This window comes from Pinus tabuliformis, chromosome 5_2 (assembly GCF_031772625.1).
Source record: "Pinus tabuliformis cultivar Carrire ecotype Pingquan chromosome 5_2, CPIR1, whole genome shotgun sequence".
Classification (NCBI taxonomy): Eukaryota; Viridiplantae; Streptophyta; class Pinopsida; order Pinales; family Pinaceae; genus Pinus; species Pinus tabuliformis.
In genome coordinates, this window is record NC_142306.1 from 924,257,350 (window position 1) to 924,545,707 (window position 288,358).

The 288,358-nt window shown below is 39.2% G+C and overlaps 1 protein-coding gene across 1 annotated transcript; it reads left to right on the forward strand.

Moving 5' to 3' along the window:
- The first annotated feature begins 153,214 nt into the window (after positions 1 to 153,214).
- Positions 153,215 to 157,132, forward strand: LOC149162291 (uncharacterized). Its single transcript, XM_089435663.1, has 2 exons — positions 153,215 to 156,388; positions 156,510 to 157,132. Exons 1-2 carry the CDS (start codon positions 153,334 to 153,336, stop codon positions 156,941 to 156,943), a joined length of 3,489 nt encoding a protein of 1,162 aa, XP_089291789.1. The 5' UTR covers positions 153,215 to 153,333; the 3' UTR covers positions 156,944 to 157,132.
- Positions 157,133 to 288,358: the final 131,226 nt, after the last annotated feature.

Below are 288,358 nucleotides of genomic sequence, written 5' to 3' on the forward strand. Positions count from 1 at the left end.
TATATTCCTTATATACAGTTGTTTTGTTTCATATTCACAGTCATTCTGTTCCCATATATCATCCTGTTTCCATATCCATAATCATTTCTCTTTTGTATACAGAGTCTTCTTATTACCATATACGTTGTCATTTCATTTCTCAGACAGTGAGAGTAGTTTTGAAGGGTAGCCGAGAATAGAGATTATGGGGCTTATTGTTAGAACTTAACCCATAGGGTAAAATACATGGAGGGTTATCCGCAGCTGAAGGGAATGTTACAAAAGGCTGGTTGGTTGAGTTTTATTGAAAAATTCAATGGTTACCATAAGGAAATCACTAAATCCTTTTCCAAGTCATTTGATGGAATGGAAGTGGAAATAGGTGACATCAAATTTGTAGTTACCGAGTCCTTCATAGCTGAAGCAACAGAACTCCCAAGGTTAGGAGAAAGGTGGTTTAAGAACAAAGAGTTTCATGATGAATCTTGGAAGGTCATTCTTAAAAATCCAGGTATGGACGTTTTAGTTTTTAGAAAAGGGATTCCAATTTCTGCACTAAAAAACAAATGGAGAAGCATGTTGTTAATACTGCAAAAATTTATTACATGTAAAGGGAGGTTTGGATCTATGTATGTCTATCATATAATATTGCTAATGAATTTTCTAGAGAATGGAACCCTCAATATTCCCTTTATCCTTTTGAATAGTCTGAGAAAAATGGCAACTAATGTTCAAAAGAAAGTTGAATCGATAAAAACCACTCTATATCACCATGGACTAGTGAAGATTTTAGTTGAATTTCATTTAAGAAGTGTAGGGGATACATGGGAGGACTTCTTGGTAAGGAATTTCTTCCAAGGTGCTCCAGATTTGTTTGAGGGAAGTCATGTTAAAATAAGTAGGAGAAATAAGACCAATCTCACCATTCAAAACACCCCTGAAACTTCAGCACGGAAAAATGATGAAGAAGAACCAATATCTGAAAAAATTAACAGAGATCAGAAAGCAGACTAAACAGAGGAGAAAAATGAAAGAAAGGGTTGAAGAAATCCATAGGGATATTCCTGAACCTTAATCACCTAAAGAGGATGAACAAATACTTTCTGAAAGACTAACCAAAATCAAGGAACATATCAAGAAAGATAAGGAGAAAGGAAAGAGGAAAAAGGATACAAAAGAAGAAACCATAGGCTTCCAAAAATTGAGGAGGAGTTCTATACTCCGAGGCAAAGTGAAGAAGATGAAATCAAAAGAGGCCCAATTTATAAATTTAGAGGAAGAAACTCCAGCTTAGTCCCCTGACCATATTCCATATGAACAAAGTCCACAGAACTCTCCTTTACAAAATTTTGAAGGCAACCCAAGAAAAACTTCTCTTGGCATTGATCCAATACAACAGCAAATCTATGACTACATAGTCATTAGAGAAAAAGAGTACCTCAGTAGACCCAGGAACTTTAGCTAATCTAGAGCAGCCTGCCACCTCACAAGAAACTCTAATTAGCTCTCTCAAACAAGAGATCTATGAGCTAGAAATTCTGAACAGGCACATCCAAAAAGAAAATGAAAATTTGAAGGAACAGAATAAGGTGGATAGAGCTATTCATGATAACACCATGCTACACTTGGGATTATGGCACAAGAAGAACAAAAAGTTGAAAAAGAAAAATAAGAAGCTGAACAAGGCACTTATTAACCTCAAGTACAGATTTCTCATGAGGAAGCCAAGGATGGCAGTCGGTGCAAAGAAAAGCAAGAAGAGGAAGTTGGATGTGTTGGCTGAAGTATCAGAACAAATGCAATAGGAGGAGGGAGTTCACAATTTTGATTGCATGGGGACATGCAATGGTTTTGTAGTGGGGGTATGTTGAGCCTCAAAACTGCCCTTTCCTTAGAAACTCTTCTCCCCCCTCTGCTTTGTTTTTCCATGAAGAAAATGCATCCATATCATCAATAACAAGTATACATTGCCTTAAGGAGAGCATTGTAGTGATTTACATGTTATGATTTTATGTTTTTCCATTTGAATAAGTTTTTGTCTTTTAGCTATGGAATGCAACCTATTCTGTAGCTAATCGGTTGTTCCGCAGCTACTTCCATGCTTTTACAGGTTCCAAGTGTTAGAAGGAGAAAATAACTACATGGCAGCTTTGAAAATATCATGACATGGTTTGTGTCCTATTCACCTAGCCCAGGTCGACAAGGAGGATGATACAAGACCCCGGTCAAAGGAGAAGTCAAACGAAGAGACCTAAGGCAAACAAGACTATTTTGTACACGTTTCACAGTGATGGGATACGAAACAACTTCCTGAGCCCACGGAATTCAATAGCCATCTGTGCAACCAAATCCAACAGCCATCACCTTAGATTTATGTCTCCAACAACCGAGGAAGAGGATTTCATGTGCCTATCTGCTACATGTTTTTAGCTGTAGTTTATTTTTCTCCATAAATAGTTGTATAATTTCTTTATAAATACCTATGTGAAGAACACAGAACCAGTTTGAATTTTCTCATGTATTAACCTCAGACTACTGTTCTATAATTTTGAAAAACTCATTCTCTGTTTTTAATATGAAGACCGTGTGTTTTATGGATATCTGAAAGCGTTTCTAGAGTTTTGATTGAGTAGACATAACCTGAGAAGTTGCAGAGGGCCCCTGCACTGACTAAGGTTTCATTTCATTTTGTTTTGTTTGTTATATTTAAACTGTCACTTCACCATTTCTTTCACAGTGTTCATAATCATTTCCATACTAACCTTGTTTATAATGCAGTCTTTATCATTTTCTTACTAATGCAAAATAGCTTCTTTCAATGCAGAATAACTTCTTTTTGTTTAATTTCTTTCTAGTTTTTATCAGTAGTTAGAGGTTGAAATGTAGTGTAATGTAGTTTATTTCATTTACTGTTTCACTAGTCTTTAAGTTTTCAATTAGACTGATCAGTACCATTATAGTTCTTGCCATTTTATTACTAGTTTAGTGACTCATGGTGTAGATGAATGATTCTAAATAGTCGTTCTAGTTGATAACTCATCTCAAACTAAGTGGTTGAATACTTCATTCATGCAATGAGTCTTTTCTGCGTTTCTTCATTTATCTTCTCTTAGGAAAATGAAGTACAGAATTCCTCAAAAGGTCATCCCAAGGAGGTTTCCCTCCCAAAATTGAGAGCCAGAGTAACTAAGCACTTCATTTAGTTTTGCTTCCATAGTAGATTAGTTGCAATTTCATTTTCAGTCTTAGTATTTCATTTAGTTTTGTTTCCATAATAGATAGTTGCAATTTCACTTTCAGTTTTAGTATTTCATTTTGTTTTTGTTCTTGTAATAGATTAGACAATAATTGCAATTGCATTCTCAGTTTTAGTATTTCATTTAATCTTACTTCTGTAATTGAATAGATAGTAGTTGCAATTTCACTTCTTAGTTTTTAGTTCATGATTTGGAAATAATGATAAGAGTAGAAATAGAAACTCTGTTTTCATTTCTTGACTAAACTTTACTTCAAAATCTTACTTAAGCTCTTTTAGTCCTCATCTTTTTAGATTCTTAGCAGTCTTCACAGAAGTTAGATTTAGGATTTTGACAGTCACATTGTAAATCATTAGGGACTAAAGGACCAAAAACCCCCAAAACAACATAAAATATAAAAACAGACAAGTAAGAAGGGTCATCTAGCACATATAGTGCACTACACTTCATTAGTTTATGATACCCGAATTAATAATTTATGTAGAGAAATTTAGGACACTAAATTGACCAAACATGGAGTTTTCTTTTCCGTGTCTTCTTCACTCTCTAAAACATGAAAATGATATTGAGTTACACCTTTGTCGGACTCGTTAAGCTATTAAACGAAATTGGATTCGTCACCATGACGAACATGAGCTTCTCCTTCCTACGACTCGTTAAAATTACTAGGTCAGATTCATCTGAAGGATGAACTTACAGTGAAAGCATATGCTATCCTCTTCAAGCTTGTGATTAAAAAATAATTGGGGTACTCGCCAAAAATTGTGGGGGAAAATTTTGGAAATCTATCGGTCGTGTCGGTAGCTCACTCTTGAACATGACACTCTTTGCTTCGTGTCGGGTTTGGACATCTTCCTTTGCATCGTTGACCTTCCTAGGTTTGGACCGTTCATTTTTCCTTCCATTTGATCTTTGCCACGTCATCATGACCATTGATGCCATGGATCCAAAAGCTGCCAAACTCCCAATTGTGTCACTGATATGTTCAAGAGTTGTCCTTCTGTAGTTACACTTACCTCTGATTCTCTGTATCATCCAAAATCATTTGGCATCCTCTCATCTCGAGTCGATGCTATGGGATTCATTATGGCCCTCCTTCGATACGGCCACTTTCCATCAACTTCAACTCATTATCTGGGAAGTTGACCAAGAGACTCCCTTCCAGTACCTTAGAGCTTGCATGCCCTAATGGCAAGTTCTTCTCACTCGACGACAAGCTCACATCATTGGTTTTCAATCGAGTGATTTCATGGTTGTTCGACTCCATTTCCTGTATTCACATTCTGTGAATTGTGTTGATAGTACCTTGAGGGCCATTGTCATTATTGGTGGTTTATCTCATGCTTGTTAACAATTTACATCATTGACTGGTAATCAAGAGACTTTCTAGCATGTTCGATGTCAACACATCCATTCACATGCTAGGATTTGTAATTTGATCAGGTCGTGCTGGAGCGCAAGACCCTAGACTCAAATCACACAAGTCTAGGTTGCAAAGTGGTGTGACATGGTTTATGATGATATGCATGTCTCTTTCAAATGGCTGGCTGCGACTAGACCATGAGTTATCATATGTGATCCTTTTCATTATTGGATGGTTGTGACCATACCATGGTTTCATTATGATCCTGTTTGACGGATGGGTACGCCCATACCTGGATCCATTTTACATGATCATTCTCTCAATGGTTGCGTCCATGCCACAATTCATGTATCATTTGATAAAGATCTCATTTTATGTATATGTATTTGTACTTTCTTGTAGGTTTTCTGATGATAGATTGGTTCCCCACAGTGATTTATAAAGCATTTCATCCCTCACTCTAGCTCGGCCTTCACGCTGTAGGGGGCATCTGTTACACAACATTTTTTCACTGTCCCTATAGTCCCCATTCCTTGATCCTAGAGGACCTCTACAGTGAACCCCACATGCTTTTCCTTCATGAAGAAACTCCCATTGTCCCTCTTCATGAGCATATCACTTCCCTTTTGCACCTTTTTCCCTCAAACTTCTGTTTTTCCAAGTTTACAAGACTGACACTAATAGCCTTTGTCTCCCCCGTGCCGATGTAAAGAGATTAGCACTACTCCTCGCATCAACCGAAGTGACTAAGTTGTGTTTTATTTGCATCAGTCTTGTTATGGAAAGTTTTTTAAATTAGATTTGAAGCTTCTAGCTCTAAAATCTTCGTAAGGGAAGTCTGGTAAATGGTTTGGCTAGATGGGGTTGAGGATGACAGTTTGGGCTCCTTTCCCCTATAATTATGGAACTACCTCAAGGGATAAGTCCTTATGCCATGAGAAGAAGATCCATCTCTGTTATAGACAATTTTGTGCCTTGCAGCATCAGGCATGAATTGTCAATAATCCAAGGGATCCAAAGTCCCTAAACATGATGTTCCTACCCCTAGAGGAACAAGGTCAGCAAACCAACAGCTCTCAGATCAGTTCTCCACCTGAAAACACTCAAAAACAAGCAATCCTGAAATCAAAGCAGGTGCTCCACTAGGCTTCTGCGCTGAAACTCAACTCCTCCATGGTGTACCTGCGTTGCAAAGCAGGTAGAACAAAGGCCACCTGCGCTGAGCGAAATGGGACAAGTGGCACACTGAGTCATTGCTCTGGAATCTTCCAAAAATGACACTTGGATCAGGGATTTCGCCTTGTGATGAGTCAGAGGCTCTGTTTCTCCAAGTGGAAGCAAGGTTCTCCAAGTGGACTCAAGAACTGAAGATCAACTGAAGAGAGAGAGGACACAGGGCAGCTACACATCAGTTGCAAGCTGACTCATCCTTTCTCAATTCATCTATATATTGAGCTCTCTCCTATGAGCTCAGGAGGCTGGAATTTTGTGTAAAGTAAGGATATGCTGTTGGTTTCACTATAGAACTATTCAGTGATTGCTTGAAGGAGGTGAAGAGGAGAAATTCTTTCTGCTGGGAGGTGTTGCTGGATTGGGGCTTTCAATGGTTGTAACCTTCTCAGAACTTTACTTCTTCCATTAATAAAAGCTATTGAGGTTCTTCTATATGCATTTGTTTCAATGATGTATTGTGATGATTGTATATTTGATTTATGCTAATCCTTGAATCAGTTATGAATGCATGCTTCTTGTAGTTTCCTTCTTTGTTATTTTGCAGGATCTCATTGTAGCTAGGCCAGCAAAAGAGCAAAGAGCTAGGAGCAAGCAACAAAGAGAAGAGATTGGAGTAAATATTAAGCGCAAGGCAACGGTTAGTGCATTTCTTCATTCTCTCTTGCTTTCATAAAGAAGTAAACCTTAAGTAGTTTTGTTTACAGTTGTTGCTGAGGTACTATCACCCTTAGAGTGGGATAGGGTCATCCGAATCGGATACTTTTCCCTACAACAAACTGGCGACTCCGCTGGGGATTGTATCTGTTTGATTGTTTGTAGTATTTTTCTATTCATTTCCTGAACAAAAGAGTACCAAATCGAAAAGCTTTTGACTATATCAAAAGCGAAGTAGAGGGCAGCTACTCTAGCTCATTTCTGAGCATGTTCATGATTTGAAGAGCTGATCTACAAGGATCCTTGTAAGCTCCTAGTGATAGCTTTTCATCTTCCTTGTCATCCCTTAGTGTGTGCTTGACTGATAGCTTCTGATTTGAGCAAAAACTGTGAATTTTTGAGAAAATTGTGACCCGGAAACTGAGAAAACGCAACTTTCGTTTTCCAAAGTAGGTAGTACACAGGCTACCTGCTTTGCAACGCAGGTCCCGAAGGGGCTACCTGCACTGAGAGCCAGACTGGCTGTGCAGCACCTGCGTTGGCCCAATTTTGCCTTGTGCATTTGGGGTTTCCTCCCTTTTTCTTGCCTGTTTTCACTATAGATTTTGCAGCCAGTTACCAGTCTTGTACCTGTTCTGAAACCAACCTTACTTGCCATCATTCCACCTCTGTTATATATCGAAATTGTACTTGTTCTTTTGTATTTCTTACATCATTTACAATTTCCCATAACGAAAGTGAACTAGTCTTGCTTTGGCCTCTTAGATCTGAACCTGTGTTAGGCATTTTGCTGGTCTAAAGAGTTAGCTTGTTTGCTGTCCATAGCTGATTAGTATTTTTGCTTTCGTCATTATGGTTTGATTTCATGTATTTCCAGTGATTAAACAAGTAAATCTTAAGGTGTCTTTTGATTTTGGACAAGCTTGTTTGTTTTCGCTTTAAATCGAAATCAAAGTTAAATAACAACTTTCTTTTTGTAATACATCAACATTAAGAAAGAGAAAAGAAATACTTGCATTGTGCATTTTGCATTTGACAGTTTGCATGCTGATTTAGGAAAAATTGCATTAGTGTGTGCTCTATGATCTGTGTGAAAAGATTTGTCTTTCTTTTCCCTCAGTAGTTAAGATTTTCAAAGTTGAAAGATTGAAAAGTTTGCTTCTCATCTTAGACTGCATTCAAGAATTTGTTACATACATCTCGTGGTGATCCTTAAAGGCAAACTGCTAAACAAGATCAACATTAAAATAAATTCAATTTACATAACAATGCTTTGTAACATAACGCAAACACATAGAGGTCTAGGTAGAGACGTGTTCTGACGTCGTTAAACGTAGTGACTGTCGATCTCTACGAAGGTGGGTGATTCCTCCTGAGAGTCGATGGCACTAATACGGACTTGTGCTCCCACATACCGTCGCGTATATTTTGGGAGACCCCTATAGGAACAAAGCCTTTATCCATAGGAAGCCGTGTCGGCCGCCCTACTGATCGCGATGCAGTGAACACAGCATTCACGAAGATCGACCACCTGTACCGTAAAACGTATTCTGTGGTTTCGCGAAAGGTTTGGCACACCCTCTGCCTAGATCTCCAGAGCAGTTTCTTTTGGCCTTTTTCAAACTCCATAACTGAAAAAGTCCATCCGAGCGTTTGTCACTTCGAGCTCGTTAAAACATCGAAGGATACTAGAGTCATCTTTAGCTTTTTCTCGACTCTTAAAACATGAAAAAGCAAAGTTGTGTCTAAAGCATTGTTAATAAAATTTATTTTAAACGGAACATAATCACCTCATATTCCCGCGTTGATCTTTCAGTTGAAAAGTATGGAGCCCACCAACCAAGGAAGTCACCTTGGTGGAAGTCCCAGTCCCTTCTCCTCTTGGGGAGATGTTGGTGCGCCCCATATGGCCACATTGTCACTTCCAGGATTGACAATTGGCCTACCTGTATGGCTCTTTTCAACTAATGTAGTTCAGGCCACCACAAATCTTGAACAGTCGAATTGACTACTAGATGAGTCTAGAGTTAACCTCCAGCCTTCCACTTCTTCTAACTCTTCCTCTCCTCCTTCCTCTTCGCTTGAAGGAACTGGTAAAGATAAAAACCAGGTTCCTAAGGAGAAAAAGGAGAAGAAGAAGAGAGAAAAGAAGCAGAAGGAGCCAAAGGCGACTGGGGGCAAACATGACCATTCTAGAAAAAATCCACACACTGCACCGACCGGGCCTAAATCGCCGTGTGTCATATGCAAAGGGGCCCATTTCCATCGTGATTGTCCCTGTATTCCCCGGATACTAAGGGACTGGTCCCCCAGGTTGCACAATCCGGTAGCATCAACCTCTGATAGACATGTTGATTGCGTTCCGTCAACTAGCGAGAGTGAAGGACAAAGAGGGAGACCAAGATCACCCTGCAGACTGTGTGAAGGCGATCATGCCATCCACCGTTGTCCATTCTTAGATGAGGTGAAGAGAGTTTTGGAAGATCGTCCGGTTTCACCGTTACGGCTTCCTCTTGGATACCTAAAACTCGTGTCATGTCCCTCGAAAGTTGAAAATGCAGCTGGCCCGATCAAGTGGTCAGTTGAAGTGTCGGTCATTGAGAATGAACCAACTGAATCCAGACCAGACGAAAGTCTAAAGGTCGAAACGGCAGTTGACCCGGTTCTTCCTTCAAAGGTTTCATCCTCAAATGACACCGTCGTTGAAGATTCATCTTTGAATGACACCCTCACTGAAGAGAATAAGGATGACACCGTCCAGATTCTTTTCATCAACACAGACTCTGATGAGCATCAGGGCAATGCGCCCATTCCTTTATCGCAGGAAGGAACATCGTCAGGGTCGTATCCGGCCGTGTATTTGGTCCCACCACCAAGCAACCTGGTTGTGTCCTTTGATTGGAACCAACTAGGCAGACCCCAGTTACCAGCCAATATACCATTCAGAATCATTGTCCAAATCTACAGAATGGTCATGGCTGGAACTATCATTGATGAAGGGGCATCTGTGAGTATCCTTTCCTCTATTGCTTGGAAAGCACTGGGTTCCCCGGCGCTTCTACCTGAGATGAGAAATCTATCAGGTTTTGATAAAGGAACCAGTCGCCCTTTAGGGATCCTCCCCAATGTTCCGATTACATTGAGGAAGAAGACGGTTCATATGAACGTCATGGTCGTCCAAGGACCCTTGGATTATAACCTACTCCTCGGACGGGACTATATATATTGCATGGGAGCTATAGTCTCCTCACTCTTTAGAGTAATGTGTTTTCCACACGAAGGAAAGATAGTCAAGCTCGTAGACCAACTTTCATTTCCGGGATCTCGCATCGCAAATAGTCAAATACCATCCCCGAATGGCTTATTCACTCAAGAAATGCCTCCACCCACGGTTCTACTTCCCGATGAGTGCGAGTGATTCGGAAAGATAAGACTGGAACCCAGGGGGCATGCACCCTGGTCTGCTTTGGGCAGAAGAAACCTTAGGTATAGGGTAGAATTTCCGCGAAAGAATATGACTAGTCCGTACCCCGTCCGTGAATGGAAGAGGGGTTGTTCTAGAACAAGATTCTTTTGTCAAGGTTACTTGTTTGACAAAGGTCATTCATATTTATCTAAATAAGTAGGCTCTGCCAAGGAAGGAGATCCGTTTGTGGCAGTAAGTAGTAACCGTCTTTGGATAAAAGGCAAGCCTCACTTATTAAAACAAATGTTTTAAAGGATAAGTAGGGGCAGCCTCCAAAGAATGAGTTTCTATTGCTACGACAAATTGTAACCATCCTTGTGTAACCTAATGATAGGCATCGCCGAAGAAAGAGTTTCATTTGCGGCAGTGAATAAAACCATTCCTTGGGTAACCAGAAAGAGGCAAGCCTCCCTCAATAACATTAATGTTTTGTCTTTGAGTAGTGTTCTTCTCTTGTCACAAATAGCTGTTCGTTAAAAGTTGGGCCGACGGGAAGACAAGTACCGCTTAAGATCCCTTAGAATAAGGAGAAGACGAGTATCGTTAACATTAGATTGGCAAGATGACAAGTAGCTGGGAACACCCAAAGAAAAGCAGAGGTGAGGGAGAGGAGGGGCAACCTTGAAATTCTATTTTATACTTGGGGGCATGCAAACCTTTTGGAGTGCAAGCAAAGAGCGGTTATTTATCTGTTTTTTGGATTAGTCGTTTCCGAACTTGCATGAAGAAAGGATGTGGGGCAAAGGTCAAAATTTGCTAAAGAGCATAGCTTATGTGAGGTGCAAGCTCTATAAAAAATTGGAATCTTACAGGAGACATTTCTTATCTTGTGACTGGTATAATCGAGCAGTTTTAGCACACAGTTCATGCTCATTAAAAAATAAACGCAAGATCCGAGCAGTTTTAGCACATAGTTCATGCTCGTTAAAAAATAAACATAAGTTGTGAGCAATCTTCCCCTAGAGTTCAAGCTCACCCAGAAAAAATGAACCGGTAAATAACCTTGGTAAATGTAACCTTTGACAGCCATATTAAAGCCCTTGGTCGTGTTCTTGCAGTCTCACCTCCATCCGTTCATTTGGCCAATCGTTCATCTCCATATGTTTGTTTACCCATTTTGAGGAACAGCTGCGAAGAGTGATTTCACTAAGCCATCCTTGTGACACTGCCATGATTGGAATATTCCAACCTGTACCTGGAATCTGCTGCTGCCCTGTTCATCACTCGTTCCTCAAAAAACGAGTCTTCTTTGAGCTCTTTTCACTGACTCGTAAAATATGAAAAGTTTGCTGAGTTTTGGCCTTCCAGCTCGTTAAAGCAACCGGAAGAGCTATCCCTCCTCTAGATTTTAATCTTTTTGGACCTGAGGGATTATGGCACAAAAAGATCGAGCGCTTGTTTTGTTCGGCTTGTTAAAGCAATCGAAAATTCATCCCTTCTGTATTGTTTTATATTTTTTCGGACTTAAGGGATTAGATGACGAAAAAGGAATTCTGGAGTTGACTTTATGTACCTTTTCAGACTCTCTAAAAATGAAAAGGACCAAGTTATCCTTGTCGTTAGACTCGTTAAATTCATTAAATAGCGACAAACTTGTCTTTAGACGAGAACGAGTTTCCCTATCGCTAGGCTCGTTAAAACATAGCGATGGGCTTGCCCGAAGGGCAGGTTATAGAACAAGCATATGTTATCCTCCTCAAGCTTGACAAAAATAAAGAGGTACTGGTCAGCAATGACTGGGGAAAAATTGGGAGAACCTCACAGCTTTAATGGGAGCAAGTCGCTCTTGAACATGACACTTTGTCCTCCGTATCACATCGGGTTGGGTTGTTTCATTCACCGATCTCATCACCATGGTCCTCGCCACACCATCCACATTTGGGGTAATGCTACCGATCCATCACATCAGTGTCGTTATATGTTCAAGAGATGTTGTTCTGCAAAGAGTCAACCGTGTCCCATCCACTGCCATACATTGTCCTTCATCCATTTCATGACCGCCACCCTGAATCATACATCACAGTTTGTTTTCACCTCATCACAATCACTAGCTCCGTTCCGTGTCACTGATGTGGGATTCATTAAGGCCCTCCTTTGACGGATCGCTCCTTGTCGACATCAGCTCATTATCCAAGGAGTTGATCTAGGAACAACCCCTTCAGTACTTTGAAGCTTGCATGCCTTAATGGCAAGTTTCTCACTTCCGGCGACAGGTATACATCAATGACCTTCGACCAGAAGATTTTGCATGGTGGTCGACACCAAGTCCTTTATTCCCACCATGTGAATTGTACTGCTGTACCTTGAGGGTCATCATCCTTATCGGTGATTCCTCTCGTGCTTGTTAACGGTTTACATCATTGACCGGTAATAAAGCGATGTCTTTCCATGTTCGACTTCAAGAAATTCTCACATGGATCGACTTGTACATCGAGTGAAGATCGGAAGAGATTGAAGACCCCGGATCTAGTTTCATCCATCCGGGCTGCGATATATATTCAGGATATAAAGACATTTGATGTGTACATCATTGCAGCAGATGATCATCCTTCTCAAAGGATGATAATTTCAGCAGAGAATTATCAGTCTACCATCAGACGATCGTCTGTTCTATGTACCAAAATGAATTTATAAAGCTGAGCATGGGAATGCCCGCCTCAGCTAGATCATGAAAAAGTATGAAAAATAATGTATTGTATTGTATCTTATTATAGGACACTTCTCAGCAGATTGAATGAACTTCGGATCCTCCTAATAAAGCATTTCACCCGATAAACGACCTCATACTTTAGGGGGCATCTGTTATAGACAATTTTGTGCCTTGTAGCATCAGGCATGAATTGTCAATAATCCAAGGGATCCAAAGTCCCTAAACATGATGTTCCTACCCCTAGAGGAACAAGGTCAGCAAACCAACAGCTCTCAGATCAGTTCTCCACCTGAAAACACTCAAAAACAAGCAATCCTGAAATCAAAGCAGGTGCTCCACTAGGCTTCTGCGCTGAAACTCAACTCCTCCATGGTGTACCTGCGTTGCAAAGCAGGTAGAACAAAGGCCACCTGCGCTGAGCGAAATGGGACAAGTGGCACACTGAGTCATTGCTCTGGAATCTTCCAAAAATGACACTTGGATCAGGGATTTCGCCTTGTGATGAGTCAGAGGCTCTGTTTCTCCAAGTGGAAGCAAGGTTCTCCAAGTGGACTCAAGAACTGAAGATCAACTGAAGAGAGAGAGGACATAAGGCAGCTACACATCAGTTGCAAGCTGACTCATCCTTTCTCAATTCATCTATATATTGAGCTCTCTCCTATGAGCTCAGGAGGCTGGAATTTTGTGTAAAGTAAGGATATGCTGTTGGTTTCACTATAGAACTATTGGGTGATTGCTTGAAGGAGGTGAAGAGGAGAAATTCTTTCTGCTGGGAGGTGTTGCTGGATTGGGGCCTTCAATGGTTGTAACCTTCTCAGAACTTTACTTCTTCCATTAATAAAAGCTATTGAGGTTCTTCTATATGCATTTGTTTCAATGATGTATTGTGATGATTGTATATTTGATTTATGCTAATCCTTGAATCAGTTATGAATGCATGCTTCTTGTAGTTTCCTTCTTTGTTATTTTGCAGGATCTCATTGTAGCTGGGCCAGCAAAAGAACAAAGAGCTAGGAGCAAGCAGCAAAGAGAAGACATTGGAGTAAATATTAAGCGCAAGGCAACGGTTAGTGCATTTCTTCATTCTCTCTTGCTTTCATAAAGAAGTAAACCTTAAGTAGTTTTGTTTACAGTTGTTGCTGAGGTACTATCACCCTTAGAGTGGGATAGGGTCATCCGAATCGGATACTTTTCCCTACAACAATCTCCCATCCATATTTCCTATAGAAACCTCCCTTCTCCCCAAGCACAAACTAGTCATAGTTATAGTTTTTGGCTGAGTGTGAGTGTTATAGTTGCAAAGTGTTGATACTATTTTGGACTAGACAAGCAAGCTATTACTAGTTGTATTCATCTAGTTGTGTGAGGGATATGTGCATTTTTGTTTAGAGTGAATCCTAAAGGGAAGAGCCTTTAAACTATTGTTGTTTGAAGCCATCATGGAATGCTAGCATAAGTGTGTGGGAACCTGGTCTTGTCAGAGGAACACTGCAACGTCAAGATGAATGGTTTTAATCTCTATTTGATATTAACATATGAAACTATCGATTGATTTGCTACATGTTTTGTAGTATTACATATCCGTGTCTTAATGCTTCTTGACTCGTTAAGTAGGTTGAATTGCAATTTGTCTATTATTATGTTTGTGTGTCGTTGTTGTTTACTTGTTTCAGGAGCTTGAAGAAGGAAGTGAGAGATTGTTGGAGAAAGCAAGCGAGGACACCATCAAGTAGGATAATTGACCAAGATGTAGGCCCTCTTGATTGATTCTAACCTAAGGAAACCTTCCATAGAATGCATCTATTGTGGCTAGATCCATTATCAAGCTAGAGGAATTCGTTCCTATCTACACTTATAATTTTACTTCACCACAGGCCTGAAGCCATCCAAAAATGCCTCCTTCAAGGACCAGCGTAGCCTTGGTTAGGGATAAGTGTGCTTTAATGCAGGTAGGCCCATGTCAGGATGCATTTAAGAGAACTTAGGCCCACTTTGACCCGTGATGGGCGAGATTGAGCAAAATCCTCATAGGGTTCTGGGAATATTCTTATCTTCTGGAACCTTCTAGAAGATTCTCACACTTATCATCTCCTATGAGCTTGAAATTGGATAGAGAATGAGTTAAGAAACCTCCTATCCTCTCATCCTTTCCTCCATGGAAACTAACTCTGATTTTGGAAGGCCATTCAATACCCTCATTTATGACGAAACCTCCTCCATTTTCCTATAAATTGAGCACTCATCTAAGTGATGAGGGGCTGCACTTTGAGAATTTGTAAGGAGATATTGTTGGTGTGAGGTTTGAGATTGTAAGAAAGTATTTTTATGCTGCCAAAGTGTTGTTCTTTTGATGTGATGTTGGTTCGAACTCAAGCTGGAGGAGTGACAGTGGATCGAACTTCATGGATGTAACTCTTCCTTCTACTTAATAAAGCTATTTACACCTTTTCCCATATTCTTGTCTTTATGTATGATGATTAAATGTGTAAATTATTTCGATTCCATTTTCCTATAGTAGATAGATCTCTTTATTTGATTGATTTTTGCCCTCTATTTATGATTACAGTTACTTGTCGAGTGGATTAAGTTCAAGGAGGAGCGACGGGAGCCATACAAAGGAGATAAAGGGAAAGTGAAAGATAACAAGTAGGTCCCTTGTCTTATTTATCTTATATAGAAAAAGGTTAAGCGCTTTAATTGTGTTGTTCTAGGTGTAGCTACTCACCTAGGGAAATTGTATTTATCTATAGATGCAAAATTCCACATAACAGCCCCATTTGGCAAAATTTATACATCAACTTCCCGGGATTGTAACATTGGCATATGATCTCTGTTTGATGTGCACAATACCTTGTTAGAAAAATATATCTGAGGAATACGAATTTTTCCTGGAAAACATTAGACAACGTCTAATGTTTTCCCTCATTTTCAAAAAAAAATGTTGTTTAGGGACTCAAAATGGCTCCGGAAGTTCAAGACCCAAAAAACTGTGAAAAATAGTAAATTGTGCTACAATTAAGGAAACTAAAACACTGAAATAGACAAAAGTGGGGGTCCAATTGGAATAATACAATTTGATCAATCGTCCCCCCTTAGGAAGAAATGGTCCCCATTGCAATGAGTGCCTCCATGAGATGGGGAAACTTCTGTTGAACTTGGTCCCTGGTGATCCACTTGCCTTGGTGCAAGAGTTGGCCAGATTTGACAACCTGATATAGTTGGATCTTCTACTGGTGAGTGTTTTTTATCTGTGTATCCATAACCCAATCATTTGTGGACTCTTCCATGTATTTTGGGTTAAACTTTGTTGGTATGAGTTGTTCTGCAATGTTTGATGTGTCTAGTAATGGTGGAAAGTATGGTCGAAGGTAGTCCACATTGAAAACTGGGTGTAGGCCAAGGAATGGGGGAATGCTAAGCTCAAAATAATTGTCCTCCACAACCTTGGTAATGTTGTAAGGACCATAACAGAGTGTTCTAAGCTTCTGATGGGCTTTGGTAAGTCGTTCTTTCTACAAATGAAACCAAACTTTGTCGCCCACCTGAAACTTGCATGGCACCTGATGATGATCATATCATTACATGTACTTGGAATTTGGATTCTCCAAGATGTCGTGAACATACTGGTGGATGTGTTGGATGTGTTCAATAAATATGGTTTCTTTATCAGCCTTAGACAATACATGTGTGGATTTTTTCTATGTAGTCGCATGAGGCATGACAACATCAATCAAACATAATGGCTGAAATCCTAGACCCACTTGAAAGGGACTGCAAACAGTCTCGCTATAAAGATATATGTTATAAATGTGTTGCACATAGGGAAGACTCTCATCCTAGGTTCATAGATGCTTCAAGTTGTACACACGAAGTATGTGCACTATCATCCTATTGATGACATTCATCTAGCCATCAGTCTGCAGATGGAAGGAAATCAACTCAGTGAGCTTGGTGTTCAATAATGTCTAGAGGATTGACATGAATGTGCTTAGGAACCTTCTATCCCAATATGATATAATGGTATACATGATCCCAAAATATACCCACACTTGTTCAAATAAGAGTTTGGTTGTGTCCTCTGCTGTGATACTCTTCTTGCAGGCTGCTAGGAGTAGGCATAGCTAGGAGTAGGCATAGGAGTGTACAGGCCTTGCTTCTTGATAGTTGGCTTGGCGATGGTACAAGAAATATAGGATCTAATATATTTTCCAATATCCAGTTGAAGTTTTGGCCAATAAAAGTACATTTGTAGTACAACCACAATTTTCTCCACATCAATGTGTCTTGTGACCCAACTGTAGTGTGCCTCCAAAATCAACTTGGCATGCACGCTTGAAGGAACACAAAGGCATCCTAGGTAGCATAATAATGCATCGTGGAGGTGGAAATCAGGAACTTGCTTTCCATCTACTAGCATCTATTATGTGGAGGTGACTTCTAGATCATTTTTGTATAGTTGCAGCCACTTAGACCTCTCATGGCCACAATAGTTGAGAACAGTAGTCAATGTTGAAAATGGGGGCCAAATGAGGCAGTATGCAACATGATTGGTGCTTCCCTTTGTCTATTTAATGTTCAAGTGGAATTGTTGTAGATATGTAGACCATTTATGATAGAGATCATTCTGCAACTTCCCTTGTGTCTGTATAAATTGAAGTGGTCGGTGATCGATGTGGATGACCATCTCCTTCCCTAGAATGTAATGATTCCATTATTGGGAAGCCCTCACGATGGAATACATCTCTTTATTATAGGTGTGGTACTTCCAAATTGTATTGAAAAATGTCTCACTATGATAGGCCACTAGATTCTCTTGTTGGGTGAGGGTTGCACCAATAACATAGTTAGAGGCGTCTATCTTAATTTCAAATGGATGTTATAGATCTGGAAGTGTGAGTACTAATGTAGAGCAAAGGCAGTGCTTCAACTCAATGAATGCCTTCTATTGGGACTCGGACTAGGAAAAAATTTCTTTTGCCCCGCTCTTAGTAATCTAACTCAATGTCTAAGTGATATTGGAGAATCCCAACACGAACCTCCAATAAAAATTTGCAATGCCCAAAAAGTTGTGAATATTTGTTACTGTGGTCAGGGCTGGCCAATCCCAAATGACTTGCATCTTAGTCAGATCCACATGCATGCCACACACATCTATGATGTAACCCAGATATTGGACTTGGTTCATGACAAAGGTGCATTTCTTCAAGTTGGCACACAATTTATGTTGTTGAAGGGTTTAAAGGACCCACTGAATGTGTTGCAACTATTCTTCCCAACTCTTGCTAAAGATGAGGATGTCTTCCAGATAAACAACCACACATGAGTTGGTGAAGGGCCACAATATGTCATCCATTAGCCTCATAAAATTAGTAGGGGCATTTGTCAACTCGAAGGGAATAACCAACCATTCAAAAAGGCCTTCCTTGGATTTGAAGGTAGTCTTCCATACATCTGTGGGCTCTATTGGATCCTGGTGATAGCTAGACTTCAGATCGATTTTGCTGAAATACTTGGCCCCCTTGAGTTGGTACAGAAGGTCATCAATCCATGGGATTGGTTACCTGTTCCTAACAGTGATTTTGCTTAGTCCCCGATAATCAATGCAGAGCTTCCAGGTCCCATCGTTCTTCTGTAGAAGTATAATCGGGCTCCCACAAGGTGAGGAACTTGGTCAGACGTGCCCTTTATTCCCCAACTCCTGGATTTTCTGCTTGATCTCTTCATTTTCGAGAATGGAGCAGTGATATATAGTCCCTTTAGGTAGAGGTGCTTCGGGAGTCAGATCGATTGAGCACTTGACCTGATAGTGCAAGGGTACCCCCGTGGGTGAGGATAAGATGTCAATGTATTCTTCCACAACCGTATCCACCTGCTTCTGTTGCATGGAGGAACCCTTCCTGGGAACCATGGATGTGGCTACAATCTTCCCCTTACTTTGAGAGCGAATCAAAAAGAAAATAAATTCTGTAGTTTGGGAGATGATATTACTGCATTACTTATCAGAGATGAAAGAGATGGTGGTAGACATGGATACCTTTGGTATCCTATATAACTTAATACCCAAAGAAATAATAATAGAGAGAGGTCTAGACTCATATACAACATACCGCTTCCACAACTATGGTTTTCCTACTAATAAATCACAAACTTCAAGATGATCCACATCACACAATACCTTATCTGTGAATGACTTGATGTTGTAGGGAAGGTGGCACTGCTAGTTGATGCGGAGATCTTGTCCTTGGTGAATCCTCTCGATGGTGTACAACTACACATGTGATGTAGTTGGTAGGCCCAGTCGCTTCATGACCTTTGCTGAAATGAGGTTCTTTTGTCTCCTGCTGTTGATAATGAACTGTAGTAGAGAACCCTTCACCCACATATGTGAGTGGAAGAGGCATTCCCCCTCCTCAGGATCTTCAGGCTCAATCTTCTGTATCTTGGTGGTGGCCCCAGTGTCACTAGCTACGTGTCAATGATATACTTCCCTTTGGCATTCCCCTTGTCACGTTATGACTCAGAGTGAGAACATGCATTTGATTCAGAAGCCTTCATCTTAACCACCAGTGATTTCTTCTCACTTTTTTTGTATATGAAGCTCTTATGGAACTCACACCACTTTCCTATGTCCTTATTTGTCTTCGTGGTGTTGTTCTTTGCTTGCAGCTTTGATAGGTTATCCTAGGTCACCTCACCTTGGATTTGTCCTTTTCTCTGCGATTTGGGGGCACATTTCCCTTGCTTCAGATTCACAAATCTAACATCTCACTTTTTCTATTTAAACTTTTACTCAATCTTGATAGTGTATTAGTACGTCGTGTCGAGCAAGGAGATGTATAGGATCTTCGTCTCGTCCTAGATGTACCTGTGTAAAAAACCACAATATTTAAGTACCAAATTTCACTTAGAATCCTTGATACCCAGCTTCGTGCAAAGGGTATGAAAAACATTGGTGAACTTTGACACGTCTTGGTCCCTTCCCTTAGGCAACGTGGTCCACTTTATGTATTTATCCTCATAGCTCCCAACAGGGTAGTATTTCTCCTTGATGAAATCTCAGAATGAATTCCGCATGGGTGTGACTGAAGATATTGATGGTGTACTTTCATCCTTCTTCTCATAGTAGGTTTCCCACTAGTCCTTGATGTGGGGGGTGGCTTTGAGAAGTGAAAAAGTAATCTATTCCCACCTGGAAAAATCATGATCAGCAAAAATATTCTTCTAGTAGGTTTAACCATTTATCTACGATGTCTGCAACTATCTTACCTTCAAATATGGAAATGTCAAAGTTAAATTCTACCTTGAAGGGTGTGGCACTTCCAGAGTGGCTATTGGAAGTAGATGCATCCCTTTTGGGTAGACGTTCAAGGATTTGGGAAAAGTTGTCCATCATCGCATTCCTCTATCGCTCGATTTATTCTCTGAGAAAGATTTTGAAACCATCCCCTGCCCCATCATATTTATTCTCTTCTCCCATGGGATGTTGTTGGGGTTAGTGAGGTTGGTCTTGCGAAATTTTGACCAATTTTAGCCCTAACTCCTCATTCCCCAACCTCGTTGGGGACATGTAAAGAAAAACCGAGAAAGAGCAGACTGCTCTGATACCTAATGAGCCTCACAAATGGGTAATTATATGGGCTCATTTTACCTCCTAACCTAGTCAAACAAACCATTCTATTAGCTTATTTCATGATTTTTTGATTATATTTATGCTTATAGAGTGAGTTGAGTTAGTTATGATGCCATGTGGTCTAATATGTGTTTAATGCAGATTATTGATGAATTTTGAGGTCAAAGTCAAGGATCCAGTGGAAAAATAGCAGAAATAACTCGAAGTGGACAGAGGAGAGGAATTATAGGAGGGAATACCCCTCATTTATTACTCCTTACTTCGAATTCCCCTTCATTCAGCTCGGAGTACAAGCAACCAAAGTCATGCACTAGAAGGCATTTGAGGAAGTGGAGGAGCACTGATGATTATCTCGAGTTTTGGGAGCCAAGCCTCCCTAATTTTAAGGAAGTTGTTGGTAGCTTTAGTTGTATAATTAGAGAGGCCTAGGGCCTCATTAGGGGCAGATTTTTATCGAATTTTTGGTGGACTTTTGCTTATGTAAACTCTGCTAAAATTCGAGCTTATTTCTTGTGACAGTTTCATGTAATTTTGCTAAGGTTTTGAAATAAATATGGAATCCTTTTTGAACTAGCACTGAGTTATCTCAAAGGGCTAAATCTCTTGGTTTAGGGCCCAATCCAAGCAGCCATGCTCCTATTTACTTGTATTTGTATGTTTATTTCAGTTGTAGACTAGTTTGCTGTTGGAAGTATTTATTTTATGGTGAAGAATAGGTTGCTTTTGATGAGTCTGTAGTTTTCTTCCATTTGTACTTTCTGTAGTAGGTTGAACAATGATAAAAGAAGATTCAAAAGGCTAGCAACAGTGTCGTGACCTCTCTTCCTCCCTTTGTGACCATGAGTTAAGGAAAAGACCCTCTTGCCGCCCCAAAAACACATATTTTCCTCATGCATAGGACTTCTAGTGTTTACAACTTTCTAGTGGTTAATATTCTAGTTTTTCTTTGCTTCAAAATTTCTCCATCATGATCACTTCTTGATTTAAAATAGTCTTCTTTCATGATTTCAGCAGTTATCAGCATTTCTTTCCATATATCATAGTTTAGACTATTTTGATGCAAAACTCTGTTTTCCTAGATGCACTCATTTCCTTGCTTACTTGATCTCCTTGGTTGACTGTCAGTTGTGATTTGCAGAAAATATCTTCTAGTAGTAGGCCAACCTATCATCCATCCCATCCTCGATCTAATCCATGCCCTACAGGTCGCCCAAGTCTCCCCTCAATTCTGCCTTAGTTTTCTGCATTTTCCATAGAACTTCTTCCTCTTTCCTTAAGAAAATCCAATCATCTTTCTCTCTCCTGGTGATTCTTGGTGGACCATAGGTTCCCTAACACCTCATTCCAACCTTCATCCACCTTTTCCACCCACTCCCACACCCTCAAAATAGTGAAAACTGCTCTCTTGTAGAACGTTGTTTCTCCTCTTGTAGATTTCCTGTGTCCTCCTGTAGATTTTCTTGTAGGTTTTCTTTTGAAGGCCGAGTGTGGGAAAAGCCTCTAGAAGGCCACCTGAGACCTCTTACAACCCATCCATACCATCCTACATCCTCTCAAGTGCCAAAACCACCCTCCAACACCACCTATTCACTGCCACACTCACACACAATAAATTACATGCATGTCAAATTCACATAAAAATATATAAAAATCCAAAAATATGTTTTTTGCTTATTTACTTCTAGAAATAGCATAGTTAGATTTTGTTTAATCTCTTGAATAGATAATGGCATTCCTTTCATGATTTTCATAGCACTTTCTACAAAAATAGGATTAATTGGTTAGTTAGGGTTTACTAGGTTTGCTTTACAATTCAGACTTTCTCCTTTCTATAGTTAGAATAGCATCTATCTTTCTTTTCCTTTCATCACATATAGAATTTATTTTGGAATCCATAGAAGTTGGCTTGAGCTCCTAGTGATCTTGTGCAGGCTGACCAAGTCACAACCTGCAGTGAGAAGTAGTACTTGTACATACAGCACCGACGCTTCCAAGTTTGTTACGAACTACCAGGTTGATAAGAGTAAAGTAAGCAACACAGGAGTTGTAGCATTATTGCTGCAATACTAGTGCTCACCACTTTTTGGCATTGTTGTATGGGCCCATTTTACCTCCTAAACTAGTCAAATCAACCATTCTCTTAGCTTATTGCATGATTTTCTGATTATATTTATGCTTATAGAGTGAGTTGAGTTAGTTATGATGCCATGTGGTCTAATATGTGTTTAATGCAGATTATTGATGAATTTTGAGGTCAAGTCAAGGATCCAGTGGCAAATGGCAGCAATAACTTGAAGTGGACAAAGGAGAGGAATCATAGGATGGAATCCCCCTCATTTATTACTCGTCACTTTGAATTCCCCTTCATTCAGCTCGGAGTACAAGCAACCAGAGTCATGCACTAGAAGGCAGCCGAGCAAGTGGAGGAGGATTGATGATTATCACGAGTTTTGGCAGCTAAGACTCCCTGATTTTAAGGAAGCTGTTGGTAGCTTCAATTTTATAAGTGGAGAAGCCTAGGGCCTCATTAGCGATGGATTTTTGTTGAATTTTTGGTGGACTTTTTCTTTTGTAAACTCTGCTCAACTTCAAGCTTATGTCTTGTGACGGTTTCATGTAATTTTGATAAGGTTTTGAAATAAATATGGAATCCTTTTTGAGCTAGCACTGACTTACCTTAGAGGGCTGAAGCTCCTAGGTTAGGGACCAATCCGAGTAGCCAAGCTCCTCTTTACTTGTATTTGTATGTTTATTTCAGTTGTAGACTAGTTTGTTGTTAGAAGTATTTATTTTATAGTTAAGAATAGGTTGCTTTTGATGATTCTGTAGTTTGCTTCCATTTGTGCTTTTTGTAGCAAGTTGAAAAGTGATCAACAAAGATTAAAAAGGATAGCAACAGTCCCTTGGCCTCTCTTCCTCCCTTTGGGGCCATGGGTTGAGGCAAAGACCCTCTTGCTGCACCAAAAACACAGATTTTGCTCATGCATAGGACCTCTAGTGTTTATTGCTTTCTAATGGTTAATAGTCTAGTTTTTATTTGCTTCAAAATTTATCCATCATGATCACTTCTTGACTTACAACAATCTTCTTTCATGCTTTCAGCAGTTATCAACATTTCTTTCCATAGATCATAGTTTAGACTATTTTGATGCAAAACTCTGTTTTCCTAGATGCACTCATTTCCTTGCTTGCTTGATCTCCTTAGCTGACTGTCAGTTGTGATTTGCAGTAGATATCTTCTAGTAGTAAGCTAGCCTATCATACATTCCATCCTCCATCTGATCCATGCCCTACAGGTTGCCCAAGTCTCCCCTCAATTCTGCATTTTCCATAGAACTTCTTCCTCTTTTCTTGAGAAAATCCAATCATCTTTCTCTCTCTTGATGATTCTTGGTGGACCATAAGCACCCTAAAACCTCATTCCAACCTTCATCCACCTTTTCCACCCACTCTCACACCCTCAAAATAGTGAAAATTTCTCTCGGTCTCCTCCTATAGGCCTCTTGTAGAACGTTGTTTCTCCTCTTGTAGATTTCCTGTGTCCTCTTGTAGATTTTCTTGTAGGCTTTCTTTTGAAGGCTGAGTGTTGTAAAAGCCTCCAGAAGGCCACTTGAGACCTCCTAAGACCCATCCATACCATCCTACATCCTCTCAAGTACCTAAAATTCCCTCCAACGCCACCTATTCGACGCCACAATCACACACAATAAATTACATGCATGTCAAATTCACATAAAAATACATAAAAATCCAAAAATATGTTTTTTGCTTATTTACTTCTAGAAATAGCATAGTTGGATGTTTTTTACTCTCTTTAATAGATAATGTCATTCCTCTCATGATTTTCATAGCACTTTCTGCAAAATTAGGATTAGTTGGTTAGTCAGGGTTTGCTAGGTTTGCTTTACAATTCAGAGTTTCTTCTTTCTGCAGTTAGAATAGCATATATCTTTCTTTTCCTTTCATCACATATAGAGCTTCTTCTGTAATCCATAGAAGTTGGCTTGAGTTCCTTGTGATCTTGCATCAGCTGACCAAGTGACAACCTGCAGTGAGAACTAGTACTTGTGCATACAACACCGATGCTTCCAAGTTTGTTACGAACTACCGGGTTGATAAGAGTAAAGTAGGTAGCCTAGGAGTTGCAACATTATTGTTTTAGTACTAGTGCTCACCAATACCACTGATCCAAAGTTAAATAGGAATGCAAAAAATTATAGATATAACCATAAATACAGAGATGCAATAGAAATAACACTTCATTTCATTAATATGAAATATTGAAATAAGCTTACAAACAGAATGGAAATAAACTAGCTCAGGTGATGGTAGCTCATCTTTGAGAAGACATGTGGCAGATAAATTCCTCTAAACTATGTTTACAATGATTCTTGAAGGCCTATTTATTATTGAGAAACAATGGAAAACCCTAAACATCCAAAAACCTAACCCTAGGAGATGAAGCGCCAAAACTATGGGCCCCGTTTGGGTAAATTGGTACATCAACTTCCCGGTGTCGTAACTTTGGCATATGATCTTTGTTTGACACACACAATACCTCGTTAGAAATATATATTTGAGGACTACAAATTTTGCATGTAAAACATCAACTAAACACCCATTTTCTGAAAAAGACATCGTTTCTGGCCTCAAAACGGCTCCAGAAGTTCAAGACCCGAAAACTACCAAAAATAGTAAAATATGATATAATTAAGGAAAATGAAACAATGAAAGAGATAGTGGTGGGGTCCAAGTGGAATAGGCCGGTGGCCACCAAAATCCACTTGGATCAAGAATCTCGTTGCCATGTTGAGGAGGTACATCTTCCAATGAAGATCACTGATGACAAGTAAAAATCAGTCTTGAAATCATCTATTCTATCCTACCTTGCTCATGGAAGAGGGGCTCTTCAAGGTCAAGCGTAGTGGGAAAGTCAAAGGAGCAATGTGATGATCCTTGTTGACTAGAACTATTCCATGTGCTAGGCTCAAGTGAGGAGGAGCTAAAGATAATGTAGTTTGACTTGAAAGAGAATGAGAGGAGGCCTCATTGTGCTCTAGGAATATGCTATGAATAAAAGAGGAAATATAAGAGAAGGCTCAATGTAGAGGGGGCGTCTAGTGGACAGGAGTTGAAGTCCTTTTTATTAGAACTACACTATGCACTAGGAAGGAAGGGAAGGATTAAAGGATGGTGTGTTTTGACTTGATAAAGCCTCCTTGTCTACTAAAAATTCACCTTGCATTGGGAGGGAGAGGCTTGAGCTAGTCTTCTATGCATTAGGCAAGTCTAGTGGCTAAGGGATGAGTCGTTGTTGATTAGAACTACGCTATGCACGAAGAAGGAAGGGGAGCCCTGAGGCTAGCATACGAAGCCCTGAGGCTAGCATACTTTTCCTCAATATTGGCCCATTGTCTACTAGAAATAAAATTTGCACCTTATTCTAGCACATTTTTCTTTAGCAAGGGATATCTAGAAGAGGAGATATGTTGTTCATTGAGGTAGGGAGTAGAAGGTTAGGTCACTTAGCATAGGAAGTATTCACTACATTGTAAAGGGAGGAGAGTATTTGAAATGGATAGTTTTCTTTTGCAAGGGGATGACAAAATTCCTTGCTATCATCTAGGAGTTCTCTATGCACTTTGCATGCTAGAGGTGATAAAAAATCAGTGCAATGAGTTAGTGCGTGCAACTAGGGTTAGGTTACAATGCTTGGAAGATTCTCAAATTGAAATCAAAGGAGTTGACCTTAGGAGAGGCTCAATGCAAAAATATAGGAAGAAGGTACATCATCCATGGGGCTTATGAATAGGAAATGGTCATCACCAGGTGAAGGATTTATGCTTTCATAACTTTCACTAGGTAGGAGGACCAAGAAGGGACCCAAAATGGCTAAGTGTGAGATCAGTAGAGTAAGAGAGGAAAACACATCCGAACAAGACTCAAACATGTATCACACACATGAATTCAATCAATACAAGTTAGGCGAATTCATAGGACTCATGAAAACAATCACACCTTGAAAGTACAACGAAGTGACACTTATTTCCAAGTGTGACAATTGAAACGCCAAAATGTGACACTTAAAATACAAGTTTCAATAGAAGGGTCATGTGTGACCATAAAGTGATCTAATTTGTAGTAATGTTTCTAGTGCATATTCTAATGATATATAGTATCATCTACTACAAAATTTTGCACTAGATACGAATTTAGTGTTTTAAAGAGGTGCGACACATACATGAGGGAAAATGGCTAGAAGCACCGCTTGCGGTAGTAAGAAAATATAAAAATGACACTTGCAAAACCTAGAGAAAATGAATTGACAGATGTGAGAGTGAATATAACAAGAAAATACCACTTTTTAAAGTGAAATAAAGAAAAAATGACATTCGGGAATGTGAAATCTAGACTTGTGAAGGCAAAGGTGCGAAAAAGCGACAGTTGGGAAAACTCATCGACAAAGAAGTACAATTGCAAAAAAAGTGACGGAGACTATCAATAGAAAGTGTGCACTCTATAAAATAGCTTAAGGATTGCAAAGCCATTGTCTTGATGTACTGTGCTATTCCTATTCAAGTTTTCATTGAGGGAGTGCACTTATGAATCCATCAAGGATTGAGCATGTGTGAGCAGGTGACTTTGATAGTTAAAAACTAGGAAGAAGAATTAAATACTTAGCACAACATCAATCGATGATGAATTTACCATGAGACGACAGATCGTAAGATCCTCAATAGGCTCCAAAATTCAAGTGTAATAAAAATTTTGGATGGTGTTGATCGTAGTGTCAGCACTTGGTGACACAATGGTAGAACTCCAACTTCTTTGCTTAGGTTTCACCTTGAAGTGCAAGGTCTCAATATTTTGTAAAGTATTAATTCATCGTGTCAATTACCTAGGCTTCCCCATCTAACCTAGTTATGGATGTAGTCTCCTTTATTCCTTTCCTCGATTGAACACATTCACAAAGCTTTCCATATCACAATTGTTTTGATTTGGGAGAAGGGTAATATAATTATGATTTTAAGATGATGAGAGTATGAGTTTTCATATTTGGTGTTTCTCATCTACCAACGGGCCTAGATAGAACCAAAACAGAGTCACTTCAGGTACACAAACATTGCTTCACTGCTAGTGAGCCTAGATAGTATCTCAACAAAGTTACTTTCTTCACCTCTCTATGTAGGAAGCCTTTCTCTTCATTCACCTTTGGTTTTTATTTATTTTAGTGTGCTTAGGCACTTATTTATTGATTAGGGAAGAAGAGGGATACCAATTTATTGAGAGAAGAATATGTTTCCCCTTCATAAATAGGTATATATACCTCTGATATTGGTCTTATCACTATTGATTTTCCCCTTTCCATTCTCTACTTGATTGGATCATTGAGAAAACACTATTCAATTACCATACTGAGTCAAGTAATGAGGATGCTAAAATAGATATAGGTGTCATGGTTCTTCTAAAGGATTTCCATTCGAATGGATCATCTTTTCCATTCATACATCATTGATTTTAAATATATGTAAACCCAAAATAGAGAAGAGGATAATAGATAATCCAAGCATTATTTTTCGTCACAATCACCCTTTTTAGGTTTTGCCACATTTCCCTTTGAGCCAAAAGAGAGCATTTTTCATGCAAAGTCTTATTAAATAAAACATGAAAGAAAATACATAACAAAACAAGTAAACAAGGCCAAAATGCAAAGAAAATGGAGAACTAAACTAAAAGAAACATGCGTAACATAAAATAAAAAAACAAAACACTTGTAGAGACTGGATGGAGAGCAAGTGTACTATGAGTGGAAAGGGAAGCTAAAAGTCAACTAGACCTACTCCTAACCTAATTGGCTAGAATGTGTGTTATCGAGAAAACTAATCTCCATTCAGAGCTGCTAGTCCCACTAAGACGGGTAGCTATCTTAGAAACAAACAAACTAAAGTTGTGTTTTTCTTTATGAGAGATAGACAAGAGAGAAGCAGAGAGTACCAACCTCAGTCTTTCACTTGGCTCCTTGCTTGTTTCCTCCCTTCTTTGATAGAGCTTCACCACTCCTTCCTTACTTGTCCCACTTCAAAGAACACCTGTAAAGTCAAAGTAGCATAATACCATCAAAGCATAGAGATATATAACCATAAAAAATATAGTATCAGATGTATATTAACCATACAAATTCATATATCAATACAATATTCAGAAATATACAAGAATATGGAGGAAAACTTGAATAGCTTTATTGATAGAAGTAGTAGAAGAGAGGATTACAAGCCATTGGTATGACCCAGCTCCATCCTCCCAGCATGAAAGCCCTCTTCACCTCATGAAAAGCTTAGATCACCCAACAATATAATGTTGCATAGAGAAACCAACAACACTTCCTTACAAAATACAAAATTCCAGCCTTTGGATCTCTAGGATGAGGGATCCATATATAGATGTTTGCAGGTGGGTGAGTCAGCTTCTGGGATTTTGATTAGTGTCATCTCTCTGATAGTTCTTGGTTCCACTTGGAGATTTCATGATCTCTTACTCATCCCTGGGTGAATTCAGAGAGGCAAGTGTGAAATGGCCAATTTCTAGAAGTTTCTCTGGGTTTCCACCTAGCCAACTGCCTCTTCCATTTGTCTGCTCTCACTCATCGCACCCTATAGAAGGGATTTCCATTATGCATCACACCTTTTGCATGTGGAAGGTGAGATGCATCGCACCCTTAGCATTGAGTAGTCTGTATGGTCCTCTTTTGACCAATTTTGAGTAGTTTTTCAGGGAGAACTTCTAGGAGATGATGTAATCAGCTGACCTTGCTCCTTTAGGGTATGAAACAACACTTTTAGGGACTTAGAAGCCCTTGGTTTATGGATATATGTGATTGGGGTTGTAGTGCCCAAATATGTCTATAACAATGTGAGGGCTAATTGTAATGAAATTTCCAATGTAACCACTTTAACTACTCCTGATCTGTAAAAAAAAGATGCAAACAATTAAAAGAAATTAAAAACATTATGCAACAAAAGAGATAAAAACTTGAAACACTTGCATAATGAACTGAAGGCCTTTCTTGTTAACAAAAATATGTTTCATACCAACTAGTTTGAGCTAGTCTATATATTTACCTTATTGATTGAAATGTGAATAATACAAACCTTGAGGTCTTCTTGCGAATGTACATTCATCTGTGTATTCAATTTTTGCAACCATTAAGAAAGATCAAAACTTATCAATGTCATAGGAGCTTTCCAAGTAGGATTTATCTAACCAATCAACGATTGGATATTGATATTCACAACAACTAATTTTAAAACTGTAAGTCTCATGACAAGATAAAGTTACAATTACCACATTTGAATCATGAGAGACTCTTTGGTATTATGATCAGATTGATTGATTAACATATAAGGTTCTAAAGTGTGTATTGGTTCCCTTTGTATCCAATTACATGAAAAATAAACAATCTGAAAACTTGGGGCATTAAAAACAATTGTTGACATTGTAAATCCAAGAAACCAATCAGGATACTGATTTAACAAAATATTGGAAACATGTGTCAAATCAAACCTAGTATTTGTATCAACACGAGGGTTTTGTTCTGCTGAACGATTCAAGCATTTACTATCACTTAAGGAGAAAAATAGTTCCAGGAAGATGATTAACTTCATGATATACACAAAACGGATAAGGATATAATCGATCTAAAACAAATTAGCAAAGATAAATCCTCCAACCCAAAATGACCTTTATGTTGATAATTAAAATGGCAGGATTTAACGTTGTAAGGATTTGCTAAAAATGTGGTCTCCAACCCTTGGTCTAATCTAAGGGACTCATGTGAAAAGGGGCTAGAAAAACAAGACTTCTTATTCTGATTAGAAATTTTTTCTTTATGATGAGGAAGATCAACTTGGAAACACTAAAAATCCCTTAAGAATGATCTCAGAACCAATGGGTTAATGTTAAGGAAATAAGTATGCGTGAAAATATGGATCCATCTTAGTTCGAAGATCTCAACAAGATTGTGAGAACCTGACATAACCATCATCAGGAGTTGAAGTTCCTTGACTTCTTGACAGGTCTCTGAATTTTCTAACAATGGATCATCAAATTTGGGTGGCTTAGAAAAATCAACAGGTATATATGCACCACTATCATTATATGTATCAATAAAAACATTGATAATGCCATTGGTTTGGTCAGATTTAAGATTAAAGATATCAAATTATTTATGGATAGAAAATTTAGATGCATTGATTCGAAAACTCCCTTGATTAGATAGAGTTGGAAAATCTTCCTCCTAACTTATGAAATATTTACAATTGAACAAATCATGAATAATGGATTCAAAATTTTCATCCTTTGATTCTAGGATCACACCATCCTGTACCTAATTGAAACCATGGTCAACCGAATAAATATCTAAAGGATTTAGAGGAACTACTGGTATGACAAATTTATCAAACATATATGGGTACAATGAATAGTGTGCTAAAGGTGAGGAAGGATGAAAAGACTCGGGAGGAGGAACACCATTTGTAACTAAATCAGATTGAACTTGTAAGAACAATGGATCAATATTTTTATCATCAATATAATGGTCAAAGACATGCATACCAATGTGATATTCATATTGAACTTGCTTTTCTCCAACATGATATACCAAAGGTTCAAAATATTGACAGCTTACCTCTTCATACTTGATATATGAAGATGTATGTATTAGAGGAATTCCAGGATCATTCTGAATTGAAAGAGTATACCAAAGGTTCACAATATTGACAACTTACCTCTTCATACTTGATATATGAAGATGTATGTATTAGAGGAATTCCAGGATCATTTTGAATTTAAAGAGTATCCCAACCCATAAATGGATATTATACACTATGGGAAGCAGGTTTTGAATCGATACCTTGCAAGTACAAGTCCTTAGAAAAAGGAAATATATCACCTAATTTGATTGGGAACTCATCACCACATGTATTAGTGGAAACATGGATGTCAAGGTGATGGTTTTCCAAAGTCACAACTTGAATGGAGGGCATAGAATCATTTGGCAGGTTATTAAGGTTAGAACATTGATCATCAACTAGAAAGGAAATATTATCATCCTGAAAGAGGGAAGAAAAATAATACCTATCTCCAACACTTTTCTTCTCTACATGTGACTACAACTACCCTGTTCTTGATTACGGTTTGAAACAATAGGTTAGAATCCAAAGAGTTTGAAGTAGTTGGATCAAGCGAATCATGAGACATAGATGGTAGAAGTTTTAGGGTATCCTTGGAGGAAACCATGTTTTCAATTAGATAAAATTCAAGATTAGTATTACGTTCATTTATATGATCTTAAAAAATCGAGGGATCAACTTTCAATCTAGGATCCATGCAATTATTGAACCATTCCAATTTATCCTCAATAAGACCTAGATAATGGGAAGTGGATGGAGGTTGAATGGATGGATTAAAAATTTGACTTTTAGATTTCCCAACTTTGACATCATCACTAGGTTGCATCCAAATTGGTACTGGAAAAGTAGGAGGAAAAGGAACAAAAGGAATAGGTTCCTCCTATAAAATTAAATTTATCTCATGGTTTTTAAAAGTCAGGCAAGAAAAAACATCTTGGGGTTCAGATTCAAAATATTTCAAGTAGAGTAGAATCAAATTTTGAAATTTTTTCTTAATGAAATTAGAATCAATCACTCCCTCGGGAAATTCATAGAAAATGTGAAGAAAACGATTAAGAAAATAATCTAGAAATTCACCAGGTTTTATTCTAAGCAGATCAATCCTTTTACATACATCTTGATAGTCATACATTTCAAAGGCTTGATGAAGCTTCAAAAAGATTTGTTCAAGTGAATCAATGGAAGTAGATAATAAAGTATGACACTATTTCTTAACCCAACCTTCAAGAGTGAGGGTGAATAATTTACTAGCAACACAGTCACAATTAATTTCATAATATTCAAAAAAAATGAGAAACATATATATGTGCTCAACTATGAATGTTTCACCCTCGCCATCAAACTTCAATTGAGACAAGTCATCAATTAATTCCATGGGAACTTTGAAATTTGATATATAAGAGAAAAATCCCAGGATTATGATTTGAGAAAGCCATTTGAGATAAGAGATTCAAAATAGACTCATTGGGCACAACTTGTCATTTGGCCCTCTTTCTAGAGCTATAATGTTGACGTGTTGGATACTGTCAACATATAGGGGGTATTCCCAATGTGAAGTCCCAATTAGACCTCACATTGTTTTGAGTAGGAGCCCCACCAAGAGCATAAACCCAACCAACATAACTCTAAGGTTATCCTTGGCTGCAAGGTAACATAAGATATTGCACACATTTCCATTGAAATCAGTAGTAAGTTGACACTATGAAACACAAATTGCAACATGTAAAAGGATACTCTCACGAGGGGAGAGTAAAGAGTGAGTCTATGGAAGGAAAGTAATCACACTAACCTAAGAAATGCACATGAGAGAAAGGAAATAATTGTTAGTTATCTTGCAAAATAGTTCACATAGACACAGGAATCATTAAAGCAACCACAAGACACATTCAGCAAGATGAGTACCAAAGCCAATGAAGTAGTTTAATTTATTTAGTACATATGAACATAACACATACTGTAAACATCTAAATAATACTCTTACAACATTCACAATACATGCATGAAAAAGTGTTGTCACAATGAGCTTCTGATAATTAAGTGAAAGATCCAAGTACACATAGTGAGCCACTAGCTCCAATAGTTGAACATTAAGTCACTTCTTGCTTCTCCAAGGAATTATCTTCTCTCCTATGTCAAGCTAAAGAAGCCAAAGGTAGCTGTCCAAATCCTAAGCCTCCAAAATCCTTTTTCTTGAGTTATGAGTTTATTTTATAATGAGAGGAATGGCCTTTCATCTCCCCTTATGACTCTTGAGTTTCCCTCATGACTCCTAGACTCCTAAATGACTTTTAAACTTCTATAAGACTCTTTTTTACACATGTGACTTTTCATATTCCATAGGTGACTCTATGAATTCCACACATTATATTTTGTCATTTTCCTTAGATAATACACCATTACATCCATAAATGTTGTGGCAAGACACATTGACACATATGACATTGTGATGACATTTGCATAGGGAATGAGTTGGCATTGATGACATGGGACTTCATGATGATGTGGAAATTCCAAGCTACTCTCTTACTGCTTTCTCTTCAACTTTGGTCTCCAAAGAGTCTTGGATCATCATTGGTACCTTCTTAGTCATGATGAAATGTCATCAATCTATCTTAGTTTAGGATTGCATTCATGTCTTCATGAGGGTTCTTATTTGTGCTTATTCCTTGCAAGTGTTTATTTGCTCCTTCTCCTTGGTGTATTCCTTGAGCACCTATTTTCTAGGTTGAGGAGGTAGATATGCCAATGAAGATCACTCATGACAAGGAAAAATTAGTCTTGAAACCATCTATTCTATCCTACCTTTCTCATGGAAAAAGAAACTTGTGATAGGCCCGTGGAAGGGTTGAAAAGGAAGGGTTTAATGAGGATGGCATAGTTGAGCTCAAAAGTGGTTGAGGAGAGTAACACTTCTCAGTAGTACTACACCATGCACTATGAGGAGGGGCCCTCCAAGGTCTAGTGTAGTGGGAAAGTGCAAGGAACACTGTGATGATCCTTATTGACTGGTACTAAGCCATGAGCTATGTTACAGGGATTAGTGTCTATACAGAACTGCTCTATCCCACTAAGGTATGGTAGCTGCCTTAGAAACAACAGAAGAAAGTCTACTTTGATTCCTTTTATAATATATAGATAGAAGAAGAATAAGGAGGCCAACCTTTGTCTTTCGCTTGACTCCTTGTTTGATTCTTCCTCCTTCTCACAGCCTTTCGATGCTTGTCCTCTCATATGCCCAGCTTCAAGGAATACCTACGGGATCACAGCAACACAAGACTATGCAAGGACATAGATCTACTAATATAAATAATCTAGGGTCAGTATAGATTAACCATATAAATGCATAAACATAGATTACACAAAGATATGGAAGGAAACAAGAATAGCTTTATTAATAATCAAAGTGAAGTCAAGAGAGTTACAACCAGTTGTTCTGACCCAGCATCATCCTCTTGACAAGAAAAGTTCTCTTTTCACCTCATATAAAAGCTTAGATCACCCAACATGCACTGATATCACCTCAAGAAACTAGCATCAATTCCTTACAATATGCCCAATTCCAACCTCTGGATCTCTTGGATGACGGATCCATATATAGCCATCTTATCAGGGGTATGAGTCAGCTCTGTGTTTTTTATTAGTGTCCTCCCACTGATAGTCCTTGCTTCACTTGGAGATTGAGCATCTCTTACTCATCCTTGGTCGAATTCAGAGAGACAAGTGTCATAGGAGAGAGTTATGGAAGATTCCATGCCTTTCCACCTCATAAGATGACACTGCCATTTGTCTCTTTCCTAATAAGCGCACACCACAGAAGGGCTTTCTGCACTTAAGTGCACCTTGACCATGGAGCAAGTGCACTGATCTTAAATTGACCCATTCTGAGAAGTTTTTCATGGAGAACTTCTGGGAGAAGCTGTAATCATTTGACCTTGTTCCTTTAGGGGTTGAAACAACACTCTTAGGGACTCAGGAGTCCTCAGTTTATGGATATTTACTGCTTGGGTTGTAGGGCCCAAAAATATCTATAACAGTTGCCCCCTAAAGCATGAGGTTGTTAATTTTTCTTTTAAAATGTCGGGTGAAATGCTTTATAATGAGGATCCGGAGTTCTTTCGAGCCAAGAGGAGACCTGTAATAAGATACAACACAATACATTATCTTCATAACATTTTCATGATCTAGCTGAAGCGGGCATTCCCATGCTCAGCTTTATAAATTCATTCTCATGTACATAGGACAGATAACTATCTGAAAATAGACTGATGATTCTGGTAGAGCCATCATCCTTTTGATTGGATGATTATCTGTGTCGTAATGCTGTACATTTGATGTTTTTATTTTCCTGAATATATATCATAGCCCGGATGGCTGAAACTAGATCCGGGGTCTTCATTCTCTTCCGATCTTCACTCAAAGTACAAGTCGATCCATGTGAAAAATGTTTTGGAGTCGAACATGGAAAGACATCGCCTGATTACTAGCCAATAATGTAAGCTGTTAACAGGCGTGAGAGGAATCACCGACAATGATGATGACCCTCAAGGTACTGCAGTACAATCTAAGTGGTGTGAATAAATGATTTGGCATTGAACACCACGCAAAATCTTTCGGTCGAAGGCCAATGATGTAAACCTTTCACCGAAAGTGAGAAACTTGCCATTAAGGCATGCAAGTTCCAAAGTACTGAAAGGGGTATTCCTAGATCGACTTCTTGGATAATGAGCTGATGTCGACAAGAAGTGATCCGTCATAGGAGGGCCTTAATGAATCCCACATCAATGACACGGAAAGGAGCAAATGATTTTCATGGAGGTGAAAACTGTCTGATGATATAAGGTTTAGGATGGCGGTCATGAAAGAATGGAGTATAGATGGATTGTGGTGGGTGGACCAGGGAGAATTCTCTGAATGACTTCTCTTGAACATATCGGGGACACTAACATGATGGATTGGTAGCATTAACCCCAAATATGGATGGCGTGATGTGACCATGGTGATGTGACCGGTGAATGAAACAACCCAACCCGACATGGATGCGGAGCGAAAGTGTCATGTTCAAGAGCGACTTGCTACCAACAAAGTTTCTTCAAGTTTCCTTCCCAATTTTTCCCCAGTCATTGCTGACTAGTACCTCTTTATTTTTATCAAGCTTGAGGAGGATAACATATGCTTGTTCTATAATTCGCCCTTCGGGCGAACCCATCGCTTCGTTTTACCGAGCTTAGCGATAGTGAAACTCGTTCTTGCCTGCCACAGACAAGTTTGTCGCTATTATGTTTTTTAACGAGTTTAACGACAAAGATAACTCGGTCCTTTTCAATTTTAGAGAGTCTGAAAAGGTACATAAAGGAAACTCCAATATTCCTTTTTCGTCATCTAATCCCTTAAGTCCGAAAAAGTATAAAACAATACAGAAGGGATGGATTTTCGATCCTTTTAACGAGCCGAACAAAACAAGCGCTCGATCTTTTTGTGTAATGATCCCTCAAGTCCAAAAAGATTAAAATCTAAAGGAGGGATAGCACTTCCGGTCACTTTAACGACCTGGAGAGGCCAATAGCTCGGCAATATTTTCATATTTATCGAGTCAGTTGAAAAGATCTTAAAGAAGACTCGTCTTTTGAGGAACGAGTGATGAAATGGGTAGCAGTTGATTCCAGGTAAGGCTTGGAATTTTCCAATCACGGCAGTGTTACAAGGATGGCTAAAAATGATCACTCTTCGTAGCTGTTCCTCAAAATGGGTAAACAATCAAATGGAGGTGAATGATCGGCCAATTTGAAAAGTGGAGGTGGTGGTGCAAACATGTCCAAGGCTTTAAAAGGCTGAAATATTATATTCACGATGGTCATTTACCGGAAATTGGTTCATTTTTTATCGATGAGCTTGAACTCTGGGGGAACATGTGCTCAAATGCTTATATTTTTTTTTTAACGAGCATGAAGTCCACCTTAAAACTGCTCGATTAATCCAGTCATATTATAGAAATGTCTCATTTGATATTGGAAAATTTTCATTGTTTGCCCCACATCCTTTCTTTATGCAAGTTAGGAAACGACCAATCCTACGAGTTTAAAGGGTTAGCCTACGGGTTTAAAGGGAGGACCTAAAAATTTAAAAAATAAATGGTCACTCTTCGCTTGCACGCCAAAAGGTTTGCATGCCCCCAGGTATAAAATATGGTTTCAAGGTTACCCCTACTTTCTTCCGTTAAAACATTTGTTTTAGCGAGAGAGGCCTACCTCTTACAGGTTACCAAAGATTGTTTTATTCACGTTGTAAATGAAACACTTCTTCGGCAATGTCTACCGAAGTAAACAAAGGTGAGCGACGATATCCGCCCTCTCACATAACTTTGACAAGAGTATCTTATTCCAGTCCAACCCCCTCTTCCAATCACGGACGGGGATACGGAGGTCATATATCTCTCGCGGAAACCTACCCTATACCTGAAGTTTCTTCTGCCGAAGCAGACCAGGGTGCATGCCCCCTGGGTTTCAGTCACGTCCCCGAATTACTCGCCCTCATCGGGCTGATGGACTGGGTGTTGAGACATTCCTTGCATGAAAATACCATTTAGGAATGGTGTATGACTATTTGCTATGTGTGAGTCGGGGAACGAAAGTTGGTCTACGAGCTTGACCACTCTTCCTTCGTGCAGAAAACACATTACTCTAAAGAGTGAGGAGACAATTGCACCAATGCAATAAATATAGTCTCGCCCAAGGAGTAGATTATAATCTAAGGGACCTTGGACTACCATCACGTTCATTTGAACAGTCTTCCTTTTCAATGTTATGGGTACATTGGGAAGAATACCTAAAGGTCGACTGGTTCCTTTATCAAAGCCTGTCAGATTTCTCATTTCAGGCAAAAGCGATGGCGAACCAAGCGCTTTCCAAGCAGTCGAGGAAAGGATACTCACAGAAGCCCCTTCATCAATGATGGTAACGGCCATAACCATTTTATATATTTGAACAATAATTCGAAATGGTACACTAGCCGGTAAACGGGGTCTGCCTAGTTGATTCCAGTCGAAGGAAACAACTAGGCTACTTAGAGGTGGGACCGAATAGACGGCCGGATATGACTCTGATGAACTTCCTTCCTGCGGTAAAGGAATGGGTAAGTTGTTCCCTTGATCATCAGAGTCTGTGTTCATGAAAAGAATTTGGACGGTGCTATCCTCATTCTTGTTGGTGACGGTATCATCCGAAGATGGAACCTCTGAAGGCAAGACCGGGTCAACTGCCGTCTCGACCTTTTGAGCGCGCTTGAGCCAGAGGAGTTTTGGGATGGGTGACCTCCTGGGAAGTCCTGGTTACCGGGTGCAAGCCCCGGAAGTGATGACTGATGCTATGTGATTCGTTCTCCACATTTCACTAGTTTCAATCCCACTTCTTCACCCCTGTGAGCATCACCCGATGCAATGAGTGCTAAGTGAACTATTCAAAAATCATGAGAAATTAGTCACTTTACGACTACCTTTCATGGAAATGGTCATACTTTGAATGACTTACTTAACGCAGTTGAATCCCAAAAATGATATCTAATATAATGCATTGCGTAAATCCCCCATACTTAAATTCAAAAAGAGTCAAGGGATCTCTACCTGAATGGTTCATGAGGCACAATACTTGCTAAGGTTTTGCAAATGGGGTAGCAAGCTAAGTGGGCTTGATTGTGGGGAAAAACTCCACAGTTAAGCGCGCTTGAGCCAGAGGAGTTCTGGGATGGGTGACCTCCTGGGAAGTCCTGGTTACCGGGTGCAAGCCCCGGAAGTGATGACTGATGCTATGTGATTCGTTCTCCACATTTCACTAGTTTCAATCCCACTTCTTCACCCTTGTGAGCATCACCCGATGCAATGAGTGCTAAGTGAACTATTCAAAAATCATGAGAAATTAGTCACTTTACGACTACCTCTCATGGAAATGGTCATACTTTGAATGACTTACTTAACGCAGTTGAATCCCAAAAATGATATCTAATACTTTTGACTTTCGTCTGGTGTGGATTTAGATGGTTCATCTTTGATGATAGATGCTTCGGCTGACCATTTCAGAGGGCCAGCTGGATTTTCGACTAGTGGTGGACTTGGCGAGAGTTTTTTATATCCAGGTGGAAGTCGTATAGGTGAAACTGGACGATCTTCCAAAACTCTTTTTGCCTCGTCTAAGAAGGGACAACGGTGGACGACATGATCGCCTTCGCACAATTTACAAGGAAATCTATACTTTCCTTTTTGTTCATGGACTTCACTTTCACTAGTCGACGGTGCGTTTTCAACATGAGCTTCAGAGGTTGACGACACCGGATTGTGCAAACGAGGGGACCAGTCCCTTAGGATCCGAGGGATAGAGGGGAAATCTCTGTGATAATGGTCCCCTTTGCAAATGACACATGGCGATTTAGGCCTGGTCGGTGCAGTGTGTGGATTTTCGCTAGATAACGATTTGTTGCCCCCTCTCATTTTTGGCTCCTTCTTCTTCTTCTTTTCCTTCTTCTTCTCAGGTACTTGATTTTTGGCTTTGTCAGCCTTATCAAGCGAAGAGGAAGGAAGAGAGGAAGAATCAGATGAAGTGGAGGTTTGGGGGGTAACTTTTTGATCGTTTAGCTGCTGACTTGACTGTTCAGGAATTGCGGTGTTCATAACAACAGAGGTTGAGAAGAGCCATACAGGCAAGCCTATTGTCAATCCTGGAAGCGACAATGTGGCCATGTGGGGTGCACCGATATCTCCCCAAGAGGAGAAGGGACTAGGATTCCCTCCAAGGGGGGGTCCTTGGTCAGTGGACTCCATTTTCTCAACCTAAGATCAACGTAGGAAAGGTGATGATTATTCCGTTTAAAATAAATTTTAGGACGCTTTGACACAACTTGTTTTTTCAATTTTAAAGAGTCGAGAAAAAACAAAAGATGACTCTAGTCTCCTTCGATTTTTAATGAGCCTGAAGTGACAAGTGCTCAGATGGACCTTTTCTGTTAAAGAGTCTGAAAAGGAACGAAAGGGACTGCTCTGGAGATCTAGGTAGAGGGTGTACCAAACCAATCGCAAAACTGCAGAATACGTTTTACGGTACGACAGTCAATCTTCCCGAATGTTGTGTTCGGTGCATTGCGATCAATAAGGCGGCAGACACGGCTTCCTATGGATAAAGGATAAAGCCTATAGTGGTCTCCCAAAATATACTCGACGGTACGTGGGAGCACAAGTCCGTATTGGCACTTGTTGTCTCAAAGTGGAGGAATCACCCAACCAACAGTGAAAGCGACAGTTACCACGTTTTACGACGCCGGAACACGTCTCTATCCTAGACCTCTAGATGTTGCGTTAAGTTCCAAAGCGTTGTTAGATTCATTCAATTTATTTTAGAGTTGATCTTGTTTATGAAATTTGCCTTTTGGGGTTTGCCGCGTGATGTATAGATGTAATTCCTAAAATGCAATCTAAAGATGATAAACAAACTTTTATCTTCTTTTATGTCATGAAAATCCTAGCTACTAAGGAAAGAGAATCAAATTTCTTTCATCAAAGAGCAAAGAGCACACACTAAATGCACTTTTCCTAAATCAAGCCAATCAGACTGTCTAAATGCAAATGCACATGCATGTATTTGTTTTTCGACTTTCTTAGTATATGGATGATAAAAAGAAAGCTTAATGTGAAAATTCGAATTACTTTTTAAAGCGATAGCAATTTAACAACTTCCTTTTCAAAGACAAGTGAGGGTAGAAAGACACTCAACGATTTTCGAAAGGAAAAATAGCTTTTCGACACTTTAAAAATTACACCAATTCGAATCAAATGCAAAAGTAAATCATATAATCGACTACCTAACAAGGGGCTTGCTGTCTATGGCTGAAAACGACAGTTACGACACTTTTCAAACAAAAGACGACAGCTCGATTACGTTACTTCTTGCAAAAGAGAGACTGAAAATGATAAAAATACACTTAAAACATTAACAGTTCTTTACACATTAGAGGTTGGAATATCAGCAAGGAAAAGGGTTTCAAAACAGAGGGTTACTGATCTCAGGCTGCAAAATTCAAGAATAGAACTGAAAGAAGTGAATCTGGAGACCAAAATTCAGTGGCAAAGGCTCAATCTGATCAGCGCACCTGTAACACAGGGAATCTGCATTCCAGCGCAGGTTCACCTCTCGGGAAGTGCGCTTAAGTGCAGATTCACAGTTCAGAGGGTGCGCTGGTCCAGAGACGAGACTTTGAACAGGCTCCGGGTCACAATTTGCAGTTCAGTTCAGGGTTTTTGGCCGTGAAAAAGATGATCAGTAACTTGATAATCAGGGGTAGATCTAAATGAGGCTACTAAGGCTACCACAAAGAACAAGTAGAGAGTTTGTAGATTGAATGTTCAAATTATAAACAACCCGGAGATTGACTGAAGCAGCTTTGATCTACTTTGCATTCGTAAAATGAATGCAGTTCGAAGGCTAGCTGGCTGATCTTCAGGCTCCGTCTATGTGTTTATAAAGTAAACAATCACAAATGAACAAACAACCTATTCGCTCCCCAGTGGAGTCGCCATTTTGTTACAGGGATTAGTGTCTATATAGAACTGCTCTATCCCACTAAGGTATGGTAGTTGCCTTAGAAACAACAGAAGAAAGTCTACTTTGATTCCTTTTATAATAGATAGATAGAAGAAGAATAAGGAGGCCAACCTTTGTCTTTCGCTTGACTCCTTGTTTGATTCTTCCTCCTTCTCACAGCCTTTCGATGCTTGTCCTCTCGTATGCCTAGCTTCAAGGAATACCTACGGGATCACAGCAACACAAGACTATGCAAGGACACAGATCTACTAATATAAATAATCTAGGGTCAGTATAGATTAACCATATAAATGCATAAACATAGATTACACAAAGATATGGAAGGAAACAAGAATAGCTTTATTGATAATCAAAGTGAATTCAAGAGAGTTACAACCAGCTGTTCCGACCCAGCATCATCCTCTTGACAAGAAAAGTTCTCTTTTCACCTCATATAAAAGCTTAGATCACCCAACATGCACTGATATCACCTCAAGAAACTAACAGCAATTCCTTACAATATGCCCAATTCCAACCTCTGGATCTCTTGGATGAGGGATCCATATATAGCCATCTTGTCAGGGGTATGAGTCAGCTCTGTGTTTTTTATTAGTGTCCTCCCACTGATAGTCCTTGCTTCCACTTGGAGATTGAGCATCTCTTACTCATCCTTGGTCGAATTCAGAGAGACAAGTGTCATAGGAGAGAGTTATGGAAGATTCCATGCCTTTCCACCTCACAAGATGACACTGCCATTTGTCTCTTTCCCAATAAGCGCACCCCACAGAAGGGCTTTCTGCACTTAAGCGCACCCCCATAGTGTATTCAGGTGCGCTTAAGCGCACCTTGACCATGGAGCAAGTGCACTGATCTTAAATTGACCCATTCTGAGCAGTTTTTCATGGAGAACTTCTGGGAGAAGCTGTAATCATTTGACCTTGTTCCTTTAGGGGTTGAAACAACACTTTTAGGGACTCAGGAGTCCTCAGTTTATGGATATTTACTGCTTGGGATTGTAGGGCCCAAAAATATCTATAACAAGCTAGGATCAAGGGAGAAGGAGATAGTGAGAGAAAATTTTTACTTGAGAATGACTGAGAGGAGGCTTCATTGTGCTCTAGGACTGTGCTATGTGTAGAAGAGGAAATATAAGACAAGCCTCAGTGCAAATGGGAAGTTTAGTGGATAAGAGTTGAAGGCTTGTTTACTAGAACTACGCTATGCACTGGGAGGGAAGGGGAGGATTAAAGGATAGTGTATTTTGACTTGAAATAGGCTCAATGTCTACTAAAAATACACCATGCACATGGAGGGAGACGTCTGAGCTAGCCTGATGTGCACTGGGAAAGTTTAGTGGCTAAGGGATGAGTCATTGTTTATTAGAATTGTGTTATGTGCTAAGAAGGAATGGGAGGCTTTAGGCTAGCATAATTTTCATCAAAAGTGGAACATTATTTACTAGAAATGCACTATGCACCCTATTCTAGCATAGTGTGCTTCAACGAGGTTTGTCTGTAGGAGGAGATTGCACAGTTTGCTGAGGTAGGGAGAAGAAGGTTAGGCCACTTATCCTAGGAAGTACTCATTGCATTGTGAAGAGAGTAGGGTCTTTGCATCACATAGTTTTATTTTGAAATGGTTTAGAAAATTTCCATGTTGTCATCTAGGGGTGCTCTATGTGTTATTCATGGCAGAGGTGATCAAAACATAGTAGAATGAGTTAGTGCATGCAACAAGGGTTAGGCGACCATGCTTGGAAGGTTCTCAAGTTGCAATTAAAGGAGTTGACCTCAAGAGAGGATTAGTGTAGAAATATGGGAGGAACATATATCATCAATTGGGCTCATGAATATGCAATGTTTTTAACCTGGTGAAGGATTGATGCTTTCATATCTTGCACTAGGTAGGAGGACCAAGAAGGGATCCAAAATGGCTAAGAGTGGGACCAGTAGAGTAAGAGACAAAAATGAATCCAAACAATATTAAAACATGGATCACACACATGAATGCCATAAATACATGCCAATAGAATAAACATGACTCGTGAACAATAATCACACCTTGAAACAATAGTGAAGCGAGAGTTAATTCTAAGTGCGATAGTTGAAATTCCATAATGTGACACTCATAATACAAGTTGTGACATAAGGGTCAAATATGACCAGAAAGTTCTCTAAGTTGTATGAATGTGTCTAACACATATTTTAATGCTATATAGTATAATCTAATGTAGAAGAGTGCACTATATCTGACTCTAGTGATGTGCATAGGTGTGAGAAATACAAGAGTGAAAATGGTTAGAAGTGACACTTGTGACAGTAAGAAAACGTAAAAATGACACTTGAAAAAGCTAAAGAAATTGAAAGAAACACATGTCAGAGTGAAGATAACATGAAAATGTCACTTGTTAACGTGAAAGCAAGCAAAAATGATAGTGGAAAGCGTGAAAGCGACACTCATGAAAGAAAAGGTGCGTAGAAATGATAGTTGGGAAAACTCATCGAAAGAGAAGTATAATTTCAGCCAAAGTGAGGGAGACTGTCAATGGAAAGCTCCCACTGACTACGAACATAGTTTGAACGTCATGAAAGCATTTTATTGATGGAATGTTCTATCCCTATTCAAACCTGCATAAAGGCAGTGCACTTATGAATTCATCAAGGACTGAGCATGTGTGAGCAAGTGATTGATAGTTAAAAAAAGGTAAGAAGCATTAAATACTTAGCACCACATCAATTGATGATGAAGTGACCATGCGACAATAGATCATAAGATCCTCACTAGGCTCCAAAATTCAAGTGTGAGAAAAAATTTGGAGGGTGTTGATTGTAGCATTAACAAAACCATAACTTTATGTTGTGATGTGATGAACAATATCTAATTCCATAATATGATGAACATAATTAGACATTGTAATGTGTTAAAAAAAATCCAATGTGGAAAACATATCCTAACATCACAATCGAACTTAACCCTTCACCAAGGTCATATTGTGAACCAATATAACCATATTAAACTATAGTCAACAATGGGAAACTCTATTCAAACATACCCAATCTTGGTCATCCATGGTTTACCATAGTCAAACATGGCCGCTTATGGTTAACCATAAATAACCACAATCAACCATGGGAAATTGTGGTCAACCTTGGTCTACCTTAGTTTACCATGCCCAACATGGGATACATTATCAACCATTGTTAAACATTATTAAAAATAGGTAACCATAGTCAACTATAGCCTTTCATGAGAAACTAAAGGGAACTATAGTTAACTATGGTTAAATAACGTGAAACATGCTCTTACATTATTGACAAGGTCAAACATGATTATATGTGATTAAGCATAGCCAACATGGTTAAACATAGTCAAATATAAACAACCATGGTCAACCATATTTGACATGATCAACCATGGTCCATCATGGTCAAATCATAGTCAACATGGCTAATCATGGTTAACCATCTTCAAACATTGTCAATGTTGGTCATCCATGGTTAAACATAGTCATATATGGACAACCATAATCAACCATAGTAAATGATGATCCTCATAAATGGGTAATTATATGGGCTCATTTTACCTCCTAACCTAGTCAAATCAACCATTCTCTTAGCTCATTGTATGATTTTTCTAATTATATTTATGCTTATAGAGTGAGTTGAGTTAGTTATTGTGCCATGTGGTCTGACATGTATTTAATGCAGATTATTGATGGATTTCGAGGTCAAAGTCAAGGATCCAGTGGACAAATGGCAGCAATAACTCGAAGTGGATAGAGGAGAGGACTTATAGGAGGGAATCCCCCTCATTTATTACTCCTCACTTCGAATTCCCCTTCATTCAGCTTGGAGTACAAGCAACCGAATCATGCACTAGAAGGCAACCGAGTAAGTGGAGGATGACTGATGATTATCTCGAGTTTTGGGAGCCAAGCCTCCTTGATTTTAAGGAAGTTGTTGGTAGCTTCATTTGTATAAGTAGACAGGCCTAGGGCCTCACTAGGGTCAGATTTTTTGCTTATGTAAACTCTGCTCAAATTTCGAGCTTATTATTTTGTGACAGTTTCATGTAACCTTGCTATTGTTTTGATAATAAGATGGAATCCTTTTTGAGCTAGCACTAAGTTTCCTCAGAGGGCTGAAGCTCTTGGGTTAGGGCCCAATCCAAGAAGCCAAGATCCTCTTTACTTGTATTTGTATGCTTTGCTTTAGTTTGTAAATTAGTTTGATGTTAGATGTATTTCTCTTATGGTTAAGAATAGGTTGCTTTTGATGATTTAGTAGTTTGCTTCCATTTGTGCTTTCTGTAGCAAGTTAAGCAGTGATCAGCAAAGATTCAAAAGGCTAGCAACATTACCTTGGCCTCTCTTCCTCCCTCTGGGACCATTATTTGAGGCAAAGACTCTCTTGCTACCCCAAAACACAGATTTTCCTCATTCATAGGACTTCTAGCGTTTGCAGCTCTTTAATAAATTAACAGTCCAGTGTTTCTTTACTTTAGATATTCTTCATCATGCTCACTTCCTGATTTGCAATAGTCTCCTTTCATGCTTTCCTTTCCTACAACATTTCTTAGCATTTCATTTCATATATCATAGTTTAGACCATTTCTATGCAAAACTCTGTCTTTCCCAAATGCAATCATTTCACTCATTGCTTGATTTCCTTGGTTGAATCTCAGTTTCTATGTAGTAGATCTATTCCAATAGTACGACATCATATCAAAAATCAAAACCTCCATTTGATCCATTGCCTATAGGTCTCTCAAATCTCACCTCAATTCTGCCCTAGTTTCCTTCATTTTTTCCATAGAACTTCTTCCTCACTTCTTGAGAAAACCCAATCCTCTTTCTCTCTCCTAGTGACTCATGGTAGACCTTAGGCACCCTAACACCTCATTCTAACCTTAATCCACCTTTTCCACCCACTCTCACACCCTCAAAATAGTGGAAATTGCTCTCGGCCTCCTCCTGTAGGCCTCCTGTAGTTTCCCTGTTTTCCTCTTGTACATTTCCAGTGTGCTCCTGTAGTTTTTCCTGTAGACTTTCTTTTGAAGGCCGAGTGTGGGAAAAGCCTCCAGAAGGCCACCTGAGACCTTCTAGGACCCATTCACACCATCGTACATCATCTCAAGCTCCAAAACCACCCTTCAAAGCCACCTATTCGCTGCCACACTCACACACAATAAATTACATGCATGTCAAATTAACATAAAAATACATAAAAATCCAAAAATATGTTTTTTCCTTATTTAGTTCCATAAATAGCATGGTTAGATGTTGTTTACTTTATTGAGTACGTAATGGAATTCCTTTCATGGTTTTCATAGTTCTTTTTGCAAAAGTAGAATTAGCTGGTTAACTAGGGTTTACTAGGTTTTGCTTTACATTCGAGTCTTTCTCCTTTTTGCAGTTAGAATAGCATCTCTAGAGTAATATTTCTTTCATTTCATCACACATAGAGCTTTTTCTAAAATTCATAGAAGTTGGCTTGAGCTCCTAGTGATCTTGCATTGGCTGACCAAGTGACAACCGGCAGTGAGAACTAGTACTTGTGCATACAACACCGACGCTTCCAAGTTTGTTATGAACTACTGGGTTGATAAGAGTAAAGTAGGCAGCCCATAAGTTGCAGCATTATTGTTGCAATATTGGTGCTCACCAATTTTTGGCACCATTTCCGGGGAAGCATCAGAGTATTCTGTGATTACTGCTTTCTTCTATTTCCCATTGCAACATTCTACTAATAGTTTATTTCAACAAAAGTAGACTAGTCCTTTCTTTTCTTTCAAGTTCTGCATTTCATTGCTTTCCTTTTCAATTCTATGAATTTCATTTCAGAAAAAGTAGACTAGTCATTTCTTCTCCTTCAGTTCTGCACTTCCTTGCTTTCCTTTTCAATTCAGCAAATTCATTTCAGCTAGTTGCAATTTGTTTTGTTCGATCAATTTCAGTTTCTGCAGGTACTATCAGTGTGGGGGAAAATAAAAAAAAATCAACCAAAAATATTTCCTTTCATGCCTCGTAGAAATGGAGATAACTCAAGAAAAAAAAATTGCAACAGCCCCACTGCTTCACATAGACAACCTTCTCTCTTCTTCGGTGGTTGTGATGAAGAAGAACCCTTAGGTGAACAACCAGACATATTTGAAGAACCTATAGGGGAAGAAGAAGAAGAAAAGATTCCTTTGGAGCCAATGGCTAAAAGCAGAAATGATAGGGGGAATGGAGAGAGAATAGAGGGTACCTTTCCCATTCGGGAGACCAATGGGGACACCAAAATGAAGTATATAAGCCCTTCTACCCTACCTCATTTTCATGGTCTAACTACAGAAGATCCTGACACCTTCGTGTTCAATTTCGTTGTCATTTGTCAAACTTATGACTATGCAAAAGATGAGAAAAGGTTGAAATTGTTCCCTTCTACTCTCAAGGATGCAGCACTGTGCTGCTTCATGGGATTACCTAGCAATAGCATCACAACTTTGGCTCAGATGCTACAAGCCTTTAACAACATGTATTGAGACTATTGTAGGTCAAAAGATACTAAAGAAGAAATCTTTTGAATGACCATAGGAAGTGATAAGTCCCTGGAATACTATGAAGAGAGGTTCTAGCTCAGTTACAAAAGCGTCAGGTGTACACTTGACCTTGAGTCTCTGAAGTTGGTCCTGCTCAGGGGAATTCAGGAAGACTTTTTAGACACCCTACATCTACTAGCCGGGGGAGACATATACCAACTATCCTATGAGAACATAAAGACTGTTTTTAGAAACCATTCTAGAGCAGCCAGAAAGAAAGGTAGGGGGGGTCAACCCATAGCCAATACCTCTTCCTCCAATTCATCCATTAAAGGAGAAATTGGAAACATGCTGGAAGACTTTAAGAGTGAGATGTTGTAGACTCTTGCCATGCAAATGGATACCTTACATATCAAAAGAAAACAAGAGGAAGCAGAGAGAGCTTTGGCCATTTTTTTCCCTAGATGCACTAGGAGGCATCCTAGGAATGAATGCCCATTGAACTCTATGTTCAGTTTGTGAAGAAAATCATTCCACAGATAAGTGCCCTTCCTTGCCTGGACTGAATGTTGTATATCAAGGGGCTGAGGGAGTCACTGAACAGCTCTATTACATAAACCAGATGAGGCTACATAGACTTAGACTGTACCAGCATGGGATGCAAGGGACATCTCAAGCATACTACAACCCCAACCAAGTCACCTCCATACCTTCTTGGGGCCCTCCTGCTCATCCTTCCTGGTCCATGCCTCCTCGTTGGTCCTTCACATATCAATATCATGCCCAACTAGTCGCCCATTCATTTCAATCCTATGCTCATCCATAACCTCAGTGGAATGCATCTCATCAGGGGTGGAGGCCCCAATACAACTCTCTTCCATAGATTCTTGGGAGTACCCTACTGATTTCTTAGTTCTCCGGCCAAAGGCAAAGCTCAATGGGTATCTTCTCATTCTGGGAAGACCCTGGTTGGCTATAGTCGATGCCTACATTAGTTGTTGAGCTGGGAACATGACCATAAATAATGGGCACATGTCCAAATAGTTTATCCTATATCCTTCTACCCAACCCTTGCTAGAACATGATCTACCTCTCTAGTTGGAAGAGGAAGATGAGGATGAAGTTTATTCTGTACCACTTTGTACATTAGAAATCGCCATGGGGGAAGAATCGCAAGATGAGGATGATATGATTGAAAATTTGATTCAAAATCCACCTCGCAATGTATCACCACTAAAGGAAATAGTCAGAAAAACCCAAAACAACCCCTCCACTGATCTTTATGCAACCGACTGCACTTCTCTCTGTGTTAAGAATATAGAGTTCGGCCCAGAAAGAACATTGAAAATCAATCCATCCCTATCTACTTCCCAGGAGAAGGAGCTGTGTAGCCTACTAAGAAAACATGTAGCTGCCTTCGCCTGGAGTTATAAGGAGATGAAGGAAGTGCACCCTTCATTATGTACTCATCATATATACATCAAGGAATATTGTAAACTAGTCAAGCAGCCTCAAAGGAGGATGAATCCAACACTTAAAAATATTGTTAAGGAAGAACTACAGAAATTGCTTGATGCAGGATCATCTATCCCATCTATGACAGTGAATGGGTCTCTCCTTTAGTGCTAGTGCCAAATAAAAATGGTAAGTGGAGAATCTATGTTGACTATCAGGAATTGAACAAAGCCACCAAAAAGGACCATTTTCCTTTACCTTTCATAGATCAAGTGTTAGACGGTCTGGAAGGGAAAAAGTTTTTGTCCTTCCTAGATGGGTTCAACGGGTACAATCAAATTCAAATTAGCTCGGAAGACCAAGATAAGACCACTTTCACTTCTCCTTGGGGTACTTTTGCATACCAGGTCCTTCCTTTTTTTTTTTGCAACGCTCCAGCCACCTTCCAAAGAGCAGTATTGAGTATATTTTCTGAACTAGTTCATGATGCAGTATAAAAATACATGGATGATTTTACTCCTTATGGTTCTTACTTTCAGGAAGCTTTGTCTAACCTAGGAAAAGTTCTAGACAAGTGTATTGAGATGAACCTGTCCCTTAGTCTAGAAAATTTGAATTTTTGATGACTGAAGGGACTGTGCTAGGTCATGCAATATCTCAGCAAGGACTGCAGGTGGACCCCAACAAAATTTCCATCATCCAAAGGGTCCCACCTCCTCAAAAGGTGAGAGATGTCAGAATTTTTCTAGGCTTAGCTGTATATTATAGGAGATTCATTAAAGACTTCAGCAAGCTAGTGTCTCCGTTGTTTGGCCTCTTAGGCAAAGATGTTGACTTCATATGGTCAGAAAACTGTCAAGTAGCCCTATATACCTTGAAGAGCAAGTTAGTGACAACCCCAATACTCAGAGGCCCAAACTGGGCCCTACCTTTCAACTTTCACATAGATTCCTTGAACGAAGTAATAGGAGTAGCCTTAGGACAAATTGATGAAAAGTTACCTTATGCCATATACTTCATAAGCAAAAAATTGTCAAAGGCAGAGCTAAACTATACAGTGACCGAGAAGGAACTCCTAGTTGTCGTGCATTCCTTAAAAAAATTTAGACATTATATCACAGGCTATCAAACCTTTGTGCACACTGATCATGCTGCAATTAGATATTTAATGAACAAACCAGATGTAAATGCTCACATTATTTGATGGATGCTTTTACTGCAGCAGTTTGATTTGACCATTATTGATAAGCGTAGTAAAGAAAATGTTGTTGCTGACTTTTTGTCTAGAGTAAACTTGCCTGCAGGTGAAGAAGGAATGGTGGATGAAAAAATGCTAGATGAACATCTATTTGCTATATCATTACTCTCTCCATGGTTTACTGATATAGCAAACTTTTTGTTTTCAGCACAATTCCCACCACACCTATCCTCAAAAGAGAAGAGCAAGATAGTAAGGAAAAGTTCCCGTTTCACTTGGATTGGAGGCAATCTCTTCAAACTTGGCCTAGATCAGATCTTGAGAAGATGTGTTAGGGAGGAAGAAGTCTTTGACATCCTCCTGACCTGTCATGATGGGCCTTGTGGAGGTCATTTTGCAGCAAAAAGAACTGCCTTCAAGATATTGCAAGCAGGCTACTACTGGCCCACTCTTCATCAGGATATAAGGAGATATACAAGACAGTGTGATCGTGTCAGAGGATGGGGAAACCTACTCCAAAGGATGATATGCCCATGCAACCTCAAGTGACTTTTGAACCATTTGAGAAGTGTGGCATGGACTTTGTGGGGCCTATCAGCCCTCCTTCAAAGCAGAAACAATACATCATTGTATGCATTGACTACCTGACAAAGTGGGCAGAGACAAAAGCAATCAAAGCAGCGACAGAGGAAAAGTAGCTGAGTTTTTTAGAGAAAACATATTCTACAAGTTTGGGTATCTGAGAGAGTTGGTCACAAATCAAGGCAGTTAGTTCATTTCCAACTTGATTGAAGACCTACTCACACATCATAAGATCAAGCACATGACTTCCACCCCTTACCATCTACAAGCCAATGGGAAAGTGGAGGTCACTAACATAGCATTGGAAGGGATCCTGACTAAGGTAGTGAGCAGCAGCAGAAAAGACTGGGCAGAAAAATTAGTTGAAGCCACTTGGGCCTACAACACCACATGGAAGACCACCACCAGGTTCACACCCTATGAACTGGTCTATGGGAAGAAAGCTTTGTTTTCAATAGAATTTGAGTTCAATACACTAAGGATGCCAGCTCAACTGGACCTAGACCTCAGCCATGCACAGAAGTAGAGATTACTTTAGCTCAATGGATTGGATGAATACAGATTGCAAGCCCTTCTTCATACAGAGGTAGTTCAGCTTCAGAGAAAGATATGGCATGACAAAAATATCAAGGAGAAACAATTCCAAGAGGGAGATTAGGCACTACTCTATGATTCAAGATACAAATATTTCAAAGGAAAGCTAAGGACAAGATGGCTGGGACCCTACATTGTGGAGAAATGCAATGACAATGGTTCAGTTCTGATTAGAACCATTGATGATGAAGCCATCCCCATGCTTGTCAATGGACATCGGTTGAAAGTCTACAAGAAACCCCTCTCCAAGTGAGAGTTCATTGAAGATTTGAATAAAATAGTGATGGTAGTGGAGCATGTCTTATCTTCCACTTCACTCACTCACTGAAGAAAAGAAATCAAAAAATAAGGACTCAAGTGAAAACCTCCCTGAGGCACTTGAATCCCATCATTGAGTTGAAAAGCTCTTCTGAGACAGCCCAGTCATGTCAAAAAAAAAAAAAAAAGAATAAGATCCCTGGGTGAAAACCTCCCTTGGAGGTGCCTAAGGCAGGCAATTAGGGTGAAAAACTCTCTGAGGAGCCCTAGTTATTTTCAAAAAAAAAAGAGAGAGAAAAAAGAAGAAAGAAAAATGATCTTTTTGTTACATTGCAGGTTTGGAGGAGGACTACAGGGAGCAGAAGAAGGTGCCAAGGGGACCCTGACATTCATACCAGCACCCATCTCATCTTCTTCACACCTTCCTCCATCATTTTTGGCATTTCTTTCACCCCACTATACCACCTTTTAAAAAAGTTGTGCTTTCTACAGGAGGCTCTGTGTTTTCTACAGGAGGCTCCTGTAGGAATTACAAAGAGCCAGAAGTGGCTACAGAAGGAAGTTTGAGGGACAAAGAGGCTTCATGAGAAACCTATAAACCCTCCTACAATCTCCAAACCTCCTTGCCATCATTTCCAAGCCTACATCACACCCCAAGCATCATTATTTTTTCTGCCCAAGAAAAACACAGAGAAACAATTTTTCAGAAAAAAGAAAAAAAAAAATAAGAGGAGAAAAGGCACCATCAACTTCACCTGAATCCTACCTACTACCTCTCCATATATATCTACACCTCTGCCATCATTCTCGAGCTCCAAGCACAAGAAGAAGTTGAAGTTTCAAGGGGAGAAGTAGCTACTGGAGTTCCTGTAGGAGTCCCTGTAGCAGCTGATCCCATAGAAATCCAGCACCAGCAACAAGAGAGTGGACACATGAAGGTTGAAAAGGAACCTGAAGCTCAACTCCAGCCAGAGAAGAACCTGCACAAGCACACAACCACATAACATCAAGCAGCGACAACATGCATAAAGGGAAATGAAGGCATGCAACAGAGTAGCCACAACACCTCACAACAAATACACTCGGATCACAGGTAAGTAACTAAGTCACTCCTCTGTTTGCATTTGTGTAATTAGGAGTCATGAAAAAGCAACGAGATGGTTGAGATTGAATGAGGGAAAGGTGGCTAGTTAACTTGGCCACCTTCATTTAGTTGACTCCACTCATCCGAGATTTCACCCACACGTGTGCATAGTCAACTCCAACACAAGATGCCAAGGACATGTAGTGGAGGAAGTGTGAACTTCGATGCAATAATGAGGGATTCTTATGAGGAGGGTCCATGATAACCAAGTAGGTGGGGACCAACGGTCCGAATATGGCCAACATATACCTTTAGAGCTCAACACTCATAACTGAGAATATCCATAAAGGGTAATAAACACTCCTCCCCGAGCATTCTCACCACCTTTTCTTCATTCTCTCCTCGTAACTCAACTACAACACTCTCCTTGTGCCCCCACAGCCTCGTAACCACCATCCTCCATCGATTTCTTCCATATTATTTCTCTCGGCATTTTTTATAGGAGCACCTATAGGAAAACTATAGGAGCACTTACAGGAAATCTACAAGGGGAACAACGGGCTTCTACAAGAGGGGCAGTGAGTCGTTTTGAAGGGAAAAAACATGATTTTTAGCACGATTTTCAGTCTAAAGAGGTAGGGTTCATGCATGCCCCTTGTTGAATATAAATACATGAAGAAAGTGATCTCAATTTTAGGATGAAATAAGTCTTTAGGGGAGAAGAAAATACATAAAAAAATTTCCTATTATTTAAAAAAAAAACGGTCTCTGTTTCTTTGTTTTTCTCAAAATTATTTGTCTCCACCTCCATATTTGGTTCTCCAAAAGAGTATAGATAGCATGATAGGAGGGTTTATGAGAATGGAGCCCACTAACTCCACCAAGCTCCATGAACATCCTCAAGTGGTGGACATATTCACAAGGGAAAACTGGATGAATTTCTTTGAGAAATTTCGAGGGTTTGATGATGAAATTGCCCAAGATTTTTCTCTCTCTCTGGTCCCTCACACAACAACTCATGCTATCGTGACCATTAGAGGCCTCTCCATGGAGATAACCCTTGAATTCATTAGTAGGGTCACTACCCTTCATCTTGGGCTGCCTTGGAGTAAAAATGAGAAACCAATTGGCCAGGCTGCCAAGAAGAATTTTTTCCAAAACAATGAAACCCTAGTTGAAGATAAAAATGGCATTAGAAGGGATAGTATACCATATCCCTAGGATGAGGTTAGCTACCAAAAAATCAAATACATTTCTTGTGAGGGAAGGTACAACATTGTCTATGGATATCACTTTAGAATCCTCCAAGAATTAAGATATGGCATGGATACTCTAGCACCTCAAAAGCTTAGTATCCCTTACTTCCTCCTGCAGTCCCTCATTGACTCCAGCACCAAGGTACAAGTAGGAAATTTAGAGCAATTAGCTCACCATGGCTTAATCAAAATCCTAGCAGAGGAAGCCCTCCATACCTTTACACTCCCTATAGCATGGGAAGTTTTCCGAAACATGACAGCTGAGGATGACATAAAGGCATTAACCTATGATGTCAGTCCTGCTGGAAATGAGGAGGAAGAACAACAAGGGGGGGAAGGTGAAGCCACTGGTGACATAGCAGAACAAGAAAGGAAGCAGGAAAAAACTAAAATAGAGGAGGAGAGAGTTGAAGAAATAAAGCAGGAAGAAACAGAAAAAGAGACAGAAGAAGGAGAAAAAGAGGCAGAGAAGGCAGAACAAGAAGAAGTGTCCCTTGAGACCTTAAAAAGGGAGACAGAAACTGCCCTCACTGCCCTCAGTACACCAATCAAGCCAAACCAAAAGAGGAAAAGACAGACCTCCATGTATTTCAAGGCAAGGAAGAGCACATGAATTAGAATAGGCAAACCTCAGCCCTCTTCAAAAGTGCCAATTACCATTGAAGATTCACCCTCTGCCAAGGGGAAAGAATATCCTTCTAAGACACCTATCACATATGAAAGGGGGATTCTTAGATCTTCTACATGGAAGGATAAGGTAGTGCTACAGGACCCAAAACTAGACCTACAATAGGCTCAGACAGTTCTACAAGAGACATTGTCAAAACTATAAGAGACCCAAAAGTTGGAGAAAAGGATAGAAGGATAACCACAGGTGAAGGAGGAAGCAACAGAGCTACAAGAACCTGACCCCTAGCCTAGTCTTTCCTCCTATTACAATCTACTTGAGGAAGGCAGGATAATCCCACAGAAATTTGCAATTCCCCTATTTTTCGAATTGAAGAAAGAAAGAGTGAGAACACATAGGTGGATGCAGATAGCCAAATCCAAAGGAGTTAAGGATGTTGGTGTTATCTGGAAAACTAGTTTCTATGCAGAATTTCTAGTCCCACTAAGGGTGATAGCTACCTTAGAAACAAACACACTAAAACTACTTTTGTTTTCCTTTATGAGAAATAGATGAGAGAAGAATAAAGGAGACCAACCTCAGTCTTACGCTTGGTTCCTTGCTTGATTCCTCTCCCTTCTGATAGTCCTTTGCTACTTGCTTCCTTGTATACCTAGCTTCAAAGAGCACATGTAGAATCAAAGCAGCATAACACTATACGAGAACATAGATCTATTATCATAAACAATATAGGACCAGATGTATATTAACCACACAAATGCATACAACATCAATCACACAAGAATGTGGAGGAAAACTTGAATAGCTTTATTAATAATCAAGAAAGAGCAAAGAGGATTACAACCAATTGTTCTAACCCAAGATCATACTCTCAGTAAGAAGCCCTTCTTCACCTCATGAAAAGCTTAGATCACCCAACACTATGATGTAGCACCAAGAAACCAGCAGCACTTCCTTACAAGATACAAAATTCCAGCCCCTGGATCTCTGGGATGAGGGATCCATATATAGATGTTTGCAAGGGGGGTGAGTCAGCTTTTGAGATTTGATTAGTGTCCTCTCTTTGATAGTTCTTGAATCCACTTGGAGATTGATGATCTCTTACTCATCCCTGGGCGAATGTAGAGAGGCAAGTGTCACAGAAGAAGTTTCTAGAAGATTCTTTGCTTCTCCACCTTGCAGATTGACCTTGCCATTTGTCCACTCTTGCCCATTGCACCCCATAGAAGGGATTTTCAACATGCATCGCACCTACTATGTGTACTTAGGTGGGATGCAGCGCACTTTGACCATGGAGCAGGTGAAATGGTCTAGTTTTGACCAATTCTGAGTAGTTTTTCATGGAGAACTTCTGGGAGAAGATGTAATCAGTTGACCTTGTTCTTTTAGGGGTTGGAACAACACTTTTAGGGACTTAAGAGCCTTTTTTTTATGGACATTTATGATTGGGGTTGCAGTGCCCAAAAATGTCTATAACAGTTTCTCCCTAAAGCATGAGGTCATTAATTTGTTGATGTCGGGTGAAATGCTTTATCATGAGGATCTGAAGTTCTTTCAAGCTGGAAGGAGACCTGTAATAGGATACAATACAATACATTATCTTCATAATATTTTCATGATCTAGCTGAAGCGGGCATTCCCATGCTCAGCTTTATAAATTCATTTTCATGTACATGAGACAGACAATCGTCTGAGTGTAGACTGATGATTCTAGTAGAGCCATCATCCCTTAGATTGGATGATTATCTATGCAGCAATGATGTACATTTGATGCATTTATTTTTCCTGAATATATATCGTAGCCTGGATGGATGAAACTAGATCCGGGGTCTTCAATCTCGTTTGATCTTCACTCAAAGTACAAGTTGATCCATATGAGAGTTGTTCTGGAGTCGAACATGGAAAGACATCACCTGATTACCAGCTAATGATGTAAGTTGTTAACAGGCGCGAGAGGAATCACCGATAATGATGATGACCCTCAAGGTACTACAGTACAATTCACGTGGTGTGAATAAGGGACTTGGCGTCAAACACCACACAAAATCTTTCGGTCGAAGGCCATTGATGTAAACCTGTCGCCAGAAGTCAAAAACTTGCCATTGAGGCATGCAAGCTTCAAAGTATTGAAAGGGTTGTTCCTAGATCGACTTCTTGGATAATGAGCTGATGTCGACAAGAAGCGATCCGTCATAGGAGGGCCTTAGCAAATCCCACATCAACGACACGGAACGGAGCAAATGATTTTAATGGAGGTGAAAACAATATGGTGATATAAGGTTTAGGGTGGCGATCATGAAAGAATGGAGCGTAAATGTATTGCAGTGGGTGAGACACAGGTGAATTCTCTGAGCGACTTCTCTTGAACATATCGATGACACTGACATGATGGATTGGTAGCATTAACCCCAAATATGGATGGTGTGACAGAACCATGGTGATGTGACCAGTCAATGGAACAACCCAACCCGACTCGGATGCGAAGTGAAAGTGTCATGTTCAAGAGCGACTTGCTACCAACAAAGTTTCTTCAAGTTTTCTTCCCAAATTTTCCCCAGTCATTGCTGACTAGTACCTCTTTATTTTTTTCAAGCTTGAGGAGGATAACATATGCTTGTTCTATAATTCGCCCTTCAGGCAAACCCATCGCTATGTTTTAACGAGCCTAGCGATAGTGAAACTCGTTCTTGTCTATTATGGACAAGTTTGTTGCTATTCGGCTTTAACGAATTTAATGACAAAGATAACTCGGTCCTTTTCAATTTTAGAGAGTCTAAAAAGGGACGTAAAGGAAACTCCAAAAATCTTTTTTTGTCACATAATCCCTTGAGTTCGAAAAAGTATAAAACAATACAAAAGGGATGAATTTTCAGTATTTTTAACGAGCCAAACAAAACAAGTGCTCGATCTTTTTGTGTAATAATCCCTCAGGTCCAAAAAGATTAAAATCTAAAGGAGGGATAGCACTTCTGGTCACTATAACGAGCTGGAGAGGCCAATGGCTCGGAAATATTTTCATATTTTATGAGTCAATTGAAAAGAGCTTAAAGGAGACTCGTTTTTTGAGGAACGAGTGATAGATTCGGGTAGCAGCTGATTCCAGGTAAGGTTTGGAGTTTTCCAATCAGGGCAGTGTTACAAGGATGGCTAACAGGATCACTCTTCGTAGCTGTTCCTCAAAAGGGGTAAAAAATCAAATGGGGGTGAATGATCGGCCAATACAGAATGGAGGTGATGATGAGAACACGACCAAGGCTTCAAAGGCTGAAGTAATACATTCACGGCGGTTATTTACCGGAATTTGGCTCATTTTTTATTTTAAAATGAGCTTAAACTCTGGAGGAACATTTGCTCATTGCTTATGTTTATCTTTTAACGAGCTTGAATTCCACGTTAAAACTACTCGATCCAATGGTCATTGATTTCTTGATTTTACCATTAATAGCCTTGTTCTTTCAAAGGTTGTACTGCTTGCTCAATTGCGTCATCAAACTAGTTAGAAACGAACAATATATGTTTGAAAAATGAGTTAAGACACTAATATTTTACTTGAATTACGTAAAAAGTAATTAAAAATTGCTTTTACCTCTCATTTTACCTTTTCATTTGAACTTCGGTTTTTTGGAGCTTTGGAGGTGCTTCCCCCTTCGATTTTCACCAGCTGATTCCGGGAGATTTTGTGGACGATTCTTGGCGTCGTCTGGACTAGGTAGGAGCTAAACTTGAGCTCTTTCATTTCATCCTTTCCATTTTGCATTCTGAACCTAATTTCTGGTTTTTATGAGCCTCGGGGGTTTGAAAAACTCGCCCTGGCACCATCGCACCCTTTCTATATCGAAAGGTGCGTTGCATGTTGACCTGTCTACTCGAAAGTTAGCATGCAACGCACCCAGAACACTGTTGGGGGTGCGATGGGCGCAAGGAGGGAAATTTGTGCACAGTTTTCTATGGAAACTTTTGCCTGTTTTTCACCAAATCAGGATCTAACTCTTCTCTTGTTTGTTTTCAGAGATTCATTGGAGTAAAATTCCTGTTACATGGCGAGAATGTGAGCATGAAGAAGAGGACATGCTTGCTTTACATGATCCAGTTACGGTAAATGCACTGCAGAACTGTGGCCTGTTCAAGTTTTTCCGCATCTCCAGCATTGTTATACACATTTTTGGGCACTGCAACCCCAAGCATAAAATGTCCATAAACCAAGGGCTCCTAAGTCCCTAAAAGTGTTACTCCAACCCTTAAAGGAACAAGGTCAACTGATTACAGCTTCTCCTATAAGTTCTCCATGAAAAACTACTCAGAACTGGTCAAAATAGGATCATTTCACCTGCTCCATAGGCAAAGTGCATTGCATCTCACCTAAGTACACTCAGTGGGTGCGTTGCATTTCAAAAAGCCCTTCTATGGGGTGCGATGGGCGAGAAGAGACAAATGGCAGTGTCAATCCGCGAAGTGGAGAAGCATGGAATCTTCCAGAAACTTCTCCTGTGACACTTGCCTCTCTGAATTCGACCAAGGATGAGTAAGAGATCATCAATCTCCAAGTGGAAGCAAGAACTATCAGAGGGAAGACACTAATCAAATCACAAGCTGACTCATCTCCCTTACAGATATCTATATATGGATCCCTCATCCCAGAGATCCAGAGGCTGGAATTTTGCATCTAGTAAGGAATTGCTGTTAGTTTCTCGAGGTAACATCATAGTGTTGGGTGATCTAAGCTTTGCATGAGGTGAAGAAGGGCTCACTTACTGAGAGGATGATGCTGGGTCAGAACAACTGGTTGTAACTCTCTTGGCTCTTTCTTGATTATCAATAAAGCTATTCAAGTTTTCCTCCATACTCTTGTGTAATCTATATTTTGTGCATTTGTATGGTCAATTTACATCTGATCCTAGATTGTTTATGATAATAGATCCATGTTCTTGTATAGTGTTATGCTGCTTTGATTCTACAGGTACTCTGTGAAGCTGGGTATACGAGAAAGCAAGTAGCAAAGGACTATCAGAAGAGAGAGGAACTGAGCAAGGAACCAAGCGCAAGACAGAAGTTGGTCTCCTTTATCCTTCTCTCATCTATCTTTCATAAAGGAAAATGAAAGTAGTTTTACTTTGTTTGTTTCTAAGGTAGCTACCACACCTTAGTGGGATTAGCAGTTCTGCATAGACACTTTTCCCTGTAACAAGCATGAGGCAACAAATCAACTTGTTGCAGTATTTGCTCGATGCCTGGGATCCTACTAGCCACGTGTTCCAGATTAGGGGCAAATCTATCCCCTTGACTGTTGTGGACATCTATTTTTTGACCGGCTTATCGAGGCGGGGTGCCCCTATCTCATTATCAGGTTCGGCCCGTGGGGGTGAATCTGTGAGAGATTACATTCGCAGGTATTGCAGAGAGGGATCTCAGCTGAGTAAGGACAGCAAGATCAACATCCGAGATGTCACTGACAAGTCCTTGAGGACCATTCTGTTCACTTTTCCTAGGATGGCTGGTAGTGTGGCTCTTCATGTGGCCAACCGGTCTTATATGCAGTATGTTGTAGAATGCCTTGAAACAAAGGTGTTCAACTAGTGTGACGCAGTACTCTTTGTGATGAAAGAACAATTGACCAAGGTGAAAAATGGAAGATTGAATAACTTTGGATATGGTTCTATTTTGACCGCTTTTGCCTTGGAAAAGATCCCACTGATGCAGCCGCAGTATATTTCACTTGGTTTACCTCCACCGACTGAGCCACGGATGCAAATATGGGTCGACCATATGTCCAGACATGTTGGTCAGTCTCAGGTTTCCTTTTCTGACACCTTATTGGGTGGTTCGATCATCAGGAGATGGTTTTTTCCGAGTATCCATATGCTGGTATGGATTTCCGGGGTGACCTGGATTTGGTATTGCTGGCTGGCGAGCAGTGGGCCGCCATCGGTAAAATTTTGACCATATCTCTGTTTATTGTTTCTCTGTATAATTTTCTTGTGATTTATTCTATCAAGACTAATCAGAACTCATGTGCTCATGCAGATGTTGGACTAGTTCGGCCAGTAGTACGCCTGAGAGTGCCAGCTGCCGCTCCAGCAGGAGAGGCAGTGGGAAGGGCTATCCTTCGCGACCTTGATGTGGCCGAGACTCTTTCAGCATTACAGGATCAGGTCGAGGGCCTCACTCTTGGTATTCCAGATGTGAGGACTGACGAGCTGCCTTTGAGATTGCAGCGACATACTACCGGCGTGCCGAGTCGATGGACTAGGCTTTTACGCATGATTGCATAGGTGGTGACTTTTTATCACCAGCATCATTAGACTAGGGTGCCCCCTAGCGTTTAGAGTTTTGGGTCCTTTGACCAATTTTTGTCTTGGTTACAGAACATTATGTGTAAACCATAAACAGTTATATATATATTTCTGATTTTCAAAGTTTTATTTTGGTTAAGTTATATGATCCTGATGCAAATATTGATGAAATGCTTCTTTTTATAAATGTTGCAAATGTCTATCTAACACATAATTTGCCAATGAGTCTGTTAACATGTTTAAGTTTACGGAAATATGCTGATATTGAATAAAATCAGATTGCCTTTCCAAAATCTTGACCCTTAGGAACATGCGATAGATAGCTGGATTTCGAACGGAGTAGATACCAGTGAGTTGTAGTATGACGAGCTGTGAGTCTAGCTTGATGACAAGTCGGCCTATGTCATGTGTGATGACATCAGAGAGAAGTTCTATCAACGCGCTATATTCAGTGATGTTATTCGTTGACCGACCAATACATACTCCTCTGAAAGTCACCAACTCGCCGCTTGGATCAAAAATGGCCTAGGCCGCAGAAGAAAGGTTCCGCGAACTACGACTCGCTCCGTCGGCATATCCAACAAAAGATTCCAATAGGTTTGTCATCTGTGATAAATGTAAAAAGTGGATTACTTGACCAAAACAAATACTTTTAGTGAAAACAAAAATGTAACAAAAGCATATGTGTTACCACACTGAATCATGCATAGTAACGCTTGAGGTACAACCCGTTACGGGGTTGCGCCAGTGGAATCTCATCATAATCCATTAACTCGTAGGCTCCTTTTTCTAACACTCGCTTAACAATATAGGGGCCCATCCATAAAGAATTGAATTTACCTGCTCCCAATTTATCAAATTCCTGGTCATAAAGCAATACCAAGTCACCTTCTAAGAAGACACGGGGTTTGACATTCTTGTCGAACTGCGCCTTGACTAGTTTCTTATTGTTATAGCTCCAAATCTCACTCTTATGGTTTGTGATGCTGCACTCATGGCCTAGGGCAACCCCTCCTTCTAGACCTGGTCCAAAAATTTAAAAAACAGTGTTTTATTCCCTATACGCGACATTGCCCTGAGTTAAACGCGTGTACACGCGGGTCTATCATACCCAACCCACGTGTATCTATTAAAACACTTAAAAAATAATAAATTCCTCTTTTTCGGGTGGAGATCGCGGATTTTACCTGCTGGATCACCTGTTAGTGCCCGTGGCCCAACTGTTCCCAACCAACTCCTAACTAAAAAACTACTTTGGAGAGGGTATAAAAAGACATCAAAGGGAAGGCCAAGGGGAGAGAATGGAGAGCAAGATTATTATGCTGAGATTTTCCCCTTAGACCAGGTCTGAATTCCTTGGTGCTTTCTGCACTTCCCCCATTTTGCATAGGAAACCCTTGTTTCCATGTGTATTGGTGATCATTCATCCTTGATATCATCATTGAGTAAGACTTGGAAGGAGCTCTTATTGGAGGCTTGAGGCTGGAACGAATCCGGGAGGAAGCTTTGCTTGGAGCCTGCTGAAGGTGTTCAGGTGATATCTTTCCATTATATGTACTTTATTTGCCTTTATATATAAAGAAACACGTCTTTGTTCCCGAAATAATCTTTCTTTATGCTTATGAGATTCTTGTTTTGAATTCTTATGTAAGTGGTTACTTAATGATTTTTATAACTAACTTTATAGCATAAAGATGGTTTATACATAAGTATCTGTACATGTACTGTTGCATTCTTTGATTTGTTTGTCTTGCAGGTCAAAGGAAGAAGAAGGGAACTCCAAGAAGGGTTTGGACCCTAAAGGCCTTCTCGAACGTAGGACCTTAGGTACGTACCCTAAACATTAGAATTTGCTTAAAAGTAAAAATGATGGCTGTGTGTGTGTTTCTTTGAATAAGCAATTTTCAGTCTGGTAGAGTCTTAGCCCAAAGGACCCTAGGGGTACTTTCCCTTCAACCAGAATTGGCGACTCCACTGGGGATGCGGAAATACTTGAAAGATTGTTTGACTAGCTGCGGAAATACTTGAAAGATTGTTTGACTGGCTGTATCTTTAGGAACTTTATAGTGTGTGCTCTGTGCTCCTAGTCGGCTTAGCTTTTAATTTTTTGAGTCTTTAGTTAGATCATAACAAGAAATTCAAAGTGGCTGACCGGTCTCCAAGATGGTCTCGAAGACTTCGTGGTCTCTTGCCACCTAGTTTAGAGCCTTCTCCTAGAAGGCACAGAGGGGATACTACCGGTGGGGTCCGTCCCACGCCGGTTGACGCATCGGGGATTGATCCTCCTCTCGGGGATATTAGCGACCAAGCAAGGCCTGGCACTTCTGAGAAAGAGAGGGACACTCCAGTCCTTTCTCGAGTTCGCTTTCAAGCGGAGAACAACGTAGAGGTAGAAGAACTTTCAGAATCATTAGTGATTCCAAATTCTCCACTACCATCTAGTTATCCAGACGTATTGCAATACATTGGGACTCCGTCACATAGACCATCGAGTCCAGGTTACGCTACGCGCTTACCATTTATGATCACTACTAGAAGCATGGCTTCTACGAGTGCTGTGACTATGCAAACCCCAACATCGGTGCAAGGGGGAGGTTCCATTTCCATCCCCTCCGCTTCCTTGTTCGGATCGTTTGCTAGCACATCTTTGGTGGGGTCTACCTCCATTCCGTCCACGAGTGGAAATGCCCAAACCAATGCTTTTAGTACTGGTTCCTTCCTTTTTAGCACCCAATCACAGGGTATTCCATCGGTTCCGTTCAGTGCCGCTACGTCCATGATGGGCGGATCGGCTTCATTCCAGGGTTTTCCTTTTGGAAGTGGTCATATCCCACATTCCAACCCAACGGTAGGATCCATGCCTTTTTCTTCAATAGGACAAGGCAGCAATCCTTTCCAAGGTTGGAATAACCCTGGGGTTAGTAGCGCAGGAACTGCGAATCCATTCATCGGCCAACAAGGAAGTAGGCCGTATTCCACGGTTAGCATGTTTCAAAGTATTCCTCCCCTTGCTTCGGCTTGGAACCCATATCAGGGGTTATCAACTCCTTACCATTCTTTAGGAGGAAACTTTGCAGGCTCTGGAGGTTATACAGCAGGAGTTGGTCAAACTCCGAATTTTGCTGGACCACAAGGCTTTCCTTTTGGTTCAGTCGGTTCTACTGGTCACTTCGGGCAGCCTGGTGCCTCCCAAATCCCAGGACAATCTTTTCAGAACATTGGGAGTTCTGCCCAGTCTGGGTGGAATCCCCTAGGTCCTCCTAGGCTTCCGTTTCTGGCAACGTTAAACTTGCCAGATCTCACTAAGCTAACGAACGACCCTATCAGATACAATCTGGCCTGGCCTCCGGTCCCAACCAAACTCCCTTCGGACATTCCAAAATTCGAAGGGAAGAGTGGTGAAGATCCGAGCGATCATGTAACCACATTCCATTTGTGGTGCTCATCCAACTCCCTCATCGAAGATTCGGTTAGGTTGAGACTCTTTCAGCGCACCTTGACTGGTAATGCGGCTAAATGGTATATAGAGTTGCCAGGGGGCAGCTTTACATCGTTCGCAGACTTAGCCAATATCTTCTTGAATCACTTCCAGTTGCCTATCCGCTATGATGCCGGAACTGAACTTCTGGCTACCTTTCGTCAGGATAAGGCAACCCACATTTCTAATCACATTCAGGAATGGAGACGGAGAAAAAGGCTCATTAAAGCCGAAATCCCTCCGGAGTACCGTCTAGAGTGGTTTTTGAAGTCTTTGCAACCCGAGATCTCCAAGGATGTCTCCATGTCTGGGGTCTATTCTGAGGAGCAAGCCATTTTCAGGGCCCAGCAGTTAGAACTGATTTACTCTCAGTCTGGGATCCTCCAAAAGTACTTGCCAGATGCTCCTAGATCTAAGGTTGATTTAGCTAAGCCAAAGCCAGGTCCGCACGCGGATGGTATTGTGGGGTCAGTAGACTCGACTACAGTGAACTTGTTGAATCAATTGCAGCAGTTGTCATTACAAACTGCTCCTAACAACCAAGTCACAATGTCTAATCCTCAAGCCTCCCAAAATTCTTCCATTAACGCCGTCCAATCCGATAACCCCAAAGGAAATCAAAATTCCAATGGGAAAAAGAAAGGACGTGGTAAGAAGAAGAACTCGGATGGGAATCCCGATGCAAATAAATCCAGTAACAACGCTGGTGGTGGTAAAGGTGAGTCGAGAAAGAAAGTTAAGTTCCCTTGCAAGTTATGCAGTGGGGACCATCTAACTCATCTTTGCCCTAGAATTGAAGACGCTCAGTGCTTGTTAGGACAGCAAGGGACTTCTAGTTCGCAAGCTGTGTTAACTAACCCGTTTCCCCAAGGGCAGCAACTTCTTGCTGGCGCGAATTCAAATCCTGGGACCTCCTCAGGGGGCAACCAGGAAGGGGAAAAAGCATCAAATGTTTTTATGATGGGTTCAAACGTTAACGTGACTACTCGGTCACGTGATTATGGTGAAGCCGAAACATCTAAGGATAAAACGGTTCCCGGAAGTAATGACCTTCATATTGAGCGACCTCTTGTTGAGACTATGCCTAGGATACCGAAAGGTTCCGCCAAACGCGCGACGATTAACCCTAATGCTAGGGCCGCCCAAAATTACTCCATTGTGGAGGATTTGGCTCAAAGCCCGTGTGCTATGTCCGCTTTGGAAGTTCTCCAATCGTGTCCGTCTCAGAGAAGTGCTTTACTCTCCGCCATTGGAGCAGTCGATCCAGCTAACTCTTTAGTGCTCTCTTTTGACATGTCAAATGTCAAAAAGAGACTCCCTCATCATATGGCTTTTCAGGTAAAGTCAACATACCGGAAAATCAATATTTTTCGCACCGTTATAGATGAAGGAGCTTCCACATGCGTCATGTCCATGTCATGTTGGAAGGCTATTGGTTCACCTTCGGCTGTTCCTTCACCAACCGTCTTAACTGCATTTGATGGCCATTCTCACAAGCCGCATGGGATTATCCCGGCCTTTCCTATATGTGTTGGAGGGAAGGTCGTTAATATCGAAGTTGAAGTCGTAGATGCTAACCTAGACTATAATCTCCTATTAGGAAGGAACTGGGTGTACGAGATGGAAGTCATCGTATCGACTCTGTTTTGTGTCATTTGCTTTCCTCATGAGGGGAAAATCGTTAAGGTTGATCAATTGGACTATGCTCCAATTGATCCTCAAGCAACCTCCGACTCTACTGTTCCTTTGGTGGATAACCCTCGCCCGCCGACTGAGAATTTAGGAGTAGGGATGTATTCCTCATTGATGGGTACGTTTGATCTTCCCTCTCCTTTTGCAAGAATCAATGCGATTTCATCATCCAAGGAGTCTTCTCGAGAAGAGTTCTTTCGAACTCATTATTTTTCCGACCCTTGGACCTTGCCTTCACCTACGACCACATTAGTTGAAGGGCAAGTTAATGGAATGGTGTTTCCTATATCTGCAGCTGAGCTTAGATATCAGGCTATCGTAGACTCTGCAGATAACCATTCTACTCCTTTTTCCGAAGAGGAGCTAGATGGTCATGTGGCCCCTGCTTGGAGTTTTGATTCTACCTCTGCCTTGCACTGCTTAGATTCGGTTTTACCTTCTGAAGAAGCAATCCTCGAAGTAATGATGGGTATAGATCGACCTTGGGAAGACTTACACCATCGCTCATATTTTCTTCCTCCATTGCAGGAAGTAGAATCTAGATTCTCCGAGCTCGTTGGTAGTGATGTTTGTATGGTGTCGAACCCTTTCGCTCCAACACACACACGTGCCAAAGGTAATATGTCGGTAATTTCAAAGACGATACCTATAAACATCTCTAAGGATCCCAACATCATTGAGAATATCTTCATCGGAATTGAGTGTTCCCCTGAAGAAATTCAAATTTACACCGACCTATTCAAGGAATATCGTGATGTATTTGCTTGGTCTTATGAGGAAATGCCCGGCATTGATCCTTCTATAGTCCAACATGAGATCAAGACGTACGAAAACACAAAACCGATTCGTCAAAGGCTTCGGCCGGTTAACCCTAGGAAAGCAGCAGCTATCAAAGCTAAGGTTGAGAAGCTGCTAAGGGCGGGTTTTATATACCCTGTTCCTCTTACGGATTGGGCTTCGAATCCAGTCCCTGTGGACAAAAATCAAGGAACAATCCGCGTATGCATCTATTTTAGGGACTTAAACAAGGCTTGTCCGAAAGACAATTACCCCACGCCATTCATTGATCAGATTATCGACGAGTGTGCGGGTAATGAAATTTTTTCCTTCATGGACGGTTTTTCGGGTTATAATCAAATCTCTATCCGTCCTGAAGACCAGCATAAGACAACCTTCATATGTCCCTGGGGTACCTTTGCATATCGAAAGATGCCTTTTGGTCTTAAAAATGCTGGAGCCACTTTTCAGCGGGCCATGTCATACGCTTTCCACGACATCAAACATATCATTGAGGCATACTTAGATGATCTCGCTGCTCATTCTCGAAAGAGAACTGATCATCCTAGTCATCTTCGATTAGTCTTTGAGCGATGTCGTTTCTATAAAATCCGGTTGAATCCCAATAAATGCGTTTTTGCGGTTACATCCGGTCGGCTATTAGGGTTTATTGTGTCCAATGAAGGGATTCGGGTTGATCCCTTCAAGGTTGAGGCAATAGTTCAGTTGCCTCCCCCGTCTTCAATTCGTCAACTTCAAAGTCTTCAAGGGAAGGCTAATTTCTTAAGAAGGTTTATAGAAAACTATGCTGAGATCACTAAAGGGTTCATGCGTTTGCTACAGAAAGGAGTTCCATTTGTGTGGGACGACTTTGTGTAGCGGTCGTTTGATGCTTTGAAAAAGGCATTAGTCTCTGCCCCGCTTTTGAGTCCACCGGATTATGGTAGAGACTTCCTTTTATATCTCGCTGCAGTAGAATATACCATTGGTATGGTTCTAGTTCAGGAAGACGATACTCTTGTCGAGCACGTGATTTATTATTTGAGCCGAGGCTTAATAGGCCCTAAACTCCGCTATTCTCCGGTTGAGAAGTTGGCCTTGGCAGCTGTCCATGCTGTCCAGAGGCTCCGTCATTATATTTTGCTACGCAAAACTTTTGTCTTAGCGGCGGTCAATCCATTCCAATTTGTCCTCAGTAGGCGAGTGATTGGGGGCAAATATAATAGATGGATAGTCATTTTACAAGAATTCGACCTCGAATTCTTGTCCGCAAAGTCTAAGAAATCTATGGTCTTTGCGGAGCTAATTTCTGAGCTTCCTTGTGGAGAGGATATTTTTTATGAAGAAAGTTTACCCGACGAACATATATTCCTCATCTCTTCACAAGACCCTTGGTATGGAGATATCATTGTTTATCTCCAAACTTCGAAGTTTCCCTCTACTTTCTCCAAGGATGAACGTCGCAAGTTACGTCACCTGGCTAAAAACTATGTTATGGTTGGTGACACATTATATCGTCGAGGGGTTGATTCAATTCTTTGACGTTGTTTAACCTTAGAGGAAGTAGAGTCTGTGCTTAATGATTGCCACAGTGGAGCTTGTGGTGGTCATCTATCCGGGCTTGCTATAGCCCAGCGCATCTCACGTGCCGGCTACTTTTGGCCTTCACTCTTTAAGGACTGTGTGGAAGCGGTCAAACGCTGTCACCCGTGTCAAATTTTTACTCGCAAGATGCGCACGCATCCAGCTCCCCTTTTTCCCGTTGTCACCGTCGGTCCCTTCACTAAGTGGGGTATTGATTTTACGACTTGTAATCTGCCTTCAGCGGCGAATCACAAGTACATTATCATGGCTGTAGACTACTTCATGAAGTGGGCTGAGGCCATGCCTACTTATAAGAACGATAGTGACATGGCAGATTTGTTTCTTTTCAATCAGGTTATCTCAAGATTCGGTATCCCAAGAGAGATTGTCACTGACCATGGCAGTCATTTCCAAAATCAGCTAATGTCCGAATTGACTCTTAAATTAGGTTTCCGTTAGGAGCATTCGTCTCCTTACTATCCTCAGGCCAATGGACAGGTCGAGGCGGTCAATAAAACTCTTAAGACGATACTCCAATGGACAATCGATAAAAATCGGTCCAATTGGCACATTATGTTGTATCCGGCTCTTTGGGCATACCGAACCTCCATCAAAACGGCTACTGGTTTTACTCCTTTTCAGTTGGTTTACGGGATGGAATCTATCTTTCCGGTCGAATGTGAAATTCCATCTCTGAAATTGGCTGTCGAGCTTCTTCCTGAGACTTCGAGTCTCCAGGAGCGCCTAGTTCACCTGGAACATCTCGATGAGCAGCGTCGAGATGCCGCCACGATGAATGAGGCCCATAAGAAAGGGTCAAAACTCAGTATGATAAGTCTGTCCGTCCTCGTGTCTTTTTTGAAGGTGACCTTGTCTTGGTCTATGACCAAGATAAGGACGCCTTGGGGGCAGGAAAATTTAAGCCTATGTGGTACGGTCCTTTCATTATCAAACGAGTCTTAGAAAAAGGATCGTATGAGTTAATTGATTTCGAAGGAAACAAGCTGGCGGAGCCCCGAAATGGGCTCTATTTAAAGAAGTATTTTGCTTAGTTTTACCAGGCAATGACTTCTTTGTATTTTATGCATATTTGTACATATATTGTCGAGCGTTTTCTGATATCAGCACTTTTTGGTCTGCTTTGGTAGGTGTTGATGGATGATTTGGTTTATTTTGGATTCGCCGATGGTGCTAGTCGGCACACTCGGAATCTTGCTTCCGCAGCTTGGGTACTTTATTACCCAACTGGTCAGTTGATGATATCGAGAGGCGTGTGTATCGGTCCTGCTTCAAACAATATGGCCGAGTATACAGCTGTTATCAATTTATTATCCGAGGCAATCTCTTATGGGATCGACTCGTTGGTAGTATATCTTGATTCTCAATTGATAGTGTCTCAGTTAAATAACATTTATCGGGTTAGAGATCCATTGTTATATCGCCAATATTTAAGGGTGAGGTTGTTGCAAAGATCATTTATTTACATTAATTATTTGCACATTCCAAGATCTCAAAATTGGTTAGCTGATTCTATCGCTAATCAAGCATTGGACTGGCATATCAATCATTCATCATCATAAAATCATGCATGAAAAATTCAAACTATATATATATATATAGATATCGCAAAGCGTCTCGAGTGTATATATGTGTCCAAAAATATACAAAATTGGGACTCAAATGCCCATAATCATGTCAGGCATATCTAATGCCTCGGCTCTGGATGAGCAGCTAAATAAGTAACTATAGCAGTGGCCACGCGCCGAAAGACGCGAACCCAGTCACGTGGCATCCCAACCACATGACGCTACATATCTGGAGGAAGGTCCTCTATCTCGGCCATCGGTACTTGGTAGCTCAGTCTCGCCAAGTGTCGCTGGATGTTGTTGAGGGTCCTTTCCGCATCCGCAGCCGCCTCTTCGGCTCCTCGGCACGTCGTCCATGCCGCGGGAATCCATCTGGTCGCACAGGCCCAATGTCTAGAACATGATCATCATATTAGTCATTTGAATCTCATCAAAAAATATTTTTCAAAATTTATCATTATATTTGAAAAACCATAAAATCATAAAAATAAAAAATCTTACCAATCTTGCCCCATGCTGCATCCGGTGGTAACACTAGATCAGGATCTCCTCGGAAATCCTGTCCAGCATAGGGGTAGTCATCTATGGCGATGATCTGTTGCTCCCACCAAGCAAAAAAGTCATCGTCGAATGCATTCCTAGGTACTTCCCCACCCCCCAGACGTTTCATCAAGTCAGCCCACCAGCCCATGCGTGGATCACGTGGACTACTGATGGGAACTGCTACCCTGGGGCGGAGTGCGGGAACCTTCTCGAAGAAGAAAGTGCATAAAATGGTTCCATACCCAAAGTTCTTGGTCTGTCCCCTCTTGATAGAAGCAAGTTGTTCCTTCATGTTGGCAAGAAGAGGAGTACACCAGTCAAACACCGTGGTGAGACAGTCCACTGCTACGCTCATGTTTACCCATGACGCCTGATGTAGCGAGGATGATCCGTTCACTCGAGCTATGGTGAACAAGATTATCCGCAGTGACAAACTCGCCACGTGTGGGATAGAGATCTGGCTCCCGACCTTCCGATGACCTGGGCAGTAAAGTTGTACATAGTCGTCTACACTGAGACTATTCTGGGTCCTGCCCCGGGAATGTACTACCTCTCCCCTTCGAGAAAGGCCCGTGATGAAATATATATCTTCCACTTCTACCCTAAGTGGCATCTGATCAATCACAAAATCTTCTTCCTCGACATCCCAATAATCAATGAGTTTCTCGAGCAGACGCACGTTTTCTTTCATATTTGGCAACTTGAAGAATTTTAGCAATCCGCATCCCCGTAGGGCATCTAATGCCTCATCATTGTTCATGACTTCATTATCTACAGCTGAGTGCTCTCTTTCACGCCATGTGAGAGTCATCCTGGAAGAAAAAATCATTTTCATCCGTTAGTTTTTTGTATAAAATTAGTTTGCTGCGCACACGCGGGTTCACTTGTATACAGTCACGTGTAGGGCCGTCGTATACGCGAGTTCTATACAGCCAACCCGCGTGTACGCCGCAAAGCGATTTTTTACAAAAGTCTAACGGTGAAACATTAATTAAACTTCCTAAAAACTATCACAATTAATTGCAAGACAAGTTTAGTGCTTACCTGGAAGTTTTTGGCAAGTTTGAACGGTTGAATAAGTCATGGGGAAGTTTGCTCCTTTTGCTCCACAATTTTTGCTCTCCAAGTCAAACGGTGAAAATGGTAAGTCCAAAATTTCTTTTTATAAGTTTTGAAAATGCAAATTTTTTCAAAATTTTATTTTGTTTGGTTTCATGTCACTTTTAACTTGGGAGCTTGGAATGTCGAGATTGGGTTGTCTTTCAGGACATTTTGGACATTTTTCGACAGTTCGAGACGGTTCCATGACTGCTGACCTGTCATGGCAGGTATCGTGTTCTCACTGGCATATAGGTTAGGGACACCATTTTTCCGTTGCATTATGCATACTAGCCTCCATTTGACCGATACATCTGCCGTAGGGTCGACCCCATCATGTTATGGTTCGTAAGCCATTTTCACTCGCCGATTCTTTAAATCGTGACATGATGGTAGAGCCATCCTTTTACATGGGCATCCTAGTTAGCACCTCACTGACATTTGTTGCCCATGCTGCTTCGTTTTGAGTAGGCTCGGGAGTCCTCTGTAGTCCCGCCATGACTTATGCGTTGAAGACTCATTCCTCTTTGCTTCTGCGCTTCGTTCTGGCCTTATACCCTAGAGGCTCCTATGTGTGTCGAGTTGTACTTCTGCATTGCATGCTGACCATTTGCACCTTTTGGCCTAGAGTCGGCTTCACTTGGACTCGTGTTTAAGCCAACTTTTGACCATGACGTCTGCAAAATCAACCTTGCATACCCTTGACCTCTGCAGCTTGACATACCCAGATCCATGGAAGGAACTTACCTCTGAGTGTCACTGACCAGTTTTTCACCTCCTTGCATTGAGCATAGGAACATTCCTTTCCCAAGAACTAGATCATTTGTTTCACCGACACTCATTCTTTCCACTGTACCATAGCATTCTTTTATTCTTTTTCCGGCTTATCAGAAAAAGACAAAAAAAATTAAATATTTCAAAAAAGAGCGGGAACAGGGACATTATTTCCATTTATTGTTGGCAGCTAGAGTCAGTCGTATCGCCCTTGAACAAAGCACTCAAAACAAAGTCTCCTCCGCATGGGTGGGATTTAGTTTGACTTAGGTATGCCATAACCTTGTTATCGAGTCAGTTCTCCCCCGATTGGTTATCTCTTCCAATCATATGGAGGGTTCGTTCATGCCTCCTACATGACGAACTTATACAGATTCATCATATGCTGCCACATAGTCACATTGAGTCGTGTTTTTGTTCAAGGGAAGTTAGCCTGAGTCGGCCTTTCCGCGGTGTCTCTTGACTCATTTTTCAGTCGGCCATCCCTGGTTGTCAGTGTCATGTCTATCATCACATCAGATATATTGGTCCTTTACTCGTGCCGGTTTGAGAAGGTCCCCACTGACTTCTTGTTGGCGGGTCTTGTCCTTATCGACGATGACACCTTTCTCTGAGGACAGGCCAAGAGCCGCACCCTGGCCCTATTTTCATTATTGATAGGTCACCTTGTGCTCAGCATCGATCAGTATCATGGGTCTTTGATTGAGTGGTTTCCCTTGTGTTCGACATCAGCATACATTATCACACATTGGGATTCGTGCAGTACCTTGGTTTCCATTTGACCCTATTGGTGGATACCTCGCCTCTGTGTCAGCTTTCATTATTGGTTGGTTCAAAGGGTTTCTGCCGTGCGCTAGCCACATCTTGTGTACGTCGGAAACGTACTTCGGTTGGGTTACTACATTTTTTTTTCATCCGATTCCTTCCACATTATTGGCCTACGGGTTATACTCGCGCTAGATTGATGGAGGATGCCTTAATGCCTTCCTTCTAGCGGATCTTTCCCTATCGACTCCGACTCATTGCTTTGGGGCAAAGATCTAGAGTCCATTTGGCAGTACCTTGGGGTTTGCAGTCATTAGTGGCAGATTCCTCGCTATCGACAGTGGGAAACCATCATTGTCTCCTGATTGATAGATTCTTACAGGTGTTCGACTTCAGCTCATCTATTCACACTTGTGAGATTGTACTGGGTACCTTGACGCTCATTATCATTATCGGTGAGTAGTCTCGCGTTTGTTAATGGTATACATCAATGACCGGTAATCAAATTATTTCTCACATGGTCGACTTCAGATCATTTATTCCCATGGTGTAGAAATGTACCATGGCGGTCGGTGAAGACCTCAGGTTGTATCAGCATTCATTGGATCACTTGACAGTTGCTCCTGTTGCTGCTAGTTGATACCACTCCACCTTATATGTTGCAGTTAGTCACAGCGACATTCTATATACTGGCACCTGAGTTTGCAGTGTAGTACCATCCTATTCCATCATGTTTAGTTGGTACCTTTTTGGGATCAGTCTTCGATATCAGTGATCCGTTGCATCTTTCAGCATCATTGACAGTTTTATATGTGATATTCAGACATGTACTTTCTCATTATGATCAGATGATCCATTATGTATTTTCCAGTCATTTATACTTGTATACTTAGTGGATCCGCTTGTACTTGATATGCGGACATGCTTTACTTTTCCTGAGGATGGGTATGCCCGCCTCAGACAGTGTTTCTTTTTGATCTCCTTTCGGTGGCTTGGCAGGCTGAATTCTGGTGAAGTCCTCCTCGATTTTTCGGCAGAGTTCCTTTCCTTGTACTTACTTAATATATTTCAGCCATCATGTTCCCCTTCTGACCTCATACATTAGGGGGCATCTGTTATAGCTCCAAATCTCACTCTTATGGTTTGTGATGCTGCACTCATGGCCTAGGGCAACCCCTCCTTCCAGACCTGGTCCAAAAATTTAAAAAACAGTGTTTTATTCCCTATACGCGACATTGCCCTGAGTTAAACGCGTGTACACGCGGGTCTGTCATACCCAACCCGCGTGTATCTATTAAAACACTTAAAAAAATAATAAATTCCTCTTTTTCGGGCGGAGATCGCGGGTTTTACCTGCTGGATCACCTGTTAGTGCCCGTGGCCCAACTGTTCCCAACCAACTCCTAACTAAAAAACTACTTTGGAGACAGTATAAAAAGACATCAAAGGGAAGGCCAAGGGGAGAGAAAGGAGAGAAAGATTATTATGCTGAGATTTTCCCCTTAGACCAGGTCTGAAGTCCTTGGTGCTTTCTGCACTTCCCCCATTTTGCATAGGAAACCCTTGTTTCCATGTGTATTGGTGATCATTCATCCTTGATATCATCATTGAGTAAGACTTGGAAGGAGCTCTTGTTGGAGGCTTGAGGCTGGAACGAATCCGGGAGGAAGCTTTGCTTGGAGCCTGCTGAAGGTGTTCAGGTGATATCTTTCCGTTATATGTACTTTATTTGCCTTTATATATAAAGAAACACGTCTTTGTTCCCGAAATAATCTTTCTTTATGCTTATGAGATTCTTGTTTTGAATTCTTATGTAAGTGGTTACTTAAAGAATTTTATAACTAACTTTATAGCATAAAGATGGTTTATACATAAGTATCTGTACATGTACTGTTGTATTCTTTGATTTTTTTGTCTTGCAGGTCAAAGGAAGAAGAAGGGAACTCCAAGAAGGGTTTGGACCCTAAGGGCCTTCTCGAACGTAGGACCTTAGGTACGTACCCTAAACATTAGAATTTGCTTAAAAGTAAAAATGATGGCTGTGTGTGTGTTTCTTTGAATAAGCAATTTTCAGTCTGGTAGAATCTTAGCCCAAAGGACCCTAGGGGTACTTTCCCTTCAACCACTTATGGGCTTCGTTAGCCAAAGGGGCATCACAACGGGTTTCATCTAATTGGATTAGTTCCAAGAAACGAGCCTCCTCTTCTGAAGTTCCGGGGAGAAGGTCGACTGCGAGTTTGAGGGATGAGATTTCACACTAAACTGGTAAGATTGCTTCTAGGCCATACACCAATTGAAAAGGTGTGAACCCAGTTGCATTCCTTACCGACGTTCGGTATGCCCACAAGGCTGAGTACAAGATTAGGTGCCAACTCCTTTTATGGACTCCAATCATCCTTTGCAGCATCCGCTTTAGGAATTTGTTAATTGCTTCAACTTGTCCATTGGCCTCCGGGTAATATGGAGTAGAGCTATCGTGGGACAACCCTAATTTGGCAATCAATTCGATCATCATGTGATTGCGAAAATGCGATCCATGATCTATGACTATAGCCTATGGGATGTCGAATCTGGCGACTACATGATTGAAAATGAAAAGGGTAGCTATTTCATCAGTGTTATCTAATGTTGGCATCGCCTCAGCCCATTTGGTAAAATAGTCTACCGCGACTATGATATACCCATGCCCCCCGGTTGAGGTGGGTTTACATGTCATGAAATCTATGCCCCATTTGGTGAATGGCTCAACATCAACTATTGGATGTAGAGGTGTGGGTGGTTTTCTAGTTTTTCTATCGAAAATTTGACATGCATGGCAACTTCTGACTGCTGTTACGCAATCTTTGAACTTTGTTGGCCAGAAGTATCATGCTCGTAAAAAATTTTGCACCGTACCGTAACCAGATTGATGCCCCCCACATGCACCTGAATGGCAGTCATTCAGGCTTTTTCGACCTCCTCATGGGTGAGGCACCTCCTTAGAACTGTATCGACACCATGACGGTAAAGCGTATCACCAACGATCATGTAGTCTTTTGATTGGTATCGAATACGTTTTTGTTCTGAGCGTGAGGTATTAGGCCTATATTTTTGTGTTTGGAGATAGATGATTATATCTCCATGCCATGGATTGGTTGAAGATATCAGAAACAAGGATTCATCCACGATGGTTTCTTCAGATGTTTCATCGTTGGACGATGATGGGAGATCGCATAGTAATTCGTTGGTTGACTTGTGTACTACTCCCTTTGGCGGTTTTATTGTCAGTTCTGGAATGATGGGCGGCGCAACTTCTGTTGAAGTTGCTGTCGAACTACTAGGTTGATCTTTATCCTTGTTGTTCGAAAACTGTGGATTCCCATAATCTTTATTCCTTGTTGATATCAAAGCATCATTTTGTTGTTTTGAAGTCGACAACATCAGCACTTGGGACGGGGAAGCATTTCCACTGGCAACCAGATTTGTTCCTGGATTTGGAAACAGATCAGTTAATACTGCCGAGGTTTTTGAATTCTTGCAGAATTTCTTAAGCTCAACCTTATATGGACAATCTCTTGTCCAATGATCCTCATCACATATTAAGCATGGATTTTTTGGTTTCCTATCTCCAGGAGGATTTGTAGAAGATTTTTCAGGTGATGATTCCTCCTGTTTCTTCTTCTTCCCTTTGTTTTTCTTCTTGCCTCCTGGTTTCTTGGTTTCTTTGCCTTTATCGATCGAGATGGCATTTACTTCCGAGGCGAGAAGTTCTTCTTTCACATTTTGACTGGAAATCTTACGGGCCTTTTTAGATGTAGCCTTTGTCAATTTCGTGTCTGTCGCGCCAATCACGCCATCGCCAGCATGAGAGTCATTGTTCAATTTAGGAGGGGGGGATGGAAAATTTCGGTCTGGGAGCATCAGGGATTTTATCATAGAGCATGCCAGACTGAGTATAAATCAAGTCTAAATATTGTGCACGAGCAATAACTTGCTCTTCAGTGACGACTCCTCCTTTTGCCACATCTTCTGTTATGGAAGGTAATAATGACTTAATAAACCATTCAGCTAAAAGCTGATCAGGAACATACATTTTTACCATTCTGCGACGACGTCGCCACTCATGAATATGATCGGATATATGAGTGGTCGTTGTTTGCTTGAAATTGGTAAGAAGTTCTATTCCTGTTTCGTACCTTATGGGTAACTGAAAATAGGTTAAAAAATTTGTGGCTAGGGTACTAAAGTTGTCAAACGAAGCTCTGGGTAACCCGATATACCACTTTGCTACTGGACCAGTTAACGTCCTCTAAAAAAGGCGAAGCCTAATCGAATCATCGTTTAGGGTGTTTGATGAACACCACAGATGAAATGTCATCACATGATTTGACGGGTCTTCACCCGGATTTCCATTAAATTTAGGAATGTCTGACAGAAGTTTATGCAGAATCGCTGGCCACCAAGGGGCATAAGCAATTGGATCGTTCGTTAGCCGATTCAAATCTGGTAACTCTAAAGTCACCATGAAGGGTAACTATTGATTCGGGTTTGGTGAAGCATACCCAGGATAGGATGGAATGGCCTGAGCAGTTGGTCTTTGCATACCAGCATAATGCATTTGATGCTGGTAACTTTGGTAAGGTTGATGGGCATAACCATTGTAGAATGGTTGATTTTGACCATTTTGAATATACAGTTGCCCACTATTTGCAAAGATTTGTTGCTCAGATCCTTGGTATACTTGTTGGAATTGCGGTTGTTGGTACTGCACCAGCCATGGTTGCGAAGCCATGTGTTGTTGTCCAATACTAACCGTTTGACCAAGATGAGGGGTAATTGTACCCGTTTGGGCCTGTGTCATCCCACTAGTTGGCGATTGTGGTTGAGTCGCAGGGACAAGAGGCTGTTGCATTACAACCTGAGAAACCTGAGGTTGGCATACAACAGGCAACGCTTGTACTTGCGACATTGTCACAATAGCCGGCATAGTTGGTATATTTGACATAGGTAAACATTGTTGCATCAAATATACAACTCTTGGTTGTTGAGGCAGTATTGGCACCCAACCACTAGATGTAATTCCAGCATAACCTGAATTTTGTTGCAAACTCTCGTATGGTTGTCCTCCCAGAGGAGACAATGAAAGGGTATACCGCCCCCCATATGGCGGTAATCCGGTACTTAAAGGAATTGTTTGCCCTTGAGGATCGGATTGCCCAAATCGACACCCTGAAGGACCAATTTGTTGAGACTCAACATAAGAGTTCCCGGATACTATTCCGGATGAACAAACAGGAACGGACCATATTGTCGAAATAGCCCCTATGTGGGCCCCGTCTAGCAATTGAGAGCTAGTTGGGACATATGGTATGCCGGCGAACAATGTCGGAGTGACAACAGGAAGTTTTGTCGTCGCTGTGTTGGATGACACAGTCCTAGATGTCGATGGTTGTTCAGACATTTCTATTCTATCCAAAAGATTGCCTAGCAATTCTACAGGAGCTTCCGATGGCGGTAGACTAATTTCTGAAGAAGAAGGATATAAAGTGATCCCAACTCCAAATTGTGATGGAGTACTAGATAGAGGATCCTCTATAATCTCTTCTATAGCAATCAGACCAGGTGGAAGAGGTAGACCGTCAGGTCCGTAAAATATTTCTGGTGCCGAAGAAGGTATAGAATCTGCAGCGACAAATGTTTGGGGAATAACACCTTCCGAATTAGTTGTAGATGGAGCTGGTTCAGTAATGCAAGTGTTTACCTTCACACTAGGATCAGTGCTACTATCCTTTGGTGGCTGCTAAACTTCTTCTGTAAAGGCAAGGATACCAGAAATGTTTGGAGTAACCAAAGTCTCCGATGGTGTTTGAACACTTGTTCTAACTTTACCAGGGGATTTGGAACAGGTTAAACGAGTTCACTTTGTCCGTAACAGTTTTGACTCTGGAGACAAAGATGGTTGACTCGTAAGCCTCCGCGAACGACGGGGTTTCAATTGAATTTCTTCCACGATTGCAGATTACTTGATCAACTAAAAATCAAGGGGAAATACGTTTCCGAATTAGATGAATTTTAGATGCTTTGACACAACTTGTTTTTTCAATTTTTAAGAGTCGAGAAAAAACAAAAGATGACTCTAGTCGCCTTCGATTTTTAATGAGCCTGAAGTGACAAGTGCTCAAATGGACCTTTTCTATTAAGGAGTCTAAAAAGGAATGAAAGGGACTGCTCTGGAAATCTAGACAAAGGGATTACCAAACCAATCACAAAACTGCAGAATACTTTTTATGGTACGGCAGTCAATCTTCCCGAATGCTGTGTTCAGTGCATTACGATCGATAGGGCGGTAGACATGACTTCCTATGGATAAAGGATAAAGCCTATTGTGGTCTCCCAATATATACTCGACAGTACGTGGGAGCACAAGTCTGTATTGGCACTTGTCGTCTCAAAGTGGAGGAATCACCCAACCAACAATGAAAGCAACAGTTACCACGTTTTATGACGCTGGAACACGTCTCTAGCCTAGACTTATAAATGTTGTGCGTTAGGTTCCAAAGTGTTTTTAGATTCATTGAATTTATTTTATAGTTGATCTTGGTTAAGAAATTTTCCTTTCAGGTTCACCGCGTGATGTAGATGTACAATTCCTAAAATGCAATCTAAGATGATAAAAAGTCTTTTAATCTTCTTTTCTGCAATGAAAATCCTAGCTACTAAGGAAAGAGAGATGGCGTTCTTTAAACAAAGAGCAAAGAGCACAAACTATATGCACTGTCCTAAATCAAACCAACAAACAGTCTAAATGCAAATGCACATGCATGTATTTTTTTTCAGCCTTCTTAATGTGTGAATGATAAAAAGAAAGCTAAGCGCAAATCTGAACTATTTTTCAAAGAAACAATTACTAACAAGTTTCTTTTCAAGACAAAATGAGGACAATGACAACACTTTGCTATTCGAAATTGAAAACTTGCTTTCGACACTTGAAAAACTACTAATTCAAATCAGATACAAGAGTAACAGTGTAATCGACTATCAAGAACAATCGGATTCTCTTCTATGACTGAAAACGACACTTGCGACACTTTCAAATCAAGAAACGACAGTACAATTATGCTACTTCTTTGTAAAGGAGAACTGAAAATGACTCAAAATACACAAAAACATTTACAGTTCTTTGCACAATGGAGGCGGAATAACAACAAGGAAGGGGGTTTCAACAGAGGTGTACTGACTACAGGCAGCAAAACTCTTGAATAGATCTGAAAAGAGTGAACACAGAAACCAAAATTTAGGAACAAGGCCTTGTCTGATCAGCACACCTGTAACACAGTGAAACTGAAATGCAACGCACCTACTACACTTGGGAAGTGTGATGCATTTGAAGTTCACAGAACAAACAGTGCGCTGGACCAGGGACGAGACTTTGACTAGGTTCCGGGTCATAGTTTGCAGTTCAGTTTAGGGATTTAGGCCGAGCAAATGGTAATCAATAAATCAATCACAGGGGTAGATCCAAAGAGGTTACTAGAGCCACCACAAGGGAAATTAGAGAGCTTGTAAATCAATTGTTCAATTCATAAACAAAACCGAAGATAGACTGAAGCGGCATTTATCTACTTTGCATTTGCATAGCAAATGCAGTTCGAAGGCTACCTGGCTCAACTTTAGGCTCCGTCTGTAAGTTTATAAAGTAAACAAATGTAGATAAACAAACAATCTATTCGCTCCCCAGTGGAGTCACCATTTTGTTATCGGGAAAACTAGTGTCTATGCAGAACTGCTAGTCCCACTAAGGGTGATAGCTACCTTAGAAACAAACACACTAAAACTACTTTTGTTTTCCTTTATGAGAAATAGATGAGAGAAGAATAAAGGAGACCAACCTCAGTCTTGCGCTTGGTTCCTTGCTTGATTCCTCTCCCTTCTGATAGTCCTTTGCTACTTGCTTCCTTGTATACCCAGCTTCAAAGAGCACCTATAGAATCAAAGCATCATAACACTATACGAGAACATAGATATATTATCATAAACAATATAGGACCAAATGCATATTAACCACACAAATGCATACAACATCAATCACACAAGAATGTGGAGGAAAACTTGAATAGCTTTATTCATAATCAAGAAAAAGCAACGAGGATTACAACCAATTGTTCTGACCCAGCATCATCCTCTCAGTAAGAAGCCCTTCTTCACCTCATGAAAAGCTTAGATCACCCAACACTATGATGTAGCACCAAGAAACCAATAGCACTTCCTTACAAGATACAAAATTCCAGCCCCTGGATCTCTGGGATGAGGGATCCATATATAGATGTTTGCAAGGGGGGTGAGTCAGCTTTTGAGATTTGATTAGTGTCCTCTCTCTGATAGTTCTTGAATCCACTTGGACATTGATGATCTCTTACTCATCCCTGGGCGAATGCAGAGAGGCAAGTGTCACAAGAGAAGTTTCTAGAAGATTCTTTTCTTCTCCACCTTGCAGATTGACCCTGCCATTTGTCCACTCTCGCACATCACACCCCATAGAAGGGCTTTTGAACATGCATCGCACCTACTGTGTGTACTTAGGTGGGATGCAGCGCACTTTGACCATGGAGCAAGTGAAATGGTCCAGTTTTGACTAGTTCTGAGTAGTTTTTCATGGAGAACTTCTGGGAGAAGATGTAATCAGTTGACCTTGTTCTTTTAGGGGTTGGAACAACACTTTTAGGGACTTAAGAGCCTTTGGTTTATGGACATTTATGATTTGGGTTGCAGTGCCCAAAAATGTCTATAACAGTTGGCCATATGAAAAACAAACTTAAGGAAATGGGCAGAGATTTGAGTGCTCTCAGAGACAGGGAATCCATTACAAGAAGCCACCTTCAAACTGAAAATGAATTACTAAGGAGGAAACTACAAGAGAAAGAGATTCAGCTGGCATACATGGCTAGCTTATCCATGGAGGCATTGTAATGTAGAACACCAACGAAATCCTATGGCCTCTATCTAAAGGACCAATGGCTTCAATTCCAAATAAAAACTTTCGCACAAAGAGGCACAATGCCTTTCCAATATTACAGATAGTTCATGGATTTGTGTGACCAAAGCACCTTAGAGGATAAGGAAAAGATGGAAGAATTCTACCTACACAACATGGCCCTCACAGACATGAATGTGTGGGATCCCAATGCCAAGCTAGGGGACCTACAATTAATGGCCATGGCCTCGTGGATGAACCACGAAGAATTGAGGGTAGCAGAAATAAAAACATTGATGATCAAGGAGCAGAATGAGCCACTAATGATAAGAGCTGAGCCATTAGATCCTATGGAACTCATCATCACACACAACCTGCTTCCCAATGACCCTTATATTTCCCCTAAATATCTCACTAATAAGGCAGAAGCCTGTTATGCTCTTAACCTGCAAAATAATACCCAAATACAGAATATGCGAAGAAAAGATACCCAGAACACAGAATTGTTACAATAAAAAATGTCACCATGACTATCTTGCAGTTAGAATGGCTCAATCCACTGTCATACTATCCTCCTGGGCAAGTCTCATGCCTCTGCTCTACTTGTCAAACTCCAGAAAGAAGAGAAAAGTCATTTAAAGTCAATTATCTCTGGTACGCAGTTTCTCTTAGCCTTACCTGCGGGTACGCAACTCAAGTTCACAATGCCTGCGTCCAAGTACGCTCTGTATGTAAAGGGTTGGGTGCGTACTCCTGTAAAGGTCAAAAGGCGCAAGTTTCATCTTAAAAAAGTTACTTGTGGTCATTTCTAGAGCATTCTAGAAGCTTGTTTGATGTGTATGAAGCGCCTCCAGATGGTTCATGTACCCAAAGAAAGAGGGACTTATCCCATGAAGGGGGGAGCCTATCCCATTGAAAGAGGGGCTTATCCCATCCATGGTGGAACTAATTAACTTCCTCTAGAACACTATAAATACAGGCATTGGGCCAAAGGGAGGGAGGTTGAAAGCTGAACATTCCTAAGGGTAGATGCTGCTGGAATTAGGACTTCCTTGTGAGAGCTTGTGAGGAGAGATTACCATCTTTACTTGTTTCCATTGGGAGGTGGGTGAGCTGATCAGAGTAAAGGAGGACTCTTGTGGACCCTGGAAGGAGCTTGCACAACACCAAGGCTCAGGTTGTAATGGTTCCTTTTGTTACCTTTAATACAAATTAGTCCATTCTTCTATATAACTTGTCATTTATGAGTTGTTTCATATACTCCTTGGTCTATATGTTGAATATGATTTGTTTTATGTTATAATCAGGTGCTATTTAATGGTTTGACTGTTGGTGAATGCAGGTTTCGAAGAGAAGGAGGAGCTCATCCGGATCAACGGGGCTAGGCTACTACAATAGCGTTTGGTTAAAGGTAAGAGCTAAACACTTGATTTCTCATATTGTGATGCATATTTAGAGAAGGATTGTTCTCTTTTGTCTTGTTTGTCATTAGAAAGTCTTAGACTTCTAGGAAGGTCGGTTATGTCCGCACAATTGACTGATTCCGCGTGAGAAATTGGCGACTCCGCTGGGGACACCATTGATTTGTTTGAGTTCTTTTTGATTTCATCCTTTGATCTGAGAAACACTGCTTGTTGTCTGGTTTTTAGCTGTTGAACTGTGTTTTTGGGTAGGTTAGCTTAGGGTTCATTTAGTTTTTTCTTTTTCTTAGTTTTGGTCGAAGTACACAGGCTCTGAGTTCAGAACAACACGTACTTGTACGCACTGTTACTGTGTGCAGAGAGCATACCCGCACCTGTCTTAACAGGTTGCCTGCGTACCTTGTTAAAATTGAGAAAAATTTCAAATTTTTGCTTTTTGCTCTTTAGATTTTGCTTTTTATTGGTTTTTCCTGCCCAGATCCATTGGTTTGCTGTTAAAGATCTTCACCTAAACTTGTTCCGTTAGTATCGAGAGTTTTTGGTGGAATTCATAGAGTTTTTGCCTTAGGGTTTGATTTTAACTGGTCCTGTAGTGACTTTGGCATTAGAGGTTGTCAAACTTTGGATCTCCCTGGTTTTGTTCATCCCTCTTAGAAGACGGACCTGTCATAGAGATCACCCTTGTGAGAGATCTACCTTTGTATCTCCTTTTTGCAAATCTCGAAAAGTTTATTGATTTGAAACTTTGAATTTCATTTTTGCGAAAAAGAACAAAAAGATTTCGATTTTGTTTTTCGATTGGTTTATGATTCTGCATAGACTGATCCTTAGTTGCTTTTGACTAAGTAAAACATCCGGGAATCATTCTTGTAGGCTTTTGTCCTCTTTATTTTTGCTTGTAGGTAAATTTCCCTTTTGTTTACTTTTGAGTGATTTTGATTTGATTTCCTTAGATTTGTTAAAATTGATTTTTGATAAATAGTTTTATATGCTTGGTTAATATAGAAAAATACAAAATTCTTTTGGAATCAAATTTTCTTTAGTAGCATTTGTAGTCTTTTGAAGAAAAGGAATTTTCGTGAGTAATTAGTGGTCATGAGCGCATGTTTTGAAAAGATAAAAGAGAATTGTTTCTTTGATTGTCTTTGTTAAGAAAGTTGTTTTTACAAAATTGCATTCTCTCAACTCTCTTAGCTAAGAAATTCATTGAAAAGGAAAGTAGTGTAAATCATCTTAGGTGCATCTTTGTAGTGGTTGCGAGTCGAGTCTACACACCACCAGTTTCATCTCCACCACCTTTTGTCTTAAGGAAGCCATAAAATTAACGCTTAAAGTAAAATCAACGTAGTAATTTTTATTTACTAGGGCTCTGAAACACCAATATAGATCAGGCTAGTGTCTTGGAGTAGGAGAGTAATAAACTCTCCAAGACAAAAAAACCAAACAAGTAGCTTATCTTGTGATAGAATAAATCCAGCTGTTTCATTTACACTCTGGGAAAGCTCCTCTTAAAGGAGAAGCATGAGCTCGTGTCCAAACCAGCAAGGGGATCAATCCTCCCTCGTTGGGAACGACGCCAGACACGCACGTATTACAAACGGTAAACCTCGGATTAACCATTGTCGAGGAGCCAGGGGTCACTTGTCGGTAAACCTTGGATTATTGTCAAGGAGCCGACAAGGGGATTGAGCTTGATACTCTACCCTTGCGTGCTGTCGGAGTTTAGACTATTCCCCCAGGTGTACTTGTTGCTGTTGGTAACCTTAGTGACCATAATCTTTAGGATTCTACCGAGGTGATGGTGGAGGGAAGATCCCACTGTACCTGGAGCAGACGTCGGCTAGACTCACTTGGATTTTCTGGGGGGTTCACTTCACTCGAGACGGTTAAAGTGGAGGAACTTGTGCCGGTCTATTCATTAAGCAGGTTTCCGGGGTAACTGTTCCACCCGCCACTTCTGTACTGAATCCGGCGATGTTGGACTTCATCACCAACTAGCGCTTTCGGTCCAGAAGGCTACTGTTTGTGCTTGGTTTGACGCCCTAGATTCTTTAGGTGTGTGCTTCAAATTTGTTTGGTTCTTTAGAGACTTTATGCGGTTTGCTTTGAGATTTTACTTTGTTTGCGTGTGCAATAGTTAAAAGTTTTTAACTGTGGCGGAATTACCGAGACAGTCCCGTAGACTTCGGGGCAAGTCACCTGAGATTGTTACCGGAACTGATTTGTTGAGGAAACTCCATAGAACGCGGGGTGGACCTCCTGAAGATGATCCGGGTCATTACGAAGGTTTGAAAGTCCTTGTAACCCCTCCTAGTGGCAGTAGAGTAGGTTCACCTGAGGAAGGAGAGTCTTCCTTGGTAGTCCATCCAGATTACCAAAGACTAGAGACAGGTTATAATCCTGACGCTGTTACAGTTTCTGAGCTTGCTGGTAGTTTTTCATCTACTAGTGACATAGGCGAAGAACCTGAAATATCTGAACCTGTTACTCCAACTTCTAGTGTTCCTGATTCACCTAGGGTTGAAAGAGTCATAACCGAGAATCTTCCTTCTGGATTGATTGCTATTGAAGAACTTGCTCCAGAAGAAGAAGTAGGCCCTGTTCTTGAAGATCAACCTACCATTGATCTAAGAGAGCGTGAATCTATCTTTTACAGCCCTCCTAGAAGTACTACTTGGTATCTTTCGTTAACTAATCTTCTAGACAACTCAGGTACCGATTTTTCTCCACCTCGTACTCCTTTTCCACCTAGAGGTATATATAGTCCTGTAAATATGTCTGGTCAGTCGTCCATGTTTTCTCAATCATCTGAATCATTTTTACATGGCGGTCCTTCTGTTCCTATTGGGTATCAGTCACTTTCTGGTATTTTTGCAGGAGCATCTCCTCAACCCATTGAACATGGGTTATTAGCTGGAAATAATGGTAATCAGCCATTGGGTGTAGGGGATATCTATATGATGTCAGGTTCAACTCCTAGTTCTCAACCTCAAGGTGGGTAGTTACCGCCTGGGGGCAACCTCAGGGTACAAAAATTGTGTCTGGGGGGCAACCTCAAGGACAGTATATACCTGTGATACAATACTTACCTCAAGGTCAACCCCAGCCTCAATATGTACCCCAAGGTCAACCCCAGTATCAGTACTTACCTCAAGGGTATCAACCCCAAGGTCAGTACTCGAGTCAAGGTCAACCCCAGTATCAGTATTTACCTCAAGGGTATCAACCCCAGGGTCAGTACTCGACTCAAGGTTATCTACCACCTCAAGGTCAAACTTATGTTCAAAATATAGGAAATGTACCTGTCAATTATCAATCCTACCCTCAACCTGGTTACGGATCTCAGTATCCTCAACCTGTTACGGGTCAATACCCCGGAATGATAGTGTGGGATCCATCGCAAGGTCAGCAGGTGATGCAGCCAAGTATACAGTTGTTACCTCAAACTGGACAACCTGTAGTTTCTGGTACACCCCAGCAACCACAACCTGTCCAGTCAACTATTCAAACTCCTGTAACTTCGGTAGTTACTCAGTCGCCAATTGCACCTAGTACTCCATCTCAAACGACTGCTGCAACTACCGCACCATCTGTCCAGTCTACCGCACTTACTTCTGGAGTATCGACAGCTCCAGTTTCTACTGTCTCTGCAACCACCCCTCAGACATCTTTACCGTTGTCTGGATCTACGATCCAAACCACAGTTCAGATGCCTATAGGGAAGCTTGGTTTAAGTACTGTTGTAACAAGTCAACCTCAATTTACGTACCAACAGTACCAGGGGCAGTATCAACTTGGTCCTGCTGTCCAACAACCGGTTTACCAGTATCAACCGTATCCTGGGTATACTTATCAACAACCTCAACAGCCCCAGTACGGTCCGGTTAATCCTGGTTTTCCAGGAGGATATAATATCCCGAATGTGATTCCTATTCCTAGTTATCCTGGATATCCTCCTCCTGGAACCGGTATTGTGGCCCAGAGTTTTAGAGATCCTAACTGGCAATTTCCGTTTATTGCAACTTTGGATTTACCCGACTTGACGCGCCTAACGAATGATCCAATCAATTATCTTCCGTTCTGGCCGCCAATGCCAAATAAGTTGCCCAGTGATATACCTAAGTTCGAAGGTAAGCCTGGAGAGGATCCGTCAAATCATGTGATGACTTACCACCTCTGGTGTGCTTCAAATTCTATCTCGGATGATTCGATCCGTTTACGTCTTTTCCAGCGTACGCTCATTGGTCTCGCGGCCAAGTGGTACATTGAGTTACCACGGGCCTCTTTTTACAATTTCAGCCAGTTAGCTACCTCGTTCCTTACTCATTTTCAGTTGCTGGTCAGATACGATAACGATACTGAGTTATTAACTTCATTAAAACAATCGACGTCCACTTATATTTCTGACCATATTCATGAATGGAGGCGTCGAAGACGTTTGGTGAAAGTTTATATCCCGGACCAAATCTTAGCTGAATGGTTTGTGAAATCATTATTACCGAAGATTACTGAAGATGTAGCTAAGGCCGGGGTAGTTACTGAGGATCAAGTCATTGCTCAAGCCAGTACCTTGACTTAGTTTACACTCAGTCGGGTACGTTGCACGAGAAGATCCCCGATCTTCCTAAGTCGAATCAAATCGCTGCTGCTCCTTCGGGGTCTCATGTTGCTGATGGCATGATTGGTATGGTAAATACGAAAAGCAAGAAGAAATCCTCAAAGAATTCTTCTCCAATTATAACCTTACCAGACTCCCCGACAGGAGAGTCTTCGCCTGAAATTACTGCCGACGTCGACGCTGTAGAGTCATCTACAGCTAAATCTAAAAACGGTAGTAAAAAGAAAGGTAAGAAGAAAGAGAAAGCATATAAGGCTTCAAAGGAGAAAAAGGAGAAGTCGGAATCTAATGACGAGAAGCGCAAACCTCAATATCCTTGTTTAACTTGTGAAGAAGATCATTTCACAAGAGATTGCCCTCATCGGGCAGAGGTTGTAAAAATCGTTAAGGGTTCCCCAACTCCTGCCGTTTTGAAAGATCCATTTCCAAAGCAGGAGAGTAAGATGATAGGTTCTTCCTCGAGTGCTAGTGAAGAACCCATATTGATGATGTCTCATGTACGGATTGCGACTCGGTCGCAAGATTATGGTAGTAAGAGTCCTGTGGATGGTAAAGAAGCAGAATCTTCTCATTCTAATCCATCAACCTCAGCTCCCGGTTCCGATCCACTACAGATCGAGAAACCTAACCCGGACTTAGTAATCAAACTGCCCGCCAAGGGTATACTTCGAAAGTCTGCTTTCAATCCACATGCGAGAGAAGCTCAGAATTATAACATTATTGAGGATTTAACTGTTTCACCCTCAACAATGTCGGCTTTAGAAGTGCTGCAATCATGTCCAGCACAACGTAAATTACTATTGTCGGCTATAGGAGCTGTTGATATTCAGGACCCGAACCTGATAATCTTCGATCTAGAAAATAGTACACCACGACTCCCTCATCAAATGGCTTTCCAAATCCCAGTGATAGTCAAAAACAGGCCCATTCATCGGACTGTAATTGATGAAGGAGCTTCTACGTGTATTATGTCGATTCAGTGTTGGAGATCGCTTGGCTCTCCTGCATTGAACCAATCCCCGACGATTCTTAAGGCCTTCGATGGCCGTGGGTTCCATCCGTTTGGCATTCTACAGGATTTGCCTATAGGGGTTGAAGGAAAAACCGTTAGTCTGGATGTGGAAGTGGTTGATGCCCCTCTAGACTACAACCTTCTTTTGGGTCGCAGTTGGTCTTACGCTATGACAGCAGTCGTGTCATCGGTCTTCAGAGTTATAAAATTTCCACACAATGGTAAGATCATGACCATAGACCAGCTGGCTTACTTTTCATCCGACCCAGCCTCTTCTGAGAGTATCTAGCATGTCGGTAAAATGACTATCCCTTACAAGGATATTGGTGTAGGTTTAGTTAAGGATTCCGGTTTACTGCGAACTTTTCCTTTTCCTCCACTCAATGCAGACCCTTCATTTGCTTTTATCCATATGATTACTTCAGAAACTATTATTTACGATGATCCTTGGATTATCTCATCTGAATCTGAGATAGACTCATTCGGTGATGCTATGCCTTTGAGTCCATATGAGATTGCTTATGAAGCAGTGCATTCTTTTTCCGACACAAGTTCAACCCAAATTGACCAAATGAATGTGGTCGGTGAAGAGTCACTTTTCACATCAACCTCGAAACGGATAACGTTTCCTGAAGTTGTGTCATTTGACGAACAACTTCGCGAAATCCTAAGTGTAGACGATCTACCGTGGGAAGATCTCCATCACAGATCTTTGTTTTTACCTGAGGATGATGTCTTTGAAAATGATTTTTCATCCATCTTTACTGCTGAATATGTCAAGGGCACTCAGAATCCCATGAAACATCCTGATTCAGAGTTGAATTTGGCAAATATTTCTCAAACTATTGCCATTGACATTTCAGTCAAAACTGGAACTATTGAGAACATTCATATAGGTGCCTCGTGTACAGATGACGAAATTCAAAATTACAAGGCCCTATTCCAAGAGTTCCGCGACGTGTTTGCCTGGTCTTACGAGGAGATGCCAGGAATTGATCCCTCCATTGTTGTTCATGAGATTAAGACTTACCCGGACGCTAAACCCGTTCGGAAACGTTTGCGTCAGATACACCCTAGGAAACCGGCTGCGATTAAAGCAGAAGTTGAGAAGCTGTTGAAAGCAGGTTTCATTTATCCAATCCCGTTAACGGATTGGGTTTCGAATATTGTTCCAGTTAACAAGAAACAAGGAACAATAAGAATATGTATCGACTATAGGGATATAAATTGTGCTTGTCCAAAAGACAACTATCCCACGCCCTATATCGATCAAATAATTGATGATTGTGCCGGCAGTGCAATATTTTCCTTCATGGACGGTTTTTCCGGCTACAACCAAATCAATATTCTACCTGCTGATCAACCAAAAACGGCTTTCATTTGTCCTTGGGGGACGTTTGCTTACTGAAAATTACCTTTTGGGCTTAAGAACACCGAAGCCACTTTCCAACGGGCAATGTCTTACGCGTTTCACGACATCAAACACATTGTGCAACCGTATCTCGATGATTTGCCTGCTCACTCTTTACGTCGAGCTGATCACCCTGTTCACTTACGAGCTATTTTCATGAGGTGTCGGCATTATCGAATTCGTTTGAACCCACACAAATGTGTCTTTTGCATAGAAGTGGGACGATTGCTAGGTTTTGTTGTTTCAAAAGCTGTTATCCGCGTCGATCCCTCAAAGGTAGAAGCTATCGTTAAATTGCCTCCTCCTTCGAGTTTGCGCCAACTCCAAAGTTTGCAGGGGAAAGCAAACTTTTTACGTCAATTCATTCCTAACTACGTCGAGGTTACAAAGGGTTTCACCCGGTTGTTGAAACAAAATGCTCAATTCTCTTGGGATGAGATAGCTCAGAAATCTTTTGATGCACTTAAGCACGCGTTGACCCATGCACCGTTGCTTAACTACAACTAGGATTACTTTTTGTATCTCGCCGCCTCCCACTCCACCATTGGAATGGTTTTAGTTCAGGAAGATGAATTCGGAACGGAACACGTGATATATTATCTTAGTCGGACCTTAAATCCAACCGAGTTAAAGTACTCACATGTGGAAAAGTTGGCCCTGGCAGCCGTTCAAGCTGTCCAGCGATTTCGTCACTACATTCTTCTCCGCAAAACTACAGTGATCTCGGATTGCAACCCTATGATCTATATTTTGACAAAACAATTGCTAGGGGGCAAGTACTCCAAATGGATTGTTATCCTGCAGGAGTTCGATTTGGAGTTCGAGAAGTCCAAGTCTAAGAAATCCTTAGTTTTTGCCGAGTTGATGTGTGATTTCCCGCATACTGATACAGAGACTGTGGCAGAGGAGCCCATTGCGGACGAATCTTTGTTTCTTATCAGTACTTTAGATCCGTGGTATGGGGATATAATCGTCTATCTCCAGACCCAATCCTTTCGGCCCGAAATCTCAAAGTCGGAACGTCGAAAAATTCGATTCCAGTCCCAACAATACAAAATTATTGGAGATACTCTTTATCGTCGTGGGGCGGACTTGATTTTTCGACGTTGCTTAACTCATGAGGAAGCTGAGAGGGTTTTGAATGACTGTCACTCTGGGGCGTGTGGCGGTCATATGTCGGGGTATGCCACTGCCCAAAAGATACTGCGCGCTGGTTATTTTTGGCCGTCCTTATTTAAAGACTGTATTATTGCGGTCTGAAAATGCCACAATTGTCAGGTGTTTGATCGAAAGATGCGCGCGCCACCTGCTCCTCTCCACCCTATAATTGCCGTTGGTCCTTTCGCCAAATGGGGTATCGACTTTATTACTTGTAACCCTCACTCGGCCGGGGGGCATGCGTATATCATCCTTGCGGTTGATTATTTTACTAAGTGGGCCGAGGCGATGCCTACATTCGAGGCAAGCGGCAAGACAGCAGCAATTTTCGTATTCAATCACATTATTGCTAGGTTTGGTGTCCCACAAGCGATAATCACTGACCATGGGCGCCATTTTCGAAACATTATGATGACAGAACTTACAAGCCAGCTTGGTTTACGTCATGATAGTTCTACTCCTTATTATCCCCAAGCAAACGGTTTGGTTGAGTCTATCAACAAAGTTCTAGTCATCATGATCCGACGGATCATTGGTATCCATCGGTCGAATTGGCACAACATGTTATTTTCGGCGCTATGGGCATACCGAACCTCAGTAAAAACATCAACAGGGTTCACTCCTTTCCAACTAGTTTATGGTTTGGAAGCCGTGTTACCCATTGAATGCGAAATCCCGTCACTGCAAATGGCCATCGAATTACTCCCAGCTACTTCCGAAGAGGAGAAGCGTCTGTTATACTTAGCTAAATTAGATGAGACTCGACGTGAAGCTGCTTTAGCAATCGAGACTCACGCAAAGCGAATGAAAGCTCAGTATGACCGGAATGTGACCCCTCGAAGTTTCTCGGAAGGAGACCTAGTGTTGTTATATGATCAAGCTAATGATAAGCTAGGCGCTGGAAAATTCGTTCCTATGTGGCATGGGCCCTACATTGTTAAGCGAAAGCTAGCAAAAGGGGCCTATGAGCTGGTAGACTTTGATGGGGACTCTTTGGGTAAACCCAGAAATGGACTTTACCTAAAGAGGTATTATGCTTAAATGATGGGTTTGGAGATCTTAGTTAGTTTAGTTTTCTTTTCTAGCCAGTATGTGTGCTTAGTTTAGACAGTGTGATTTAATCTAGAAGAGTGTGTTTTCGTCATTATTCTGGCTTATCTTGGTTTTTCTCTTGATATTGCAGATGTCGACGCCTCTCCAAACGTACATTGGATTTGCTGATGGTGCTTGTCGTAGTACACGGAATGTCTCTTCCGCAGCTTGGGTTATCTATTCGCCCTCTGACGAGTTAGTTTCTATGCATGGGGTGAGCCTCGGTCAAACAACAAACAACATTGCAGAATACAGTGCAGTGATTGAATTATTATCTCAGTCTATTTCATTTGGAATTCGGAGTTTGATAGTGAGGTTAGATTCTGAACTCGTTGTATTACAGCTTAATAGAGTCTATGCCATTAGAAATCCAGTGTTACTGAGATTGTTTTTGAGGGTGCGTCTCTTGGAACGTGAATTTGATTACATTGAATATCAACATATTCCAAGGTCTTTAAACACATTAGCAGATGCAATGGCGTCTTGAATGTTAAATAGACATTTGTAAACAATCATAAATGAAAATTTATAAACATTTCATCATACATGTTAAACAAGATAAGCCGGTAATAATGATATATATATAGATAGGAGTGTGTCAAAAAATATGCATCGTCTTCGATCATAGGTTTAAAACACCTTATGATCGGCAAAATGATAAGTACAAAAAGTCAAAATGTCATATGTGACTACAAAAGGTGACCATCCAGTCACTGGTGATGATCTCTGTAAGACACCACTGCACGGGCTACCCTACATAAAAATCTCCTAAAGGACCCCGGGACTGTGACTACATAGCGCTACAGCCTGATAGGAATATCATCTATGGTCGTCTCCGGTATGTCCATCGTCAGACGCTCTAGATCCTGCTCCAACTCAGCTAGCATCTCTGCGGCCGCATCCTGTGGGGCCGGTGCCGGTACAGGTGGATGTCTCCTCTCAAAAGCCCAGAGATTGGCTGGACGCCGTGGGCCTACATCTGCATTTTGAACATTTTTACTGTCAGTTTGAGGCGATATATATAAAAAACAAAAAAAAATAGATAATTTAAAAACTTGTGGAAAATGAAGTACCTCTGTCATCCCATTGTTCTCCCGGTGGAAGAACCATGTCCGGATCATTCCGAAAATCCATTCCGGCGTATGGAAAGTCTTGAATAGCAAAGACCTGGCCCTCTAGCCAGTGAAAGTAACCATCAGGAAATCAAACCACTGTCGTGCCCTCATCAGGATGCCGGGCCATCACTGTAACCCATCTCATCAACTTAGGCTCCCGAGGAGCCCCAACTGGAACAGTAAGCTGCTGAGGAATCAACATGGGAACTCTCTCCAGGGCAAAGCTCACAACCAAAGGCCCATACCCAAAGGTATTTAGTTTCCCGGTCTTTACCCTAGTGAGTTGGGCCTTCATGTTGGCCAACACAGCTTCGCACCAGTTGAAAATGGTGCCTTGGTAGCAATCTATCGCGATCTGCATTTGGGACCCGGTGGCAATATGCAAGGCGGCCGCGCCGCAGAGTCTGGTAACTGTAAAAGCTATTACCATAAGTTCAGGCAGGGATATATACTTGATTTCTATCCCTTTCTCATGGTTCTGGTTGTTACACCACTCTAGCCGGAGGCTAGCAAGGGATTGGCCACCCGGCCTAGTCCCGGAGAGAGTCAATTGTTCGCCCCTGTTGGGCAAACCAGTGAGAAAATATATATCGGAGGGCTCAATCTCGAGCTGGTGCTCTCCGATGTAAAATCATTGCTCCTGAACGTTCCACCTCTCGACCAGCCACTCCAAGAATGGCACCTGTGCCCTCATGCCAGCTATGGCCCAGTATTTGTATAGCCCGCATGCTCTCAAAGCATCAATGGAGGGTTGATGATTTATTGCGGCTAAATCAACATCCTCGTGCTCTCTTTCACGCCAATCGAGCATGGTGTGCTACCTACACATCATTAAACATCATTTAGAATTCACAAAATGCAAAAATTTTGGTTGGTTTTGGAGATTTGGGGGTTTCAAATTGCGTTTTGCGGGGTACGCACCCCGGCCCTTAGGAACAGAGCGCCCGGACGCAGGTTCCCTTAAGGCCGGGTGCGTACACCCCGTGATTTTCTCATTGAGAAAATATCGGGGTACGTAGGTCAGCAGTGTATGACCTGCGTACCCCGAAGTGTGCATATTGAAACCCCAAGACCCCCAAAAAATGAAATAAAAGCCTAAAACTGAATTTTAAACGGATGAAAAGCAAGAGAGGGGTGTTGTAGAATACCTGGTGAAACGGCGTTCGATTCTGACGATCGGATTCTCCATAATCTTCACGGGAAATTTCTTGCCAAAAGCCCTTTTCTCAACCTCAACAGTAAAATGGTAAAAATGACATGGTAAGAAGTCTTTTTATAGGTTTTTTGGATAAATGAGTGCTAAATTTGTTTATTTTTCACCGTAAAAGGATATTTTTCGATGTATTTTTACCCATCTTAAACAGATATGAGTAATGTGTTGTTTTTGTGCAGGACAATGATACTTTAGGGTAAATTATCATTTTTCACACCAGAGTCGTCTTTTAAGCCCTTTTCTGACTCCTGAAACATGAAAAGATTGCCGAGCGCTTCTTTCACACTCGTTAAAATGGGATTGAAAGACGGTCTTCTTATAGCTCTTTTCCGACCGTAAAAACGCGAAAAGATTGCCGGGTTTTTGTCGTTTCGAACTCGATATTGGAAATAAAACGACGTGTTTTTGATCGCTTTTTACTTTTCAGGTCAACGACACTAAACATGAAAGTACTCCTTGGTCGCAGGATCAAGCGGTTCTCTCAGATATGATTTTATACTTTTTCGGGCTTGAGAGACACAAACTTACGAAAAAGTTCACCTTGGAGTCTCCTTTAGTTTTTTCAGACTCTCTAAAATTGAAAAACACCGAGTTTCTCCTATACTAGACTCATTAAAGTTTCACAGTAAAGGGCCTGTTCGATTACAAACAGGAACGGACCACTCCTTCTTAGGGTCCGAATCTAAACTAAGCTGGACTCATCTGAAGGATGAGCTTATAATCAAGCATATGTTATCCTCCTCAAGCTTGTAAAACATAAAGAGGTACTTGCCAGAAATGGTGGGGGAAAAGAGAGAAGAATGAACCTATTTGTTATCCTTTATTACAGAAGAACCTTACCACCACTCTTAAACACGACACTTTTCATTTACCTGGGTTGGGAAATCCTTTGCCCTAAAAGTTAATTAAACCTCTTTGAAAGTCTTCAACCGTTTTGGGTATTAACTTTGGGTCAATCGTCACCAAGCCATCTGTCGTGTCGTTATGTGTTCAAGAGGTCTCTGCAAATAAACCATTCATACGCAAAACACATGTCATCCATTTGACCATCCCTGAGTCAGTCCTTACAGCAAAATTTCTTCAACTTGAACAATGATTTCGTGTTGTAGGCTTGCCTGCAACAGGTCGCTTTCTATCGACATCAGCACATTATCTAGAAAGATGACTTAGAAATCGTCAGTACCTTGAAGTCTGCATGCATCAATGGCAGGTTTCTCGCCTTTGACGACAGTTTACATCATTGGCTTTCGATCAAGGGATTTCGTGACATGTTCGACATCAACTCATCCATTCACATTTCATGGATTGTACTAGGTACTTTGAGAACCATTGACATCACTGGTGGTCTCTCTCACGCTTGTTAACGGTTTACATCATCGACCGGTAATCAAGTGGTTTCTACCATGCTCGACATCATCTCATTTATTCGCATGGATAGGATCGTACCAATTCGAGAAGTAGAGATGAAGACCCTGGATCTAGTTTCCACCATCTAGGCTGCGAGGAGTTTTGTATTCATTATGTAGTAGACTTATTATAAACAGATGGCTGCGTCCATACTGTATCTACAGAAGTCTATGATTGTGATGTACTGCAAAATCATTCTTGTATCAGAGCAGTAGTTAGATTGTTAGTTAAAGTTTTTAATCTGAGTATGGGAATGCCTACCTCAGCGATGATATCATTTTATATATGTCTTTTGTGTTGAATAATTGCAGGTTCTGACCAGGCTCTCCGCAAGATACTCCTTGAAATGATAAAGTACTTCACCCTTCCTAGATCATATGAAACCCTAATCTACTACAGGCTTCACACTTTAGGGGGCAATCTGTTACAATAAAAAATGTCACCATGACTATCTTGCAGTTAGTATGGCTCAATCCACTGTCATACTATCCTCCTGGGCAAGTCTCATGCCTCTGCTCTACTTGTCAAACTCCATAAAGAAGAGAAAAGTCATTTAAATTCAATTATCTCTGGTACGCAGTTTCTCTTAGCCTTACCTGTGGGTACGCAGCTCAAGTTGACAATGCCTGCGTCCAAGTACGCTCTGTATGTAAAGGGTTGGGTGCGTACTCCTGTAAAGGTCAAAAGGCGCAAGTTTCATCTTAAAAAAGTTACTTGTGGTCGTTTCTAGAGCATTCTAGAAGCTTGTTTGACGTGTATGAAGTGCCTCCAGATGGTTCATGTACCCAAAGAAAGAGGGACTTATCCCATGAAGGGGGGAGCCTATCCCATTGAAAGAGGGGCTTATCCCATCCATGGTGGAACTAATTAACTTCCTCTAGAACACTATAAATACAGGCATTGGGCCAAAGGGAGGGAGGTTGAAAGTTGAACATTCCTAAGGGTAGATGCTGCTGGAATTAGGACTTCCTTGTGAGAGCTTGTGAGGAGAGATTACCATCTTTACTTGTTTCCATTCGGAGATGGGTGAGCTGATCAGAGTAAAGGAGGACTCTTGTGGACCCTGGAAGGAGCTTGCACAACACCAAGGCTTAGGTTGTAATGGTTCCTTTTGTTACCTTTAATACAAATTAGTCCATTCTTCTCAATAACTTTTCATTTATGAGTTGTTTCATATACTCCTTGGTCTATATGCTGAATATGCTTTGTTTTATGTTATAATCAGGTGCTATTTAATGGTTTGACTGTTGGTGAATGCAGGTTTCGAAGAGAAGGAGGAGCTCATCCGGATCAACGGGGCTAGGCTACTACAACAGCGTTTGGTTAAAGGTAAGAGCTAAACACTTGATTTCTCATATTGTGATGCATATTTAGAGAAGGATTGTTCTCTTTTGTCTTGTTTTTCATTAGAAAGTCTTAGACTTCTAGTAAGGTCGGTTGTGTCCGCACTATTGACTGATTCCGCGTGACAAGAATAGCAATGATTTTATTATTCAGAGAGCAATGTTCACATGCCTCTTCGAGGGGGCAACCTCCAATAGAGCAAAGCTCGATTACAAAACAAGACACACTCCTCCTCGCAGGGAGTCTCTATCCTTTATATATGACTCATACATGCAATACCATGGGTCAATACCGTGGGTTTTATTAATACCATCTATCTAATACTATGGCTACGACCCATTTGCAACTAACTGTGGTCCCGTCATTAATTTCGGGTTAACCACTTACAAATAATATGGGCTTTATTGACTCTTTGACTATGACATGATACCAAGACATAAATAAGGGGGTTAGAGTGGGACCCTAACATGCCCTCCCCTTTAAGACTAACCTTGTCCTCAAGGCTGAAGCTGCGGAAACTGCTGAAGAATAGTAGCTGGTTCCCAAGTTGCATCTTTCGGGGAGGTGTCTTTCCATTTGACGAGGACTTCCTTAATCACGCGGCCGCGCAGTTGCTTGTCTCTTGTGGCGACGACCTGTTCGGGTTGAAGCCAGATTGACCCTTCGTCGTCCAGTTCAGGTAGACTGGTTTGAACTCGGAAATTGTTCCCGATTACTTTCTTGAGGCATGATACATGGAAAACTAGATGGATTTTTGTAGTAGGTGGCAAAGGCAACTTGTAAGCCACTTCTCCAATGCGCTGAAGTACTTGGTAGGGTCCGTAGAATTTTGGAGATAGCTTCTGACAACCCTTGTCTTTGAGTGATTTTTGCTTATATGGTTGCAGCTTCAAAAAGACTTGGTCCCCTTCTTGAAACTGGCACTCTGAGCGATGCTGGTCGGCCTTTTGCTTCATGCGGTTCTGAGCTTGATGAAGATTCTCTCTAAGATGGGCAAGCATGGTGGCGCAGTGTTGTAGGAGTTGATCCACTGCTTGTACTTTGGAGCATCCCTGGAGATAAGAAATAGGGGAAGGCGGAAGTTGACCATATACTGCTTCATAAGGAGTCATTTTAGTAGTGGCATGATAGTTGGTGTTATACCACCATTCCACCAGAAGTAACCACTGTACCCAAAGGTGTTGCTTTTCTGAAGTGAAACACCTGAGGTAGGTTTCTAGACATTTGTTGACAGCTTCGGTTTGACCATCCGTTTGCGGATGATAGGAAGTGCTGAGTTTTAGTTGAGTGCCCTGTATCCTGAAGAGTTCTTGCCAAAAATTACTGGTGAAGATCGGGTCGCGATCAGACACAATAGAAGTGAGCATGCCATGTAGTTTGAATATCTGATCCATGAAAGTTTGAGCAACCAAAGTTGGTGTAAACGGGTGGGGTAGGGCACAAACATGAGCATACTTCGACAAGCGGTCCACCACCACCATGATGACTGACTTGTTCCCTGATTTTGGAAGACCTGTAATGAAATCCATAGAAACCTTCGTCCAAATTGATGTCGGAATGCGCAATGGTTGTAATGTGCCTGGTGTGTTGACGGTTTCCCCTTTGTGGCATTGACAGACATCACATTCTGCTACAAAAGTAAGGATGTCCTTTTTCATGCCGGTCCAAAAAAATGATCTTCTGGTGCGAGCATAAGTTTTCTGAAAGCCCGAATGTCCTGCAATGGGAGATGAGTGCAATTCGGCCAATATGCGACTTTTGAGGGTTGATGTTGGTGATATTACGACTCTGTCCTGGTAGCGAAGAATATCATCCTACCAGGAGTAGCCCTTGATGGAATTTGGATCGACCTGCAATTGAGAAATGAGTTGGGATAGCCCTGGGTGTGAAAACCATTCTCTGTGAGCTTCTTCAATCCATTCTGGAATGGGGAGAGAAATTGCTAGCAGAGTACTTTCTTCCTCAAATTGGAGAGATAATGCATCTGCTACCCTATTGTATTTCCCTTTCTTGTAAATGATCTCATAATCATATCCCAGCATTTTGGTGAGCCATTTATTTTGTTGTGGGGAAGATAGGCATTGCTCCAGAAAATATTTAAGACTGTGATGATCTGTGCAGATTTGGAAATGTCGCCCCAATAAGTAAGGTCACCAGGTGTCGACTGCATGTAAGATGGCCATCATTTCTTTTTCATAGGTAGATTGGCCCAGATTCTTCCCACTTAGTTGTTGGCTTGTGAAGACCAAGGGTCGCCCTTCCTGTATTAAGACTGCCCCAATACATGTCCCCGAAGCATCACATTCAATGACAAAAGATTTGGTGAAGTCAGGTAGTGCTAAGACTGGAGTGGAACACATGGCATTTTTGAGGGCTGTAAATGCCTGTTGGGCTTCCTCATTCCAGAAGAAGGAATTTTTCTTTAGGATTTGAGTGAGGGGCTTCGCTATGCGGCCATAGTTGCGGAAAAATTTACGATAATAGCCGGTGAGTCCCAAAAATCCTCTCAAGCTCTTCAAGGTCTTAGGTTGAGGCCATTCTTGCATTGCCTGGATCTTTTTGGGGTCCACCTTAACACCTTCCCGCCCCACAATGTGGCCCAAATACTCAACTTCTTCCATGCCAAACGAACACTTGGACATCTTGACAAATAATTTATGTTGGCAGAGCAGTTGCAAGAGTAGATCTACATGGTGAAGATGTGCAGCCCAAGTGTCACTATAGATGAGGATGTCATCGAAGAAGACCAGGACAAATTTCCTGAGATATGGTTTAAGAATGTGATTCATAAGGCTCTGAAAAGTAGAAGGGGCATTACAAAGACCAAATGGCATGACCAGGAACTCATAATGGCCTTCATGAGTTCGGAACGCAGTCTTGGGAATGTCGACTTCCTTCATGCGAATTTGGCGGTAGCCTGAGCGAAGATCCAACTTAGTGAAGAATTGAGCCCCATTGAGTTCGTCCAGCAAATCGTCAACCACCGGGATGGGAAATTTATCTTTGACTGTCAACTTGTTGAGGGCCCTGAAGTCGGGACACATCCGCCACTCTCCGTCTTTCTTGAGCACCATGACCACTGGGGATGAATAGGGACTAACGCTGGGACGAATGACACCTGCTTCCAAAAGTTCCTTGATTATCTTTTCTATTTCATTCTTTTGGGTGAATGGATATCTGTATGGCCGCACGTTTGGGGGTTGGGCCCCTGGAACCAATGTAATGCTATGATCATGTTCCCCTCGCGATGGTGGAAGCTCCTTAGGCTTGTCAAATACCTGCCGATGTTTATTTAAAATTTGTTGCATCTCAGGATGAATTTTACAGGGACTGGGTTTCAACGACCTGGATGGCATTGAATTGAGCTACCACGCCATGATTCCCCTTTTTTAACAATTTTTCCATCCTATGCGAGCTGATGATCGAGGGGGCTCCCGCCTGGAGGCCACGGAGGGCATATGTGTAGTTGTTTTGCTTAAAACTCATATATAACTCCTGGAAATCCATTGTGATTGGCCCAAGAGTGCGAAGCCATTCAGCGCCGAGGACAATGTCACATCCACCCATGTGGATGGCAAACATGTGTGTTTTCAACTGATAATCCCCCATTTGAAGTTTGACATTTTCGCAGCGGCCTTCACATTTCATTGTGCCCCCATCCGCGATTTGGACTTGGAAGTTAGAGACTGCGTGTACAAAACAATTCACTGCGTCGACGACTTTTTGATGGATGAAGTTATGGGTACTTCCACTATCAATCAAGACTACTACTGGGCGATGTTTAAGAAAACCCCTGATTTTGAGAGTTTGAGGGGAAGAAATTCCTACCAATGCATTTAGCAAAATAACTGGTTCGTCAGATACAATCTCCTTTTGGTTGTCTTCTTCTATCGCCTCAGGTTCCTCAAGTGGTGGATCTTCCTCGGTTGAGCTGTAGTCAGTGGCATCTATTTGAAAATACTTGGGCTCCTTGCATTTATGACCAGGGGAATATTTTTCATCACAGTAGTAACATAGTCCTTGCTTCCTTCTTTCAGCCATTTCCGCAGGTGACACCTTTTGGACCTTAAGTGTCTGAGTCGTGTTGTGAGCTTGTGGGGGACGACCTTTAGTGGGGAAATTGGGGTGGCTGTATTGGGCTGTTATTGCACGTTCCACCTTACGAGCTACCTGGCAAGCCTCCATCCACGTGGGAGGCTGGTGGAGTAGAACTTGAGCTTTGATGGCTTCTTTAAGACCACTAATAAAACATTCCGTGTAGAACTCATCTGTGAGACCCTTAGTGCGGAAGGCTAAGGCTTCAAAAGCGGTAATATATTCATCCACTATACCCGTTTGTTGGAGCTTAGTGAGACGCCCCAAAAAAGAGTCTTCCTGTTCAAAGCGAGCTCGAAGAGCTTTGGTAAATTGGGCCCAACTCTGAAAAGGTCCATTGCAACGCTGATGCCATTCCACCCATTGCCATCATTCATTTTCCAAGTACATGGTCCCCACCATAAGCTTAGTCCAATCATCTAGGAGACGATTCAATTTGAAATACTGGTCCATTTGTGCTAGCCATGCGGACGTGTGAGAACCGTCAAATTTCTGCATATCCAACTTGGGAGGTCACTGACTGGGTGGTGAATGGGTGTGCCAGACGTGAGGAGAGTGGCTAGACTCACCCTCATGGTGTTCATGGCCATTATACGGTTCCTTGAGGGCTGGCTCCTTGCCCTTATCGAGTGCTTGCTGTACCTGGCGAGTTAGTCCGCCAAGCATCTCTTTGAGGGAGTTCAGATCTGCTTCCATTATGTCTAGCTTTTCATTGGCCATCGCTTGAGCTCTAGTTTCTACCATACACCAACTTGATGAAACATTGGGACCGCCCAAAAAAAATTTACTAACAAATTGAATGTTACCACCGTGCTTAGCTCGTCGTCCTGATGCTGATGGGCTAGATCACCAATAAGCGCCTTGGAAGATCTTCAGACTTTTTTTTTTTTTTAGAAAACACCTAACGGAGTTTTACTCCTTCTTGATCAATACTGCAGTCCCCAAATCCTCAAAATGTCAATGATGCCAAAAGTCCTGTGAAAAGTATACCCCGGTACAGGAACCCTTCACAACAACTCCGATCTGGTGGATCTGAGAGATCTGAATGGTGGAACAACTGCTGCTGCTGATCTCATGGGGCTGCGGGACTGATGACTGCTGCTGCGGCACTTCTTGGCACACGTGGATCTGGAATAGATGGTGTGTGATCCCCCGATAGAAAGGGAACTATGGTCTTGAGGAGTGTCAGGTGCTACAGATTGCAATATACATAAGGGTCTGATAGTAGTACTTGGCCCAATGTTTCAGGGCTCTAACTAAGGAGGATCGACCGTACCCTTAGCCGTACAACCCGACTACCCTATCGTACGGGTGAGTAATCTCTCCGAGCGCTGTTCTCGGTGTACTGTAGCCACAAGACGGCCGAAGGTTTATCTATGGCAAGGTTTCAATGGAGCCTAGGGGGCTTCCTATATACCCAGAGGGTACGTGGAAGACAGTCTGTGCGCGGTTCTGTCTAATGCGCTACTACTTGAAGGGGTACCCACAGGGGTTACAAGGGAGTGCAACAGACGTGACCACCTCTTGTATTTCCTGTGTGCATGCCTCCCCAAATCCGCAGGTTTATGCACTCAACGACATATCCCGTGGTTTAAAGATGCCGGAACACGTCTCTAGCCTAAAATTTTTTTGCTAAAAATTGGAGATCCCACCGAGCCCTGGAAAGTGCTCTGATACCACTTGTTATGCTCTTAACCTGCAAAATAATACCCAAATACAGAATATGTGAAGAAACGATACCCAGAACATAGAATAGCAATTATTTTATTATTCAGAGAGCAATGTTCACATGCCTCTTCGAGGGGGCAACCTCCAATAGAGCAGAGCTCGATTACAAAACAAGACACACTCCTCCTCGCAGGGAGTCTCTATCCTTTATATATGACTCATACATGCAATACAACGGGTCAATACCGTGGGTTTTATTAATACCATCTATCTAATACTACGACTACGGCCCATTTGCAACTAACTGTGGTCCCGTCATTAATTTCGGGTTAACCACTTACAAATAATATGGGCTTTATTGACTCTTTGACTATGACGTGATCCCAAGACATAAATAAGGGGGTTAGGGTGGGACCCTAACAAAGCCATTGCACACTTTGAAGATATCCAAAGGCTACTTGGGGATGATTGTGTGCATGCATGAATGAGAAGATGGAACATCTTACCACACAGTTTGCAGATCAGGGAATATCATTCCCCCATGAGGCTAAAGAAGTCATTGAAAAGAGTGCCAATGTACAAATGCTCCATGCAGAGGCTGAAGGTCAACTGGATTGGCCTCAAACTGAGCCCCCCACTGCTGTTAGGCATGCTGGAAGGAAGAAGAGAAGAAGAAGAGGAGGAGATGTGGAAGGACATAGACAGGAAGGAAGGATTCTATGGAAAAAAAGAACATACCACATCAGAAGCCTGGGATGCTATGGAAGTCACCAGGGCCATAAAAGATGAGGAGATTGACTAGGTTGCTCAGAGGATGAGCAACACCTTCAATAGGGGGTGATGATGAGCCTCATAAATGAGTAATTCTATGGGCTCATTTTACCTCCTAACCTAGTCAAATCAACCATTCTCTTAGCTTATTGTATGATTTTCTGATTATATTTATGCTTATAGAGTGAGTTGAGTTAGTTTTTATGCCATGTGGTCTAACATGTATTTAATGTAGATTATTAATGGACTTTTAGGTCAAAGTCAAGGATCTAGTGGACAAACGGCAGCAATAACTCAAATTTAATAGAGGAGAGGACTTATACGAGGGAATCCCCCTCATTTATTACTCGTCACTTCGAATTCCCCTTCATTCAACTCGGAGTACAAGCAGTCGAATCATGCACTAGAAGGCAGCAGAGCAAGTGGAGGATGACTAATGATTATCTCGAGTTTTGGGAGCCAAGCCTCTCTGATTTTAAGGAAGCTATTGGTAGCTTCATTTGTATAAGCAGACAGGCTTAGGGCCTCACTAGGGTCGTATTTTTTTCTTATGTAAACTCTGCTCAAATTTCGAGCTTATTATTTTGAGATAGTTTCATGCAACCTTGGTATTGTTTTGATAATAAGATGGAGTCCTTTTTGAGCTAGCACTGAGTTTCCTCAGAGGGCTGAAGCTCTTGGGTTAGGGGCTAATCTAATCAGCCATTCTCCTCTTTACTTGTATTTCTATTCTTTGCTTCAGTTTGTAGATTAGATTGATGTTAGATGTATTTCTCTTATGGTTAAGAATAGGTTGCTTTTGATGATTTAGTAGTTTGCTTCCATTTGTGCTTTTTGTAGCAGGTTAAGCAGTGATCAAAAAAGATTCAAAAGGCTAGAAACAGTGCTTTGGCCTCCCTTCCTCCCTCTGGGACCATCATTTGAGGCAAAGACTCTCTTGCTGCCCCAAAAACACAGATTTTCCTCATTCATAGGACTTCTAGTGTTTGCAGCTCTTTAGTAAATTAATAGTCCAGTTTTGCTTTACTTTAGATCTTCTTCATCATGCTCACTTCTTTATTTTCAATAGTATCCTTTAATGCTTTCCTTTCCTACAACATTTCTCAGCATTTCCTTTCATAGATCATAGTTTAGACCATTTCTATGCAAAACTATGTTTTTCCCAAATGCACTCATTTCACTTGTTTCTTGATTTCCTGTTGGCATTATGATGCATGTGTTGTACTTGATGGAAACCCACTCATAGAAGAACATCTCACTTATATAATCTACAGAGAAAACAGTGCATATCGGAGCGAAGCCAACAGGAGACAAGAGGAGCCATATATATGTACATGTCACATATATATATGCCCAAGAAGAGGAGCATTCACAGCTATCGGGAGCCTATCGGAGCAAGAGAGGCATTCACATATGCAAGCAGATCTTTGGAAGATACTACCAAGCCAGAGGAGCCTATCGAGAGCCATCGGGAGCAACAGATAGAGTTATCGGGAGCGCAGACAGAGTTATCAGGAGTTATCAGGCTTACAAAACCCATGAATGCATGCTCTAACACTATCGGGAGTTATCGGGCTTACAAAACCCATGTATGCATGCTTTAACACTATCGGGAGTTATCAAGCGATTAAAACCCATATATATATGCATTCACATCTATCGGAGCATCAATACCAAAAGGGAATACACTATCGGAGGCCAAAAACCATGCATTCATGTGTTTAACTCTACCGAAAGTGCAAATAGAGGTTAAGGCATGTACATATGCATTATACAACAAACAAAGGCATTTATGCATTTCCCCTTTGGCGGAAAAACATAGTTATATGTGTTTAACACTATTAGAGGGCAAACGGAGGCCAAACCTTATATATAAGGCAAACACACTATCGGTAAAAAGTTTATATATATATATATATATATATTGGCATGTATGTATATCAGCGCATCGCTATCGGTGGTTCAGCTGTCTGCCACCACTGAAACCTCCAATTGTGATAATAACATGGACCTGATGACATATCTCAATTTGATTTATTGTTATATCGCATCCGCAGTAATTGCGATGTATAAAGGGTTGTCAACCCCAAACCTCCGATTGCGATATGAATGCGGACCTGACAGGAATATAAAGCTTGGTTAAATACCATATCGCATCCGATCCATCAGATCGGCCATCGGCAATTGGCTATGTTATGTGGAAGTGCCGATTGCGATATGAATGCGAACTCGACAGGAACATAAAGCTTGGTTAATACCATATCGCATCCGATCCATCGGATCGGCCATCGGCAATTGGCTATGTTATGTGCAAGTGCCGATTGCGATAAGGAGCGGACCCGATACATTATAGTTGCGGGTGAATTAAGCTTGAAGTCCGCCTCTTAGTCGTTTGGACTATTTTTCATCATTTTTCTCTGTTTTATCACTTAAGTCATCGTTTAAGTGATCGGTCCAAGCTATTGAGCCCCAGGTTTTCGGATCCCCTGTATTGGTAATCTACAGTTTCAATTCATTGTTTTAACAAGAGCTTGACTATATAAGAGGAAAGGAGATCGTTTGGCGAGACATCAGTGATCATTGAAGATCTTAATAAAGAACAGTTCCGAAACACTTGCAATCGGTTAGGAAGTAATGGTTGAGATCTCATCGGCGCAGTCTGGGTATGCTTGAAGCCTGAAAAACATCTATTCACAGGAGTGATACGGTGTACACACCCACAGAGCAAAAGACTGTGCAGTCGCATATACCTGCATATCAGAAAGAAGCATAGGCGTAGATGTTTACTGATGTTTTGGTGAAGTTGCGATCCCTGGTAGAGATTTATTTTATCTGCCCTTGACTAATCTGCAGGGTTTTGGGTGTGCAATATTATGTTTATCCTCTGTATTGTTTATGTTTAGCCTCTGGGTGCGCAATATTATGTTTATCCTCTGTATTGAGTTCTGATATCAGCATGATTAGCCTCTGCATTGATGGTTGACTAGATCGGGTGGATTACTGTCATAATATACTTATATGTATATTGATCTGGTGCTTGGGTGATTCTGAAGACTTGTTGTATAAGGAAATTAGTTGAATCTCATATACTTGATGATCATTTGATCTTCTTGGATCCAGTCTGAAAATTAATGAAACGTGGTCCTTAAAAGAAGTAGGGGGTTGTAGCTCCCTTCCAGGAGAGACTGGAGAAAGAGAGAGAGAGAGTTGTAGCTCTCCGTAGGTTGCAGCCTGCGTACTGGTAAAGGACTGCACTAGTACAAATTCATTGTAAAAGAAGTTCTATTTAAAAGAAGATAGAGACATATTGCAGCAGGTGGTTTTCACCCACATTGGGTTTCCACCTTATATCTGGTGTTCCTTTGTGTGACTATCTGTTTTTCACTATTTTTGTTTATTATTATATGATACTGACATACAAGTTAATTATCAATATCAGAAGATTAATTTAAAATATAAATCTGGAAGGTTTATTGAAAAAGTTTGATAATACTGATTCACCCCCCTCTCAGTATTATTTCCAACAATTGGTATCAGAGCAGGTCCTTCAGAGAAGCTTGATCGCTTAAAGGAAGATCGTTTATCATGAGAAACTACGAGAGGGAAGCATTAATTAGGCCACTGATTTTTGATGGGACAAACTTCGTATATTGGAAGGTAAGAGTTACTGCCTATCTTCAATCTCTTGGTACAGATGTCTAGATATCATAGATACAGGGTACACTTTTCCTTCAGCAACTCCTACAGATCCGGCTGAGAAGAAGAAATATGAAACAAATGCTAAGGCAGTCAATACTCTGTTGGGATGCCTATCTCAATCAGAATTCGTGAAGGTTATGCAATATAAATCCGCAAAAGAAATATGGGACAAGATTGTTTTGAGCTACGAAGGAGATGAACAGGTAAAACGAGCAAAACTTCAAACCCTCAGGATTCAGTATGAAAATCTCAGAATGCAAAATGATGAAAGTGTGGCTAACTATTTCCTTCGGGTAGATGAGATTGTTAATTGCATGAAAAACTTGGGTGAAGAAATAAAAGAGGCTGTTGTGGTTGAAAAAGTTCTAAGATCATTGTCCCCTAAGTTTGAATCTAAAGTTTCTGCAATAGAAGAAAAGGAGAATCTACCAACTCTTACCATGTCTCAGCTACAAGGAATTTTAACTGCTTATGAAATGAGGAAAGGAGGACCTTCAGAAAGGAGAGAAGCAACTTTCAAGGCTTCAGGCAAAGGAGACTACTATGAGTTAGGACATGCATCAGAAGAGGAAGAAGAATCAAATTTTGTTAAGAATCTTCAACGGGGTACTGGAAGATTCAGAGGTAAGTTACCCTTCAAATGTTTTGCTTGCAGGAGAGTTGGTCACTATGCTGCCAAATGTCCTCATAAAGATAAAGGGAAGGAATCTGTTAAATGGAACAAGAAAAAGAATGCAAATAAGAAAAGTTACTACACTCATGAAGATAGTGATGGACTTTCAAATAGTGATGAAGATGAACGAGGTATCAACTATAAACTTTTAATGGCTTTTGAAGATGATGATTACATGGATGCTATAGATGTAGATGGTTTTTATGACGAGATTTCTAGACTCAAAACATGTTTAGAAGAAAAGAATATGATCATTGACACTTTGCAAATCCAACTTGATGAAAAGGAACAATCTCTTGAAAAGTTAGAATGTGAAATTGTTGGGCTTCGAAAGGAAATTGAGAAATCAAAGGCTCTTAATCTTAAATTTGTTAAAGGATCTGAAACTCTGGACAAGATCATCAATGTACAACGCTCTCCACTAATCAAGACAGGTCTGGGGTATAATGGAGAAACATCTCAAGCATCCATCTCAAAGAGTTATCTCGATGCAGCAAGGAGATATGAACAAAAGCCAAATGCAGATCACCAGGTAAAACAGGGGCGAATTCCCTCAAGAATAAACAAAGACTACCAGGTAAATCAAGGGCAATCCTCCTTAAGGATGAATAAAAGCTATAATCAGCCACAGGTAAGATCTTCTCAATCTGCCTCAAGAATGGATGACAACAAAAACTACAACCATATGGCTGGTAGATTTGACAACCGCAGAAGTTTTTTTAATGGACAATGTTTTTCTTGCCATAACTTTGGTCACAAAGCAGCTCAATGTGTTGCTTACAAGACAATCATGACTAGAGAAGCTCAAAAACAAAGAAGTATGACTGGGATTACGAAAAGAACCTATAACAACTTTTCAGCCCTTGAAAGTGAAATTGAATGTTCTATTTGTAATAACTTCGGTCATGAAGATTCTGAATGCAGGAGCAGGTTTCGACAGACAAAGGAACAAGCCTCAAGCACTAGAACATGGAGGATAAAGGAACCACTACCAGAAAGATGTGGAATAGCCTTTTATGCAGAAGGACAGGAAAATCAATGGTACATTGACAGTGGATGTTCAAAACACATGACAGGTGATAAAGAAAAACTTGAATCATATAGTGTTTTAGAAAAGGGAAAGAAAGTCTCTTTTGGAAATGATACCCCTGCAGTCATAAAAGGAAAAGGCACTGCTCAATTGAAGGAAAAGGTCAAAGCTGGAAATGTTTTGTATGTTGATGGCTTGAAGCATAATCTTCTGAGTGTCAGCCAAATGTGCGATCAAGGAACCGAGGTAATATTTCGATCAAATGGATGCAGTGTTCGTGATCTCGATACAGGAAAAACAATGATCAAAGGCAAAAGAACTCCAAATAATTTATACATATTTGAATAAGGACAACAACAATGCTATTTGAGTAAGGACGATGAACATTGGTTATGGCACTGGAGGTTGGGGCACCTAAGCTTTTCACAAATAAGGAAAGCATGCAAATACTAGGCAGTCCGTGATCTTCTAGACATCAAAATTCCAGACAACACAATATGCAAATCATGTCAGTTTGGTAAGCAAACCAGAACTAACTTTCCTGAAAAGGAAGGATCAGCTAGTAGGCCTCTTGAGCTGGTACATACAGATGTATGTGGTCCATTTAGGACAAGGTCACCTCAAGGAGAAGAATATTTTATATTATTCATTGATGACTTCTCTAGGATGGTTTGGTTAGGAATTATGAAGCACAAAGGCAAAGCATTCGAAAAATTCAAAGCTTTCAAAGCCCTGGCTGAAAATGAATTGGATCACAAAATTAAGTGCCTCAGGTCTGACAGAGGTGGGGAGTTTACCTCAAACGAATTTTTTGATTTTTGTGAAGAACATGGAATAAGAAGGTAATTTTCTATAGCTAGGACTCATCAGCAAAATGGAGTGGTGGAAAGAATGAACAGAACTGTTCAACAAATGGCTCATGCTATGCTTGATGAGTCTGGAACTCCCGCAACCTTTTGGGGTGAAGCTGCATTTGCTGTAGTTGTTATTCTCAACAAAACAAATGTTCGAGTGAACAGCACTCAAACTCCTCATGAGATCTGGTATGGCAAGACTCCTTCGGTAAAGCATTTCAAAATTTTTGGAAGCAAATGCTATATCAAGAACAATGATGAACAGCTTGGAAAACTTGAACCTAGAGCAGATGAAGGCATTCTCCTTGGTTATTCTCCCCAAAGCAAAGCATATAAGTGTTACAATAAAAGACTTGGAAGAATTGTTGACAGCATTGATGTAGTGGTTGATGAAAAAGGATACATTCCTAGGCAAGTAAATTATGAAAACATCGAAGAGGATGAAGACTACCCTCCAAATCAGACTAATGATGAAGAAGAAGAACCTCAAGAGGCACCAGAGGAAAAGATAAGGATAGAAGAGAAGACTCCATCCAGGTATGTACAGAAGAATCATCTAGAATCTCAAATTTTGGGACAAAAGGAGGCAGGCGTACAAACAAGAAGAACAACTGCAAAAGCTTCAAGCTATTTGGCATTACTCTCCTCCACTGAACCGTAAAATGTAAGAGAGGCATGCAAGGATGAATGTTGGGTCAAGGCAATGGATGAAGAACTTGAACAGATCGAAAAGAACAACACTTGGGAGTTGGTTCCTAGACCAAAGGATAAGAATGTCATAGGGACAAAATGGATCTTCAAAAATAAGTTGAACGAAAATGGGGAAGTAATTAGAAACAAGGCCAGACTTGTTTGTAAAGGGTATGCTCAACAAGAAGGAATAGATTTTGAAGAAACTTTTGCTCCTGTTGTAAGACTTGAGGCCATCTGAATGTTCCTTGCCCTCTCAAGCTTTCAAAAGTTCAAAGTGTTTCAAGAGGATGTAAAATCAGCTTTTCTGAATGGAGACTTAGAAGAAGAAGTATACATTGAGCAGCCAGATGGTTTCATTCTTGGGAATGATCCAAATCTTGTATGCAGACTGAAAAAGGCTCTATATGGTCTTAAACAAGCTCCAAGGGCTTGGTACTACCGTTTGGACAAATACCTTCATCAACAAGGTTTTTCAAAAGGATCAGCAGATAGCAATCTTTATATAAAAATTGAAAATGACAAATTGTTAATACTTGTTGTGTATGTAGATGATATTATCTTTGGCAGCAATGAAGAAGCTATGAGTCAAAGCTTTGCCTTGGTGATGCAGAAAGAATTCGAAATGTCCTTGCTAGGAGAACTAACATACTTTCTTGGATTGCAAATCCAACAAAATGAAGATGGTATCTTCTTGTCTCAAACCAAGTACCTCAAGCAGATTTTGAAGAAGTATGGCATGGAAGATTCGAAACCAGTATGTACCCCTATGGTTACAGGATGCAATCTTAGTGTGAATGATGAATCAGCAGCAGTTCATCAACCAACCTACAGATCTATGATTGGAAGTCTACTTTATTTGACAGGTACCCGACCAGACATCATGCATGCAGTGGGAATAGTTGGAAGATTTCAGGCAAATCCAAAGGAAACTCATCTTTAGGCAGTGAAGAGAATTTCCAAATATCTTCAAGGAACTCAAAACTATGGCTTATGGTATCCTAGAGACACAGATCTCACACTTCATGCTTACACAGATGCAGATTGGGCCGGAAGTGTGGATGACAGGAAAAGCACAAGTGGTGGTGCTTTCTTCATGGGTTCCAGATTAGTATCTTGGTTCAGCAAGAAATAGAGTTCAATTGCTTTATCTACAGCTGAAGCAGAATATGTGGCTACTGCATCTTGTTGCACTCAACTTCTTTGGATGATGCAGACCTTGCAGGATTTTCAAATCACTTGTACACCACCTATCCCCATCTTATCTGATAATACAAGTGCAATCAGCATTTCAAAGAACCCAGCCATGCATTCAAAGACCAAGCACATACCGATCAAGTATCATTTTCTCAGGGAACAAGTGCTTGAACAAAAGGTCAAGTTGGAGTATGTTCATTCTAAGGAACAAGTGGCTGATATACTGACCAAACCATTGCCTAGGGATACCTTTGAATACCTTAGGCAAAAGCTGGGGGTTGTTGATGCATCATCTTGTTATTAAATCTCATCTGTTGGTGGTTGTACGCAAGGTTCATATGGGGTATACACATACAGGTTCAGGGGGAGCATATATAATGCATTGTTGGCATTATGGTAGTGCAGAAGGAGTAATATGTCTCTATCTCTTTCATGATCCGGTTTATAATCAAAAGGAGCAGGTTCTCAGGGGGAGATATAGTCAGGAGGAGCAGGTTTGGACAGCCGCATGTATATCAAGGAAAGAGTATGTCTTGATCCGCCCTTTGCCCTTGATGTCAAAGGGGGAGAGTTGTTATAGCTCCAAATCTCACTCTTATGGTTTGTGATGCTGTACTCATGGCCTAGGGCAGCCCCTCCTTCCAGACCTGGTCCTAAAATTTAAAAAACAGTGTTTTATCCCTTATACGCGACATTGCCCTGAGTTAAACGCGTGTATACGCAGGTATGCGTATATGTATTAAAACACTTAAAAAAATATAAAACTCCTTATTTTCTGGTGGAGATCGCGGGTTTTACCTGCTGATCACCTATTAGTGCCCGTGGCCCAACTGTTCCCAACCAACTCCTAACTAAAAAACTACTTTGGAGATGGTATAAAAAGACCTCCAAGGGAAGGGCTAAGGAGAGAGGAGAGAGCAAGATTATTATGCTGAGATTTTCCCTTGACCAGGTCTGAAGTCCCTTGTGCCTTCTGCACTTCCCCCCATTTGTACAGGAAACCCTTGTTTCCTTGTGTGTTGATGATCATTCACCCTTTATGACATCATGGAGTAAGGCATGGAAGGAGCTCTTGTTGGAGGCTTGAGGCTGGAATGAATCCGGAAGGAAGCTTTGCTTGGAGCCTGCTGAAGGTGACTCAGGTGAAATCATTCCATTTTTTGTACTTTATTTTCCATAATAAAACAAACACATGTCTTGGTTCCCGATACAATCTTTCTTTATGTTTATGAGATTCATGTTTTGAATTCATATGTAAGTAGTTGTTTGGATTTCATAACTAACTACCTTTATTTATAGCATGAAGATGGTTTATTTATAAGTTTTTTTCCATGTACTGCTGTGTTCTTTGAATTGTTTGTTTTGCAGGAAAAAAGAGAAGAAGGGAACTCCAAGAAGGGTTTGGACCCTAAAGGCCTTCTCAAACGTAGGACCTAAGGTACGTACCCTTAACAATAGAATTTGCTTATAATAGCATAATGGTTGTGTCTGTGTGTTTCTTAGAATAGGTAATTTTCAGTCTGCTAGGGTTTCAACCCAAAAAGCCCTAGGGGAACTTTTCCCTCAACCAGAATTGGCGACTCCACTGGGGACAACACTCTTGTTGTTCCTAGTTTGGGTAGTTTTCAAGCCAATCAAGGCTCAGCTGCCTTGTCTTCTTGCTGTTACTGTCTGGTCTGTTCTTGAACTTTAAGCTTTGCCAGTTTCTTCAGTTTGTCTTTTTTATTTTTCTTGAAACTCTTCATATACGTTGTTTTTTAGTTACAGAAGCGTATATACGCATGTTTCATTTAGTGAACCTGTGTATACGCAGGTTTCCTAAGTTACAATAGCATATACACACAATTTGTACATTAGTGCAGGTGCGTATATATTGCAATTTTCAAGATTTATAAATCTTTTTGTCTCTGAAGGTTTGTCTGGTGGTTTGAGTCAGTCTGAAACAGTCATTTTCCAGTATCAGTTATTTGTTTTACAGCGGGCATCTTGTTCTGAATTCTCTCTGATTATAAGGAGTATTGGTCTTGTTTTTTGTTGATTGCAAGCGTCATCGTTTTTGCTAAAGCACACAAGATTTCTTGCCAGGAATATTGGCTGCTCTGTTTCTTCATGGTAGGAAGATTGAATTCAATCTTTGTGTTAATTTTGCTTTGGTGACTTTTTTTTTGCTTAATGAAATCGCTTTTTGTGACCATCCACTTCTTTGTTTCATGAAAGTTGTTGTTTGCCACTTTCCTGGGATTTGTCTTTTTGATCTTTTTGGTTTTCATTGCCAAGGCTTTCATTGTTGCTTTTGATTGTTAAGAGCGATTTCAAACACATTTATTTTTTGTTGGGTTTTCATCCATTGAATGGTGTCGATTTGCAAAAGTGTTTAATTGCCTATTCTTCAATCACAAGTTTCAATATTGCTGAGAGCATTTTTTGAAAAGACCTTCTTGCTTGTTATTTTTGAAGAAAATCTTTTGAAAATCTTATTTTTGCTTTCTTGAACTTCTTTTCATTTGGTTTCCTTTTAGTGAGTGAAAGTACTTTATGCTTGTCTTAAAACTTATCTTTAGTGTTTAGGCGCTGTAAGTGGCAAGATAAAATTTGATAAGCAAGCGACTTTCATTTTTGGTTTTTAGAGTAGTTCTAAATCTTGCATCCACATATAGTTGTTGCATTAGGATAGATTTGCATCCCTTTTTAGGCATACATAGTTTTGTTAGCTTTTGTGAGTGCGAAGTGTGAATTAACGAAAAGAAAAGAAAATTTTGTTTAATTAGAAGTACCTCTGAACCCTATAGAAATTGCTCTTCATCGAAAAACGAAAAAGTGCATGTGCATGTAGTTAAGTTTTTATTAATTTCTTTTGCGTCAAAAAACACCACTAGTTTCATTTCCGTTACCTTGTGACTTAAAGAACAGCCTAATAAAATCAAGTGCTAACTAAAATTCACTAGAACTTTTGTTTTAGTCAGTTACACCAACAAGTTTAGGATTTTAGGGCCTTGGATTAGGCGAGTGGAGAGTTAACTCTCCAAGGCCATATAAACATCAAACATAGGAGTCTGAATAACGAGAGAAAATCCAATAGCGTTAGGAAGACCAGGAAAGCTCCGGATTTGGGAGTTAAGCACGAGGGTCTGTGAAGACAGGGAAGAGAGATACCCCCTCTCCTACTTGTCCGAACTTACCTCACGACTGTTACGCCTGGATTCTGCGACGAGTTGGTATCCATAGTTGCCACTCCTAGGGATCTACACAGGTGGCTACAAAGGGGAATCTCGTGGCACCTGAGGTTGACGTTGCATCACTCTCGATAGTACTACTGAAGGGAACCCTTGCGAAGCTTGGGGGCTTGCACCGGCGCAGGATGTTGTTAGGAGGTCAGCGTAACTTCCTCTGATACCTTCGCTGATAGGACTGGGCCCTCATCATCCTAGACTATCTTCGGAAGGCCCCTTGATTCACTTTCTCGTATTTTGGTGTCCGGTCTTAATCACTCGGAGCGGAAATACTTGGAAGTTGTTTGACTGGCTGTATCTTTAGGGACTTTATAGTGTGTGCTCTGTGCTCTTAGTTGGCCTAGCTTTCAATTTTTTGAGTCTTTAGTTAGATCATAACAAAAAATTCAAAGTGGCTGACCGATCTCCTAGACGGTCTCGAAGACTTCGTGGTCTTTCACCACCAAGTTTAGAACCTTCTCCTAGAAGGCGCAGAGGCAATACTACCGATGGCTGGGTTTCGTCCCACGCTGGTTGACGCATCGGGGATTGATCCTCCTCTCGGGGGCATTAGCGGCCAAGCAAGGCCTGGTACTTCTAAACAAGAGAGGGACACTCCAGTCCTTTCTCGAGTTCTCTTTCAAGCGGAGAATAACGTAGAGGTAGAATAACTCTCAGAGTTGTTAGGGGCTCCGAATTATCCCCTACCATCTAGTCATCCAGACGTATTGCAATACGTTGGGACTCCGACGCATAGACCATCAAGTCCAGGTTACGCTACGCGCTTACCATCGATGACCACTACTGGAAGCGTGGATTTTACAAGTGCTACGACTATGCAAACCCCAACATCGGTGCAAGGGAGAGGAACCATTTCCATCCCCTCCACTTCCTTGTTCAAATCTTTTGCTAGCACATCTTTAGTTGGGTCCACCTCCATTCCGTCCACGAGTAGAAATGCCCAAACCAATGCTTTTGGTACTGGATTCTTCCCATTTGGCACCCACTAACAGGGTATTCCATCGGCTCCGTTTAGTGCCGCTACGTCCATGATGGGCGGATCGGCTTCATTCCAGGGTTTTCCTTTCGGAAGTGGTCATATACCACATTCCAACCCGACTGTAGGATCCATGCCTTTTTCTTCTGTAGGACAAAGCACAATCCTTTCCAAGGTTGGAATAACCCTGGGGTCAGTAGCGCAGGAACTGGGAATCCATTTATCGGCCAAGAAGGGAATAGGCCGTACTCCACGGTTAGTTCGTTTCAAAGTATTCCTCCCCTTGCTTCAGCTTGGAATCCATATCACGGGTTATCAACTCCTTACCATCCTTTAGGAGGAAACTTTGCTGGTTATGGAGGTTATACGGCCGGAGTTGCTCAAACTCCGAATTTTGCTGGATCACAAGGCTTGCCTTTTGGTTCAGTCGGTTCTACTGGTTACTTCGGGCAGCCTGGTGCCTCACAAATTCCAGGACAATATTTTCAGAACTTTGGGAGTTCTACCCAGTCTGGGTAGAATCCCCAAGGTCCTCCTAGGCTTCCATTTCTGGCAACATTAAACTTGCCAGTTCTCACGAAGTTAACAAATGACCTAATCAAGTACAATCCGGTCTGGCCTCCGGTCCCAACTAAACTCCCTTCGGACATTCCAAAATTCAAATGGAAAAGTGGTGAAGACCCAGGTGACCATGTAACCACATTCCATTCGTGGTGCTCATCCAACTCCCTCATCGATGACTCGATTAGGTTGAGACTCTTTCAGCGCACCTTGACTGGTAATGCGGCCAAATGGTATATAGAGTTGCAAGGGGGCAGCTTTACATCTTTCGCTGACTTAGCCAATATCTTCTTAAATCACTTCCAGTTGCCTGTCTGCTATGATGCCAGAACTGAACTTCTGGCCACCTTTCGTCAGGATAAGGCTACTCACATTTCCGACCATATTCAAGAATGGAGATGGAGAAAGAGGCACATTAAAGCCGAAATCCCTCCAGAATACCGTCTCGAGTGGTTTTTGAAATCTTTGCAACCCGAGATCTCCAAGGATGTCTCCATGTCTGGGGTCTATTCTGAGGAGCAAGCTATTTTTAGGGCCCAGAAATTAGAATTGATCTACTCTCAGTCTGGGATCCTACAAAAGTACTTGCTAGATGCTCCTGGATATAAGGTTGACATAGCTAAGTTGAAGCCAGGTCCGCACGCGGATGGTATCGTTGGGTCAGTAGACACAACTACAGTGAACTTGTTGAATCAATTGCAGCAGTTGTCTTTGCAAACTGCTTCTAACAACCAAGTCACATCGTCTAATCCCCCCGCTTCCCAAACTTCTTCAATTAATGTCGTCCAATCCGATAACCCCAAAGGAAATCAAAATTCCAATGGGAAAAAGAAATGACGAGGTAAGAAGAAGAACCCGGACAGGAAGCCTGATGCAAATAAATCCGGCAACAACGATGGTGGTGGTAGAAATGAGTCGAGAAAGAAAGTCAAGTTTCCTTGCAAGTTATGCAGTGGAGACCATCTAACTCATCTCTGCCCTAAGATTGAAGACGCTCAGCACTTGTTAGGACAGGAAGGGACTTCTAGTTCTCAAGCTGTGTTAACCAACCCGTTTCCCCAAGGACAACAACTTCTTGCTGGCGCGAGTTCAAACCCTGGAACCTCCTCAGGGGGCAACTAGGAAGGGGAAAAAGCATCAAATGTTTTTATGATGGGTTCTAACGTCCATGTGACTACTCGGTCACGTGATTATGGTGAAGCTGAAACTTCCAAGGACAAAACTGTTCCCGGAAGTACTGACCTTCATATTGAGCGACCCCTTGTCGAGACTATACCAGGGATATCGAAAGGTTCCGCTAAACGCGCGACGATTAAATCTAATGCTAGGGCTGCCCAGAATTACTCCATTGTGGACGATTTGGATTAGAGCCCATGTGCCATGTCCACTTTAGAGGTTCTCCAGTCGTGTCCGGCTCAGAGAAGTGCTTTACTCTCCACGATTGGAGCAATTGATCTGGCTAACTCTTTAATGCTCACTTTTGACATGTTAAATGTTAAAAAGCGACTCCCTCATCATATGGATTTCTAGATAAAGTCTACGTACAGGAAAATCAATATTTTTCGCACCGTTATAGATGAAGGAGCTTCCACATGCATCATGTCGATGTCATGCTGGAAGGCTATTGGATCGCCTTCGGCTGTCCCTTCACCCACCGTCTTGACTGCATTTGATGGTCATTCTCATAAGCCGCATGGGATTATCCCGGCCTTTCCTATATGTGTTGGAGGGAAGGTCGCTAATATCGAAGTCGAAGTCGTAGATGCTAACCTAGACTATAATCTCCTATTAGGAAGGAACTGGGTATACGAAATGGAAGCCGTCGTTTCGACTCTGTTTCATATCATTTTCTTTCCTCATGAGGGGAAAATCATTAAGGTTGATCAATTGGACTATTGTCCAGTCGATCCTCAAGCAAGCTCTAACTCTACTGTTCCTTTAGTGGATAACCCTCGCCAGCCGATTGAGAATTTAGGAGTAGGGATGTATCCCTCATTGATGGGTACTTTTGATCTTCCCTCTCCTTTTGCTAAAATCAATGCTATTTCATCATCTAAGGAGTCTCCTCGAGAAGAGTTCTTCCGAACTCATTATTTTTCCGACCCTTGGACCTTGCCTTCACCTACGACCACATTAGTTGAAGGACAAGTAAATGGAATGGCGTTCCCTATATCTGCAGCTGAGCTTAGATATCAGTCTATCATAGACTCTGCTGATAACCATTCTACTCCTTTTTCCGAAGAGGAGTTGGATGGTCATGTGGCCCCAGCCTGGAGCCTAGATTCTACCTCTACCTTGGATTGCTTAGATTCGGTTTTACCTTTTGAAGAAGCAATCCTTGAAGTAATGATGGGTATAGATCAACCTTGGCAAGACTTACACCATCATTCGTACTTTCTTCCTCCATTGCAGGAAGTAGAATCTAGATTCTCCGAGCTCTGTACTAGTGATGTTTGTACGGTGTCGAATCCTTTGGCTCCAACACACATTTTTGCCGAAGGTAATATGTCAGTAGTATCAAAAACGATACCCATCAACATCTCCAGGGACCCTAACGTCATCGAGAATATCTTCATCGGAATTGAGTGTTCCCCTGAAGAAATTCAAATCTACACCGACCTTTTCAAGGAATATCGTGATGTATTTGCTTGGTCTTATGAGGAAATGCCTGGCATTGATCCTTCTATAGTTCAACATGAGATCAAGACGTATGAAAATGCTAAACGAGTTCGTCAAAGGCTTCGGCCAGTTAACCCTAGGAAAGCAGCAGCTATCAATGCTAAGGTTGAGAAGCTGCTAAAGGCGGGTTTTATATACCCTGTTCCTCTTACTGATTGGGTTTCTAATCCAGTCCCTGTAGATAAAAAGCAAGGAACAATCCGAGTATGCATCGATTTCAGGGACCTAAACAAGGCTCGTCTGAAAGATAATTACCCCATGCCATTCATTGATCAGATTATCGACGAGTGTGCGGGTAATGAAATTTTTTCCTTCATCGATGGTTTTTCGGGTTAAAATCAAATTTCTATCCGTCCTGAAGATCAGCATAAGACAGCCTTCATATGTCCCTGAGGTACCTTTGCATATAGAAAGATGCCTTTTGGTCTTAAAAATGCTGGAGCCACTTTTCAGCGGGCCATGTCATATGCTTTCCATGACATAAAACATGTCATGGAGGCATACTTAGATGATCTCGCTACTCGTTCTCGAAAGAGAACAGATCACCCTAGTCATCTTCGATTTGTCTTTGAGCGGTGTCATTTTTATAAAATCTGGTTGAATCCCAACAAATGCGTTTTCGCGGTTACGTCCGGTCAGTTATTAGGGTTCATTGTGTCCAATGAAGGGATTCGGGTTGATCCCTTCAAGGTTGAGGCAATAGTTCAGTTGCCTCCCCCGTCCTCAATTCGACAACTTCAAAGTCTCCAAGGGAAGGCTAATTTCTTAAGACGGTTTATAGCAAACTATGCCGAGGTCACTAAATGGTTCATGCGTTTGCTATGGAAAGGAGTTCCATTTGTATGGGACGACTTTGCGCAGTGGTCGTTTGATGCTTTGAAAAAGGCACTGGTCTCTGCCCCGCTTTTGAGTCCACCAGATTATGGTAGAGACTTCCTTTTATATCTCGCTGTAGCAGAATCAACCATTGGTATGGTTCTAGTTCAAGAGGATGATGCTCTCGCCAAGCACGTGATTTATTATTTGAGCCGAGGCTTAATGGTCCTGAACTTCACTATTCTCCGGTTGAGAAGTTGGCCTTGGCAGCTGTCCACGCTGTCAAACAGCTCCGTCATTATATCCTGCTACGCAAAACTTTTGTCTTAGCGGCGGTCAATCCATTTCAATTTGTCCTTAGTAGGCGAGTGATTGGGGGCAAATATAATAGTTGGATAGTCATTTTACAAGAATTCGATCTCGAGTTCTTGTCTGCCAAGTCTAAGAAATCCATGGTTTTTGCGGAGCTTATTTCGGAGCTACCTTGTGGAGAGGATACTGTTTATGAGGAAAGTTTTCCCGACGAACATTTATTCCTCATCTCTTCACTCGACCCTTGGTATGGAGATATCATTGTTTATCTCTAGACTTCGAAGTTTCCCTCTACTTTCTCCAAGGATGAACGTCGCAAATTACGTCACCTGGCTAGAAACTATGTTATTATTGGTGACACATTATATCGTCGAGGGGTTGATTCAATCCTTCGGTGTTGTTTAACCTTAGAGGAAGCAGAGTCCATGCTCAATGATTGCCACAGTGGAGCTTGTGGTGGTCATCTATCAGGGCTTGCTACAGCCCAACGCATCTTACGTGCCGGCTATTTTTGGCATTCACTTTTTAAAGACTGTGTGGAAGTGGTCAAACGCTACCACTCGTGTCAAATTTTTACTCAGAAGATGCATGCGCATCCAACTCCTATTTTTCTCGTTGTCACCTTCGGTCCCTTTACTAAGTGCGTTATTGACTTTACGTCCTGTAATCCGCCTTCAGCGGCGAATCACAAGTACATTATCGTAGCTGTAGACTACTTTACGAAGTGGGCTGAGGCCATGCCTACTTATAAGAACGATAGTGACACGGCAGCATTGTTTCTTTTCAATCAAGTTATCTCAAGATTCCGTATCCCAAGAGAGATTGTCACTGACCATGGTAGCCATTTCCAGAATCAAATGATGTCCAAATTGGCTCTTAAATTAGGTTTCTGCCACGAGCATTCGTCCCCTTATTATCCTCAGGCTAATGGACAGGTCGAGGCAGTCAATAAAACTCTCAAGACGATACTCCAATGGACGATCGATAAAAATCGGTCCAATTGGCACATTATGTTGTATTCGGCTCTTTGGGCATACCGAACCTCCGTCAAAATGGCTACTGGTTTTACACCTTTTCAGTTGGTTTATGGGATGGAATCTATCTTTCCGGTTGAATGTGAAATTCCATCTCTTAAGTTAGCTATTGAGCTCCTTCCTGAGACTTCGAGTCTCGAAGAGCGCCTGGTTCACTTGGAACATCTCGATGAGCAACGTCGAGACGCCGCCATGATGAATGAGGCTCATAAGAAAAGGGTTAAAACGCAGTATGATAAGTCTGTCCGTCCTTGAGTCTTTTCTAAAGGTGACCTTGTCTTGGTCTATGACCAAGATAAAGACACCTTGGGGGCAGGAAAATTTAAGCCTATGTGGTACGGTCCTTTCATTATTAAACGAGTTTTAGAAAAAGGGTCGTATGAGTTAATCGACTTTGAAGGAAACAAGCTGGCGGAGCCCCGAAATGAGCTCTACCTAAAGAAGTACTTTGCTTAGTTTAGGCCAGGCAATGGCTTCTTTGTACTTTATGTATATTTGTACATATATCGTCGAGATTTTTCTGATATCAGCACTTTTTGGTCTGCTGTGGCAGGTGTTGATGGATGATTTGGTCTATTTTGGGTTCGTCGATGGTGCTAGTCGGCACACTCGGAATCTTGCTTCCGCAGCGTGGGTGCTTTATTATCCAACTGGTCAATTGATGGCATCAAGAGGTGTGTGTATCGGTCCTGCTTCAAACAATATGGCCGAGTATACAGCTGTTATTAATTTATTATCCGAGGCAATCTCTTAAGGGATCGACTCGTTGGTAGTATATCTTGATTCTCAATTGATAGTGTCTTAATTAAATAACATTTATCGGGTAAGGGATCCATCTTTATATCGCCAGTATTTAAGGGTGAGGTTGTTGCAAAGATCATTTACTTATATTAATTATTTTCACATTCCAAGATCTCATAATTAGTTAGTTGATTCTATCGCTAATCAAGCTTTAGACTGGCATATCAATCATTCATCACAATAAAATCAAGCATCAAAAAGTCAAACTGTATATATATATCTATATATATATATATATATATATATATATATATATATATCATAAAGCGTCTCGAGTGTACATATGTGTGTCCAAAAAATATAAAAATTGGGACTCAAATGCCCATAATCATGTCTGACATATCTAATGCCCCGGCTCAGGATGAGCACCTAAGTATGTAACTATAGCATTGGCCACACGCCGAAAAATGCGAACCCAGTCACGTGGCATGCCAACCACATGACGCTGCATATCCTCAGGAAGGTCCTCTATGGCCGCCATCGGTACTCGGCTGCTCAGTCTCGCCAAGTGTCGCTGGACGTTGTTTAGAGTCCGTTCTGTATCAGCAGCCGCCTCTTCGACTCCTCGGCCGCGCCATCCATGCTGTGGGAATCCATCTGGTCGTACTGGCCCAATGTATGGAACATGATCATCATATTAGCCATTTGAATCTCATCAAAAATATTTTTCAAAGTTCATCATTATGAAAAATCCAAAAAAAAATAATAATAAAACAAAATTCTTACCAATTTCGCCCCATGCTGCATTCGGTGGTAACGCTAGATCAGGATCTCTTCGGAAGTCCAGCCCAGCATAGGGGTAGTCATCCACAGCAATGATCTGTTGATCCCACCAGGGGAAGAAGTCATCATCAAAGGCATTCCTCGAGACCTCCCCACCCCCCAGACATTTCATCAGATCAGCCCACTGGCCCATGCGTGGATCGCGTGGGGTGCTGATGGAAACTGCTACCCTGGGGCGGAGTGCGAGAACCTTCTCGAAGAAGAAAGTGCCCAAGATAGTCCCGTATCCAAAGTTCTTGGTCTGTCCCCTCCTGATAGAAGTGAGTTGGCTATTCATGCTGGCCAGGAGAGGAGTACACCAGTCGAACATAGTAGTGAGACAGTCCATTGCCACGCTCATGGTTAGCCGTGACGCCTGATGCAGAGAGGATGATCCGTTCACTCGAGCTATGGTGAACAGGATTATCCTAAGTGATAAACTCGCCACATGTGGGATGGAAATCTAGCTACCAATCTTCTTGGGATGTCCCGGGCAGTATATCTGTACATAGTCCTCTATGGTGAGGCTACTTCGTGTTCTGCCCCGGGAATGTACTACCTCTCCCCTCCGGGAAAGGCCCGTGATAAAATAGATATCCTCCACTTCTACCCTGAGCGGCATCTGATCGATCATAAAGGCTTCCTCATCGACGTCCCAATAATCAATGAGCATCTCAAGCAGACGCGTGTTCGCTTTCGTATTTGGCAATTTGAAAAATTTAAGCAAACCACATCCTCGTAGGGCATCTAATGCTTCTTCACTGTTCATAACTTCATTATCTACCATTGCGTGCTCTCTTTCACGCCACGTGACAGGCATCCTGAGAAAAAATTGATTTCAAACCATTAGTTTTGTTTAAAAAAATGGTCTGCGGTGTATACGCGGGTCCCTGTGCACACAGTCGCATTTAGGGCCTGCGTATACGCGGGTTCAATATTACCAAACCGCATATACGCCGTGAGGAAATTTTTGACAAAAATTCAACGGTGAAACATCAATTAAAAATCCTAAAAACTATCATAATCAATTGCAAGCTAAGTTTAAGAGTTACCTGGAGGTTTTTGACGAATTTGAACGATCGAATCTGGCGGTGGGAAGTTTGCTCCTTTTGCTCCACAACCTTTGCTCTCCAAATCAAATGGCAAAAATGGTGAGTCCAAAATGCTTTTTATAAGTTTTGAAAATGCAAATTTTTTTCAAAATTTTATTTTGTTTGGCCTCATGTTACTTTTAACTTGGGAGCTTGGAATGTCGAGATTGGTTTATTTTTCGGGACATTTTGGACATTTTTCGACAGTTCGAGACAGTTCATGACTGCTGACCCGTCATGGCAGGTATCGTGTTCTCACTGGCATATAGGTTAGGGACACCATTTTTCCGTTGCATTATGCATACTAGCCTCCATGTGACCGATACAACTGCCATAGGGTCGACCCCATCGTGTTATGGTTCGTAAGCCATCTTCACTCGCCGATTATTTAAATCATGACACGATGGTAGAGCCATCCTTTACATGGGCATCGTAGTTAGCATCTCACTGACATTTGTTGCCCATGCTGCTTCGATTTGAGTAGGCTCGGGAGTCCTCTGTAGTCCCGCCATAACTTATGCGTTGAAGACTCATTACTCTTTGCTTCTTCGCTTCGTTCTGGCCTTATACCCTAGAGGCTCCTATGTGTCGAGTTGTACTACTGCATTGCATGTTGACCACTTGCACCATTTGGCCTAGAGCCAGCTTCACTTGGACTCGTGTTTAAGCCAACTTTTGACCATGACATCTGCAAAATCAACCTTGCATACCTTTGACTTCTGCAGCTTGACACACCTTGATCCGTCGAAGGAATATACCTTTGAGTGTCACCGACCAGTTTTCACCTCCCTGCATTGAGCATAGGAACGTTCCTTTCCCAGGAACTAGATCATCTGTTTCACCGACACTCGTTCTTTCCACTGTACCATAGCATTCTTTTATTCTTTTTCCAGCTAAACAGAAAAAGACAAAAAATTAAATATTCCAAAAAGAGCAGGAACGCGACATTGTTTCCATTTGTTGTTGGCAGCTAGAGTCAGTCGAGTCGCCCTTGAACAAAGCACTCAAAACAAAGTCTCCTCCGCATGGGTGGGATTTAGTTTGACTTAGGTATGCCATAACCTTGTTATTGAGTCAGTCCTCCCCGGATTGGTTATCTCTTCCAATCATATGGAGAGTTCGTTCGTGCCTCCTGCATGGCGAACTTATACAGAATCATCATATGCTGCCATATAGTCATATTGAGTCGTGCTTTTGTTCAAGGGAAGTTAGCTTGAGTCGGCCTCTATGCGGTGTCTCTTGACTCATTTTCCAGTCGACCATCCTTGGTTGTCAGTGTCATGTCTATCATCACATCAGTTATATCGGTCCTTTACTCGTGCCGGTTTGAGAAGGTCCCCATTGACTTCTTGCTGGCGGGTCTTGTCCTTATCGACGACAACATCTTGCTCTGAAGACAGGCCTAGAGCCACACCCTGGCCCTATTTTCATTATTGATAGGTCACCTTGTGCTCAGCATCGATCAGTCTCATGGGTCTTTGACTAAGTGGTTTCCCTTGTGTTCAACGTCAGCTTAAATTATCACACGTTGGGATTCGTGCAGTACCTTGGTCTTCGTTTGACCCTATTGGTGGATACCTCACCACTGTGTCGACTTTCATTATTGGTTGGTTCAGAGGGTTTCTGCCGTATGCTAGCCACATCTTGTGTATGCCGGAAACATACTTCGGTTGGGTTACTGCATCTTTTTCGTCCGATTCCTTCCATATTATTGGCCTACTGGTTACACTCGTGCTAGATTGATGAAGGATGCCTTAATGCCTTCCTTCTAGCGGATCTTTCCCTATCGACTCTGACTCATTGCTCTGGGGCAAAGATCTAGAGTCCATTTGGGCAGTACCTTGGGGTTTGCAGTCATTAGTGGCAGATCCTTCGCTATCGACAGTGGGAAACCATCATTGTCTCCTGATTGATAGATTCTTACAGGTGTTCGACTCCAGCTCATCTATTCACACTTGTTAGATTGTACTGGGTACCTTGACACTCATTATCATTATCGGTGAGTAGTCTCGCATTTGTTAACGGTATACATCAATGACCGGTAATCAGACGATTTCTCACATGGTCGACTTCAAATCATTTATTCCCATGGTGTAGAAATGTACCACGACGGTCGGTGAAGACCTCAGGTTGTATCAGCATTCATTGGTTCACTTGACAGTTGCTCCTATTGCTGCTAGTTGATACCACTCCACTTTATGTGTTGCAGTCAGTCATGGCGACATTTTATATGCTGGCACCTGAGTTTGCAGTGTAGTACCATCCTATTCCATCATGTTCAGTTGGTACTTTTTGGGATCAGTCTTTGATATCAGTGATCCATTGCGTCTTTCAGCATCATTGACAGTCTTATATGTGATATTTAGACTTGTACTTGTTCATTATGATCAGATGATCCATTATGTATCTTTCAGTCATTTATACTTGTATACTTAGTGGATCCGCTTGTACTTGATATACGGACATGCTTTACTTTTTTTGAGCATGGGTATGCACGCCTCAGATAGTGTTTCTTTCTGATCTCCTTTGGTGGCTTGGCAGGCTGAATTCTGGTGAAGTCCTTCTCGGTTTTTTGACAGACTTCCTTTCCATGTACTCACATAATATATTTCGGCAATCATGTACCCCTTCTAACCTCATATATTAGGGGGCATCTTTTATAGCTCCAAATCTCACTCTTATGGTTTGTGATGCTGTACTCATGGCCTAGGGTAGCCCCTCCTTCCAGACCTGGTCCTAAAATTTAGAAAACGGTGTTTTATCCCTTATATGCGACATTGCCCTGAGTTAAACGTGTGTATACGCGGGTATGTGTATATCCAACCCGCATATATGTACTAAAACACTTAAAAAAACATAAAACTCCTTATTTTCGGGCGGAGATCACGGGTTTTACCTGCTGATCACCTGTTAGTTCCCGTGGCCCAACTATTCCCAACCAACTCCTAACTAAAAAACTACTTTGGAGATGGTATAAAAAGACCTCAAAGGGAAGGCCTAAGGAGAGAGGAGAAAGCAAGATTATTATGCTGAGATTTTCCCTTGACCAGGTCTGAAGTCCCTTGTGCCTTCTGCACTTCCCCCCATTTGTACGGGAAACCCTTGTTTCCTTGTGTGTTGATGATCAGTCACCCTTTATGACATCATGGAGTAAGGCATGGAAGGAGCTCTTGTTGGAGGCTTGAGGCTGGAACGAATCCGGAAGGAAGCTTTGCTTGGAGCCTGCTGAAGGTGACTCAGGTGAAATCATTCTGTTTTATGTACTTTATTTGCCATAATAAAAGAAACACATGTCTTGGTTCTCGATACAATATTTCTTTATGTTTATGAGATTCATGTTTTGAATTCATATGTAAGTAGTTGTTTGGATTTCATAACTAACTACCTTTATTTATAGCATGAAGATGGTTTCTTTATAAGTTTTTGTCCATGTACTGCTGTGTTCTTTGAATTGTTTGTTTTGCAGGACAAAAGAGAAGAAGGGAACTCCAAGAATGGTTTGGACCCTAAAGGCCTTCTCAAACGTAGGACCTAAGGTACGTACCCTTAACAATAGAATTTTCTTATAATAGCATAATGGCTGTGTGTGTGTTTCTTAGAATAGGTAATTTTCAGTCTGCTAGGGTTTCAACCCAAAAAGCCCTAGGGGAACTTTTCCCTCAACCAAAATTGGCGACTCCACTGGGGACAACACTCTTGTTGTTCCTAGTTTGGGTAGTTTTCAAGCCAATCAAGGCTCAGCTGCCTTGTCTGCTTGCTATTACTATCTGGTCTGTTCTTGAACTTTAAGCTTTGCCAGTTTCTTCAGTTTGTCTTTTTTATTTTTCTTGAACTCTTCATATACGCTATTTTTTTAGTTACAGAAGCGTATATATGCATGTTTCATTTAGTGAACCCACGTATACGCAGGTTTGCTAAGTTACAGTAGCGTATACACGCAATCTGTACATCAGTGCAGGCGCGTATATATTGCAATTTTACAGATTTATAAATCTTTTTGTCTCTGAAGGTTTGTCTGGTGGTTTGAGTCAGTCTGAAACAATCATTTTCCAGTATCAATTATTTGTTTTACGGCGGGCATCTTGTTCTGAATTCTCTCTAATTATAAGGAGTATTGGTCTTGTTTTTTGTTGATTGCAAGCGTCATCATTTTTGCTAAATCACACAAGATTTCTTGCTAGGAATCTTGGCTGCTCTGTTTCTTCAGGGTAGGAAGATTGAATTCAATCTTTGTGTTAATTTTGCTTTGGTGACTTTTTGTTTGCTTGACGAAATCACTTTTTGTGACCATCCACTTCTTTGTTTCATGAAAGTTGTTGTTTGCCACTTTCTTGGGATTTGTCTTTTTGATATTTTTGGTTTTCATTGCCAAGGCTTTCATTGCTGCTTTTGATTGTTAAGAGCACTTTCAAACACATTTATTTTTTGTTGGGTTTTCATCCATTGAATGGTTTCGATTCGCAAAAGTGTTTAATTGCCTATTCTTCAATCACAAGTTTCAGTATTGCTAAGAGCATTTTTTGAAAAGACCTTCTTGCTTGTTATTTTTGAAGAAAATCTTTTGAAAATCTTAGTTTTGCTTTCTTGAACTTCTTTTCATTTGGTTTCCTTTTAGCGAGTGAAAGTACTTTATGCTTGTCTTAAAACTTGTCTTTAGTGTTTAGGCGCTGTAAGTGGAAAGATCAAATTTGATAAGCAAGCGACTTTCATTTTTGGTTTTTAGAGTAGTTCTAAATCTTGCATCCACATATAGGTGTTGCATTAGGATAGATTTGCATCCCTTTTTAGGCATACATAGTTTTGTTAGCTTTTGTGAGTGCGAAGTGTGAATTAACGAAAAGACAAGAAAAAATTGTTTAATTAGAAGTACCTCTGAACCCTATAGAAATTGCTCTTCATCGAAAAACGAAAAAGTGCATGTGCATGTAGTTAAGTTTTTATTAATTTCTTTTGCGTCAAAAAACACCACTAGTTTCATTTCCGTTACCTTGTGACTTAAAGAACAGCCTAATAAAATCAAGAGCTAACTAAAATTCACTAGAACTTTTGTTTTAGTCAGTTACACCAACAAGTTTAGGATTTTAGGGCCTTGGATTAGACGAGTGGAGAGTTAACTCTCCAAGGCCATATAAACGTCAAACATAGGAGTTTGAATAACGAGAGAAAATCCAATAGCGTTAGGAAGACCAGGAAAGCTCCGGATCTGGGAGTTAAGCACGAGGGTCTGTGAAGATAGGGAAGAGAGATACCCCCTCTCCTACTTGTCCGAACTTACCTCACGACTGTTCCGCCTGGCTTCTGCGACGAGTTGGTATCCATAGTTGCCACTCCTAGGGATCTACACAGGTGGCTGCGGAGGGGAATCCCGTGGCACCTGAGGTTGACATTTCATCACTCTCGACAGTACTACTGGAGGGCACCCTTGCGAAGCTTGGGGGCTTGCACCGGCGCAGGCTGTTGTTAGCAGGTCAGCGTAACTTCCTCTGATACCTTCGCTGATAGGACTGGGCCCTCATCATCCCAGACTATCTTCGGAAGGCCCCTTGATTCACTTTCTCGTATTTTGGTGTCCGGTCTTAATCACCCGGAGCGGAAATACTTGGAATTTGTTTGACTGGCTGTATCTTTAGGGACTTTATAGTGTGTGCTCTATGCTCTTAGTTGGCCTAGCTTTCAATTTTTTGAGTCTTTAGTTAGATCATAACAAAAAATTCAAAGTGGCTGACCGATCTCCTAGACGGTCTCGAAGACTTCGTGGTCTTTCGCCACCAAGTTTAGAACCTTCTCCTAGAAGGCACAGAGGCAATACTACCGGTGGGTTTCGTCCCACGCCAGTTGATGCATCGGGGATTTATCCTCCTCTCGGGGGCATTAGAGGCCAAGCAAGGTCTGGTACTTCTGAACAAGAGAGGGGCACTCCAGTCCTTTCTCAAGTTCTCTTTCAAGCAGAGAATAACGTAGAGGTAGAAGAACTCTCAGAGTCGTTAGGGGCTCTGAATTGTCCCCTACCATCTAGTCATCCAGACATATTGCAATACGTTGGGACTCCGACGCATAGACCATCAAGTCCAGGTTACGCTACGCGCTTACCATCGATGACCACTACTAGAAGCATGGCTTTTACAAGTGCTACGACTATGCAAACCCCAACATCGGTGCAAGGGGGAGGAACCATTTCCATCCCCTCCGCTTCCTTGTTTGGATCTTTTGCTAGCACATCTTTAGTTGGGTCCACCTCCATTCTGTCCAGGAGTGGAAATGCCCAAACCAATGCTTTTGGTACTGGATTCTTCCTATTTGGCACCCACTCACAGGGTATTCCATCGGCTTCGTTTAGCGCCGCTACGTCCATGATGGGTGGATCGGCTTCATTCAAGGGTTTTCCTTTCGGAAGTGGTCATATACCAAATTCCAACCCGACGGTAGGATCCATGCCTTTTTCTTCTGTAGGACAAAGCAACAATCCTTTCCAAGGTTGGAATAACCCTGGGTTAGTAGCGCGGGAACTGGGAATCCGTTTATCGACCAACAAGGGAATAGGCCATACTCCACGGTTAGTTCGTTTCAAAGTATTCCTCCGCTTGCTTCGACTTGGAATCCGTATCAGGGGTTATTAACTCCTTACCATCCTTTAGGAGGAAACTTTGCTGGTTATGGAGGTTATACAGCCGGAGTTGGTCAAACTCCAAATTTTGCTGGATCACAAGGCTCGCCTTTTGGTTCAGTCGGTTCTACTGGTTACTTCGGGCAGCCTGGTGCCTCACAAATTCCAGGACAATATTTTCTGAACTTTGGGAGTTCTACCCAGCCTGGGTGGAATCCCCAAGGTCCTCCTAGGCTTCCATTTCTGGCAACATTAAACTTGCCAGATCTCACAAAGTTAACAAATGACCCAATCAAGTACAATCCGGCCTGGCCTCCGGTCCCAACCAAACTCCCTTCGGACATTCCAAAATTCGAAGGGAAGAGTGGTGAAGACCCAGGCGACCATGTAACCACATTCCATTTGTGGTGCTCATCCAACTCCCTCATTGATGACTCGATTAGGTTGAGACTCTTTCAGCACACCTTGACTGGTAATGCGGCCAAATGGTATATAGAGTTGCCAGGGGGCAGCTTTACATCTTTCGCTGACTTAGCCAATATCTTCTTAAATCACTTCCAGTTGCCTGTCCGCTATGATGCCGGAACTGAACTTCTGGCCACCTTTCGTCAGGATAAGGCTACTCACATTTCCGACCATATTCAGGAATGGAGACGGAGAAAGAGGCTCATTAAAGCCGAAATCCCTCCAGAATACCGTCTCGAGTGGTTTTTGAAATCTTTACAACCCAAGATCTCCAAGGATGTCTCCATGTCTGGGGTCTATTCTGAGGAGCAAGATATTTTTAGGGCCCAGAAATTAGAATTGATCTACTCTCAGTCTGGGATCCTACAAAAGTACTTGCCAGATGCTCCTGGATCTAAGGTTGACATAGCTAAGTCGAAGCCAGGTCCGCACGCAGATGGTATCGTTGGGTCAGTAGACACAACTACAGTGAACTTGTTGAATCAATTGCAGCAGTTGTCTTTGCAAACTGCTTCTAACAACTAAGTCACATCGTCTAATCCCCCCGCTTCCCAAACTTCTTCAATTAATGTCGTCCAATCCGATAACCCCAAAGGAAATCAAAATTCCAATGGGAAAAAGAAAGGACGAGGTAAGAAGAAGAACCCGGACGAGAAGCCTGATGCAAATAAATCTGGCAACAACGCTGGTGGTGGTAGAAATGAGTCGAGAAAGAAAGTCAAGTTTCCTTGCAAGTTATGCAGTGGAGACCATCTAACTCATCTCTGCCCTAAGATTGAAGATGCTCAATGCTTGTTAGGACAACAAGGGACTTCTAGTTCTCAAGCTGTGTTAACCAACCCGTTTCCCCAAGGGCAGCAACTTCTTGCTGGCGCGACTTCAAACCCTGGAACCTCCTCAGGGGGCAACCAGGAAGGGGAAAAAGCATCAAATGTTTTTATGATGGGTTCTAACGTCCATGTGACTACTCGGTCACGTGATTATGGTGAAGCTGAAACTTCCAAGGACAAAACTGTTCCCGGAAGTACTGACCTTCATATTGAGTGACCCCCTGTCGAGACTATACCACGGATACCGAAAGGTTCCGCTAAACACACGACGATTAATCCTAATGCTAGGGCCACCCAGAATTACTCCATTGTGGAGGATCTGGCTCAGAGCCCATGTGCCATGTCCGCTTTAGAGGTTCTCCAGTCATGTCCGGCTCAGAGAAGTGCTTTACTCTCCGCGATTGGAGCAGTTGATCTGGCTAACTCTTTAGTGCTCACTTTTGACATGTTAAATGTCAAAAAGCGACTCCCTCATCATATGGCTTTCCAGATAAAGTCTACGTACCGGAAAATCAATATTTTTCGCACCGTTATAGATGAAGGAGCTTCCACATGCGTCATGTCGATGTCATGCTAGAAGGCTATTGGATCACCTTCGGCTGTCCCTTCACCCACCGTCTTGACTGCATTTGATGGTCATTCTCATAAGCCGCATGGGATTATCCCGGCCTTTCCTATATGTTTTGGAGGGAAGGTCGTTAATATTGAAGTCGTAGTCGTAGATGCTAACCTAGACTATAATCTCCTATTAGGAAGCAACTGGGTATATGAAATGGAAGCCGTCGTTTCGACTCTGTTTTGTGTCAATTGCTTTCCTCATGAGGGAAAAATTGTTAAGGTTGATCAATTGGCCTATTTTCCAGTCGATCCTCAAGCAAGCTCTAACTCTACTGTTCCTTTAGTGGATAACCCTCGCCAGCCAACTGAGAATTTAGGAGTAGGGATGTATCCCTCATTGATGGGTACTTTTGATCTTCCTCCTCCTTTTGCTAAAATCAATGCTATTTCATCATCTAAGGAGTCTCCTCGAGAAGAGTTCTTCCGAACTCATTATTTTTCCGACCCTTGGACCTTGCCTTCACCTACGACCACATTAGTTGAAGGACAAGTAAATGGAATGGCGTTCCCTATATCTGCAGCTGAGCTTAGATATCAGTCTATCGTAGACTCTGCAAATAACCATTCTACTCCTTTTTCCGAAGAGGAGTTGGATGGTCATGTGACCCCAGCCTGGAGCCTAGATTCTACCTCTACCTTGGATTGCTTAGATTCGGTTTTACCTTCTGAAGAAGCAATCCTTGAAGTAATGATGGGTATAGATCAACCTTGGGAAGACTTACACCATCGTTCGTACTTTCTTCCTCCATTGCAGGAAGTAGAATCTAGATTCTCTGAGCTCTGTACTAGTGATGTTTGTACGGTGTCGAATCTTTTGGCTCCAGCACACATTCGTGCCGAAGGTAATATGTCGGTAGTTTCAAAAACGATACCCATCAACATCTCTAGGGACCCTAACGTCATCGAGAATATCTTCAACGGAATTGAGTGTTCCCCTGAAGAAATTCAAATCTACACCGACCTTTTGAAGGAATATCGTGATGTATTTGCTTGGTCTTATGAGGAAATTCCTGGCATTGATCCTTCTATAGTTCAACATGAGATCAAGACGTATGAAAATGCCAAACTAGTTCGTCAAAAGCTTCGGCCAGTTAACCCTAGGAAAGCAGCAACTATCAAAGCTGAGGTTGAGAAGCTGCTAAAGGCGGGTTTTATATACCCTGTTCCTCTTACTGATTGGGTTTCTAATCCAGTCCCTGTAGATAGAAAGCAAGGAACAATCCGAGTACGCATCGATTTCAGGGACCTAAACAAGGCTTGTCCGAAAGATAATTACCCCACGCCATTCATTGATCAGATTATCGACGAGTGTGCGGGTAATGAAATGTTTTCCTTCATGGATGGTTTTTCGGGTTATAATCAAACTTCTATCCGTCCTGAAGATCAGCATAAGACAACCTTCATATGTCCCTGAGGTACCTTTGCATATAGAAAGATGCCTTTTGGTCTTAAAAATGCTAGAGCCACTTTTCAGCGGGCCATGTCATATGCTTTCCACGACATCAAACATGTCATCGAGGCATACTTAGATGATCTCGCTGCTCGTTCTCAAAAGAGAATAGATCACCCTAGTCATCTTCGATTGGTCTTTGAGCAGTGTTGTTTTTATAAAATCTGGTTGAATCCCAACAAATGCGTTTTCGCGGTTACATCCGGTCGGTTATTAGGGTTCATTATGTCCAATGAAGGGATTCGGGTTGAACCCTTCAAGGTTGAGGCAATAGTTCAGTTGCCTCCCCCGTCCTCAATTCGACAACTTCAAAGTCTACAAGGGAAGGCTAATTTCTTAAGACGGTTTATAGCAAACTATGCCGAGGTCACTAAAGGGTTCATGCGTTTGCTACGGAAAGGAGTTCCATTTGTATGGGATGACTTTGCGCAGCAGTCGTTTGATGCTTTGAAAAAGGCATTAGTCTCTGCCCCGCTTTTGAGTCCACCAGATTATGGTAGAGACTTCCTTTTATATCTCGCTGCAGTAGAAACAACCATTGGTATGGTTCTAGTTCAGGAGGATGATCCTCTCTCCGAGCACGTGATTTATTATTTGAGTCGAGGCTTAATAGGTCATGAACTTCACTATTCTTCGGTTGAGAAGTTGGCCTTGGCAGCTGTCCACGCTGTCCAATGGCTCCGTCATTATATCCTGCTACGCAAAATTTTTGTCTTAGCAGTGGTCAATCCATTTCAATTTGTCCTCAGTAGGCGAGTGATTGGGGGCAAATATAATAGATGGATAGTCATTTTACAAGAATTCGATCTCGAGTTCTTGTCTGCCAAGTCTAAGAAATCCATGGTTTTTGCGGAGCTTATTTCGGAGCTACCTTGTGGAGAGGATACTGTTTATGAGGAAAGTTTTCCCGACGAACATTTATTCCTCGTCTCTTCACTCGGCCCTTGGTATGGAGATATCATTGTTTATCTCTAGACTTCGAAGTTTCCCTCTACTTTCTCCAAGGATGAACGTCGCAAATTACGTCACCTGGCTAAAAACTATGTTATTATTGGTGACACATTATATCGTCGAGGGGTTGATTCAATCCTTCGGCGTTGTTTAACCTTAGAGGAAGTAGAGTCCATGCTCAATGATTGCCACAGTGGAGCTTGTGGTGGTCATCTATCAGGGCTTGCTACAGCCCAACGCATCTTACGTGCTAGCTATTTTTGGCCTTCACTTTTTAAAGACTGTGTGGAAGCGGTCAAATGCTGCCACCCGTGTCAAATTTTTACTCGGAAGATGCGCGCGCATCCAGCTCCTCTTTTTCCCGTTGTCACCGTCGGTCCCTTTACTAAGTGGGGTATTGACTTTACGACTTGTAATCCGCCTTCAGCGGCGAATCACAGGTACATTATCGTGGCTGTAGACTACTTTATGAAGTGGGCTGAGGCCATGCCTACTTATAAGAACGATAGTGACACGACAGCATTGTTTCTTTTCAATCAGGTTATCTCAAGATTCGGTATCCCAAGAGAGATTGTCATTGACCATGGCAGTCATTTCTAGAATCAACTGATGTCCGAATTGGCTGTTAAATTAGGTTTCTGCCAGGAGCATTCGTCCCCTTATTATCCTCAGGCCAATGGACAGGTCAAGGCAGTCAATAAAACTCTTAAGATGATACTCCAACGGACGATCAATAAAAATCGGTCCAATTGGCACATTATGTTGTATTCGGCTCTTTGGGCATACCGAACCTCCGTCAAAACGGCTACTGGTTTTACACCTTTTCAGTTGGTTTATGGGATGGAATCTATCTTTCCGGTTGAATGTGAAATTCCATCTCTTAAGTTAGCTTTTGAGCTCCTTCCTGAGACTTCAAGTCTCGAAGAGCGCCTAGTTCACTTGGAACATCTCGATGAGCAGCATCGAGACGCCGCCACGATGAATGAGGCTCATAAGAAAAGGGTTAAAACGCAGTATGATAAGTTTGTCCGTCCTCGAGTATTTTCTGAAGGTGACCTTGTCTTGGTCTATGACCAAGATAAAGACACCTTGGGGGCAGGAAAATTTAAGCCTATGTGGTACGGTCCTTTCATTATTAAACGAGTTTTAGAAAAAGGGTCGTATGAGTTAATCGACTTTGAAATAAACAAGCTGGCGGAGCCCCGAAACGGGCTCTACCTAAAGAAGTACTTTGCTTAGTTTAGGCCAGGCAATGGCTTCTTTGTACTTTATGTATATTTGTACATATATCGTCGAGAGTTTTCTAATATCAGCACTTTTTGGTCTGCTGTGGCAGGTGTTGATGGATGATTTGGTCTATTTTGGGTTTGCCGATGGTGCTAGTCTGCACACTCGGAATCTTGCTTCCGCAGCGTGGGTACTTTATTATCCAACTAGTCAAATGGCTGCATCAAGAGGCGTGTGTATCGGTCCTGCTTCAAACAATATGGCTGAGTATACAGCTGTTATTAATTTATTATCCGAGGCAATCTCTTATGGGATCGACTCGTTGGTAGTATATCTTTATTCTCAATTGATAGTGTCTCAATTAAATAACATTTATCGGGTAAGGGATCCATCTTTATATCGCCAGTATTTAAGGGTGAGGTTGTTGCAAAGATCATTTACTTATATTAATTATTTGCACATTCCAAGATCTCATAATTGGTTAGCTGATTCTATCGCTAATCAAGCTTTAGACTGGCATATCAATCATTCATCACAATAAAATCAAGCATCAAAAAGTCAAACTGTATATATATATATATATATATATATATATCATAAAGCGTCTCGAGTGTACATATGTGTGTCCAAAAAATATAAAAATTGGGACTCAAATGCCCCTAATCATGTCTGACATATCTAATGCCCCGGCCAGGATGAGCGCCTAAGTATGTAACCATAGCATTGGCCACACGCCAAAAAATGCGAACCCAGTCACGTGGCATGCCAACCACATGACGCTGCATATCCTCAGGAAGGTCCTCTATGGCTGCCATTGGTACTCCGCTGCTCAGTCTCGCCACGTGTCACTGGACGTTGTTTAGAGTCCGTTCTATATCAGCAGCCGCCTCTTCGGCTCCTCGGCCGCGCCGTCCATGCCGTGGGAATCCATCTGGTCGTACTGGCCCAATGTCTGAAACATGATCATCATATTAGCCATTTGAATCTCATCAAAAATATTTTTCAAAGTTCATCATTATGTTTGAAAAATCCAAAATAATAATAATAATAATAATAATAAAACAAAATTCTTACCAATTTCGCCCCATGCTGCATTCGGTGGTAACGCTAGATCAGGATCTCCTCGGAAGTCCAGCCCAGCATAGGGGTAGTCATCCACGGTGATGATCTGTTGATCCCACCAGGTGAAGAAGTCATCGTCAAAGGCATTCCTCGGGACCTCCCCACCCCCCAGACGTTTCATCAGATCAGCCCACCGGCCCATGCGTGGATCGCGTGGGGTGCTGATGGAAACTGCTACCCTGGGGCGGAGTGCGGTAACCTTCTCGAAGAAGAAAGTGCACAAGATAGTCCCGTATCCAAAGTTCTTGGTCTATCCCCTCCTGATAGAAGTGAGCTGGCTCTTCATGCTGGCCAGGAGAGGAGTACACCAGTCGAACACAGTAGTGAGACAGTCCACTGCCACGCTCATGGTTAGCCGTGACGCCTGATGTAGAGAGGATGATCCGTTCACTCGAGCTATGGTGAACAAGATTATCCTAAGTGATAAACTCGCCACATGTGGGATGGAAATCTAGCTACCAATCTTCTTGGGATGTCCCGGGCAGTATATCTATACATAGTCCTCTATGGTGAGGCTACTTCGTGTTCTGCCCCGGGAATGTACTACCTCTCCCCTTCGGGAAAGGCCCGTGATAAAATAGATATCCTCCACTTCTACCCTGAGCGGCATCTGATCGATCATAAAGGCTTCCTCATCGACGTCCCAATAATTAATGAGCATCTCAAGCAGACGCGTGTTCACTTTCATATTTGGCAATTTGAAAAATTTAAGCAAACCGCATCCTCGTAGGGCATCTAATGCTTCTTCACTATTCATAACTTCATTATCTACCACTGCGTTCTCTCTTTCACGCCACGTGACAGGCATCCTGAGAAAAAATTGATTTCAAACCATTAGTTTTGTTTAAAAAAATGGTCTGCGGCGTATATGCGGGTCCCTGTGCACACAGTCGCGTTTAGGGCCTGAGTATACGCGGGTTCAATATTACCAAACCGCGTATACGCCGCGAGGAAATTTTTGACAAAAATTCAATGGTGAAACATCAATTAAAAATCCTAAAAAATATCACAATCAATTGCAAGCTAAGTTTAAGAGTTACATGGAGGTTTTTGACAAATTTGAACGGTCGAATCTGACGATGGCAAGTTTGCTCCTTTTGCTCCACAACCTTTGCTCTCCAAATCAAATGGTAAATGGTGAGTCCAAAATGCTTTTTATAAGTTTTGAAAATGCAAAATTCTTTCAAAATTTTATTTTGTTTGGCCTCATGTGACTTTTAACTTGGGAGCTTGGAATGTCGAGATTGGTTTATTTTTCAGGACATTTTGGACATTTTTCGACAGTTCGAGACGGTTCATGAGTGCTGACCCGTCATGGCAGGTATCGTGTTCTCACTGGAATATAGGTTAGGGACACCATTTTTCTGTTGCATTATGCATACTAGCCTCCATGTGACCGATACAGCTGCCATAGGGTCGACCCCATCGTGTTATGGTTCGTAAGCCATCTTCACTCTCCGATTCTTTAAATCATGACACAATGGTAGAGCCATCCTTTACATGGGCATCGTAGTTAGCATCTCATTGACATTTGTTGCCCATGCTACTTCAATTTGAGTAGGCTCGAGAGTCCTCTGTAGTCCCGCCATAACGTATGCATTGAAGACTCATTCCTCTTTGCTTCTTCGCTTCGTTCTGGCCTTATACCCTAGAGGCTCCTATGTGTCGAGTTGTACTACCGCATTGCATGTTGACCACTTGCACCGTTTGGCCTAGAGCCGGCTTCACTTGGATTCGTGTTTAAGCGAAATTTTGACCATGACATCTGCAAAATAAACCTTGCATACCTGTGACTTCTGCAGCTTGACACACCTTGATCTATGGAAGCAATATACCTTTGAGTGTCACCGACCAGTTTTCACCTCCATGCATTGAGCATAGGAACGTTCCTTTCCCAGGAACTAGATCATCTGTTTCACCGACACTCGTTCTTTCCACCGTACCATAGCATTCTTTTATTCTTTTTCCAGCTAAACAGAAAAAGACAAAAAATTAAATATTCCAAAAAGAGCGGGAACAGGACATTGTTTCCATTTGTTTTTGGCAGCTAGAGTCAGTCGAGTCGCCCTTGAACAAAGCACTCAAAACAAAGTCTCCTCCGCATGGGTGGGATTTAGTTTGACTTAGGTACGCCATAACCTTGTTATTGAGTCAGTCCTCCCCCGATTGGTTATCTCTTCCAATCATATGGAGGGTTCGTTCGTGCCTCCTGCATGGCGAACTTATCCAGAATCATCATATGCTGCCATATAGTCATATTGAGTCGTGCTTTTGTTCAAGGGAAGTTAGCCTGAGTCGGCCTCTCTGCAGTGTCTCTTGACTCATTTTTCAGTCGTCCATCCCTGGTTGTCAGTGTCATGTCTATCATCACATCAGTTATATTGGTCCTTTACTCGTGCCGGTTTGAGAAGGTCCCCATTGAATTCTTGCTGGCGGGTCTTGTCCTTATCGACGACGACATCTTGCTCTGAGGACAGGCCTAGAGCCGCACCCTGTCCCTATTTTCATTATTGATAGGTCACCTTGTGCTCAGCATCGATCAGTCTCATGGGTCTTTGACTGAGTGGTTTCCCTTGTGTTCGACGTCTGCTTACATTATCACACATTGGGATTCGTGCAGTACCTTGGTCTCCATTTGACCCTATTGGTGGATACCTCGCCTCTGTGTCGGCTTTCATTATTGGTTGGTTCAGAGGGTTTCTGTCGTACGCTAGCCACATCTTGTGTATGCCGGAAACGTACTTCGGTTGGGTTACTGCATTTTTTCGTCCGATTCCTTCCATATTATTGGCCTACTGGTTACACTCGTGCTAGATTGATGAAGGATGCCTTAATGCCTTCCTTCTAGCGGATCTTTCCCTCTCGACTCCGACTCATTGCTCTGGGGCAAAGATCTAGAGTCCATTTGGGAAGTACCTTGGGGTTTGCAGTCATTAGTGGCAGATCCTTCGCTATCGACAGTGGGAAACCATCATTGTCTCCTAATCGATAGATTCTTACAGGTGTTCGACTCTAGCTCATCTATTCACACTTGTTAGATTGTACTGGGTACCTTGACACTCATTATCATTATCGGTGAGTAGTCTCGCGTTTGTTAACGGTATACATCAATGACCGGTAATCAAACGATTTCTCACATGGTCGACTTCAGATCATTTATTCCCATGGTGTAGAAATGTACCACGACGGTCGGTGAAGGCCTCAGGTTGTATCAGCATTCATTGGTTCACTTGACAGTTGCTCCTGTTGCTGCTAGTTGATACCACTCCGCTTTATGTGTTGCAGTTAGTCATGGCGACATTTTATATGCTGGCACCTGAGTTTGCAGTGTAGTACCATCCTATTCCATCATATTCAGTTGGTACTTTTTGGGATCAGTCTTTGATATTAGTGATCCATTGCGTCTTCCAACATCATTGACAGTGTTATATGTGATATTTAAACCTGTACTTGTTCATTATGATCAGATGATCCATTATGTATCTTTCAGTCATTTATACTTGTATACTTAGTGGATCCGCTTGTACTTGATATGCGGACATGCTTTACTTTTTCTGAGCATGGGTATGCCCGCCTCAGACAATGTTTCTTTCTGATCTCCTTTGGTGGCTTGGCAAGCTGAATTCTGGTGAAGTCCTTCTCGGTTTTTTGACAGACTTCCTTTCCATGTACTCACATAATATATTTCGGCCATCATGTACCCCTTCTGACCTCATATATTAGGGGGCATCTGTTATAGCTCCAAATCTCACTCTTATGGTTTGTGATGCTGTACTCATGGCCTAGGGCAGCCCCTCCTTCCATACCTGGTCCTAAAATTAAAAAAACAGTGTTTTATCCCTTATACGTGACATTGCCCTGAGTTAAACGCGTGTATACGCGGGTATGTGTATATCCAACCTACGTATATGTATTAAAACACTTAAAAAAATATAAAACTCCTTATTTTCGGACGGAGATCGCGGGTTTTACCTGTTGATCACCTGTTAGTGCTCGTGGCCCAACTGTTCCCAACCAACTCCTAACTAAAAGACTACTTTGGAGATGGTATAAAAAGACCTCAAAGGGAAGGCCTAAGGAGAGAGGAGAGAGCAAGATTATTATGCTGAGATTTTCCCTTGACCAGGTCTGAAGTCTCTTGTGCCTTCTGCACTTCCCCCCATTTGTACAGGAAACCCTTGTTTCCTTGTGTGTTGATGATCATTCACCCTTTATGACATCATGGAGTAAGGCATGGAAGGAGCTCTTGTTGGAGGCTTGAGGCTGGAACGAATCCGGAAGGAAGCTTTGCTTGGAGCCTGCTAAAGGTGACTCCGGTGAAATCATTCCGTTTTATGTACTTTATTTGCCATAATAAAAGAAGCACATGTCTTGGTTCCCGATACAATCTTTCTTTATGTTTATGAGATTCATGTTTTGAATTCATATGTAAGTAGTTGTTTGGATTTCATAACTAACTACCTTTATTTATAGCATGAAGATGGTTTCTTTATAAGTTTTTGTCCATGTACTGCTATGTTCTTTGAATTGTTTGTTTTGCAGGACAAAAGAGAAGAAGGGAACTCCAAGAAGGGTTTGGACCCTAAAGGCCTTCTCAAATGTAGGACCTAAGGTACGTACCCTTAACAATAGAATTTTCTTATAATAGCATAATGGCTGTGTGTGTGTGTTTCTTAGAATAGGTAATTTTCAGTCTGCTAGGGTTTCAACCCAAAAAGCCTTAGGGGAACTTTTCCCTCAACCAAGAGTGATTTTGGTGTTGTTGCCATCAAGTCCAAAGGGGGAGATTGTTGGCATTATGATGCATGTGTTGTACTTGATGGCAACCCACTCATAGAAGAACATCTCACTTATATACAATCAGATGAATCTACAGAGAAAACAGGGCATATCGGAGCGAAGCCAAGAGGAGACAAGAGGAGCCATATATATGTATATGTCACATATATATATGCCTAAGAAGAGGAGCATTCACAGCTATCGGGAGCCTATCGGAGCAAGAGAGGCATTCACATATGCAAGCATGTCTTTGGAAGATTCTACCAAGCCAGAGGAGCCTATCGGGAGCTTATCGGGAGCCATCGGTAGCCATTGGGAGCAACAGATAGAGTTATCGAGAGCGCAAATAGAGTTATCGGGAGTTATCAGGCTTACAAAACCCATGAATGCATGCTTTAACACTATCAAGAGTTATCAGGCTTACAAAACCCATGCATGCATGCTTTAACACTATCGGGAGTTATCGGGCGATTAAAACCCATATATATATATGCATTCACAGCTATCGGAGCATCAATACCAAAAGGGAATACACTATCAGAGGCCAAAAACCATGCATTCATGTGTTTAACTCTACTAGAAGCGCAAATAGAGGCTAAGGCATGTACATATGCATTATACAACAAACAAAGGCATGTATGCATTTCCCCTTCGGCAGAAAAACACAGTTCTATGTGTTTAACACTATCGGAGGGCAAACGGAGGCCAAACCTTATATATAAGGCAAACACACTATCGGCAAAAAGTTTATATATATATATATATATATCGGCATGTATGTATATCGGCGCATCGCTATCGGCGGTTCAGCTGTGTGCCACCACTGAAACCTCCGATTGCGATATGAATGCGGACCCGACAGGAATATAAAGCATGGTTAAACACCATATCGCATCCGATCCATCAGATCGGCCATCGGCAATTGGCTATGTTATGTGGAAGCGCCGATTGCGATATGCATGCGGACCTGACAGGAATATAAAGCTTGGTTAAATACCATATCGCATCCGATCCATCGGATCGGCCATCGGCAATTGGCTATGTTATATGCAAGCGTCGATTGCGATAACGAGTGGACCTAATACATTATAGTTGCGGGTGAATTAAGCTTGAAGTCTGCCTCTTAGTCGTTTGGACCTTTTTTCATCATTTTTCTCTGTTTTATCACTTAAGTCATCGTTTAAGTGATCGGTCCAAGCTATTGAGCCCCAAGTTTTCGGATCCCCTGTATTGATAATCTACGGTTTCGATTCATTGTTTTAACAAGAGCTTGACTATATAAGAGGAAAGGAGATCGTTTGGCAAGACATCAGTGAACATTGAAGATCTTAAGAAAGAACAGTTCCGAAACACTTGCAATCGGTTGGGAAGTGATGGTTGAGATCTCATCGGCGCAGTCTGGGTATGCTTGAAGCCTGAAAATCATCTATTCGCAGGAGTGATACGGTGCATACACCCGCAGAGCAGAAGACTGTGCAGGCGCATATACCCGCATATCAGAAAGAAGCACAGGCGCAGATGTTTACAGATGTTTTGGTGAAGTCGCGATCCCTGGTAGAGATTTGTTTTATCTGCCTTTGACTAATCTGTAGGGTTCTGGGTGCACAATATTATGTTTATCCTCTGTATTGATTATGTTTAGCCTCTGGGTGCGCAATATTATGTTTATCCTCTGTATTGAGTTCTGATATCAGCATGATTAGCCTCTGTATTGATGGTTGACTAGATCAGGTGGATAACTATCATAATATACTTATATGTATATTGATCTGGTGCTTGGGTGATTCTGAAGATTTGTTGTATAAGGAAATTAGTTGATTCTCATATACTTGATGATCATTTGATCTTCTTGGATCCAGTCTGAAAATTAATGAAACGTGGTCCTTAAAAGAAGTAGGGGGTTGTAGCTCCCTTCCAGGAGAGACTGGAGAATGAGAGAGAGAGAGTTGTAGCTCTCTACAGGTTGCAGCCTGCGTACTGGTAAAGGACTGCACCAGTACAAATTCATTGTAAAAGAAGTTCTATTTGAAAGAAGATAGAGACATATTGCAGCAGGTGGTTTTCACCCACATTGGGTTTCCACCTTATATTTATATGATACTGACATACAAGTTAATTATCAATATCAGAAGATTAATTTAAAATATAAATCTGGAAGGTTTATTGAAAAAGTTTGATAATACTGATTCACCCCCCCTCTCAGTATTATTTCCAACATTTCCTTGGTTGACTGTCAGTTTCTATGCAGCATATCTCTTCCAGTAGTAAGCTAGCTTATCAACAATCACACCCTCCATCTGATCCATGCCCTATAGGTCTCCCAAATCTCACCTCAATTCTACCCTAGTTTCCTTCATTTTTTCCATAACACTTCTTTCTCTCTCCTTGAGCAAACCCAATCCTCTTTCTCTCTCCTGGCGACTCATGGTAGACCTTAGGCGCCCTAACACTTCATTCTAACCTTCATCCACCTTTTCCACCCACTCTCACACCCTCAAAATAGTGGAAATTTCTCTCGGCCTCCTCGTGTAGGCCTCTTGTAGTTTCCCTATTTTCCTCCTATAGATTTCCTGTGTCCTCCTATAGTTTTCCCTGTAGGCTTTCTTTTGAAGGCCGAGTGTGGGGAAAGCCTCCAGAAAGCCACTTGAGACCTCCTAGGACCCATCCACACCATCCTACATCCTCTCAAGCTCTAAAACCTCCCTTCAACGCCACCTATTCGCTGCCACACTCACAACAAATTACATGCATGTCAAATTCACCTAAAAATACATAAAAATCCAAAAATATGCTTTTTGCTTATTTACTTGCAGAAATAGCATGGTTAGATGTTGTTTACTTTCTTGAGTAGGTAATGGCATTCCTTTCATGCTTTTCGTAGTGCTTTTTGCAAAAGTAGAATTAGCTGGTTAACTAGGGTTTACTAGGTTTTGCTTTACATTCGAGTCTTTCTCCTTTCTACAGTTAGAATAGCATCTGTAGAGTAATATTTCTTTCCTTTCATCACACATAGATCTTCTTCTGAAATTCATAGAAGTTGGCTTGAGCTCCTAGTGATCTTGCACCAGCTGACCAAGTGACAACCTACAGTGAGAACTAGTACTTGTGCATATAGCACCGACGCTTCCAAGTTTGTTACGAACTACCGGGTTGATAAGAGTAAAGTAGGTAGCCCAGGAGTTGTAGCATTATTGTTTCAGTACTGGTGCTCACCAATACCACTGATCCAAAGTTTTGTCTTTTTTCGACTGTAAATTTGATGGTACAATTCTTGGTGAGATTGTAAATTTTCATGGTTTAACTCGTGTTCGAACACAAAAATGGATTCAATACCTTGAAACTCTTGGGGCACTTGGATTTGTGGAATACAAAACTCAATCCTATAATTCCAATAAACCCCAATTAGATTTTGGACAAAATAGACCAGAAAATATGCCTAGAAACATGCAAAAAAATAGAATAGTTAAACTACAGAAAATGAATATTCTAAAATCTACTAACTTTATTTCCAAATTGTTTATTCTTTCATATATTTATATTTTTATTAAATTACTTCAATTAAAAAAAGATTTTTTACTCAATTTTAAAAGTTAAAATATTAAAAAAATAAAATACTTCAAAGTTAAAGCATGCTTACTTATAAAGTATTTTAGGTTAAAATATTATAAAATCAATACTACAAATTTATAATAAAATCTATTATGTATTTATTAATTAATTGCCTACTTTTTTTTATATTATTTTGAATTTTTAGGGTGTGGTGGGAGGGGGAGGGATTCTTCTAAATCCTGAAGGAAATTATGGAAAAAAAATTTTGGGGACTTGGTAGGAAAACAAATAATCAAATAGAGATGTATGGAATTTACTTGAGGCTATTAATAGCCCAAAAGAGTGGTATCAACTACATAACTATTTGGGAGACTCCTTCCTAATTATCATTCGACTTCTAAGAGCCAATACACCTCCAAAAGATAATATGATAAGCTTATTGTTCGATCGTATTAGAGATATCCTTTGCTCCTTTTCTAGTGCCCCCTCTTTCCATATTCTTCAAATTCTCAATAGTGAACCTGATATTCTCACCAATAAGGCTTGCCTCTTAGAAAAGGGGTGATAAAAAATTAATGGTATTGTTGGTCAAGTTGTCATCACCTAAATGAAGCTCATGATCAATCTTTGTAACCCCAATCTCTACATGTGTCTTTATCCATTTATAGATCCGCTGCTAAAATCCTTTTCTCATTAGAACAACCCTAAATTATCTCCTTTCCCCTAATTTCTATCTCCATGTACGATCATTAGGCATATTGATGATATGATCTAGCTTGCAATGATAATTTGGCTAGTCTCGTACTAGCCCAATGTGGCACCTCATGAGGATCAATTGCATGAGAACCTGTTACATTTATTAGCACCAACGCCACCCCTTTATATCCTTCAACTAAATCCTTTGGTATCTCTCTCCATCATCTTTATGAGTGTGCCTCGTTCATATGGACTGAGGAATATTAGATGGGAATGTAACACATAGTTCATGGCATACGAGGAAGATGTTTTCTCAATTAGTTGGGCGATGATTACTTCACCTTGGGACTATAGCTTAAGTGATGCGAACTTGTAGAATCACATGGGATTATTAGTTGGTAGAGAGATTAAATTAAGGAGAGGCAACTTTGTTCTCTCCATTCTATGTGAGAGGGGATGGTTATGGCATAGCCACCCTATAAATTTTAATCAAATGGAAGTTTTGTTAGCAAGGTTGTTGTGTAGTTGGGGAAAATAAAAGCTCTTTGATGAGCTTTGGGTTGCTAATTAGGTCCTCTGTCACTGGGAAATTTGTTAAGGTGTTAAGCATCATTGTAGTTAGGAAGTTTGGCGTCTCGCTCTCTTGGGCCTAGAGGTAACTGTGTCAATTCTTTGGTTAATTAGTTTAGTGTGTACTAGGGAGCATTTTGTTTGACTAGAGTTCAGAACCTTGCATCTTGGAATGAACTATATTTTCCTCTTCTGTTTTCCCTTTCCTTTTCGGTTTCCAGTCCCTGAATTGGCAATTAGGCTATATGGCCGAACATCTCTGAGCGTAGGAAAAGAAACTAGAGGTTCCATTACTACTTCATTTTCTATAGGTCCTTCTTCTTTCTTCTAGCTTCGATCTCAGCAAGCCCTACTCATGGATTCAAGTTCAAAATCAAACTCGAATGCGTCAACCATATGAAAAAATTACATGAAGGCGCATGAAGCAATGAACACTGAAATTTATGATTTACAAGTCATATTGTATCAACAACAAGCCTTTGATTGCACCACATTGGAATTAGTTGAAGTTCAATAGCAACGAATTACACACTTGGAGGATGAGGTTGAAGCTCTGCGTAGAATAATTACGGATCTGCAACACAAGAATAATCAATCGATGAGCCCAATAGGGGAACCTCCTCGAGTCATCAGCCTTAATTTCCCTATAGATAGCGCTGATTAAGAATCTACGTAATGACCGGTGTTAAATGTGTATTGCTTATGTTTCATTTTTGTCGAATATATACTTTTAGGATAATAAAGTACTATCAAGGTTGGGGAATTTTGACGTATTCTGGGTGAGGGTAGATCTCTGCAATTTGACAATTCAGAAGCCCATGAGAAGAACAACATTATAACTCTCCCAAATATTTTCCATGGCCAGGCATGGATTTAATATACAAGTACTCATTTATGTGATATATATATTTTTAGGAATTTAAATTTATTGATAATTTTTTTTGGTGTAAGTTTGATAATGATGAGGCTACACCATGGTCGTGTCCAAGAATAACACCTGAATAGGGCAAGGAATTGAACCAGTGACTTAATATGTAAGAGTGTCTTAATAGTGCACTTGATCATCGTCTATCCAAGACCCTATGGACAAATTTATTGATAATTCTTATAAAATAATATTTTTCCTATTATTTTTCAATGAGAGTGGGAAACAATAAGAAATACTTAACAAGTATTTCATGTTATTCCCTCCATTCCCATCCCCACCCTCATGAAGGTGGGGAGATTAAGGACCAAAGATAACAAGTATTTCCCAATATTTCCACCCACCGCCATGAAGATTTGGGTGGAGGGAAATACTGAATAATAAGTGTTTCCCCTGATCCCCCATCCCCATTAACACGAAACAATGAGAAATACTTAATAATAATTATTTCATTATTTCCTACTCTTTTCACTCTCATAAAATAATGAAAAATAGTTTTAGTTTTTTGTTCTTGCTATTGAAAATGGTGATTTGAACCATTGTTTCTAATTCTAAAATGTGAAGAAACAACAATATCAATAAATACTTAAGAAGAAATCCATCTCTATTATATAGATTAAGCACCTTAAGTTTATCTAGAGATCAAGTTTCCTTTCTTATCTTTACCATCACCTTTAAATTTATTATCACCCTTCTTATCACTATACCCTCATCCCCTTTTTGTTTTCTCCACCATCCTAGTTCACCCCATTATCCTCCTTTGTTTTCAGTTAGTTTAGGAGGTGGTGTGTTGTGGTTAGCAACTTAATAAAGTATGTAAAACTGCAAATCAATGTGATTTTTATTGAAATGTTATATATATATATTAAAGATTTGCAGATCTCCACATCTACTTGGATGATTTATTAAAGATTTGCAGAATTATTTGATGCAAATATGATGAGAATTAAATGTCAGTTCTACAATTATTATACTAGATTTAAAATGAAAACATTTTAGAGATAACATTTGGATAGTGTAGTATCAATTAAGATTCTACATTACACAAAATGTGATTTCTATCTTTAGTGGGAAAAATGGTAGCAATACAACTATGATACAAGTGAAAGAAATGATAAAAGCATTGCAATCAATGTATAATACCATGCTACATTTATGAAATAACTTCATATACAAGGGATACTTTATGGAAGTATTACATTATTAAATCTTAAAGCATAAAAGAACAATTTGGCTTTCACATCTTCATCAACTAGTTTGTCTAGACAGATAACTCAGTGAAAACATATTCCGTCCTAGAAGAATGGAGCCTTACTAACCATGAATGGAGCCTTTCCAACCATGAAATAAAGTAGGATAACACTAGCTAACTAGGTATTGACTTCACAACCTTGGGGTAGAGATCTCAATATACCACCTAAAAGCATAGTTTTCACATAATTTTTTTACTCTCATCATTGTATTCTTTTCATGTTCATTAATGGGTAGCCAAAAATATGACAAATCTTATAAACCCTTCACGTTCTGGTCAATTTTCACTCCATTATGTCATTACACTTCAAATTCTTCTTGTTCTACTTCAGGAATTTCTAAAAATGATCATCCCCAACGACCATTAGTCTCTACTTGGCCCACACCAAAAAAACAAAATAAAATTGAATTTAAAATATTACATGGAAAAACTATAAAAAAAAAAGTCAATTTTAATCTTGATAATCCTTCTACAATATTGATCTTTTAATTTTGTTTTTTCAAATTTCAAAAAATATATGGAAAAATATCACATATTTTACCATGATACCAAAAAGTTATTACACAATTACATAAATAAACTTTTAAACTCCACAACTAAGTTTAATTTCAACCATAATGTTGGGTAAATTTTAGAAGTGTTATATATTTTATATACACAAGTTGAAAGATTTAATCCACTTATACATGATGTTCTAAAATCCTAAATATCCTAACTCATAAGTTATTACAAAGAACATACCTTATTCTATTCAACAACTTAAAGGAATTGTTCCTATTGTCATTTATTTGTGCAATTTGTTAAAAATAAAATTGAATTGATACCATTACTTAATGGAATGAAAAGTCTAAAGTAGATGAAGATAGCTAGGTTGCTACACATTCAGAAACCAATTACATAACATGAGTGGTTCTTATTGTTATTTCTTTGTGCAATTTGCTAAAAATAAAATTGAATTGATACCATTACTTAATGGAATGAAGTGTAGATGAAGATAACTAGGTTGTTATACATTCACAAATCCATTATTTATAGGACAAATGTATAAGTTAATTTATTTTTTAAACATGTATAATTGTATAAATGAAATGATTTCTGAATATTAATAAACATCGATTCAAATAAGTATGTAAGTATTAAGTATATTTTACATAGTTAAGATTTTAAGTATGGGGGATTTACGCAGTGCATTATGTTAGATATCATTTTTGGGATTCAACTGCGTTAAGTAAGTCATTCAAATGTATGACCATTTCCATGAGAGGTAGTCGTAACTGACTAATTTCTCATGATTTTTGAATAGTTCACTTAGCACTCATTGCATCGGGTGATGCTCACAGGGGTGAAGAAGTGGGATTGAAACTAGTGAAATGTGGAGAACGAATCACATAGCATCAATCATCACTTCCGGGGCTTGCACCTGGTAACCAGGACTTCCCAGGAGGTCACCCATCCCAGAACTCCTCTGGCTCAAGCGCGCTTAACTGTGGAGTTTTTTCCCCACAATCAAGCCCACTTAGCTTGCTACCCTATTTGCAAAACCTTAGCAAGTATTGTGCCTCATGAACCATTCAAGTAGAGATCCCTTGACTCTTTTTGAATTTAAGTATGGGGGATTTACGCAGTGCATTATATTAGATATCATTTTTGGGATTCAACTGCGTTAAGTAAGTCATTCAAACGTATGACCATTTCCATGAGAGGTAGTCGTAACTGACTAATTTCTCATGATTTTTGAATAGTTCACTTAGCACTCATTGCATCGGGTGATGCTCACAGGGGTGAAGAAGTGGGATTGAAACTAGTGAAATGTGGAGAATGAATCACATAGCATCAATCATCACTAGTTAAGATTTTCTTTTAATTAATTAAATTATATTTTTATTTTATTAATTATAAAAAAGAATTAATTAATATTGAATTCTGTTTTTTTAATTAATGGAAATAACAGACAATTCTAAATTAATTTAATATTGAATTCTGGTTTTTTATTACATTAGAATTATGAGTTACAATTATGGGTAACAACATGATCATTGTGTTATATTTTTAATACAAAATCTATATTTACAACTTTTTTATTAACTATTTAATGAGCTTTCATTTTAATCATAGTTGTACAATAAAATTAGCACACCTTCATTATATCATCCTAGAAATCTTTGGCCAAAAGACTTCTAATATTAGTAGATAGGTTTTCCTTGTTCATATTTTACAATTTCTATTGGTGTCAGTGCACTCATTGCATTTATCAAATTTTTAATGTATATTGTCTAAATCTTTTATGTTTTGAAGTATTTGGTTGGAATTATGTTTTGAAGTGTTTAATTGGAATTAAAGAACATATTTTAGTCTGATAATTTTTTATTATCATTTAAGATTTATTTTTAAATAGATGCAATAAAACACTCAATTTGTCTAGAATTCATAAATCAAACTTGGAGCAATTCAAAACAAACTTGACTAAGGAACTCCGAAAACATAGCACAGTCATGGCCGTATATTTTGGAAATATATGTTTTATGTGTCTCTGTATTGGGCATAACGTCAAGTTGTGCATTGAATATTAATGTGCTTTCAACACACACGGTAAACACATGAATAAATGAATTTTATATTTTAGAGCAAACGACCAGCAGTTCGTCATTTCACCAAAACCAAAAATAACAGCGTCCGGGTAGACAAGATGGACGACTTGCGGTCAATAAAGAAAAATCCGCAAAAAAAATTGAGTTCATACCATATATTAGTATTAGTTATAGTTAGTTGAAATGGACGATATGAGTTAAACACACTGGGTTAAGTTAACAGCACTTGAGTCAACAAGAAAACGAAAATCCACCAAAATCCTTATGACTCCTTATGCCCTTAGGAAGGAATTTCACAAATGTAGTTGATATCCACAATTGCCCAAACCCTCTGAAATATTTTTGTAATTCCTTCATTTTATCGATCGCCCATCTGAGGAGCCGATGGCACCTTCCACGGATTTCATCCTCATCACCTCCACACTCATGCTCATCTTTGTTTCTGCAAACGCCCATCTTCTTCATCATTATCATGAGAAAAGTCGTGAACGACTGCAGGTCGATATAGAAGCCCTGCAAGCATTCAAAACCTCCCTCACATATGATCCTTCTCACGCCTTGGCCAACTGGGATTTTACTGCCAATCATGTCTGCAATTGGACTGGTGTCACCTGCCACCCTCACAAACTCCGCGTATCTGCCCTAAATCTCTACAACATGAGCCTGCAAGGGACTATACCTCCACATTTGGGCAATATCTCCTTTCTTGGCGTGTTGAACCTCACTTTGAACAGTTTCTCTGGCATAATCCCAAACGAATTGGGCAAGCTGCGTCGCTTAAAACGTCTGTCCCTCAATCAGAATCACTTGATTTCGTCCATTCCAGAGGCTTTGAAAGATTGCACATCTCTCAGGCTGCTTAACCTGTCCTTCAATAATTTAACAGGGACTATTCCCAGTGGTCTCGGCCAATTGCAAAACCTGCAAAATCTTTCACTGTACGGTAATGGATTGACTGGGAAAGTGCCCGAAACCTTGGGGAATTGTTCTGCGCTGGAATATCTGAGTTTAACAAATAACTTCCTTAGCGGGACTATCCCTTCTCAGCTTGGCATGCTTGCTAGAATTAAACATCTGTCTCTTGCAGAAAACCAGCTCAGTGGAGGAATCCCGCCTTCACTGCTTAATTGCACGGAGTTACGCGAATTATATTTGTCCGAAAACAGTCTTACTGGAGAAATCCCGTGGGAGATAGGAACCAAGCTCTCTAAAATTGAAAATCTACATCTTGGAGAAAGCCAGCTCAGTGGAGGAATCCCGCCTTCACTGCTTAATTGCACGGAGTTACGCGTATTATTTCTGTCCCACAACAGGCTTACTGGAGAAATCCCGTGGGAGATAGGAACCAAGCTCTCTAAAATTGAAACTCTACATCTTGGAGGAAACCAGCTCAGTGGAGGAATCCCGCCTTCACTGCTTAATTGCACGGAGTTACGCCACTTATACTTGCTTGACAACAGGCTTACTGGAGAAATCCCGTGGGAGATAGGTACAAAGCTCTCAAATTTAGAAATTCTGCTGCTCTGGGGAAACGAATTAAACGGTACCATTCCGAAATCTTTAGGAAATTGCTCTCAGCTTTTCTGGCTCGAACTCTCCCATAATTTCTTAATGGGGCACATACCTCGGGAATTTGGAAAGCTCCTTCTTCTACAGAAACTTAAACTTCATGATAATCATTTGTATAGTGAGGAATCCATTTCCATCTTTGGATCACTTTCAAACTGCACCAATCTGCAAGCACTCTCTCTTGGCATCAATGATCTTAAGGGCGACTTGCCTGGAAGCATAGGCCGTCTTTCTCAAAAGCTGCTTTATCTTGTTTTGGGTGACAATCGTTTCACTGGTAAGATACCCCAGGAGATGAGCAACCTCACTGGATTGATCCTGTTGAATCTAGCTAACAATTTTCTCTCTGGAGAAGTTCCTTCTGCACTAGGAGGGCTGTCTACTCTTCAAGCGCTGGACCTCCAAGGGAATAACTTGGAAGGTAATATACCCTATCAATTCAGTCAACTGAAAGATCTGTATGAACTGTTCCTTTCTCAAAACGCCTTTTCTGGTGAAATTCATCATGTTTTTGCAAGTTTGCAGCAGCTAAGAAAATTAGATCTCAGCCATAACAAGTTCAGTGGTAATATACCGGATAATGATATAGGGAATTGTTCCAATCTCGAGCTTTTGGACCTCAGTTATAACCAGTTAAGCGGCGTGATGCCATCCAAAGTGGCTAGCCTTCATAACCTACAGTTCTACATTAATGTCTCACATAATGCACTCACAGGAAGGGTGCCTGCCGAACTGGGAGGAATGCACATGGTTCTCGCAATTGATCTCTCCGACAATAATTTTTCAGGGAGCATACCCAGCCAATTAGTGAATTGTGCTGGACTTGACTACCTTAATCTTTCTCACAATTCATTGGAAGGCACGATTCCGACATCAATCGATCAAGTTGCAGGCCTTCAAGATTTGGATCTCTCTTTCAATAAGCTTTCCGGTCCCCTGCCTAGCTCTATAGAGAAATTACAGAAGCTTACGCATTTAAACTTGTCATACAATAACTTCACAGGAGAAGTACCATCCTCTGGAGCTTTCAGAAAACTGAATTTGACATCATTCTTAGGAAACAGTGGACTCTGTGGCAGATGGATAGAGTTACCTCATTGTAAATTGACGACAAGGCACCATCATGATTCCAAAAGAAGGGTGGTTATCTTGGCCACTTCGGTTGGTTTAACCTTGCTATTGGTATTTTGCCTAGCCTTCATGGTTTTGATATATTTTCGTAGCAGAAAGTCTGCATTGTTGGAAACTATTTCAGCGAGATTAGGGAGGATGCTGAGGAGCCAACTCCGCGAGACGAAGATTGTAAGTGAGGAAGAGGTGAACAGAGCAACTAATGGTTTCAGCCCGGATAACCTAGTGGGGCGTGGCGGCCACGGGTCAGTGTATAAGGGCGTATTAGACAACGCTACAATCGTTGCTGTCAAAGTTATAGAGTCTGCCACATCAGGAGGTGCGTACAAGAGACTCATAAAAGAATGCAAGACGTTGGGAAGAGTCCGCCATCGGAATCTGGTGAGAATGGTGGGCGTATGCTCAAGTTTGCAGGTCAAATGTTTGATTATGGAGTTCATGTCGCAGGGAAACCTGGATAAGCATTTGCATTGTAGGGAAAATAATTGCAGGTTGGATCTGAAAAGACGGCTGAGCATTCTCAAGGACGTGGCCCATGGAATGGCATACCTTCACCATCACTGTTGTCCGGCCATTGTTCATTGTGATCTGAAACCTTCCAACATTTTACTGGAGGAGACGATGACGGCTCATGTTGGAGATTTCGGTATTTCACGCCTCATGAACGATTCAACAGCAGCAGCAACCTCAGGGGACACCTCCAGTCATGTGATCGGGTCTGTTGGTTACATTGCACCAGGTAAACACTGATACAGTAGATTGATTGAGCAATGTTGTATATGGGAAATATTTGAGTCAGTGATAAAGGTTTTATATTTGAGTCACTAATAAAGGTTTTATGTATATATAATTGGTTACAGAATATGGTACAGGAGGCCGCCCGTCCATGAAAGGGGACGTATACAGCTACGGCATCTTGGTACTGGAAATGATAACGGGAAAGAAGCCCACAGATGCAGTGTTTTCAGAAGAAGAGCAATCATTGCAGAGTTGGGTGGGCGATGCATTCCCCGACAGATTGTTGGAGGTGATTGACACGACTTTGGTGGAGGAGATTAGAATGGAAGATGAAGAACATGATGTAAGTGAATTTATGGGGCATGGAATTGTTGTGATGTTGGCGAAGATAGGTGTGATGTGTAGCAAAGGGGATCCTCATGAACGACCGACTCTTCGAGAGGTTGAGGCATCGCTAGAGCAGCTAGTCGCCAAAATCCATAAGAATTCAGAAAATGAGTTGAACCGCCTTGGACAGGTGACTGACGAAGCCATTTCTGAATCTGAATCTGACTAGGGCATGTTGTGGAAGAAAATGATTAGTGGTCAGCACATATATTTGGAGGAAAATGATTAGTTTAGATTAGATGATAGTTCTGCATTTTCATTTGTTGTAAGTGTGATTATAGGTTTTTAGAAGTAGTTAAATCCAGAGATATTTTCTAGTTAATTAATCTCTTATATTCTTATTTGGGGAAGAGATTTGATCAGTTAATTAATAATTTAATTAAAATATTTTCCTATCTTAAAATAACATATATCATATATTATTATTTAATGTGTTTTTTAATTTTTTAATTCCATATGATCAATTTTTTCATCGATATTTTTCTATATGAAATCTTCTTTCCATATAGGAAAAAAACAACACACATTTTTTGGAATATCTCTAAGTTAAAATATTTTTTAATCATTGAAAATAATGATTATTGATTAAGATAATTTTTTTAGTGGTTTACAGTGATAATCATAGAATACAATTTATAATATTAAGTGGAAAGAGATTATATTGAGAACAATTTTATAAATAGTTTGAACTAGTCTATTTTCTTATTATTATCATATTTTTTTATTTTTATTTTTGAAGTTTTTAAGAATAATTGTTATTGAATAGAATTTATAGTAAAGTAAAGATTAGGTATTAATTTTGGGATTTATGTATAGTTAATGGTTTAGGATTTGCATTTTATTAGCTTATTTTATAAATAAAATTGATATGCTATTTTTTCTTTTTTTTCTTATATATAGATTTAATATAATTATAAAATTCTATAATGATGTAATTTTCACAAGTTGCCAGGGGCTAATTCATGTATGATGATAGCTTAGACCATCATTTCCAAAGTTTTATTGTCAATTTAATAGTGGCCTATAATTTGTATTTCAATATTACTAGTTATTTTACACATTAATATTACAACTGGTGGCTATCATCATACTTTGGACCACCACAAGTGGGATACTCAATAGTACATTCATGGATTGACATTTGTTTTATTAAAGAGTCGAATATTATGTATACATTCTAAATATGTATATCGATTCGTTAAATATTTTTTGTTTTATTCTTGGCAATAATGCGTTTATTCTAGACTTAAGGAACCCTCAATCTTGTCTATTTGGATTTGTATTCCTAATGTTCGTCAATACTTTGTGGAAGCAAAGATAGCGTGCTCAATTTACCTTGTTGTTGGTAGATTGTTTGCAAGGTTTACAACATTGATGAATGTTGTCTACCAATTCCTATGCCTTTTATTGATCTAATTATGATGGTTTGTCTATGATTCGTGGTAGTTTTCCCATGTCTTTGAAAAAAATTATATAGTCGCAACTAAATATGAAATTGATATTTTATGAGAAAGGATCACACAAATGGCTCTCAATTTACACAAAAATTTCAATCCCTATACTCCTAATCCCATTAATGAAAGTGTAATGAATATGCTTGCTTTCTTCTTGGAATACTTCCAGTGATTCTCCTTGTAAAGGATGCAATGTTTCATTTATAGGAACCTTAAAGGATCCATATATAGTAGTTGCTTCTATGTTGAAAGCTACAACTCCTATCAAAGAAATGAGTAGTATTGGTTTGCATCCATTGAGTTCTTGAGTAAGTAATGTAGCTCATAAGTTAGGATTTTCCAGTGTCTATTATTCTTTGGATGATCATATTTAGGAGTTGTTCTTTTTTCCTTGTTGATAATATTGTAGAAGTATGTCAATGTAATTACTCTACCTTTGACCCCTTGGATCTATTCAATTCAAATATGTATAAGTTGTATATAAGTTACTATGATGATGGCGGTCAAACCGTATGAGCTTAAATAAATGAACCCTTGTGTAATTCATATAAATATTTCATGTCAATTCCTAATGTATAGCTCAAGGCCATGGCCCAATCCATGAGTGGCTAGGAATCTAATTCAGCTAAACATGTTTTTGATGTACCATGTGGTAGTGCATACCACGATGTACTCAATCTATGTAAATATTATTTCAAAATGTAATATAACTTGATCCAACATTGCTATGGAGACAAAATGAAAACGATTATGGTTTCACTAGCGGGGAAGAGGAAAGGAGGCCCAAGGGCAGGGGTATACAACAATGAGCATCAATCACCATGCACACACCCGATGATAGTGTTTTCTTTGATTTCATTGCATTGTGGCCTATTGATCTCATCCAATCCAATCATTTTCCATTATCATTGAGTTGCATTGCTAACCTACAAAAAATAAACTTAAAATGTATCAATGACCCTCAATTCCTTCTTAATCGTGACATTGAGTGCTGACTCTATTGATTATTCATGGACCATACAAAAACATAACCTACCATCTTTGATAAATGTAACCATTTAGATTCACGTCAACACTCATTTTCCCATGTTGAGGATATCCTACTTATGCCAAAGGAATTCGTAATACAATATTCTAAACATTATACTTTTTGAATTTTTCCTAACTACCTTTTTCTCATAACTTTTACCCAAAATCTAGCTAAAAATTAAAACGAATTGGTGGTTTCACAAATATAAGTTGTTGAGATTGCACAAGTCAGGTGTGATAGGTTTTTTCAAGGTATTGAATCTGTTAATGAATTCAAAAATGCAATTTAAGCAATCGAAATTAAAACCTAACCAACCACTACTTAGTACAATTTCAATGATGTACTATAAAAGGTTTAAAAAGTAGAATGTTTAGAATTGTTCATTCCTAAAGGGCATATTCTTCTCCAAGTTTTCATCATTTTCTAATGCCATATGGAACATTTCCATCTATGTTTGTTAATACTTGGTGGGAGAAAAGATAGTATGCTCAATTTACCTTGTTGTTGTTAGATTGTTTGCGAGTTTACAACATTGATGAACGTTGTCTACAAATTCTCACTTGTATTGATCTAATTATGATGGTTTGTCTATGATTGGTAGTAGTTCACCTATTTATTTGAAAAAATATATAGAGTGACAACTAAATATGAAATTGATATTTTATGAAAAAGGTTCACACAGATGGCTCTCAACTTACACAAAAATTTCAATCCTTATATTGATAATCCCATTAATGAAAATGTAATGAATATGTTTGGTTTCTTCTTGGAATACTTATAATGATTCTCCTTGTAAAGGATGTACAATGTTTCCTTTATATGAATCTTAAGGGATGCATATATATTAGTTTCTTCTATGTTGAAAGCTACAACTCCTATCAAGGCAAGAAGTAGTATTGGTATGCATCCCATTGGGTACTTGAGCAAGTAATGTAGCTCATAAGTAAGGATTTTCCAATGTCTATTATACTTGGATGATCATCTCTAGGTGTTGTTCTTTTCTCCTTGTTGATCATATTATAGGAGTATCTCAATTCTTATACTCTAGCTTTGGCCCCTTGGATCTATTTAATTAAACTATGTATAAATTGTAAAGAAGTCATTATGATGAGGGTCAAACCATATGAGCTTAAATAAATGAACATATGTGAAAGTCATGTAAATATTTCATGTCAATTCCTAGTGTATAGCACAAGGCCAAGTCCCAACTTGTGAGTGGTTAGGAATCTAATTGTGCTAAACACGTTTTCTATGTACCATGTGGTTGTACCTAAGATTTACTCAATATATGTAAATATTATTTCAAAATTTATATAACATGGTCCAATGTGGCTATGAAGAGGACATGAAAAGGGTTATGGGGAGAACTAGTGGGGAAGAGGAAAGGAGGCCCAAGGGCAGGGGTTTATAGCAACATGAGCATCAAGCACCATGCATATGCATGAGGATACTGTTCTATGTGATTTCATTAACTATGGCCTATTGATCTCATCCAATCCAGTGATTTTCAATTCTCATTGAGTTGTATTGCTAACCCAAAAAAATGACCTTGAAATATATTGATGACCCTCAATTCCTTCTTAATTGTGACATTCAGTGAAGCCTCTATTGATTATTCATGGACCATCCAAAAACTTGACCTCTTATCTTTGATAATTGTAACCATTTGGATTCACGTAGGAAATCCCTTTCCCATGTTGAGGCTATCCTACTTACGCCAAAATAATTTGTAAAGAAATAGTCTAAACATTATATTTACTGAATTTTTCCTTAGTACTTTTTTCTGATCGCTTTTACCTAAAACCTGACAAGAAATTTAATTGAATTGTTTGTTTTTTTGAACGATGGAGACAGTTCCTGGCTACAAAGGAACTAGTGCCCAGGACATCTACAAGATTTATAAAATAAAATAAAATATAGGGTCGAAGAAATATACCATGAGAATAACAATGAGTGATCTAATTCTGAAACCTATCCTTACAACCGGATTGGCCAAGATAAGTGAGGGTTGCAGAGCTTAGGGTTTTGTTGATGGTGCTCGACCCAACAACATGTCAGGGGATCTCCACGGTAAGAAGTCTCAACTAGAACTCAAATTGTTTGGTGTAGGAGTCCCAGCAGTGGGGTAGTACGGTATTTCCTTGACTGTGGTTGCGCGCAGAGGTGGGTAAGATGTCCTTGTTGGTAGCAAGGGTGTGACATATGCACCAATTCAAGGAAGGTGCATGAATGGCTCTAACACACGAAACTAGGGTATGAGTGTGCCCCTTAGAAACCAATGGTAGCACGCAGCTTGGAAGGGAACACACAAACAAAAAAACATCACAAGCTAGAAAGCAGGTTAGCTAACGATCTAAAGTGATGGTTAAATCAACAACACATCTCGATAAGATTCATACAAAAATATATAGAAAAGTCCATACATAGTTGAAATACAATAACAACATATGCATGAAATGTGTTGGCTCTGTTATATTAAGAAAGTGAAAGATCCAATCATACATATAACTATGACCAACCACTAGTCCCGACAGTAGAACGTTACAATCACTGCCACCTGCTCCTCCAAAGAGATATATTAGCTTTACACTGTGGAGAAACCAAGGCTCACTACAATAAACTATAAGCTTTCTCTAAGATATACCTATAGGAAGCTTGGTTCCAAAAAGCCTGTACAATGAGTTATGAGGTTCTATAAATAGCAAAGGGTGGGGTGACCCTTGACATTCCCCTTTGTGACTCTTCACCTACCCTCATGACTCTTCAACTACTACATGACTATTACACTCTACTATCGACACTTGGTGCTTCACTGTTACAACATGTTACATTGCAACCTGTACATGTACCAATGTGAGACAAAATAAGCTTGACCAAGCCATGCAATATATCACTAAGACTTGGCTTGACATCCTCGTGATGATCGATGGTCGTGAACTGATGCCAGATTTGGTAGTCTGTTATGGTGTCTGCGTTCTCAATGGTTACATCCTGTTCAAATCACACTCTTGCCTCCGTTGCATTCGGGTACACTGATTTGGCACCTCTGTCCAACTCATCTGATAACATCCACATCATAGTCTTGAGTGTAGCTGGACCAGTGACATACTGATGCCTAGCATCTATGCTAATCTCCAAGTCAGTGCTGGTGGCTACGCGTATCAACTCATAAAATTACATGTCCAACTCTAGTCAGACTTGGTTCTTTGCCTTTGCGCCTGTGAGTGTGCCAATGGATGGGATCGCGTGCATGCACACAATGACATCCATGCTTCTGAACACCCATGCATGTGAAGCCTACAAACTAGTGAGGAGAAGTGGGAGTTCCTCATAGTTCTAGATTTGACTCTGGATGCATGCCTTCAACTTTACCGCCTTTGGCTTCATCATCTTTGGCAAGTGTATTAATTTCTACTAACTGTCACCAATGGATATAGAACAATCATTTTGTAGTTTCATCGTCATGGAAACAATGGCCATAATTATTATTTTGACACAACTCTCTTCAACCTCACACAAACAGATGCCCATAGAGAAATTTACAAATTCTCTCAATCCTGCTCACTTCACACTATACCAGGATCTGATACCAATTGAAGAACATAGTACAACACAGAGAAAACGTAGCTACGAGTTGTGTATACCTATTATCCATAATAATCTACATTGATACAAAATTTATGTCCGTAATTTCCCCTTCAGACTGATAAGAGTTATGGTGGTGGCTCCCCTTCGAAGTTGAACAAACTAAGGTGGTGCTGCAATAGTGAGGTGCTCCAGATGGTGGAGGCGGTATGTCGGTGAATAATTTATTTGTGTAAAGGGAGTGATTGTCTCCAATAGGAGAAACCACCATCAAAGAAATTTCTTCAACCATCACAGATCTAATTACAGGTCGTCTTCCTTTTTATTTTATATCAGAGAAAACACAACTACTAAATCTTTACATTCTCCGATTTTATTCTTGGGGATGTACAAATAAATAGCAGGGATGATGGAACAACAAAACTCAAAAGACATCACTCATCTTCTCACCAGGCTCATAATTTTAGATGCCATCCATATAGATAGCTTAATGGCATCTCACAGTAAGGATCTTACAAGCTTGGAGATTGTAGAATCATTTATTTACAAGCAGACCGATCTTATGGACGTGAATTCAACTAGCCTTATTCCATTACAGGATTTTAAAAGATTGTTTAAAAACTTTTAGAAGTGTGCCATGGACTAAAATTATATCTTAAAGTGATTGGAGTTCTCCTTAGAGGAAAATATTTGGAGTATTGGCAAGCGCAAAGCAATAAAATATACAAAATATGTTCCAACGAGTTATTGAGCAGGTTCAAAATCAACTACCAAAATCTAGATTTAGAGGAAAGCATATATTCTCAACAAATAATGAACCATGGAGTAAAGAGTTTTTCTTCTCAATATTACGAACTAGTTAAATAGAATACATAAAACTGAAGTAAAATTGAACTCACTATGATACTTAATAGACAATAGAATAATATGTGATGACACCTAGGAGAGAGAGTTAGATTAATATGTCAACATCCCCTCCTAATCTAAATTGTTACAAATAGAGGCACTTACAATGCCTTATTGTTCTCTTTGAAATTCAAATACATTTTTGCAAAAATATTTGCAAGCTCACAAAAAGCAAGTACTATGTCCCCATCATTGACAACTTCAGATGAAATGACAATGTGTGTCAATATTACAAATGAGTTAAATAAGATTACTTTGGAAGCATCAACATTAAATGGCTGGACTGAAACTCAACTAAACTGAACTAGGATATTTGGAGTAATAGTTATGACACCTAGCTCGTGGTTGGAATTAGATTTTCCAACACTCCCCCATAATTTCAACCACAAAAAATTAAACTAAGATCCTACCGGTCTATGTCTCAACTAGCCTTACAATTTAAAAATTTGACATCATTTCGATTTTATTTTCTTTTTCTTTTCTTCGAGATCCTATAGCCTCTAAATTGTTTCAACATTTTCTTTTTGTTGTCTCGTTCAAGCCTCAGTTTCTTCATTTGCTGGTGCAAGTTTGTTTCATGTTGTGCATGCATATCATCTATCTCTTCAAAAGTATTTTTGTATGTGGATTGTTACCACATGTCATCTTTTGTAGTTTGTCTTTCATCATCAATGTGCTACAAGATAAGATGAGAATAAAATTTGATCTCTTCAAAACTTCAATACCTGTAAATTTCATTGATGTGTTCAGCATGCATAGTGTCATCAACATTCATTTCTACTGCTTCTTTGCAGACCTTATCAAGGCATGGTGTTGCAAGCCATGCTTCAAGGAAATTTAATTGTTCTTTATAATCGTCTTGTTTACCTGCACATTGGAAACAGATGGTAAGTTTGAAAACATATGCAGAACCACATCAGTTTTGTTCCTTCTGCTTTGCAATGAGAGATTTCTCTTGTTGTGCTTCCCTCTATGCGTCTGTTTTTGCAACTGCTTCAAAGAGGTTTTCTTCCACTTGGTTTGCAGACTCAAGTGGGATTCTCTTACCAAATAGCATCATGTCCATATCATGTGTTTTTTGCATCATCTGCAACCATTCATCATTCACCAATAAGTCATCATCAAACTTGACATTATCAAGTTGAATTGCTAGATTCACCATAGCATGCACTACTTCAATGGCAGTTTCATTTTCATCAACAAGATCTGTTGTTGGATTTGCTAAATTGTCATCAACAAGCTCTATTGTTGGATTCACCAAATCGTCATCAACAAGTTTTGTTACTAGATTCACCAATTTTTCGTCCACTTGCAGTTGTGCACAGTGGGATTCACCAAAATTTTCATCTTCAATTGGATTACTGCCCCTTACACCAAAACTCTTTTTTGTTTCCGAATCTTTCAAAAAAATCTCAAACATCTCTTATTGTTGCTTTGACCTTCTTAGCATGGATCTGGCTGGGAAGAATGGATCGATCGGTCTTTGCAACTTAAAAGCAGATATCTTTTTGAGGTGGACGAGGAAAACCATATAAAAATTTGTGAACACATTAGACACTTCGGCAAAGAAATATCCGTTGGAATGACCACTTGGTAATTGGGGCAATCGGTCTGACTAATCACCCATGCCTAGTTTGAATCTTTCTACGGACATTCAGAATAGGGTTGTGTTATAAAATTTGCGTCTTTCGAGTTTTGAAATTTTAAAAGTCTGCAAGATTGTCTATCTTGTTTCTAACATTTTAGAATGAATAATTCAGGTGTGTGCAATTAACATGGTTCATGGAAATGGTCCTATACAATCTTTCCAAAACCTTGTGGGTAGTCGTTATATTGCATCTTCTTAGGGTTGATGGTTATCTTGTTGAAATCTTCTACAACATTGGGTAGTTACAACAAATAATATGGCTCTTATGGAAGAACTGTTTGTACAGATCCTTACTTATTCGAATAGAGAATTTAAGAGTTTTGTATATAGAGGGGAGGAATTTTGAAACACTGTGGCAAGACGATTCCTAGGTCATGTTGTTTTGTGTTTTATTCAAATCTTGAAAATTTCTTGCTCTTGAATATTGTCTTTGTATGCCATAATGCCAAAAAGTGGATATGTACACAGCTAAATCCACTTTAAAATTTTGAACACTCCAGGTGCTTGTATATTTAAAAGAATTGAATATCGATGATCCCATTTTAAAGGTTCAAAAATCCATTGGTAAGTTGAAGTACCTAGAATCATTAGTCATGCACAAGAATTATCTTGAGAATCTACCCAATGACTTATGTCATATTCATTCCTTAAAATTCATGCACTTAACATGATATGAAAATATGACAAGGCTGCCAAATTCAGTGGGGACTTAACAAACCTCATAAGCCTTCACATGGTTAGGTGCTCCGCTTTGCAAATCCTCCCAGATTCATTTGGGAGTTTTATGAAACTTTAAAGCCTTCACTTGGGCTGGTGCTTTTTTGGATGCTTACACATTGAGTTGGGTGCTTCACTTTGTAGATGCTCCCATATTCAGTTGGTAACTTCACAAACCTCCGAAGTCTTGACTTGAGAGGCTACTACACTTTGCAGATACTCCTAGATTTAGTTGTGAGTTGAACGAACCTCCAATATATTCACCTCAGAAAGTGTTCCAATTTGAAGAGGCTTTCAAGTGTTGAATAATTGAGCTCGTTGGAGAATCTTGATGTATATGGATGTTCCAAACTGGAGTGGGGTGAGGGAGTAATTGATCATCTAAGCCAACAAGTGAAGGAAGGCTTAGTTGAATAAAACTTAAGTTAGATGTTAGAATTTTGTGATCCATATTGCATATGAGAATGCCTTTTAGATTAATCACATCATTAGGATTTGGTTGACATTTCAAACCAACTAATGTGGTTCATTCTCACTACAAAGGTGAAAAAATCAATCAATCCTAAAGAATAAATAGTAAGGTTGCATCAAGGTTGAGAGCTAACCCTTAAGAATTAGTTATTGAATTAATTAAAATAATATTTAGTTATAAAATAACTGTTGGAAGTTAGTTTATATATATATATATATATATATATATATATATATATATATATATATATAGATATAGATATATATATATAGATATAATTAAAATTCATTTATAATATTATAAGAAAAATTTAATAAAGTCAATAATATTATAAATGGTTAAATTGTATAGAAATTGTTAGAATATTCATTAGAATAAGTTTATTTTTATTAATAAATTAATTAATTAAAAATTTTAAAAATTATATTAAGAATTTAAGTATTTAGAATAAGAAAATTCATTAAAATAAGCCAGATATTTATATCAAAATTGAATTAAAATAAAACAAAATAATTAATTAAAATTGTATCAAGAATTTATGTAATTTTTAGTCAATAGTTTAAAATAAATAAATAAAATAAAAAGGGGGTAAATAGGGGGGAGATCAAGAAGAGAGGGTTGGAATCCAACTCCTACTTAATTTCCAACCATCATCCCTATTTGGATTGATTTCATGCTTCTCAATCTCAATAGCCTCTCTTACCTTCCTATGATGGATGTGATCAACCCTCGTAATGAATCGTCAATGCAGACATGGTGCTTGGATTTTTTTGCATGTTCAACTAGAGTTGATGAATAGGAACAGTTGTGCCTAATGTTTATTGCATGCTCTTGGATTCTCTGGTTAATGGAGCAACCAATGTCTCCAATGTAGGGAATGCCACTGGAACAAGGGATTGAGTAGACCCCTTTCATGTCTTTAGGGTCTACAGGGTCCTTAATAGATCTAAGATAATTTCTAATGGTATTAAGGGGTTTGAACGAAGCAAAAAATCTATTATTTTTAAGAATAAGGGAAATATTGTCAATGGTCCCTTAGATAAATGGAAGCTACACTTTAGAGATATGATCATCACGAGCAGGCTTCACCCTAGATTCTTTATGGACTCTTTGAAAAGCCTTTTGGCCTTGAGTTCCGTTATAGCCATTATTTCAAAAGCTTTGAGAAGATGGTATTTTTCCTCCTTAAGGTGATTCTCATCATAGATTCTCAAAGCACGGGTGGCAAGGGTGCTAGGGACCTGAAATTTTTGCATCGGAAAATGATGAGAATTGGCATGAAGATATTGATCCATGTGAGTTTTTTTGCGAAAAGATTGATGAGAAATAGGACAATCATTCATTCTATAAAGAAGGATGTCAATGAAAGGAAGACACTCATTTACCTCAACCTCCATTCTGAATTTGAGGGATTCTGATTGAGAATTAAGATAGTTAAGAAACAAATCTAATTTCTTGCAACCATGGGGTCAAATGACGCAAGTATCATCAACAATCCTCTTCCATATTTTAGGGTAAAATTGAGCAGAAGCTAATGCCTTAGTCTCAAAATATTCCATGAATAAGTTAGTAGCTATAGGGGAAAGAAGAGAACCCTTCGCTACCCCACAAGTTTGTTAATAGAATTTTCCTTGGAAACTTAAAAAAGTAGAGGTGAGACATAGGCTAACCAATTTGGCAGTGTCATTGTTAGTGATATGATTTATGACATCAATGGCCTCTTGAATAGGGATTTTGGTATAAAGGGAAACAACATCAAAGATTACTCAGAAATCCCATGGGTGTAGCATAATATCTTTCCATTCTTTAACAAAGGAAGCATAGTCCTTAATGAAGGAATGAGTGTGAAAAAAAAGAGGTTTGAGCCTTTGAGCCAAGAATTTTGCGAGAATATAAGTAGGCCCACCTATTGTGTTAACAATAGGTCTCAAAGAGACCCCACTTTTATGAATCTTTAGAAGGCCATAAATTCTAGGGGTGAGGGGATTCCTTTCAATAATATTTTACAAAGAGATTTAAGGGAATTAATCAATTTAATGGTGGTCATTACTTCTTTAGTAACTATTTTAATTAGATTCTTATCAAGCTTGATGTAAATAAAACTATTGTAAATATGGTCTACCATTTTGTTAACATAGTCAGATTTATCTAGAATGACAACGACTCCACCTTTGTCAGATGTATGTATGACAATGTCGGGGTTATCCTTTAAGGCTTTAAGGGAAAGAAATTAATTTTTGCTAATGTTTCTTTTGGGAGGCTTATGCTTCCTGAGAACGATAGAAAAATCTTGTCTAATAACCCATGGGATTCGTTAGTAAGCTTTGACATTGTTTTCCTTTATACCAAAATCCCTATTCAAGAGGCTATCACTAACAATGAGACAACCAAATTGGTTGGCCTCCGCCTGACCTCTACTTTCTTCAGTTTCCAAGGCAAATTCTATGAATATACCTGTGGGGTAGTGATGGGTTCTCCTCTTTCCCCTATAGTTTCTAACTTATTCATAAAATATTTCAAGACTAAGGCCTTAACCTCTTCTCAATTTCACCCTAAACGATGGAAGACATTTTTTTGATGATACTTGCATCATTTGGCCCCATGGTCACGATAAATTAAATTTGTTTCTTAACCATCTTAATTCCCAATCAAACTCCAATAAATTCATGATGGAGGCTAAGGTGAATGCGTGTCTTCCTTTCCTTGACATCCTTCTCTCTAGAATGATTGATGGTTCTATTTCTCACCAAGTGTTTCACAAAAAAAATCACGCAGAATAATATCTTCATGCCAATTCTCATTATTTTATGGCACAAAAATTTGGGGGCCTTAGAACTCTTGCCACCCGTGCTTTGAGAATTTATGATGAGAATCACCTTGAGGAGTAAAATTTTCATCTTATAAATTTTTTTGAAAATAATGGCTATAGCAGAACTCAAGGCCTCAAGGCTTTTCAAACAGCCATTAAAGAATCAAGGGTTAAGCGTACTCATGATGATCATATCTCTAAGGTATAGCTTCTGTTTATCCAAGGGACCACTGACATGATTGCCCATATTCTTAAAAATAATATAGTTTCTGCTTTGTCCAAACACCTTAATACCGCTATATATTCTCTTAGATTTGTTAAGGACATTGTAGACCCTAAAGATATGAAAGGGGTCTACTCGATCCCTTGTTCCTGTGGGATTCCCTAGATTGGATAAATTGGTCACTCCATTAACCAGAGAATCCAAGAGAATGCAACAACATTAGGCACAATCATTCATGCTCATCGACTCTAGTTGAACATGCAGAAAAATCCAAGCATCATGTCTGCATTGAGGATTTCAGAGTCATTTTGAGGGTTGATCACTTCCGCCATAGGAAGTTAAGAGAGACTATTGAGATTGAGAAGCATGAAATCAATCTCAATAGGGATGATGGTTGGAAATTAAGTAGGAGTTGGATTTTGACCCTCTCTTCTTGATTTCCCCTTGTCACACAGCCCTCCCTATTTTATTTTTTATTTTCTATTTTTTATTATTGATTGAAGATTATATAATTTTTTAACACAATTTTGATTAATTGTTTTATTTTATTTTAATTCAAGTTTGATATAAATAGCTTGCTTCTTTCAATTAATTTTCTTATTCTAAATACTTAAATTCTTAATATAATTTTTTATTTTTTAATTTATTAATAAAAATATTAATAAATATTCTAATATTTTCTACAGAGTTTAACCCCTTATAATATTATTGACTTTATTTTATTGATTCTTATAATATTATAAATGAATTTAAATTTAATTTATATATATATATAGGCTAATTTCCAACTGCTAGTTTATAACTAAATATTATTTTAATTAATTCAATAACTAATTCTTAATGGCTAACTATGGATGATGATGCATTTTTGCTATTTATTCTTTAGGATTGATTGTCTAAACTTAGACCAAATCCTAATGATGTGATTAATCTAAAAAACATTCTCATTTAAAATGTACTTGTTAAAATCATCAAATCACTTCATAATCACAATCACAATCACGGTCGAGGTCAACACAATGTTCACTGCATGTGGAGCTCTATCCTTAACCATCAAAGGTATTTAATCATAAGCCAAAAAGAATTTTACCATCTACAGAATATGTCTACATCTTATTTCATTCTTATTCTTTGTTCTAAAATACATTTGGCCTTCATTATTGTAGTTTTAGTTTCCAGGTATGAACATTTTTAGAGTTTCATAGTTACCTCTTCTTATCAGCCTAAATTTTCAATATTGGAGTTTTGATAAATTGATAATATGCTCTATGATTGCTGTATTTCAAACCTGTTAAAAACGAAAGATTCCCAAGTTAACAAGGAAGTCTGGTGCTTAGGAAATTTGAAAAAATGCTAAAATACCATGTATTATGTATTAATTGGAAAGAGGAGGAATGGAAGGAAATAAGTAAAGACAGGAAACTTGGCCTTTTTATCTCCAAATGTTGATCTCCTGTTGACAAAGTTTGTATGTTATATTTTATGTTTTAACCTGGTATATGTTGGTTACAGCGAAGCTCTATTAACCAAAACGTTTAAAATAAATTTAGGATTTTTCCATTAAGCAAGGATTGTAAAGAGGTCAAACCACACATAGATAATTTTATAGATCAACAAATGGAAATCTTGATTTAACAATGAGGCCTAGAATATTTGACAAAGGTAAGAATAATACTTACCTGTGGAAAATCCTTAAAGAGCACCTTTATCAACAATAAATAGTGTTTAAGATGGTAAATAATTTTCGCTAGCCGCAATTTGTATTTCTCAATCATATTTAAACTCATAAATTCATGAGGCGTTGTCTCCGGAGGCTTGCAATAGCTTATCTTTCTCTAGAGGGCAAGAGAAAGGACTACACATACGTAGGGAATTATGTCATGACAATGGTGGTGAAAATAAGCACATAATGTTTACAATTATGCATGGATTACGAGTTTGATATAAATAGGAAATTAATCTAACTTTTTAATGTATTACGTAAGAAGGTAATTTCAAGTAATCAAATTTGTAGTTTTTTAAGAAAACAATTGTATAATAATGGTATAATTAATATTATGTTAATGAATACAATTTTTGTTATGTGGTTACATTTTCATTTCATTTTAGCATCTCAAATTATTTTAGAAGTCTATGTGGCATCAATGTGGCATTGTTAATTAGATATGATCATCAAGTACTAGTATCACTCTAATTACATTTAACTAAAATGTCTTAATTAAACCCACGACAGGAACTTTAAATTGTGTGGATTGTTGAGTAATCATTCACTATAGGTGATGTTATGCCATCACCACCCAACCTTAGATAATACTGCACCATTTCCTCCCCTGAACCAATAATACTTGACTAGTCAATTTCCTAATGTGAGATCTTGTTTAAATCTAACTACTCCAACACATGATATTCCCTGAGGATTATTTCCTTGCTTTGTTAGGTGTTCAGACACCTTCAGTGCACTCATCAATGTCATCGCCTTGTCATGGATGATACACAATTCGCCACATTGCCAAATTGTTCCATCCTTCATTAAAAATTACTATGAAACCCCTTTGATCATTCACCCTATTGAACGACACATCCTTGGTCCTCCTAGAATACATGGTAGTGCGCTATATTAACCATCTCACAATTTCCAATAGCAAGTCAATTACCAAGGCTACCAAAATGCATGGACTTGCCATGTTGACTAAGCAAAATTACTCAAGCCTCCATTCACCATGTCATTGTAGCATGATATCTCAAGTGGGTTCCTTACACTTTCTCCCACTTGAAATTTTTATGTCTTCATCACCCCATTGGATCCTTCGATGAAAGAGGTGTTAGTGTTGAATAGACACTTCCGCAATTCCACATTTGAACATGGATCTAGTGTCATTTTTTGCATTCCAATGGATTTTACACCATTTCTCATCAAGCTAGACTAGTCATTATGCTTGAGTGTCTCATATTACTTAAGGAGCATAGTCATTATGTAATATAAACAAGACCTTACTAGTTGGGAATGACTATAAGTTGCTTATATCCCTTGGACTACACTTAATTGACATGTCCTAATCTAATCAAAGTTAGGCACCCTAAACTATGTAGAATGTTGGATGCTCTTTTCACCATAGGTGATGTTGGACCATTGTTTCCCATCATATACAATGTTGTACCATTACCTCCCATAATAAAACAATAATTTAGTCAATTGAACATAGCCCAAGTGGTTGGACCTTTGTGAACTTCCTTTGTATGAATCCATTGGGAGCTACCTATGTAATGATTATCTTGACTATGTTCACTTTGTATCTCTTCCTTGATTCTTGGGAATAGCAAGAAGAGGGAAGTAAAAATAAAAAAGAAGAAGAAGCTAACAATAATTTAATAACTGACTACCCAATGTCAGACCGCTTTTTCATCCATCTAACCCAACCATGATAATCCATGGAGATCATGTCCTTGTATTGTTAGATGTTGACACACCTTCAATACACTCATCAATATCATTTCATTTTAATGGACTACACACAATCGATTACATTGCGAAATCACATTGTCTTCCACTAAAGTCTGTTGTGTAGCCCCTTGCTAATCATATGGCCTATTTTGCTAGACATCATTGGTCCTCCTAGCCTCCACAATGCCACATAATTTTATTTGTCTCACAGTTGCAACCCTAGAGTTGACCACTAAAGCTACCAAAATACATGGATTCATCGTGCAGCTTAACAAAGTTTTGTTGGTGCACCATGCACTAATCAAGCAAAATTTTAGGGATTTATACTTATCATGATGTGTAAATATCTTTGTAAAATTAGTAATTCTTAAAATTCCAACCTAATATTTTTCTAAAATCATTTAAAATTTTAATCTAGTCCTAATGATGAACCACACTTGATTCGAAATGCATTAGCCAAAAATTTCTCTTATGTGATTTCTACCGAAAGACTTTTCTTAATGTTACATTTTTTTAAAAGTTGATAAAATGATTTTATTCTTAAAACTTAATTGAGTTGATATATATATATATATATATATATATATATATATATATATATATATATATATATATATATATATATATATATATACCACTCAAAATTTTCTATACTATCTGTTAGACAACTAATCTTCACGGATTGAGTGAGTAAATTGTAAATACGTAAATAAAGGAAAATGAATATTTAGAATAGGAAGTGACCTTAGAATATAAATCCCAAAGGTCACCTCTTCATGTTATTTATTTTTGTTTACACTAATGCAAATCAATCAAGTTGGGAAGTTATTTTCCTTGCCCTCACTTGGTATCACAACCAAATTTCTGCCCTACTTAGTAAACCCAGTGCGATGTTTTTCATATGCTCAATTCTTTCCTATCCTTGCTACACACCTCAGTCTTGATTGTTTCCTATCAATTTTTCCCTATATTTATTTCATGCCTCATTACTAACCATTTATTTTCAATAAACCTTGTCCTTGTTGCCCACTTCAGTCATGATCGTTCCCTCTCAATTCTTCTGACATAAATTATCTTCCTAGTTCACTCTCATCACGCTTGAGCAATATCTCAACTACTATTGTGTTGCTTTATAGAAAATCGTGGGCAAACTTATATTCCAATTCCATTTCTAGACAAACTCATGTGGTTCTTCTCATTTAGACTCTTTTTTCTCTCGTTCAAGCTGTCATTGCTTTTCTTTGCCTCATTCATTACCTACAAAAATATAGCCTCTGAAGGAGCTTGTTATTGTACCATCACACTCCTCAATTCCAACAAGGATACATAAAAGGGCATGAAATTGTTTGGAATAGTGAAGGATTCAAGCTCGTAGTGAGACTCAGACAAGAGAACTATTCTCTCTCAGTAACATTGGAATCAAACTCTTGGACATTGCAGTGACTAGTCCAACCTACCAAATTTGAACCGACGTGAGGACTGGTGTTAGGGATTTTCTTCCCCACTTGTAATTTTTCTACTAATTTTGTTGGAATTCTAATACAAAAGGGAAAATTTCTTCATCACCCTTTTTGAGACTTAAACATGAGGACTATTTTTCTCTTGGTAAGATTGGAACCAATCGCTTACAATGTTGATATGAAAAGGCATGGTTCTATTGAGTTTTAAGGGAAAGGAAGTGTCTAATGGTGATTTTATAACATTCTTATCCCTCTCATTGGGTAACACCACTCACACAAATTTCAACATTTCCAAACATAATCGAAAACATATGCATAATTTAAGCAGAATAGTGCACAATGAAGCCATAATACCAAAAACCATGTAACAACACCACAAAATACATGCCAAGAGAATCCATGAAACATGCACATGTAGATTTCAAGAACATATCTAATAACATTGTGAGTTAACTATGGACCTTGGGCATTCCTCTCATTCATAGATTGCACTACCCCAATTCTCAATAGTTGGTCACAGTCGAGCTAGGGAGATGACTCCACTTGGCATCAACCTCTTGAGCCAGGTATATTCCTCATACCACACATAAAAAGACAAAGGTACCAAAATTGATTGCCTCTAACCAATAGGTTCACATCCCCCATCAACCTGCACCTAAGTGGTGTTGTTGGCGGAAAACCTAAATAAATGCAGACCTAGGGTTCAGCCTGAGTTTCCAACAAAAGAGGTTGTCATACTCTCTCTTTTCTCTAACATTTTCACTCCTTTTGGGCAAAAGAGTGTCTCACCTGAGGTGAGAAAGAACCATTAGAACATATAAGGGATCTAAATCAGGATAGGAGATCCATGGTTGTCATGATAATATTTACACCATTAACCATTTTATTATCCACACAACTACATTACAAAAAGACATGCATTCATAAAAGAATAAACAAATACATCATTTACTTAAAGGAAACAAGAAATTTTGAAAGAGGGTGATGTATCCATTGAATACAATAACACAACATTCCCTAGAACTCCTTTTGATATTAATATTTCCCAACCATTACATCATATATCAAATAGACTTGTGGGATCCTCTCAAATCAGAAATTACACTACACTTTATAATACATGGATTAAAACTTCTATGCAGATGCAGAGCCCTACAGGAAATTACTAGCAATAATAGAAAACATATAGATCATAGGTTTGGTGTATGGAAGGTTGTTATTTGTCCCTCTATGCCTTCTTTTATAAGCTCTCTCACTTTATCTGGCCCTTGTAGAGGTAGCTTGATTTTGCGTTTGATTTGGTCCTATTTGACAAAATCCTGGTGCCTTTTCCCTTTTTCTTGTTGATTCTTTCAAAATTAACCTCGCTTTCTTGTTTCCGTGGACACGCTCCCCTGTTCTCCAGATGTCAAGGTCCCAATGTTTAATTTTCTTCCACCTTCATATTTCTGGTGACTTTCTTCCAATGGCTTTATCCATTTGTCCTCTGCAACTTTTGTTTACCATATTTTTGCAAAAAAGAAGGACCCAACAGGTGCACTCCCTTCATTACACCTATATTCCCTTGATTTGTGCCACCACCTCTAGGGTGTCCATCTTGACTTGCCATAAATGCTCACAACATTGCAGTTCCAGGAGTCTTGCTACCCTCACAATTCTTTAAGTATCATCCAATCTCTCTTCTAGGGACACATGTCCATTTCTTCTAATTGTCTCACTAATTAGGGGAAAAACCATTTTATAGACTTGGTGTCCCCTTTACTTTATATTATAATATTATAATATACCTTCATACCATGATACTTTTTTTTGTGGAGCCTTGGCTCACTTGTTAGCGGGAAACATTCCCTAAGGAAAGGGTTGAAAGCCTCAACAGAGTAGGATAAGATAAACAACAAAGAACACTCAATCAAGCATGCCAAACATTCGAATTATCAAACTTGGATTTGGAGACATACCCGAAGGTCCTATGTTTGAAGACGTTCTCGTAGGGTCCAAACCCTCTGCTTCCTCCAATATGTGCAAACCTACAAATCAATCACAGAAGCATATATATAATAGATAATTCAATGTGCATACATAAAAATATACTATATCATCATGATATATAAATATTCAAAATATCATTCATAAGATGAAAACATATATTGGGAATAAGACATGAGATTCTTTATTTATTAACAACATTAAGTACATGATAGATACAACTTGATGTGGGCCAAAGACACCAATGAAGCCTTCCTCCAGATCCATCTAGTGTGAGCCACAAAGACAACCCCTCTAATAGGTGCAAAAAGATTCTAGATAAGGATGTTGAGCATCTCTACAAATGAAACCAGGGTTTCCTAGAGACTGCAAGTGCAGGAGGCATAGGAAAAACATACTTGATGTAGGAGAGATCGAGTATAATGTCGATATCATTATTCTCTTGTTATAATTAGGCTGACCCAAGGGGTGTATATATATCACATCAGATTGGTTATTTCAGTTGGGCCATAGGCTCCTGTAAGTGGGCTCTCAGTAAAACCCGTAAACCCCACTCGAAAAATAACATTTTATTTTATTTTTTATAGTATTATGAGACCCACGTATGTATGTGTTTTTGTATGGGAAGATTTGCATATGGATTTGATTTTTTTTAGTATAAAGTCAATTCTACATGGGAAAAGGGACTACCCAAGGCCATAAAAGAGCATTAGGTCTATAGGAGTGTTGAATGATGGTATAACAGATGCCCCTTAATATATGAGGTTAGAAGGGAACTTGATGGCTGAAATATATTAAGTATAGAGAGAGGAGTTATCTGAAAACCCAATAGGAGATCACCATATTCCAACCCATCAAATACTTGTGGAAGGAGTCAAAAATAAAACTCATGTATGAGGCGGACATACCCATGCTCAGAAGTAGTAAAGCATGCCCATTAATCAAGTATAATGTGGATCCAAAATGTACACATAAGAGTACAAAATGAGTTGAAGAATATATAGTGGATCATTAGATCATAGTCACAAAAGAACATAGCAGAGCTACATCTCAATATCACATATAGAAGAATGTATGATCAATGATGATGCATAACTCATCCTCATAAAAGTAACAAGTCATATAGGTGGAATAGTGGTACTGCATAAACTCAGGTGTCAATATGTAAGATGTTGTTGTATAATAATGCAACATATAGAGCTGAGAGGTGACTGGCAGGAAACTGAAGGAGTTTTCAAGTGAACCAAGATGTTGACACAACCCGAGGCCTTCATCGACTGTAGATGGTACATTTCTACACCATGGGAATAAATGAGTTGAAGTCAACCATGTGAGAAATTGCTTGATTACCTTTCATTGATGTATATTGTTAACAATAACGAGACAAATCACCAATAATGATAATCAGTGTCAAGGTACCCTAGTACAATCTAATAAGTATGAATAGAGGTGTTGAAGTCGAACACTTAAAAGAATATACCAATGAGGAGACATTGATGTATTCTCACTCTCGATAGCGAAGGAGTCTACCACTGATGACTGCAAACCCTAAGGTACTGAAAAAGGAATCTAGACCTTGTTCCCAGAGAATTTAGTTGGATTTGATGGGAAAAGATCTGCTGGAAGGAAAGTATTAAGGCATCCCATGTCAACCAGTGTGAGTGTAACCCACAAGGCAATAATTTGGAAGAACTCAGATGAAGAGAGATGAAGTAACCATTCCAAAGTACATTTCCAACATGCAATAGATGTGGCTAGCGCACGACAAAAGTCCTCTAAACCAACCAATAATGAAAGTTGACACAAAGGCGAGCAATTCACCAATAGGGTCAAATGGAAACCAAGGTATTGCACAAATCCCAATGTGTGATAATGTAAGTTGACGTCGAACACAAGGGAAACCACTCAGTGAAAGGCCCATAATGATGATCGATGTTGAGCACAAGGTCACCTATCAATGATGTAAATAGGGCTAGGGTGCAACTTTAGGTCTACTCTCAAAGAAATTTGTTGGAGTCAATAAGAGAAGACCTGTCAGTCAAGTTTTTTTTGGATGTCTTGCAACCTCTGATGTGAGGAATAATATTGTCCTTTATGGACATGTGCAACAACAACTTTTCTTTCATCTCTTGCTTCTCCCAATCTGGAACAAACACTGCAATAGTGGGTTTCAACTCATCCCCACTCATAATTGACCACAAATTATAAAGTTCACATAATTTTGTCCATCAAGTTTAGTGAATTCATTCAAATAAGTATTAGCTAGAAAATTTAACTTTTTTAAATGTCTCCGATTAATAACAGAGAATACACCAAATATCCAATACCAAATAATCTCAGATCCACACCAAATATAAATACATACTTTTACCACACCATCAAAATTTATACTAACAACTTTTTTTTTTTTTTTTACACCTTTCACCATTTAAAAAAATATATATCTTAAATGAAAATCCTTATATCTCCTTTAAAGTTTAAACTGCATTAAAAAAACAAACTAGACCACAATCACCATAAATAAGTAATCCTTGTAATAAACTTCACATCATAAAAGAACCTTTCAAAATTTATATTAACAAATTTTTTTTTTTAACACCTTTCACCATTTAAAAGAAATATATATCTTAAATGAAAATCCTTATATCTCCTTTAAAGTTTAAACTGCATTAAAAAAAACAAACTAGACCACAATCACCATAAATAAGTAATCCTTGTAATAAACTTCACATCATAAAAGAACCTTCCTTATAAAAAAGAACTTTATGCCACAAGTTACGTTACTTTTAAAAGCAAAAGTAGTGGATTACTCAACACGACAAACTCACTCTAAGTTCACAAAGCTTAAACGATAGTGACTTACGACATGGGCTTCTCCTCAATTTTTCTTCAGTTTCATCTGAAAAAAATAGTTTCTTTTTAGTTCTGATGCCTACGGTGGCTTGTTTGATTTAAATCCTTTGCATGACCTCCACCTCGACTGTGCACAATGTTTTCTAACAATGGTGTTGCAAATTCACTGATCCGATGGGTTCCAACCACAGCCCCCAAACATATTTTCCTTCAGAAAATATTTTAAATCTTCTCAAAGTGGCTGATGAGCCAAGATCTCCACAACTTTGTCATCAAATTTATATGGACAAAAACAAGCACAAATGGCCTCTGGACCCAATAGTTTTATGCCAAACAAGATTAAATTTGCGGCTAATGCACCAATTTAAACCACTACAACCACATAAAATGAACAACAAACACAAAACAATCTCACAACCCTTAGATATCTTGACCCTCTTTCTTTCATATCTAAAGCTCTCTAGATCCCCCGCTCTGGCTCTGATACGATATCAGAGATGAACTCTTAACTCTGATATTTCATTTCTAGACATTACTATTTATACAGGAAAGAAGTCGAAGATTCTACAGTGACTTCAACCGACTGTCATTTATTTATTACCTACATCACTAATTATTAATTGCTACTGACTGTCACCAAAGGATATAGAACAATCATTTTGTAGTTTCGTCATCATGGAAATAATGGCCATGATTATTATTTTGACACAACTCTCTTCAACCTCACACATAAATGTACAAATTCTCTCAATCCTGCTCACTCCACACTATACCAGGGTCTGATACCAATTGAAGCACAGAGTTTAACACGAAGAAAATGCAGCTACGAGTTGTGTTTACCTATTATCCATAATCATATAAATTTATACAAAAATTATGTCGGTAATTTCCCCTTCAGACTGATAAGAGTTATAGTGGTGGTTCCCCTTCGAAGTTGAGCAAGCTAAGGCGGTGCTGCAACGGTGAGGTTCTCCAGGTGGTGGAGGCGATATGTCGGTGAATATTGATTTGTCTAAAGGCGGTGCTGCAACGGTGAGGTACTCCAGGTGGTGGAGGCGGTATGTCGGTGAATATTTATTTGTCTAAAGGGAGTAATTATCTCCAATAGGAAAAACCACCATCAAAGAATGTTCTTCAACCATCACAAATATAATTACAGTTCATCTTCCTTTTTATTTGATACCAGAGAAAACACAACTACTAAATCTTTGCATTCCCTGATTTTTGTCATGGGGATACAAATAAATAGCAGGGATGAAGGAACAACAAAGCTCAAAACACATCACTCATCTTCTCACCAGGATCATAATTTTAGATGACGTGGATCATATTGATTCACTGGATGCCATCTTTAACTGGTGAAAATAATGCATCTAGTGTATCAATATGATCCACGTCATCTAAAATTATGATCCTGGTGAGAAGATGGCATCTCGCAATAAGGATCTTACAAGCTCGGAGATTGTAGATTCATTTATTTACAAGCAGGCCGACCTTTTGGACACGACTTCAACTAGCCTTATTCCATTACAGGATTTTAAAAGATTGTTGAAAATCTTTTAGAATTGTGCCCTGGACTACAATCATATATTAAAGTGATTGGAGGGCTCCTTTGCGGAAAATATTTGGAGTATTGGCAAGCGCAAAGCAATAAAATATACAAAATATGGTCCAACAATATATTGAGCAGGCTACAAATCACCTACTGAAATATGGATTTAGAGGAAAGTAGATATTCTTAATAAAGAATGAATAGAAAGTGTGGAGTAGAGAGTTGTTTTTCTCAATATTACGAATCAGTTAAATAGAATATATAGAAAACATCAACAATAATTAACTGGAGTGAAAATAGACTAAGTTGAAGTAAAATTGAACTCACTATGACACCTAATAGACAACAGAATCAAATGTGATAATATCTAACAAAAATCCCCTCCTAATATCAACTGTTACAAGTAGACTTACTTACAATGAGTGATTGTTCTCTTGGAAATTCAAATACATTTTTCCCAATGGCTTTGTAAAAATATTTGCAAGTTTGTAATTGGAACCAAAAAAAGCAAATACTATGTCCCCATCATTGACAAGATCACTCATGAAATTAAAATGTGTGTCAATATTACGAATCAGTTAAACAAGATTACTTTGGAGACATCAACATTAAATGACTGGAGTGAAACTCAACTAAACTGAACTAACTTAAACTAAACTAGGACACTTGGAGTAATGGCTATGACAGCTAACACGTGATTGGAATTAAATTCTCAAATACTACCACATAATTTCAACCACAAAATATTAAACTAAGATGTGTGTTGGTGTATGTCTTAGCTAGCTTACAATTTAAAAATTTAAGATCATCTAGATTTTATTTTCTTTTTCTTTTCTTCCAGATCCTGTAGCCTCTAAATTGTTTCAACTTTTTCTTTTTGTTGTATTGCTCAAGCCTCAGTTTCTTCATTTTCTAGTGCAAGTCTTCAATTGTTCCAACTTATGCATGCATATCATCTATCTCTTCAAAAATATTTTTGTATTTGTAGTTTTTTTTCATCCTCAATCTAGTGCAACATAAGATGAGAGTAAAACGTTTATCTCTTCAAAACTCCAATACCTGAGAATTTCATAGATGTGTTCATCATGCATACTTTCCTCAACATTCATTTCTGCAGCGTCTATGCATATCTTATCAAGGCATGGTGTTGCAAGTAGTGCTTCAAGGAAATTTAACTATTCTTCATAGTTTAAAAACATCTGCAAAACCACATCAATTTTTTTTCTTTTGGTTCTACAATGAAATCTTTCTCATGTTGTGCTTCCTTCTCTACCTCTATTTCTTCAGCTGCTTCAAAGAAGTTTTCTTCCACTTGGTTTGCAAACTCATGTGGGATACTCTTACCAAATAACATCATGTCCATATCATGTTTTTTTTGCATCATTTGCAACCATTCATCACTCACCAACAAGTCATCATGGAACTTAACATCATCAAGTTGAATTGTTGGATTCACCATACCATTAGCTGCTTCAATGGCAACTTCATTGTCATCAGCAAGCTTTGTTACTAGATTCACTAAATTGTCATCAGCAAGCTTTGTTGTTGGATTCACCAATTTTTCATCCACTTGTAGTTGTGCATAGTGGGATTCACCAAAATTTTCATCTTCAACTCGATTACGCCCCCTTACACCAAAACTCCTTTTTGTTTCCAAGTTTTTCAAAAAAACTGAAAACATCTCATGTTGTGGCTTTGACCTTCTCAACATTGTATGCTTTTTCAATAGGAGAACCCAAATAAACCGTCCTAAGAATATGGAATGGATCTGGATGGGAAGGATGGCTTGATTGGTCTTCACGACCTAAAAATAGATGTCTTGTTGAGGTGGATGAGGAAAACCATATAAAAATGCGTGAAGACCTTAGTCACAAAGAAATATGCTTTTGAATGACCACTTACTATTTGTCACAATCGGTTTGACTAATCACCTGTGTATAGTTTGAATCTTTCTACTGATATTCAAAATAGGGTCATGTTATCAAAATTGCGTCTTTCAAGTTTTGAAATTTTTAAAGTGTGCAAGATTGTCTATATTGTTTATAACATTTTAGAATGAACAATTCAGGTGCGTGCAATTAGCATGGTTCATGGAAATGGTCCTAAACAATCTTTCCAAAATCTTATGGGTAGTCATTATATTGCATTTTCTTAGGGTTGAAGGTTATTTTGTTGAAAGATTCTTCATTGTTGGGTAGTTACAACAACTAATATGGTTCTTTTGGAAGAACTATTCGTACACCTCCTTACTTGATTCAAATAAAGAATTTAAGAGTTTTGTATATAGAGGAGAGGAATTTGGAAACACTATGGCAAGATGATTCCCAGGTCATGTTGTTTTGTGTTTTCTTTGAATCTTGAAAATTTCTTGCTCTTGAATATTGTCTTTGTATGTCATAATGCCAAAATGTGGATATCTACACAGTCAAATCCACTTTAAAATTGCGAACACTGTAGGCACCTGTGCAGTTAAAAGAGTTGAATATCGATGGTCCCATTTTAAAGGTTCCAAAATCTATTGGTAAGTTGAAGCACCTAGAATCATTAGTCATTCTCAAGAATTATCTTGAGACTTTACCCAAAGAATTACGTCATATTCATTCCTTGAAATTCATGCACTTAACGTGCTGTAAACATATGGCAAGGCTGCGAGATTCCGTTGGGAACTTAACAAACCCCGTAAGCCTTCACATGGATGGGTGCTACGCTTTGCAAATGCTCCCAGATTCATTTGGGAGTTTAATGAAACTTCAAATCATTCACTTGGGCTGGTGATTTTGTTGATGCTTCCACATTGAGATGGGTGCTTCACTTTGTAGATGCTCCCAGATTAATTTGGGAACTTCACCAATCTCCTAATTCTTGACTTGAGAGGCTTCTCCACTTTGCAGATACTCCTAGATTTAGATGCGAGTTAAAAGAACCTCCAATGTATTCACCTACGAATGTGTTCCAATTTGAAGAGGCTTCCCAGTATTGAACAATTGAGCTCGTTGGAGAAGCTTGATGTAAATGGATGTCCGAAAGTGAGTGGGGTGAGGGAGTATTCAAGCAGCTACGCCAACGACTGAAGGAAGGCTTCGTTGAATAAAATGTACGTTGGATCTTAGACTTTTGTGATCCATATTGCAATTGAGAATGTCTTTCAGATTAATCACATCATTAGGATTTGGTAAACATTTCAAACCAACTAATGTGGTTTATCCTTAGGAGAAAGTTGAAAAAATCATTCGATCCTAAAGAATAAATAGCAAAGATTCATCAAGGTCGAGAGTTAACTGTTAGGAATTAGTTAATGAATTAATTAAAATGAGTTTTAGTTATGAACTAGCTGTTGGAAATTAGAAGTGTGTGTGTATATATAGATATATATATAAAATTCATTTATAATATTATAAGAATCAATTAAATAAAGTCAATAATATTATGAAGGGTTAAATTTTATAGAAAGTACTAGAATATTCATTAAAATAAGTTTAATATTTTTATTAATAAATTATTTAATTAAAATGATTAAAAATTATATTAAGAATTTAAGTATTTAGAATAAGAAAATTCATTGAAATAAGCAAGATATTTATATTAAAATTGAATTGAATTAAAATAAAATGATTAGTTAAAATTGTATGAAGAATTTATGTAATTTTTAATCAATAATATAAAAATAAAATAAAATAAAAATGGGGGGAAACAAAGGGGAGATCAAGAAGAGAGGGTTGGAATCTAGCTGCTACTTAATTTCCAACCATCATCCTTATTGAGATTGATTGCATGCTTCTCAATCTCAATAGTCTCTCTTACCTTCCTATGGTGGAAGTGATCAACCTTCGCAATGACTCTGGAATCATCAATGCAGACATGATGCTTGGAGTTTTCCACATGTTCAACTAGAGTTGATGAGTAGGAACGGTTGTGCCTAATGTCTGTTGCATTTTCTTGGATTCTCTAGTTAATGGAGCAACTCGTTTCTCTAATGTAGGTAATCCCACACGAACAAGGGATCGAGTAGACCCCTTTCATGTCTTTAGGGTCTACAAGGTCCTTAAAAGATCTAAGATAATTTTAAATGGTATTAAGTGGTTTGAACGAACAAGAAACTCTATTATTTTTAAGAACATGAGTAATCAGCGGTCATCCCTTGGATAAACAAAATTTGCACCTTAGAGATATGATCATCACGAGCAGGCTTAACCCTTCATTCTTTATGGACTCTTTGAAAAGCCTTGAGGCCTTGAGTTCTGCTATAGCCATTATTTTCAAAAATTGTTAGAAGGTGATATTTTTCCTCCTCAAGGTAAATCGCATCATAAATTCTCAAAGAACAGGTGTCAAGGGTGCTAAGGACCCTGAACATTTTCACTGGAAAATTATGAGAATTGGCATGAAGATATTGCTCCGTGTGAGCATTTTTGCAAAGAAATTGTTGAGAAACTGAACCATCATTCATTCTAGAGAGAATGATGTCAAGGAAAGGAAGGCACTCGTTTACCTCAACCTTCATTGTGAATTTGATGTATTCTGATTGGTAATTAAGATGGTTAAGAAACAAATATAATTTCTCGCGACCATGGGGCCAAATGACGCAAGTATCATCAACAAATCGCTTCCATATTTTAGGGTGAAATTGAGTAGAGGCTAATGCCTTAGTCTCAAAATATTCCATGAATAAGTTAGAAACTATAGGGGAAAGAGGAGAACCCATCGCTACCCCACAAGTTTTTTCATAGAATTCGCCTTGGAAACTGAAGAAAGTAGTGGTGAGGTAGAGGCAAACTAATTTGGTAGTGTCATTGTTAGTGATCTGATTTATGACATCAATGGCCTCTTGAATAGGGATTTTTGTATAAATGGAAAAAATGTGAAAGCTTACTCACAAATCCCATGGGTCCAGCCTAATATATTTCCATTCTTTAACAAAGGAAGTAGAGCCCTTAATGAAGGAAGCAGTGTGACCAACAAGAGGTTTGAGCCTTTCAGCCAAGAATTTTGCAAGAATATAAGTAAGCCCACTTATTGTGTTAACAATAGGTCTCAAGGGGATCCTAGTTTTATGAATCTTTGGAAGGCCATAAATTATGGGGATGAGGGGATTTCTTTCAATAAGATTTTTATAGAGAGAGATATAAGGGAATTAATCAATTTCATCGTGGTTGTTACTTCTTTAGTAACTAATTTAATTGGATTCTTATTAAGTTGATGTAGCTACCACTATTATAAAGATGGTCTACCATTTTGTTAACATAGTCATATTTATCTAGAATGATGATGGCTCCAACTTTGTCAGCTTTAAATATGACATTTTTGGGGTTATCCTTTAAGGCTTTAAGGGAAAGAAATTCATCTTTTCTAATGTTTCTTTTGGGAGGCTTAGCTTTCCTTAGAACGATAGCACAATATTTCCTATAACCCAGGGCATTTGTTAGTAAGCTTTGACGTTGTTTCATTTTATACCAAAATCCCTATTCAAGAGGCCATTGATGTTATAAATTAGATCACTAACAATGACACTGCCAAATTGGTTGGCCTTTGCCTCACCTCTACTTTCTTTAGTTTCTAAGGCGAATTCTATGAAAAAACATGTGGGGTAGAGATGGGTTCTCCTCTTTCCCCTATAGTTGCTAACTTATTCATGGAATCTTTGGAGATTAAGGCCTCATCCTCTTCTCAATTTCACCCTAAAATATGGAAGAGGTTTGTTGATGATACTTGAGTCATTTGGCCCCATGGTCATGAGAAATTAGATTTTTTTCTTAACCATCTTAATTCCCAATCAGACTCCATCAAATTCACGATGGAGGCTGAGGTAAATGGGTGCCTTCCTTTCGTTGACATCTTGCGCTCTAGAACTACTGATGGTTCTATTTCTCACCAAGTTTTTCGCAAAAAAATCACATAGAATAATATATTCATGCGAGTTCTCATCATTTTTTGCCGCAAAAATAGGGGTCCTTAGCACTCTTGCCACCTGTGCTTTCAGAATTTGTGATGAGAATCACCTTGAGGAGTAAAAATCTCATCTTCTAAAAGTTTTTGAAAATAATGGCTATAGCAGAACTCGAGGCCTCAAGGCTTTTCAAAGAGCCTATAAAGAATCAAGGGTTAAGCTTGCTCATGATGATCATATCTCTAAGGTGTAGATTTTGTTTATCCAAGGGACCACTTACATGATTTCTCATATTCTTAAAAAGAATAGAGTTTCTTCTTTGTTCAAACACCTTAATACCATTAGAAATTCTCTTAGATCTATTAAGGACGTTAGAGGCCCTAAAGACATGAAAGGGGTCTATTTGATCCCTTATTCATGTGGGATTCCCTACATTGGGTAAATTGGTCGCTCCATTAACTAGAGAATCCAAGAGAATGCAAGAGATGTTAGGCACAATCATTCCTGCTCATCAACTCTAGCCAAACATGCAGAAAAATCCAAGCACCATGTCTGCATTAAGGATTTCAGAGCCATTGCAAGGGTTGATCACTTCCACCATAGGAAGCTAAGAGAGTATATTGATATTGAGAAGCATGAAATCAATCTCAATAGGGATGATGGTTGGAAATTAAGTAGGAGATGGATTTTGACCCTCTCTTCTTGATCTCGCCCCTATTTCTGCCCTTTTTATTTTTTATTTTATTGATTGAAAATTACATAAATTCTTAACACAATTTTAATTAATTGTTTTATTTTATTTTAATTTAATTTTAATATAAATATCTTTCTTATTTCAATGAATTTTCTTATTCGTAATGCTTAAATTCCTAATATAATTTTTCAAAACTTTAATTAATTAATTAATTAATTAAAAAAAAAATTAAATTTATTCTAATGAATAATCTAATGCTTTTTATACAATTTAACCCGTTATAATATTATTGACATTATTTAATTGATTCTTATAATATTATAAATGAATTTTAATTTTATATATATATATATATATATATATATATATATATATATATATATATATATATATATATATATATAGATATAATATGGCTAATTTCCGACAGCTAGTTTATAATTAAATATTATTTTAATTAATTCCTAATAGCTAACTATGGACCTTGATGTATCCTTTCTATTTATTCTTTAGGATTGATTGATTTTTGTACCTTTGTCCTGAGGATGAACCCCATTATTTGGTTCGAAACTTCGACCAAATCCTAATGACATGATTAATCAGAAAGACAATCTCATTTAAAACGTACGTGTTTAAATCATCACGACACTTCATAATCACAATCATGGTCAAGGTCACCTCAATGTTCACTTCAGGTTGCATGTGGATCTTTGTCCTTAACTAGCGAAGATATTTAATCATAAGCCAAAAATATTTTTACGATCTACAGAATATAGTCTAGATTTTATTTCAATCTTTGTTTTAAAATACATCCAACCTTCATTATTGTAGTTTTAGTTTTCGGGTATGAACATTGTTGGAGTTTCACAATTACCTCTTCTTATCAACCTAAATTTTCAATATTTGAGTTTTGATAAATTGATAATGTGCTCCATGATTATTGTATTGGAAGAAAACTTTCAAACATGTTAAAAACAAAAGAATCCCAAGTTAACAAGGAAGTTTGGTGCTTAGGAACTTTGAAAAAATGTTAAAATACTAGGTATTGTTTATATATTGGAAAGAGGAGGAATGGAAGGAAATGAGTAAAGATAGGAAGCTTGAGCTTTTTATCTCCAAATGTTGATCTCCGGTTGACAAATTTTGTATGTTATGTTTTATGTTTTAGCCTGGTATATGTTGTTATAGAGAAGCTCTATTAACCAAAAAGTCTACAATAAATTTAGGATTTTTCCATTGTAAAGAGGTCAAACCACACATAGATCAACAAATGGAAATCTCGATTTCGCAATGAGACCTAGAATATTTGACATTAAAGAGCACCTTTATCAACAATAAATAGTTTTAAGATGCTAAATAATTTTCCCTAGTTGCAAGTTGTATTGCTCAGTCATATTTAAACTCAGAAACTCATGAGGTGTTGTCTCCCAAGTCTTGCTGATCCAATATCTTTTACTTACAGATGCATCAGAATTACATATAATAGAGTTAATTAACCATGGAACTCAAAAGCACATAAATAATGTGGAAATAATCAGAAGAACACAAAAAACCATGACACGATGATTTGATTACGGAGTTCATCCAATTTGGACTATGTCTCTAGGCCCTGCTCAATAGTGGGGAGGCCTTCTTTTTATTAGTGGCATAAAAGAGATAACAGTACAACAACATGTAATTTAAACCCTTATAACTCCAAGTTGATATATGGGTAGAGAATGGAGATCCCAGCTTTGAAAACAAACAGAACCACTGAACTCCTGGCAAAAAATAGTGAAAAACCGCCCATCCAAACTCTAAATTTGGATAATCGTGCCTTCTGCAATCTTCTTGAAACCTCCCTGTTGCTCAAGGAAAGGTTTCGACTTGCTGCCAGGGTCAGGGTCTGTTGTATGCAGTAAAATATGTGTATTCAGCTAGTCCTCCCCTCCCTTTCTCTGACACAACAGTCATATATATAAGATCATGGCGACATCCCTCAAAAGTGGGGCAATTTCAACATAATACCCAAGGTTAGCAGGCGGGAGCAAGCCTGAAGGATTCACGGAAACAACCCTTCCGAAATAGTAAGCCATTGTCCAGTAACCCATTTCGATGATGCATTACTGTTAGCGATGGGTTTATTGGTCGTTCCAACTTATTAGCAGACAGTCTAATGCCCAAACACAACATCTTGTGATAACTATGGACCCGACATGAAGATTCACCATATAACATAATGTCTTCACGTCTAGCACTCCCGTCACATTATCGCAATCGGCGAGAAATCCTTGGCGCAATGGTTAGCACGTTGCAACACCTGCGGACCTGCCAGGTTTATTAATCACACTGTATAAAATTTCAGGTTTGGGCCCCTTATCATAGTATCGCAATCAGCGCCCATCGTGAAATCGCAATCGACACTTTTCCCCTGAACTGTATCACAAGTACCAGCCCTTGATTGCGATTTGCAATGTATATCGCATGACAACTAAGTCCTGCTAGGGCCGATTCGTAACTCCTCTGGCCTACGATATGTGATATCGCAATTGCAGTCGGGAACACCAAGTGCCGATTCTTCCGTAAGAGCTCCTCCTTTTTAAGGATATGGGATATTTGGGGTCCAGTGTCATCCTGCCAAGTGGCACTCCCTTATTCACTGAAACTATGCCATGTCATCTTCTCCCTGCTACCTGGACAAGTCAAACTAAAACTTTGACTTGCTCTAACTTTGTCATCTAGACTCGGTTTTGAGTGTCGCTCACACCATTGGAATTAGGATGTCGAGCACTTCAATCCAATGCTAAGCTTATCCAGATTCTTCCACCTTGAGTTTTGAGCCTTTTGTCATGCAACTAATACTTTTCTGAAGATCCACCTGGATCATTCCTCCCCACTAAGAGCATTTGGACAACCAAAAGATTTTTCAGTCAATTAGTAGGTGAGGAAATATCTCCCTCATTTTTTCCTTCTCCATCCATCGAGATTTTCTTGGATGCATTCCTTTGAAGCCAAGACAGGTTTACTCCACATCTCCCCATTGTGAATTTATGTTCCTCCGGTCGAGTATGATATCTTCGGGCAGCTTATCTAGATACTCGGGTGCAAAATCATCCACTGTAGGAATCTGCGCAACCTCCTCGATATCCATAATCAATGGAGGTTCATAAAGCTTCAGGTTTTCCCCATTTACCACTTTTATACAGGAAAATGACCTCCTCATCAACTCAGAGGAGAAGAGCAGGATGACTGAAGGACTGACCAAGTTCACAGGCCCATTTTCCAAGCTAATGTTGTCTAGGAACTAGCAACCTGCTTTATAAAGGTTCCTAGCAAGGCTAATGGTGTGTTAGCGCCTACGGTAACTCTATTTGTTACCTCGAGAAGGGCGCTAGTAAACCTAATTGAGATTCTATGGGTCAAAGGCATGAGTTTACTGAGAAATATCCCAAGATTCTCTCCTATGTCAGCTCACAAAAGCAGGGAAGCATCAGAACTCAACCTGTTTGGAGGAATTACTAATTCCTAATGGAGTCTACAAATGGGAAAGAGCACAAAGGCATGGAAACATCACTTATTTTGCCTAATGGAACTCATGAAGGATTTGGCAAGGCTTATACTCTAGTGCTATATATGAAAGGCTAGGGCCATTGTGGAAGAGGTTGAAACATTTGAAAGGATTGCCTATTTGACTGTCGAGCATAGTCTTTGACTAAGGCATAGCAAGAGGTTGAGAAGGGAGAGAGGGAGAGGAGATGGAGGAGTAAGGGAAGGTTGATACAACCAATGGTTGTAATCACTCTTTTCTACATCAATATAGAAATGCAATTGTGTTTCCCACTCCGCGATGTTGGTAGTGTAATTTTTTTACATATTTATGCAATTTCGTTATTATGAGTGGCTTAGATACATGTAATTAGATATACTTATATGTTAATGCATTGTTTGTCAAAGTTATATGTTGTGATATTATGCTTGTCTTATCTATGTGCAGGTTTTGATATGGAGCTAGCTAAGGGGTTTTCCACCTTGCTACTTTGCGCTCTCTAGCAACACCACACCAAGACTTGAGGTAATAGGTCCTTCTTCCTGCTTTGATTCTCATTTGTTTAACATAGATATGCATGCATCTTTGTGACAACTGCAGCTAATCTCACTATCTACCAAGGATCCTGGGAAGATCCTTGACGATTTCTACATCACCAAACACCTGTGCATTAATCCCTATAGCAGAATTGGCGACTCCACTAGGGACTACACTTAGTTCCCGATTTTCTCCCAAAGTTTCTAGATCTCTCTTTCTTCTGGGCCTTCTTGTACTTCTTGATCCCCTTTCTGACCACTCAGGACTATACAACACCCTTCTCTCAGTGCTCAGCCCTAGATTTGATACCCAAAGCCTTATTTTTGAGCCTTTTTCCTCACTAATGTTGTCTGCTAGTGTAAACAGTGCTTTATAAAGAACTGTGGCCTCACACACAATGTGTTATTGTTGCTATTAACTCTCTGTACCCTATATTACAGAGCGTTAGCCAGCCACTTCTTGATAAACATACTGCTCTGTGACCTCATGGGTTGGGAAATCTACTTGTAGACTAATAAGGGATCTGCAGCTGTGATTGTTTGATTGATATGTTTCCTAAATAATTTTTTTTTAGAAAATAGCTTTACTTCTTAAAGTTTTTGTTTTCATAAAAGAAAAAATACAAAATTTTGACTATTTTCGGCTTAGTTGGTTAGATCTGCATTATTTGGTTTCAAAAGTTGTTAGTGAGCATTGTTAGTTTTGTCGGTTGTGCTAGTGTTTTACTGAACTAGATGCTTGGTATATATATTGATGTATGAATGACTCTCCCTTTGTAGAAGAAAATTCTTCATTGAAAGGGAAATTTACAAGCATTGTTTTTGCATGATTTGAGTGAGAGTCCCATATAACTTCATACGTCAACACCCCTACCGAAGACTCTAACAAAGTACATTTAAAATATACCTAATAAAATCAATCAACACCTCTTTTTAGAGTAAACACACATTAGTTTAAGCTAGGATCTTGGGTTAGGCAATGTGAGTTAAGTGCCCAAGATCATACACCGAACCTAGTGTCATTAACGAGAGAAATCCTTCTGCACTCATACTATCCGGGACCACTCGAGTAAAAGTGGAGCTAAATATGAGACAACATCATACTGTAAACGAAGGTAGCTTGCCTTCTCTTACATGTCCTTTGGGTATTCTATGTATTAGGGATCCCTTCGGGGATATCGGAGCTGAGTCGGGGACTCAATTATTCTACCCACACAGTGTACTGTCTACGACTATGTCCCCCCACAGTAGTGTCTGTGATTTGAGGTATCCTTAGTGGCCATACTTTTAGGGATGAACACAAGGTAACTGGGGTGGGTTACCCTGGTACTTAACAGAGACGAACCTACTATGTCTTCATTTTTTGGTAGGGTGCTTGTCTTCACGAGAGTACTTGGCCCCTTAATCTGAGGTTCGAGTGAAGCTCAAGAGTAATCGTAACTATACATTTGGCCATCTCTCTCTTTTATCCATTGTGATACTGGGTTTCATCTCCAGTGATTGGTGGTTATCAGACAGGGTCATTTCCCTCTGCTCGTTGATTGATTTCCTTAGTGTATTTTTTATTTTTTAGGTGCGAGATTGTTATCACCAAGACTTTAATAAATATCACTGTAAAATCTATTGATAAAATTTATCGGTCACTGTGGCTACATCTGCCCCTCATCGTCAATCTAGACAGTTGTTAGGACATCCCCCACTCATTATGGAGGATCCTCTGAGCCCCAGTGAACTGGATTACCTGTCTTTGGGCAATTAGTCTCCATGATCTAACACTTAATCAGTTTGGACATCCCACGATTCAAGCTTATTGGAATATTTCTTTACTTCAAAGCCTTCACTTGGAATAACACCATTGTTTCTTTGTCTCACTGTCTTGGAATTATGGTATAACGTTGTTCCAGTATTGTCGATTTTGGTCAATCGTTAACAGATTTTACAATGCATTCAATCATATCTATTGTGTGAGTAGTTCTCACTGGCAAGGAGAACTATCCTGAATGGTCCCGGAAGATACAACATACCCTCATTTTCAATGGGTTGTGGAAAGGAGTATGTGTTGGAAATGGATACAAAGAGCCAAAACAACCTACCTCAGACAAAGAGTTCGCCATTTGGGAAAATAAGAATAGCAAAGCATATGCATTAATTGCAGCATCTATAAGTGAAGAGGTGAGTCACCATATTTTTCCATTTTTAACTACTTTCAAAGCCTTACGAAAGTTGAAAGAACTCTATGACTTACATTCTGCACTTGAAGTTGTTCAACTCATGATTAAACTCTTCACTCTTGAATTACAAAATAATGATCCTCTTTCTCTTGTATCCGAATTAAAATCTATAATGCATGATGTCAAAGCCACTAAGGTTGAATTGGATATTCCTCTTATTGCTTTTCTCAAGGCACTTTATCCTACTTACTCCAATTATCTTGAGTCATTGCAAGCAATTGGAAATCTCAAAGATATTACCTTTCACTCTCTTGTGAAAAAAATTGCTGAAAGAGAGAAATCTTTTGGAAAGAAGACAACCCCTGAATCTTCTGAATAGGTTGTGTGCCTTACTCATAAAGAAACGAATCTTGCCCAAGATTCTTCCAGAGGAAGAGGTGGTCGAAGAGGAAGAGGAAGATATTTCAGAGGCAGGGGGGCAGACACTCTCAAGGAGAAAAGTCAGATTTGCACTTCATACACTGTAAAAGAAATGGATCACATGATGCCTCTACATGCAGGTTACCTTGGGACAAAATTGAGTAGTAAAGAAACCAATAGAAAGGTAAAACTGATGACACAGACAAAGCTAAAGCACCTGAATCTGCTCATTATGTTGTGGCACAATGTAATATTGGAGTAAATGAAGACTTACTTAATGGTTCACCTGCTTCTTGGAAAAATGATTGGTTGTTTGATTTAGGAACAACTTGCCACATCACTCATAGAAAAGATTTTTTTGAAGAATTTACTAACAATGTTGATGGAGCAGTATACTTTTCATACCAATCAAAACTCAAGCCATTAGGTCTTGGCACAATCAGGCTCAAATTGCTTGGTCTTCCAGACTTTCTTCTACATCATATTCTATAACTCCCACAACTGAAGAGAAACTTGTTGTCCTTGGTCCACATCCACCAGCAAGGTCACTCCATTCATATGTTTGATGGCAAGATTGAGGTGAGAAAAGCATCTGACCACTCACTTGCCATGAAGGGGATAGAAGAAGAAAGGATTCTCAAGCTACAGGGTACCTCTGCTCGTGCACAACATTTCTCATACAACTCTCATTATGAATAAGGTAAACTTCCATCAAGTTTATTATGGCATGCTAGATTTGGAAATTTGAACTATGATAGCCTCCGCTTGTTGAAGAAAAATGGTGTTGCTGGTTTGCCTACAATTCCTAGGAAACTTAAGCAATGTGATGCTTGTATTCTAGGAAAGCATAGCAAATAGTCTTTTCATGATTCACATTCAAGAACACATAGAAAACTTGAACTCATTAATTCAGATTTATGTGGTCCAATCCCTGTTCCTTCTACAAATGGAAACAAATATATGATGACATTTATTGATGACTACACCAGAATGTGTTGGGTTTATTTATTGAAGAACAAATTTGATGCTTTTCAAACATTCAAGAACTTTCATAAATGGATTGAGAATGATGCACAATCTCATATTGGCTCTATTCACACTGATAATGGAAAAGAATACACTTCAAATGAATTTGAAAACTATCTTTGCCAACATGGGATCAAACTTCAAACAATTGTGCCTTATAATCCCCAACAGAGTGGTGTAGCTGAAAGAATTAATAGGACAATCTTAAATATGGTGCGCTCCATGATATTTTTCAAAAATGTAAAATTGATGTTTTGGGTTGATGGGGTTCTATGTGCTGTACATATAAAGAATAGATGTCCATCTAATGCTATCAGAAACAAGACTCCATATGAAATGTGGTATGGGCACATTCCTTCGGTAAAGAATCTCAGGGTCTTTGGCTCCACTAGTTATGCCTTGATACCAAAGGTACATAGAAACAAACTTGGTGCAAGAAGTCGCAAGTGTATCTTCCTGGGGTATTCAAACACCTCCAAAGCATACCATCTCTATGATGAAGTCAATAAAAAGTTTGTTGTATCTAGAGATGTAATCTTTCTTGAATCATCCAAAACTGACAATGTTGTTGAGCGGTAACTTGATCGCTTGGATAGATTTGCAAATGCAAAATCATTTCAAGAATTTGATAATCAAATTCCACATCTTGAAGGGGGGATTCCTATACTAGATCAGCCTATGGAATCTTCTTCTGAAGAACTCTCTCCCCCGCATGAAACTCCAACAACGGATGATACTTTAAGTGATGTGATTGATAGAATTGGAAGACTCAATCTTGATTCAGTCCCAACTCAATCAACGGAGCATCCTGGACCATCTGAGAAAGGTCCCCCAAAGTAGCTGACAAAGACACTTGAAAGTGTTCATCCTGATGAGGTTGGAAAGACAGGAACTAGAAACTCAAACCGGCAAAATGGAGGTGATGTAGATGACTCTGATTCACTTGTTGATATGGATGTTTCTTATGATTTTGAATTGAATTTATCTACAAATTTCAAACCAACTTCCTTCAAAGAATCTGCTTCTCATGATGAATGGAAAGAAGTGATGCAAAAGGAGTATGATGCCCTGATAAAGAATGGCAGTTGGAAGCTGGTTGATCATCCATTAGGAACCAAACCAATTGGCTGCAAGTGGGTCTACAAGAACAAGTATAAAGTTGATGGCTCACTTGACAAGCACAAAGCCAGTCTTGTGGAAAAAGGTTTGGCAGAGAAGGAAGGGATCGATTATGAGGATACTTTTGCTCCCATAGCAAAATGGGCTACCATCCAGACACTCTTTGCCCTAACAGCTCAGAACAGTTGGAAAGTACATCAAATGGATGTAAAAACTGCTTTCTTGAATGGAGATCTAAAAGAGAATGTTTTTATGTCCCAGCCTGAAGGATTTGTTGTGAAAGGACATGAACATAAAGTATGAAAACTTGTGAAATCCTTGTATGGCCTCAAACAAGCACCGCAAGCCTGGTATGAAAAACTAACTGAGCATCTTCTGAAACTTAATTTCAAACATTATGATCTTGATGATGCAACTTTATTTGTCAAGAAAGTTGGCAAAACAGTTGTATATCTTGTGGTATATGTAGATGATCTTTTGATGAAAGGGAACAATGAAAGCTACATTGCATCCATAAAGAAGTAATTGAGGAAAGGTTTTTGAAATGACCGATTTGGGCTATGTTCATTACTATCTTGGTATTGAAGTAACTCAACATCTGAAGTGCATATTTCTTTCTCAAAAGAAGTACGTTGGAGATCTGTTGAACAGGTTTGGCATGACAAAATGCAATCCTCTTACTACTCCAATGCAACAAAACTTAAATCTCACATCCATTGAAGGAAAAGAATTTGAGGATGCAACAAAGTATAGATAGCTTGTAGGAAGTCTCAACTACCTAACTACTACGAGACCAGACATTTCGTTTGCTGTTGGAGTCCTCTTCAGGTTTATGCAAAAGCCTTGTGAGGGACATCGGTCTGCTGCAAAAAGAGTTCTAAGGTAATTGAAGGGAATTGAAGACTTTGGAATCAAGTATACACAGGTGGACGACTTCAGCTTGATTGGATACTTTGATTCAGAGTTCGATGGAGACAAAGAAACTGGGGTATCTACTTCAGGTTATGCTATGAATCTTGGATCAGGAGCTGTCTCCTGTAGATCACACAAACAATCAGTTCCAGCAAATTCCACAACAGAAGCAGAATATGTGGCAGCAACTGAGGCAACAAAAGAAATTGTTTGGCTCAGGAAAATTCATGAAGATTTGCAGGTAAAACAAGTACAATCGACTCCACTCATGATTGACAATACCTCTACAATAAAGTTGGCCAAGAACCCAAAGTTCCATGATCAAACGAAGCACATCAATACTAAATATCATCTGATTCAACATCATGTTGAGGCCAAAACAATCCATCTCCGCCATTGTTCCACTAATGAGCAAATTGCAGACATCTTCACCAAAGTGCTTGGAAGAGAAAATCTTGAACGATTTAGAACGATGCTTGGACTCACCAACATCCCTTCAGATTAGGGGGGGAATGTTGACACCTAATCATCAGGATTGGGTGAATAAGTGTAATAGATGTAAATAAATAATGGAAAATATGAAGAGTCACTAGGAGATGAAATCAACAGTCTCTCCCTCATGTATATAATAAAGACCAACCTGGATGAATATCAATGAATTCATTCGGAGGAGTTACTGCCTGGTCTGACAAATTTTCATATAAAGAGAAATGGTTGTACTTGAAGCTCCTTTAGCTAGAATAAATAAACTTAACTAACTAGAAATAACTCTAATTTAAATAAATAACTCTAATTCAAATGAAAATATCTCTTAAAAAATAAATCGACATCCTATTTTTTTTATTTATCTTTCACTTATATATATCGACATCGTATTTTTTTAATTCATGAAGATTTTCGGAAAAAATCACATTGCCACTGTTTGGTCCAAGCATTTCAAACCAGCCAGTGTGGTTCATCTTCACGACAAGATAAAGAGACAGATCTTAGAAGGAGGTTAAATAGGAAAATAATGGTTTGCCTCTTCATATGAGCAGAATAATGAAACTTATTAATTTCTTGCAGAACAAAGGAGAGCTCAATACTGAACATAGTTGTGACATCCCTTCCTCTTTTCACATTTATCATCATTTTTGGATTTGCTAAGGGTGTTAGAGATAATGGAGAATATCTTAGAATCATGAATTGGTTCACGAGACCTCATGATAGGAATTAGTTTCTATTTCTTACGTTATGGTTCTAACTACCCTAAATCTATTATTACTATATAATGTGTGAGGTATATGGAAAATGTAGAGCATTCTGCAGAGCCAGACTCTCCTGGTTCAAACTCTCTTTCGTAGATATGACCAGTGGTTGTCTTTTATTAATACAAACATTGCATTTTTAACATGGTATCAGAGCTACAAGACAGAGGGACTTGTACACTGAGTGAAGGATTTGAAAGGCACGCCTGAGGCGAAATCATCGCATGGTTTGGAGGGCTAATTGCGCCAATCCCACTGTGACACTTCCATCGTTTTATTTTGGACAACCGTCACTGGATAATCTTGGATAGTCGTGAAGAGCTTCGCGAATCCGTGGTGCTAAAATGCTTCGATTTGAAAACAACAACAAAAAAAGGTTGTTGCGTGGAGGTCGAGAGAAGGCTGAATGGAGGCTGAGGTCTACCGAGAGGAGGTCGTGGTGGAGGCTGTGGTAGAGGTTGCAAAGGAAGCCACAGTGGTTTGCTTGTGTGCAGCGGGATCAAACAATATTGGAGATCGTTTATCAGCGATTTATGTCTTTGACACAGATCTAGGGTAAATCTAACATATATTGTTTTTACGTGTCAAATTTTTTAATCGCTAAGATGAATAATGAAATGATTGAAGCATACTTGAATGAGCATAATAAGCTCATTGGATCCAATTATGCGAATTGGAAATTGAAGATGCAGAATCTGCTAGAAGTGTAGAGTGCTTGGACGATTGCAAATGGGGATGAGCAGAAGCCAGCAGTTGGATCAGCATCAGTCCTAGATTGGGAGAAGCGAGAAGGTAAAGCAAGGACGTTGCTGAAGATGTCAGTGAAAGACTGCATCATACCACATATCAGAGAATATAAATCAACAAGCAAAATTTGGGGAACATTGAAGGATTTGTATGAGACCAGGAATACAAATCGTCTTCTGTTCCTAAAGAGCAAGATCTTATCTCTGAAGATGGAGGAGAATGAAATAGTTGCTGCCTTCATAGTGAGGATCAAAGATCTGAAGAACAAATTGGCAGACATTGGTGATACAGTTGCAGATACAAATATAGTAACCATTACCATGAATGGTGTGACTGGTGATTACCAAATGTTTATCACTAGGATAAATGTGAGAGAGAAAATCCCAAAGTTTGAAGAACTGACATGAATACTAATTCAAGAAGAAGAAAGAAGATCGACTTTGAAGCCCAAGAGTGTTGATCTTGCGTTGATGGAAAAAAAGAACTTCTTCAAAGGAAAAGGAAATCCGCAACAGCAAAACAGAGGAATCTCACAGAAAAGACCAAATCAGACTCAAGGTATGCATCCAAATAGAAACAACTCTGAAATTAAATGTTTTTATTGCGGAAAACTTGGTCATATCGCTAGGGAGTGCAGGAAGAAGAAATATGATGAACAATAGCAGAAGCAAAAACGACATGCAGGTCATCTCGCAAATGACAATCATGTGCAGAACTTCAAATTGTTCATGGTAGACTTTGATGAGAATGTTGATGAATACATCTGGTATGTAGATTCAGGAGCATCAACACATATGACGGGGAACAAGAAATGGTTCAAAGATTTTAAAGAAATCAATGATGGAGCACAAATCTACCTAGGTGATGATAGAAGTCATCAGATCAAAGGGTGTGGAAAAATTTCTGTCATTTTACCTAATGGAAATGTAAGACAAATTCATAATGTCATGTATGTGCCCGGTGTAACAAAGAACTTGATTTCTGTATCCATGATTACAGATCAAGATCTCAAAATTGAATTTTTTAAATCTAACTGTTATATTAAAGATCTGTTAGATGGCATGAAGACTATTGCTATAGGAATTCGAACAGGAGCTCTGTACAAATTGGATGTAATACCAACACTAGTTTGAGCTTTGACAGTAGCAAATTTGACTACATAAGAGTTGTGGCATCAAATATTTGGTCATATCAACTATAATGATTTGTTGTTACTTTAGAAAAAGGAAATGGTAAGAGATCTTCCTATGTTAAAACAAGTGCATAATGATTGTGATGCTTGTACATTAGGAAAGATTCATAGAGATGAATTCCCTATTCAAGTAGAGAAGAAACATAGACACATACTTGAATTAGTGCACACAGATCTTTGTGGACCCATGCAAACAAAGTCATTAGGAGGTGCACTGTATTTTTTACTGTTTATTGATGACTGCACAAAGTTTTCTTGGGTATATTTTTTGAGTAAGAAAAGTCACACATTTGAATACTTTAAGCAGTTCATAAACATGGTTTAAAAGAAAACAGGGAAGCATATAAAAATTCCCCACTCCAATCAAGGGGGAGAATACAGGAAGGATGAGCTTATCAAATATTGTAAAGACCATGGGATATTACAACAATTCACAGTACCCCATACTCCTCAACAAAATGGAGTAGCGGAAATAAATAATAGAACATTGGTGGAATGTGCTAGGAGCATGTTGGGTAGCAGAAGCTCCGCATAACGGTCATGGGGCACAAAGCCCAGAATTTTGGGTAGAGATAGGGTAAAGACTCCGTGGGATGCGCGGAGCACGATTGAGTCAAAGGGTAGTCTACCCAAAACTAATGTAAAGAAATGTAAGTTGAGTCGGCCCACCCATGGATTACGGTCCATGGAAATGTATAAATAGAGCGAGGCTCTATGGGTAGAGGTAGTTAGTTTTGGATTATGAATGATCTGAATTGTAATGGGTTTATGAGCTAAGAAGTTTTGGAGCATTTGTAAGCCCGAATCAAGGGTATTGGGTAGTGGATAGAGGCTCTACAGTTGTGTGTGCAGAGGCCTGGTAGAGTCTACAACTGTGTGCGTGGACCCCTGCAGCTGAGTGCGCAGGGTAGATCTAGATGTATCAATGATAAAGTGGGAATAAAGATAAGTTGATTTTGAAACTCTGTGTTAATCTGAGCTATTGCAGATCTGGTTAATTTATGATTGGTATTTCTATTGATTATTTATGCACATGCTTATGTTCTGGGTTAATGCAAATCTGTATCTCTATTAAGTGTGCGCACTAGGTATCTTGATTAAATGTTTGCTTAAAGACCATCACAAGTAGATATGATCTATAATAACTCCTTAAGTAATTAGTATTGAGAAATAGCCCTACCTCGGATCTACACGGAAGCAGAGCAGTGCGAGGCTACAGAACTATGCGCGAAATCTTCAGACCACATCCAGACATCCCAAGGGTGCAGAAACCTAGTTCCAGCACCCTCCCCTACTACCTCAAGTGAGACCTCAGTCTGCGCTCCACAGACTGTTGTCGAAAGGGCTGGCAGCTGTGGGATTTGTTTTGCTAAATAACTCTTCCGAACCTGGGTCAAGCCCATATAAGCCAACAAATGGTTCCGTTGCCAGGACCGAGATCTACCTAACGGATGTCTAATGTGGGAACACTGGAACCCTTCAAATAAAGAGCTTGAAGAGTGGTGGGATCTGAAGCTCCACGAGTTTGCGGTTTAGGAAAACAAAAACCCATGGATATCAGAGGAAGATTGGTTGGACCACTATATATACATAGATATCCACGATATCTTCTTCGTGACATTTCCTATAGAGTTGTACGAGTGGATCACGAAGTTAACTGACAGCGTGGGAAGGTGCATATTAGATCACCCTATTGTGTGGACCCCAGAACTAGTGCGTAGGCTAGAAGCCACTGAAGATAAAATCACACGTGCAGTAGATCATTGGTTGGATCAGATAATAGGAGGATTTATCACTAAGTTTGCGATAGATACAATAGTGAGTTATAGTGAAGCAGAAAGGAGATTTCTCCAAGGACTGCAAGGTAAGTATATCAAATCATTGAATACTTGGATTAAGATGTTGTTGTGTGAAAAACAGATTATGTGTGTATATTGATGTGTGGAGTAACACAGAGCAGAAGAGGCTATCGAGGAACAGGAGGAGTAGAGAACAGTCCTCTGATTTCTATCTCATGGGAGAGCGAGGAGGAGCTCGCGAGGTTCTCACCAGGAAGTGCAGTCTAGTTGATTAAGGAGCGCTTCCCACTGATACCACCTCCGTCCACACCACCACCCATGTCACCTACATCAAACCCATCCACACCGACACCAACCCCACCTCCCCCACTACCAAAAGTTAGGATGGCGAGCGCAGTCCAGCTGTCGATATTCAAAGGTGTAGGAAATGAGGAACCAAGCCAGTTCTGGTTTGTGATAAGATCTGTATGGGACGCTCAGGGCATCATGGATGATAACATCAAGAAGGCTACCTTAGTTAGCACACTGCAGGACCACGCATTGACTTGGTACATGAAATACTCAAGTGATCATCCGAATGAGGGAATAGCAACAATCTAGGAGGCGCTAAATAAGGAATTTGGTCGACCAAAGTCGGAAGCACAGTCGGTTATTGGGTTCAAAGAGATCACAATGTTTCCTGGTGAAACTCCGTGGGATCTGGATCAGAGGTTGAAGAGCACCATCCGCGAGGCAAACATGACATTGTCGGATGCACAACACTGCGCTTGGTTTGTCGTGTCATTAACAGCACATCTAAGGACGACTCTATCACAACAAAAGATCTCAACCCAAGCTGAAGCATTGGAGACAGCAATGAGGTTGCACAAAACCCCAATACAGGATCCAGTGTTGGGAGTACAACAAATCCAAGCACGAATACAAAACCTATGTCTAGAAATGCGAAGCTTGAAACAAGGGCAGGCGCCTCGTCCAGAAGTACGGGAAGAGGTGTGGTGTATCAAATTTAAGGGCCAGGGCCACAATAAGGACCACTGTGCGATCTTCACGAAATATGGGATAACGGGGGGACCAATACTGTTGCGACCAGAGGTACAAGCTGGGCCAAGCATGGTGGCCGCACTCTGGTGCGCAATCTGTCAGGTGGGAGGAAAGCACGGCATAGAAAATTGTCATCTATTGCAGAACCTAAGACAACCCCCCCTCAACAACTATTCTGTAAATTTTGTAGGACGGTGGGTCATGATGAAATAAATTGTCATAGTTACGAGATGTTGATGGATCGAACACCTGCTTATAGGATGCAGATGGAGGTGTGCGGGTAGGATCTGGTCGCACCACTCGCGCAAGGGAGATTCCAAGGACGCAAACGGGGCCACGGGGGAATGGGACCTGGACGGGGACGAGGACAATTAATCTACTATAATTGTGGAGGACCGGGGCATTACACGCGGGACTGCACGAACTCGACTAAAGCCTGTTGCCTATACTATTACCTTTTTGATCACAAAGTAGTCGATTGCCCCACACTAACTACTCAGATGCGGGAAAAGGGGGTGCTTCCAGCTAACCCCACTCAGAATGTCCAAATGATTAAGGCTGAACCACGTGTAGAAGACCCTAACGTAAATATGATGCTCAGAAGTGGCACAGCTACAGGGGAAGATAAGGGGAAGAAGTCGGAGGAGGATACGTGGGTCCGTAAGGCCCCCTCAGAACAACCGGAATTTGATTTGGAGCGTGCGAGGGAAACCTTAATGGAAGCTAAGAAGAATTTCACAGAAGCATCTACTTTGGGCAGTAAGGATCAACTAGGACTAGAACAAGATACTTCTCTGATAACCACCTTCTTAGAAACATGCATGAAACTACTCAAGGATGCTAAAGCAGTGAAAGGACTACAAGAACTGATAGCTAGATGCGCAGGGGCAGACAAACTACGAATGGCCCGGAAGTTAGGAAAACATGCTTTGCACACTGGACGGGAAATGCGACTGACTATGCAGATTGGAGACTATGAGATGAACCAGGTCGTTTTGGATTTGGGGTCCGACGCGAAAGTCCTACCGAAATAGACTTGGGAGTGCATGGGCAGACCTACACTGCAATGGTCCCCGATCCAATTGTGGATGGCTAACCAACAAAAGATCTTGCCTATGGGAAGACTGCAAGGGGTTATAGTGGACATCAGTGACGCTAGCACACAAACTGATTTTGAGTTCATCAAAATTGTGGATGACAGTAACCCATATCCGTCTTTGTTAGGGATAGATTGGGCAAAGGATATGAACGGAGTCATCAACCTCAAGAAATGAAAAATTATATTCGAAAAGAAATCTCTCTGTGTAGTGGTTCTGTTGGATCTAGTTGAAGGGGCGCGTTATACTAAACTTGTGTGCAATGAAGACAGTGATGGTGAGTTGGACTGTATCTACCAAATCACAGTGATCAGGACAGGGTGAATCCAATAGTGGATGGTAGACTCTCATGGGACCGCGATAGTTCTTGCACGTCAGACTTGGATGAAGAGGTTGAACAATGGCAAAACCGACTGCATGAAGTAACCACACTAAATTGTAACATGATGGTCACAATAGGGGCAAAGGAGCCGCCAGCTGAGGAGATTGCCGTGAAAGCAGAAGAACCAGTCGATCAGTGCGAATCGACAAAGTTGAAACCAAAACCGCCGGAAGTATCCACGGTGGCACCATGCGCAACCATTGCTTCAGGAAAGGGTGCAGTCCCGAAAATGCGAAGGAAGTGGCGCGGGGGTCGAAGGCAGGTGCACGCATGGATTAAAGAGAAAAATGGGGTAATCATCCTTCGCCAGCATAGGCTATAGGTGTATGATGTGCAAACACCCAACCCGCCTAGAATTAGCAGCCCAAAGCCGCCACAACAACTCAATTCGCCAGCAGTCAGCGACAGGGTCAGCAGGGACACAGAGGGAAGCACACATAGCGGCCGGCAAAGAAAACAACCCCATGGGAAGTTGTGGATACCATGGGTTAGATGAGCTTGTAATAGGAGATGGAAAGAAGCTCAGAAAAAGCAAGGTAGCCATAGGCCCTGCGACGTCAGCAAACTATGGTCATGGCCGAGAAACCAAAGCGTGCTCCAAGGGGATGAATTCAGTAGAATGCCACATCACACCACTCACAGAAGCTGAGCCACTCTGTACATAAGGAGATTCGGCCCAGTTGGGTATCCCACCGAACAAGAATGAGTTTTGACCTTGCTATCATGGCTGTGCCCGCACCCACGGAAGAACAACCCCCCCCACAATGGCGCATAACGAAAGAACGACTACCCAGAAGCTCGAGCGATACTCACAACCGGGGCTGGTAGGGAAATTGAGAAATCACACCAGAGGTGCAACCACCTAACTAGCAGTAGAAACTATAGTCTTAGCACCCCAAGCAGTTGAAAGAAGGCGTGGGACTATAAACAAGTCTGCGGGAAGCCGGCGCGGCAAAACGGTTCTCTCCCAAGTTACTCAGTCCACTAGATCACAACTGCACTTGAAGGACTGCGCTACTGCGTGGAACAGTCGAGAGATGACCATTAGCAACACTATTCCTGACAAGAAAGTTAAGTTATGGTAGGGAGGAGCAGGTGGCGAGCCATTAAGATGGAAGTTCAGAGTTAGATCTACAAAGATCTGTCGATTGAACATTGGTACTAAAGTGGAAAAGGAGGGAAGGGATTTTTTCACAGTTACGAACTTATTTCATGACCTAGGATGGCACGGGCATATTGGCACTGTGAACCAGGGAAGAGTAGCAAGCATTCGGCTACCAGGAACCCCATGAGTACTATGGCCAGAACCTGAGCACGGTTCACGGAGGAAATGCAACTAAATCAGGAAGAGCCAGAGGGCGTGACTCAGGCCCCCGAGGTTCCAAAATCCCCACGAACCCCGCGACCGAAGAAGAATAAGCAGAAGACAGGAACAGTCCGGGCCTCACCAAGATTCAACAAATGATCAATAGTTGACAAGGGCAAAGCAGTTACCACCGAACCTGACGAGGACGATGACGATCTCCAGGCCCTGATTGACCAGATTGATGCATAGGCTGAGGAAGAAGTGGATGCGTTCCAACTCCCGTCACTACCTCCATAACTTTCTCCGTGGAAAGGAATGACCAAACTATCCAAGGACTTGGACATTGCGAAGGCTGAGCTTCAGACCCCGCTTCTTCCAGATGAAATAAGGTTCGAAGGGTTGCCGCTGGGGTGCGTTTCGAGCATCAAGTTTGAAAATTGGGACCTTGCCAATAACGACAAGTTCCCCGAGTTGGCCAAAGACAAATTATTGTCGCAGGCATGGTTATTAGGTGTGGAGAAGGCGGGACTACTCAACCTCAGATGGATACCTCACTATCACTGCGTGTCCATTACCATATTTGTGATCCGACAGCTACTCTGTCTCATACATGATGGGTACCTTTGGTTGGAAGAGCCGATCCTGATCACAGCTGAATTAATCCACCGAATTATGCACTTGCCACTGAAAGGGAACGACCCCACCGACATCGCAGGAACAAGCAGCGAGGTAGGCCTCGCCAAAACAATGAAGGAGAAATACCAGCTGGAGAAAGGAAAGCGAGGGTATGTCATAGCCAGCATCAATGACCGTGCAGTACATGTCGCTACTCAGCTACTTGCTAGTAAACTCATGAGGAAGTGTCGTGCATATGAGATACGAGCTCCTGTCATTGCACTGGTGGGGTAGTGTGCCGAAGGGGTTCAGTTCAACTGGGCACAGTTTTTATGTGACGAATTCCTAACCAACTGTCAAGAAGCATAGGACAAAGGTAAGACATTTCATTATGCATGGTTGCTCTTATCAATCCTTCTGGTTATAGGAGAACTGCCGCAGGATAGCCAGTTTCCCAGCATTACAGATAATCTACCTGAAGCGGTGCAGTATACTTCGTTATGGGCTACAAGGGATGCAGCAAGGGTTTCTGCAATCCGGGCATTTTGGACCTTCATGGAACGGAAGGTATGGACACGGATTGCTCACTGTCAGCGAATGTCTCCCACGATCTACAATAATTTCTAGAGCACGGCCGAGTTTAAGGCAGACATGCATCACTTGTATATCCGGGCGCGAAAGGATCTGAAACGATCATGTATCACACTTCCGTTCATGGCAACAAATGAGGCAATTTATGCGGTCTTAGTAGCATTGCCCCTCGAATGGCACACCCCAGACAAGGTCATTCTCAACAAGATGGCAACACAACAACAGAAGAAGGACCGCTAGTAGCAACTCACTCAACTAGCAAAAAAGACACGTTAAGAACAACAGGCCACTTCACAGCAGGAGGCTCCCAAGAACCCGCCAGCAAAAGAGACCGCAGCAGATCAGGAAATGGATTTAGAACAGGACACAGAGACGCAGGACCACACAGACCAGGTCAAGCGGCCGCGTGGACAGGAATCACCGCTCACACAAAAAAAGGTCCAAAACAGCGAAGGCTCTGGAGAGAGAATTCATTGACAGCAGCCAGCTAGTGAGCAATGCCCCCACCAGTGTATTGACCGATATAATCGCAGAGCAGACAACTATGTTGGGGGAGATCTGAGCGTAGTTGCAGGTATTACAGGTGTGACCTCCGGGTAGGGTCAACCTCCATCTAGTAGAAAACACAGCCGCAACCGAGCAGATGGTGCGCGCGCCCACACCAAACACCTTACTGTTGCCAGCAGGTGTTTTCCTAGTTGAAGTCGCAGACAACGAACATAGTTGGAGATTAAATATGGCTACCTTACCTAGGGAAATACTCTACCAACTAGAGGAGGGAGTAACTAATGAGCTTCGTGCCAGGGAAGGTCATGCCCTCCACACTTTGACGGAGCAAAAGGAAAATTTAGAATAGGTCACTCTCTAACATGATGACTTGGTCAGACGCTATCAAGTAGTAGATCAAGTTGTGACAGACGTGTGCAGCACGGTACTGGAGTTAGCTATCCCCGAGGACCTTCCAAGTTACCAAGATTCAGCACATGGCCACAGGAGTCCGTACAACCCAAGAGGCAGCCGCAAAAGCCCAGGGGGAACTTACTTTGCAAATTGTAGAGCTTAGACTCTAGGCGCAGCAACCTCTGGAAGATCACGAACGACGCTGCGGGGAAATTCAAGCAGGGTTGGAAACGATGAGGTGCGATGTCTGTGAATGCTCGGGACTACTAAATCAGTGTCTCGTTATGCTCACATCCCTCCAAGAGGACCCAACCATACAGCGAATGGAAACTGAGGCGCGCGAGTTGCAGCAGGCCTATGACACAGTTTGAGGGGCTGCACAGACAATCGCTATCACACAGCGGTTGGCCAAAATGAAGGAGGCCCAGGGTCTCAAGGCCCAAGTTGACGTCGTGCGACAACAAGAGGCAGTGCTTAAAGAACGCATCCAGCCCTGGCTCGATGAAGCGTTTAGAGTTTCTACAACTATTGAAGGCAAGTTAGAGCATATGCAGGCAGTATGTGATACCGAGCAAGCAATTGCAAGTGATACAGATGCATCAACAGCTCGCTTGGAACAGGTACAATAGCTTGCAGCAGAATTTGTTTAAGGAACACATCACGTGCAAAAGTTGCTCACTAATCTCCACGCAAAGATTACCACACCAGTTGAGTGACTTGGGACAAGTCACGATGATTGTGTTGGGGGACTGTTGGGTAGCAGAAGCCCCGCGTAATGGTCATGGGGCACAAAGCCTGGAATTTTGGGTAAAGATAGGGTAAAGACTCCATGGGATGTGTGGAGCACAATTGAGTCAAAGGGTAGTCCGCCCAAAAATAATGTAAAGAAATGTAAATTGAGTTGGCCCACCCATGGATCGTGGTCCATGGAAATGTATAAATAGAGCAAGGCTCTATGGGTAGAGGTAGTTAGTTTTGGATTATGAATGATCTAAATTGTAATGGGTTTATGAGCTAAGAAATTTTGAAGCATCTGTAAGTCTGAATCGAGGGTATTGGGTAGTGGATAGAGGCTCTGCAACTGTGTGGGCAGAGACCTAGTAGAGTCCGCAGCTATGTGCGCGGACCCCTGCAGCTGAGTGCGCAGTGTAGATCTGGATGTATCGGTCATAAAGTGGGAATAAAGATAAGTTGATTTTGAAACTCTGTGTTAATCTGAGCTATTGCAGATCTAGTTAATTTATGATTGGTATTTCTATTGATTATTTATGCGCATGCTTATGTTCTAGGTTAACGCAAATCTGTATCTCTGTTAAGTGCGCACAATGGGTATCTTGATTAAATGTTTTCTTAAAGACCATCACAAGTAGATTTTACCTATAATAACTCCTTAAGTAATTAGTATTGAGAAATAGCACTACCTCGGATCTGCGCGGAAGCAGAGCAGCGCGAGGTTGCAGAACGGTGCGCAAAATCTCTAGACTACATCCAGACATCCCAAGGGTGCGGAAACCTCATTCTAGCACCCTCCCTTGCTACCTCAAGTGAGACCTCAGTCCGCGCTTCGCGGGCTATTGCCAAAAGGGCTGGTAGCTACGAGATTTGTTTGGCTAAATAACTCTTCTGACCCTGGGTCAGGCCCATATAAGCCAACAGAACATGTTGAAAGGTAAGGATCTTTGGAATGGTTTTTGGGTTGAAGCTTTGAATACTGCAATTTATTTGAAAAATAGGAGTCCTACAAAGAGTTTTGAGTTAAAACTCCTTATGAAACATTATATGGATTTAAACCTGCAGCAAAACATTTAAGAGTGTTTAGGTCTAAAGCATTTTCCGATATTCCAAAGGAAGATAAAAGAAAACTAGATTCAAAATCCATCAAATGTACCTTTATAGGGTATCGTTCACAATATAAAACCTATAGATTATTTAATCCCTCTATTCACAAGATTTTAATTAGTAGAGATGTCAAATTCCATGAGCAGGATCCTGAAGAATCTGATAAGCACAATGAGGAATGGGATATTCCATTCTTGGTGGAAGAAGGAAGTTATGAATCAGGTGACAGAAATGAGCAGCAGCCGCAGGAAGGAAAAGAACAGAATTTAGATGTAGCAGCTAAGCTGAGTCCAGCAAAGGAAATTCAGAATAGGTCAGAAGCTACACCAACTCTCAGAAGATCAGGTAGGCAGACTCAGTTGCCTGCTAGATACAGGGAAAATTCTTTTATAACTAGTATGATGAATGTTGTTGAACCTTCTAGTTATAAGGAAGCAAATGAATGTAGTGAATGGAAAACAGCTATGGAACAGGAATATGAATCTATAATCAGGAACAACACTTGGGAGCTGGTTGAACTTCCTAGAGGGAAACAAACCATAGGTTGTAAATGGTTGTATAAACCCAAGATTAATGTAGATGGAACCATAGATAAATTAAAAGCTAGATTGGTAGCAAAGGGGTATTCACAAAAAGAAGGCATTGACTATGAGGAAACCTTTGCCCCTGTAGCCAAAATAAATACCATAATGTTAATTGCTTTCCCTTCTTTATTGCTCTCCGCTTTCTTACACCTTAGGATATGACATGCGGCTAATATTGCTCAATGAAGAAATTTAAATGTTTTTTTTCTTTAAAACTTCATCGCTAGTACCAGAAACTCTTGGTTGTGGAAAAAAATGTGGACAAACCTCATGTGGTGTTGTGAAAAATTTGCAGATTTATGCATTAGCTAAGAGCCATTTAGGGAATTGGGAGGGTGGAGGTGGATGCCTAATGTGCTCGGGTTCGGGTTCACCAGAGGAAGATCTTCGATTCAAAAATTACATCGAAGCTCACAGAGAAGATAGGAAGACGACTCTTTCAAGGAAAGTGGGTTTGAGACCCCCTCTTTCCAATAAAATTATATTTCACATTATAGAAAAATTTAGGGTTTTTTTATTCAATGGAATTCAGTTAAAAACATGAGTTTATGTGTATTACTTAAATAGAAATTAGGTGGTTTAGTTTTTTAATGTGGAGATTAATTTTTATTTAGTTTAAATAAATAGAAATTAGTTGATTGATGTGCAGATTAATTTTTACTTAGTTTAAATTTGAAAAGTTGAAAATGAAATAAAATAAAAATATAGAAAAATATTAGGGAATAAAAAAAAAATAAAAATCATTGATTATATTTTTATAGAACATCTGTTGAGTAAAATAAAAATAAATATTAAAAATCAAATAAAATAATTTAAAAATAAAACCATCATAAAAAAATTCCAGGATTAAATGACCCTTCAAATTTAACTTTTGATGGCCATTCACATCTTTCACATAATATGGTGATATAATGGGGTGAGGAATTTCCCAGAATTTCCTGGGCCGCTTCCGAGGATCGTAGGAATGAGCCCTGAGATACCATCATCATCCATGTCTCCTCTGCCTTTGATATTGTTTGCCACCGCCACCTAGGAAACATTTAAGATATTTGTAGTATGCATAATACTCATAATGGATGCGTCGTTTGAATTTTAAATTTGAATTATAAAACCCACATAATATTTAAAAAAAAAAAAAAAAAAATTGAAATCTGAATATCTGATTGGGAATGGCTGAATAAGTTTAATCTATAGAGTTTTATGTTCCAGAATTCTGTAAACTCAGCACATGTACAAACATACACCTTATAAAAATGGAGGAACGATCCATTTTCCTTATTCAACTGAATTCTATTAAAGAATTCACTCTGACTTGGGAATTTACTCTTCCAATAAAAGAAAAATGGCAGTAGAGAAATTAAGGAGAGTGGTGCAGAAATCGAAGGAAGCTCACACAAAATGGTTAAAGAAGCCTTTGGAAAGAACCAGTCCGTGTTCGAATCTTGATTACGTCCATGCGCTTCCCAGTGTAAGTGAGTTGTGCGTATTCATCCCTTGTTATCCCATAGATCGTCAATGTCAAACCAGATCGAATATTCAACATTATGTATTACCCGAGGGACACCAGAAGGAATTTTCGCGATACGAAGTAGGGATTGCAACGTAATTTCATAAATTTATATAAATTATATATGGTTTTTTATTTTTAATTTGTTTCTATTTTTGGGTATTAACGAATTGTTTTAAATAATATTATGCTAAATTTCATAATCTTGTACGAGACATTTGTTAATAAGTCCACAAGCTGTATTATTTGGGTACCATTCATGGGATTGCTAGAAAAAGATTATTTAATAAACTTTTTGGTGAAATGAATAATTACTAAGTTTGGATTGCAATTTGAATGCGAATGGATAGTTACTGTGTTTGGATTCGAATTGAATTAGAGATGGACAAAAACTTAAAATTTTCAAAAATGTTTTTTATATTTCTAGTTTATCATAATTTTATATATTTTTTAAAAATTTAGATATATAGATTTTTTTTAACAATGATGTTTTCGGATTATTTTCTTGGAGATTTATTTAAAATATAATAATTTCAGGGATATACTTCAAAAAACAATTGCACTGCCTTATCTTTTCAAAAAAAATCTTTTCAAAATTTGTTCACTTTTAAATCTTTTGGGATAGAAAAATATTTTAAAAATTAGTCTAATTTCATATTTAAAAAATCAGTCACTCTATTTAAATTAGCCCACTTTCGTTGATTCAGATTCTCTCCTTTCCCTCATTTCCTGCTCTATGGGCTTTCTAGCCTTGCTTTATGGGCTTTCTAGCCTTTTTGGTGAGTCTATAGTTCCAGAGGTTTGCTCTATGGGCTTTCTAGCCTTTCTTTATGGGCTTTCTAGCCTTTCTGGTGAGTCTATAGTTCCCGAGGTTTGACAAAAGAACGATAGACACACTGGGTCTAAATTTGATGGGTACCCGTACCCATCATGAAATTTTTTAATGAAGATTTTATTTTAAAATATCCTTTCACATGACTTTTAATAAAATATCTTTTCACATGACTTTTAATATTCACTTTTACACTATGTACTAATTTTAAACCACCTTCAAGCTCCAACAATGTTCAAACCTCAAACTCTAGCTATGTTTAAAATTTTAGAAATTAAGCAAGCGGAAGATGTCTCAACTCACACTCAAGGTTGGAATTTGACTTTTTCTTTTAATAGACAATTCTAGGTAAAAATTTCACAAATCCATCAATTTTATTAGTTAAAATTTGCAAAAGAGTTACAAAAGCCATCAAGTTTGGTTTTGAAATTCGTATTCTCACCATGACTAATTTTTTGAGATTTTGAACAACTTACTTAACACTAAATACATTTAAGATGCTCACATGATGAAGAAGTAAAATTGAAACTAAAATCATGAGCCTCTAATTCAATAGGCTTAGGTTTGATGAGGGGCACACACGAAAGTCTGTTGATTTTGTTTGGTGCCCATGAAATGTCTCAATGGGATCAACAAAATTGAATTCACTTGATTCAAAAATTCTTTCACATTGTAATGTACTTTGTTGAAGATAAGTGCATCTGTTTGTTGTGTTCTCTACGAGATTCGTGGGATAGTCTGGTTGTTGCAATAGGTAGCAATGTGATTGCATTGCAGTTTGATGAAATAGTCTCATCCTTGCTATTGAAGGAGGTGAGATGGAAAAATACAGAGGGCGGGAATGGTGATGCCTTGTTTGTACGAGGATGGTCCCGGAACATAAACAAAAATAAATCCTCGAATGGGAGATCTAAATCTAGATGGAGATCTAAATCTCCAGGAAAACCTGTAAAGGTGTGCTGAAAATGCAGAAAGGAAGGGCACTTCAAAAACGACTATAGATCTAAAGATCCTAAGAAAGGAAAGGGATTTGATGATGCTCCTTCTGCAGAGGTGAAAACCACCTGAGAGGAAGGTGTGGATGTGCACTTAGCTTCTTCTTCAAGTACACATGTAGATCATGAGGCATGGTTGATTGACTCAAGTGCATCCTTTCACTTCACTCCCCATAGGGAGTGGTTCTGTGAGTATGATAAATATGATGGTGGTGATATCTTCTTAGTGTACGACAGGAAGGCTAGAATCATTGGTCATGGAAAATTCAAGTTGAAGTTCTAAGGTGGAAGAATTAGAACACTTATGGGTGTTTTGCATATTCCTGCATTGGCCAGAAATCTGATTTATGTAAGCAAACACGACGATGCAAGTGTAAAAAATGTTTTTGAGAAAGATACCTGCAATATGGTTCGGGAGAACTGGTATTGATGTGGGGAGTTCAGATTGGAACTCTGTATAAGCTTCAGGGTAGCACTGTTATTAATGAGTGCAATAGTTCTTTGGTTCCTGAAAGTGGAGCAGAAAATCTAGTGGTCTCTAGAGAAAAGCCCATGCTATGGCATCAAAAGCTTCAACATATTGGAGAGCAGCGCCTTCGAATACTTCATGGTAATGGTATGTAGGATATATGTCTAATTTCTCTCTAGATTTTGATTTATGTGAAAATTGTGTATATGGGAAGAAGAATCGGGTGAGTTTCCCCTCTAATGCTAAGAGGGCGAAACGAATATTAGAGTTTGTGCACAGTGATGTGTTTGGAACTGTGTCAGTTCCATCACTGGGTAAGTCTATGTACTATGTATCATTTATAGATGACTTCTCAAGGAATACATGGATATATTTCATCAGGAATAAATTTGAAGTCTCTGACAAATTTAAGGAATTTAAGGCTCTGGTGGAAAACCAGATAGAGAAAAAGATAAAGGTGTTGAGGAAAGATAACGATGGAGAGTTTTACAAGAAGGAGCTTGAAAACTTCTGTAAGAACTGAGGTATAGCACGGCAGAAGTCTACTCCATACAAACCTCAACAAAATGGAATTGCAGAAAGAATGAATGGGACGTTGATGGAAAAGGCAATAAGCATGCTCAGTGGTGTCGAGTTAGGACAAGAATTCTAGGCAGAGGCAGTAGAGACTGCATGTTACCTAGTCAACAGATCACCTTCGTCAGCGTTGGAGGATAAGACTCCACAAGAAGTATGGATTGGTAAGAAACCCTCTCTTTCGCATCTGAGGGTATTTGGACGTGATGCATATGTACATTTTCCAAAGGAGAAAAGAACTAAGTTGGATAGTAAATTTGAAAAGTGCATCTTTATTGGGTATAAGGATGGTTTAAAAGGTTATAAACTTTGGAACCCAGAAGCAAAGAAAGTTGTGTACAACTGCGATGTGGTGTCTAAAGAGGTGAAATATTTTATTAAACATGAAGTCCTATGAAAGAAACCTAAGAATATAGAGTTTGAGCTAAAGAAGGAGGAATCAGACTCTATAGAAGAAGAGGAATTAGAAGATGAAGAGCGACAAACTACAACTGTGAGAAGATTAGTTCGAGAAAGAAGGCAACAAGAAAATTATAGTCCAGCTGCTTCATGTTCAAATTTTGCTTTATCTATTACTCATGATGATTACAGAACTATCAGGGAAGCAGTAGATTCAGAGGATGGAAAAATCTAGAAAGAGGTCATGGTTAATGAAATGGCATCTTTGTAAAAAAATGAGGCTTTGGATATAGTGGAGTTTTCGGCTGGAAGTCAACCCATTGGCAGGAAATGGATGTTTAAGAAGAAGATGAATGTAGTAGGCAAGGTGGAGAAATACAAAGCTCGATTCGTGGCAAAAGGTTATTCTCATGTGTCACGAATTGATTTTGGTGATATTTTTTCTCCTGTTGCTTCTATTAGATTACTTTTATATGTTGTTGTTGCTTTTGATTTGAAGGTAGAACAGATGGATGCAAAGACAACATTTCTTCACAGGGATCTAGAAAAAGAGATCTACATGAAGCAACCTGAAGCCTTTGTGGTGAAGGGTAAGAAAGAACTGGTATGCAGGTTAAAAAAGTTTCTGTATGGGTTAAAAAAATCACCAAGAATGTGGCATCATAAAATTGATACATATATACGAGGACTTGGCTTCACCAGAAGCAAATAGTAAATTTTCAAGGTGTATCTTTATTGGGTATTAGGATGGTTTAAAAGGTTATAAACTTTGAAACCCAGAAACAAGGAATGTTGTGTACAGTTGCGACGTGGTGTTTAGAGAGGTGAAACCTACTAAAGGAACCTGAGAAGATAGAGTTTGAGATAAAGGACGAGGAACCAGACTCTATAGTAGAAGAGGAATTAGAAGATGAATAGCCACAAACTCCAACTGTGAGAAGATCAGTTTGAGAAAGAAGGTAGCTAGAAAGGTATAGTCGAGCTGCTTCGTGTTCAAATTTTTCTTTATCTATTACTGATGATGATTCTAGAACTGTCAGGGAAGCAGTAGATTCAGAGGATGGGAAAATATGGAAAGAGGCCATGGTTGATGAAATGACATCTTTGCACAAAAATGAGGCTTGGGATCTAGTAGAGTTGTTGGCTGGAAGGCAACCCATTGGCAGTAAATGGGTGTTTAATAAGAAGATGAATGCAGTAGGCAAGGTGGAGAAATAAAAAGCTTGGTTGGTAGCAAAAGGTTATTCTCACGTGTCAGGGATTGATTTTGGTGATATTTTTTCTCTCATTGCCAAGGTAGCTTCTATTAGATTATTTTTATCTATTGTTGTTGCTTTTGATTTTGAGGTAGAGCAGATGGATGTGAGACAACATTTCTTTGCAAGAATCTAGAAGAAGGGATGTACATGAAGCAACCTGAAGCATTTGCGGTGAAAAGTAAGAAAGAGATGGTATGGAAGTTAAAAAAAGTCTTTGTATGGGTTAAAAAAATCACCAAGGATGTGGTATCATAAATATGATATATATATATATACACACACACACACGAGGACTTGGCTTCATCAGAAGAAAAGCAAATCACTGTGTGTATTTTAAATTAATTGGTGACCGTGTTATTTATTTGGTCTTGTATGTGGATGATATGTTGTTGATTGGAAATAACAAAGAAATTATCCAGGAATTGAAGACCCAATTGTCCTCCAAATTCGACATGAAAGATCTTGGTTCTGCAAACTATATTTTGGGCATGAAAATTAAACGAAATCGGGCAAAAAAGAAGCTTTGGTTAAATGAGAGGAAGTATGTTGAGACAATATTGCAAAGTTTTAATATGCAAGATAGTAAACCGGTGAAGGCTCATATTCCCGTTGGTGTAAAGCTATATGCTGAACAGTGTTCCAAAACACAAGAAGAGGAAGATGACATGTCATGTTTTCTATATGCAAGTGCAGTTGATAGCCTAATATATGCAATGGTCTATACTAGACAAGATATTGTACATGCAATGAGAGTATTGAGCAGGTTTATGTCAAAACCAGGGAAGGAGCATTAGACAACAGTGAAGCGGGCTTTCAAGTATTTGCGTGGCACTAGTGATTATGGTATGTGCTGCCAAAGAAGACCAGGATTGGATAGAGTTTTGGACATCCATGAATTTTTTTATGCAGACTTAGCTGGAGATCTAGATGAGAGAAGATCTACAAGTGAATATGTATTTAACCTGTTTGGAAGTGTACTCAGTTGGATGAGCAAGAGAGAGTCTATAGTGGCACTTTCAACTAGATAAGCAGAATACATGGCAACCACTCATGCAAGCAAGGAAGCAGTTTGGTTGCAGATATTGTGTTCAAGTATGGGGTTGGTACAACGAGGTATAAGGATATATTGTGACAGCCAACGTGCAATTTTCTTGGCAAAGAACCCTACTTACCATTCAAAGAAAAAGCACATTGATGTTCAGTATTACTTTGTGAGGGATATGTTTGAGGACAAAAAGGTGTTGTTGCTAAAGGTGGACACTTTGAAGAATGTTGCAGATGGATTGACGAAGTGTGTGAGCACATAGAAGTTTTCTTAGTGTAGAGAAACAATGGGTGTTGAAGGTATGGACCAATGACTAAGCTCTCGTGTGGCCCCCCGTGGAAAGAAAACATAAAGTAGGAAAATTTTGTGTGTGTGTTATATTCTTTCCATGACTAGCTCCACACTTTTGGGGCCCTATATTAATTGGGGGAGGTACCTGGGGTTTATGGATTCTTCGACATGTATATAAGTATTGTAACATTGAAAGGAATATAATGAAAAATCAATCTGGTAGTCTCGGTGTTGGGATCCGGGGGAAAAACTTTGTGTATTTCTGTTTTATGTTTTATGCTCTCGCCATTGTTTATTTTTTATTTTTAGAATTTGTATGTAGGTAATTTCTGTACGGGGTTAAAACTTAGAGTCGTGCATTTGCCCCAATTGGAACAACTAATGAAATTAACATTGCCACGCCCATGCTTGTGGAGGCCACCATTCCACCATTCCTTCTTTTGAATGTCATGGTGAAAAATTTGCACAACAAAACCTGTGCACATTCTCTCCTCCTTCTCGCACACCGAATGTCTTTGCGGGTGCCTTCAAGAACTAAAATATCAAATAAAGCCAAAGACTCCGTGGTGGATTTTGCTGAATTATAGGGTTCACGTGAGTTTTTTACCCATCAAAACGTAAAGAAAACAACAATTTTTTGCAACAAGAAAATGATTTTGTAACATCATACTTACCATGGTGTACGCAATTCTAAATCCATTGTGAGCTATTGCTGCTTAATTTTCTTGGCATTGACATTGGATTGAAGGGTTCAAAATTCCTGTTTATGAATACAAGGTGTTTGGCATTGCGTACAAAACAAAAAGATGAGAGAAATATCCCGGAAAAAACAGAGGAAATTTTTTTCTTCTTCATTAAATTTCTGAACACACAAGAGCCTGAGTAGGTGAACCCTGATGCACATTCATTATATGATCTTGCCAGATCCTCCAACCATGGGACGAGTAGATTCACTACTACGCTGATGTAAATACATGTCGATTATATATATATATATTTGAAACTTGTGATTTCTATTCATGTCTGTCATTAGGACAATTTTCCAAATTATTCATAAGTGACGGCTAAAAAAGGCAAATACGTGTAAACGGATGTCAATTTCAAAGTTTGGCCGCCACCAATGTCCTATTATAAGAACACAATTAAAGATTTAGTGGGTGCTACACAGTTCCTTAATTTGAAATTTGAAATATTGCATACCCATTTGTCTTTTTCTTCCCACTTGCCCTCTTACGAATCTTTTTGCTTGTTTCAATGGTAAGTTTTAACCATGTACAAAAATTACCTGCAAATGAATTATAAAAGGCATTATAAAAGACAGAAAATATCCAATTTCTAAAGCATAAAACATTTATATTCTTTTTAATGTTACAATACATATATATACATGCTAAATCATCCATAAACCTCGATTCATTAACCATGAATTAGGACATACATGTAATTTAAAATATACCATTTAGTACACCAAATTCTAGAGCAATGTCAGGAATCTGGTGAGCCAGTCGCTGTGTCATTGCCGAAGTTCTTATGCTGCATGGAGAACACGATCACTCTGCGGGTGGATAACCTTGATTCTGTGTATGAAGCCTATGACGAATCGTATCAGAAATTATGGAGAATCTTAATTTTTCAAGTGTTCAAACGAGGCCTCGCCAATTGGTTGCACATATTGTCTTTCGAATTTCCTATAAACTGATTTCCCTAGATATCGATTGTTAAACTCATCTTGGACAAAAAGAGAGATCACAAGTAAATTTGGAATTATTTCGTGCATGAAGAATTCAGTGCAGGAGGAATATATTTAAGGTAGGTCTTAAACAACCAAGACAAACATAACTTCTCATCATCAAGGAAGAGTGTGCTTTTTATTTGTTTGTGGAAGAACTGTTATTGGGGATAATTCTAGACGTGTTGGGGATTTTTCTGGTAAAATCCCAAAAACAAACAAACTGAACACACAGAGGCAATGCTCTGTTTCCTTCTCTCCACAAGATCCTTTGCACAAGAAGCTTTTTAAAAAAAATTTGTCTGAGAACAGAGTATTACACCACCATAAAAAATTTGAATTCATTAAAATGAAAATGCCTGATACATATTTCTTCCTCTTTCACTCAGAGGGCTTTACCAAAAATAAATACATTTCAACCAACAAAAGTTACTCTGTCTCCTCCTGAGATTTTACACTGCTGGTGTGTAAAAATCCCTTTTACATTCACTGCTGTGAAAATATTTTACACATACTGCTGTAAAAATAATTTTTACATATGCAACTCCAAAAACTCATACTCCTCGCACTGCTGTGCATATATCCTCTCTTCAAAAATCAACGCTCCCCCTATTCTTTAGCTGCTGCTAGCTTCTATTTCATCCCATGTGCAAATATACAACAAAAAAAACAGAGCACGTTTTTCACTTGGCTCGTTATATGAAAAACTTAAAACAAAACATTATGTACTGCCGTGGGTTTTACGACATGTTCACAATATATATGGTCAACGCTTTAAAAAACAAAAACACATATAATATGTATGCCTTACAAAAGATATAACACGTAAAATGCATATGCCCATACCTCGAGTGTAATTAAAATTTAATGTTCTACCAAAAACTTACGAACCACAATAACTATGCATTGAATGATTTTACGGCGGTCAACTCAAACTTCAATTCACTCCACGCAAAGTCATTAATGCTGGCTCGAATGCAACTTTGAAACAATCGACGGCGGAGAACGATGAACCTCAACGGATGGCTGTGGAGGATTTCGGGAGGCCTTTTGTGCTGATCGTTAGGCTCCGAAATGTCAGATCTGCTGACGTATATAGAGGACCACGTGGCTGAGTATAATTGTATCGGGCTCGATTATACGGAAACTACTTTGTGACCAAAAGCGGTCCGATAAGTTTAGGTGGTTTGGAGGAGCGGTTTTGGCATTGTACAAACGAACGAACGCGGTTGAAATTATATTTCAACACTCCCCTTTAATTTCAACTGTTGGGCATTCAGTCATACCCAAACACTTTCTCAAAAATTCAAAGCTTTTCTGATCCAATGGCTTTGTCAAAATGTCTGCTACCTGTTCTTGAGTCCTGCAATGTTCTAGGACAATTTCTCCATTGTTCACCAATTCTCTGATGTAGTGAAACCTTGTATCAATGTGTTTCGTTCTCTTATGAAACACTGAATTCTTTGACAATGAAATAGCTGAGCTATTGTCACAAAAAATCATTGTCGCTTTTGCCTGCTCTTGGCCTAAACGCCTCAACATTCTTCTCATCCACACTGCTTGACATGCTGCTCCTGTAGCTGCCACATATTCAGCCTCTGCTGTAGACAATGCTACAATGGACTGCTTCTTAGAAGCCCATGAAATGACTCCTGAACCCATACGAAAAACATAACCGGAAGTGCTTTTCCGATCATCTACACTTCTAGCCCAATCACTATCAGTGTATCCAATTAAATCTGAACATTCTGAGGCATTATATAAAATTCCAAACCTTTTGGTACCTTTGACATACCTCAGAATTCTTTTTGCTACCTGCCAATGTGCCTCCTTTGGCCTCTCCATAAATCTGGAAATTAAACTAACAGCAAACATAATGTCAGGCCTAGTAGCTGTTAAATACATAAGGCTGCCAACAATACTTTTGTACAAACTAGGATCAAAATCCTTGCTGTTGTCCTCTCTGCTGAGTTTTAATCCCATTACTGTGAGAGTGATTGCTGCTTTGCATTCTTGCATGTTAAATCTTCCCAACACTTGATTTACATATCTAGCTTGCGAGATAAAAATTCCTTTTTCATTTTGATCTACTTCTATGCCTAAGAAGTATCTCAAGAAACCCATGTCAGTCATTTCAAATTCCTCTTTCATGACTGATTTAAAATTCTCAATGAGCCGATCATCATTACCTGTGAAAATAACATCATCAACATATAAGATAACAATTAAAATTTTACCATCTTTTTCTTTGATGTAGACGGTGGGTTCTCCTTCACACTTGTCGAATTCATTATCCAATAGATATGAATCTATCCTGTTGTACCATGCTCTTGGTGCTTGCTTCAGCCCATAAAGAGATTTCTTCAATTTGCACACTTTGTGCTCTTCACCTTTCTTCTCATAGCCTAGAGGTTGTTCAATGTAAACCTCTTCCATTAACACTCCATTTAGGAATGCTGACTTCACGTCCATTTGGTAAACTTTCCACTTGTTTTGAGCTGCTATGGCCAACAGTGCTCTCACGGTTTCCATTCTTGCAACCGGTGTGAAAGTCTCCTCATAATCTTTCCCATATTGCTGCTTGTACCCTTTGACAACCATCCTTGCCTTGTGTCTTTCTATTTTACCTTCAGCATTGCTCTTGGTCTTGTAAACCCATTTAACTCCAATGACTTCTTTACCTTTTGGTAGCTCAACCAAATCCCATGTTTTGTTTCTCTCTATGGCATTCATCTCCTCATCCATAGCTTCTATCCATTTCTTATCTTTAATTGCATCTTTGAAATGAATAGGATCATCAACATGACAATACAAGGCAAATAAGGAATTCATTCCTTCTTCATAAATGTCACTTAGATTTCTAAACTTCTTACCTCATTCATTTGGTGTGCAAATGCTTAAAGATGCACTTGAATTTCCTCCTTGTGGTGTGCTTGGAGAAGCACTTTCATTTATCCTCAATGGTGTCCCTTGCTGTCCTTGTGTTGGCCCAGCTGTTTGGGGATGCATTTCAGCGACCTCCTCATCGTCTTCATCATGAGACAAACAGTTTTTAACATTCATTGTTTTCTGTATGCTTCCATCCCAAGCTTCCTCTTCAATGAATTGAACATCTGTGCTAACAAAAAACTTCTTGGTAGATGGGATATACAACCTGTAAGCTTTGGATTCTTCACTGTATTCAATGAAAAGACATTTCTCCCCTTTGTTGTCCAACTTCCTCCTTAGCTGATCTGGAATGTGTGCATAGGCCACACATCCAAAAACTCTCATGTGGGTGACTCCTTGCTTTCTCACACTCCATGCTTCTTCCGACACTTTGTTCATCATTGCTTTTGTAGGACACCTGTTCAAAATATACACTGCACAATTTACAGCTTCAGCCCAATAATCATTTGGCAAATGCTTTGCCTTCAACATGCTCCTCGCCATATTCATGATGGTCTTATTCTTCCTTTCAGCAACTCCATTTTGCTGTGGGATGTATCTAGCTGTAAACTGTTTGTGAATTCCATTTTCTCTACAAAATCGTAGGAATTCCTTGGAGATATACTCACCTCCTCTATCAGTTCTCAAAACTTTTATATGCAGCCCGCTTTGGTTCTCCACAAGTGCTTTGAAATTTCGGAAATTTTCAAACACTTCACTTTTGTTTTTAAGAAAATATACCCAAGTTTTTCTTGTAAAGTCATCAATAAATGTTAGAAAATATTGGCTGCCTGCTAATGATGGAGCTTGCATCGGTCCACATAAATCTGAGTGGATGATCTCTAAGGGTGCCTTTGCCCTTACGCTCTTCCATGATGGAAAACTTTCTCTATGTTGTTTACCCAATATGCAACCTTCACAAAGGTTGTCCGGTTTCTCTATCAATGGTAATCCTCTTACCATTCCTTTTCTGCTTAACAAGTTTAGACCTCCAAAATTGAGATGTCCAAATCTCAAGTGCCACAACCAATTTTCATCCTTTGGCACGCTTTGGAAAGCCTCTTGGGTGACTGCTGCAATTTCTCCTTTGTTTTTCAAATCTGCCCTTATTCTAAGAGGGAACATCCCGTTCTTTGTCATCTTCACTTCAGCAATGCATCGTTTGTTGGGTGCTATATCCATGATGGTGCATACATCATTCACAAAGAAAACATTGTAACCTTTTTGAACAAGTTGTCCGTTACTCAGAAGGTTACATCTCATTCCGGGGACATAGTAGACATCTTCTATGGTTTTCCTTTCTCCTTGCTTTGTAAATATTTTTACCTCTCCTTTTCCCATAACAGAAATTTTGCTATCAGTTCCTAGTGTGACTTCTGATTTCATATTTTTATCTAGGGCAGAAAAGAGGGCTATGTTTCCTGTCATATGGTTGTTGCAACCTGAGTCTAAAAACCATATGTCCTCACTGTTTGTTTCAGCCATGTTACAAGCTAACAACACATTATCTTGGCTGATGTTTTCTCTAGTGACATTTGCATTTTGTCTATTACTCATATCATGTTGCTTCTTCCTACATTCACTGGCATAATGCCCATATTTTTTACAATAATAGCATTGGACATTGGATTTTTCATACCTTTGTCCTTGAGCATGATGTTGTCCTCTTTGTTGGCTACTGCCTTGACCTTGGTTCTGATTTGGATTGCTGCCCCTTCCTTGAGAATTTGCTGGGCTGTTCCTTCCACCTCTGTTCTGGCTTCTGCCTCTTCCTCTCTTGTTTCCTCTGCCTTGACCTCTTCCTCTTCCAAAAGACATCTGGGTCTTGAAGGCTTGCTCTAGAGATGAGTTTTCATTTCTACTCAACCTCTGCTCATGTGTTATCAGTGATGCATGAAGCTCATCAACTAAAAAGTTTGAGAGATCCTTTGTCTCTTCTATGGTGGTGACTATCACATCAAACTTTGAGGGTATGACCCTCAACAGTTTCTCCACAATCCTCCTTTCTTCAAGGGTTTCTCCATGAGTCCTCATCTGTGTGACCAGACCAATTACATGTGTGAAAAATGAGTCAATGGTGTCTGACTCCTTCATGCTCAGATTTTCAAAATCTCTCCTCAGCAACTGTAGTTTTTCTGTCTTCACTTTCTCCATGCCTTGATAGGCTGTTTTGAGGGTTTGTCATGCTTCTCTGGATGTCCTAGCTGCTACTATCCTTGGAAACACACTCTCATCCACTGCTCGATACAAGAAGTAGAGGGCCTTAGCATCCTCCTTCTTATAGTTCTTCAACATCTCTTTCTCTGCCTAAGTTAAGCTATTAAACTCATCATCATTTGTTGGTTTTTCAAAACCATCTTCAACAAATTCCCATAAATCTTCTTAGAAAAGAAAAGCTTTCATAACTATTGCCCAATAGTCATAGTTCTTTTCATTAAACTGTGGGAACTCGGTGTTAAACATACCCATGCTAGTGCTGGTGTTGGCCATTCCTTGCACTTCTTAACTATGCTTGAAATTCTTGACTGTGTTTTTAAAATGACTCACTGTTTCTTCAACAGCAACACAGAAAATTAATTTGAGAAATACCTGAATCCTTTTGGCTGAGACTTCTCTCTGCTGGAGAAGCTGCTGCAGCAAAAGAACTCATTCCTTCAGCTTCTTTGACACCTTCAAAGAGCCTGAACCTGCTCTGATACCATTGTTGGGGATTTTTCTGGTAAAATCCCAAAAGAAAACAAACTGAACACATAGAGGCAATGCTCTGTTTCCTTCTCTCCACAAGATCCTTTGCACAAGAAGCTTTTAAAAAAAAAAATTGTCTGAGAACAGAGTATTACACCACGATAAAAATATTTGTATTCATTAAAATGAAAATGCCTCATACATATTTCTTCCTCTTTCACTCAGAGGGATTTACCAAAAATAAATACATTTCAACCAACAAAAGTTACTATGTCTCCTCCTGAGATTTTACAACGCTGGTGTGTCAAAATCCCTTTTACATTCACTGCTGTGAAAATCTTTTACACATACTGCTGTAAAAATAATTTTTACATATGCAACTCCAAAAACTCATACTCCCCGCACTGCTGTGCATATATCCTCTCTTCAAAAATCAACGCTCCCCCTATTCTTTAGCTGCTGCTAGCTTCTATTTCATCCCATGTGCAAATATACAACAAAAAAAACAAAGCGCGTTTTTACTTGGCTCGTTATATGAAAAACTTAAAACAAAACATTATGTACTGCCGTGGGTTTTACGACATGTTCACAATATATATGGTCAACGCTTTAAAAAACAAAAACACATATAATATGTATGCCTTACAAAAGATATAACACGTAAAATGCATATGCCCATACCTCCAGTGTAATTAAAATTTAATGTTCTACCAAAAACTTACGAACCACAATAACTATGCATTGAATGATTTTACGGCGGTCAACTCAAACTTCAATTCACTCCACGCAAAGTCATTAATGCTGGCTCGAATGCAACTTTGAAACAATTGACGGCTGAGAACGAATGCAACTTTGAAACAATTGACGGCGGAGAACGATGAACCTTAGATTTTGGGAGGCCTTTTGTGCTAATCTTTAGGCTCCGAAATGTCAGATCTGATTACGTATATAGAGAACCACGTGACTGAGTATAATTGTATCTGGCTCGATTATACGGAAACTACTTTGCGACCAAAAGCAGTCCGATAAGTTTAGGTGGTTTGGAGCAGCGGTTTTGGCATTGTACAAATGAACGAACGCCGTTGAAATTATATTTCAACAAAACTTAGTTCATTATTGTGTTCATACTCGGAAGCTCTGATGTCAAACTAAGGCTCTCAACCTCAGATTTAAAATGTGGATACATTGTCTACAACAAAAGTAGCACAATGATGCTTTCCAAAATCACGACGGACAATAGTCCTTTCTGCATTTTGCGTGGTGTTTGGCCTATCATGTCAACAACCAAAACTGCACAGACAAAGATTTTGTTGGACTATTCAATTATTCAACATTTTAATTAATTGTTTGGAGATTCACATTTCCGGTGCATGATCGGTTGATGGAACATGTGACTCTAAATACTTAAGTGAATGTTTTGTGTTTTAAGCTATAACATGTGCATGTTTTATTTTAAGCTTGTATACAAAATCATTATATCCTCCTTTATCTATATATTTATGTGCAATGGCATGTGAATCGAACATTGTGCAGTGTCTCAAGTTCCCTCGATTTATATGTATATTTTCTGTTGTGATTTGTATGTTTTCTATGCTGGTTTATTTATCTACATTGAAAACACTTGATACACAATGGGTTAAAGGTTATATTTAAATGCTTTATTATATTTAATTTTTATATTTTTAAATAATACTTGATTTTACTCAAAGGAAGTAATGCATTTCTTTGTATTTCAACTTTTGAACTCCTTTGTCTCTCTTCTTTAACTTAAAGGGCGAGGAAATGGAATATGTGTGAATGCAATTTTTTTATTGATTGGTTTATTTGTTTCAGAGAAAGCTATTGTTAAAAATATATGGATTTAATTATTAAATATAATATTATTTTGTTAATTTCATTTCTTTTGAGATCATAAGTTAAAATGAAAAGAAATTTAGAATATTTTAACTGGGATTTAGAATATTTTAAAATTTCTAATTTTTTTATCCAATTCATTATATTAAAATTAATATTAATTTTTAAAAATTAATAAAATTATATATATATATATATATATATATATATATATATATATATATATATATATTATGTGATAAAATTTTATTTTTAAAAATAATATTTCTTAAAATAAAATATAAAAAACATCATTACTTCACAAATAAAATTTTATAAACCATATTATTTGTTTTTATGAATATCATGTACAATAAAATCGAAATGAAGAAAATTATTAGAAACATATTATTTCTTTTATAAACCTTATGTAGAGGGACATCAAGGTCTCTCAACTTGAAGAAAATTATATTATATGATATAAATTGTTTAAAAAATTATCTTTGATTATATGAATAATATTGTTTATATATAGATATAGATATATATTCTCTTAGAAATTTTAAATGTTATTTTATTTTATTTTAATTGAATAATATAATTTACAATTTATTACAAAATTATTTTTATTTTAATATTACATTTTGATTTTTAGAAGTGTAAATTCAACAAAAATTTTCACAGCATTCTAGCTAAACTCCAAAAATTCTTAGTGAAAGACTACTCCCTATTTTTTATTTTTATTTTATAAGTATTGTGGTTCAATATCTTTTCTATATAATTTATTAGTATATTATTAGTATAGTTATTGGAGCTAGGTTAATTTAATCAATATTCTTTAATATAATTTATCAGTATTTTATAAATTTAGTTAATATTTTATAAATTTGAAAGATATATTTCCTCATTCATATATATGTTATTAATTTAAAAATATATATATTAATTAAATATTTTTTATTAATTTTATTGAGTGGAGAAGTGTTTCACCTTAGTTTTCTTAAATGACTTTGAAATACACAAAGTTCACTGTGAGGAGAAAATGTCATGGAAAGAGTTCTTGCTTCACGAACTAGGGTTTTGCTCTAGGGTTTTTGGCATTGGTCACCAGAAGTTCAGCTCCCTCCTACAGTCAAGTGGTTGTGGACAGGAGTAAGGGAGGTGGAGCGCATCGCTTCTAGAAACCATCAGAGATAGTAGGAGAAGATGAGAATAAAGAAAAATCGGGAACCATTAGACCTCAAGGACAGGAAGAGAAGCAGTAAGAAAGTTGCTCCTTCAAGCACATCCTCGGCTTGTAAACCCAAGTCGACTACCATTCCTCGAGTTGTTTTAAGTGACCCAGCGCTACAGGTGCATAGAGAACACATGTCGGAATATGGTGTTATCTGCAAATCTATGGGAATTTGGCCAGCGGAGAAGGCTTTACAAGCATGGATCAGGAACCACTGGAAACCAAAAGGAAAAATTGACCTTCACCTTAGGTCCAAGGGCTTCTTCATGGTGGTGTTCCAAGCTTGGAGGACAAAGACAGAGTGTTCGAGGGAGAACCCTATTTTTACGCTTCTGCAGGCCTCTACATGAGACCATGGGTAATGAACTTCATCCTAGAACAAGAGAGTTTCACCTCGGTACTAGTATGGATAAGACTCTACTCCCTCCCTTTAGATTATTGGCTATCGAAGTCTCTAAAGGCTATTGGCAACAAACTAGGGCATTTTATAAAGATCTCAGATGTTACTGTAAGAGGCAAATACACTTCCTTCGCCCAGATATGTGTGGAAATGGACTTATTAGGGGCACTTCCGGATACAATCATTTTAGAAGTGTATTACAAGAAATGGGTGCAGGTGGTGGACTATGAACACGTCCCATTTAGGTGTCGTAAGTGCCATGAAAACTGGCACTTATACAGGGAATTCCCAATGAACAAGATAGCGAGCAATATAAAAGCCACTACAAATAAGGATCTTGAAGGTTTTACTAAAGTTATAGGTAAAGGGAAAGGAGGCAAGTGATACCAAAAGAAAATTATTGAAGATGAACCACTGAACCACAATAGTTTCAAGATCTTAGAAGAAGAAGTCGAAAACAATGGGATGAACCAAGAAGTGGAGAATATTCCCACCGAGAAGGAAAGGGATGTTGATATGGAGGATATACCAGAAAACAACAAACAAATGGATGATTTGTCGAGCATGATGGAGCTCAGCAGAGACAACGAGATAACCCCAAGTGAGGCAGGAATGGAAGAACATGAACTGTAGGAGATTCTAGAGAGGGAGAATTTAGATCTTGAAAAGTTTCTAGAGCAGGGAATCACCAAAGGGGTAGGCTTTCTACTAAAAGAGGAGTTTGACAGGGTTCAACATCTCTTCCTCTAGAGAGCACAAACAAAGTGTTCTGGAGTTAAAATAAACCATGACAACTAGGAGAATAGGGGAGTGAAAACGATGGAGGATGCATTGATGCTTTCTTCCAAGAACCCGGGTAAGAAAAGAGGAAGGAAAAAACAAAATGAGTTGTTGTCTGAATGTGGGAAACTTATGATTAACTCAGGTAAGATGAGGGATCTTACCAGTTACTCCTTTACAAACCTATCTTAATGAAGCTTACAACCTGGAACATTAGGGGTCTCGAAAGTAAAAGGAAACAAAGAAACCTTGGTAGTAGAATAAAGGAAGAAAAATCAGATATGGTTTTTATTTAGGAAACAAAATGTTCAATGGATAAGATCAGAGAGATACACAACAAATGGTTAATCAAGTATGAATATCTAGAGGTTAAAGAAGATAACTCAGCGGGTGGGATTCTCACTCTATGGGATCCTCAAAAACTTGGAATCTTGGATGCTGAAGCTTCTAGGAATTATCTATCAATGGTGATTCAACCTTTGGGGGATTAGGAGATCTACATGATCACTAACGTCTATGGTCCTCAAAAACTAGAAGACAAACTAAAGCTTCTCACCTCCCTTGAGGAGCTGAGGAAGAGATATCCTAATATACCTAAGGATTCTGGCAGGGGATTTCAACATGATCAGATCTCTTACAGAGAAAAAAGGCGGGACCAGAAAACTAGGCAGGGACTCCCTTGCTTTCTAGAACTTCATGAATAACATGGGGCTAGTGGACACAGAAATAGTAAATGGAATTTTTACTTGGAATAAACAGAGGGGAGGGGCTTCTCAAGTCACCTCTAAATTAGACAGATTCATAATCTCAGAGGACCTCCTTATCACAGGCCTTAATATGTCAGCTCTAATCCTTCCCTTTGAAGGCTCAGACCATTGGCCTATCCAGCTGGAAGCCACTTTTATGGGTACACCGAGGAACAAACCTTTTAGGTTTGAAAATATCTAGCTCTGTCGCCCTGATTTCACCAACAATATTGACAATAGTGGAAGGAAGATAGCGCCATTCAAGGCACTAAAATGTTCATGTTGCAGCAGAGACTCAAACACATCAAATTTAGGCTTAAAGATTGGAACAAACAAGAGTTTGGAAATATTTTTAAAGCCAAAAAAGAAGTTGAGCAGAAACTCCAGGAGATTAATAAAATCATCATCACAAAGGGTTTTACCGAGCAATGGAAAATTCAAGTTGACTCTCTTCATAATGAATGGGAAGATCGGTGCATGAAAGAGGAGATTTTCTAGAGACAGAAATCGAGGGTGCAATGGATTAGAGAAGGAGAAAGAAACACAAAGTTTTTTCATAGATCAACCATGGATCACAGATCTCACAACAAAATTTCTAAACTTAAAGACTCTCAAGGGAAAGAGCTCATCTCTCACAAAGATATAGAATCTATCCTAGTTCAACACTTCCTTAGCATAGAAGTGGAGCCTCTCGTTGATAGATCTCAGTTCATTAACAAATTCACAAAGTTCATTCCTAAGCTTGTAACCAGGGAAGAGGAGGCCATTGAAGTTATCAATGAGATGCAAAATGGGAAAGCCCCCGGTCCGGATGGGTTCAATGTGGATTTCTTCAAATATTGCCGGAAAAGAGTCAAACAAGATATCCTTGACGTTGTGGAAGACTCTAGGAGATCCAAAACTATTTTGAAAGCTCTTAATGCCTATTTGATAGCTTTGATTCCAAAGCAAGAAAAAGATATGACACTGAACAGATTCAGACCCATCGCCTTATGTAATGTGGTGTACAAAATTATTTCCAAAGTGATCACTAACAGACTCAAGCCTCTTCTTCCTACTCTCATTTCAGAGGAGCAAACTAGTTTTGTGGAAGGAAGACATATTCTCAACAACAACATACAAGCTCATGAGGAAGTACACTCTCTTAAGAGCAATAAGCAAGTAGGTATGATCATGCAATTGGATCTAGAGAAAGCTTATGATAAGCTAAGTTGGGCGTACATCAGGGAAGTGCTAAGAGCTTATGGCTTCGACCACAACTGGATAAGATGGGTTATGGGCCTTGTATCCATGGCTAGTTTCTCCATTTTGCTTAATGGCTCTCCTTCTAGAACCTTTATACCTACTAGGGGCCTCAGAAAAGGGGATCTGCTCTCCCCCTTCCTCTTTGTTCTAATGATGGAAGGACTAGGCAGAGCAATCAAAATGGAAAATGTTGAATGAAGAATCCAGGGTCTGGAACTTACCCCGGCTAGGGCTGCCTCTACTTATCAACAATTTGTGGATGATACAATGTTGCAGGGCATTCCTACAGTCAAGGAATCCAGAGCTTTCAAACAAATCCTGAACGAATTTGCATTGGCTATTGGTACAGAGGTAAGCCTTGATAAATCAAAGGTTTTTTTTTCAATACTGACATTGCTATTCAGAGGAACCTCACCAGAATTCTTGGGTTTCAAAGGGCTCAGTTACCTTCCAAGTACCTTAGAATGCCTCTTACTGACAAACCTTTGAGTAAGGGAGTGTGGAATCCAGTAACTAATAAACTTCAGGATAATGTCATGAAATGGACCTGCGCGTCTTTGAATTTGGTGGGGCGTCTTGTGCTTACAAAGGTTGTCCTTCAGGCTATACCCATTTTCATGTTTTCAACTCTTGCTGCTCCCAAAGGAGTTATACAACAAATCATTAGTATTCAACGAGATTTTCTTTGGGGCAAAGGGGAAGAGAAAAAGAAGTGGGCTTTGGTAGCTTGGGACAAGCTCTGCAAGCCTAAGGACCATGGTGGTTTGGGGCTTCATGACCCTGAAATCCTCAGAAGAGTATCAAGAGCCAAACTTTGGTGGAGGTGAATCAAGGAAACAGCAACCCCTTGGGCCAAGCTTTGGAAGCATAAGTATGAAAATAATTGGCAGGAGAGGGATCATATCATAATGTCATGGCTCATTAAGAGCTCCCCCATTTCGAACCTTTCCTGGGAAAATAGAGCCATTGTCTAGGAGCATAGTTTCTGGGAGATCAAAGCTATGAAACTTACATAGTTTTTGGAGGATAACTGGTAGAAGGAACCAAATTTGTTTAGAGAAGAACTAATCGCTCTCAAAAATGACACTGACAGCAAAGGTTTACTCATGGTAAGTGACTTCTAGGATCATGTAAGGGACAATAGTAAATGGAGAATGTGGAAGAATCTTGGTTACAGTGAAGAGAGTCCTTTGAAAGCCCGGGTGAATTCCCTTGCTCTTGACTTGGAGAAGATGAAGATTTTAGTGTCTACCTCGTCTGACCAACTAAGATGGGGTAGAAACACCGAAGGCACATTTAACCTCAAAGAAGCCAAACACAAGGTTCTAGGTTTTGATTATCCAAACCCTAACCAGGTTTGGAATGACCTTTGGAGGAACTTGCGATGGATGAAAGTCAAGTTGTTTATGTGGTTGGTTCACCAAAAGAAAATTCTCACATGGGAGAATCTTCTAAAAAGGGGATTTGTTGGCCCATCAAAATGCCATCTATGTGGTTTATAGGAAGAAATGATGGAGCACTTACTAAACCTCTACTCCTTCACCTCTACCTTGTGGGATTGGGCAGCCTCAATCTTCAGGCAAACTGATAGGGACAAACTCAACATCACCAATGCACTGAAGAATTGGAGGAAAGACTTTTGAGGTAATGAAATCATCAACAAAGCTTGGACTCTGGTTCCAGGCTTTATTATCTGGGATGTTTGGAAAGAACACAATGGCAGGATTTTCAAGAACAAAACAAGTTCGACCCAGAATATCATTGTCCAAATTCTATGACAGATCAAAGATACAGTAGGAGCCCTAATGAGGAAAATTACTGAGAAGCCCCCCTACGACCCAAGAAGCTCACATAATGAGGTAGTTGGGTCTACATTCTCTGGTTCCCCTACGCACTGTTAAGGGTGTGAGAAAAATAACTACTAGTGAAGATATCTGGTAGCCTCCCCTTAATGGTTTTTTGAAAATCAATATAGATAGGACCTCTAAGGGCAACCCAGGGATGGATGGATTTGGAGGAGTTATAAGAGATGAGGAGGGGAGCATAAAGGATATTTTCCATAGTCATTTGGGGACTTCCACTAATAAAATGGTGGAGGTCATGGCCTTAGAACAGTGCTTGGAAATTCTGAATGAGTTAAATTTACACAATGCCATCATTGAAGCTGACTCAGAGTTGGTCATTAATGCAGCCAAGAGAGTGTGTTATGGAACAACACCTGGAAAAGTGTCGAAACACTGGAGGCTCTCGCAGGTCTTTCAGCGTATTCATTCCCACTTGCGAACCCTGAGAACCATCAATTTTGTTCATGTACGAAGAAAAGCCAATATGTTAGCTCATCGTTTGGCGAATGAAGGCGTGATATGCAAGGAAAACTATATCTAGTACGACTAGGAGTCTATACCCTCTGGTAAACTGAGGGAAGATTGTCATCGACAAGTGGCCAAAGACATTGAGTACTTCCAGATCATGAATAATGGGCAAGAGGTAGACTAATGAGAGTAGGATAGAGGGGAAGTACTGGAATCGGGTCGCAGTGCCATAGTAAACCCTAACCATCGATCCTGTAGTCAATGCTCACGTCATAGTCAACTACAGGGGTTGAGGAGGTGATAAGCAATGTGCTAGTTGAAGGGCCGCAGGCCATAGGATCTGATGCTCTTCGACATTGAATGGATATCGGGTTCCAACATGATTAGAGGTTAAGTTGAAGAGCAAACCCAAATTCTTTATAGATCAAGTTTTTGATCTATATCGGATTCGTAAAGTGGGTAAGTACTACGCAAGTTTCCAAAGCGATAACTTCAGGACCATCAGATTAAGTGGGTGTTGATCTATGGTGCAGGATCACCATGAAAATCAGTTGATCGGAGCGATTTTCAACCATTTGATTAAAGGTAGAGTGACGGTGGATCATGGTTGATCAGAGAATTTATAAATCATCAGATTGAAAGTTAAATAGACGATGGAGATGGAGGGATAAGAATTAGGGAGATAGAGTGACAAGAATTGAATGAGAAGAATTGTAGTGAGATCAGTTGATGCAGCAGCATTGGCTCTCAAAGATCAAGCTCGAAGTATCTAGTGAGACCTAAGGGTTTAGACGTTAGCCAAGAAGGGGCCATTGTCAAATTTCATGTAAAACAATATTTATTTCTTAGCAAGCGTAGATAGGGAATCTATTTAGTGGTTTATTTAACATTAAGGCTGACTCAACCATTATTAGTTTTTAAATTAGGCAAATAGATCAAGTTAGGATTAGTTAGGAACTTGTTTGAAGAAACTGTTGAACAACTGAAAAGTAACGTAGGAACGCTTCCTCAACTGTAAAGAAACTGCTAATAATGTATTGAAAAGAAAAAAAAGAGGGAAGTTGGATAAGTTAGTTAGCCATCCAGCCAGCTAGTGAGAGTGTGATTGTAAGCCTACGGGCAAGAGAGGAACAAAGGCCACTGATATTAGAAGATCAGGCCAGAGAGACAAAAGAGTCTCATTATGTAATCAGTTGTAATATTTATAAATACGCAGATTTAATTCCAACTATGTAAGTGTGTGTTTTTGAGTATCGAATCATAAATTGTGAGTGAATCAGATATTTTCATAATATATATATGCAGGTGAAGTTCAACGAACGCAAAGAGGTGAGCGAATACACAGAGTAAAGAAGAATGCGACAGAGGATCGTAAAGGGCCATAGAAACCATTTGAAGGATCAAGATAATGCTCTGGAGGAACAGTGATGGAAGAAGTCACGCAGAGTTAAGCTCAGGAGAGAGTGTGCAGCGGAATAGTGGAAGACCCAGAACCTTTGAAGAACCTTGAATACCACAGAAAAAACAGAAGAAATAGCATAAAAACCCAAGCGGAAGGAAGAACGGAGGAATGAAACATTGGTGCACAGGAGCTGTTGGACCCTTATGAACAATGGCCAGGATTAAGTCGCAAAGAGTTGAGTAGAGTTATTAATATCGCATCAAAGGAAATCAATAGGAGCTTTAAGAAATATCGCATCGTAATATTATGTTGATGAGTGATTAACCTTGGGGCCTTAGGAAAGTGCGACGTGCGATACTGATGTAATCAACGAAGTGATCGCATCACAAACATTCAACGGAGCTGTATCGGTCGAAAAGGAATGCGACAAGCGATATGAGTGGACCTGATAAGTAATTAGGCTCAGTTTATTATATTAGAAGTCCAGTGTCATCACATAATGGAAGTAGAAGGGTTCATTTGCAGTGTGACCGCAGAGAGATGATACCCCGATTGCGATAAAGGCATGCATTGATAACTGTGCGGAGACCATATTAAAGCGGAAAAGGGTATGGTTTGTGATTTCTATTTTAAAAACATTATAACAAAAATAAGCTTTGATAAGGGTTATGTAGTTCAAGTTAGGTATAATCAAAGTATAAAGTGTGGAGTTTCGGTTATATATGTGCAGGTATTGTTCAACAAAGTTTATGAGGAGGATTAAGTCCCGATAGAAAGGAAAGGATTATTTAAAGGAAGACTGGGCTACTGTAATGAATCATTTTGTAGAGACTGATAAAGAGGGTCGTAATCATTGATAAATTATAGTTTTGACTCAGCAGAGAGTCTAAAATTCCTAGGGCATATATATATATCTATATATATATATATATATATATATATATATATATATATATATATATATATGCATACTGTGGGTATACGCGGGGTAGCCCTGCGTCATCAACATTCTGAAAACTTAGGTTTATTGCCCACGGGGCCTTTTTGTGTCATGTGTGGAAGGTTTTGGGTTCTGTCAACTATGTTGTTTGTTGATCATCAATGGGTCTGTCTTTTTGGACTTTACACTTGTAAAGATGTGTACCATATGTAATCTTTGTTAGGTTAATTGAAGGTTCCACTCTTACTTGACCAAAAAAAAGGAATTACTGTGAACATTTAAATATATACTCAATATATGAAAAGTATTGTAATGTCAAATAATAATAATAATAATAATAACAAAATGTTGATTCAATTAAAAAAGTAATAAAAATAATAAATATGATAAATTGGTTTAATTCAATTTGTTATATTATAATCTTGTTCTTATTAATAAAATTAAAAAATCATAATATGCATCATGTTAAAATAAATTTAAATAATAAGTAGTTTATATACATATAAGATACGCATATACATAACCAATACACAACTTCCATATATGTACATGTCCTTTGTATATGCACTACTTTTGTATATGAACATATTTTCTGTATATGCGCATATCTTCCATATATGAGCATCTTCTGTATATACGTATTTACCGTTATTGTGAAACTTCCATATACGTGCATATATGGAAAATGTGCATATTACAAAAGATGCACATATGCACATATACAGAAGTTGTGCACATAGAAAAGATATGCACATATATGTAATTTACGCATATATAGAAGCTGATTATATACAGAGGTTGAAGTTGTGTATAAATTTGGATATGCACATATTATGGAAGTTGTGCATATACAAAATATTTTCATATACAGAAGTTGTGCCTATATATAGGAAGAATTTTTGCACAACATTTGTATATACACATATCTTTTTAATATGCACACATCTTATGTATACATGCATATCTTCCATATATGCACAACTTCTATATTTGCACATTTCTTTTGCATATGTGCAACGCCCAGATATGTGCATATTTCCCATATATGTGAAACTTCTGTATATGCACATATATGGAAGCTATGTATATCAGAAACAGTGCACAACTTCCGTAATATGCATATACAACAACCTCCATATGTTCACAACTTCAATGTATGTGCATAAATGGAAGAAGCACATATACAAATGATATGCACATATACGAAAACTATGCATATACGGAAGACATGTGCATATACGAAATATGTGTATATATGAAATTTTCACAACTTCTATATATGTGCATCTTATGTATCACAGATCTTCAGTATGTACTACAACTTTCATATATGTGTATGTAAAAAAAAATTCTACATATGGAAGATATGTTCATATATGAAAATTGTGTATATACAGAGGTTCAAGTTGTGCACATGTATCTACATATACAAAAGATATGTGCATATACAAAAGTTACACATATATAGAAGATATGTGCATATATGGAACTTGCGCATATATGGAAGATATGTGCTATACAGAAGTTACACATATATGAAATTTTCACATCTATCATATTTATAACACAACAATTAATTGACAATAATATAAAGTTTGGTTATCAACATATTAAACATGTAAGGAATGTGATTTGTAGAAATTTACATAAATAAAACAAAAAATGGAAGAATACTTAATCTGGTGGCATGGATGGAGTGCTCCTGTTGGAGCTTCCTAATTGAATTTACCACCCTGCCAACTAGGAGTGTCTATGATATTTCCTAGCCTTAGTAACATCCACAAGTTCCCTAGCCCTCCGAGCCCAAGTCCAACAACAACTGTAGTGTTTCCAAATTATAACCAACACTCTCTAATGGATCCAAGTTTGACTTCTCTCACTTTTCTCTTCATTCTCTCCCTCCCTTTCTCCACATTCCTCCCTCCAAAATAAATTCATCCAATGCCAAAATAAAGAACAAGCCCTCCTTCTCCTCTCATCCTTCTTCCCTTCATGTATCCCTCACTCATCCACCTCAACCACCTACCATTAAGACCATTAATACCCCCTTCCTTTTATTTTAATGACCTTTACTTTCCTTCCTATATATTATCCATAAATAAATTTGAGGAAAAAAGTTTTCAACACTGCGAAAATAAATATAAATATTTAGGATTGCAGGTTTCTGTGGAGTGGTTTTTTAGAGTTTGAATTCGGATCATCCACAGTGTTCATCTTTTTCTGTCGACGTTTCGAGTCTAGAGCAAGACTCATCATCAGGACATGATATACAGAGAAGAGGAAAAAGATTTTGCGATAAATATGGTGAAGGGAGACAGCTTGGGAGTTTAGCCGACCAATGCTTATTTAATAAATAATTAAATTTTTATTTTGTTTAAGTTACTAATTGGATATGCCCTAGCTTTGTCGTTGTACATTTGTTAGGTTTTGTAATTTTAATTGTCTATTTTTTATGAAGGATTTGAATATTGAATAATTAATTATTATATTGTGTATTTAATTAGTATAGTTTTTTATTTTGTTTTTAATTTAGATGCTTCGTTGTTTGATTAAATGCATTAGGTTTTATAAATTAGTTGTATTAGGTTAGGTTATATTGATTAATTAACCTAGATATTAATCTATGTATTGTGTAATTAAGTATTATATTGCATATTTAAGTATTATATTTAAGTATTATGTTAATTAAGTATTATGTTGTATATTTACTTAGAATAGTTTTTATTTTGTTTTTTATTTTAGCTGCTCATTGTTTATATGTTTGTTTTATTAGCTTAGGTTTTATTGTTCAATAAACCTAGATGTATATTAATCTATGCATGTGTAATTATTTTAGATTTGTATTAATTAGCTTAGTTATATGTTGTTTTAATTGATTTAGTTTTCTATTGTTATTATAATTGCTATTAATAAAGTTTTATATTGAATAATTTGCATAAATCTATGTTGCTTTAATTAGAATAGTTTTATTTTGGATGCTTATTGTTCGATTAACTCTGATTAATGCACTAGGTTTATAAATTTGTTTTATTAGTTTGGATTCTAATGTACAATTAACTTGGATCTACATTTCCATGCTTTGTGTAATTATATTTAATTTAGAAATAAATTTGAGAAGACAACTTGTCAAACCTTTGGGAAATCATATTTTATACTTTTTACTAGATATATTTGTTATAGATCCATTTGGGCACAACACTCCCATCATCCACATCAGTGTTTTAGGGCTTATCAAACCCTAACTTCATTTGTTACATGCCCTAACCAAGTCACACTTTTGAATGCCTCCTTCCTAGACAGTTTCATGACTTGAAGACATCCTGAAATGACCTCTAAAGGGACCAGCACAGGTAGGCCCATGTAAGGGTGCACTACAGAGCAGTTGAGTCCATGCCAGGGTGCTCTGCAGAGCACTTAGGCCCTCTTTCACCCGCGTTGGGTGAGATTGAGCGAAATTCACATAGGGTTTAGGGAATATTCTTATCTCTTGGAGTCATCTAGAAGTTTCCCTCACTTATCAACTCCTATGAGCTCGAAAATGGATGAGGAATGAGTTAAGATGTAACCTCATCCCTTCCTCCATGGAACTAATTCTAAGTATGAAAGGCCATTCAATACCCCCATTTATGACATAACCTCCTTCATCCTCCTATAAATTGAACACTCATCTAAGTGATCAGGGGTTGGACTGTGTTGAATTATAAGGAGATAATGTTTCTATGAGAATTGACTTTGAGACAAGTATTGTTATGCTACAAGTTTGTCATGCTTTTGATGTGATGTGGATGGGATCCAAGCTGGAGGAGTGACTTCGAATCAGATTTGATGGTTGTAATTCCTTCTTCTATTTCAATAAAGTATTTGAACCTTTTTCCCATATGCTTATCTTGTTATATGATGCTTATATGTGTGAATGTATCTGATTCCATTTACTTGTATTCAATAGATCTTTTTCTTTGATCGGTTCTTTGTCTTCTGTTGATGTTTACAAGTACTTTGCAAGCGTGTTAAGTACGAGAAGGAGCGACATGATCGATACAAAGGAGACAAGAGGAAAGCGGATCTACAAGTAGGTCTTCTCATCTTCTTTATCTTATATATTGCTTATAGGAAAAGGCTAAAGTGTTTTAAATTGTTGTTCTAGATATGGCTACTTATCTAGGGAATTAGTATTTATCCATAGATAGCAAATTATCCAAAACAAATTGGCAACCATACTGGGGAAGATCATCATTTATAGTAACTTATCCACCTCCTAGGACACTCTTGCAGACCATACTTGTGTTCATTGATTGTATTTCAGCTCTTTTGCATTGAATTTTGGTCAAAATTGTGTCAAATTGCCTCTTCAAATGGCTTATTGTCACCAACGCAGGCTTGTGAGGGACACAGTGCACTGCAAAGAACCCTTGGCTAAGGTACAGTGCTCTAAAGCACACTGTCTCCCATTTAGGGTTGCGCTAATCCTCCTAGGGTCAATTTCCCACCTTTGGGTTGAGTTTTTGCCAAATTTCCTCTGTTTGATTGCTTGCTGATTAATCAATGAATGTCATGTCTCAGAAAACAAGTTTTTATCTCCTTTGCTAGCCCTACTTTGACTTAGTTGATTAATGTTTCTTAAATGTTTTCTTTGTCATTATCGATCCATATTCAAAGTTATATTATAGTCGATTAATCTTTGTTCGAAAGAAAGTGTCGTAAAAGTCTTATTTTCCTTCGAAACAAAACTATCGTAAAGTCTTTGTTCTTGTTAAAGATTGATTGATTGTATGTACATTAGTTTCCTTTTGTTCATATTCACATTAAGGAAATCAAAAAAGAAATACATGCATTTTGCATTGAAAAAGTTTGTGTGTGCTCATATGAATAATTTTGGGTTGTGTTATATTCTTTCCACGACTAGCCCACATAGTTAACCGAGGGGTTAGAAGGGGGACGAAGCCCCCCCTTCGTTGCATCGATTGCGTAGCGGGGGGAGTCACAGGGGGTTTGAGGGGTGTAGGTAACCCCATTCTATGGGGTCCAGGGAAGCGCCCTAGAAATTTTTGGTTTTGGAACCTATGTTAGGTTAGGCGGATCCACCTATGGTTTTGTGCATGATTTTTTGCACATGATTTTGGACGCGATGGTTTTTGGTCCATGGTTTTGGACGCGATGGTTTTTCATTCCATGGTATTGGATGCTTCGACATGTATAAAAATGTATTATAACATTAAAAGGAACATAATGAAAAATCAAGTTGGTAGTCCCGGTTTTGGGATCCAGGGGAAAAACTTTGTGTATGTGTTTTATGTGTTATGTTCTCGCATTGTTTATTTTTTGTGTTTTAGAATTTGTATGCAGGTAATTTCCGTATGGGGTTAAAACCTAAATTTGGCATTAGAGTTGTTTTGGCTTCAAGGGGATGCCTCTGTTGCTGAGGGGTTTTTCTCGGGCCTGTGGTAGACCCTGTTCAATGGGAGATCTGCGAGATCAATTTTGGTGGTGAAAGAAGATGGTGAGTAGTGGAAAGATAGAGATTGAGAAATTTAATGGTCAGAGTTTTGAGTTGTGGAAACTCAAGATGGAGGATCTGTTGGTGGATAAATATCAGTGGATCACGGTAGATCTGGGTACTAAACCAACGGGAGTGTCTGATGAAGAATGGAAGAAGTTGGATCAGAAGGAAAAAAGCACAATACGATTGTGTGTCTGAGATTTAGTATTACTGAATGTATCAAGGGAAGCTACGACGAAGGCTTTGTGGGACAAGTTAGGGACTTTGTACCAATCTAAGTCTTTGCTGAATAAATTGTTCCTGCGGAAAATGCTATATAACCTAAGGATAAAAGTTGGAGACATGATGACAGAGCATCTGAACGCATTTAATACTATGGAAATTCAGTTATCATTTGTTGATATTAAACTTTCAGATGAAGATAAGTGCATCAGTTTGATGTGTTCTCTACCAGATTCGTGGGATAGTCTGGTTATTGCAATAGGTAGCAATGCAACTGCCTTGCAGTTTGATGAAATAGTCTCATCCTTGTAGACGGAGGAAATGAGAAGGAAAAATATGGAGAGCCAGAATGGTGATGCCTTGCCTGTACAAGGACGGTCCCAGAACAGAAACAAAAATAAGTCATCGAGTGGGAGATCTAAATCTAGAGGGATATCTAAATCTCCAGGAAAACCTGTAAAGGTGGTGTGCTGGAAATGCGGAAAGGAAGGGCACTAAAAAAGGGATTGTAAATCTAAAGCTCCTGATAAAGGAATGGGATCTGATGATTCTCCTTCTGCAGAGGCGAAAAGCACATCAGATGAAGGTGGGGATGTGCACTTGGCTTCTTCAAGTACACATGTAGATCATGAGGCGTGGTTGATTGACTGAAGTGGATCCTTCCACTTCACTCCCCATAGAGAGTGGTTCTGTGAGTATGATAAATATGATGGTGGTGATGTCTTCTTGGGGGATAACAGGAAGGCTAGAATCGTTGGTCGTAGAAAAGTAAAGGTGAAGTTGCAAGGTGGAAGGGTTACAACACTTCTAGGTGTTCTGCATATTCCTACATTAGCCAGAAATTTGATTTCTGTAAGCAAGTTGAATGATGCAGGTGTAAAAATAGTGTTCGAGAAGGATACTTGAAAGATGGTTTGAGGGGCACTGGTATTGATGTGGTAGTTCGAATTTGAACTCTATACAAGCTTCAAGGTAACACTGTTGTTGATGGGTGCAACAGTTCCATGGTTCCTAAAAGTGGAGCGTAAAATCTAGTGGTTTATGGAGAGAAGACCATGTTGTGTCATCAAAGGCTTGGACACATTGGAGAGAAGGGCCTTCGAATACTTCATGGTAAAGGTAGGGTAGAAGGTATGAGTAATAGCTCTCTGGATTTTGATTTCTATGAAAATTGTGTATATGGGAAGCAGAATTGGGTGAGTTTCCCCTATAGTGGTAAGAGGGAAAAACAAATATTAAAGCTTGTGCACAGTGATGTGTTTGGACCTGTGAAGGTTCCATCACTGGGTAATTCTTTGTACTATGTGTCATTTATAGATGACTTCTCAAGGAATACATGGATATATTTCCTTAAGAATAAATCTAAAGTCTTTGACAGGTTTAAAGAATTTAAGGCCTACCCATGGTCTACAGAACATGAGAATGTATAAATAGAGCGAGGCTCTAAGGGTAGAAGTCAGTTTTTTTGGCTGGAGAACGGTGTTATGGGTTTTTGAAAGTAACTGTGCTATGAGTCTGTACATCTGGGTCATGAAGTGTTAGTAGTAGGATAGAGGCTCCGCAGTTGTGTGCGTGGAGGCTGGATAGAGTCTGCAGCTGTCTGCGCGGATCCTTGCAACTGTGTGCGTAGGGCAGGAAGTGAATTGTACTAAATCAAGACTATTAATAAAGACAAGCTGGTTCTGAAATACTGTGTGGACTCTGAAACATTGTGGTTCTGGTTAATTTCTAGTTTATATATATCTATTTCGATATGTGCGCTAGGTTTATGTTCTGAATTTATGCAAATCTATAACATTCCTGGGTGCGCGTATTGGTTATCCCTAATAAATAGTTGCTTAAAGGCTGCAAGGAGTATATCTACTCTATAACAAACTCATAAATAATATCTATTAAGGAAGTGCCTTGTTTCGGATCCACGCGGAAGCGAAGTGGCGCGAGGCCACAGAATAGTTCCTGACCCCTCCAGACCACATCAAGACATCCCAAGGGTGCAGAAACCTAGTTCCAGCACCCTCCCCTACTACCTCGGGTGAGACCTCAGTCCACGCCCCACAGGCTGCTGCCAAAAGGGCCGGTAGCTGCGGGATTTGTTTGGCTAATAACTCTTCCAAACTTGGGTCAGGGCCTAATAAGCCAACAAATGGTTCTGTTGCTAGGACCGAGATCTACCTAAGGGATGTCTGACATCAGAACGCTGGAACCCTACGAAGAAAGAGCCTAAGGATTGATTGGATTAGGAGTGGTACGAGTTCATAGTAGGTCCTAGCACACTGACGTGCAAACCAGAGGTTAAACATGACGAGCATGATCCAATTGTCGGTATTCAAAGGAGCAGAAAGTGAAGATCCAGAACAATGTTGGTTCATGGTAAGGGTAGTATGGGAAGTGCACGGAGTTACGGATGATAAAATAAAAAATTCTACCCTATTTAGCGCACTGCAGGACCGCGTGTTGACATGGTATATAAAGTACTCAAGCGATCACCCGAATGTGGGAATAGCAGAGATCTAGTCTGAATTAAAAAAATAATTTTGCTGGCCAAAATCAAAGACATAGTTGATCATTGGGTTCAAAGAGATTGCGATGCTACCTAGTGAAACCCCATGGGATCTAGTTCAGAGATTGAAGAGTACAATCCGTGAGGCTAACATGACGCTGACGGATGCACAACACTGCGCATGGTTTGTGGCATTGTTAACACCACATCTGAGGACGACACTGTCACAACAAAAGATCTCAACCCAAGCTAAAGCATTGGAGACAACGATGAGGTTGCATGAAACTCCAATACAAGATCTGGGGTTGGGAGTTCAACAAATCCACGTGCAAATACAAAACCTATGTTTAGAAATTCCAAGTTTAAGAAAGGAAAAGGTGCCCCGGCCATAGGCCCGAGAGGACGTTTTTTGTATAAAATGTAGAATCCGAGGCCATGATAAGGATCACTCTCTGGTCTTTGCGAACTATGTGGCAGCGGGGGGACCAACACCGTTGCGACTAGAGACACAAACGAGGCCAACCATGGCACCCTTGCTCTGGTGCGCAATCTGTTAGGTGGGAGGAAAGCACAACATAGACAACTATCATCTACTGCCAAAATTCACCAAACCCCCCAGCAGTTATTTTGCAACTTTTGCATATCAGTGGGCCACAAGGAGCGAGACTATCGTAGTTATCAATTATTGATGGACTGGTTACCTACCTACAGAATGTAGACTGAAGCGCGAGGTAAGGATCCAGCTGTAGCAATAGCGCGTGGTGGGTTCCAGGCATGTGGATGAGGACAAGGAGGAATGGGGCCACGAAGGGGTCGCAAACAGCTAATCTGTTACAACTGCAGAGGACCAGGGCATTACGCGCGAGATTTTACCAACCTGACCAAAATATCGTGCCCTACTATGAGCAACTCAATCATGAAATGATAGATTGCCACACACTGATAGCGCAGATTCGTGAGAAAAGGGCAGCACAATCTACAGCGACGCAGAATGTCCAAATGATGAGGTCTAAACTGCGCAAGGAAGACCGCAATGTGAACATGATGCTCAGAAGTGGCATGGTGACAGGGGAGGATAATGGGAAACTAACCAAGGAAGACGTAGGGGTTCACAAGGAGACATGTCTGGAAGTGAGGAAGAGCTTTGCGGAGGTCTCTACCCTAGGTAGTAAGGACCAACCCGAACCGGAAAGGGATCCCTCGATGCTAACTACCTTTTTAGAGACATGCATGAAATTGCTTCATGACAATAGGGTAGTTAAAGGATTACAAGAGTTGATAAATAGGTGCGCAGGGTTGGGTGAACCTCGCGTGGTCCGAAAATTGGGAAAACATGCTTTATGTAGTGGGAAGGAAATGCGATTAACAGCACAGATTGGCGACTATGAGATGGATCAGATCATTCTGGACTTGGGCTCAGATGAAAATGTACTACCTAAACAGACTTGGGAGCACATGGGCAAGCCCACACTACAATGGTCTCCTACCCATGGGAAGACTACAAGGAATTACAGTAGATATAGAAGGCGTGAGCACCCAAACCGACTTTGAGGTAATAAAAATCATGAATGAAAGTAGCCCTTACCCTGCGTTGTTAGGAATAGACTCGGCCACCGATATGAATGGGGTTATTAATTTAAATAAGCGGAAAATGATATTTGAGAAGAAGTCACTTCGCATAGTCATGCCACTAGACCCGGCTGAAGGACGACGTTACACTGAACCCATGCGTGACGAAGGAAGTGATGATGAACTAGATTGTATCTACAAGATTACTGCATGAAATCAAGATTGGGTCAATCCAACTGCGGAAGGAAGAATATCATGGGGGCATGCAGAGTCCTGCACCGAAGATTCAGATGAGGAAGATGAGTGGTGGCATAATCGTTTGAATGGAGTAACCACGATAAACTGCAATATGATGACTAGGTCACTGAATTGCGTCAGAGCTCAAGATCGCAAACTACCGATGTATGATGGGCTGACAACAATAGATGAACTCCTGACCAAATTTGAAAGCGCGGTACCAGTGCACCAACGGTTTGATGCGTTGAGATGGGCATTGTGCATGACACCTGCGCGTTGGTGGGGCACACATGAAGGAACCTTCGAAGATTGGCGTGGCTACAGGCGCATGATGCAGATAAGATTTGGGAAGCCAGAATTACGAATAACTAAAAAATATGATGGATGTGATGACCCTCGCATGCACCTCAGTAGATGGGTCCAAGCCTATGGATAAGAGCCTCAACCAGAGTGGGTACACTTATTTTATCATACCCTGCATGTCATTCCAAGGAACTGGTACACTAAAATAGAGCTCCAACATGGTACAGGCAAATGGGATATCTTGTGCGAAGGATTTTTATTAACGTTCTTATTCAAGGACAAATGGATGGACACTATTGATGATGTAATGCAAGTAGTAAAGGCTGCCATTTTCAAAGTACCATTGGAGCTAGAAGAAATAGTGAAACCAGACTGGTTGCACCAGCTGAGCCGGGCCCTTGAATGTTACAACATATAGATTGAAGATGATGAGGATGATCCCAGAAACATTAATATTCCAGAAACAGGGGGGAGTCACGAGGTGCGCAGACCAGTGATCGAGGACCCCGACATCATCGCACCATTGGAAACAAAACATGTGAACATTGGCATAGAGGATGAACTAAAGTATGCAACACTTGGGGACTATTGGGATAATGCAAAGGTGGAAAAGGTTGTCAAGTTACTTCGTGAATATCAGGATTTATTCCCAACAAAAATCACGGATCTAAAAGGAATCCTCGACGACCTGGGGATGATGAAGATAACTCTAAAACTAGATGTGAAGCCAACCAAGTAGTGGCCCTATCGGTTGAATCCAAAATATAAAGCAAATGTCCACGAAGAATTGGATAAAATTCTTGTAGCAGTGATAATTGAACCAGTAGAGGAATCTGACTGGGTAAGTCCTATGGTTGTATAGGAGACAAAGCAGAAGAGAGAAATTTGCATCTGTGTGGATCTCAGGAAGCTCATCGATGCATGTGTTAACGATCCATTTCCAATGCCATTTACAGACAAAATCCTAGAAAATGTTGGGGGACAAGAAGCCTACTCCTTTACAGATGGTTTCTTGAGGTACCACCAGATCAAGATTGCGCTGGAGGATAGGAGTAAAACAATGTTTGCGACTGAATGGGGCTGTTTTTAGTATACGGTAATGCCTTTTGGACTAAATAACACAACGACAATATTCTCACGCATTGTGGTAGCTGCATTCAAGGAATTTATACACAAGTTCTTAAAGGTATATCTTGATGATTGGACCGTATTTGGGCTGGTTAAGAAACATACCGTGACCTTACGGTTAATGTTGGATACTAGCCGATGACACCAGATTGTGCTAACTATAAAGAAGTGTACTTTCCTCGTCCCCTTCAGGAACTTGCTCGGTCATGTGGTCTGCAAGCAAGGCCTGATGGTGGACCCAGAAAAGATTGTTGTCATACTCAATCTGCAAGCACCACAAAGTGTCAAGCAGCTGTGTGCCACATTAGGACACACTGGTTACTATCAAAATTTCATCAAGAGCTATGCGCAGATCACGGCACCAATGGAATAGTTGTTGAAAACGGACGCTACTTATTTCTGGAATGATGAATGTAACAAAAGTCTAGAAACGCTCAAGGAAAAGATGGCATCAGCTCCTATATTGGTCTTTCCAAAATGGGACATCGAATTTCACATGCATGTTGACGTGTCGTGTATCACGGTTAGCTTGGTACTCACTCAAGAAGGAGCGGAGGGAATTGATCACCCAATCGCGTTTGCAAGTCGACAATTGTCAAAAGTTGAGAAGAACCACTCCACTACTGAGCGCGAGGGATCGGCGATGGTATACGCGCTCCAGAAATACTGCAACTATCTGCTCAGAGGACACTTTAAGATGTATGCTGACCACTCTACGCTAAAATACCTAGTGAATAAGCTTGTGCTGGGGGGCCGCATTTGTTGGTGGTCGCTATTATTTCAAGAATATGACTTTGAAGTCATCGTAAAGCCGGGATGTCTAAACGCAGGCCCAGACCACCTGTCCCGAATTGAGAACGGTGAAGAGCCCACAAATTTAGAGGAAGGACTACCAGATGCACAGTTGCATGCAGTGCACGTCGCGGATGGCGATTTTGAGGATATATTCCACTTCTTAACCACAGGAACCTCACTGTAGGGATATTCTATTCAACAAAAGAAATAATTGGTGATACACATAGCAGACTTTACTGTTATTGCAGGGCACCTCTACAAAATGGGCAACGATGAAATACTACGCAGATATGTACCTGAATTCGAGCGCGGACAGATCCTGGCTGAAGCACATGGGGGGGTCACTGGAGGACATTATGCAGGCCATGCCACATCACAGAAGATTTTTCATGCCAGACTATGGTGGCCAACTCTACACCAAGACTCGAAAGCATACTGTTAGGCCTACGACGTATGTCAATAGACAGGGAAACCATCGCAGAGGGATGAAAAGCCACTCAAGCCAGAGATGGCGCTGCAACCATTTGAGAAATGGGTAATCACTTTTGTGGGGCCTATCACACCTCCAAGAAAGACGGGGGTGCGCTATATCATTACGGCAACAGAATACTTGACTCAATGGATGGAAGCGTAGCCGGTTAAAGACTACACGGCTGCTACAACTACGAAATTCTTGTTCGAGAATGTGTTAACGCGATTTGGATGTCAAAAAATTCTAATGAGCGACCGTAGAACGCATTTCCTAAATGAGACTATCAGCGCGCTCACTTAGGAATTTCTGACATACCATTAACAGAGTACATCGTACCATTTGCAAGAAAATGGGACCATTGAAGCATTTAACAAAATTTTGGAGACAACGTTGACCAAGGTATGTAATGCGCAGCGAAACAATTGGGATTTTCACATATCTGCTGTGCTATGGGCGTATTGAACAACATGCAAGAAGTTTATAGGCCAGACACCTTTCCGATTAGTCTATGGCAAGGAAGCCATCATGCCCATAGAATACATTGTACCTAGTTTACGAATAGCAGTGGCAACAGGCATGGCAGACTACGGAGCTTTGGAAGAAAGGATCGCGCAACTGGAGGAACTTGAGGAGGAGTGATTTATGGCAGGATTCCATCAGCACGTACAGAAGTAGCAAGAAAAAGCTTGGCATGATCACCATATCAAGATGCACATGTTTAAAGAAAATGATCTAGTATTACTATATGACATCAGGTTCGAGAAATTCCCTGGAAAACTCCGAATGCATTGGTTGGGACCCTATGTAGTCAAAGAAGACATAGATGGAGGTGCGATCCAGCTTGCCAAGTTTAATGGTGAGCCTTTCCCAGGCAGAGTCAATGGTAGTCACCTAAAGCTCTACACAGGTGGGCAACCGCCTGACTAACCGACCGCAGGATAGTCTCACCGCTCCAGGCAGTTGAAAGAGAGTGCAGGACATTAAAGTAGTCTATGGGGAAGTTGCACGACAATCAACAGACACTTAGAATTGGTATAAGGTCGTGGTTGCGCAGAAGGGGCTGCATTGCTGCGTGTACAACCAGAAAGGTGACTGTTGCTGACACTATTCATGACAAGATATCTAAGTTATGGCAAAAGGGAGTGGGCGGTGGGCAATTAAGAGATAGGGTACGAGCCAGATCTGGAACGATCTGCCGCAGGCTTAATGTTATAGCACCAGGAAAGGAGGGAACCAACGAATTTGAATTTCAAAACACTTATAAATCACAAGGGGGCATCCACTGAATGAGTTGCGCTTCTGAGAAAAGTAAGCTATTGTGCCTTCTTGCCGCTATGGAACTAGTCAGTATCTACGCTCAAGGAGTAAGCCCGAGGGTTGTGATATGGCCAATGGAGATGCAAGAATTTTTGAATAGTATGGTGTTGACGGCTGTGGGCACCATGCAAAGCTCAGCATCGATGGTAGGGGATGTGCCATAAATTTTTAGACATAAAGCAGAATTGGTCTGGATGCCACTGCCTAACCCATGGGCTAGTTGGCGAACCATAAAAGCTCAGGGAAAGCCTGTAAAGATGGAGACAAATGGTGGAATTGTGGTTAACAAGTTGTCTCTGATGCACCTTGAATATTGGGATATCACGGACAATAGCAATGGTCTTGCAAAATTGCAACACAAGCTACAGCAGACAGTGCATACAAAAGATATGAAATTGGCAATTGGCTACGTTGGCATGAAGAGGTCCCGTATGCAGCACCCCAGCTTGAGCTAAAATCCTATGAGGGGGTGCTCTGTGTTAACTGAGCAGAGTAGAATGAGCATCATCGGTTGTTTGAATTAGTGGAGGCAATGGAGCAGGAGTGAGAAGAAGAGTTGTAGGAGTCAAAGAGGGAGCAACAGAACGAAGTGCATCACTCATAAGGATGGTGGACCAAGAAGTTGAGGTAGTGCGCACTGCTGCACCAACGAGTGACTCAGGAAGAGTCATGATGATTGTGTTGGGGGCCTGTTTGGTAGCGGAGGCCACGTGTAATGGTTTTTGGGCTTAAAACCTATAAGTTAGGATAATAATATTGTAAATCTCCAAAATGTGTGGAGCGTGAAATGTAATAGGTCGAGTCAAAGGGTTGTCTGCCCAAAAATAATATAGAATAATAGGAAGTAAGTCAATCTTCCCATGGTCTACGGACCATGGGAATGTATAAATAGAGCGAGGCTCTAAGGGTAGAAGTCAGTTTTTTTGGCTAGAGAATAGTGTTATGGGTTTTTGAAAGTAACTGTGCTCTGAGTCTGTACGTCTGGGTCGTGAAGTGTTAGTAGTAGGATAGAGGATCTGCAGCTGTTTGTGCGGAGGCTGGATAGAGTCTGCAGCTATGTGTTGGGACCCCTGTAGCTGTGTGCATAGGGCAGGAAGTGAATTGTACTAAATCGAGACTATTAATAAAGATAAGTTGGTTCTAAAATACTTTGTGGACTCTAAAACAAACTCATAAATAATAACTATTAAGGAAGTGCCTTGTTTCAGATCCACGCAGAAGTAGAGTGACGCGCGGGTATAGAATGGTTCATGACCCCTCCAGACCTCATCAAGACATCCTAAGGGTACGGAAGCCTGGTTCCAACACCCTCCCCTGCTACCTCAGGTAAGACCTCAGTCCGCGCTCCGTGGGCTGTTGTCGAAAGGGCCAGTAGCTGCGGGATTTGTTTGGCTAATAACTCTTCTAAACCTAGGTCAGGGCCCAATAAGCCAATAGAACCCAGTAACAAGGAAGGTTGTGTACAGTCGAGATGTGGTGTTCAGAGAGGTGAAATATGTTATTAAACATGAAGTCCAACCAAAGGAACCTAAGAAGATAGAGTTTGATCTAAAGGAGGAAGAATCAAGCTCTACAGCAGAGGAGGAATTAGAAGATGAAGCGCCACAACCTCCGAGTGTGAGAAGATTAGTTCGAGAAAGAAGGCAGCCAGAAAGGCATAGTCCATCTACTTTTTGTTAAAAATTTTCTTTATCTATTACTGATGATGATCCCACAATGGTGAAGGAAGTAGTAGATTCAGAGGATGGAAAACTTTGGAAAGAGGCCATGGTTGATGAAATGGCATCTTTGCACAAAAATGAGGCTTGGGATCTCGTGGAGTTTTTGGCTAGAAGGAAACCCATTGGCAGAAAATGGGTGTTCAAGAAGAAGAGAAATGCAGAAGGAAAGGTGGAGAAATACAAAGCTCGATTGGTAGCAAAAGGTTATTCCCAGGTGCCAGGATTGATTTTGGTGATATTTTTTCTCTTATTTCCAAGGTAACTTCTATTAGATTACTTTTATCTGTTGTTGCTGCTTTTGATTTTGAGGTAGAACAGATGGATGTGAAGAAAATATTTCTTCATGGGGATCTAGAAGAGGAAATCTACATGAAGCAACCTGAAGGCTTTGCAATGAAGGGTAAGAAAGCACTGGTATGGAAGTTAAAGAAGTCTTTGTATGGGTTAAAAAAATCACCAAGGATGTGGTATCATAAATTTGATACATTTATACATGGACTTGGCTTCACCAGAAGCAAAGAAGATCACTGTGTGTATTTTAAATTAATTGGTGATCATGTTATTTATTTGGTCTTGTATGTGGATGATATGTTGTTGGTTGGAAATAACAAAGAAATTATACAGGATTTGAAGACCCGATTGTCCTCCAAATTCAACATGAAATATCTTGGTGCTGCAAACCATATTGTGGGCATGGAAATTAAAAGAGATCGGGCAAAGAGGGAGCTCTTGTTAAACCAGAGGAAGTATGTCGAGACAATATTGCAAAGGTTTAATATGCAAGATAGTAAACCAGTGAAGGTTCCTATTCTTGTAGGTGTAAAGTTATCTGCTAAACAGTGTCCCAAGACATAAGAAGAGGAAGAGGACATGTCCCGTGCTCCATATGCAAGTGTAGTCAGTAGCCTGATGTATGTGATGGTCTGTACTAGATCAGACATTGCACATACAGTGGGAGTATTGAGTAGGTTTATGTCAAAATTGGGGAAGGAGCACTGGACAACAGTGAAGAGGGTTTTCAGGTATTTGCATGGAACTAGTGATTATGGTTTGTGCTACCAAGGAAGACTAGGATTGGATAGATTGTTAGATATTCATGGCTTTGTTGATGCATACTATGCTAGAGATCTAGATCAGAGAATATCTACAAGTGGGTATGTGTTTAACCTATTTTGAGGTGCAGTCAGTTAGATGAGTAAGAAGCAATCTGTAGTGGCACTATCAACTACAGAGGCAGAATACATGGCAGCCACTCATGCAAGCAAGGAAGCAGTTTGGTTGCAGAGATTGTGTTCAAATATGGGGTTAGTAAAGGGAGCTATAAGGATAGACTGTGATAGTCAAAATGAAATTTTCCTAGCAAAGAACCTTGCATATCATTCAAAGACAAAGCACATTGATGTTCAGTATCACTTTGTGAGGGATATGATAGAAGACAAAGAGGTGTTGCTGGTAAAGGTGGACACTTTGAAGAATACTGCAGATCCATTAACATAATCTGTGAGCTTTGAGAAGTTCTCTTGGTGTAGAGAAACAACGGGCATTGCAGGGCTGGATAAATGACTACGCTCTCTTGTGATGCCCTATGGAAAGAAAACAACAAGTGGTAGAATGTTGGGTTGTGTTATATTCTTTCCACGACCAGCCCACGTAGTTAACTGGGGGGTTAGAAGGGGGGTGGAGCCCCCCATTCGTTGCGGCAATTACATAACAGGGGGAGTCATAGGGGGTTTGAGGGGTGCAGGTAACCCCACTCTATGGGGTCCGGGGCAGCACCCCAGAAAATTTTGGTTTTGGAACCTATGTTAGGTTGGGCGGACCCACCTATGGTTTTGTGCATGATTTTTCGCACATGATATTGGACGTGATGGTTTTTGGTCCATGGTTTTGGATGCAATGGTTTTTCGGTCCATGGTATTGGATGCTTCAGCATGTATAAATATGTATTATAACATTGAAAGGAACTCAATGAAAATTCAAGTTGGTAGTCCTGGTTTTTGAATCCAGGGGAAAATCTCTGTGTATGTGTTTTATCTGTTATTCTCTCGCATTATTTATTTTCTGCGTTTTAGAATTTGTATTAGGGAAATTGCATTAGATTTTGCTCTTTTCTCTTTGATAGAAATAAATTTGATTGCTCTATCCCCATTAGCTAAGATTTTCATTGTTAAACTGAATGGAAAGAATGCTTATCATAATAGTTTCATTCCTAGGAATTTCATAATACATCACGTGGTGAACTTGAAAGGAAAATTCCTAAGCAAGATCAACTTATAATTAACAACAATTTACCTAATGGAGAATTGTCACCTAATAAAAAACATTTAGTGGTTCTAGGCTAGAGACGTGTTCTGGCGTCGTAAAACAAAGCAGTTGTCGCTAACTTGTCTGCAATACATTCTGAGTGTGATACCTCATTCCACATATGTGAGTATATCATAGCTCATCCACGTACCTTCGGGTATATAGGGCGGTGTTACAATACGTAAAGTATATGGGAATTCTCTCACTTTGTGGTTTTGCATTAGACAGTGCTTATACGGATTGGGCCTCCACGTACTTTCGGGTATATATGGGAGGACAAAACTAGGTTGTTATCCATCCTTAGGTAACCGAGTCAGCCGCCTTGTACACTGTGATACACCAAACACAGAATTCGAGGAGATTGCCTGCCCGTACTTCTTGGTTCGCCAGGAGGTACTCTGCAGTTCACAGTTGCTTGGTAAACCTTTGGCCTAGCTTACCCCTTTTTGTTTATTTCTTTTTTGTAATAAAATTAATCAGCAATTGTGGAGGAACACCAACCCTTACCCCATTGTTCATGGAGAACAGCAAGCAAACCGCCTTTACCACCCGAAACTACACATATTCTGTCAAAGCAGTCTCGCTTAACTGAGTCAAGTACATCAAGAACTCCTGGTTCTTCATTTGAATTACCAGAATCATCTATTTCGGTAAGTACTAAGACACTAGTTACTCCAACTTTTTATGGTACATCCATTACTAAAGAAGAAGTTTCACAATTACCTCAGGAAACTATAACTGATACTAATGAAACAATAACCGAAGTTGTTCAACAACAAGTTGATCCTCAACTTGAAGTTCCTCAACAAGAAATTACTGCTGAACTTGAATCAGTTCAACCAGAAGTTAATCCAGAACCTATCATTGTTCAAATAGAAGTTACTTCTGAACCTAAAGTTGTTTAGGAACCTCTCCCTGAAACTGTTGTTCTTTTACCAAAACATCTGGACTTCGAATTTGAATATTCAGATGTTGTTACTTTACTGGAAGAAGATCAACCAGTTAACCCTCGGACATTACTGACTACTGAAGCTTACACTTTACCAACACCATAAGTCTATTACGGACCTGACAGTGAAGTTCTTCCACCTGGTTTAATTGTTGTTGAGGAAGAATTTCAAGAAGATACTACTCCTGGAACCCCATTCCATTTCGGAACCAAGCTTTATCTTTATCCTTATACTCCTCATTTTACTACTCCTTTTGATCTTTCTCATTTTCAAGTACCCGTTGATTCTTTAGGACATCTATTGGGTCAGTTCACTATGGCTGAACAACCATCAACATCCCAGACTATATCATCTGATGCAACTACGGCAGAATCTTCTGTCCCAACCTCTTCGATGTTTTCTACTACTCCTGAGTCACACCTGTATGGTGAATTTTTCATCCCAGTTGGTTACCAATCTTTATCTAGAACCCACTCAGGGGTTGCTTCTACACCACGGTCATCACCCATGTCCTCAACCAGAATTTTACTTGGTTCTTCACTTATGGGAACTCAATAGTTTGATCCTCCATAACAATATCAAACTGGGCAATCTAGTCAAAAACGACCTATGTATCCATTACATACTGGATTTCCACTAGATGGAGAGAAATATGCTTATTCAGCTCATCCTCCATATCCTGGAGGACCATCATATGGTAGTATCCCATCATATTCAGGTCAGTCTAGAATGTGAGTCTGTCAATGGCAACCAACAATGCCAGTTCAAACAACACTTGTGTATCCAACACAACCAATGCAAACTGTGTTAGCTATTCCTACTACACTTGTTGTTACCACTGTACTGCAATCACAAGTTCAAACAATTGTATCTCAACCTATAAAAGCTGGTCCTTCTACCTCGCAACCACAAGTTTCAAGTCAAGAGGCCCAAGTTTCTCATGTTGTTATACAACAACCGCTTGTGTCTGGGGTCCAACAACCTCAGGTTAGTGTACCTTTATTTGGAGTGACTCAGGCTTACATTGGTATATTTTATTCACAACCTCGTCAACCTTACATTGCTGGCCAACAACAACCGTTAAATCAACAATAGTTGTACCAACAACAACAAGAGTTGATTCTAGAACCATGGTAGCCCCAATATCAACTGCCTCAATTCCAATAATTCCAACCCCAATTTGGACCTACCCAACAAGCTAAACCTAGGTTTGGACAATATCAAGCTTACCAAGGTCCTGGTCAACAAGCCTTTGCTGGTTATGGACAACCGCAAATTCAACCTAGTTGTCAACAACCACCTTATACTGGATTTTCTCAACAACCACCTTATCAAGGTCACCAGTTACAGATGCCCTATGCTGGTATGCAAAGACCTATTGTTCAGGTAATTCCATCATATCCTGGGTATGATAAACCTAACTTGAATTGACAGTTTCCATTTGTAGCAACTCTTGAATTACCAGATTTGAACCAGCTCACTAAAAATCCTATTTTATATGCACCTTGGTGGCTGGTGAATCTGCATAAGCTACCTTATGACATTCCAAAATTCAATGGAAATCCTAGAGAAGAGCCATAAAATCATGTCATGACTTTTCATTTGTTGTGTTCATCAAACTCCTTAAATGATGACTCGGTTAGACTCTGTCTTTTCCAAAGAATGCTTACTGATCTGACTGCGAAGTGGTACATTGAGTTACCACGAGCTTCTTTCGACAACTTTATGACACTAGCCACCATATTTTTGACCCACTTCCAGTTACCTATCAGATACGAGACTGGAACAAAACTCCTAACCAACTTCAAACAGACTACTTCTACTCATATATCAAATCATATTCATGAGTGGCAGTGTCATCATCGAATGGTTAAGATCTATGTTCTTGATCATCTTTTGGCTGAGTGGTTTATAAAATCCTTGCTACCATCAATCACCGAGGGTGTGGCGAAAGGTGGTGTTGTCAAAGAAGAGCAAGTAATTACTCGTGCCCGATATTTGGATTTGATTTATACACAATCCGGCATGCTCGATGACAAGATTCTAAATGCACCCGGACCAGCTTTCACTATTCCTCCTCCTCCATAATCGAGTAAGGACTTTCATGCCGACAACGATGTGATTGGTTCTTTGAGCATGCAAATGGAAGGTAGACCATCTGTTCAAACACTTGTCATTTCCAATCAAACTTCAAATGCATCAGAAAACACTCTTACTTCCGAAGTCAATGCCATGTCATCTGACAAAGGCAAGAATAAAAAGCAACCAGGAGGCAAGAAGAAGGGGAAAAACAAGAAGAAGCAAGATAATCCCCCTCAAGAGAAATCATCTGATTCCTCTACTTTAGCAAGGAAACCTTGTTATCCATGTCTAATTTGTAATGACGAGCATTTTACAAGATATTTTCCACACCGCTTGAAAGTCTCTAAGATTTTAAAGACTTCTAACACATCTGTAGTTTTGACTGATCTGTTTCCAAACCCAAAGACACATTTGGTTGCAACAGACCATGCTTCCACATCCCAAGTACTTATGCTATCCATTGCAAAACCTAAAAACAAAGTTTTGGTGTCGACACGAAATAAATATTATGGAAATGCACCGTCATCATCGAATAATCAAGCCATTGATAAACCTAATCCTTCGACTTCGACTTCAGAGGAAAATATTCCACCACTTATTGCACTAGAATTGACAATAAAACCACCAAAGGGAGTTGTGCATAAATTGGCATTTAACCCTCGAGCTTGAGCAGCTCAGAATTATAACATAGTAGAAGACCTTGCTCAATCACCTTCTGTTATGTCGACGCTCGAGGTGTTACAAAATTCTCCCTCCCAGAAGCAGGTTTCACTTCCAGGAATTGGTGGAATAGGCCCTATGGATTCCAATCTTGTGGTTTTTAACCATGTGGGATATACACCATAGTTACCGGCACAATTAGATTTCCTAATTCAAGTAAAGGCTCTCCATAAAAATTTTCACGGAACTATTATTAACGAGGGGGCATCTACTTGAATTATTTCAATGAGCTATTGGAAAACACTTGATTCACCGTCATTGTCACGATCACCAACAACGTTAAAACCTTTTGACGGATGAACATATATGCCTTGTGGGATTTTGAGTAACCTACAAATTGAACTAGGGTGAAAAACAGTTACTATTGAAGTTGAGGTAGTTGATGGACCCCTCGACTACAACATTTTACTAGGAAGGCCATGGGTATATGCTATGGCTGTTGTGGTGTCCATGTACTTTCGTACGATTGCATTTCATTATAAAGGTGGAATCATGGTTATCGATCAACTTGCCTTCTTTGCATCTAGTTCTCAGGCTACTGGAAGCATTCCAATGGTACACAGACCCTCTCTGTCACTTCAAAGTGTTGGTGCAGGTCTCTTTAAAGATCCTTCCCTAATGGGTACTTTTACCTTACTGTCACCATCTGATTTGGTGGAAGTGGCAAGCGTAGAGACTTGCAACATGATTTCCTCCACCTCATATGATTTAAGGAGGATTGCCAACAATTCTGAAGTTGATAGTAATACTGAAGTTATGCCTCTAAGGCCCATTGAGGTTGCATAGCAATCAATTTTTCTACCTTGTGCGGCAAACCCAAATCCACTTTCATCAATTGTATGGGTAGACAGTTTATTAGAATAGGGTACTCCTTCAGATCCTTTTTCACGTATTATTTCTACGAATGAAGGAATCATCCAATAAATGATGATAGGAGAAGAACCTTGGGAAGGTTATCCTCATTGTTCCCATCTTCTAGATGACATTGAAGATAATTCAAATGAACTTAACCACCCTTCAGTTGTTGATTTTCTTTCGAATTCTATTTTCATAGACACAGTAGATTACGAGCGAAACCTATTAAATATTGAAGAAACGATTTCTATTAATATTTCGACCAAACCTAATGTTGTAGAAAACATTCATGTTGGAAAATCTTGTTCTCCATTAGAACTTGATAATTACCGTACTCTCTTTCATGAATTTCGAGATATATTTGCATGGTCATATGATGAGATGCCAGGTATAGACTCTAGTATTGTTGAACATGAAATCAAAATGTATCCTGATGTCAAATTAGTACGACAACTGCTTCGACCTGTTCATCCAAACAAAGCCGATGCCATTAAAGCAGAAGTTGAAAATCTTTTGCGTGTTGGCTTCATTCACTGTGTACCTCTCACTGACTGGGTTTCCAACATTGTTCCTGTCATGAAAAAACAAGGGACAATTCAAGTGTGCATCAATTATAGGGATGTAAATCAGGCATGTCCAAAAGACAATTATCCTACTCCTTTTATCGACCAGATAATTGATGAATGTGCCGGATGCAAAATCTTCTCATTTATGGATGGTTTTTCCGGTTACAACCAAATCAATATCCACCCACAGGACCAATTTAAAACAACTTTTATTTGTCCATGGGGCACATTCGCATATAGAAAACTTCCTTTCGGTTTGAAGAATGCAAGGGCCACATTTCAGAGGGAAATGAACTATGCCTTCCATGACATCAAGCACATTTTTCAACCTTACCTTGACGACTTTCCTGCTCATTCACGAAAGTGGACTGATCACCCACAACATTTGAGAGCAATATTTTATGGTGTTGACACTACAAGATACGACTCAATCTGCACAAATGTGTGTTTTGCGTTGGTTCCTGTTGGTTGCTTGGATTCGTAGCGTCTAGATATGGAATTTGACTCGATCCATTAAAGGTTCAGGCAATTCTTGATTTGTTTCCACCTTCAGATCTCTTATAGTTATAGAGTCTCCAAGGGAAGGCTAACTTTCTAAGGAGGTTCATTCCCAATTACGTTGAAATGACTAAAGGTTTTACACGTCTTTTGAAAAATGGGATACCCTTCCATTGGGATGAGGTTGCGCAAGCTTCCTTTGATGCTCTTAAAGATACCTTGATTAGAATGTCATTAATGTATTCTCTGAATTATCAAAGAAACTATTACTGGTATCTCACCGCTGCAAATACAACCATTGGCATCAAGGACAAAAGCAAAGGAACAGCGCCACTATTCAGACAAAGGAGCCAATGGAACGCCCAGAGAATTGTTTCCACTGACGGGACCTGAACATGGAGTTTAATGAAGTCCGAGCTCAACAGAGAGCCTTGGAGGACCTAGTCCGCAGCATGGAGAATCGCATGGAGGACCAAGTCCGTAGCCTAGAGAATCGATTGGAAGAGCAAGTCAAAATCCTTCACGATAAGTATAGAGCAGAGATAAATCTCTTCTTGCACAGGGTCCACTCCCTCCATGAACAATTCAGTACTCTACACAATAGATGCTGCCATGCTGAAGAGCGGATTGAAATTCTCAAGCAAATGCTGGAAAAGAAAGACGCTACATCCTCCTCCAGCGCCAAGCCAATTGAAACTGACCAGGATCCAGAGGGATCAACTGCAAGAAAGATGAGCCACATCGAGATTGACTAGCCATGTTTTGTAAATGTAAATTTTGGGGACAGCAGTATGTTAAAATCTATAGTAGTATAAGTAGCAATAGGAACAGTCCAGCTAAAGTAAGGACCAAGGAAAAGTTCCTTTTTGTAAATCCTTGGCCCCAAAATGCTCCTGAAGCATATTATGTAAGGCTTTAGCCTCCTCTTTTTTTCAGATTAATGCACAGCACCCGACCTTTGTCTAAAAAAAAAAAAAAAAAAAAAAAAAAGAAGAAGATGGGATTGAACATCCAATATATTATTTGAGCTGCAATCTCAATGATACAGAAAGTAAGTATTCTTATGTCGAAAAGTTAGCTTTGGCAGTTGTGCAAGCTATTCAGAGATTTCACCACTACATCCTACTCTGGACGACCACTGTCATTTTTTATTGCAACCCTATGACATATATTTTGTCATGTCAATTTCTGGGGGGGGAAAAAATAAAAATGGATAGTCATTTTGTAGGAGTTTGATCTAGAATTTATCAAGTCCAAATCAAAGAAATCTCTAGTTTTTGCCGAGCTACTTTGTTACCTTCCCTTAACCTCCATTGATTCAACATCTGAACCATCAATTTTGGATGAGTCTTTGTTCCCAATTTTGTCATCTGACCCATGGTATGGAGATATACTGTGTTGTAGATCTAATACCAAAAATATATGATAACAGAAATAAACCCAAGAAAAATAAGATAGAAACAGATAGAAATGCTTCTTTATTGATCAAACCCTTAAGGTAGGGCAACACCATACATTCACTCCTTAAGGAAGGAGAACACTCCACAAGCCATATGCCTGTTCATACAAGAAAACTTCTCTTCATCTCATGTGGGGAGTCTCTAGCCTTTATATAGGCCTCATACATACAATACCATGCATCATTACCATGGTTTCCTCATACCATCAACTAATACCATGGGCCCATTACATTATTATTAACTACTTGTGGTCCCTTATATGACATGGGTTAACCACCTTATTTATTACTATGGCCCATCCCATTATTACATTATTACCTTGGGTACCTCCCTTGGTACCCCATATTATCCCCCCTAGGTATATAACATTCCACCCCCCTAAGCATGTTTCGTCCCCGAAACATGGGAAGAACACAAATAATAAGATCTACTCAAAAGAGTAGTCCACTGATACCATGCACGTGCATCTAGCCATCCAAGAGAAAGGTGAACCCTCGATCTCGCTGGTGCCTCGCTCGCTTGAGATGGAAGTTGACCGTAGCAGCTCTTCTGTGTTGATGTGCAGTAGGTGGATCGTATTTCCTTTCTATCCATCATGTGACTACTTGGTTTCCATGATGGTTGTCGTGCGGGGTGATGTGGGTGATGATATGTTGAAGTTTTAACCCACGATGGCTTTTGCTTGACTTCATCTTGTTGTGGTGCCTGTTGTGGTGTCTTATTTTTCAATATGACTTCAACCACTAAGCCCTCCTCTGATGTATCATCACCTGTAACCTTTTCTTCTGCAGCCTCTGTTTGTGTTTGATTGTCGATCATCAAAGGCTCATCATCTGATATGTCAGTCCCTTGAACATCATCTGCTTCCGCCTCCATGTGCTCTACCTGTTTATGGATGGAAATATCCTGTAATGTAATTTTCTTCTTTTTATACCATAGCTTCAGGAATTTTTTCTGCACATTAATATTGATAGTACCCACAGATTCCATCCAAGGATATCCCAAAACAACATCGATATTATCCATCTCTGAAGCATAAAAATCACCATGAAACACATACTTATCCATAGAAAGTTTCAAATCCTTATAAATTTGAACATCCTTATCGTCAACCTGTGTATTTTCAAAATGTTTTGCTGGGACTTGCAATTTTTTTGCCAAGTTGACATTTATGAGATTTTGCTGGGAACTCGGATTTATAGACACAATGATTTTCTCCTTCTGAATCAATCCATGAACCTGAAATAAGGATATACCAGTAGGAAATAACCCCACATGTTTCTCCTTATCTTGTTTTCTAGCATGAGACCATCTGTCTAAAAGTAATTTTTCAAATTCTTCATCGGGCAGGTTGGAACACTTCTTTTGGTTAAGTAATCCCCACCATGTGGCCGCCTCATCTCTAAAATCCTGCACTGCCCACAATTTCCAATTGTTTGTCCATACCCACTTCTTTTGTTTTATGTATTCTTCAATAGTAGGACCATTATCTTTTCCTGTAAAATAAAGATACTTGCTAGAAGCCATGAATGGTTTGGAAAAAATTCACTTACTTGGCGAAAATGTGTAATTGTCACAGTTTCGTCAATATTGCTCAGAATCCTTATTATGACCTATTTTTAGAAATGGAGCAATCATTCTGCATCTGCCCATGTGATAGAAATCCTGATCCAGGCACTAGAATTCCAGATCTGCGCTGCTACTCTCCTGCCGTCACCCAAAATTTCTGCAAAAAGAGCTGATTTTAAATCAGCGATATCTCCCTCATCCGGACTCCGATTCGACTGATTTTTTTTTAAGTTGGGTATTTTTTCCCAAAGAATCCAGATCTGCAATTAGATTTTGCAGATCTTGTTCCAGGACGTCTAGATCTGTGCCGCAAAATTGCTGCCCTGAAAATTCTCTACAACCCCACTGATTTTTAGATCAGTGATATCTCCTTCATCCGGACTCCGATTCGACCAATTTTTTTTTGAAATCAGGTGATTTTTCCCAAATAATACAGATATACAATTAGATTCTACAGATCTGGCACCAAAACGTACAGATCTCATCTGCAAAGTCGCCGCCCCCGAAACCCTGCCAAAATAATAAAAAAAATCTCCACTTTTGTGCCCAAGAAAGTGCTCTGATACCACTTGTTGTAGATCTAATACCAAAAATATATGATAACAGAAATAAACCCAAGAAAAATAAGATAGAAACAGATAGAAATGCTTCTTTATTGATCAAACCCTTAAGGTAGGGCAACACCATACATTCACTCCTTAAGGAAGGAGAACACTCCACAAGCCATATGCCTGTTCATACAAGAAAACTTCTCTTCATCTCATGTGTGGAGTCTCTAGCCTTTATATAGGCCTCATACATACAATACCATGCATCATTACCATGGTTTCCTCATACCATCAACTAATACCATGGGCCCATTACATTATTATTAACTACTTGTGGTCCCTTACATGACATGGGTTAACCACCTTATTTATTACTATGGCCCATCCCATTATTACATTACTACCTTGGGTACCTCCCTTGGTACCCCATATTATCCCCCCTAGGTATATAACATCTAGAATTTATCAAGTCCAAATCAAAGAAATCTCTAGTTTTTGTCAAGCTACTTTGTTACCTTCCCTTAACCTCCATTGATTCAACATCTGAACCATCAATTTTGGATGAGTATTTGTTCCCGATTTTGTCATCTGACCCATGGTATGGAGATATACTGATCTATCTCTAGACTCAAACTTTCCATCCTAATACCTCTCGCTCACAACAGTGACATATCCGATACCAAGCCAAAGATTATATGATCATTGGCGAGTTTGATCTAGAATTTATCAAGTCCAAATCAAAGAAATCTCTAGTTTTTGCCGAGCTACTTTGTTACCTTCCCTTAACCTCCATTGATTCAACATCTGAACCATCAATTTTGGATGAGTCTTTGTTGCCGATTTTTTCATCTGACCCATGGTATGGAGATATACTGATCTATCTCCAGACTCAAACTTTCCATCCTGATACCTCTCGCTCACAACAGCGACGTATCCGATACCAAGCCAAAGATTATATGATCATTGGCGACACTCTTTACCGCCATGGTATCGATACAATTTTATGGAGGTCCCTCACACATGAGGAAGCTGAGAAAAAATTGAATGATTTCCATTCAGGTGCTTGTGGTGGACACTTATCTAGTTATGCTACCGCGCAGAGAATTCTCCGTGCCAATTACTTCTAGCCTAGTATATTCAAAGATTGAATAATTGTCATAATAAGATGTCATGCATGCCAGATATATGACCGTAAAGTTAGATTGCCACCTTCACCATTGCATCCATTCGTTGTTGTTGGACCATTTGGAAAATGGGGCATTGACTTCATGACATGTAACCCAACATCATCCGAGGGGCATGGGTATATTATAGTCGTCATTGACTATTTTAGCAAATGGGCCAAGGCAATGCCAACTTTAAACAACAGTGGTGAAACAGATGCTCTTTTCTTTTTCAAACATGTGGTTGACTGGTTTGGTGTACCACAATCCATAGTTACAGATCATGGGTCACATTTCCACAATCACATGATGGTTGTGTTTACTGCTAAGTTAGGACTATCACATGATAGTTCTACCCCTTATTATCTGCAAGCAAATGGAAAAGTTGAGGCCATCAACAAAGTCCTGAATCAAATGTTGCAAAGAATGGTAGGGGTTCATAAATGAAACTGGCATTTAATCCTGTACTCTACCTTGTGGGGATATCAAACCTTGGTGAGAAATGCAACTGGATTCACACCCTTTCAGTTGGTGTATAGTTTGGAAGAAATCTTACCGGTACAATGTGAAATTTCATCTCTCAAAATCACGATTGACATGTTACCCAACACTTCTGAAGAAGAAGCGTGTTTCTGGGAACTTATCCATCTAGATGAAACCCATCGTGATGCCGCATTGGCTAACGAAGCACATAAGAAATGAATCAAGGCACAATATGATAGAAATGTCAAACCTTGTATCTTCTCAGAAGGAGACCTGGTATTGCTTTACGATCAGGAAGCTGATAAGCTTGGAGCATGGAAATTTGAACCGATGTGGATGGGCCCTTATATTGTCAAGTGTGTTTTGGTAAAAGGTCTACAAGTTAGTAGATTATGATGGGATTCAATTGTCACAGCCCTGAAACAGGTTGTACCTCAAACATTACTATGCTTAATTGAGCATAGTAAAACTCACTGTATATATGCTTTCATTGCATGTGTGTGTGTCAATGTGTGTCTTTTAGAGTTTTTTATCTGGTTAGTAATCCGCTTTGGATTTGTTGCAGATGTCAGAATCTTCAAAACCATTTGTTGGTTATGCCAATGGTGCTAGTCATAGTACGCAAAACCTATCCTCTGCAACATGGGCTATTTTCGCTCCATGTGGCGAGTTAGTGAGTTTTCAAGGGATTTGTATTGGTCAATCGACGAACAATATTGCTAAGTATAGCGAGTTGATCAAACTTATCTCTGATGCCATTTCACTTGGCATTCGCCGAATAATTGTTAGGTTGGACTCGCAACTCATTGTACTACAACTTACAAGTGTGTATACTGTTCGAAACCCAACAATTCTTCATATGTTCCTTAGAGTTCGTATTTTGGAAAGGCATTTTGAATACATTCAATATTGACATATTTCTAGAAACTTTAACACATTAATTGATTCTCTAGCAAATTATGTGTTAAATAGACATTTGAGACACATGTAAAAGTAACATTTTCAATTCACATTATTAGTTGAATAGGATTGCACATAACCATAGAAAACTTTGAAAGTAAAATAGATAGATGTTTTAAAAGTTTTTACAAAATTTATGTCCAAGATAAGTTTGGTCATCTGACCCAAAAACTCAAAATGCATGCAAATATCCTAAGTAGACCTAGTGATGCTCATGATAACAGGTCACAGCCTGTGCTATCATGCACAAAAGCCTCATCCAATAGCTAGGAACACCAATAGTGTGGCGTTGCAGCCTCATAGGTAACTCCTCGATCCAGACATCTGGAATACCAAGGGTTAATCCCTCTATGTGATCATGCAACTCTGCCAAGGTCTCGGCCAAATCCAAGTCCTCAAGGACCACTCTCCCAATGTTTCAACATGCTAGCCCACTTGCACCCTGTTGGTGTCCCATAGGTCGAATAGTACCCACATCTGCATGCATGAGAATGAATTTAGTTTAGTCTTGGAAACATTAAAAACACAAAAACATGTAGAAACTTGAAAAATCAAAAACACTTTGGTCAAACAATTTACCTATTGCACCCCATTGTGCTCCAACTAGTAGAATCAAGTTTGGATCTCCATAGGAATCCATCACTAAGTATGGATGCTCCTCGATGACAAGGTGTTGTCGATCGAGCCAACTAAAGAATGCAGTGGAAAAAATGATTGTTGACTGACCCGCATGTCGAGCCATCAATTCGACCCACCTCTGCATACGTGGATCTCTAGGACCAGCTACACCCAGTGATACATGTTGTGGTTGTATCAATGGGATTCTCTCTAAGGTAAAAGAGATTAATATTGAACCATAGCATAAATTTTTCGTCTTACCACTTTTTACCTTGCTCAGTTGTTCTTTCAATGAAGAAATCACGGTCTCACAATAGTTGAATACTTTTGTCTCTAGACACTCAAGTGCATACTGCATATATGATCTATTCGCCAGATGAAGTGTCACACTACCAGCCAACTTTGTGATTGTGAAGAGGATCGTTCTCAAAGGCTTGCATACATCAATGGCAGGTTTCTCACTTCCAGCGATAGGTTGACATTAATGGCCTTCGACCGAAAGACTTTGTATGATGTTAGACATCAAAACATCTATTCACACCACGCAGACTGTACTGCAGTACCTTGAGGATCATTATCATTATCGATGATTTATCTCATGCCTATTAACGGCTTACATCATTCGCTGGTAATCAGATGGTGTCTTCCCATGTTCAACTTTAGATCACATATTCACATGGTTAGACTCGTACTTGAGAAAACTATTAAATGAGATAGAAGACCCCAAATCTAGTTTCATCCATCCAGGCTGCAATTTCAAGAGTACTAAATCATATGTACAATGGCTTTACATTGATGGTCATTCTGATCATGCGCCTATATCTATAGAAGACCGTCTATGTACATGTAATGAAAGTTTATATGTTGAGCATGGGTATGCCTTCCCTCAGCAATTCATGTAAAAATAAAAAATCATGATATATGTATTGTAATTGATGCAGGTCACCTTCCACTTTGAAACCTTCTTGTCACATCGTAAAGCATTTCATTCGACATTAGCATTTTTTTGACTTCATGCTTTAGGGGGCAGCTATTATAGACCCATTTGGGAACATCACTCCCATCATCCAAATCAGTGTTTTAGGGCTCATCAAACCCTAATTCCAGTTGCTACATGCCCTAAACAAGTCACCCTTTTGAATGCCTCCTTCCCAAACAGTTTCATGACTTGAAGACATCGTGAAATGACCTCTAAAGGGACCAACGCATGTAGGCCCATGTAAGGGTGCACTGCAGAGCAGTTGAGTCCATGTTAGGGTGCTCTGTAGAGCACTTAGGCCCTCTTTCACCTGTTTTGGGCGAGATTGAGCGAAATTCACATAGGGTTTTGGGAATATTCTTATCTTTTGGAGTCATCTAGAAGTTTCCCTCACTTATCAACTCCTATGAGCTTGAAAATGGATGAGAAATGAGTTAAGATGCATCCTATCCTCTCATCCCTTCCTCCATGGAACTAATTCTAAGTATGGAAAGCCATTAAATACCCCCATTTATGACATAACCTCCTTCATCCTCCTATAAATTGAACACTCATCTAAGTGATCAGGGGCTGGACTATGTTGAATTGTAAGGAGATAATGTTGTTTGAGAATTGACTTTGAGACAAGTATTGTTATGCTACAAGTTTGTCAAGTTTTTGATGTGATGTGGATGGGATCCAAGCTAGAGGAGTGACTTCGAATTAAACTTGATGGTTGTAATTCCGTCTTCTATTTTAATAAAGTATTTGAACCTTTTTCCCATATTCTTTTCTTGTTATATGATGCTCATATGTGTGAATGTATCTCATTCCATTTACTTGTATTCAATAGATCTTTTTCTTTGATTCGTTCTTTGTCTTCTGTTGATTTTTACAGGTACTTCTCAAGCGTGTTAAGTATGGGAAGCAGCAACAGGATCGATACAAAGGAGACAAGAGGAAAGCGGAACTACAAGTAGGTCTTCTCATCTTCTTTGTCTTATCTATTGCTTATAGGAAAAGGATAAAGTGCTTTAAACTATTGTTCTTGGCTACTTATCCAGGGAATTAGTATTTATCCGTACATACCAAATTCTCCAAAACAATATTGATAACGACATTTTGGGTAACTTAGATAATAAAAAAGGTACTACAATGTATGTGTTTAATATTCATTTAGGTGCACTTTCATGGGTATCCAAGAAGCATCCAATTGTGATGATATCATCATCATAATCTAAGTATGTAACAATAAAAACAATGGCTTTTCAAGTAGTTTGGTTATATAGAGTGTTGGTTGATCTTGCACAAGAATATGGAGGACCAACTCTAGTTTATTGTGATAAAAATTTGACCATATATCTATCCAAGAGTTGTGGTTTTCACACAAAATTCAAGCATATAGATACTAGATATCATTTTATTCGACATATTGTAAAACTAAAGTGATGTATATTATAAGTTTGTAAGAGAAAAGACCAATTCACTTATATATTCATAAAGTCATTGGAAATATATTGGCATAATCCAACGTGTCATATATGGATATGAATTTAACAATTATTATTTAAGGGGAGCGTTGGAATAATGTAATTACTCCTAGTAGCCTATTTAGTTGAGTTATTTGTTGTTTGTGCATCCTAAGGTTGATATAGTCAAATAGTTTTTAGATTTAGATGTTGAATCTAGATAATTCTTGGTTCTTATATCTAAATAGTTCTTAGCATCTAGCCTTTTTTAGAGAGATATTGTTTAATGTATTTAATATCATTTCATGAAGTAACTAAAGGTGAATGGAAGAGAACGAGGGCTTAATAGTTCAAAATTACTCTCTAGTATCAATAATTGGAGTGTTCATCTGTATATTCTTTGATGTTGTAAAAAAAAAGTTTTGTGAGCATTTTCCCTACCTCCTTTAATCAATCTTGAAGTATCATTTTCATGCCTTATGTGTCATCTAATGACTAAAAAACCTTTGTGATAAGTTATGGTCCACATAATTGACATGCTATTTAAAGAAAGAGTAAACTAAATTACAAGTATTATACCACAATTTTTAAACAAAAGGGAATTTAGATCTCAATATAAATCTTGGTCACCTCTCTCTTCTCTTTATTCTATAATATTTTATTTGGTACATTTTTTCATTGTGAAAGGGAAAGATTATGTAGGGTAAAATATAGTGAACCCCCACTAAAAAAGGACCTATTTTCTATGATAATGCCAATAATAAGAGAGAAAAACAACATATCATGATAATCATCATTTGTCTTATTATTTTTATGTATATATGATAATATTAATATCTACAAACTTGATCTATCCACTTGTAACACACAAACAAAGAATTGGTTTCCTTCTTGACATTTCTTGTAAGGTAACATACTATGTGGCTTTGCTTGGGGATTTGGTTGTTGTGATTTGAGATTGATTTGATTGATTTGATGTCATCATAAAATATTTGAATTACAAAATGTACAATTATTTTTCATAGGTGGGAAAACCTGTAATAAACTAGTTGTTAAACCAGCAGTAAGGACAACCATCTATAGCTATTATCCATGAATGGAGGCTGACTCATCATTGTTATTCAAGGAAAACCACACTACCTGGAATAACCCGCTGGTGGTCCATAAGGGGGCAGACTTTCACTCTTGCTAGATGTCTCTGGGTCTTGGGTTGTTAACCTGTTTCCTTACATCCAAGGAAGATGAGATCTTAGCCAAGCAGAAGAAGTTTTAGGGCATACTCCAGGCTCACAAAATGTACAATCATATATCCTCTCTATTTTTATTAATGATATTAATGATTCATTTAAAATTTATGAATTTACTAAAAATAACCAATCATACATTTTCACTCTACTTGCAAGATATATAGAAGCTATAGATTCATATATACATATTATTTCAAATAAAATTCTTAATCTCCATGGAATATATAAATTAACTATCTACAGAAAAAGAAAAAGACTTTAATTTGTTGTTGCAACAAATCACTAGGTATTATTTTCAACATTTCTTTCCCCATTTCAAATATAAGATAGTTTGTTAAAAAATATTTATTTACTTTAATAATATTTTTTTCATATTTTAAATTAAATTAATCACCAAAAAATTAATAAACACTAAATTAATATCTTAAAATTCTTTATTTTAACAATTATTCATTTCAAAATAAATTCACAATAAAAAATTAAAATATTAAATTCATTATTTTAATTTATAATTTATTAATCCAAATTATTTTGGTATGGCCGAGATTTTGTAATGCATTTTCCTCTTAAACATTTTGACTCGGTTAATTTACATAAAAAACAACCTAGATCCATATTAACTCCATATCAACCAAGTGTTGAGAGGGATAAAAATTCTTGAGATTAAAACTTCTTTTAAAGTGAAAAGAGAATTGATCACTCTCAGTACTTGGTAGATTCAGAGTTAAGATGGATTTAGGTTGGATTAATTATTTAATTATAATTAATTATAAATATAATTAAGCTCACTTCATAGTTAAGCTTATTCATTTCTAAACTTGCCATCCTAGATTTATCAAAGCTCTATTTTTATAACAATTAATACACATAAATTAAGAGAATATATTACAAATATTATATTAAAGTAATTGTCAAGAAATCCATTAGAATGGAGAAAAAACTATTGTTTTGTAAGCTTCTAGTGGATCAACTCCATAAAATTGGAGCTTAGATTTATAAAAAGATTTGAATCACCTTGAATGAAACCCCAACAATACAACAATTTGAACTATGGTTTCAAACGAATCAAATATTGCTCTTAGCCAAGGGAAGGACAACCCTTGGGAGGATGTTTGATATCTTTTATCGTGTCATACATCTTGCTAATGCATACAATCAAAGATCTTAGGCCTGATTAGCTACTCAAGACCCTACCCACTATGCATTCACCCATTCAATAATAGAAACAAAACATACAAAAGGACATAGGGCCACCTAACAAATCCATACGAATTTCTAGCGCGAACATATTCATAAAATTTGTTTATGTTGACAGGTTACATAGACTCAACACCATAATTTTCTACAACTAATAATATATCTAAATATAGCATCAAACCAACATGGATCTAGGCTAGTTTAATTTCCCCTTTAAATAGGCTATATTGCACATGAATACCATGGGTCATTCTTTTATTATTATTCAATTTTAATAGGGTTATTTTTATTTTATTTTCACCGAGTTAAAATGTTTACATTATGTTATGTTAAGTTACACATCTCTACCATATTTTAATTTTAGTTTATTTTGACAAAGTCAAAATGTTATATTACATTACATTACATTTACACATCTCTAGTATATTGGGCTGGAGAGCACCTCTCATCACAATAAAAATGAGTAATTTTATTAAAAAATAAAAAATAATATATTATATTTTAAAATAAAATATTATATTTGAAATATTATATTGAAAATCTATAGTCCTATTGTTGTCATGTTAAGTTACACATCTTTACCATATTTTAATTTTAGTTTATCTTGACAAAGTCAAAATGTTACATTACATTACATTTACACATATCTAGTATATTGGGCTAGAGAGCACCTCTCATCACAATAAAAATGAGTAATTTTATTAAAAAATAAAAAATAAAAAATAATATATTATATTGAAAATTTATAGTCTTGTTGTTGCTCAAAATGTACAGGCACAGTGTGATAATGACTCATGTCGGAGGTTGTCACTCTAATCCATGACCTATCTATTCTAGTACTCTCCCAACAACAATCTATGGGGGTAGTCCCTATGGAATATGAGAATGTAAGGTGTGTTTGTGACCAAAAAACCCGGGAGACGCAACTAAATGGCCTAGCCACTTGGTTGATTTAATTTTTTTTTTAGAGATTAGATTAGATTAGCATGTAAGAACAATGCTTCGTGGAGTCAATTACTTGCTTTATATCAATTATATACCAAATTGACCAGATGAATAATTGTTGATTGAGGATGCTTTGCTAACCTATATGTTATAAAAGTCCTACAACCTAGGGAAGATGGAAAGTATTGGTTTATTTCAGTTAAATCCCTAACTAAGTGTATTCCTTATTACTTAATTATTTGAGGCAAGTCTCTGAAGTAAGTTGTTGAGAGAAGTCAAGGTGAAACATGCAATGACTTGGTTAACGAAACCTCTCCTTGAAATATAACTACTTGGTGCCTCTGGTGTTGTAGAGACTATGGCTAGGACGACTGCAAGGTCACTATTATAACCACTAGAGAGGGCTTATCCTTTGTAAGCTACAAAATGAACAGTGGCCCTAATTTTTCTATCAACCAAACTTAGGCATAGAGGTAAATTTATTAGTGCAAGACTATGCCTAGTATGCAAGATGATGAGTTCTCTTTAATGTGAGATTACTTAATGTTCCTTAAGTACTTAGTTATAAATGATATTTAGCTATGACAAAAGAGTACTTAACAGTAAATGAATAAGAATCTCAACCACAAGAGAATGTGCTCAAATTCAACAGTGACCAAAAGATATATTCAATGTAACCAAGATATAATTTCTCAATCACTAAATAAAAGACTTGATTAATTCTCTTTATAACAATTCACCAATATGTCAAAGATAGAATTAGACATCTTATCACAAATAGATATTCAGTTTAACCATGAACAATAAATCGAATGAAAATAATGGAAATAAGAGAGATTAGAGCAGTTACCCACGATATCACTTAGAACAATTAGCCAAGGTTCCTGTTAATTAGTTTAGGATACTTATATGGTACAATACAAGAATGAAAAGGATGCCAATGAACAATTACTTAATAGGAAGGCGGTTCATATGATTTATATTCTTTAAACCCAATTAGATGTCAAAGTTAAAATTATATATCTTATCATAAATAGATATTCAGTTTAACCATGAACAATAAATCCAATGACAATAATGGCAATAAGAGAGATTAGAGCACTTATCCATGATATCACTTAGAAACATTGGCCAAGATTCTTATTAATTAGTTTAGGACAATTATATGAAAAAATACAAGAATTAAAAGGATTTCAATGAACAATTTCTCAATAGGAATACAATTCAAATGATTTATGTTCTTTAAAAACAATTAGAAACTCTCGATTTTATGACACAAATGATCACAATGCCAATTTCATGTAGAACAATTAGATCTCCAATGTTGATGTGCAAGAACAAGAAATCTGAATATGCCCAAGTCTAATGATTGATTCAAACAATATTAACCATTCATGAAGATATTAGAACTTAAGATTTGTTTGTCAAGTGCTTTTATGAGTGAGTTTTTTAGTGAAAAATTTAGATTAATACACTCAAAAGAAAAACAATATGTTAGATCACTTATTAGGAAGGATTGTAACAACCAATAGTCAATTTTTCTTAACAATCAAGTGTTACCAAGGCTAACAATATTTTCCACAATATAACATTAACTAATTTTTAGGAACCCTTATGAAATTTATGCTCAGATGAAATTAGAGGAACAAAATTTATGACAATAGTAAGCTAGTTATCTCAAATCAAACCAAATACTTTCTTCTTGAATAGATGGGAGTACTTAAACTGCAAACAATGATAACTACCTATGAGTGTAAGAGAATTGCATAGGAACAAACTTTGTGACAAGAATAAGGTAGTTATGTCAAATCAATCTAAATACTTGCTTCTTGAATAGATGAGAGAATTGAAAATGAAAAAAATGAGAAATGCCTATGAGTGTAAGAGAAAATTGCATGCAAAATGCAAATGAGACAACCAAGGAAGAACTAGAAAGGAAACCCAATTAAACTACTTTTTCCAACATAAGGCTATAAACATTGATGCAAGGGAAATCAAGAGATGAATGCTCAATGAGTTTAGGATATTTTTAGATTTCATTGTTATGTATGATCAAACCGTGTTATTCTTCTCTAAACAATGTATTAAAATTTATAAAAATAAGCTAAACAATGATTACCCAACTAATGCAAGTGACTTATCAATGTGATATGTGATTTATTAGTTAGATTTATGCCTCTTAGATGAGTTTTATACCACTATAATCAAAATGATTAGAGGTTGCTAGTAAAATAGAGATGAAAAGAGGATTTGAGAAGGAAAAGAAATAGGGCTTTAAGCCTTTAAAATGACTAGCTTTATTGCCTAAAACTCCTCCAATAAATTGGACATATGCAATCACAAGTATTAGCTCCAAAAACCTACATCAAAAAAGTATTAGTGACAAAAAATCAATGATAATCCAAATGATGACTGAAAATGAGGTAAAGAGGGTTAGAAGATGGAAATGATGATGTGTAGAGGCCAACGCTAGGCCTAGGATGGCATGTGACACCTAAGAGATGCCTCTTAGAGGCTCCCGCTAAGGGAAGAAGGGTTGCCAAGGAGGGAAAAGAGACCTTAAGTCCTACAGTACAGGGAGAACAACTCAGAGAAGGGAGCAGGAGGTTCATGCAGAGGGTTAAGGCCTTGGGAAGGCCTACGACCAGAGGCTAGCAGCCCTTAAGGGTTGATGACAGGGGTATATAGGGAAACGACAAGTGTTTGGAGACCAATATAGGCTAGTGACTCACAAAAGGAGGAGGAAAATGTCATGATAAGGACAGATGAGTGATACGCTAAGCCTAGGAGGACTAAAAAAAATGAACCCCTGAAAAATCAAAATTTTGACCCTGATCTTAAAAAATTGCTACAAATTCTCCTTTAAGGGCTAGCACCTTCCGCTTTTGCTTGAGTTTTGAGCTTGGAAGGAATTCAAAGGCTGGATATTTCCTTCCTAGGTCTATATCCACCTCAAAACCCCAATGATTTCCTTCAAAAAGGCTAGACATCTCACGTGGGTGAGAGAAACCCTTCAAGCCCTAGCCTTAGGGCAAGGTTTTTCCACAAAATTCTAATCTTCTCTGATGACTTGAGAGTTCACCTGCACAAATGAGGGAAAATTTTCCCAAAAACCCCAAAACCCCAACTACTGCAAAAGAAGGTTAGAAATAATTTACAAAATTATTCTACAAATTAAACATGAAATATTTAAAAATATATAATGTTTGTAAATTAAATTTTTTGAGAAATAAATTCTGAATAATGGCAATGGATAAATGTATTTTTAAAAAATTTACAATGTTGGCCACAAACCCTTCTGCAAAGTTAAAATACCATATAAAAATTCCTAGAGAACAAACATAGTCGACTCTTTTCCACAGTCTATGAACTTGGAGCCTAAGGGCTAGTGTACTTGCAAATCTTTATATTTTTTCTCAAATCTAATCGTTAGATCATATGGTGAATCAGATCACCTAAGATTAAAAATTAATTTTTACCAATAAAATGTCTTATCACCGACAAATGAAATCACAATACATATAACAATGTAGCACAATATAGGATTATTACATAACTAGTACCACAGATCAATGGAACAAGAACACCATGAACTGAACCCCAAAGTATTTCTATTATGATATTGAAATGTTCCCAGAAAGGCAGTGCTCAATACCAACATTGCAAATTTTAAACATCCAAAGATCACCCAAGATCAGAATATTTTGAGAAGCAAAATGACTTCTATTTACAGGGAAATCCCTCCAAGTGAAAACTAACATCTAGTTGGCTTGATCTCCATCAAGATAATATCAACCATTAAAAATAAGTTGATGATCTTTTAATCTCCACCATCGAATTTTTAATTTTGAGGAAAATTCAATTTTTTTCTTAAAACCCACTTTTAATTAATTCAAAAATAAATATTTTGGATTAATTTCCTCAAAAATTTGACTGACTTAACCACCAAGGTCCAAGGGCTTAATGTTTCTTAAAATATCCATTTTTCCCTTGGTGGGGGACCTTCAAAAATTAATTTTTCTTTCACCCACGAATTTTTTTATTATTTTCCATTTGGAGAGAAACTAATTTCTCTATAGTTATTTTTTACTCTAAATTAATTATTTTTCTCGCTTAGGATTTAATTTTATTTTTGCCAGAAAAATTAATTAATTGACACTAGAGAGGATCACTAATTTTTCCACCCTCAGCCATGGTGTCTAAGTATGAGGGACCATCCACTAAAATATTTTTTACATTAGATATTATACTTAATTCAACCCTCAAAGAGGGAATACACCTTTACATATAGACTCTCATTACATTACCCAATTCTGTGACTCAATATGATCCCGCGTAGACCAAGTGATTTGTAATAAAATAATTTATTCAAATAACTGAAATTATTTCCAAACCACTTTTACAAAGACTCGATATAACACTAGGACTCACCTAAGAACTTTTTAATGAATTCTACCCTAGATTTGGAGTTTAAACTGGAGGAAAAAATCTTCTGATCATCCCTATTTAGAAACACAAATAATTCAATGAGGTTAAAAACCTCCTAGGATGCAATTTGTCACAAAAAACAAAGGCTTACCTAGGTGTTGTTACATAAATAAATGGTCATTATAACATCATTTACATCACAACTTCAAGACCTTGGGTTTACAATGATAAAATTAAGTTGGATGATGGATTTTAACTTTGATAAAATATTTTCATATCTTCGCATTCTACTTCCTTGAAATGTTGACAAAAATGTGGTCAACAACTGGTTGTACTTGGGGACACGCTGCTTTATCAAAGGAATGTGAGAATCCAAAATCATGTATCCAAGAAAATAGAAGTCCATCTAATACATATCCATTAAAAATCCAAATCATCACATATATATAGAACATATGTTAAAAATAGAAAAAATCTACTTAACAAATCCAAACGTAAAAGCCTAAAATTAAAGTGCATGAAAAGAAAACTATCTAATGATAGAAAATAAAATCATAAATAAGAGAGTAGGGTTATAGATAATATAAAAATATGTCCTATGACATAAAATGTATTCAACATATGTATATTGAGTATCTGACGACTTTTAGGCATGTTTGTGCGTTGCTTTTCTAATTTACCATGTTGAATTTTGAAGATCCTAGGATTTTTAGTTATCCGAATATCAATTTGTTCCTGGCCATCAGATGCATCAAACTTCTTCCTTCTTCTCTTCTGTTTTTTATGTTTGCTTCAGAAAGGTTGTGACATTGATGATGTTACCAATGCAGACTTTATATCGTGATCTTGAAACTGCTCGGATGAAAAATCTGAGGCATGCTCAATTTTATTATGAATATATTTTGTCAAAGGTGACACATAAGTCTGGAAAGTACTGTGTTTGACCTCAATAGCCTAATTTTTCTTAGTCTCTTTTTCAACTATGCCACTTCTAGTTAACATGTTTCCAATGGGTGAAGTGAACTCCTCACAATGAGATGGAAATTTCTTTAATAGACTAGGGCAATTTTGCTTTCAATTTTATGGTTTGAGCTGGAGTTCCTGAACATGTGATCTTTCAATTACTTCTGACATATTCTAAAGAGTGATCTATTCGGTATTCATTGTAGTAATTTCTTTGGCATGCTTTGATTCCATAATTTTCATTTGCTGTATGTCATCAACCTCCATGGTTTTTATCATGTTTTGTAACATGTCCTCCATGGCACCCATTTCCTTAGCATGATCTAATTCCATAATCTTTATTAATTTATGATGACTTTATTGAATGAAACTCATCTCTTTATCATGATTCACTTCCATGGTTTCCAACTCCTTAACATGATTTTCTTCTATGGCTAATAATTGTTCTGAAGACTGACTTCATTGTCTTGCATAGAACTCATTTCTTTCTTATGATTTTCCTTTATGGTACTGATTTCTTCAACAGTTATTTTCTTCTAAAACTATGAACTTGGTGTGCTTGGATCTCATTTCCTTATAGTGATTCTCTTGTTTGAGTTTCATGGATTTCATCAACTGATCTTGACTGAATTGCATGTGTCTAAGAATTTGATTTAATTCCGTAATAAGATTCTTGTCATCAACACCCCTTTGATCAATTTTTCCTTCCTTTCCACTATAAAGGATTCTTCTTGCAATGACACAAGTGGATTCATCATGAAAAATGGTCGCAAGGTCTGCAATATTGCAAAGATTGAAGTGGCGTGTTGTCTTGAAACCTTTCTACAATAGTTGGGCTTTCTACAGGATCACTTTCATCTTTATTTTCATTGTAATTGGCAGAAGATGAATCCATTTGATTTTCATATCTATTTTTAAATGCGTTGGAAATGGCTTGTAAAGAATCAAATGAATTATTGAGAAAATCATAGAACCAATTTTAGCATCACCTTCCAAAGAAATGACAAAAAGTTGCATCTTGATGTATTCATGTTGATCATATGCAGAGCCACCGAACCTTACCATACAATGAGAGATACTTCTTGAAGAGAAACAAGAAGTTTACAAGAAGGGATTTTTGAGCAGAAATTCTTGCAAAACATGAAAGAAGTGGAGTTTCCACATGAACATGAATCAAGCTCCAAAATCCAAAATGGAAAAACCAAAAATTTAGCTAGAGAGAGCTTCCTGTCTGAGAAAAATGAATTCTTAGAAGAATGTAATTTGCTTAATTGATATTTGAGAGTAGGGTTAAGTAAGCTACCAATATTTATTTTAGTACAAGATCTTGTGAATGGATGAATAAGTAGAGTCACCACCTAAACAAGAAACTAAACCAAATTCCCAGATGCTAAGGTGTGGATAGAAATGGTGAATAAGGAGATAAGAATTTTAGTGAAGGAATGAAGGATGATGATAAAGATTCATAACACCAAAGTCCAAGAAATTGGTCCCCAAAAATGGCACCAAAAATGTTGTGTCGCATAATGAATGAAGATAAGATACAATGGATAGATAAGAATGAGAAGATGTTATAAAGATGTCGTGAAAAGAAAGGGTTAAAATTTTTATCCTCATCAACAGTGCCGAAAATGTTGTTTCTCAAAATGTACATGCATGGTACGAGAATGACTGAGTTCAAGTGTTATCGCTCTGATCCCTAACCTCTTTGTTCTAGATGTCTCCCAACAACAAGATATCGGGGTTAGTCCCTATAAAATATGAAAATTCAAGCCTTTTTGGTGACCAACAAACTCAGGAGCACAACTGTATGGCCTAGCCACTTGGTTGATTTAGCAAGTGTTTAGAGATTATATTATATTAGTATGTGAATCCAGTGCCTTACGGAGACAATTACTTGCTTTATATAAATTATACACCAAATGACCAGATGAATAGTGGTTGCTTGAAGATGCTTTGCTAACCTATATGTTATGCAAGTCCTACAACCTAGGTAAGATGCAGAGTTTTTTTTTTTATATTTTAGTTAAATGCCTAACTAAGTGTATCCCTTAATCCTTAGCTTGTTTTAGGCTAGTCTCTAAAGTAAGGTGTAGATAGAAGTCAAGGTGAAACAAGAAATGGCTTGGTTAGAAATACCTCTCCTTCAAATCTAACTACCCGGTGCCTTCGGTGCTATAAATATTGTGGCTCTAGCGATTGCAAGGTCACTGTGTTAACCTCTAGAGAGGGTCTATCCTTTGCAAGCTAGAAAATGAAGGGTATCCATATTTTATATTAACCAAGGTTAGGCAAGCTTAGGCTTGGAGGTAAGTTTATTATTGCAAGACTATGCCTAGTATGCAAGATTATGAGTGCTCTTTAAAAATGAATAATAATATCAACCACAAGAGAAAGTGCTCAAATTTAACAATGCCCAAAAGATATATTCAATGTAACTAAGAGATAATTTCTCAAACACTAAATAAAAGACAGGATGAATGCTCTTTTTAACAATTAACCAATATGTCAAAGATATAATTAGATATCTTATCACAAATAGATATTTAGTTTAACCATGAACAATAATGGAAATAAGAGAGATTAGAGCACTTATCCACAATATCACTTAGAATAATCAGCTAAGGCTCCTGTTAATTGTTTAGGACACTTATATGAGACAATACAATAATGAAAAGGATGTTAATGAACAATTGCTTAATAGGAAGACAATTCAAATGATTTATGTTCTTTAAACATAATTAGATGTCAAATATAGAAGTAGATATATTATCACAAATAGATATTCAGTTTAACCATGAACAATAAATCCAATGACAATAATGGAAATAAGAGATATTAGATAACTTATCCATGATATCACTTAAAACAATTAGCCAGGATTCCCATTAATTAATTTAGGACACTTATATGAGACGATACACTAATGAAAAGGATGTCAATGAACAATTTCTCAATAGGAAGACAATTCAGTTGATTTATGTTCATTAAACATAATTAGCAACTCTTGAAGTTATGACACAAATTATCACAATCCCGATTTCATGTAGTACAATTAGATCTCAAAATATGATGTGAAAGAACAAGAAATGTGAATATGCATAATTCCAATGACCAATTCAAACAATAGTAACCATTAAAGAAGATATTAGAACTTGAGATTAATTTGTTAAGTGCTTTTATGAGTGATTTATTTAGTGCAAAATTTAGATTATGAAACTAAAAAAAAAACAATATGTTAGATCTATGATTAGGAAGCAATGTAACAACCAATAGTCAATTTTTCTTAACAATCAAATTTTACCAATGCTAACAATATTTTCCACAATAGATCATTAACAAATTTTAAGGAACCCTTATGCAATTTATGCTCAAATGACATTAGAGGAATAAACTTTATGACATCATTAAGCTAGTTATGTCAAATCAATTCAAATGCTTGCTTCTTGAATATATGAGAGCACTTAAAATGCAAACAATGACAAATGCCTATGAGTGAAAGAGAAAATTGCATAGGAACAAACGTCATGACAAGAGTAAGATAGTTATGTCAAATCAATCCAAATACTTTCTTCTTGAATACATGAGATCACTTAAAATGCAAACAATGAGACATTCCTATGACTCTAAGAGAAAACTGCATGTAAAATGCAAATGACGCAGCCAAGGAAGAACTAGAAAGGAAGCCCATTTAAACCACTTTTCCCAACATAAAACTATAAACATTGATGCAAGGGAAATCAAGAGATGAATTCTCAATGAGTTTAGGATCTTTTTAGATGTCACTTTTATGTATTATCAAACCTTGTTATGCTTATGTAAACAATGTGGAAATCATTAAAATTTATAAAATAAGCTAAACAATGATTACCCAATTTATGCAAGTGACTTATCAATGTAATATCTGATTTATTAGTTAGATTTCTACCACTTAGATGAGTTTTATACCACTGTAAAAAAAAATATCATACACTGCTAGTAAAATTTATAGGAAAAGAGGATTTGAGGAGGAAAACCAATAGGTCTTTAAGCCGTGAAAATGATTAGCTTGCTGGCCTAAAACTTCTCCAATAAATTTTCCACTTGAAATCGCAAGTATCAGCTCCAAAATTATACATCCAAAATGTACTAGTGACAAAAAATCAATGATAATCCAAATGATGACTAGAAATGAGGCAAAGAGGGATAAAAGAGGAGAGTGATGAATCCAAGATGCCAACTTTAGGCCTAGGATGGGCTTGCAACACTTAAGGGAGGACTCTTAAAGGTTATCGCTAAGGGAAGAAGGGTTGATGAGGAGGGAAAAGATTACTTGATTCATGCGATAGAGGGAGAGCAGCTCACGTAAGGGAGGATGAGGCTCACAGAGAGGGTTAACACCCTCAAAAGACCTGCAGCAAGGGGTTAGCCCTCCTTAGGGGTTGAGAGTAGGGGTATATAGGGCCACGACAAGGGTTTGGAGGCCAAGATATGTCAACGGCTCACCAAAGAGAAAGAAATGACCACAAAAATGATAAATGAGGGCTACTCTAGTCCTAGGCGGCCTAAAAACATTTTTGAACCCCTACCAAATCAAAATTTTGACCCATATATTCAAAAACTGGCACAAAATTTCCAAGAATTCTCCTTTGAGGGCTAGCGGCTTCCTGTTTTGCTTGATCATTGAGCTTGGAAGGAAGTTACAGGCTGGATCTTCCCTTTCTAGGCCTAGATCCATCTCAAAACCTCAACGATTTCCTTTAAAAATGCTAGATGTATCACTTGGGTGAAAGAAGCCATTAAAACACTAGTCTTAGGGATATGCTCTTCCACAAAATTCCAATCTTCTTTGATGGATTGAGAATTCATCTACACAATTAACAGAAGATTTTCCCTAAAACCCCAAATATATACAAAATTGAAGAAAACCCCGAAACCCCAACTGTTACAAAACAAGGGTTAGAAATAATTTACAAAATTTTTGTTAGAAATAATTTACAAACTTATTATATAAATTATATACAAAATATTTACAAATATACAATGTTTGTAAATTTTTTTTTTTTCAGAAATAAATTATGAATAATGAGAATGGAAAAATGTATTTTTTGAAAATTTTGAATATTGTCCACAAACCTTTTTGCAAGTTAGAATACCATATAAAAATTCCTAGACCCCAAACATAGTCAGCCCTATCCCACAGTCTATGAACTTCGAGCACAATATATGATTATCACATAACTAGCACGTACCACATATCAATGGACCAATAACACCATGAAATAATCCCCAATCTATTTCTATTATGATATTAAAATGTTCCCATCATAGCAAGGATTCAATACCAACATTACAAATTTTACATCATCCACAGATTGCCTAAGATCATAATATTTTGAAAAGCAAAATGGCTTCTATTTATAGAGAAATTCCTCCAGGTGGAAAATCATGACTAGTTGGCTTAATCCCGATCAAAATAATCTTGATCGTTGAAAATAGCATGATGATATTTTAATCTCCACCGTTGAATTTTTAATTTTGAGGAAAATTCGAATTTTTCTTAAAACCCACTTTTAATTAATCCAAAAATAAATATTTTGGATTAATTTCCTCAAAGAATTGACTTTGACTTAACCAACAAGGTCTAAGGGCTTGACTTTTCTTAAAATATCCATTTTTTCCTTAGTGTTGTACCTCTAAAAATTAAATTTCCTTTGACCCATGAATTTTTTATTATTTTCCACTTGGAGAGAAATTAATTTCTCTATAATTATTTTGGCTCTAAATTAATTATTTTCTAGCCTATAAATGATTTTTTTTTTTGAGAAAAATTAATTAATTGACACTATAGGGGACTAATAATTTTTCCACCTTCAAATATATCGGGAATAATACTGAGATGTTGTGGGGGGGGCCATGGGTGGGGGTGTGAATCAGTATTTACAAATCAATAACTTTTTCCAATTTCATAATCAGATTTACATACGCTACTTCAATGAAGGGAACTTACGTGTACATGGAACTGTTCTTAAGACAACCAGCATATATCCAGTGAACTTATGCTTCAGTTAATTCATCATATGTTGATCTTTAATCCATGAATCAGTACTTTATTAAACATTAAACAGTAACCATGTGCAATAATAACATAATAAACCATCACACATGAACACCAATATTTAAGGTGGAAACCCAATGCGGGAGAAACACCACCTGTTGTTGTTGTCTTTGTCTTATTTTAATATAAAGAATGATCTATTTACAATCTTGTACTGGTGTAGACTCATGCCAGTGCGTAGGCACCCACTGCTGAAGGCTACAACCTTCTCTCATTCTCTAGCTTCTGCTAGAAGGGAGATACAACCCCCTAGCTCTTGTACTAGCCGATATGTTTACTAGTACGTAGGCGTCGGCTTACAGAAGGATACAACCTTCACTCATTCTCCAGCTTCTACTGGAAGGGAGCTCCAACCCGTTGATCAAATCACCAACCACTACTAGTAGGAAGCTTCAACTTCCTCATTGAAGGCTCCAACCCTCAGTATCCTCCAAGGACCATGTTTCATAAATTTTCATACTGGATACTCCTAGTACACAACAACACAATATGGAGGCCACATTTCATCAAATTTTCATACTGGACCCATCAATAACAATGAAGCTCAAACTCAATCACCACTACGATACAACCATCAAATCCACCTTCATCAACCAATCATTGAAACCCAATCATCAATCTCTGATAGAACTAAAACCCAATAATCAAACTCTGAATCAATCACAACTGAATCAATCTGAAACCTATGACACACTGAATCAAACAATCACTGAACCTCTTATACAACTGAATCAACCATTCATTCAAACCTTAATCAAAATTCAACCAATCAATTGTAACAGACAAATAATTGTAACCAGTACACATACTTGAACCCAAAACACTACATCAACAACTAGAACCAACTATAACCTCAAAAATCATGTGTCAGAATGTATACGCTACTTCAATGAAGCCAACTTGTGTGTATATGCTACTTCATTTAACAAAACCTGCCTATACCTCCAAAATTATTGAATCATAAAAACCTCTTAATCAAAATTCTACCAACCAGCAACAATCTGAATATCTACAGTCAAATTACAGATATATAAACACACAGCAGCAAAGATCACCCTTCTCACTTAATAAATCAATCAATCAGACTCAATCTCCTTATGCATTCAGTTCTACTTTCAGATCTAAGAAGACATCATTGACAGACAACAGTAAACCAGGAGCACTGATCAGATAGATCAGTCATTTTTGAATAATAGGATTTTCTTTTGTATATGCTACTTGGAAGCTTTGAACCAACGTGTATACGCACCTTCACCAAGGTGAACCAATGTATAGATCTGCAAATACTAACTTACAACTTCGATGCTATTCCATATTTTAGACATATCCAAATCATGGCATTTAAAGAATAAAACATGTGTAAGCAATCAGATCTAGCCCAACCAATATCAAATCATTCAATGATAAGTCGTTTCAGGTCTCATGATCCTAATCCAACATTGAATTCAAGGTGCACAAAATATTTCATATTAGATCATAATCATAGCCCCTGCAACATAAAATATACTTCATATAGAAGTAATCCTGAGAAACCCTTTCACTTGCACACTTGGCCCTTTGATCTTCTCCGCCTTATATAGTTTTTGGCCTTTCTCAATACCTCAGACAAAAACAATGCTTAGAGCCTATGGTATTCTTGGATGGGATCAAATAGTTGTTACTCCACTCAATATTGTTGGCTAATACCATGGTATAGACCCTTGGTAATTTTCATCCTTGATTTCCTTAATTTTTTATCCCATACGCGCTTTTCCTCTTGTGAAAGTGCATGCATATGTATATGCTCTTTTTGTACAGTGAACCCACGTGTATATGCTCTTTTTGTACAGTGAACCCACATCTACAACTTAACATATGTGAAAACATCCTTTTTATTCAACTTCTTGATTCTAATCTGTATTCCTTTGTTCCAACATCCTGTTCTTCTATACCATTTCCCTGTTACCTATGAATTCACCTGTTATAATTTCATTTTCCATCATACATTACTTGAACTAATTTCTCTGAACTGCCCTGCATTTTATCACATCTGTAAACACAATTTCCATTCATTTTGTCACATCCTTCTTATACTTTTATCAATTAGTTCATTCATCAAATATCAAGGACAACACACAGTAACAAACTCCTTGTATCAAACCTTTGACCATTATTCTCTTCCATCATTCTATCACCTCTAACATGTAGATTCATCTTTGTTCCATCATTTTTTCACCTCTGATATTTCCTATAGATTTATCTAGTTGCCATATACTTGTTCTGCTACAAGTGGGTTGTCATCAAGTACAAAACATGCATCATAATGTCAAAAATCTCCCCTTTTGGACTTGATGGCAACCACTTTAGTGTTTGGTCACCACAACTTGCAAATAGCACCAAGTTGTTCTAAACATCAAGCTAGTCTCCAAACACCAAGCTACTCTTCCCCTTTGACATCAATAGAAAAGGGTTGAGTGACCAATGTTAAATAAAGACTTCCATATCTGAATAGCTGAATATGAACATTTATCATGCTCCCCCTAGGCACATGATGAATTCTCTAATTAAACTCCCCCTTTGTACATGTTGAGATGCACTATACCGTCCATGCTCCCCCTGGGCACATGCAGAGTCTACATAAATATTTTTCAAAATAATAACATGACTCTATAATTACCTTACTATCGCCAATGACTCATACATAAATCAATCACCCAGCCAAGTGGGGATACACTAAATTTGACACATCCATCCAACCAAGTGGGAATATACCAAATGACTCAACCACTCATCCAAGTGGGATTAGATATTTGACATGATCTCAAAAGTCCATACATGACTGAATATGACAATTATTACATCATAGATCTTTACATGACCTTTACATCAAATGATATACATGACATTTATAACAAAGATCACATATCTAAACAAGACCATGATAGTCATCAACAGCTATCATATACCATATATGTTATGCCCCATAAGTATCTGTCAGCATCATCTAGACCAGAAACATGTATATGTCCAACATTAGTTCACAATTTATGACAATGTACCTTTAATACGTCAACCATTGACAAAATATGCCGCATATAGATATCTACTCATCCTCTTGATCTCATCAAGATCAACTTGCTCTGTTTCCTTAGTCTTCCATGAAATAGCTAAGCATATGTCATATCTCCAAGAAGTAACACAAAACCATAAATATCATCCATGACCATACCATTATCATTGTACCAAGAACTGCACGATCTTTCCATAACAAACCTCAATATATCAACCATTTATATTCACCAGGGAACATCCCACATCTGATAAGCATCAACCATGATAATCAACATATGTGAGTATCAAACCTATCATCATAAAGTAAGAATTCATCATCATTATGTGACTAAGTAAGCCATGTCTCCAAATATCCATGTCTTAAAATAGCTATGTCTTCATGAGACTTGCAATAAAACCATTCTCATCAACAACAACGATCCTCAACCATGTGAGAGCCAAGAACTATAGGTATCCTCATCCATAACTGCACCATATGAATTTTATGCATCTGTGAAGGCATGATGACAACAACATAAAAGAAATGACACTTACCAAATAATGAAGTTGTGTACTCAAGCTTTGCTCTTCTCCTTGTCCTTGTGAAGATCACCATGTAAGAAACATAACTATATGCATCATCAAAAGAGTCATCCAGAATCATCCATAAATCTGATATGAATAACAACTATGTGGCTCAAGTAATATCTAAGATTTCATCAAAGGAAACTCATGACTGCAGCATATGATGTATCATTTAAACACTTCAACAACATAAGCATCATCACCATTGATAAGAGTTGTTATGTACCAAAGACTTCTATACATAATGCCAACAATGAATTATTAGAAGCATAACATATTCTCCCCCTGAACCTATGCCAATTGTTCACTATCAGATCTTATCATTGCAAACATCAATAAGAATCATCATCAGCTGGTTATACATCAAGTCATCAAATAATTATGAGAATCAACAGAACTTCCAAACAACATCCACAGAGTGTATTCATCATTAATCAAGACAGAAAAGATAATTGATATTTCTCTAGATCATATCAGACCCTTTTTCTTTGATTTTTTCCTATTGCATCTTCATCAAACCAACATATACGCGACTATGCAACTTCTAACTCGTGTATATACGCGACTTGTATTTATGATAACTGTGTATGAGTATTAGAACACTGAAATTTCATACTTTCAGTTTCTTGTGAGTCTATTATGTCTGTAATTCCTTCTTCCATACCTTGGAGTGTGATGATGTTTGCTCCTTTTTTATGTTGGCCAAAATTTTCTCCTGCATTCTTTTGCTATATGCCCAAACTTGTTACAAGCATA

What these genes read in the sequence shown, in the direction of transcription:
- LOC149162291 (XM_089435663.1), top strand. Translation starts at nt 153,334, where the DNA reads ATGGCACCTTCCACGGATTTCATCCTCATCACCTCCACACTCATGCTC. An exon ending in TGTTGGTTACATTGCACCAG is followed by an intron (nt 156,389 to 156,509) that starts GTAAACACTGAT and finishes AATTGGTTACAG; the next exon opens with AATATGGTACAGGAGGCCGC.